The sequence below is a fragment of the Canis lupus genome, chromosome 18, assembly GCF_048164855.1.
Source record: "Canis lupus baileyi chromosome 18, mCanLup2.hap1, whole genome shotgun sequence".
NCBI lineage: Eukaryota > Metazoa > Chordata > Mammalia > Carnivora > Canidae > Canis > Canis lupus.
In genome coordinates, this window is record NC_132855.1 from 22,757,433 (window position 1) to 23,045,790 (window position 288,358).

General features: G+C 38.3%; 2 protein-coding genes, 2 long non-coding RNA genes and 1 pseudogene across 14 annotated transcripts; 3 read left to right on the forward strand and 2 right to left on the reverse strand.

The window, feature by feature from the left end:
* Nucleotides 1-6,417: 6,417 nt before the first annotated feature.
* On the forward strand, nucleotides 6,418-14,334 carry LOC140608853 (uncharacterized). Its single transcript, XR_012010852.1, has 3 exons — nucleotides 6,418-9,901; nucleotides 10,642-10,713; nucleotides 12,904-14,334. It is a non-coding gene; the product is annotated as an uncharacterized lncRNA (long non-coding RNA).
* Nucleotides 14,335-16,192: 1,858 nt separating this feature from the next.
* GSDME (gasdermin E) lies at nucleotides 16,193-91,527 on the forward strand. 3 transcript variants are annotated; one of them, XM_072783747.1, is made up of 10 exons: nucleotides 16,193-16,212; nucleotides 30,842-31,070; nucleotides 34,134-34,326; nucleotides 60,299-60,470; nucleotides 62,131-62,251; nucleotides 67,017-67,178; nucleotides 69,171-69,298; nucleotides 71,085-71,280; nucleotides 87,886-87,959; nucleotides 90,732-91,527. In XM_072783747.1, the coding sequence occupies exons 2-10, from the start codon at nucleotides 30,860-30,862 to the stop codon at nucleotides 90,960-90,962; spliced, it is 1,488 nt and encodes a 495-aa protein (XP_072639848.1). In that variant the 5' UTR covers nucleotides 16,193-16,212; nucleotides 30,842-30,859; the 3' UTR covers nucleotides 90,963-91,527. The 3 variants fall into 3 exon arrangements, with proteins under 3 accessions (XP_072639848.1, XP_072639847.1, XP_072639849.1); XM_072783746.1 differs by lacking the exon at nucleotides 16,193-16,212 and adding an exon at nucleotides 19,082-19,165; XM_072783748.1 differs by lacking the exons at nucleotides 16,193-16,212; nucleotides 87,886-87,959; nucleotides 90,732-91,527 and adding exons at nucleotides 19,082-19,165; nucleotides 71,609-71,821.
* Nucleotides 91,528-92,600: 1,073 nt separating this feature from the next.
* Nucleotides 92,601-207,283, reverse strand: PALS2 (protein associated with LIN7 2, MAGUK p55 family member). Of its 9 annotated transcripts, none has more exons than XM_072783738.1 (13): nucleotides 207,061-207,283; nucleotides 160,007-160,125; nucleotides 145,151-145,303; nucleotides 140,779-140,931; nucleotides 139,835-140,062; nucleotides 125,157-125,198; nucleotides 123,586-123,717; nucleotides 121,656-121,755; nucleotides 121,253-121,321; nucleotides 119,498-119,659; nucleotides 108,414-108,616; nucleotides 107,301-107,429; nucleotides 92,601-100,426 (listed from the first exon to the last, which is right to left on the reverse strand). In XM_072783738.1, the coding sequence occupies exons 2-13, from the start codon at nucleotides 160,121-160,123 to the stop codon at nucleotides 100,250-100,252; spliced, it is 1,665 nt and encodes a 554-aa protein (XP_072639839.1). In that variant the 5' UTR covers nucleotides 160,124-160,125; nucleotides 207,061-207,283; the 3' UTR covers nucleotides 92,601-100,249. The 9 variants fall into 9 exon arrangements, with proteins under 9 accessions (XP_072639839.1, XP_072639840.1, XP_072639843.1 ...); XM_072783739.1 differs by having other exon boundaries at nucleotides 160,007-160,128; nucleotides 207,061-207,270; XM_072783742.1 differs by having other exon boundaries at nucleotides 207,071-207,213.
* Nucleotides 191,076-191,173, reverse strand: LOC140609641 (U6 spliceosomal RNA; annotated as a pseudogene).
* A 290-nt stretch (nucleotides 207,284-207,573) lies between the features above and the next one.
* LOC140609481 (uncharacterized) lies at nucleotides 207,574-209,860 on the forward strand. Its single transcript, XR_012011306.1, has 2 exons — nucleotides 207,574-207,684; nucleotides 208,210-209,860. It is a non-coding gene; the product is annotated as an uncharacterized lncRNA (long non-coding RNA).
* The last annotated feature ends 78,498 nt before the right edge of the window (nucleotides 209,861-288,358 follow it).

Consider the following 288,358-nt stretch of genomic DNA (forward strand, 5'->3'; position numbering starts at 1 on the left):
GTGCATAAGGCTGTCCTGTCAGGCCATGTCATCAGCTACTGATGGCACTATAAGTGACTAGACTTGGGTCATAGGCCAAGCTCTGCTCCACTCAGCTGGGGCCTCGGTAGCGGGTCGCACAGTACCAGTATGAGAACTTGTGCAGAAAACCACTTAGAAGAGGCTTGTGGACTACAGGCAGGCAATGTGAAGTATTATCTGCTCAGTATGATGGCAGTATGATGTAGACGTCCCTCCTACATTTATTCTCCCCTTCATCCAAAATAATAGAAGTTTTGGTTGGGCCCATGGTTACCAGAAAATGTTTTCCAGAGTCTCACTAGGTGTGGCCATGTGACTGTATCCTGACTATAAATTTGTGAGCAGAGGGGGTACGTGCCAATTTCTAGGATGTGTCTATAAATGAAGGCCCCGTGGCCCCTGCATCCCTGTTGGCTGCACCCAGACATGATAATGAGGACTGGAGCAGTCGTTCTACCTTTCAAGGTGGAAACTGCATGTTGGCAAACCAACAAGGTCAGCGGACCCTGGAATCCAATACCCAGGGCTGCACACTTATCTTGATTTTCCCAGAACTTTCCTAGTTTTAGCACTGAAATTCCTGTAAACCAGGAACCTCCACAGTTCTGGACAAATGGGACAGTTGGCCACCCTACTCCACCGAGCTGCTACACCAGTCTGGACCACCTACTCAATACTTGTTTGAGAGAGAACCAAAAGCAAATGAAAAACAAAATGCTTTTCTCTTGACTAAGCCACTGCATTACGGGATTTCGCTGTCTACATCACGCTCTCCTGTCTCCTAACTAATACAGATACATTCGATCTAAAGATCCTTATTGACTTATTGACCACCTTTTCATTGTTGCTCTGCCGAAGGTCTAATGCTCCTTGGCTGGGCTCTCAGAACCCCTTGTTGGCCCATGTCTCATTCCAACCTCTCACTACCTAGCCTTCTAGGGAGATTGAGGCCTGATTGTCTTCTGGCTCTAAATTTGTCCAACTCATTCCCTATCTTAATGGATAGTGACTTTTTGAAACCTAGTTATTAGTCTATGCTGCCTCCTACATAAACACACACACATATACATATGCAATAACATGTATGCACATGCAAGCTTGCTCGCATGTGCATGTGCACACACACACGTCCTCCCTCTCTCTCTCTCTCTCCTTTCTTCTCTTGCTCTTTCTCTCAGCCTATTACCCATTTTTCATGCTCGGCCTTTCACAAGGCAGCTTTGTGGGGAACAGATGGGAAGCTCAAGTGGATTCAAGGGCAAAATGAATTTGTTTACTTTTTAAAATCATATAATACAAGTTCTTTGCAGAAAAATTAGAAAATGGAGTTTGGTTCCATAACCTGTTTTTTTAAGACAAAATAAATGCAAATAATAAATACAATTCATCAGGATTTAATCTTCTTTGACCCCACTCTCATATCAAAGGCACTCGAGCTACTCTGGTTACTTGGGAGTAAGAGGGGGAGTTATGCTTCATGGGAGCAGAGGCCTTCAGGCTCACAGACAAGTATGGACTTGGCTTTCTAGAAGCCACCTGCAAGGATGGTACCAACAGGAGCCAGTGACCTTCCGCTGTATCTCTAGGTTTTCCAGGAATGCCATAGTTTCAAGTATCCTATCTCCTGTCCCTAAGAGCCATCTAAAAAACCCAAACTTTGAGTGGTTGGATTCCTCAGCTACATTTCCTCCACTGCTTCTGCTCCCTGTGGTAACCCTAGGAGCGTAGGTTGGGCCATGTGTATTGTTTGAGTTCAGATAATATGAAAGGTCAGATTTTGATCCACCCATGGGTACAGCAGAGAAACTGCAGAGACCTTCCAGGGTGTCCAAATTCTGTTGATTGATTAAAATATTTTGTCCCTTTTTCATTTATTCTCAACTGTTCACCCTGTAGAGGGGGCTTAATATGTCATTTTCCAAAAAGCTTCTTTGGAATTTATATTCTTCCTGGTGGACATTTCTGCTCCTTTTTCTAATCATAAAAATAATTCATTACTTCTAGAAATAGAAAAAATTTAAATAATTATAAGCTACAAGGAAAGAATAAACTGGAAATTTCCTGAATTTATATCACCCTGAGAAAATGCTGTTAAAATTTTGACATATAATTTTTTTACTTTTTAGCACTAATTCTATTATATACATTTCTGTGTCACCCAAATAAATAAATTTGTGGTCTTTTAGGCAATTAAAGGACACAATTTGCATCAGATTGGTTTGGGAAATAAATCATCTTTGGAGCAGGAGGTAGGAATAGTGACCTAAGAGATGGTAAAGTCAACCCACTAAGCTAACACAAAAGCTATGCATTTTCAGCGCCCATCTCATGGGTTCCTTTGTGCAATAGCAGTTTATATCTGTTCCAGAAAGCTTTAACTAAGGCAGTCCAAGGCTTTACTTTTAATCAAAATTTTTAATGACGTAAAAGCAAATCTTGATTAAGTGGTGAAGACCTGGTCATCAAATGAAACCTAGGGTTTGCTTCAAAATAAAATGGTGGTAGCCAGAAAGGGGTGGGGGTGGAGAGAGAAGAAACAGAATTGTCCATTTGTTGGTAATAATTGGAGCTGGATGATGGATATGGGAAGTTTATTATACTATTATATCTTTGATAGATTTAACATTTTCCTTTTTTTTTTTTTTTTTTTTAAGTGGGCTCTACAGCCAATGTGGGGCTTGAACTCACTCCTCAGAGATCAAGAGTCACATGCTCTACTGACTGAGCCAGCCAGGTACCCTGAGGTTTGACATTTTTCATAATAAAAAGTTAAATAACTTAAACTCAAGACCTGGCTCACAATGAGAGAGAAAATCCATCTTCCCATTTCTGAGACTTCTCTTTTCCCAGAAGCACCACCACCATGACCACCGTATTAGTCACATAGGATTAATCACCATGAGCAACATGGTCATTGCCCAGGAGCTCTCCCTTGCCACAGTGCATTCTTAGCAAAGATTCCAAGAGGAAGGTTGGGGCAAGTTGCTGGGGCAAGGAGGAGGGGGAAACAACCTTGCGCCAACTAGAATCACAGAATTCTAGTCGTTTTACAAATTGTTGATTTTGCATTCTAGACACTGGGATTTTTAGGCAGATTATTTAATCTCTGAGCTTCAGCTTCCAAGTTGATGAAATGAAGACAACTACCCTAACTTTGCAGCCCAGAAATAAATAAAATAATATTAAAAATGCTCTATCAGGATGTCTGACAACAGTAGATGGTCATTATTCATGCCCTTCCCTTCTTCTGAATTATTAAGAAAGCTGTGAGAAGGTCTTTGCCTTCCTAGACTTAAAACAGAAGCAGGAAGATAGTGTGTCCATATAATATTGTGTAACAGGATGAGACAGCAATTCCAGCAAAACTGGCATTGGAATTCCTCTTAAGAGGAGAACTGTCTTCGTCGGGAAAATTAATTTGAATAAACACTATGACACTCCAAGATTATGGTTTGGCAGAAGACAAACCATAGAGACGGCAAAATGCCAAGGCCACCCATTGCATCATTTCTAGTTGCTTGTTTTGTTTTCTTGTAAGCTCTATTTCCCTGAGCATTTAGTCACATCTTCCACACACATATGCCACTTGGGGGTGGCATTTGGATAAATGAAAGACAGGGACCTGATTCCATAGCTGGATCATCTCCAAAGACAGGAGGGACTAGGTAAGCATAGGTGAGTTTGCAGAGCCAGGATCTCAAAGCCAGACATGAGAGTGAGATTGAAATCCTGGGAAATGCATGAAATCTTTGGGGAGGGCCTGGTTCTGGTTTGAGGTTTCCAGGTGAAATATGCATTATTTAAAAAGTTAAGCAAGTGACTATGATCTGTTTTTGGGGAAGTGGCAAATGAGTGATGCAACCAGGAAATGACTTGGAGAGAGAGGGCATCCTTGGTGGAGTCATGGGACAGACAGTGCCTGGAGCCCCTCATTAAGATCGCTACAAGACAAGAGTCTCTCAGAAAGACTGTCTCTCACCCTCTTAAAGAAAGTAGCATGATTTGTTTATAAACTAGACCCCACATACTTTCCAAAGAGATTTGTACATCTAAGAGACACACATCTATGTAAACACGGGAAAATGAAAAGATAAAAAGAGATCAGAAACCGTAAGAAAAAGCAAGGAGATGATTGTCCTGGGAACAAGAGAAGATGTGGCTGTGGCATTTGAGTCTTCTGGTAACCCCAGGGAGTAAGAGTCACAGAGCTTTCCACAACCGACAAAGGGAGTTATACCAACTCAGAAGGAACATACTAGATTTTAAGAAGAGTTCCTTCTAAGAGATGTTTCCATCTGCATATAGGTAAGCTCCCTGGCTCTGTAAAACCCAAGGGCTCATGCCATCACTATTTCAGAAGGAACAGAAAGGCCACTAGAGACTTTAACATATATATATATAATTTTTTTTAGAGAGAGGGAGAAAGAGAGAGTGGGGAAGTGGAGGTGGGTAGAGGGAGTAGATAGAGGAGGAGAGAGAATCTTAAGCAGGCTCCATGCCCAGTGTGGAGTCCCAGGGTAGGCCTGGATCTCAAAACCCTGAGATCATGACCTGAGCTGAAGTCAGGAGTTGGACAGTTAACTAACTGAGCCACCCAGGCGTCCCTATGACTATTAGTTTTAAAAATTCTTTAGTTCTGCATAATATATCTGAAGCTGAGAATCTCCATAAATCATATGAAAACAAGAACAGATTACAAATCTGTAAATGGAAGAACAATGTGAATTGCCATCAAAGATGAACACAAAGTGTATTAGTCATAAACTATATTAAAATGAAGGCCACGGATATATGGATTTAAGATTGGCACTAAAATGTGAAAGAATAAGAATAGTACTTTATCTTAAGTTATCAAACTTAATTTTTTTTCCATATGCTTCAGATACTGGCTATATGAGTTGAGATGTCTAAGTCATAAAACAGAATTATAGTCCGAGTGATTTAAACAGTGGTATAAAACTAAACACTGTGTTCATTTATACCCAAGAACTTATAAGTGCCTGAAAGGAATTGTGCTTATACAGAAAATAAGATGGAAAAAAATGTTTTTATTGTCACTGATGAGTTTCTGGGAGACTAAAGATAGACTTTTCAGAAATGGAGGTGGGAAAAGAAAAGTTTATTCTGTTGCTGAGTGCCATCTTGTAGATCGCTGCTGACTACAGGCTCCCGGACCACAAAGTCAGTTTCTTGGTATCCTATAACAATTCAATCCTGTACCCTAACCAGTACCTACTATCTGTCTCATCTCATCCCCACAAAGTCCTTGAGTGGTACTGGGTATTTTATTCTTTGAAATAACCCAAGTCCCTAGCTATTGGATTCTTCATCTAACATTAAGTCTCATCTCATGCCACCTCCCCTTTTTAAAAATAAGAGGCTTTAGCATATAGCAGGAGAAGCAACAAACCAGAAAAAAATGCCCCTCTAAATTCTAGTGACCTAGATTTCTGAAAAAATTGCTGAACTCTATGGAAATCCAGTCCTAAAATCCTAACAGTTTTTATAAAGACATAAAACCAACTTAGGCATGGGACTATTAGCATCTGATGAGAAATACATCCATGAAATCAGCGGCTATCATTTATCATTTATATGCCAGTAGCTTAACTGTGCCATTTCCTTAATCTAGAATTATCTCTAAGCAATGACCACTTGATTGTTCATTCATTCATCTATGCATGCAATGACCACTTGATTGTTCATTCATTCATCTATGCATTCAAAAAAATATTTGGGGAGTGCCTACTCCGTGCTAGATATGATGAGAGGTTCTGGGGCTGTGGAAGTGAGCAGAGGTAGGCTGTCTCTCCCTCTAACAGAGCTGACCTTCTAGCAGGACAAACAGATATTAAATAGCTACATACCAATTAATTAATTACAATTAAGAAAATTATTAGGAAGAAAGGTGTGAGAATAAATAAGAGAGACCTTATTAAAGCTGTAGGCCAGGGAATGCTGTCACTAGAAAGTGAAGTTTAAGCTGAGATCCAAAGATAAGCAAGAGAATAAATAAATAAAAATCTTAAAAAAAACAAAGATAAGCAAGAGGCAGCCACACAAGGAGCTAGGGACAGAGTGGTCCTTGCAGATCCAGGTCCTATAGAAAGGAGTTCAGCTGGAGATGTGGATAGGAGGCCCAGAGAGTCAGGTCACCTGCCTAAGGTCACACAGTCTGTAAGTACCAGGATGTTAGTCTGGTCACACCCCTCCAACTGCACCAAGGGGCCTATTATAGTCTCCAAATAAAGAAAAGCTTTATTAAAGTGTCCATGAAATCCAAAACTCACAGTAAATTTACCAAAAGGTCTCCATCCAGGGAGGCTTTCCTTGGCCACTTGGTGGAAAAATTCTAAACCTTTCTCCCTCCTCCCTGTATAACTCCTTAGTCCTCTCTTGACTTTTTCTCCATTTGCCTTCGCCACTCTCTACTATGCCTTACATTTCCTTCATCTGAGATTTTTTTTCTCCCTCTGGTTTTCTGCAGTTTGAGGATGCTGTTTAGTTTGGTTGGTTCGTTTTGGTTTGGAAGTGGGGTTTTTTGCTTAATTTTTGTTCTTTTGTGCGTGGGGGGGTCTTTTAAGGCTTTTTATTTTTTTCTTTTATTCCTTTTTTTGGTCTTTGTCCTATTTGGTGTTCTCTGGGCTTCCTGGATCTGTGGTGTGGTATCTGACATTAATTTAGGGGAATTCTCAGTCATTATGGCTTCAAATACATCTTTGGATCCTTTCTCTCTTTGTATTCTCATTATGTTATACCTTTTGTCATTGTCCTGTAGTTCTTGGATCTTTAGTTCCTTTTTTTTTTTTTTTAGGCCCCTTCTCAGCTGTGTCCATCTAATTAGTGTATCAAAGGCATTCTCCTTTTCAGTTACAATGTTTCTGATGTCTAGTATTTCTAATTCTTTCTCAGAGCTTTCATCTCTTTGCTTACATTACTCTTAGGTTCTTTCTGGAGTGTTTTCTAATACCAACAAATTCACCAGTTTTTTGACATCGAGTGGATGTCCAGCAATTCAATTCAATTTTGACATCAATTCCCAGAATTAGTACAGACTCCATAGGTTAAAGGCTCTGTCCTGCAAGTTTGCCTACACCTCAGACACCAGTTGCAAGTATCAGGTCCCCAGGTTACCCATACTCCTGTTTCCCTTGGTTATAAATTTGGGGATTCCCACAACTCCCTTTTCAGTCTTGATAATTCACTAGAACAACTCACAGAAGTTAGGAAGGCACTTCAGTTACTATTACCTATTTGTTATAAATGATATCACTCAGGAACATTCATTCAAAAGGAAGAGAAAAGGGACAAAATATGGGGTGAGTGCCCTAAGCTTCCACACTGATACAAGACCCTCCTAGCCTCTCAATGTGTCTGCCAACTGGGAAGTTCTTCAAACCCTACTGTTTATGGGTTTTTATGGAAGTTCCACTACATAAGCATAATTGATTCAACCATTGGCTATTGATGATTGAACACAATTCCCAGTCCCTCTGTCCTCCCCAGAGATCATGAGTAGGATTGAAGGTTGGAAACTACCATCTAATCCCATGGTATGGTCTTTCTTGTGAGCAACTCTCATCCTGAAGCTATTTGGCACCTCTCAACCAAGAGTCATTCCATTAACACACCAAAGACACTCATCACTCAGGAGGTTCCAAGAGTTTGAAGAGCTTGGTGCCAGGAACCAGGGCCAAAGACCAAATATTTCTTCTTATATTACAATTACTGATCTGTTATTGAATACTGCCTCCGTGTGTGTGTGTGTGTGTGTGTGTGTGTGTCCCCATTGGAACCTTCAGCATTGTTGTTTCAAAATCCTGGTCTGGTAATACAAACATCCATCCCTGCCATATTTGAGTCTGGTTCTGATGTTTGCATGATCTCTTCAAACAAGGTTTTGTTTTGTTTTTTGCCTTTTGTTATGCCTTGTGGGTTTTGTTTGTTTGTTTGTTTAAAGCTGGGCATTATGTATGTACTGGGTAAAGAAACTGTGGTACATAGGCCTTTTGTGACGAGGTGGTAAGGTGGTGTGGGGGAGGGCCAATGGTCCATAGTTCTGTCCTTAGATCTCAGTCCTTCAGAGAGCCTGTGCAGGTGTGCTGTGAAATACACAAGAGCTTCTCAGCTCTTTACCCCCAGGTGGGGGCAGGGGGGCAGAATAGCTGGAGGAGCTGAAGTTGGTTATTTCTCCTCCATCAGATCCATCAGGCTCTGATAAAGCCTCAACAGCTTAGGCCTTGGTGAAAGAGTTTCTCTTGAAGACAGTTAAGGAGAGTGTTAAGAAGAACTGAGGCACTGGTATATTTTTAGATGGTTACTCTTCCCTTTTCCCTGCTGGAAGCATTAGAAGATTTTTCTTCAGTCATCACTGGGAAAACCTGCTAGAGGTCCTAGAGGTAAAATTCACAAAAGTGTGGAAAGTTCTTAACTCTTACACTCATTCACTGTGAGCCTCCAGAAATTCATCAGTTCTAGAGCAGGCTTTCCTCTCCTGGACTGGTTCCTGCAGAGGGTTCTGCTCTGGTAGGTTGTGATTCTCTGTATTTGCCCGTCTGTCTCCAAGACAGCCATTTGGCCTGTGATCTCACTTCTCAACAGATCCAAGTGGAGTCATTGATATTTCAGTTTGTTCAACTTTTCACTTGGGTTAGGATGGAGGGATACCATCCTAGCTCCTTACATGCCAAATTGGAACGTGGAAGTGTGTCTTCTCTATTTTCCTATTTATTGTCATTTCACCCATTAGAATATGCGCTCTACGATGGGAGGGGTTTTAGTCTGTTTTTATCTGTTGTTCATGGCTGTATCCTTCATGCCTAATCTAGTTCCTGGCACATATAAGGGCCTCAGTAAGTAAGTGTGTTGAGCGAATTTTCTCTATCTTCATTCATTCATTTAATTAAGATGATATATAGTATAACTCAGTATAATTGTCTTGATTCTTTGGGGCTGCTATAATAAAATATCAGCTTATAAATAATAAGATTTATTTCCCACAGTTCCAGAGCCTGGAAAATCCAAGATGTAGCCAGATTTGGTATCTGGTAAGGGCCTGCTCCATCGTTCACATGGAAGAAGGGGAAGAGAGCTCTGAGGGATCTCTTTTGTGAGGATACAAATCCCAGTCAAGAGGGCTCTGCTCTTTTTTTTTTTTTTTTAAGATTTTATTTATTTATTCATGAGAGACAGAGAGAGAGAGAGAGGCAGAGACATAGGCAGAGAGAGAAGCAGGCTCCTTTCAGGGAGCCCGATGTGGGACTCGATCCCAGGACTCTGGGATCATGCCCTGAGCTGAAGGCAGACGCTCAACCGCTGAGCCACTCAGGTGTCCCAGGGCTCTGCTCTTATGACCTAATCACCTCTCAAAGGCCCCGCTTCCAAATACCAACACACTGGAAATTATATTTCAGTGGATGAATCTTGGGGGGAGATACAAATATTTAGTCTATGATACAATTTAATATAATTGTGCAATTGTATAATTGCTTGTATAGTAATACAAACAATTACACAATTTAATATAAATGTTATTTATGCTTGAGCTGCTAATGAAAAACATTTGCTAAGAAAATAAATTTGGTGGACTGGATTAGTTCAGAGTAGTGCTCCCAATCTTTGCCATATCATGGTACATATAGAAAATAAAGTGTTTATGTAATAGCCAGCCAGTGACTCATCTCTAGGTCTAAAGGTTTCGATTTCTAGGTCCACACATCACCTGCATGCTGTACCATTTGGAAAACTGCTTTAAGGGTAATGTTTAACCCACTCAAGAGAGTGGCTAGACCTATGTGAATGGTTCCTAAGGACTAAAGAAAACTAAGACAAGGAGGAGGGAAATGGTGGTAAAGATCCAGCTGTCAATTCTTCTTATCAGGTAAAGCCCTCCCCAATCTGTTCTTTGTCTATCTTTCTAGTCTCAGTTCCCCACTCCTGCCTCAACCTTATATGATGCTGCACCTGCCTGGCTTATGCTGTTCTCTCTCTCCACCCATCCTAAATCATTAGGTCCCAGGCCACAGCCAGGAAGTGTTTACCAGCCATCCCCATACATAATCCCCTCCCCTGTGTTCCTGGGGCTTGGGTCCCCCTGCATTTGAGCTTCTGACTTAGAATTTTAAAACTTTGAAGTAATCCCAGAGATTGAGTCCAACCTTCAATTTTGAGGTGAAGCACGTGGGGCCCAAAGAGGTAGAGGGACTGTGCTGGCCACAAGACCAGCTGGGGGCAGCCTTGAGACATGTGTATCCTGGTCCCCTATTCTTTCCACACTACCCGGTTTAATCTCTCTTTTGCTAATCATGACACTTGATAATTTATTCATGGGTAAGAACCTACTCATTGGAGAGTCTATATGATCTGTAGCAACTGCCAGATGGTCCTTAATGAAACATTAATGTAGCAAAAGCAGATGGCATTTAATAAAGTATATAAATAATAAGTATTATACAAACATGCCTGAGAGTCCTCAAAAAGCATTTTTTTTCTAGACTCCCTAATAATAGAAAATCATCAGACAAGACATAAAAGAGGAAAAATTGTGATGTGAGAAATGTTTTAGGTTCTGGTAGATATTATGGATAATAATAAAAGATTTTAAATTTATTTTTATCCCAGATTTCTTAGCCCTACAATGACTGTTGTGTGGCAATTTTAGAAGAAATGACAAAAGCTTTAATAAAACATAAGGTAAGTCTTACAACTTTCTCCTCCCTTATAATTTCAGCCAAAGCCAGGCTATCCAGTTTTCCCACTTTCCTAGAAAAAGAGATTTCTAGAAAACATAAAAAGATACTAAATGTTAATATCAGGGCAATAGAAATCACTAGATTGGCCTGCAAGGGGTTGTTTTAAGAGTCAGTATTCCAGAGAGCCTTTAGGAACAGAAGTAATAACCTGTTTTGATTGATTATTAATTTACCTGAAGGTAAAAAGTTGAAGTTTCAGAATTATGTTTATATATTTGACTTCTTCCCCAAATTCACTTATTAGGCAGCAGTCGAAAGTTAAGGCTTAGACTCAGATCTGACTTTAAATCTTAGTATCAATTATGCCAAACTTCAGGCTGCCTCTCAAGGATTTCATTTTTTAGGTTTTTCTATCTATTAAATAGGGATAATAATGCTTGATAGAGTTGTACAAAGATTTAATGAAATAACGTACATAAAAGACCATGCATGACACAAAGTAAGCTTTGAAAAAATGTAGCAGGTATAGATTTCCAACCTAGTGCCCCCTGTTCTAAATAAGCTAAAAGTGAAAAAGTTGTGAAATAAGTAGGTTTCCTTTCCCTAGCCCTCCCATGTATCTTTCAACTGCTTGATCAAACCCTGCTATCTGAAAGAATCTGTATCAATTTTTACATCTTATGTGATTGCATGAATTCCCCTGGGGATATTTGCATTCCAGCCTGTTTCTAATTCTAGAATGTGAGGCTAATCATTGTTAGAGGGAATGTTTGGCATTACCCTTGTGCCAGCACGGCTTTTCTGGTAAGGAGGGAAAATAAGACATAGGGGAGTTTGCAAGCAAGCAAACTGAGTTGTCTGGATCCTTTACTGCAAGGTCCTGATCAAAGGCTAGTCTTTCCAAAACACATTTCCATACAACTTCCTCACCCAAATCAGAATTACCGGGTTCTTTAAAAAAGTTTCTTTAGCAGGTCAGTCCTCTAATAGTTGTGAGCTTTTGAAACTTCTTAAATGACAGTCCAAAGTGATGGCAGGATGCGCTCCTTTGATTGGCTTTTGGTCTCTGTATTAGAGTTCTCTAGAGAAACAGAACCAATAGGACACAGTTCTTGTGGCTTGAACAACCCAGGGGTTGGGGGTTAGGGTTAGCTTTTGACTCCCCAGAACTTAACTATTAACAGCCTACTGTTGACTGGAAGCCTTACCAATAACATAAATAATTGATTAAACATTTTATGTTATATGTATTATACACTGTATCCTTTATTTTTTAAAGATTTTATTTATTTATTCATGAGAGACAGAGAGAGACAGAGAGAGGCAGAGACACAGGCAGAGGAGAAGCAGGTTCCATGCAGGGAGCCCGACATGGGACTTGATCCCAGGTCTCCAGGATCAAGACCTGAGCCAGAGGCAGGTGCTCAACCGCTGAGCCTCCCAGGCATCCCTATACACTGTATCCTTAAAATAAGGTGAGCTACAGGAAATGTTATTAAGAAAATCACAAAGTAGAGAAAATACATTTTTATGGCTATCTGCAGATTTATTGAAAAAATCTGCATATTTTTGGGGTAAATTGGACTCAACCAATTCAAACCCATGTTCAAGGGTCAACTGCTTATTTACATAACTATGTAGATAAATCTGTATAGACACATAAAATTTACTGGGAAAATCTTTCTGTATATTTATATAGAACTACAGATGTATATAGATATACCCTATTGGTTCTGTTTTCTTCTATATATAGACATCTGGATTATATATATCAGGAGATTTATTTTAGGAACTGATTCACATGATTACCGAGGCTGAGGGTCCCACAATCTGCTATCTATGTGCTAGAGAACCAGGGAAACCAGTGGTGTAATTCAGTCAAAGTCTGAGGGTTGAAGAATCAGGAAAGCCAGTGTCTGAGGGCAGAAGATGGATGTCCCAACTCAGGCAGAGAGAGCAATTCATTCTTCCTCCTCCTTTGTGTTCTCTTCTCAGACCCTCAAGTGATTGGATGCTGCCCACCTGCATTGGTGAGGGCATCTGCATTTTTCAGTCTACAGATTCAAATCTATTTCCAGAAACACCCTCACAGATTCATCCCTGTCTTACCAGCTCTCGAGACATTGCTTAGCCCAGTCAAGTTGACACATAAAATTAACCATCAGGGTTGATGTTTTTTATTGTTTTTAAGGTGAGAACGTTAGCAGAGGAAGATGGATTTGCCTTCAGAAAGTGAGCCTCCTTGAGTTGTGAAGTCCATGTGAGGCTATGTCCTACTGGCTAATTCCTCAGAGAAAACTAGCCTAGCAGTGAGGTGACAGGCACAGTTCTTCTGAGGAAGAAAGGAAGCTTCAAGATTCCAAAGTTAGAAAAAGAAAGTCCACCTTTACCAACAGTTTGAAACAAACTAAAAACCTTTCATGGTGTCAAAGGTGCCCAGACCCCACAGGGGCTAAACTTCTGGAGCTCTTTTCTCCTCCACTGTTCAGATGAACACATTTATTGTACTGGTGTTTCTTGCAATCAGCCAAGATTGAGTCAGATGCCAAGATAATTTTTTTTCTTGCCAAATTGCTTTTTCCATTGTAATTAGCCTTTTTAAGAACCTTACTGAGCAAGAAATGTGTCTCCAATTCCCACTCTCCCCCTTCAATTAAAACTCAGCTAAGAAGTTTTATCAGAAATAACTGTTGAAGATGAAAATCCTACCCTCACCCACTTTATCATCAGTTTCTCCATGTTTTCTTTGATATCCTTTAAAGCAGGTGTAGGATTAAGGAAGGTTTAATTTTTTCATAGTTTGTATTATATAATATGAAAATAAATCATCTAAACTAAAAATGATTTAGCTGTCCGGTTGCCCTTGTTCAGATCCTTTATACAAACTAGAAACTTGGACTATTTGTCCTCTAAAAGTGGTTTCAAGTGGATTCTGCCACTGCTCTTGGAAACCAACTTCACCCCCCCCCCAACATTTTCCAGTCTCCCTTGTGGTTAGAGGGGCCATATGACTAATTTCTGGACAACAGAAGGTACACAAACGTGCCAGGCCCATGAAAAACCTCCCATGAGAGAGCCTCCAGGTTCTTTCCTTCTCTGCCTGCTAAAGATGTCGGTGCCCAGAAAACCAGGGCAGCCTTGAGCTGAAAATGGTAGTGTCTCCAATCAGTCTGGTTCCTGAAGGAAGAGACCACCCATCTTCCATCACTGCCTCCCATACTCTAGAACTGCCTTCAGTTGTTCACTGAAAAAGCAAAACAAACAAACAAACAAACAAAAAAAACCTGCCATTATATTTGCGCCATTTTCATTTGGGGGTTTGTTTAGCTTACCCTACCTGACTTGACTTGACCCAGATACCTTTCCTCCTCAACCACATTAGATGGTCTAGCCAAACCTTCCCATGGCACCTGATCATTGAACTTCTCATCCTGTACCCTCATTGTTTATCTGTCTGCCTCCCCAGATACCCTCCAAACTCTACGGGGGCATGAACAACATTTCCCTCTCTCATTATTATAGCCCTATTATCTCATATAGGGCTTGGGTTACAGTATGTCCTTAATAAATATTTGTTATCAACAAAATGTCGATGTATGGATTTTGCCTTTCTCTGTGCTGTGTATAAACAAGTTAGATGTTGGACAAACTTTAAGAACAATAATGGAGCAAGAAAAGCACGTACAGCTCTGAATGGTACTACCCTGGAATGTTTTATAAACCTGACATCTGGTGGATGACTCCTGGTCTTCATCACAGATCTCTTTGATGCTAACAATGAAAGATGTTTCCACATGAACAATGAACAAAAATATAGGCTTTTTTCCCCCACTTTGTTTATTTGATGCCATTCTCTTTCATAAAAGCAAATGTGATAGACTGAAAGTATCCGAAGTTCTTTGCTATTTCTCCCATTGAAAGGTACAGTATAATCCTCCTCTCTGAATGTGGGCTGGCTTCAGCAATGGAATGTTGCAGAGGCTGCATGCCAGGTCTTCAGGGGCTAAGTCAGAACACATAGCTTCTGCCTTGTTTTTTGGAGCACTTGCTTTTGGAACCCTGAGCCTCTATATAAGTCTGATTTCCCTGGGGGCACCTGCCGTTGGCTCAGGTCATGATCCTGGGGTCCTGGGATCAAGTCCCGCATCAGGTTCCTTGCATGGAGCCTGCTTTTCCCCCTGCCTGTGTCTCTGCCACTCTCTCTCTGTGTCTCTATGAATAAATAAATGAAATATTTTTTAAAAAAGAAGTCTTATTTTCCTAAGACCACCATGATAAAGAGGCCACGTGTATGGAGGTCTGCTTGATAATCTCAGCTGAGTGCTCCCTTCCGGCCATCCCTGCCAAGGCATCAGCCATGTGGGTGAAGCCATCCAGGATGCTTCAGACTCAGTCATTCACTAACTAAATTCTACTGAATGATCAGAGCCACATGGAACTGAAGAATTACTCAGCTGAGCCCTGCCCTAAATTCTGACCTGCAAAATCCTGAGATGTAGTAAAATGGTTGTTATTTCAAGTCATTTAAGCTTTAGGTAGTTTGTCATGTAGTAAATTATAATTTGAACAACAAATTACTTCATTTTTAAAAAAGATTTTATTTATTTGAGAGAGAAGGACAGAGCACAAGCAGGGGGAGGCGCAGAGGGAGAGGGAGAGACAGGTTCCCTGCTGAGCTGAACTCCTGCGATCAGGACCTAAGCTGAAGGCAGCCACCTAGCTGACTGAGCCACCCAGGCGCCCCCCAAAGTACTTCATTTCTTTATTTGTCCCTAATAATATTTGCATTGGGACTTTAAACTTTGATAATTTTGGTTTGTCATTTGTTGGCCACCAAGTAAATTTTAGCTTTCTCCTGTCTGTATCTATACCTTTCATTTGAAAAGAGATGGTTGAGACTCTGAAAGAAATAGGCTGTTAATTCTGGGCTGTATTTAACCCTCCATAAAGCTTTTTATTTTAGAGCAGTAATTGGTAATATGCATTGGCATTGCAGTCTCCAGTTAAAATACTTTTGGGATTCAGGGAGATAAATTGGTTTAAAAATATATATCAACGTATGCCAAATTTTATGTTAATTTATGTTAGTAGCTATGTTCCTCTGGGAAGCAGTCAATATGGTAAAAGGCAAAATTATACATAGGTGAAAAATTTTAGACTCAATTTAAAAGCAACATTAACTAGAAAGTAATTAATAAAGAAAAGGAAACTCACTTTTATTGATGGTCTACTATGTGCTGAGTGCTTTTTATACACTTTCTCTTTCAATCTCGTGACAACACTTTAAGTAATTTTTGAAATATGAAGTTGAAAATTTGCCTAAGGTCACTCAGTTGGTAGGTTGTAGGCTGGATTTGATGCAAATTCATCTGAAGCATGTGTGTGTGTGTGTCTGTGTGTTCTTTCTCTTCCATAGTGGCTATTCCTGTAAAAGAGACCAGGTGTCTCGAAGATCACCTCCTAAAGAACTAGATGAAGTTATGGCAGCCATGCAGAGCTGGTTCGTTAATATGTTCATTTAAATACTACACCCCATTAATGAATTTTATCAATATAAAAGTATACCAAATCAATGTGTTGTATACCTTAAATAAAAAAATGTGGGATGCCTGGTGGCTCAGCTGTTGAGTGTCTGCCTTCGGCTCAGGGCGTGATTGCAGAGTTCCGAGATCGAGTCCCATGTCAGGCTCTCTGCATAGAGCCTGCTTCTCCCTCTGCCTGTGTCTCTGCCTCTCTCTGTATCTCTCATGAATAAATTAATTAATCTTTAAAAAAAACAAAAGCAACTTAAAAAATGTTATATGCCAGTTATATACCAATTAAAAAAAGAAACCTAGATGGTGTCAAATGATCTGGATTTAAATCCTGGCTCTATTTCTTCCCAGCTAGGTAAGCTTCCTGGCTTGTGCCTCAATGTACTCATTTGTAACTTGGGCCTCCAATCAGTTCCTGTGAGGATTAAATGAGTCGATTAATGCACATAAGGAACTCGGAACCATGCTTCATGGTAGTAACTAGAGAGTGCTATATAAATATTAGCAGCTAATATTATTACTATGCTTCTCATGCATTTAACTGAAAGGCAATGGATGGGACAAAAGGAGTGAAAGAATCTGAAGCCCTTAAGTAACCGTTGCAACAGAAAGGTCATGCATTCTCATTTACAAGTGGTAACCTATCTAGACGGGGCTGGGGCTTGTTGGTGGGGACTTCGTGAACATTCTGTTTATAAGGATGTTCTTAAGGTTAAGGGTGTGATAACAAACCAGAGTCATCACTATACAATTTTATGGACACAGACAAGCAATAGCACGGATGAAAGTCTCTTTCAAAAGCCAGCACAGTGATTCTTTTTGTCTTCCAATACCTCTTAGTTGGCAAGACAGAGGACCACCTCTCTCAGCCATTTCTATTCACTCATTCACGCAACAACCATTAACAGCGCACCTGCCTTGGGCCAGGCACTGCACAGATGAGTAAGACCCCACAGTCTAGCTGGGAGAACAAACAAGAGGAAGCATTAATTAATTTAACAATTATTTACTGTCTACCATGTATCAGGTACTAGGCTAGGTGCTGCATATAGTAAACAAAACAGACCAAGGTCTCTACCCTTGTGGAACGGACATCCTAAGGAAGAGAACGATAACACGTGAAGTACTCTGTGTATAGTCTATCAGACTGTGGTCAGTGCAAAGGAGAAAAATGAGGCAGTCAAGGGACTAGGAGGTATTCCTGCAGATTGATGGCCTGGCTGTACTTCCTTTTTTCTTTTTTATTCATGAAAAAGAGAGAGAGAGAGAGAGAGAGAGAGAGAGAGAGAGAGAGATAGGCAGAGGGAGAAGCAAGCTCCACGCAGGGATCCCAACATGGGACTCCATCCTGGGTCTCCAGGATCACACCCTGGGCTGAAGGCGGCGCTAATCCCCTGGGTCACCCCGGCTGCCCCCTGGCTGTACTTTTAATGTGAATAGTCAGAAGGGCTTTACTGAGACAAATACAAGGAGTTGAGGTAACTGCAATCTAGGGATCTGCTTAGACCAATGGGGGCCCAAGAGAAAGCCTGCCTCCTCCCCAGCCCTGTGGAAGGCAGCAACAAAACTCAACACTCCCGGAGGCAAGTTCTCCAAGGACTGAAATTTTATTTTTTTCTCATTCATTGCTCTCACCCTGGCAGAGTACTGCTCGGAAAAGATGATCCTTAAACACTGACTGAAGGGGGTGTTTGAGTCATTAACTTAGCACATAATGAGGGATGTTGGGCTCTACCCTTGGGGAGCTTAGAATATAGTTGCATGAATTATTATTATTTTTAAAGATTTTATTTATTCATATGAGAGAGAGAGAGAGAGGGAGGGAGGGAGGGAGGGAGGGGCAGAGACACAGGCAGAGGGAGAAGCAGGCTCCACGCAGGGAGCCCGATGTGGGACTCGATCCCGATCCCGGGTCAGGGGATCAGGCCCTGGGCCGAAGGCAGGCGCCAAACCGCTGAACCTCCCAGGGATCGCCATGAATTATTAATCATGCCAGGACTAGGGCAGCCCGGGTGGCTCAACGGTTTAGCCCCTGCCTTGAGCCCAGGGCATGATCCTGGAGATCCAAGGTCGAGTCCCATGTTCGGCTCCCGGCCTCCCTACGTGCTTCTCCCTCTGCCTGTGTCTCTGCCTCTCTCTCATGCATAAATAAATAAAATCTAAAAAAAAGAAAAAGGGAAAAATAATAATAATGCCAGGACTAGGGCAGCCCGGGTGGCTCAGCGGTTTAGCGCCACCTTCGGCCCGGGGCGTGATCCTGGAGGCGCAGGATCGAGTCCCACGTCGGGCTCCGTGCATGGAGCCTGCTTCTCCCTCTGCCTGTGTCTCTGCCTCTCTCTCTCTCATGCATAAATAAATAAAATCTAAAATAATAATAATGGTAATAATGCCAGGACTAAGTGCGGCAGGGTGACGGCACAAATGCGGACGGCCCAGGCGCGGGCATGCGGGGCCCCCAGGCTGGAGCAGCCCCAGACCCGGCCGCGCAGGCCTCGGGCGCCCGTACGAGCGCGGGGCGGGGGGTCTCCCTGAGCCGGGCGTGTCCCCCGGGGCGCCCCAGGCCTGGGATCCCGGGCGGCGGGCGGGGACTGGGGCCGAGGCCGAGCCGGGGGTGTGGCTGTGGCTGTGGCTGTGGCTGTGGCTGTGGCTGTGGGCGCCCCGCGTGGGCGGAGCCACCGAAGAGAGGGAACCGGCGGGCTGGCGGCCTCGGGGCGGGCCTCGGGACACCGCCCGCCGTCCCCGCCCGCCGTCCCCGCCCGCCTCGGCCGAGCCGGGCCCCGCGCCCCCAGTCCTGCCCGGCCCGGCCCAGGCCCCGCCCCCTCCCGCCCCCTCCCGCTCCCTCCCGCCCCCTCCCGCGGGGCTCGACCGCGGGGCAGGCGGGCTCCGAGTGCGCGGCTGCGGGACCGGCGGCGCCGGCAGGTGAGCGCGGCTGCGGCTCGGGTGCGCGGGGCCGGGCCCCTCCCCTCGGTCCCCCCGACGGAGCCGGGTCTGCGGCGGCTGCCCTCCGCCCTCCCCCTCCCTCCTCCCGGCCGTGGCGAGCCCCGCGCCCCCCGTGCGCCCTCTCCACCGCCCCTCCGTTCCGCGGCCTCCGGTTTGCCCCTGGGCGCGGCGTGCGGCGGGCGGGCGGGCGGGGGCCGGGCCGAGGCGACGGGGGGTCTCCGGGCTGCAGCGGCTCCCCGCGGCGCCTGACTTCGGGTTCGGGCGGGAGCGCGCGGAGCAGCCCCCCCCCGGGTCGTGGGCCGGGGCCGGGTGACGTCACGGCTGCCCGCGGGGCCCGCGCGGGCCTCGGGGTGCGGACCCCCGCGAGCCCCCGGCCCCCGCACAGGATGCACAGGATGCTTGAGGGCCGCGGGGCCGAGCGTCTGCTTGTTGCAAGGAGTGAACAGAACCGGGCGCCTGGGAGGGCCGCGGGGGGCCGCAGCCTCCGGAGGGGTCAGGGAGGCAGCGCGAGAAGCGCGGAGTGAATTGATCACGGCCGAAATCAGCCATGCGCTCTTCCTCTTTTTTTTTTTTTTTTTAATTTATTAAAAAATTTTTTTATTGGAGTTCTCTTTGCCAACATATAGTATAACACCCAGGGCCCATCCGCCAAGGGCCCCCCTCAGTGCCCGTCACCCCCGCCCTCCTCCGCTTCCCCCACCCCTAGTTCATTTCCCAGAGTTAGGAGTCTCTCATGTTCTGTCTCCCTTTCTGATATTTCCCACTTATTTCTTCTCCTTTCCCCTTTATTCCCTTTCACTATTTTTTATATTCCCCAAATGAACGAGACCATATGATGTTTGTCCTCCTCCGATGGACTTGCTTCACTCAGCATCATACCCTCCAGGTCCATCCACGTCGAAGCAAATGGTGGGTGTTGGTGGTTTCCAGTGGCTGAGGAATACTCCACCGTGTGCATAGCCCACAGCTTCTTGACCCAGTCCTCGGTCGTGGACACCGAGGCTCGAGGCGCTCTTCCTATAAAGGAAAGCAGCCCGGGAAGCGGAGGCCAGGCCGTCAGAGATCCAGGAGTAGGCCCCGGCTTCCAGCTGCTGCCCCATAGGCCCGCGCCTGACCACCAGGTTCTACATTTGTTCTCTTTGCAGCTTCAAGGGGACCAGAGAGTTCCCTTTTTTTTTCTTCTTCTTTTTTAAAATTATTTTTTTATTGGAGTTCAATTTGCCGACATATAGCATATCACCCAGTGCTCATCCTATCAAGTGCCCCCCTCTTCATAAGCCACCTCTCTTTTGTTACCCAACCCACTTCCCAGAAGCCTTGGTCGCCTCGCCCTCACTCCTTTCTCAAGTTTGTGCCTGTTTTATGACCATCATTTCTGTGTGTGTGTGTGTGTGTGTGTGTGTGTGTGTTTATTTTCACACACGGATTTTTAGTTTAGAAAGAAGTGGTGGGGCACCTCGTCTTGAACTTGTCTTCTTACTGTCAAAAGGAGCTCAGTACTAGGCTGTGAGCTGGGAAGATAGAAAAGGATGACACCTCTGTTTTAATAGACTAAATTTCATTTTGTTATTGAGAAAACTAAAAAGAACTCAAAATGTGCTGAAGTTGTTAACTGTGAGACAAGTCCAGCAACGTCTCATTTCCCTCCACAGTGAGGAAAGCACGTGTTCCATAACTGAGGTCTACCCTTTCGAGCACACTTACTTATTTTATAAAATGAATCATGTAGCCCAATTTTTAAAAAGTTGACTTGAGGAATCAGCCAAGCGGGGTGGCCAAGCGCTCAGGCCTGGGAGGCGGCTGGACCTCCACTGGAACCTTGGCTCAGCTTTAATTCTCTATGTGACATTCAGTGCCCTCCAGAGACCTCCAGGAATGCACTTAAAGTTGAAAAAGTTGAGTTTGTGGCTTGTTGCCGCGAGGGAGATCTCACACCAGGGGCGGCTCAGTAAGTGGGTGTTAGACAGGAGTCCTCACATTTAGGCTTTCACTTAGGTGATTTTGGGGAGAACTTAAGCAAACAGGACTTTGCTCTGGATTCGATGCTGTTAGGAAGGGGGAGGATTCCACTGAGTATCTTCACAAGGAAGCCACTGGTGAGGTTAAAGCTGTGCTTGGCCAAGAAGCAGCCGTCACTCATTAGCCAGGACTGGTGGTGGTGGTTGTGGGGGGGTGTTTGGTCATTTTTGTGGTTTGGAATCTGTCTGAGGTCAGATGAGATTATGAGGGGTCTTGTTTCTGTCTTAATTCATCATGACCACAGAGTGGCCTGGCCTGAGGTTGATGTTCTGAGACACTGTTCATGTATAACAGGAGGAGGCTGGGCCATTATCTAGCAACTCCTAGTATCAGACTGGCTCCCTGTGTCAGGGCTGCTTTTTTTTCTTCCCTTCTCGTGATTTGGGCAAGTTACTTAACATCTTCAAACTTCAGTTAACACATCTGTAAAATGCCTACTCAGAGTTGCTGAGCAGATTAAATGAGGAAATGCGTAGCAAGATTTTAGCCCAGTGCCTGGCACACCGCATGGACTCACCATACAGTTGTTTCTCTCTAGTGTATTTTGATGTTGAGGTTTCTTGCCCAGAACTATTCAAGCAGAGGCCCAGTGATCAAGTAGAGCTGCTCCAGAGAAGAATCCTGAATTGGGTATGAGGAAGAACTGGGTCCTTTCCAACTCAAGAATTTGATAATTCTATCAATTATAACCAGTAAGAATGGATGCTAATTATAGTATATTCTCACACAATCATGACCTTGACACCTATTTTTATGATTCTTTGTTCCTAGGGGCCAGTGGCCCCAGTTGGCCCTGTGCTTTTCTGACTTGGCATTGTCTTGTTTTCTTAGTTTCTTCCTTCGAGATCTGTTGTCCAGGAGCCTGATTCAAATTTACATATCCTTACCTCATTGTCTTTGGCTTTTTGAGTTCTAATTGCTTTGAGCTGGGAAACTACATATGCAGGTGAATTAACACACATTAAAATATCAGTTTCAGGTATTATTTAGTGATTCAGCACTTCCATTCAACACCTGGTGCTCATCACAACAAGTGCTGTCCTTAATCCCCATCACCTGTTTAACCCCACTGAGCTAATAGAGTTCTTATGGCCCCATGTGAGAGTGGAGATCTGTGGTATAGTTATGAAATGAAATAGGTTTTTAGGCCATAAGCAATTTGAGCTACATCTCTCATGAAGCCATTTTTGTCTACTTCCACATTGGAACACACTGAAAATTTCAATCTGACTTCTGACATCTGACATATGGTTAATTGAGAATTTTTTGTGCTCAACTTGGGATCTTCAGTTGGCCCTAGACAAATTATTTAATCTTTCCTGGCTAGACAGTTACTTTAGATGTTTGAGTATGGTGTGGCAGCTTATTGTCTTCCAATGCCACGTGATAAACTGTTGTATTAGATTTCTAGACTATATTTTAGCTGATCTCTCTATCAAAAGCTCCTAGGAATAAAGAAAAAAATCAATAGAAAATGGACCAAGGACACAGTTAAGAAAAAGAAATACAAAAATTCTTTAAACAAAAGATGCTTGACTTAATTTATATTAAAATAACACACCCTAAGACCGGAGTACCATTTCTCACCTATGAGACTGACAAAAATACAAAAGTTTGATAACACTTTGTTTCTGAGACTTTTTTCATACCTTATTGGTGTGCCTGCAACATGATGCAACCCCTAAAATTATAGATATATTTACCCATTGGTCTAGCAATCTCTCTTGTAGGAATCTTCTTTCAGGTTCTCTTGTCCATATGTGAAGAAGACAAATGTTCAAGAGTATTTAGTGTGGCATTTTTAATGCAGAAATAAAATAACCTAAATGATCAGGAGTATAGGACAAACAGTGGTGTAGTAGAGTATTATGCAGCTGCGAAGATGAAGGTACTAACATGGAAAGATCTCCAGGATTTATTGTTACATGACAAAAAGTGACATGCAGAACAGGGTGCAGACTCCTTTGGATTTTTATTTGTATGAAGAAACACCGAGGTAATATACCTGTGGGGGAGAGCCATAAAAGGGTAGATGGGACATGGGTTCAAATGGTATTTCTCAGTGTGTATTTTTTTACAAAGTAGATATTTGAGCCATGTAATATATTATGTATTCAAATATAATAATAAAAAAGAAACCTCTAACTTTAACTTCACAAGAATGTATACTGAGTTCCTTGATTGAATAAGCATGATTCTAATAAAAACCTGTAAAGTGAGATCCACCTGCAATAACTCTTCCTAAAACAAACTAACCTCAAGAAGGCAAATTGGCTGTTTGATGGTAGTTGGAAAAAAATTAAAAATTAATTTAGGAGTTCCCTTTCTTTATCCTGTAATTCCTCTGGGGAGGATTAGTGGCATTAGAAAAGCTTTGCCACCCACAATAGATGGTTTTTGTTGCATTTTAATGGCAAATCTAATGTGTCTTCAGAAACTTGTTTGATCTGAAGGGAAGTTGGTGACATCCCTCTTGGGGTGTCCCATAGAAAGAGAGATTCTGATACGATTGCCACACTGAAGCAGATCCTGCTATGGCTCTTCTCTTGGACAAGCAAGTTGGATTTCCATAGGTCATTGGGGAGACCTTATTTTGTTAAAGTTTCTCTCCCTTGGCAAAATAAATCTTGCATGCTATCCTAGGTACACCTTCAGCAGGTACTGTTTTACTGTCCCCACCAATCTGCTTCCTCCCGAATTCCCTGTCTCAGTAACTGGCATCTCTTATCAGGCAGCTCACACCCGAGATACATGGAGGCCATCATAGGGAGTCTCCTTCAACAGCACTCTCACATCCAAACAGAATTCTGGGGACACCACCAAATCATTTTTTCTATCCTTCTGCCTGTGACGTAGTTCAGTGTAACCATTTATTGTCCATCTCTCATCTTGTTCCCTTCCAGCTGGTTTCCTATTTTGCTTCCAGAACATCTTGCTAAGTGACAACTCTGATTGCATCAATCCTGATACAGCCCTTCCCTCTGATGGCTCCTGCTGCTCTGGCTCCCAGCAGCGGAGGCCCAGCGTGCGTGCATGACCTGGACTGAGGCTTACTCATCCCTGTCCTTTGCCCTCCCTCACTCTAGCACCAATGCAGGAACAAGTCTCAGAGCTTGAAAAGCAATTCCATGTCTGCCAAGGAAGTGACAATGGGCATATTACCACAAAATGATGTCTTATGGATCGTCACGAGCTTGACGGGCACAAATCTTACCATGCATGAACTTCCCTACCCTTCCATTACCTCCTGCCAATGCTGAGCTTTTACAGTTGCTGCTCATCTGCTAGAGCACCCCCACGGTACTCTTTTGCCTGGTTCCACTTAGCCCACAAAATGCAGCTTACAGGTATAATTGTCCGCTATAAACATCGGAGGGGTATGTACCCCTTCAAATCTGTATTTTTGTATCCTTTGGGTAAATGCCTAGTAGTGCAATTGCTGTATTGTAGGGTAGTTCTATTTTTAACTTTTTTTTTTTTTTAAGATTTTATTTATTCATGAGAGACACACACAGAAAGAGAGAGAGGCAGAGACACAGGCAGAGGGAGAAGCAGGCTCCATGCCAGGAGCCCAACATGGGACTCGATCCCGGGTCTCCAGGATCACACCTCGGGCGGGAGGCAGCGCCAAACTGCTGGGCCATCGGGGCTGCCCGATTTTTAACTTTTTGTGAAACCTCCATACTGTTCTCCAGTTTGCATTCCCACCAACAATGCAGGAAGATTCCCCTTTCTCCTCATCCTCATCAACATCTGTTGTTTTAGGGATCCCTGGGTGGCTCAGCGGTTTGGTGCCTGCCTTTGGCCAGGGGCACGATCCTGGAGTCCCAGGATCAAGTCCCGCATCGGGCTCCCGGCATGGAGCCTGCTTCTCCCTCCTCCTGTGTCTCTGCCTCTTTCTCTCTCTCTCTGTGTCTATCATAAATAAAAATAAATAAATAAACCTTTAAAAAAAAATCTGTTGTTTCCTGTGTTAATTTTAGCCATCCTGACTGGTGTGAGGTGGCATCTCATTGTGGTTTTGATTTGTATTTCCTTGATGCTGAGTGATACTGAGCTTTTCTTCTCATGTATCTGTTAGCCATCTGGATGCTATCTTTGGAAAAGTGTATATTCATGTCTTTTGCCCATTTCTTATCTGCATTGTTTTTTTGGGATGTTGATAAGTTCTTTGTGGATTTTGGATGCTAACCCTTTATCAGATGTCATTTGGAGATATCTTCTCCCATTCCATAGATTGCCTTTTAGTTTTGTTGATTGTTTTCTTTGCTGGGCAGAAGCTTTTATTTTGATGAAATCCCAGTGGTTCATTATTGCTTTTGTTTCCCTGGCCTTTGAAGACATGTCCAGTAAGGAGTTGTTGCAGCTGAGCTCAGAGAGGTTGCTGCCTGTGTTCTCCTCTAGGACTTTGATGGATTCCTGTCTCACACTTAGGTCTTTCATCCATTTTGAATTTATCTTTGTGTATGATGTAAAAAAACGGTCCAGTTTCATTCTTTTGCACGTGGCTGTCCAGTTTTCCCAACACCATTTGTTGAAGAGACTTTTTTCCAGTGGATATTTTTTACTGCTTTGTTGATCATAGAGTTGTGCATTCATTTCTGGGTTTCCTATTCTGTTCCATTGATATATGTGTCTGTTTTTGAGTTGACACACAATGTTACGTTAGTTTCAGCTGTACAGCATAATGATTTGACAACTCTCTACACCACAACTGTAGCTACCATCTGTCACCATACAAGGCTCTTACAGTACCATTGACTATATTCCCTGTGCTGTACCTTTCATCCTTGTAACTTATTCCATAACTGGAAGCCTGTGCCTTCCACTCCCCTTCACCCATCCCCCTCCTCTCTGGCCCATCCCCCTCAGTATGTTCTCTGTATTTATGAATCTGTTTCTGCTTTTGTTTGTTCACTTATTTTATGTTTTTTATTCAATTCCATACGTAAGTGTAATCATATATTTGTCTGACTTCACTTAGCATAATACCCTCTAGGTCCATCCATGTTGTTGCAATGGCAAGATTTCATTCTTTTTTTATGGCTGATATTCCATTGCATATATATAGCACTTTATCTTTCCAACTGTTGGTGGATACCTGGGTTGCTTCCATGTCTTGGCTATTGTAAATAATTCCACAATAAACCTAGGGGTGCATTTATCTTTTCAGATTAGTGTTCTTTTTTTTTGGGGGGGGGGCAAATATCCAGTAGTGGGATTACTGGATTGTTAGGTATTTCGATTTTATTTTTATTTATTTATTTAATTTATTATTTTATTTTATTTAGTTTATTTTTTTACTATTTATTTATTTATTTATTTATTGGTATTTCTATTTTAAATTTTTGATTTAAATTCCATACTGTTTTCCACAGAGGAAAACATGCACTCCCACCAGTAGTGCATGGGACTTCCTTTTTCTCTACATCCTCAACAACATTTGTTATTTCTTGTCTTTTTAATTCTAGCCATTCTGACTGGTGTGAAATCATCTCATTATAGTTTTGATTTGCATTTTCCTAGTGATTAGTGATGTTGAGTGTTTTTTCATGTGTCTGTTGGCTATCTGTATATAGACTGTTTTTTGTATCATTATCCTAGTGCTTAAATGCACTCTGTATAGTAGGTACTTAAGGATAATTAATGATTCAGTAAATGTTTCGATAAATGAGTGAGTGCTCCATCACATGCAAGAAACTTACTATAGTGAGAAATGCATTAGAGATGAGAGTTTGAGCATATGTGGTTTTCCTTATTTGCAGTTCACTGTTTATCAGAAAGGAACTTTTTAGGGGCTACTGGGTGGCTCAGTCAATTAAGCGTCTTACTCTTGGTTTGGGCTCAGTTTATGATCTCCCGGTCGTGGGATTGAGTCCTATGTTGGGCTCTGTCCTTAGAGTACAGTCCGCTTCAGATTTTCTTTCCCTTTCCCTTCCCCTCTGCCCCTCCCCCTGCTCCCACACAAGTGCTCTCTTTCAAGTAAGAAAGGAACTTTTTATGTTTTAGAATCCCTTCCTTAAATGTTTATTCTTATTGTTACTATATAAGAATAGGGTGACGTAGCCACACAGTAATCTAAGAAAAGGCCTTTAGAGAAGAACTAGTGATAGGTAAGACAAACATTTTCTGGTGTCCCAGAGGAGGTTCATGTTAAAGCAAGTGGCTTGTATCTGTTGGTATTTTGTATGTCTTCTTTGGAGAAATATCTATTCATGTCTTCTGCCCATTTTTTAACTGGATTATTTGTTTTTTCAGTGTTGAGTTTGATAAATTCTTTATAGATTTTGGATACTAGCCTTTCATCTGATAAGATTGATAAGATATCTTCTTCCATTCTGTAGGTTGTCTTTCGGTTTTGTTGACTATTTTCTTTGCTGTGCAAAAACTTTTTATCTTGACAAAGTCCCAGTAGTTCATTTTTGCTTTTGTTTCCCTTGCCTTTGGAGACATGTCTAGCTAGAAGTTGTTGTGGACAAGGTCAAAGAGGTTGCGGCCTGTGTTCTCCTCTAGGATTTTGATGGATTCCTGTCTCACATTTAGGTCTTTCATCCATTTTGAATTTATTTTTCTGTGTGGTGTAAGAGAATTGTCCAGTTCCATTCTTCCTCATGTGGCTGTCCAATTTTCCCGACACCATTTGTTGAAGAGACTGTCTTTTTACCATTGGATATTCTTTCCTGCTTTGTTGAAGATTGAGTTAACCATAGAGCTGAGGATCTATTTCTGGGTTCTCTATTCTGTTCCATTGATCTGTGTGTCTGTTTTTGTGCCAGTACTATACTATCTTGATGATTACAGCTTTGTTATAGAGCTTGAAGTCAGGCATTGTGATGCCCCAGCTTTGGTTTTCTTTCTTTCTTTCTTTCTTTTTTTTTTTTTTTCAACATTCCTCTGGCTATTCGGGGTCTTTTCTGGTTCCATACTAACTTTAGGATTATTTGTTCCAGCTCTGTGAAAAATGTTGATGATATTTTGATAGGGATTGCATTGAATGTGTAGATTGCTCTGGGTAGCATAGACATTTTAACAATATTTGCTCTTTTTTTAAAAAGATTTTATTTATTTATTTGAGAGAGAGCATGAGTGGGGTGATGTGCAGAGGGAGAAGCAGACCCTCCACTGAGCAGGTAGCCCCATGTGAGGCTTGATCCTGGGACTCTGGGATCATGATCCAAGCCAAAGGCAGACCCTTAATTGCCTGGGCCAGCCAGGTGACCCAACAACATTTGTTCTTAAAATGCTCAACATCACTCAGCATCAGGAAAATACAAATCAAAACCACAATGAGATACCACCTCACACCAGCCAGAATGGCTTAAGTTAACAAGTCAGGAAATGACAGATGTTGGAGAGGATGTGGAGAAAAGGGAACCCTCTTATACTGCTGGGGGAATACAAGCTGGCACAGCCACTCTGGAAATCAGTATGGAAGTTCCTCAAAAAGTTAAAAATAGAGCTACTCTATGACCTAGCAGTTGCACTACTAGGTATTTACCCAAAGGATACAAACAGTGATCCAAAGGGGTACCTGCACTCCAATGCACTCCACATAACCAACTATGGAAAGAGCTCAGATGTCCATCAACAGATGACTGGATAAAGAAGAATTGGATTATTATATATTATTATTATATTATATTATTATATATATGTATAATGTATTATTATATACATATTCTCTTTCAGTATTTCAATTGAGAATTTTTATATAACACAATGGAATATTACTCAGCCATCAAAGAGATTAATCTTACCATTTGTAAGGACACAGATAGAACTAGAGGGTATTATGCCAAGCGAAGTAAGTCAATTTGAGAAAGACAGTTACCATGCTTTCACTCATGTAGAATTTAAGAAACAAAACAGAGGATCATAGGGGAAGGGAGGAAAAAAAATAAGACAACATCAGAGAGGGAGACAAACCATAAAAGACTCTTAACTATAAGAAACAAACTGAAGGTTGCTGGAGGGAAGGTGGGTAGAGGGATGGGGTAACTGGATGATGGGCATTTGATGTAATGGAGGTCACTTGATGAAATGAGCACTGAGTGTTATATGCAACTGATGAATCACTAAACTCTTACCTCTGAAATAAATAACACTGTATATTAATTAATTGAGTTTAAATAGATAAATACAATTTAAAAAATTAAAAAAATAAACAAAAAATAAAGCAAGTGGGTTGAACTAGTTAATATCTAAGACTACTTCCAGTTTTTAAACTGTGATTTTACATCTATGTGACTGCCAGGCACCAGGGTACAAATAAAAATAAAACACATTTCTTGTCCATTAGATATTTTAACCTTTGACTATGGATACTTTTTACAAAACTTATTTCGCTTGTGTTTTTTTGAATAATAATAACTATATATGTGTGTTCTTGTGTGTTTGTGCATATGTGTATCTTCGTGTGTGTGTGTGTGTGTGTGTGTGTGTGTGTATGGGCTAGGTGCAGTTTATATATTGTGAATTATTAATAACCTTTGCCCATAATTTTTACTACAGTGTTTTAGAAAAACTTGTGAAATTTTTTTTAGTATATTAAGTATTCTAGTTTTTTGTTATAAATATTACAAGTATTTTCTTAGTTATTTCTCTTCCCAGAGGCCTTTCTATCCTACAATTGAACAATATTTGTCTCTATTTCTCTATTTTTTTCTAGTACATATATGGTTTCGTTTTTTCCTTAAAAAACCTTCTAATCCATTGAGAATTTTCTGCTCTGTACAGCATGAGATAGGAATCCGGCTTTATTTTTTCCAGATGATTAGCCAGTTCTTCTAACACCATTTGAGGAATAGTCTACTTTTTCCACTGAACGCAGTATTTTATATCTTCCAATGTGTTTCTTCTTTTTCCCTCCAGCTGAAGAGTGACTAGGTCTTTATTTAAGGATTAAAAAGTAATATTTTCTTCCCATTTGTGAATAGGGGAGATCACACAGTATGGAGAAAAAGCATATTGACTCTTCAAAGAAGTGGTTATAACTTTGTATGTTACAAATTAGGGCAGTCAGTATGTTGGTCAACAAATATTCTTAGGTGTCTACCTATTAGATACATGATATAATTGTATTTCCTTACCATTCTGGCTGGCTGAGACAATATAACTACTCTAACAAATTGTGAGTGGACATGATGTGTGTTAGTTTAGGACCAGAGCATTTTAATTGCTAGTATAAGACTTTCCAGAACTCTTTCACGTTGGATGGTGGCTGCCCTTCAATCTGGATCTTTGGATGACTGTAATGAGAAAAGCTCTCCTGTCCTCCTCTACCAGATATAGAGTGTGACCAATAAATAAACATTTCTTATTATAAGCCACTAATATTTGGAGCCTTATTTGTGTCTGAAGCATAACTTAGCCTATCTAGATCTACATATTCTCTTTCAGTATTTCAATTTGATTTCTTTATCACCAGCTGAACCCATACTAGAGTGTTTTCAAAGGAGAAGGCATTCTTTCAGGCATACTGATTGACACTAAGGAAAAATAAGGCAATTTTAGAAAAAAATAAATGAATAACTTCTTATTAATTATCAAAAGTTATTAATTATCAAATTAATAACTTCTTATTTAATTTGGGGTAACAATTTTTTGTTGTTGTTGTTTTTTTCTTTTTGTATTCAGGTAATCTGGGCTCTCATAATGTTTGCCAAAGCAACAAGGAATTTTCTTAAAGAAGTTGATGCTGGAGGTAATCTGATTGCAGTACCAAACTTGAATGACTCTGATAAGTTACAGCTTCTAAGTCTGGTGACCAAAAAGAAGAGATTCTGGTGCTGGCAGAGACCCAAGTACCAGTTTTTGTCTGTCACCCTTGGAGATGTACTCACAGAAAACCAATTTCTGAGTCCAGGTAGGTTTCTTTGGGTATATTCTATAGTTAGTCCCAGAAAAGAAGATGATTTATCTTCTAGATACATGTTGTTTTGAGTCATTGGTTATAAGGTGAGTCCTTAAAATGAGTTCTATTTCTGTGCATACTCTCTTAAAGATATATCCTTTCTTTTTTCTGTTCTCTCTCTCTCTCTCTTTCTCTCTCTTTTTTTTTTTTTTGGTAAAGATTTTATTTATTTATTTTAGGGTGGGGGAAGAGGCAGAGAGAGAGGAAGAGAGAGAATCTCAGGCAGACTTCCTGCTGAGCATGGTGCCTGAGGTGAGGCTTGGTCTCACAATCCCGAAATCATGACCTGAGCTAAAATCAAATGTCAGATGCTTAACTGACTGAGCCATCCAGGCACCCCAAGACATAGCGTTTCTTTAAATGAACAAAATTCTGGAGGCCAAACACGAGAAGTTATAGCTTAATATTTAAAAAATAATATTGCAGTTTTTGGTATAAAATTAAGACATGCCCATTTTAAGTGTTATGGCCACTCAACATCGGTAGGATGGATCTACCACCCAAAATCTGGTTTGTATGAGGTTGATGATGCCACATGTCCATCAGGAGGTTTTATTACTCATGTAATGAAGCTTTCTGCGGAGAGCAGGGCAAGCTCTCAAGCTGGTCCATAAATAGATAGAGATAAAGAAATAGGATTTCTATCTGTGTAGCATTTTGTACAACCTAGGACTATTCCTTTTATCAGGAAATAATATTGTTTTGGCCTAAACCCAGTGGATAGATTGAGCACTTGCTATGTGCCAGGCTCTGTATTATGTGATTTACATACATCAACTTGTAACAGAATCCATCAGGAAGGTATTATCTCCAAATTACATCTGAGAAAACTGAGGTTCAGGCAGATGAATGTTGGCCTGTTCATCTAGCTAGGAATATTAGAATAGTGATTAAAATCTTGAGCTCTTAACAACTGCTCTATGCTACTCCCCAGAGAATTTCCCAAAGTGTCTGTATTCCACAAGATTATAAAAAGGAAAGGGCTTCGAATTGAGGACATTTTCACAGTTGTCTTATTTTTGGCAGTGGTGACAGAGATGATTCTCTATTTTACAAATTGCAAAGATAATGATTGATAATTAATTCTCATTAGCCCTTGCTCAGGAATGGTTTTCCTGATAGAAGTGAAAAAATACAGGTGTTGGAGACAGTGAATGGATGGAAAGAATCCTTTCAGACTTTAGGCAGATTTGAATTTCTTAGGAAGTACAACCAGGAGCCCAAGAGAGCCTTGGATCTGGGAAATGAAAAAAGCCAAGTGTGAGGTTCCTAAGACGCTCTAAATGTAGCTATACCAAATGACAATGACTGAAACGATTTTTTTTAAATTTATTTATGATAGTCACACACAGAGAGAGAGAGAGGCAGAGACACAGGCAGAGGGAGAAGCAGGCTCCATGCACCGGGAGCCCGACGTGGAATTCGATCCCAGGTCTCCAGGATCGTGCCCTGGGCCAAAGGCAGGCGCCAAACCGCTGCGCCACCCAGGGATCCCCTGAAACGATTTTTATGGTGGTATTTGGTTGTATTCAAAATGAGAACAGTAGAAATAAGAGATAAGAGAATGCTGGCAATTCAGAGATGAGCTCATCAGATGTTTATCTTCAGAGTCCAGATAAGAAAGGCAGATCTTGAAGGCAATGTGATAGTCATTTGGATGTGACCAGATGAGGAACGTAGTAATTTCCGGAGGACTAGATTGAAGCTGGGACATCTGGTAGATGGTGGCATCTTCCTAAGTCTGGGAAGCCATAAAGTAAGGGTAGAGAGTCTGGAGCTTATGTGTCCCAGGATGGTGTGAGAGAGAGAGAGAGAGGAAGAGGAGAGGCATGCCCACTGACTTTATCAGAAGTAGAGATAAGGAATTAAATGGCTGGGTAGGGATTCCTGGGTGGCTCAGCGGTTTGGCGCCTGCCTTCAGCCCAGGGCGTGGTCCTGGGGTCCTGGGATCAAGTCCCATGTTGGGCTCCTGCATGGAACCTGCTGCTCCCTCTGCCTGTGTCTCTGCCTCTCTCTCTCTCATGAATAAATAAATAAATTAAAAAAAAAAGGCTGGGTAGAGGTCAATAGAAACAGGTAAGCTGGGGCGCCTGGGTGGCCTCAGTTGGGTAAGTATCAAACTCTCAATTTCAGTTCAGGTCATGATCTCAGGGTCCTGAGATTCAGCCCCATGTCGAGCCCCGTATCTATGCTGGGGGTGGAGCCTGCTTAAGATTCTCTCCTCCTGCCTATATTCTCTCTCTCTCTCTCTGATGATGATGATGATGATGATGATGATGATGATAATAATAATAAAAATAAAACAGGTAAGTTCAGGAAGGGAAATTTTTTCATAGGGACGATAATGAAGATAACGAAGGCCAGGGGAATGTCTTCCAAGACTGGTGGGTGGGAAAGGAAGATGCCCAAGGTCCATGTGGCTGACCTGCCAGATACAGAGTAATGCAGACCACTCAAACATGGGTTATGAGCAGAGACTTCTCTTTTCACCCTGCTTAGGTGTCATCCTCATGAAGCCCCTTTACAGTCTTCACGCTGGAAAAGCACACATTTAAAATACTCTATTGGAAAAAATTAAAAAGTAACATATTCTATTTCATCTGGATAATGGTTAAATGGATGCTTAAAGTTTAACTTATTTACTTTTGAGTAATCTCTAAACCCAGTGTCGGGCTAAAACAACCCCAAAATCAAGAGCTGCATGCGCTTCTGGCTGAGCCCGCCAGGTGCCCCGGATGCTTGCTTTCAAGTTATCTGTTAAACTCCAGATACTCTTGGTACCCCTGTCTACATATGTATATATTGGAATTGAAAGACAAACGAGCACCCAGTAGAGCCCCTGGCCACCGGTCACACCATGTTCTCAGTAGTACGTAGGGGTGCTAGCTCCATTTTCTCTTGAATATGCACATAGTGTAGCTGCCAGCTTTCCATGGAATTCCACAGGATTGGAAAGGGAGGCGGCCTAAGGCCGATAGGTGGCCATATTATCATTGTGTGTCTCATTCACTCCAGTGGTCGTGGAGTCGGACTTCGTGAAATATGAGAGCAAGTTTCAAAACCACGTCAGTGGGACCGTTGAGACAGCGCTGGGGAAGGTCAAGCTGAACATTGGAGGCAAAGGACTTGTGGAAAGTCAGTCTTCTTTTGGGACCCTGAGGAAGCAGGAGGTGGACTTGCAGCAGCTCATCAGAGATTCCACGGAGAGGTAATAAGAATTCTGTTTGGCATTTTGGATTTTGACATGTATCACATTTAAAGGTCATTCGGTTGGACCTTTGTAAAAAGGGTGAGAGATGGGAACTTTGCCCAAAAGCAAACATTACTGAATGACAGTTGTGCTGAAACTTTATGAGAGCTCCTCCTTTAGTCTGGGATTTCTTGGTTGTTCTTAGCCTGAGTGGGGAGACAAGGAAAGTGCCACTTTTTTTTTTTTTAACTGAGGTATGACGACATATAACATTGTATTAGTTTCAGGTGTACAGCATAACAATTTATTATCTGTCCCTATTGCAAAATGTTCACCACAGTAAATGTAGTTAACATCTCTCACCCTACCTAATTGCAAATACATTTTTTCTTGTGATGAGAACTTTTAAAATTTATTCTCTCAGCAACTTTCAAACATGAAATACAGTATTATTAACTACACTCACCATACTGTACATTACATCTCTAGGACTTATTTCATAACTGGAGGTTTTGATCTTCTTTATCTTCTTTACTCATGTCACATACCCCCCACCCCCCGCCTCTGGCAACCACTAATCTAATCTCTGTAACCAGGAGCTCGTTTGTTTGTTTTGATTCCATATATATAAGTGAGATTGTGCTCTTTTTGTCTTTCTCTGTCTGACTTAACTTCATTTAGCATAATCCCCTCAAGCTCCATCCATGTTATGGCAAGATTTCTCCCCCGCTTTTTAAAAAATTTATTTGGGAGAGGGAGAATGAGCACAGAGGGAGAGAGAGGACTCCCTGCTGAGCAGGGAGCCCGATGAGGGGCTCAATCCCAGGACCCTGAGATCATGACCTGAGCAGAAGACAGACACTTAACTGACTGAGCTACCCAAGCGTCGCAGGATTTTTTCTTTTATATGGCTAAATAATATTCCACTGTGTATGTATTAAATTCGGATCCTGACCCAGTTTCAGCAGTGTCGGAGAATTCAAGTGAATGCTGATACTATCTACCTAAAGATAGTATTAGATTCGCAGGGTAAGGTAAACTAAACGTCCAAAAAAGACTGTCCTCAACCTTTACTCTGGATCAGATGGCAGCAGCAAGCCCAGGCTGTTACTTGTGGTTTTGGTCACCCGTCTACAGACTGGAGGTTCCCACGACCCCCTCCTTGGACTTCAGATGCCCTTCATGAGTCCAGGTTGTTAGCTGTACTTCTGACCAATGGGCTAGAAGTCAGATTCCCCCTCCTTGAGTTCAATTAATTTGCTAGAGCAGCTCACAGAACTCAGAGAAATGTTTTACATAGTAGATCACTGTTTTATTATAAAAGGATATAACTCAGGAACATCCAGGTGGAGGAGATGCATAGGGAAGGATATGGGAAAAGGGTGTGGAGCCTTCCTGTTCTCTCCAGGTCACCACTTTTTCCAAATCTTCATGTATTCACTTCTGGAAGCTCTCTGAAACCTGTCTTTTTGGGTTTTTAATGGAGGCTTTATCACATAGGCATGATTGATTAATCATCATTGACCACTGGTGATTGATTCAATCTCTCTCCCCTCCCTAGAGGTTACGGTGGAGGTACTGAAAATTAAAACCTTCTAATGACATGGTTGGCTCCCCAGATAACCAGCCCCTATCTTTAGGTTACCAAAGGGCTTCCCAAAAGTCAACTCATTAACATAATGAAAGACATCTTTATTACTCTTATCACAGGAGATTCCAAGGGTTTTAGGAGCTCTGTGCCAATAACTGAGTTGAAGACAAAACATGCATTTCTTACAATAAATAACAATATAACACATATCCGCCATATATCTTTATCCATACATCCATCCACGACACTTTGTATATTTTGGCTATTGTGAATAATGCTGCAGTGAACATGGGAGTGCAGATCTTCTCAAGTGAATATTTAATACTTTGCATCAATACCCAGAAGTGAAGTTTCTGGATCATATGGTAGGTTTTTTAAGATTTTATTTATTTATTCATGAGAGACACAGAAACAGAGGCAGAGACATAGGCAGAGGGAGAAGCAGGAGCCTGCAGGGAGCCTCATGCGGGACCCGATCCCAGGACCCTGGGATCACAACCTGAGCTGAAGGCAATGCTCAACCACTGAGCCACCCAGGCACCCTCATATGGTAGTTCTATTTTAAATTTTTGAGGAACCTTCATACTGTTCATACTGTTTTCCATAGTGTTTGCAGCAATTTACAATTCCATCAATGGGACCAAGGGTTCCCATTTTTCCACATCCCCTCCAATTTTTGTTATTTCTTATCTTTTTGATATTAGCTATTCTAACAGGTAGAAGGTGATATCTCATTGTGGTTTTGATTTGAATTTCCTTGATCATTAGTGATGTTGAGCATATTTTCATGTGGCCACTGGCTATCTGTATGTCTTTTTTGGAAAAATTGTCTACTCAGATATGCCCATTTTAAAAATTGGATTTCTTTTTTCTGTTGAATTATATGAGTTCTTTATATATTTTATATATTAACTGTACCAGGTATATGATTTGCAATTTTTTTTCCCATTGAGTAGGTTGCCTTTTCACTTTGTTGATGGTTTTCTTTGCTATGCAAAAGTGTTTTAGTTCATAAGTAGTCCACTTGTTTATTTTTGCTTTTGTTGCTTTTGCTTTTGTTGTTTTAGTTCATAAGTAGTCCACTTGTTTATTTTTGCTTTTGTTGCTTTCAGATTAAAAAAATCATTGCCAAGGCTGATGTCTAAGAACTTACTACCTATGTTTTCTTCTAAGAGTTTTATGATTTCAGGTGTAACATTGAAATCTTTAATCCACTTTGAGTTAATTTTTGCATATGGTGTTAGAAAATGGCCCCATTCTTTTGTGTGTGGCTGTTCAGTTTTCTCAATGCCATTTATTGAAGAGACCATCCTTTCCCCATTTTATATACTTATTATAATTAAATGACCATATGTGCATGGGTTTATTTCTGGGCTCTCTGTTCTGTTCCATTAATCTATATGTCTGTTTGTATGCCCAAATCATACTGTTTGGATTAGTGTAGTTTTGTAATATAGTTTGAAATAAGACAGTGTGATGCCTCCAGCTTTATTCTTCTTTCTCAAGATTGCTTTGGCTACTCAGGGATTTTTGTGGATCCATTCAAATTTAAGAATTTATTTAGAGTTTTTTTTTTCTTTCTCTGAAAAATGCATTGGAATTTTGATGGAAATTACATTGAATCTGTAGATTGTTTTGGATAGTAGGGAAATTTTAGTGCTATTATAATCCGTGAGCACAGAGTATTTTATTATTATTTTTCAATTTATTTTTATCAGTGTTTTATACTTTTCAGTGTGCAGAATATTCACCTCTTTGGTTAAATTTATTCTTAGATATTTTATTCTTTTTGATACAATTATAAAAGGAATTATTTTCTCAATTTCTCTTTTTGAATGTTCATATCATGGAACAGATTTTTACATATTGATTTTGTTTCCTGGAACTTTACTGAATTTGTTTATTGGTTCTAACAGTTTTTTGGTGGAGTTTTTAGGATTTTCTATATATATAGTATCATATGCAAATAGTGGTAGTTTTACTTCTTCCTTTCCTGTTTGGATGCATTTTATTTCTTTTTCTTGCCTAATCACTCTGGCTAGGATTTCTAATACAGTGTTGAATAAAGTGCAGAGGGTTAGCATCCTTGTCTTGTTCATAATCTTAGAGATAAAGCTTTTAGATTTTCACTGTTGAGTGTGATGTTAGCTGTGAGCTTATTATATATGGCCTTATTATATTGGGATATATTCCCTCTATACCTACTTGTTGAGGGGTTTTATCATTAAAGGGATGTTGAATTTTGTAAACAGTGCATTTCTTGAGATGATCATATGATTGTTATCTTCCATTTTGTTAAGGTGGTGTATCACACTGATTCATGGATATCATCCTTGCATCCCTGGAGTAAATCCCACTTGATCATTATGGTGATCCTTTTAATGTGCTATTTTCTTCAGTTTGCTAATATTTTGTAAAGGATTTATGCATCTATGTCCATCATGGATATTGGCCTGTAATTTTCTTTCTTTTTAAAAATTGAAATATGATTGACAAGCAGCATTGCATTAGTTTGAAGTGTACCACATAATGATTTGGTATTTGAAATCACCACAAGTCTTGTTAACATCTGTTACCCTACTGGCCTATAATTTTCTTTTCTGTGGTGGTCTTGTATAGTTTCAATATAAGAATAATGCTGGCATTATAAAATGAGTTTGGAAGTATTTTCTCCTTTTCTACTTTTTGCAAGAGTTTGAAAAGGATTGCTATTAATCTTTAAATGTTTGGTAGAATTTGTCAGTGAGTTGTGTGGTCTTAGACTTTTGTTTGTTTGGAGATTTTGATTATTAATTCAATCTCCTTACTAGTAATTGGTCTGTTCAGATTTTTTATTTCTTCTTGATTTAGACTTGGTAGGTTGTATGTTTCTAGGAATTTATCCTTTCCTTTAGATTTTTCAATTTGTTGGTGTATAAATTGTTCATTGTGGTCTCTTATGATCGTTTTTATTTCTGTGGTTTTAGTAGTAATATGTGTCCTCTTTCATTTCTTATTTAATTACTTTAAATCCTCTCTTCTTGGTGAGTCTAGCTAAAAGTTTGTCAATTTTGTCTATCCTTCCAAAGAACTAGCCCTTAGTTTCATCAATCTTTTCTATTGTCTTGTTATTCTGTTTCATTTATTTCTGCTCTGGTCTTTGTTATTTCCTTTCTTCTAATAATTTTGGGCTTTGTTCTTCTTCTAATTCCTTGAGGTGTAATGTTAAGTTGTTTATTTGAGATCTTTCTTGTTTCTTAAGCTGTAGGCATTTATTTCTATGTACTTCCCTCTTGGAACAACTTTTGCTGCATCTCCATTAGTTTTGGTGTCTATTTTTGTTTGTCTCAAGGTATCTTTTTATTAATCTTTTGATTATTTTTTTGACCCATTGTTCCATGACATGTTGTTTAATCTCTAGATATTTGTGAATTTTTCAGTTTTCTTCTGATAATTTATTTTAGTTTCATACCATGTAGTTAGAAAAGATTCTTGATATGATTTCAGTCTTCTTAAATATATTAAGAATTGTTTTGTGGCCTAAAATAATGGTCTATCTTGGAGAATGTTCCATATGCACTTGAGAGGATTTGTATTCTGCTTTTAGATAGAACCTTCTGTATATATCTGTTAGTCCACCTGGTCTAACATGTCATTTAAGGTTGATATTTCCTTTCTGATAATCTGTCTGAGATCATCTATCCATTGATGAAAGTGGGATATTGAAGTCCCATGCTATTATTGTATTGCTGTCTATTTCTTTCTTTAAGTCTGTTAATATTTGCTTTATGTATTTAGGTGCTCCTATGTTGGTACATAAACATTTACAAATGTTATATTCTCTTGTTGGGTTGACTCCTTTAACATTAAATAATGATCTTCTTTGTCTTTTATTATAGTCTTTGTTTTGAAGTCTATTTTGTCTGCTGTAGGTATAGCAAGCCTAGCTTTCTTTTGGTTTCCATTTTTATGCAATATCTTTTTTCCAGCCCTTCACTGTTGGTTGTGTGTCCTTACATCTTAAGTGAATCTCTTGTAGGCAGCATATAGATGGTTCTTGGGTGTTTTTTTAATTTTTTTGTCCATTCAGCCACTCTGCATTTTTATTGGAGAATTTAGTCCATTTACATTTAAGGGATGCACCCTAAAAAGATGTTGCTTCAGGCAAAAATGTAATTTTTTTCAATTGTGCTATTTATAAAATGCCAACAAGGAGAATGCTATGTCCTACATTTTTGAATATTGATATCAGAAGCAGGAAAATGACTTTCCCTTTAGCTCCTGCTAATTTTCTGATTAGGAAAAGAAGAAAGCAGGGGGGTTGGTTTTAGCAGAAGGGTTGGTTTTCAACTTTGAAATCTTGAAGAAAACTCCACATTTATTCGTTGTTTAGTTTGTAGTAAATACATTTTACCCAGTGAAACTCATTATTTTTACCTTATGTTTATTGAACACTCAATAAATAATTTTGTTGAGTGCCTTCTATGTGTTGTGTAATGTTCTGCATTCTTGGTCTTGGGATGCTTCAGTGAACAAAATGCCAATGTCTGTTGTGTATTCTAGTGGAGAGACACAAAATATACAACTTAGTAAAATATACAGTAGGTTGATGGGGATTGGTGGAATGGAGAAAAATATAGTAGGAAGGGGGACAAGGTAGCTAGCAATGGGGTCTGTGGTTTGAAAAAGTGGCCAAAGAAGGCATTGCAGAGAAGTTGGCATCAGAGCAAAGATTTGAAGAAGAATAGATTCAAGTATAAGGATATCCTGGGTAAGAGTGTTATAGGCAGAGGTCAGTGTGGCTGGAGCTAAGTAAGCTGGGCAGGAAAAGGGGAGATCTGAGGGGGTAAAAGGAGTTTATGGCAGGTCCTGAAGGGACTTGCAGGTTGCTAGAAAGATTTTACCTCTTCTGCAGAGTGATATGGGAAGCCACCAGAAGACTTTGAGCAAAGAAATGACATAATGGGACTTATTTTTTAGAAGGATCATTCTGGCTGCTGGTTTGAGAAGAGACTGGGTAAGTGGAAGCAGGGAGTTCAATTTAGAGGTTATTGCAATAATTCTTGTGAGAGATGATGTTTCAGTTTGTACATTAACATATGTGTTTTCCTATGTAGTTTTATAATCTTTTTTTTTTTATTCTTTTCAAATAGGAAATGCAACTCCAAATAAAGAGAAAACTCACTTGCATTTAGGTATAGGTGGTTTATCTCCACTTTCCCAACATTCCTGATATTATATGAAATATAAAATTCATCCATTGAACAAAATTATGTTTAAAAAAATTAGTGAGTAAATAATACCAAAGAAGTCATATGTCAAGCATTTAGTGGGTGGATTTTGTATAGATATTCAGAATGCTGGGGCAACTGCAGTCTTCAAAATTTATTCACTAACCCCTGGTGCTTAACAGATTTGAAAGACCTTGGCTATTATTCAATGCCTCCCAGTACTACTGCCTAGGACTCCAAGACTCTGGCAGGAATCTTTTTGGTCAGACAACTTTAAGCTCTCTCTGGCAATGCCAGGTGGAAGGGACAGCCACCCCTGTCTGTGATAGTCATGGTCTTTAGTTTCCTTTCTCTGTGGCTTTTTTTCTTTGCTAGGGAGGCATTTTACTTTTCTACTACAATACTTGGGACATACCAAAAAAATATCTGTTGCTTATCTGAAAATAAAATTTATCCAGGCATCGTGCATTTTTATTTGCTAAGTCTGGCAAATAAGGGAGAAGAAGGACAGGTGGCTGGGAGTGTCCAGGGGCCCCTGTTTCTCAGTCATCAGCCAAACCTCTATAGATGAGCCCTGTTTTGCAGTTTTGTCACTTCTATTTTATGAACCACATTTGGCAATGCTTTATAATCACATTTCCCAGTATAGGTTTTCCAAACCCTCTTCATGATTCAGGTGTAGAAGATAGTGCCAACAGAAAGCATATGGAGAGGGGTCAGCAAGTAGAGCTAGGAGAAAATATTCTGAAGAAAAAGAAGTTCTTGCCAGCAGTTCTAAGTGGGAAGTCAGGGAGAAAGGGAGGGGAAGGAAATAAGCATCTTCTGAGCACCTACTGTGTGCCACGCACTTTATAGCACAGACATAATGTGTGCATATACTCTGCACAGCTCTCTTCTTTTACACTTAAGAATCTAAGGCTCAGGAAGGAAAAGTAACTTGTTTTCAGTCCCAGAGCTCAATTTGGATGCTGGAGCTGGGATTCAACCCAGGATTTGCTGGCTCCAAGGCTCCTGTTCTTTCCTCAGAATTGTATTTAAGTGGCTGTGAGGCAAAGAAACTAGCTGAGGTAAAAGTAGCTAAAGTTCTAGCACAGGATGTAAAGGTAAAGTGTGAATGCAGGTTTCCAGTACAGTGGACCAGATGCATGAGTAACCAAGCCCAGTGCATGGCTAGGCTTGCCCACCTGGAGGTTCCATACACAGGGATGAGATCATCTCAGGAGGGTCTTTAGAAACCTATTCATTGTCGAGGTGATGGGGAAGAGGGGGTGGGGATGGAAGTGACATCAGGAACATGGTAAAGAACACATTTAACGTCTAGAAATGGGAGATAGGTCTTATGACAGAGTCACCTCCTCCTTGTTCTGTTGCTAAGAGGTAAAGGTGAGCTACAGGTGAGGAGATGGTTGGCAAGGGAAGAGTCTGCCAGTCATGGGATAGAGATCATGTAGAGCGAATATTCTTACTTCATGGTGGAATCATAAAACCTTATCTACGTTATCTGCCTGTCTTTGGACTCCCACAACATCACTGGATTGATAAGGTGCTGTTTGACATACGTGTGGCCTTGGGAGTGGTAATTAGTAATGCTTAAGTACTGTACGTTCTTGAGCGCTTATTTGCAGCCAGTCATTTTATTTCAGGTCATTTAGATAAGTTGTCATCTGTGTAAAAGTTACTTTAGTCCTCAGAATTCAGAGTATTAGCTTTATTGTCCATGAGATGTGTGTACATCTCAAAAACGAACTTCATCTATCCTTGAAAAAACAAGCACCCGCATATATAACATTTATCTAGCATTGTTGGGCATGAAGGTATTCTACTGTAATTAACCTTCCACACACCTGGAGCTGACCTCTTTGAATGAGAGCTCTATGTTTATCTTAAAACATTCTTGATGGAAAACTATGCTAAGATATATCAGGAACTTTTTTTTTTTTTTAATGGAGAATCCCACGTTTATTGAGACCTTTGCATAATGATTTGGGTTCATGTTTTATTCTTAAGATCCACTATTATTTTGTAATAAACTCTCATTTTTCTGCCCTGTCTCCCACGGTCAGCAGCCATCTGTTACTGCCTTAAGTAAAGCTACCACACCACACTCCACCCCATCTCTGCCCCTGATCTATTGCTTCTAATCTCCTAGGGTCTTGGGGAAGTTTATCCCTGGTAAATAACTTCTGAAAGTTGGTATGTCACTTCTGCCCCTGGTCTGTTTTCTTAGCTGTCAATGAAGTATCTGGACTAGATGGCCTTTGAGGGTTTTCTTCTGGCTAAATGTCAGAAGTGAGTGGACTGCAGGGTCCAGGCATCAGCCCCTTCTTGAGTTCAGGCCTTGGTTTCAGCTGATTCCCAGAGCAGATACCATTCTCGTTTTCTGTTGTATTGTGAAGCAAATTCTGGTAAAACAGATTACATTTCTGTATGAATATGTGATAATTAGAAATTTGGCTCTTCATTAAGAATTCAACTTATAAATTACATGGAACTAATTTAGCAGTGCCAGCAATGGCATGGTAATGACAAACCTTCACAGTTATTAAAAATATTTCAAAATTATACTCAGTCTTATTATGTCTAAATATTTCTGAATTCCAAAGTTCTACACATAAAAATTTTAAATGCTCCTCTTTATTATGGGCCACATCAGACCTCGCTAAAGTTCCTACAGTAGCTCTCATGAGTAGTCTTTCAGTGTGCCATCAACTCTTACCCGGATTAAAAGTTTTTTTGAGGATGGGGTTTTGAATGCGCATGTCTTTCTTAAAAAAACAAAAAAAACCAAAAAAAACAAAAAAACCCACATTGCAGCGAGGTTGAAACTGGTCTTCCTTCCAGCCTGATACATTTCCCTGTTAGCCAGCAGAGGGTTCGGAAATCCTTTTTGTTTTGGTGCTTGACTCAGTGTGGGCATCATTAGTTTTAACGGAGTTTGGGCCTAACAATTTATTTTTTTTATTTTTATTTTTTTTTTTAAATTTTTTTTATTTGTGATAGTCACAGAGAGAGAGAGAGAATGAGGCAGAGACACAGGCAGAGGGAGAAGCAGGCTCCATGAACCGGGAGCCCGACATGGGATTCGATCCCGGGTCTCCAGGATCACGCCCTGGGCTAAAGGCAGGCGCCAAACCACTGCGCCACCCAGGGATCCCTGGGCCTAACAATTTAAAGACTTCTGGCCACACATACTTGGGGAACAAGAGTTTCTTGAATCTGGTCCTTTCATTTATTCTCTTTTTTTCTTTGTTTCTTTCCTCAGGGCCAGCCTTTAAGTAGTCAAAACAAACCAGGGAAGTGCATCCCAAACTCTGGGTGTGGGAGCAGTAGCAGCACCTCATCATGCTTTTCTCTTGGCATTGGTGGTAGGAGTATTCTAGGCCCATCATGGATTGGTAAACTTCAGGCTCATTTTTAAAAAATAAAAAAAAAATGGGGGGGGGGTACCTAGGTGGCTCAGGTGGATGTTTGCCTTTGGCTCAGCTCATGATCCCAGGGTCCTGGGGTCTAGTCCCTTGTTGGGCTCCCTGCTCAGTGGAGAGTCTGCTTCTCCCTCCTGCTCATGATCTCTCTCATTCTCTCTCTCTCTCTCTCTCAAATAAATAAATTAATAAATAAATAAAATCTTAAAAAAAACCCAATTCTGGAAACGTAGACATATATAGAAGAGTATAACTAACAGTAATATACCACCTCCTCCCACTCCTGGCTTAAAAAAGATCTTTTTCTTTAAACCAAGACATAGGAGGCATCTTTTTCTCCTTCACTGCCCTGGATTTCATTAATAAGATGGGATTAGTGTTCCCAGGGTATTTGTGTGAGAATTAAGTGAGAGAATATAAACAAAGCTTGGCACATGGCGAGTTCTCACTGCATGTAGCTATTAGTGGGAACACTTCTATAACTACTGCTATTATTGCTACCCCCAAATAGAGCCTGGCTGTAAAAGCCAGCAAAGGTCAGAGCTGTCAGAGGGAAATAAATGTGTATTGAAGGCTAAGTCGCCTTCGATAATGGAGCAGGGAGATGCTGAGATTTGGAGGAGAAATAAAGTGAAGTCCTTGGAGTTTCTGACGTGTGGCATTTCTGGTGTTCACATCTTGGGGGAAGCAGGCAGCCGTGTAGTCCCCGGTAGGAGCCCCACCGTGAGAGGACTGCCTTCAGGGAGATTGGGAGAGTATCTGGTCCCTGCCTGTAGCAACAGCCTGGCTTCTTCCAAAATGAGTGTGGACCCGGACATGTGGCTGTGCCATGAAGGCTGGAAAGCAGGGGGCCTGTCCCTGTGCGTGTTTTGTCACAGGAAGTGCTTGTTAAATTCTTGAATAAAACTAGATGAAGTCCTTGAACAACATCAGGAAGACGTTAATGGGCCTTGTCTTGGTCACCCTATTCTTGGTGGGAAATGCAACTATGAAGCTTTCAAGGCCCCATCGAGTTCACTCTTTTTAAAAGATGTCTTTCTCGAGACCCCTGGCCACACTCATCTCTGGGCTGTCTGAAAGTCAGTCAACTTACTGTTATTATTATTATTTTTTTTTTTCAAATTCTTCTGTCTCCTGGTTTTGGCCTTAGTTCTTAGGATTGGGGGCTCCTGGAAGCTTGTTTGACCTGTTATTTTTATCCACTATGTAAATCATGGCCAACTAATAACCCTTCATGTGGGAGACAAGGGCACTCTGGGGATTCTTTCCAATATTTAATCCTGGGAGTGGTTTTTATTTATTTATTTATTTATTTATTTTGCAGAACCTGCCCAGCCTATGATCTTTACTTTGACAGGTTACTTCGGATCTTTTTGGAACTAGGTAGGATTTAAGTCCTAAGGAGAGACATTCAAATACTATTTTCTTCTAAGATTGTTAGACCTCGTATTTCATCAAATTGAAGATGCCATCCATTGTAAGATGCACCACTATTGTACCTACCAGTAAGAAAGAACACTGCTAATCAGCCCATCTCACCCATCAATTTTAAAACATCCTGATTTAAACTGTTAAGATGTGAAAAAAATGCGTGTCTTAAAGTTGATGAGATGTAGTACTCAAAATTGGATTGCCTGGAACGAGTCAGGAGTTCAAGTTCAGATGAGCAGGTGTTTAACCCACCTGAGCCTTTCACACAGGGTCTGACACGTGGGCTATACCCATCACTGAACTTGTCATCTTCTCTCTAAACCTGCTTCTGGGCCCAATTCCCTCTGAGGTGCTGGTTGGTGAGGTTTAAGTCCAGGTGTGTTAGCCAGAAATCTTAGTATCAGATGTAGCTCCTTCCTCACCTTTTCTCCTACATCTGGTCTCTCACTAGTTGACTTTACATCTTCAATATCTTTCTTATCCGTTCCCATTGCCCCAGCCTCACAACCACTTCCCTGGTGCTGGCCTCCTGATGGATATCCTCCTTTCTCTACCCACTGTCACCCCTCCCAGTTGATTCTCCACAGATAGTGGCTTGGATCAGGTCCTTGCCTGCCTCATGCCCTCTGTGCTCTCCAGGGTCCTAGGATGATGTCCACACCCTCTTCGGGTTGACACGGATCTGCTTTTGCTCTTCAGCCTCCTATCCTACCATTCCGCCCTCATATTCCCCAGGCCAGTTCCCTGAACTTATTTCATTTCCTGGGATTGAGCTTCAGGCTCTTTCTTACCTTCAGGTCTTATCTGCAAGCTCCTTCACTCCTGTCCATACAGATGTGCAAAAGGACACAAACAGATTCACCTCCTCTGCTTCTGGCCAATTCCTCAGATTAGCCCCACTGCCTTCAGGAGTTCTGTCACCCATCCCAACGATTCCCCTGTTGGGACACAAACCAGTGTGACTCTGTGGGGCAACATATGTTGTATCTGCCTGATTCCGAGTCCGAGTTCCTCCTGACATATCGTCCGGCTCACCTCTGGCCCTGCAAGGTGCCTGCTGCATACTAAGTACTGTCTGGTTGAGAGAATAATTGGTTCATCTTCAGTTTACATCTGAGGGGCCTGAATTGCTGACATTAATTACTTTGTCTGGACTCAGGATTTAAATCCAGGTCCACAACCCACCTGATTTTTTCCAGTCTAGCTGCTGTACCACAGAACGTGGAAAGAGAAAAATATCCCAAGGGCTCCTGTGTGAACTCACCTCTGCATCAGCAGCACTTAGTTTATCCCCCCCTCCTTTTTTAAAGATTTTATTTATTTATTTGAAAGGGAGAAAGCAAGAGAGCATGAATGGAGAAGAGAGGCAGAGGGAGAGGGAGAAGCGGACTCCCCACTGAACAGGGATCCAGACTCAGGGCTCCATCCCAGGACCCTGAGATCATGACCTGAGCTGAAGGCAGACACTTAACCAGCTGAGCCACACAGGTGTCCCTTGGTTTATCATCTTGCAGACCTGCTGCATCTCATCAACTGGTGGCTGTGAATGAATGACTATCTGAAGGCTGAATGTCTATAATTGCTCAGTTGTTTTTTCTTCTCTCTCTCTGGGTTGTATGTGAGATGAGGTGTCCTGTAGACCATAATGTGAACAGAGGCGGAGCAGTCACAGTGTAGGGGTCACCTGGTTATGTTGGTAATCGTGTGGTTAGCGTTGTGCCTTGATTTTTTTTTTTTTTCCAGGCAACTTACAGTCCTGAAGTTGCAGTCAAGTGAGAGAGAGAGAGAGCAAGGCTTTTCTCATTATATTACAGTGGAGGCCCCAGTGAGCAGTAGTTCAGGTTTCTAGAGATTTCCTGTCCCCAGCTTTGGGTTCAGTATCTCCGGTATGTGGGAAGTTTCATGCTTGAAATGGAGACTCTTGGTTGGTGGTGAGGAGCCTGCCCATGGGTGGCTGCTCCAGTTTCCAGCAGGCTGGTGTCTGGGGGAGCAGAAAGCTTGCTTGTCTGTTAACACGCACGTATTTAGTACTTTCTGTGTGCTGGGCCCAGTGGAGGTCTTGGAGGGAGAAGACGGAAAGGCTCAGGGCTTCAGGGATGGCCACGCTCAGCTGATTCTCATTCTGTCCCTTATTAGCTGTGTGCCTTTGGCTCACTGGCTCACGAGCCCATGAAATAAGGGGGACAATGACTTCACGATCCAGTTACGATGGCTCTAGTTGCAAAGAACCTCACATAAGGAGTCATCTTGAGGTGGGATCAGTGACCCTTGACCCAAATGAATGGTGGGTGGTTAATCCAGTGCCTCTGTGGGTCCACCCCTGTGGTAGCCTCCGTGCATTGCGGTCTCAGCAGTGTACCTCCCCTCTTGGTCCTCAACTGGCCGCACTGCAGGCAAGATCCAGAAGCAGAAAAGCGGTCTCTTCCTTGTACCTCTTTTTCGGAGGGAGGGAAAACACCTTGTGGGAGCCCTCAGCAGGTTTTCCTTAGGTCTCAGTGGCCCAGAATTGCCACAGTGGCCTATCTAACTCCAATCCCTGCGAAGAGCAAGGGAATTACCAGGACTGGCCGAGAGACCCCTCTGGCTGGCTGGGTCTCTCCCTGCCAATCCACCGGCACCAGGCTCTCAAGCCTGAACAAACGTGAGATGGGCAGCTAGTGGCGAAGCACACTCGGGGTGCCAGAACCTTCCAAGCCCTGAGGGCTGTACCTGGAGGGCAGCACAGACGCAGGGGAGGTGCTGCTTCCCCTGCCTTCCTCCCAGGGAGCATGCAGACTTGAAAGGGGAAATGCATGTCCTCTCCAGGAGGTAACCAGGCAGATGGAAGCAGCATTGGCTTCTGCATTTCAGGATTCTAGGGGGTGGTTGCCGCCCGCCACAGCGTTGGTGGGCTTTTTGCCGGCTAAGGCCGGGGGATGTTGGCTACCGAGAGAGAAGCAACCTCAGTTGCTCACGGGGCTGTTAGAAGAGCCAAGCTAAGCTTACCAGCAGCGTGCATAGACCTCTGCGAGCAGCCTCTTTCACTGCAGCTCTAGCTGATAAATCACAACTTTTTAGAAGAAATCCCTAAATTGCTAAAGCTTTAATCATCAGTATACATCTGTGTTCCTGTGGGTTAGTAATTCGTGCTTAATATTCTCGCAATAGGAGGCCAGCCACCATCTTCTGGCTCTTTTCGATGTCCCCCTCTCTGTTCCTGGGGGGATGCTGAAACCGGCTCTAGCCATCCCGCCCCGTTTCTCCAGGTGCCTCTGCACCCTGTGCCTCTTTGCTGTTTGTTTTCAGAGCAGTGGAGCAGAAAGAGCACTGGTCCAGGAGTCAGAAGCTGTGTGTCCCTTTGATGTAGTCCCAGTGGTTTATTTTTGCTTTTATTTCCCTTGCCTCGGGAGACATAGTTAGAAAAATGTTGCCACAGCCGATGTCAGAGACATTACTGCCTGTGCCCTCGTCTAGGATTTTCATGGTGTCAGGGCTCACATTTAGATCTTTAATCCATTTCGAGTTTATTTTTGTGCATGGTGTAAGGAAGCGGTCCAGTTTCCTTCTTCAGCATGTGGCTGTCCAGTTTCCCCAACACCATTTGTTGATTTCCCAATTTCATATTTCATTTCCCAATTTCATATTCTTTTCTGCTTTGTGGAAGATTAATTGACCATGTACTTGTGGGTTTATTTCTGGGTTTTCTATTCTGTTCTATTGATCTATGTGTCTATTTTTGTACCAGTACCATACTGTCTTGATGACTACAGCTTTGTAATAGAGCTTGCAGTCTGGAATGGTCTCCAGCTTTGCTTTCCTTTTTCACAATTGCTTTGGCTATTAGGGGTCCTGTGTGGTTCCCTATCCACCTGTGTGGTCCTGGAATTAAAATAAAATTATAGAAAAAAGAAGCTATGTGTCCTGATTCTGGCTGTGTCACTAGTGTGCCATGTGATTCAGGTGAGTCTGTAACCTGGGGGAGTGGGTGCAGGGGTGGGGCAAGGGGGAGGGTGGGGGAGGGAGGGATAGTCTCTGTTGCCTTCCCAGGCCTCTGGGACTAGCCAATCAGTTGTGGCTTTCTTGCTCCTCATTGCCTCAGGCCTAGACTCAGCTGTAGAATGCTTTTCCCTACAAGTAGGCAGCTGTTGCTAATGGGTTCATCTGGGGAGACAATCAAATGCATCCGGTTTTCCACCCCAGAACTAGTAAACCTGGGGCCTTTGCACTTTTATCATTTCTCTTTGGCAGACTCGATAAAAGCTGATGTTCCCTACTCTGTCCTGATGTTGCCTGCTTTTTGAGAGCGTTGTGAGAGGGCCAGGGGAAACCCTGTTCCTGTAGGACCTGTTATTATCAAGGGCTCTCACACGGGGGCGGGGGGGCGGGGGAGGGGGGGGATATTGTGGCAACAGTGACTGCCTTGGTCTTGTTCACTGAGAAATCACCGGCATCTAGCCCAGTGCCTGGAATGTAATAGGATGGAGCTATTTGTGGAGTTGAATGGAGGAGTTTGGCGGAGTGGGGGAGGGTGGTCTGCATGAGAAAGCTTGCCCTCATCTCTGTAGGAGCTATCCTGGGGATGGCATTTGGAAAAGACACCTGGGTGGCTCAGTGGTTGGGCGTCTGCCTTCAGCTCGGGGCGTGATCCTGGGGTCCCGGGATCAAGTCCCATATCAGGCTCCTTGCACGGAGCCTGCTTCTCTCTCTGCCTCTCTCTGTGTGTCTCTCATGAATAAATAAATAAAATCTTAAAAAAAAAAAAAAAGGAAAAGAAAGCTGCTTCCCTCCTCCTTTTGGATATTATTAGAGTTGTAAAAATCTTCTCTAGGATTTCTTCTCTATGAATTTGCATTTTGGCTTTCAAAGCCTTAGAAAAAGAATTCAAAGTAAAGCCCCAGCCTGGGAGAGGAGGCAGGTTCTTTGGGGCTGGGCCTAGGGAACGATTAGGTGCTTTGGAAATGGAGGTCTGGCTGCCTGCTGGCTGCCCTGGTCCCCAGCAGCGGCTGCCACCTGGCTGCTCTCCCCTCTCAGCCAACCCCCCTTCTGCACCTGTAGAGTCATTTCTTTATTTTATTTTATTTTTATTTTTATTTATTTATGATAGTCACACACACACAGAGAGAGAGAGAGGCAGAGACACAGGCAGAGGGAGAAGCAGGCTCCATGCACCGGGAGCCCGATGTGGGATTCGATCCCGGGTCTCCAGGATCGCGCCCTGGGCCAAAGGCAGGCGCTAAACCACTGCGCCACCCAGGGATCCCTGTAGAGTCATTTCTTACTTGCTTTGAGGGTCCACCTCCTGGCTGAGCGCTCACTTCCTGAAGCCCCCTGAGAGTTGTGGGCATGTCTTTGACCTGTCTGGAAAGGGTTCTTGTCATGGCTTTCCTGCCAGGAATGGAAGCAAAGAAATGGGCACAGTGCGGTCACTGTGTATAAGGCCTCACTAAACAGAAGCCTCATAGCCAATTCTCAGTTTCCAGGTGGGCAAACTGAGGCTCAGAGGAGGTGGGAACCCAACAGGTAGGAGATAAAGCTGGGGACGAGGTCTAGAAGGACAGCAGTGTTTCTGTGACATGGAGCGGCCAGGTACACACAAGTAGGATGATCCTGGGGTGCCTGTGGGGCTCAGTTGGTTAAGTGTCTGACTCTCGATTTTCAGTTCAGGTCATGATCTTGGGGTCGTGAGAAGGAGCCCTGAGTGGGGCTCTGCGCTCAGCGTGGAGCCTGCTTGAGGTTCTCTCTATCTCATTTCTTCTGCTCCTCCCTGGCTTATGCGTGTTCTCCTCTCTCTCTCAAAATAAATAAATAAATCTTTAAAAAGAAGTAGAATGATCCCACAGGAGAGTGTGGGCTAAGGGGGGGGGGGGGCATCCAGCAAGTACACTGGGTGAGGAACTGGCACTTTCTTCCCATTTACTGTTACTTCCTTCACTCGCCTCCAGGTGTGTTTCTTGGGGTCTAGCCCTTTAAGATGGGTTATATGCTGTCTCCATCCTGGTGGCCTCTGTTCTTGCTTTCATACTGCTGTCCCCGGGAAGAGGAAGGCACCTTGGGCCGTCCTTAAAAATATGTGTGAAGAGGACAAAGAACATCTGGCTGTTCATATGGGAGAGCTTCTGTCTCCTTCCTCTGTCTATGGACATTGATCCCTGGCCGGACTGGGGAAGAGACCATTGTTGTTGTTGTTTTTTACGTTGAGGTATAATTGACACATCACATCATATTAGTTTCAGTTGTATAATGTAATGATTCAATATTTGTATACCTTGCTAAATGATCACTATCGTAAGTGTAGTTAACATCTGTCACCGTAATGAATTACAAATATTTTCTCATGCTGAGAACATTTAAGATTTATTCTTCTAGTAACTTTCAGATATAGTGGTCCCCCATTTCCCATGGGGGATATGTTCCAAGACCCCAGTGGATGCCTGAAACCATAGATAATACCTTACTCTGTGTATGGTACATTTTTTTCATATATATTTATATATGTACATACATACACCTATGATAAAGTTTTAATTTACAAATTAAGCATAGTAGGAGAGTAACAAGAATAATAATAAAGTAGGATAATTCTAACAGTGTACTGTAATAAAAGTTATAAGAATGTGGTCTCTCTCTCTCTCAAAATATCTTATATACCATGCTCACCCTTCTGATGTGAGATGGTAAAATGCCTATGTGATGAGATGAGGGAAGGTGAATGATGTTGATGCTGTGACGTAGCATAAGGCTATTCTTGACCTGATGATTCATCAAAAGGAGGAACCTCTGCTTCCAGACCATGGTTGACTATAGGTAATTGAGACCATACATAAGGGGTGGCTACTGTGCAGTATTATTAACTGGAGTCACCATGCTGTACGTTACATCTTCATGACTTATTTATAACTGCAATTTTGTACTTTTGACCCACTTCACCCATTTTATCTACCCCCCCACCCCCCGCCAAACCCGCATGTTTGGCAACCACCAATCTGTTCTCCGTATCTATGACTTCTGTTGTTTATTTGTTTTTCTGAATTCCATATATGTGATCATACTGTATTTGTCTGAGTCTGACATTTTTCACTTAGCACCATATCCTTAAAGTCCGTTGTTTGCAAATGGCAAGATTTAATTCTTTTTTATGGCTGGATAAAATTTCATTGTATGTACATACCACATTTTCTTCATCCACTTGTTCATTGATGAACGCATAGGTTATTTCTAAATCTTGACTATTGTAAATGATGCTGCATTGGGTGTGGGGGTGGATGTATCTTCTCAAGCAAGTGTTTTTGTTTTCTTTAGATAAATACTCAGAAGTGGAATTGCTGGATTATATGGTAGTTCTATTGTTAAATTTTTGAGAAATCTCCATATTTTTTCCTAGTGGCCGCACTGATTTACATTCTTACCCACAGCGCACAAAGGTTCTCTTCACATCCTCACCAACACTTGTTACTTCTTGTCTTTCTGAAAATAGCCATTCTAACAGGTGTCAGGTGATATCTCGTGGTTTTGATTTGCATTTCTCTGATGATGAGTGATGTTGAGCACTTTTGCATGTATGCATTGGCTATCAGTGTATTTCTTTGAAAAAATGTCTATTCAGATCCTCTGCCCCATTTTTATTTGGATTGTTTTTATGCTATTGACTTTTATGAATTCCTTATATATTTTGAATATTAACCCCTTATCAGGTATATGATTTATAAATGTCGTCTCCCATTCAGTAGGCTGTCTTTTCATTTTGTTGATGGTTTGCTTTGTTGTGCAGAAGTGTTTTAGTTTGATATCATCCTACTTGTTTTTACTTTCATTGCTTTTGCTTTCATTTTTGCTTTTAGAGTCAGGTTAAAAAAAATCATTGCCAAGACCAATGTTAAGGAACTTACTACTTATGCTTTCCTTTAAGAGTTTTATAGTTTCAGATGTAACATTCAAGTCTTTAATCCATTTTGAGTTAATTTTTGAGGATGGTATAAGATAATGGTTCCGTTTTGTTCTTTTACATGTGGTTGTTCAGGTTTCTCATCACTATTATTCTATATACTATAGTACTTTCTCCATTGTATGTTCTTGGCTCCTTAGTCATAAACTAACTCACCATACGTGCATGGGCTTATTGCTGTGATCTCTGTCTGTTCCAGTGATCTATGTGTATGATTTTATGCCAATACCATACTGTTTTGATTCCATAGTTTTGTAATACAGTTTGAAATAAGAGAGTATGATGACTCTAGCTTTGTTCTTTTTTCTAAAGATTGCTTTGACTATTAGGGTCTTTTGTGGTTCCATATAAATTTTAGGATTGTTCTATTTTTGTGAAAAATACCATTGTGATTTTAATACAATTACATTGAATCCATTGATTGTTTGGATTGTATGGAAATTTTAACAGTATTAATGATTCCAATCCATGAGCAAAGACTATCTTTTCATTTATTTGTGTCTTCATTTTCTTTTATCTGTATCCTGTAGTTTTCAGTGTATAGGCCTTTCACCTCCTTGGTTAAATTTATTCCTAGGAATTTGATTCTTTTTGATATAATTATAAATGGTATTGCTTTCTTAATTTCTCTTTTGATTGTTTCCTAATACAAAGAAATGCAACAGATTTTTATATATTGCTTTTGTGTCTTGCAACTTTATTGAATTTGTTTATTCTAATACTTTTTGGGTGGAGTGTTCAGGGTTTGATATATGTAAAATCATGTCATATGCAAATAGTGAGTTTTTCTTTTCTGATTTGGATGTGCTTTATTTCCTTTTCTTGCCAAATTGCTCCAGCTCTTGATCTTAGAGGAAAACGTTTCACATTTTCACTGTTGAGTATGATGTTAGCTGTGGGCTTGTCATATATGGCCTTATTATATTGAGGTATGTTCCTTCTATACTTACTTTGTTGAGAGTTTTTATCATAAATGGGTGTTGAATTTTCTGCCTTTTCTGCATCTATTGAGATGGTCATATGATTTTTATCCTTCATTTTGTTAATATGGTATATTAGTACACTGATTAGTGGATGTCAAATCAGCCTTGAATCCCTGGAGTAAATCCCAGTTGATCATGGTGTATTCTCCTTTTAATACATGGTTGAATTTGACTTGCTAATATTTTGTTGAGGATTTTGTGTCTGTATTCATCAGGGATATTGACCTATAGCTTGCTTTTTTTGTGGACTCTTTGGTTTTTGTATTATGGTAATGCTGGTCTCATAAAAGGAGTCGGAAGCATTACTCTTCTACTTTTTGGAGGGATTTTTGAGAAGGATTAATTAATTGTTTTTTGAATATTTGGTGGAATTCACCCTGGGCTGTCTGGTCCTGGGCTTTTGTTTGTTGGGAAGTTTTTAATCACTGATTAGATCTCCTTACTAGTAATAGGTGTGTTCAGATTTTCTATTTCTTGATTTAGTCCTGGTAGAGGAGGGAGATTTATTCCAACCATGCCTTTTAGAATTTATGTGAGAACTTATTCATTTATCCATCACCTGGGTGGATAGCATAGGCATAGGGAACAATAAAAGGAGCAGGGTACTCGGTCCTCTAGGAATTTATAATTTGAGAGTCTTTTTTTAACAATAAAATTTTAATAAGGATTTTATTTATTTGAGAGAGAGCATGAGGGGGGAGGAGGGGCAGAAAGGGAGGGAGAGGGAGAAGGGGTGAAGCAGGTTCCCCACTGAGCAGGGAGCCCAATGTAGGGCATGATCCCAGGACCCTGGGATCATGACCTGATCTGAAGGCAGGCACTTAACCTACTGCTCACATGGTTTAAATGTCAACAATCGAAAGAAAAAAGATGAATAATCTCCTATCCCTGATCTTTCAGTCATCTAGTTCCCCACTCAAGAGGTAACTACTGTGAATAGTGTCTTTCTGAAGACATGCTGTCCATGTCGTTGAGTGGCTCTTGACAGGGCCCAGGGAGGTGGAGCTAATCAGGGTAACCCAGGGAAGATTCTTCTAAGGGCACATGGCTGCAGCCATCAGGCGATGGGGGTCAGGGAGGATGGGCAGGCAAGATATTTTGAAAAAGATTCCTGGAGGGCTTGGGTATAATCCTTGCTTCCAAACCCAGCTGTGGGTCTAGCTAGATAGGCAAGACATTTACACATGGGAATGGATATAGTAGTACAAGATTTCAGTAGAAATGAAGGTCAAATTCCTGGTACAGCCAGACGGTGCCCCCACCCAGAGGAGCAAGATAGGAGCAGCGGGTCTCCATCACTGGCCGGGGCTTTAAGAAAGGTTACTATCTTCAACCTGTCTGGGCCTCCTGGTTCCTCACCTATGAAACCTCTAATCTAGGGTTTTAAACTTTTTTTCTTTGAAGCCCAGTAGCAGTCTGAAGGAACCCATAGTCTTCTTTAAACATGCAGGATTATAAATGTAAATAAATTACACTGATATACAGTGGTTTCCCCCCTTGGGGGCCGCAGAGTAGTCCGATGGCACAGAGACTCTTGCTCTGAGGAGAGCTAGGGCCAGATTCTGGCTCCCATGGGCTGTTCTGCATCTCGACACTGCTTGGGGCCTGGTGGTGTTCAACCAAGAGAAGGGGGTTCCCTCTGAGGTTGCTTTGAAAAGAGTCAAATGAACAACCCCATTTCCCCCATAATTAGCTTCCCCTCTGTCTACACTAGATCTGCTTTCCTAGCTGAAGATGAGTAGGTCTGTCTGGTGTTTGATTTCCAAAAGGTGGCAGCACTGTTCTGGGCAACAGAATCCCAGGCACCTGGGTGGGGAGTGCCTGCCCTCACAGCCTGGCTTCTGTAGCCCAGTGGAGAATTTTGGAGTCAGCCTGCCTGGTCTTACCTGTGTTACTGTCTCCTCCCCAGTTGCCTTGGAGATGCACCAAGCCTGCCGAGCTTCTGTTCCCGGCCTGTGGTGGGGCCACTCTGAGGGCTGCTGGGCCTCACAGGCACATGTCTCAGGATAGGCCTGCCAGCAGATGCAAAAGAAAGTCATGTTCCTGCAGTTGACTTTTTTCCCCTCCTCCTTTTGGTGTTTGGCATGAGGGTTCTGGAGGGTGGTCAGTGTTTTGAGCAATGCAGTCTTGGCTGGCTTAGGCCAAATTTTTTCTTTTCAAATAATTTAACATTGGCTAGGACAGCATCAAGTATTTGTTTAAGGTACGGAGAAGTGCAATGAGATCCAGTGTGGGGGAGTCCCTTCAGACTCCTCAGGGTGTCTTCAGTTGTCCCTCTGCCATGGGTTCTGGGGGCTGTAAGCTGCTTCTGATATGTGCGTTCACATGGCTACAGTCAATACCTGAGCATAATTGAAGCAGTCGAGTTTCAAGAATCTATTAGAAGCTGTAATTGCCTTCAGTAGACGAAGAGCTTCAGAAGGGCCTGGTTCAAATGTCCATTCTGCCTGCTGGATACACTGGCTCTCCTCTTCAGTCAGTGCCTCTAGAACCCAAATACAATCTCCGGGAGACTGACATCTACATCTCATTCTCTACACCGCCCCGCTAGTCCTCTGTTTCCTCCATCTTCTCTGTGTTCTCTCTTCTACACAGGGATCCATACAGACACATTTGCACATTTGTTAAGGCAAAGAAGGGAAAAAACCCAACAATATTATTCATCCATTTATTACCAAATTATATATTGTACCCTTGCTATGTACTAGGCACTGTCCAGAGATGAACCGTTATTAAGATGGGCACAGTCCCTATTCCATGGAGTTTATAGTCTAGAGGGAGGAGACGGACAATGTACAAATGAGCAAATGTGCTAGAAAAGTATTGGGTGTAAATATGCTCTCCAGATAAATGGTCTTAGGTTGTGATAGAGTTGTCACTCTACACAGGGTGAGCAGGGAATGCCTGCCACCTGGAAGACATGACTATTGTCAGCAAGATATGGCATCAAGGCCATGGGGTGGGCAAGCGCAAGCACCTGTTGTGTTTAAGGCATAGAGAGAAAGCTGGAAGTGGGGTTGACAGAGGCAGGGGCCAGGTCATAAGGTGTGATGTAGTCTTTGAAGGTTTCTAAGCAAGTGAGTAAAAAAGTACCACTAAGCCAATTAAATGGACTCATAATTCCCATCAAGTGCACCCATTGGGGCTTTTTTGAGGGACCTCAGCAAAGGATACCAGAAGGTAGCTGGAGCCAGCTGGAGTTTGTGTGATATTCAGCTGTGTGCTCACTGCATGTTATTTCATCGAGACCCTTCAACAGCTCCATTGTTACCATCCGTTTATCCATAAGAAAAGCAAGGTACAGAGGTGGAATAATTCACCCAGCTGGAGAGGCGGACTTGAGATTCAAACCCAGTGGGCAAGCTCCAAGCCCCCAATTCATATGCCTTCCTGGAATTGGACCCTTGGACAGCTTTTTTATTGTTGTTGTCAACTTATTTTTATTACTTATTTTTTTTAACCCACGATTTATTTATTTATTTATTTATTTATTTATTTATTTATTTATTTATTTATATATTTATTTAGTAACTCTACACCCACGGTGGGGCTCAAACTTATGACCCCATCGTCAAGAGTTGCATGTTTCTCCGACTGAGCCAGCCAGGTGCCTCATATTACTATTTAATATGTGTGAAACGTTGTTATAATTTGCATGTTTTTGAACACTATGAGATGGAACAGTTTTTCCTGTGTCTATTTTTTAAAATTGTGATAAAAATATATAACATACAATCTGTCATTTTAACCACTTTTAAGTGTACAGTTCAGCGGCACAAAGTACATTCACACTTTCTTGCAACCATCACCACCATCCATTTCTAGAACTTTTTTGTCACCTCCAAACGTGTAGCCATCAAACAAGAGCTATTCATTCCTCCTCCCCTAAGCTCCTGGTAACTTTTTTTTTTTTTTTTAATTTTTTATTTATTTATGAGAGTCACAGAGAGAGAGAGAGAGAGGCAGAGACACAGGCAGAGGGAGAAGCAGGCTCCATGCACCGGGAGCCCGACGTGGGATTCGATCCCGGGTCTCCAGGATCGTGCCCTGGGCCAAAGGCAGGCGCCAAACCGCTGCGCCACCTAGGGATCCCATCTCCTGGTAACTTTGAATCTAATTTGTCATTATAATTTTTCCTAGTCTAAACACTTCATATAAGTACGACCACCCAATATGTATCCTTTTTGCCTGGCTTATTTGACTTAACACCTGTCTTCAGCGTTCGTTCATGAGGCAGCAGGCATCAGAACATTATTCTTTTTTATGGTTGAATAATGCCCCATTGTGTATACATAGCACATTTTGTCTGTCTTTCCGTTAATGGAGTTTTCACCTGGGAGCAGCTTTTCACACAGAGACAAGGCCTTACAACTACTCACTCCTGTTCTGGAGATACTTCCCGAACCCTGGCAAATCTGTGTTTGTCTTGGGTCAGGAGTCACCCTCCACTGTGTGTGGTTAGGGGTGCTGCTGAGTTTCTTAAGATAACGAGCTTCAGACTATATTTAAAAAGTTCAAGTGATGGGGAGCCTGGCTCAGTCAGTTGAGTACCTGATTCTTGATTTCAGCTCAGGTCATGATCTCAGGGTCATGAGATTAAGCCCTGCATCAGGCTCTGTGCTTAGTGGGGAGTCAGCTTGTCCCTCTCCCTCTGCTCCTCCCCTACTCACTCTCTTTCTCTCTCTCTCTAATGAATAAAATCTTAAAAAAAAAAAAAAACTCAAGAGGAATGCTATAACTGTTCTTGTGCCAATACCAACTCTAATTAGGTTCTTTCCCTGTCCGTTCCATAGATGGATAGCGTCAGAGAGCGCCACAGGAGTTATTTCATTGTTTACTTCTAAGCATGAAATCATCTGCTGTAGGTGGAAATTTAGCTTGTTCTTGAAATTCTCCAGAGTAGCCACACAGGAACCCCAAGTCTGTGTGGGGGGCCAGATCTATCTTCAGTGTCCTCATCTGTAAAATCACATTAAACTCCTAAGGGATTATATATCCTTCCCAAACAGAGAGGTTAAGATACTCCCTTCTAATTCTACCCTGGTCTCTTCCTTGCTACTTAGTCATTAAGCCTTCGCCTCTCTCCTCTCACCATTCCCCCACAGCAATCCCACATTACAGTGATGAGATGACAAAGCCGACTTTCAGGGTGCAAGGCCCAGGGACGCAGCTCCCTCACTTGCTGGGTTGCTATATGATGGGGGCCCCTTCCCCTCCCAGCAGCCTTTCTCTGATGCCTGGAAGTGCTGGTGGCCTTGGGAAGTTTGATTTATGTCTTTTTGCATGAACTGCCCCCTCTCTCATCACCAGGAAATCAACGGTGCTGGCGGCTACCTGTTTGCTCAGCTGCCAGCTGCCAGAGAGGAGAAAATCCACACCGCCTCAATGTCCCCTGAGGCACTAAGCTGCTCACGGCTAGTTTTCTTTTTCAGAGCGATAAATCTGAGCAATCCAGTGCTGCAGCAGGTGCTGGAGAGGAAGAATGAGGTCCTGTGTGTCCTGACACAGAAGATAGTGACGACCCAGCAGTGCGTGATATCGGAGCACGTTCAGATTGAGGAGAAGTGTGGCGGCATAGTGGGGATCCAGACCAAGACCGTGCAGGTGTGCGTGCCCAGGGCACAGGCGTGGGCTCAGCGGGCTCTCTGGTCCCAGTCATTGTGGCCAGGGTCAGGGGCTGCTTTGGGTGGTGTCTTCGTTTGTCAGGACCCTTCTGTAGTGAGCTAATAGAAACCCAACTCAAACTGGCTTAAGCGAGATATAATCTATTGGCGCCTGTAACTGAAACACTCCGAGTAGTTCTGGCTTCAGTCACTTTTAGATCCCAAATTTGGAAAACTGGCGTGTGCTGCCTTCCTGGGGGTGGATTCCCTCTCAGGTAGGCATCCTCCCTGTGGTGCAGCAGCTCCATGCTTTCATGCCACCTGCTGCCACCCCAGGGGAAAGTGTGCTCAGGGTTGGCTCCCACCGGACCCTCCCTGGTTGCACCCATTCCTGAAGCAGACCCAGGACTAGGGCAATAGGACCAGAATGGCCACCCAGCTTGGGACAGGTGCCTTCCCAAAAGAAAATGCGGCAAAGGAGCACTGGCCATGTCAATGTTCAGGTAACTGCCGGAGCCCCTCAGAGCCAGGGGTCTCAAAATGATTACTTTGGAATCAACTGCCTCAAATCCTTTGTGAATGGAGTGATGGGAGGTAGAGAGCAGTATATGTGTCTATATACACATAGACAGATGCTTCTGGATTAAAATAGTCTTACCAGGTTAATCCCTGAGCCAGTACTAAGCTTCTGTGGAACAGGAGGCTACCAACCCCAAACTGCTCCACAGCTTGCCCTGGTGCCTGATGTCCTATTCTTAGACATTTGCTCCCTGGGGGAAATTTTGGCATTTGTTAGAGGACCTGGGAAAGTTGTATTTGGAAGGAGGTGGAGACAGAGTCTGGTGTGGAGCAGGACTCTCACTGGGGCAGTGATGAGGGAGGTGCCCGACGAGAGGTGGCTGTGGTCAGCCTTGCCAGTATTTCTGCCCATGGTGACCCTCACCACAGGCCTGGCCCCTGCCTGGGAATCCGGAGGCTGGCTGTCCTTATACAAACCAGGATCAAGTTGCTACAAGGGATCTCTGATCTCCAGTGTTTAGGCAACGATCATCTCCCCAGGCCATCATGGGAAGAGGTCATGTTTGTAACAGTGTTGGAAGGAGAGAGCTTTAGTGTTTGACCACTTGGCATTTCCGGTAATCCTTCTCTTGTCCTTACCTCTCTTCCCTCCTTCCCTGGCTCTAGGTTTGTTTGACTGCACAGTGTGCCGTCCACAGGAGTCTGGAATGATGCCCTTTTGGGGGCTCCTCACTGTTAAGCTAGGTTCTTCCAGTCAGGCTTTGAAATTGTCCAGATTTTCATCATTGTCCAGGATGTAGGAGTGGTTACCCTAATCCTCTGTGAGGGAAGTGGGAAGTTATCTTACATACCTTCTTTATTCAGTGCCATAGACCTAGCCTGTCTCCCACACTCTGGAATCTCATTTTGTGTACCCACAAAAGTTTGCTCATTTACTTTTCAATATCTGCACTACATCATGAGGCCCACAAGGATTGAATCCTTACCTACTTTGCTGGCCAGCTTCTCTTTTTCACTTGGTTCCTTGGGCATTGGCTGAATGCCTCTCGTGTGCAAAGCCCTAGGCCGGCCACAGTGGGGAGGCAGAGAGAATCCTGGGGGAGTCTGAGCATACAGGTGAATGCATGTGCTCTTATTCACAGGTGTCCGCAAAGGAGGATGGGAACATCACCAAGGATACCAACGTAGCGCTGGAGATCCCAGCTTCCACCACCATCGCCTATGGCATCATTGAGTTGTATGTGAAACTGGATGGCCAATTTGGTGAGTGCTGCCTCCCGCTCTGGGTATTAGAGGAAGGAGATGGGAAGTGTGGGGGTGTCCCATGACAAGTGAGGCAGGTGGGGTGCATTGGGAGGGCATCAGTGTGGGTCAACTTTCACCAGCGTGGCACAGGGTCTGCAATGTGGTCTCTGCTGTCAGACAGACTGGGTATCAGTGCTTGGTGTCCTAGGAGGCCTCAAGCAAGTTGTGGATGAGCCTTAACGCCCCATCTCTGGAAGGAGAAAGACATTCCCTCACAAGCCGCAGTCAGGATTAAATGGGATGAGCACGTGAAGTACCTGGCACAGTGGTTGTTTATTAAGTTACGCTGTCTGCGTCAGCCCTTAATCATACTGTCAGCAGCAGCATCTCACCTTCCTTCCCCAACCAATATGAAGCCAAAAACACAGTACTTGACCTTGCTCTGCTGATCACCAGTGTTCAGAGCTGGGAGATCCTGGTCATTGCATCATTTGAAGAACATGAGGGCTTTAGCTTCGCTCCTGTCTGCTGATCTTAGATGCTCATGGCCCCTCTCTCATGCTCATCCTGAGAAGAGGTTGTGTTGAGCCCATGAAAACTGTTGACCACTTCTGGGGGACATGAATGAATAAATGTAACATAATGATTGACTTTTTAAGGTATGGTAATGTCATAGTTATGTTTATAAAGACTCTGTTTTTAGAGATTTATACTGAAGTCTTCACAGATGAAATGGTAACACATTTGTGGTTCGATTCAGAAATAATCTGGGTGGTGTAAGGAGTGGGTACATGGGGTCCACAGAGGGAAAGAACAATCACTGAAGCTGGTCGGTGGGTACATGGGGGTTCATTATACTACTCTAGTCTTGTGCCATTTCACATCTTCCATAATGAAAGAGTTTTAGGGACGCCTGGGTGGCTCAGTGGTTGAGTGTCTGCCTTTGGCTCAGGGCATGATCCCGATCCTGGGATCGAGTCCCCCATCAGGCTCCCCTCAAGGAGCCTACTTCTCCCTCTGCCTGTGTCTTTGCCTCTCTTGGTCTCTCATGAATAAATAAAATCTAAAAAAAAAAAAAAAAAGTTTCAAAAAGTGTGCCATAATAGGCCATTCAAGTGTCCATTGCAGTCTCCTGCTTTTCTCCCATTTGTTCTCTGTAAGATTAGGGAGGAAGAAGTTCCCCAGGAGTCAGCCTTTTATGTGTACTTGGCCCACTCGAGGTAACATGCCGTTGAGCTACAACTACAGGTACTCAGAACGTGCACCGTCCCTACAGTCACACGCTCCTGGGAGTGTAGGAGCCAAAGAAGACACATGGGAGGCAGGGGAGGCAGTGGCAGAGACTCCACAGCCTCTTTCATTTCACACATGGAACAGCCTCCATTCCAGAGAGGTGACCAAGGATGAGGGGGTTAGTTTTAAGAAGCTGGTCTAGAGAGGTTAGTCAGGGACACATGAAATGCCAGGAATACCCAGAATCATGACATACAGGCTTTTGCTTGGCCTGGTGTTTGTGTGTTCTCGTTGGCATTTTTATTATTTTACTCTGTCTCTTCGGAAGACTTTGTCTACTGAACAAACTGCGTTAAGATGATTAAGTTGTCCCTCTTGTTTTTGCTGTCGGCATGTTGCTCCATGCACTCACAGGACTCCAGCCTAAAGCGTTGGGGCCTGGCTAACCTGCCCAGAAGGGCTGGCACTTTCATAAGCGTCTTGAAAGCTGGGCCCGACCCTGAGGCTGCCCGTGAGTGCTCTGAGGACCTTTGGACCAGGCCGCCTCTCTAGGCTGTCTCTCTGAGGAGGTCCTGCCCTGCTTTCAGCCCCGTTGGGGCACCTGTTGCTCTCCTGGGAAGCCTCCCTTTTCTCCACAGGGTTGGAAACAGCCTCGTCTGGTGTGGCTCTCCCGTTTGCATTTCAATGTCAAGCCTTTTAGCTTGGCTGGCTTCTGCCTTCTTTGAAATAAACTTCTCTTTGTGCTGTGGAGAGGTGCCCAGGGGGAATTCTGGGGCCCTCTCGGCTCACTTCGCACGCCCTGACCCAGGAAGCCCTGCTCCGTGGCTCTTTCCCACCGACAACTACCAAGCCTGTGCAGCCTGGCGGACAGGCTGACATTGTATGTGACTTGCTGCCTGATTTTTTTTTAAAGACTTTATTTTTTCATTCATGAGAAACACAGAGAGAGAGAGGCAGAGACACAGGCAGAGGAAGAAGCAGGCCCCATGCAGGGACCCTGGTGTGGGACTCCAGGATCACGCCCAGGGCCAAAGGCAGGGGCTAAACCGCTGAGCCACCCAGGGATCCCCACACTGCCTGATTTTTAAGCCAGTTCTGCGATTTTTCCTTTTTGCCATCTGTGTTTTCTGTTGCTCTTGCCACAGAGTACTCTGATCTGGTTTCATAAACAGACATGCAGGGGCCAGAGGGGGCCCTTAAGAGGCTGCCTTCCGGCCTTCTGGGAGGATCCTGTGTGTCCTCTGAAACTCTAAGCAGGCGCTGACTCCCTTTGTATCCCTGGGGGGAGGCACCTGTGCAGCCTGTCCTCCCCAAGAGATTCTCTCGGCCGTGCCCCCTTCCTCACCAACAGCCCCTCCCTTGCATAGCCAATCAGAAGCATCATTTTATGGTCTCGAACTTTAGCCTTGTGCTTTGTATAATTAGGCATAAGGCCAGTGTCCTTTCCGCGTGTACCCCCCTGATTGGAGCCCCGTGGCTAGGAGCCCGCGCTCCCCGCCCTGCCTGCGTCTGTGCACCTCGGCAGGTGTACTGGCCCTGACGGCATCTGCCTACTGAGTCCTGCCGCACACTCTTTTTTTTTTAATTAAAAAAAATTTTTTTTTTTTTCTGCCGCACACTCTTAATTGGCTCCCCTGCTTCTCGGAATCTTTCCCCATCTGTTCTGTTCTAGCACTGTAGCCACTGTGATTATTTAAAAATAAAAATGTGGTCAATTCACACACCTGCTTAAACACCCTTCGGAGGCTCCCTGTGTCCCAAGATAAAGCTTGCCCCAGCATTTGTCCGGCCTTCCTTCTAGTCTCCAGATGCCGCTGCTCTAGCCAAGACCCTGTTCTTGGTCTTACCCAGAGTTCCAGGACTACCTGCATGCTCTCTGCCTCTTCGCCTTGCTAATTCCTACCAAAACTTTAGGGGGTTCCTTAGACACTGCTTTATCCCAGAATCCTTTTCTAGTTCTCTCTCTGCATTTGCTACGGTCTCTGGCTTTAGGGACCTGACCACCTCCTCCAACAGCACTTGTGACCTCTGTCCCCACTTACACTTATTGTCCAGGCCTGGACTGTAGTCCTTTTGTGTCACTGGCCCCTAGCACAGTGCCTGACACTGAAAAGAATGAAAGAACTGGCAGTGTCTTCAGGGGCCTGTGCATGTATATGGGCAAGAGTGGTGCTGGTGCCATAGGCTCCTGAAATACCAGTTGGGGGCCCTGTGCAGCTCTCGGCAGGACTTGAGACTATGTTAATAGTCATGGTGGCTGCTCTGGGGGAGCAAAGGTATTACCTCAGGGCTGGTTCACGTTTATCTGCCTCAGTGCCTGGTGGAAAGGGCAAAGCCAGCCACGGGTGCCCTGGGTGCCCAGTGAGTGTGGGTCATAGGTGAGTAAATGAAGGGTTGTTTCATTGGTCTTTAGATAGCTATTCGATCTTTTACATCATTAGTGCCTACAAGAAAATAAAAATATGTGCTAATCCTCATGCCTTCCACATTTTTATTCCATAGCCTGTGCTTAAGTACACAAATCATTAAATAGAAGTATAAAAAGAACCCCAATTCACGAGTTCTCTTACTGTTTTGGCTTATTAAGGACATAATAACTATTGCATAATAATTGTTACCTTTTGGATTCTTAAATATGGAAGTATTTAAGGAAACATTTTATTTTTTTATATTATAGAAAAATTTCATACATGTTCAAAAGGAGAGATAATAATATAATGAACTCCCGTGTACCTACCATCCAGCTTTAATAACTAGGGTGATTCATACTTCATCTATAACTTTACCACCTCACCCATCTCACTCAGTTATTTCGAAACAAATCCTAGGCATTATATTGCTCGGTCTATAAATAGTTCAGTATATCTAAAGATAAGGCTTTTTAAAAAAGACTAGTTTTGCCTTCATATAGATTCATGGAGAACATCTTCATCTGTGTCTAGCTTTTTTCACTTGACGTGTTTGGAAGATTCATTCATACAACTGCTAAAGTCAGAAGTTCATTTTTTATTGCGTATTATTTACTAATGAAGAAAAGTTAATATTTTAAAAATACAACCACACACCACTTGTATACTTAAATATATTGTCAATAATACTTTAATGTTATCAGTTCAGTCAAGTCAAATTAATCAAATTTCATTTTTTTTTTTGTTTCCTACATTGTGAGTTGTGTAAGATTTGGTTTTGTTAAAAGGAAACCCCCAGGCACCAAATGGTGTCACTTCAGAATTTATTTAGTTGAAATTTTGTTATTTAATAGTTTGTTCAGATCAGGCTAAGGGAATACTTAATGTTTGAAAGATTGCTTCCTACCTCTTCAGAGAGGACACACTGGAGAGTTTTATGTTGAGAACAACCATTTCTCCTTAATTTGTAGGAAGGGGCTGAGTTTTCGTCAAATAGCATAACGTGTAGGAAGTGGGTTTATGGGGTCAAAGAGTGCATGTGTACCCCACCCCTCTCCCTTGTTAGGTAAATCTGGGTCTGAGGTGTGCCAGCAAGGCCCAGTTAACCCTGTGCCGGCTTGTCCTTTTCTCCCACATTACAGAATTATGCCTCCTACAAGGGAAGCATGGTGGCTTTGAACTCAAGAGAAGTGACTCTGTCTTCCTGGACCATCTGCCTTTTCGAGAGTTTGCATACGGGGACATGCCAGATGCTGGGCAGGGATCATCTGCCCTGGATTGGCCGTTGGATGTTTTAAAACAAGGTATTGCCTGCAGGGTGAGGTGTGGTGAGCTGATGGCTACTCGAGCACTGCGGTGCAAGAGGTGATGTGGCCTTCATGAGCCATGACTCCTTAGAGATGTAATAGAGAACATTTGAGAACCGAGAGGACAGTGCCTCCAAGTTGGACCTCAGCAGGACTCACCTCAGTGGCATCTCAGGGAACCTCACGTCTTAGGTGCCATGTTTTGAGGAAGAGATAGATGACTGAGGAATGAGAGGGCATTTTCTTTCATTTCAACCATAGAAGCCTTGCTGACTATTAAAAAATAATTGGTCAGCAACAGAGAGAGAACCCAAAATTTGCATCTGTTTCATTATATTCCAGCCTTCACTGCCAACACAGGCAAGGTTTTGTCAGCCTTACAGAACGCTTTCTTGGGGGCTCTTTATGCACATGGCTTGAAGCCCTGAGGTGCCATGGTGTGACTTACCTGCAGCAACTCCTTTTATTCCCCATGGTATTTTGTGTTTTAAAAAGTTGGCTTTTCTTGTGGTGGCATGGGCAGGGTGTGGAGTGCAGTATGCGGCAGAAGAGGAAATGGGCAAGGAGAAGGTGAAACACAGAATCGGTAGGAGCTAAGAGCTAGTTCAGAATATGGTCTGGCTGGCAAGATAAGAAGATTCTCACGTAGGGGTCCTCAGTGAGTCCCAAACCAGAAGATGCTTCTGTTTCTCTAACAAAAATGGTAGTGTTGGAAGAAATGGCAGGGAAAGCGCAATCTTCAGACGGGGCTTTCACATCTTATGCAGGGCCACAGGCCCTTCTTCTGCTTCCTTGAGATTGATGATTGAGCGCAACTTCCAGCTGCCGTTTAAGCACTGTTGTGGGTTAGAAACACAGCAGAGCGGCCCTCTAGCCTTGAACTGTGCTACAGGGAAGTGACACGATAGTTTGTGGGCTGCAGCTTCTTTATAATTTCTTTTCCCACCAGTCCACCCTGTCAGTTGGCCATTCTAGTCAGCTGGGGTGGAGTGGGATGGCTGGGTCTGTGAAGCAGAAATAGGGTGGGGGGCCAGCAAGCCTTTGTGCTCTCAGACCCTAGACCAACCAGGAATGCTCTTCTCTCCAGGCTGAGGTGGCATTCCCTAGCTGTGTTCATAGGGAAATATTTGAATATGTCAGTGACTGATGTGACCCGTTCTCTCCATGGGGCTGACAACTGTGTGCTGGAATTTGCCATCAGCAGAGGTGTAGTATGCTATGTATTAGTATGCATCCCTGCATGTGAAAGCTGTGGTTTATCAAACCTTGCCTTTAAATCCCCACTGGGCTTAATTTACTAGAAGTGTTTCAATGTCTTAAAAAATATATATTTTAAGGAGAGAGCCTCAAGCATCCTGCAGAGGATGTGCATAAACTAGCCAGGTGGGCCAGTGTGCCCGTCCTCCAGAATGGGTGAAGAATAATGAGTGGGAAAAGCGGAGTGGCTGTGTTTGCCATGAAAATAGGGTGCCAGCACTTGAGAAGCAAGCATTAAATATTAAAAGATAAAAATCTGCATGAAGAAGAAAGGACATAAGAAATACTGGACTTTGGAATTCATGTAGCTGTGAAGCCCTGTAAAAGTACTGACTTGATGTTTTAGTAATTCAGCCTTGATAATTTACTTCTATAGAAATCATGCTAAAGAGGAGTCTAAATAATTGATTAGACTTTTCCAGAAAATAGACTTAATGTTTAGCGACTCATCAGAAAAAAAGAGTGAAGTCTGAAACAAATCTGGGCAGCCCTCTTTATTTTCTCTTTCCGTCCTAGTTTTTTCTTCTTAAAGTAGTTTGACTGGTTATTGAAAAACTGCAGGGTGGTCACTAACTCCGTGTCTAACTTGAGCTCCATGACTGGTCGTGCTCCTGAAGTGTCTGTGAAAGAACTGAGGACAATGACTATAAAAAAAAAAAGCAAAGTCTGCTGTCCCTTGTTCTGAGACAGCACCGTAGTCATGATGCCATGTGTGCTCTGCTGTTTTCATAGCGACTGTGCTCTTGGAGAAGAATTTCCACCCCTTTGTGGAGCTGCCCGAACAGCAACAGACAGCGCTGAGCGACGTCCTCCAGGCGGTCCTGTTTGATGAAGAATTACTTGTGGTCCTGGAACAAGTGGTAAGACCAAAGATATCTTGAGGCAGAGCATCTCCACCTGGGTTTTTGGGAGATGTGGACAGGTGAGACCTCTTGAGATCAGGCTGTGAGCTGGGATAAAATTCTATTTACAATTTCCCCACCTCCTTTAAACCTTAAAGCCTCCTTTTTTTTTTTTTTTTTTTTTTTTTACTCCCAGGTCCTTAGTTTTCTAACTGAAGAAAAGTGGCTGATGTCAGAAATCAAATGGTAGATTGGTTCCCTAGGGTTGTTGTAACAAATTACTAGAAACTCTGTGGCTTAGGACAATGGAAATTTATTATCTTAGAGTTCTGGAGGCCAGGAGTCTGGAGCTGAGGTGTCAGCAGGGCCATGCTTCTCAACCACAGGCTTTAGGGGACAGCCCTTCCTCACCTCTTTCATCTTCTGGTGGCTCCTGATGCTCCTTGCCTTGTGGCCACACTGATCCAGTCTCTGTCTTCCCAGTGTCATCTCCTTTTCTGTCTCTTAAAGGACACTCATCATTGGCATACAGGGCCCATTCCCATCCAGAAGTATCTCATCTTGAGATCCTTACCTTAATTATATCTGCAAAGACTCTTATTCCAGATAAGGTCATACTCTGAAATTTGGAGGGGGGGGGGCATTATTCAACCCCACTACAAGGAGGCTGTCTGGTAGAGTCCAGTAAGTAAATTTATTCTATTTAGAATAGATTAAAAAGCAGGCCTTTGTGTTTTTCTGTTTTGTAGCAAAAGTGTTTTCTGGGGAGGTTGAGTTCCTTAACTATTAGTCGTACAAATGGTGAAGGACATGCTAGCTGCCAACCTGCCAGACTTTGTATTCTTTGCTAAGGGGGCTGGGGCACTATTAAGATGATTTAGATGAGAGTTTTTCCTTTGTTTTTCTTTTCCCTCCCATTATTCAGAGTTTTGAACTCTGATTTTCTGATTCAATGCTTTATGGTTTCCAGGAGAGTATTCATGTTATTTTTCCCTCTTGAAACTGGATTGTGCCAAAAGAGCTTAGCTGCCAGTGATGGAACCTGCAATTGTTGTAATAGCCCAACAGTCCGGGACACCTGGGTGTTCTGGAGGATGCTAAGCTCACAGGATGGTGTGTTAACTCCAGGGTGAACACAAATGTTTCAAAAAACCAACTGATTTATACTTCCTAAAATAGCTCCTTCCAAGAGGGAAATCTCAGACCAGTACCCTTTAGAAAGAATGTCAGTTGCCCTGTCAGGTGTGGGAGAAGCAAGCTGCCCAGCTGGTGGGGGCCAGTGGGCTCATCTGTGAACGCACCTGATGTGTAAGTTACAATGGAGAAGAGCTCCCTAGGTGGTACTAAGCTGGCCGAAGTGACCCTCCCTGGCAGGGCCACCTACCTCCCAGTGGGCCCAATGTGGATGGATGAGGCTGCCTCGGGCCCAGCTGGGAATGTGGCTGGGGGCTGCTGGTGTGCCAAGTTTAAAGCTGCAGAACCATGATGGGACAATGCTTTTATGTTCCCCTCCTTAGTTCTGCGTGTAGCCACCTGTTCCTGGTCCCTGGTCCAACCTGACTTGTCCTGGAAGGTTCTATCTGTAGTTCCTGCATCCCTTTTCCCTTCTCTGTGAAAGAATAGTACCAGGCAAGGCTGTTTACTCTCTCCTTATGAGAGACTAGTAATTTCAAAACAGAAAAGAATGTAGGGTTTTGCTTTAGTTGGGAGACGGTGGAAGGGTAAGCAGTTGTGTGTCATGGGGCAGAGGCTTAGCGTGGCCTTTGGCTTTAATGTATCTGTCTTTTTTCTCCTCTTCCCGCAGTGTGACGATGTGGTTAGAGGTCTGTCGCCCCCACTGGCAATACCGGGGGAGCTGAAGCCCCCGCAGCAGCAGGACCTCATGGCTTTCCTGAACTTGGTGGGCTACAGAGTACAGGGCGGGAGTCCAGACCAGGAGGATGCAATCAGCAACCAGAAGCTCTTTTCTACGGCCTACTTCTTGGTCAGTGCACTAGCAGGTACGGAAAAAGAAAGAAATGCTGTTATTGCTTTGAAATTGCTTTGCTTATTATTGTGGAAGATTTGGTACATGTAGTTCCCTCCCTTTCAGCAGTACAGGGAGGATAAGTGGAAGGCTGAGGAAGCTTATGATTGTCACGAAAAGTCATAGACTTGTGTGACACCAGCTTCCTCTGCTCTCTGAGAGCATGTCTCTCTCCCTCCAGGGAGGGCTGTCTGCCGGCAGGAAGACAAACACAGCTTCAAACACAGCCTTATGATTCACACTTAAGCCCTGACACTGCTGTGGGGCAGTGGCTTTCATTTGGCAACTGCTCTCTCCTCTAGTGTTTTGATCGTCTCTGCAAACTTCTTGGCCACTTTGTGGCCATTTGGGGAAGGAGACTGGAAAGCATCCTGCTGCACTAGGATACCGGGCCCAGCCGCAACCCAGCTTCTCTACTGGTCCTGACATGGCCTTCCCCGGGGCGTGGCCACGAAGTTATCACCTAGCAGTGGACCCCACCCTGCCACTCCTCTACCACGGCCACCCAGAATTCACCATACCAGAGGGTCTGGGGTATCAGAAGGTAGCCATTCTGTGTGGGCTTTCAGTTCCTTCTTGGAAAGGCAAGACCTGGCACATCAGCCCAGGGTCCTTGTCCCCACAACTTCCCTTCATGGTGGTATTACTTGAGGTTTTGAGTTCATGATGCATTCACAGTTCCTCCCCAGCACTATAGAGAAAGAGGCCAAGGAGATCTTCAGTTTTCAAAAAGTTAATCAGAGAGGATCCCTCTTCCAGCTCTACATGCTGATGAATGCACGCTCTTGTGCTAAATCACGGATAAAAGTTGTAGCTGGGATAGGACATAAGATAGAGGCCTGTGGAACACCAATGGAGATGTCCCCCCCCCCCCGCCCCCAACCCGTTCCATGTTAACATCAGTGTACTAGGATCTTTATTTTTTTATTTTTATTTTTTTAGGATCTTTAAATACAGTCTATCAGGGGCTAATCCACTGGCTAGAGTTTTCCAGCTTGTGAAGGGTCTTTTCTTCACATACCCTATTACTTATTGACATACTTCTGTCAATAGGCTAGTTCAGTAATATGAAATATGCAGTATGTGTCTGACATCATGAATGCGTGAGTCTCCTGCTCCTTGAAACCTGGACACAGGTTCAAATTCTCTTGCAACCTTGCAGATAGGGAGTCACTGGGAATTAACAAATAACCTGAGACTCATTTGCTATTTCTGAGCTGGAAACTTGGAGGTAGTGAAATCTTCAAGTGCAGCTGAAAATATCCAGTCAGTTTCTGAACCAACAATGCCCTTTTGCATCTCTCAGAATTGATATCTCATTTACATGTCAGTCACTGCACAGGGCAGATCAGCTCCTTCATTGTAAAGCTCTTCCATTAGTGCTCCTGCTAATCCTCGGCCCTTCTGAGTTGACCTTTCCCTCTTATGAAAACAGTCTTCTCTCTTTAGAACCTAGGGAAAATGCTGGAACAAAGAGCAGCTTTCTAAATAATAACACCAGTTACTACTAGCTTTATAGTGCCTAACTTTAAAAAAATTGAGATAAAATAGATATACAACATCATTAGTTTTAGGAGTATCACATGATTCCATATTTGTATACATTGCAAAACAATCATAACATGTCTAGTTAATATCTATCACAGATTTGTACAGTTACAAATCTTTCTTAGAACTTTTTTTCTTATGAGAATTTTTAATATTTCCTCTTAGCAGCTTTCAAATATACAATACAGTATTCTTTAACTACAGAAATTATATACAATTTCTGTATAATATACAATACAATTTACAATTACAATTTTCTGTAAAAATATACAATACAGTATTGTTAACTACAGAAATCATGCTGTACATTACATGTTCATGATTCACTTTTTTTAACAGCTGGAAGTTAGCACTTTTTTTTTTAAATTTTTTTTTTAAATTTTTTTTTAATTTATGATAGTCACACAGAGAGAGAGAGGCAGAGACACAGGCAGAGGGAGAAGCAGGCTCCATGCACCGGGAGCCCGATGTGGGATTCGATCCCGGGTCTCCAGGATTGCGCCCTGGGCCAAAGGCAGGTGCCAAACCGCTGCGCCACCCAGGGATCCCTGGAAGTTAGCACTTTTAACCACATTCATCCATTTCCATCCTTCCCTCCCCATTGCCCTCTGCTTTTGGCAACCCTCAATCTGTTGTTTATGTCCATGAGCTTGCTTGTTCATTCATTTTCTTTTCTTTTCTTTTCTTTTCTTTTCTTTTCTTTTCTTTTCTTTTCTTTTCTTTTCTTTTCTTTTCTTTTCTTTCTTTTCTTTTTCTTTTCTTTTCTTTTTTCTTTCTTTCTTTCTTTCTTTCTTTCTTTCTTTCTTTCTTTCTTTCTTCTTTCTTTCTTTCTTCTTTTCCTTTCTTCTTTCTTTTCTCTTTCTTACTCTTTTTCTCTCTCTCTTTCTCCCTCTCTTTCTTTCTTTCCATATAAGTAACATCATATGTTATTTGTTGTTCCCTGACTTCTTTTTTTTTTTTTTCTTCCCTGACTTCTTTCACTTAGCATAGTGTCCTCAGGGTCCATCCATGTTGTCAAAATAACAAGATTTCCTTCTTTCCTTCCTTTTTCATGGCTGAATAGTATTCCATTGTGATACATACCACATTTTCTTTATCCATTCATGCATCAATGGACACTTAGGTTGCTAACATATCTTAGTTATTTTAAGTAATGCTGCAGTGAACGTGGAGGTGCTTATCTATTTTTCTCCAGTTAGTGTTTTTATTTTCTTCAGAAAATTACCCAGAAGTGGAATTGCTAGATCATATGGCAGTTCCAGTTTTAATTTTTTGAGGAACTTCCATACTGTTTTCCACAGTGGCTGCACCAATTTACATTTCTACCAACAGTGCACAAGGATTCCCTTTTCTCCAGATCCTCACCAACACTTGTTATTTCTTGCCTTTTTGAAAAATAGCCATTCTAACAGGTATGAAGTAATATCTTATTGTGATTATAATTTGCATTTCTCTGATAATTAGGAACATTGAGCACCTTTTTATGTACCTTTTGGCCACTTATTAGTCGTCTTTGGAAGAATGTCTATTCAGATCCTCTGCCCATTTCAATCAGATGTTTTTTTTTTTTCCTTTTGCTTTTGAATTGTAGGAGTCCTTTTATATTTTGGTTATTAACACCTTATCAGAATTATCTTTTTGTAAACATTTTTTTTCCATTCAATAGGTTACCATTTGATTTTGTTGATGGTTTTCTTTGCTGTGCAGGATTTCCTTAGTTTGATGTAGCCCTACTCAGTTCTGGTTTTGTTACCTTTGGTGTTGGTGGATGATTTTTTTGGATTTGACACCAAACGCAGTCTCAAGGAACTTACTACCTTTGTTGATTTCTTTTAGGAGTTTTATGGTGTTCAGATCTTTGAACCATTTCAAGTTAATTTTTGTGTATGGTGTAAAATAGTGATCCAATTTCATTCCTTTGATGTAGCTGCTCAATTTTCCCAGTGCCACTTACTAAAGAGATTGTCCTCTCCTGATTGTACATTTCTGGCTCCTTCTCATAAATTAATGGGCCAAATAGGTTTATATCCTGGGCTCTCTATTCTGTTCCATTAATCTATATGTCTGTTTTTATGCCAATACTGTACTGTTTTGATCAGTACAGCTTTGATAATATAGTTTGAAATAAGATAGTATGATCCCTCCAGCTTTGTTCATCTTTCTCAAGATTGCCTTGCCTATTTGGAATCTTTTGTGGTTCTATACAAATCTTAGAATTGTTTGCTCTATTTCTGTGAAAAATGCCTTTGGAGTTTGGTAGAGATTACATCCAATCTGTACATTGCTTTGGGTAGTATGGACATTTTAACAATATTCTTCCAATTCATAAGCACAGATTATCTTTCCATTATTTGTGTCTTCAGTTTCTTTCATCAGTGTCCTCTAGATTTCAGTGTATAGGTCTTTCACCTCCTTGGTTAAATTTATTCCTAGGTATTTTATTCTTTTTGATGTAATTATAAATGGATTTCTCATTCATTAGTGTGTAGAAACACAAGAGTTTTGTATCATGGTTTTGTATGTTGTAACTTTTCTAAATTGTTCTAACAGTTTTTTGGGGGGAGAGTCTTTATTTTCTATATATAGTATCATGTCATCTGTAAATAGTGATGGTCTTACCTTTTCCTTTCCAATTCAGAAGTGTTTTATTTCCTTTTCTTGCCTAATTGCTCTAGCTAGGATTTTCAATACTATATTGAATAAAAGTGGTGAGAGTGGAATCCTTGTCTTGTTTCTGATCTTAGAGGAAAAGCATTCTGCTTTTCATTATTAAGTATGATGTTAGCTATAAGCTTGTCATATTTGGCCTTTTTATTTTGAGATACATTGCCTCTATACTTTATTGACACGTTTTTATTTATCATAAATGGATGCTGAATTTTATCAAATGCTTTTTCTGTATCTTTTGAGACAATCATATGATTTTTATCCTTAATATTGTTAATGTGGTATATCATGTTGATTGATTTGTGGAAGTTTAGCCATCCTTACATCCCTGGAATAAATCCCATTTGATCATGGTGTATGAGTCTTTTAATGTACTGTTAAAATCAGTTTGTGAATATTTTGTTGAGGACTTTTGCATCTATGTTCATCAGTGATATTGGTCTATAATTTTCGTGTGGCTTCCTTGTCTGGTTTTGCTATCATGGTAATACTGGCTTTGAAAAAGGGATTCCAAGAGTTTGAAAAGGAATGGTATTTATTTTCCTTTAAATTGTATTAATTTTTATTTTTTAAGCAGGCTTTATGCCCAATGTGGGGCTTGAACTCATGACCCTGAGATTAAGACCTGTGCTCTACCAACTGAGACAGCCAGGTGCCCCAGTGTTAACTTTTATTTTTAATTAAAAAAATTTTTTTAAAGATTTTATTTATTCACTCATGAGAGACACAGGGAGAGAGGCAGACACACAGGCAGATGGAGGAGCAGGCTTCCCGCAAGGAGCCTGATGTGAGACTTGATCCCAAAAACCTGGGATCACGATCTGAGCCAAAGGTAGACACTCAACCACTGAGCCACTTAGGCATCCCTTAATTTTTCTTTAAATGATTCACAGAATTCACCTGTGAAGCCATCTGGTCTTGGGCGTTTGTTTGTTAGGAGATTTTTGGTTACTGATTCAATATCCTTACTTATAATCAGTCTGTTCAGATTTTCTATTTCTTCCTGATTCTGTCTTGGTAGGTTGTATATTTGTAGGAATTCATCCATTTCTTCTAGGTTGTCCAATTTGTTGGTGTAGAGTTGTTCAACTGTTTTCATGACCTTCGAATGGCTTGCATATCTATAATTTTTCCTTCATTTTGTATTCATTAACTAATATATTGTTTTTAATTAGAATGAGTTCAAGAAATGCAAGATTGGACGGGATGAGCACTGGGTGTTATTCTGTATGTTGACAAATTGAACACCAATAAAAAATAAATTTATTAAAAAAAAGAAACGCAAGATTAAAATACAAAGGAAAAGTTGCTGAATCATGTTTATCCACAGCAATTCTTGATGTACTGGAGTTGGTTTCTCAAGATCCTTTGTATTTGCTATCAGTTGTAATTTCTCTTTCATTTCTGATTTTATTTACTTGTCTTCTATATCTTGGTGAGTGTAGCTAAAGGTTTATCAATTTTATCTTTTCAAAGAACCAGCTCTTAATTGTATTGGTCTTTCTAGTCTCTATTTCATTTATTTCCACTATGCTCTTTTGTTACTTCCTTCTACTAAATTTGGGCTAAGTTTATTTTTCTCTTCCTAGTTCTTTCAGCTACAAAGTTAGGCTATGTATTTGAGATTTTTCATATTTCTTAAGGGCAATTATTGCCATGAGCTTCCCTCTTAGAACTGCCTTTACTGCATCTAATTAGTAAGTTTCAGTATGTTGTATTTCCATTTGTCTCAAGGTACCTTTTGATTTCTCCTTTGATTTCTTATTTCACACATTGATCATTGAGTAGTTTTGATGTCTACACATTTGTGACTTTTCTATTTTTCTTCTGTTAATTGATTTTAGTTTTACAGCACTGAAATCCTATTAAGCATCTTTTCCAATCACAGTCTTCTTAAATTTATTAAGACTTGTTTTGTGGACTAACCCATGATCTATCTCAGGGAATATTCTGTATATATCTGTTAAGGCCATCTTAGTGTATTGTTTAAGGCTGATGTTTCCCCTGATGATATTCTGTATGGATGATTTATCCCTGGTAAGTATTAAATTCTCTATTTCCTATTGTTGTGTATTTCTCTCTTTAGGTCTGTTAGTATTTGGTTTATATATTTAGGTGCTTCTACACCGGATGCATAAATGTGTTATATTCTCTTGTACTGGCTTTTTCCCACTGATCTATTTATCATCATATAATGCACTTCTTTCTCTTATTACAATCTTTGTTTTAAAGTTTATTTTAAATTTAGCTAATCTTGCTTTCTTTTGGTTTCCATTTATATAGAATACCTTTTACCAACTTCAGTCTGTGTCTTGACATCTTAAGTTTGTCTCTTATGGGCAACATATAGATCTTTTATTTTTTTTCCATTCAGCCACTCTATGGTTTTTGACTGGAAACTTTAGTTCATTTATATTTAAAGTAGTTATTAATAGTAATACGTGTGTACTTATTGCCATTAAAATTTGTCCTGTGGTTGTTTTGTAGTTTTTGTTCCTTTCTTCTCTTGCTCTCTTCTTTTGTGATTTGATGATTTTCTGTAGTTGTATGCTTAGATTCCATTCTCTGTGTATCTACTATAGGTTGTTGCTTTGTAGTTACCATGATACTTACATGTATCAACTTATTTTTATAAGTCTATTTTATTTTTTTCTATTTTATTTATTTTTTTCAAGATTTTATTGATTTAGAGAGAGCAGCATGAGGAGGGGTAGGGCAGAGAGAGAGAGGCAGAAGCAGACTCCTCACTGAGCAGGGAGCACAAGGCGGGGCTTGATTCTGGGGCTCTGGGATCATGACCTGAGCCGAACCACGTCATTTAACTGACTGAGCCAACCAGGCACGCCTATAATAGTCTATTTTAAGTTGGTAACCATGAGAGTTCAAATGCATTCTCAAGCCTTAAATTTTTACTACCTCCTCCTCCATGTTTTAAGGTTTTGATGTCACAGTTTATATCTTGTGTATCCCTCAACAAATTATTGTGTAGTATTTTTCTACTATTTAGAATTAAAATTTTGATCTTTTATTAACTTTTGAATTTTAATTCCATTACAGTTAACATACAGTATTATATTAGCTACAGGTATATAGTATAATAATTCAATGATTCTGTATATTACTCAGTGCTCATCATGATAAGTATACTCTTTAATACCCATTACCTATTTCATCCATCCCCACCTCCCCTCTGGTAATCATCAGTTTGTTCTTTATAGTTGACAATCTGTTTCTTGGTTTGACTCTTTTTTTTTTTTTTCTCCTTTGCTCATTTGTTTTGTTTTTTAAATTCCACATTATTAAAATCATATGGTATGTGTCTATTTCTAACTGACTCATTTTACTTAGCATTATACTCTCTAGCTCCATCCATGTACTTGCACATGGCAAAATTTCATTCCTTTTTATGGCTAATATTCCACTGTGTATGTGTATAAACATCTCACATCATCTGCACCCATTCATCTATCTGTGGACACTTGGGCTGCTTCCATATTTTGGCTACTGTAAATAATGCTGCTATAAATATAGGTGTGCATGTATCCCTCTGAATTAGTGCTTTTGTATTCTTGAGTAAATACCCACTAGTGTGATTCTTGGCTTGTAGAGTAGTTCTATTTTTAACTTTTTGAGGAACTTCCATATGTTTTCCCACAGTGGCTGCACTAGTTTGCATTCCCAGTAGTGCAGGAGGCTTTCTTTTTCTCCACATCTTTGCCAACACCTGTTGTTTCTTGTGTTGTTGATTTTAGCTATTTTGACAGATGTGAGGTGATACCTCATTGTAGTTTTGATTTGCATTTCCCTGATGATGAATGATGACGAGCATCTTTTCATGTGTCTTTTGGCATCTGTATGTCTTCTTTGGGGGAATGTCCACATTTTCTGCCCATTTTTAAATTGGATTATTTGTTTTTTGGATGTTGAATTACAGAAATTCTATATAAATTTTGCATACTAACCCTTATCAGATCATTGCAAATATCTTCTATCCATAGGTTTCCTTTTAGCTTTTTTGTTTCCTTCACAGTGCAGAAGCTTTTTATTCTGATGTAGTCCCAACAGTTTATTTTTGCTTTTGTTATATGGCCTCAAGAGAAATTCCTAGAAAAAAGTTGCTGTGTTCTCTTCTAGGATTTTCATGGTTTCCTGCCTCACATTTAGCTCTTTAATCCATTTTGAGTTTATTTTTGTGTAAGAAAGTGGTCCAGTTCCCTTCTTTTACATGTTGCTGTTCAGTTTTCCCAACACCATCTATTGAAGAGATTGTCTTTTTCCCACTGGATATTTTTTCCTGCTTTGTTGAAGATTAATTGATCATAGAATTGTGGGCTTATTTCTGAGTTTTCTCTTCTGGTCCATTGGTCTATATGTCTATTTTTGTGCCAGGACCATCCTGTTTTGATTACTACAGTTTTGTTTTTAAAGATTTTTATTTATTTAGTTGAGAGAGAGTAAGTGAGAGAGCATGCACAGGGGGAGGGAGGGAGAAGCAGACTTCCTTGCTGAGCAGGGAGCCCTCCATGGGGTTCAATCCCAGGACCCCAAGATCCTGACCTGAGCAACCCAGGCATCACTTGATTACTACAGCTTTGTAATATAACTTAACATCTGAAATTGTGATGCCTCTAGCTTTGCTTTTGTTTTTCAACATTGCCTAGGCTATTCAGTCTTTTGGGATTCCAGAAAGATTTTAGGATTGCTTGTTCTAATTCTGTAAAAAATGCTGCTGGAATTTTGGTAGAGATCGCATTAAATCTATGGATTGCTTTGGGTAGTATAGACATTTTAACAATATTTGTTATTCCAATGCATGAGCGTGGAATCTTTCCATTTCTTTATTGTCTTCAATGTTTTCAGAGTATAATCTTTCACCTTTTTGTTTAGGTTTATTCCTAGGTATCTAATTATTTTTGGTGCAATAGTAAACGAGATTGTTTTCTTAATTTCTTTTTCTGCTGCTTCATTATTGGTATATAGAAATGCAACAGATTTCTGTAGATTGATTTTGTATCCTGCCACTTTACTGAATTTGATTATCCATTCTAGCAGTGTTTTTGATGGAGTGTTTCGGGTTTTCTGTATATAGTATCATGTCATCTGCAAAGAGTGTGAGTTTGCCTTCTTCCTTGCTGATTTGAATGCCTTTTATTTTTTTGTTGTCTGATTGCTGTGGCTAGGACTTCCTTGTCTTGTTTCTGACCTTAGGGAAAGGCTCTCAATTTGTTCCCATTGAGGATGATGTTAGCTGTGGTTTTTTCATAAATGGGCTTTATTATGTTGAGGTATCTTTCCTTTATACCTACTTTGTTGGGGTTTTTTGTCATGAATGGATGTTGTACTTTGTCCAATGCTTTTTCAGTGTCTGTTGAAATGATCATATGGTTCTCATCCTTTGTCCTATTGATGTTATGTGTAATGTTATTGATGTGCAAATACTGAACCACCCTTGCAACCTAGGAATAAATCCTTGGTCTTGGTGAACCGTTTTTTTAATGTATTGTTGGATTTGGTTTGCTAATATTTTGTTGAGGATTCATCACAGATCTTGGCCTATAGTTCTCATTTTTTTGTGGTGTCTTCATTTGGTTTTGCTACCAGGGTAATGCTGGTCTCATAGGGTGAATATTGAAGTTTTCCTTCCTTCTCTATTTTTTGGAATAGTTTGAAAAGAATAGATATTAACTCTTCCTTAAATGTTTGGTAGAATTTGCCTGTGAATCTGGTCCTGGACTTTTGGTTTTTTGGGGGAGTTTTAAAATTATTGATTCAATTTCTTTGCTGATAATCTGTTCAAATTTCTAATTTTTCCTGTTTCAGTTTGGGTAGGTTATATGTTTCTAGGAATTTATGCATTTCTTGTAGGTTGTTCAGTTTGGCATACAGTTTTTCATAATATTCTCTTGTATTTCTGCAGTGTTATTTCTAATCTCTCATCTGTGATTTTATTTGGGCCCTTTCTCTTTTCCTTCTTCGTAAGTCTGGCTGGTGATTTATGTTTTATTGATTTTTTTTCCCCCCAAAGAACCTGCTCCTGGCTTCATTGATCTGCTTTATTGTTTCTTATCTATATCATTTATTTCTACTCTACTCTTTATTTCCTTCCATCGGCTGGCTTTAGGTTTTTGTTTGTCCTTCTTTTTCTAGCTCCCTTAGGTGTAAGATTAGGTGGTTTATTTGACATTTTTGCTCTTGAGGTGGGCCTACTTCCCTCTTACGATTGCTTTTCCTGCATCAATGGTTTTGGGGACCACTGTGTTTTCATTTTCATTTGTTTCCATGTATTTTTTAATTCCTTTTGTCATTTTCTGGTTGACCCACTGATCATTTTTTAACATGTTGCTTAACCTCCTTGTATTTGTGGTCTTTCCAGATTTTTTTCTTGTTAACTTCTAGTTTCATAATGTTGAAGTCAGTAAAGATGCATGGTGATGAACTGTTAATTCATCACAGTGAACTGTGATCTTTTTAATTTTGTTAAGGCTTGTTCTGTGGCCTAATATATGATCTGTTCTGGAGAATGTTCTACATGCATTTAAATAGAATGTATATTCTACTGTTTTAGGATAGAATGCACTGAATATATGTTAAATCTATCTGGGCCATTGTGTCACTCAAAGCCATTGTTGATTTTCTGTTTAGACAATCTGTCCATTGATGTAAGTGGGGTGTTAAAGTCCCCTACTATTATTGTATTATTATTATTATTATTCCTTTATGTTTGTTACTTACTGTTTTATGTATTTGAGTGTCCCACGTTGGGTGCATAAATATTTACAACTGTAATATCTTCTTGTTGGATTATCTCTTTTATTATCATATAGTGCCCTTCTTTGTCTCTTACAGTTTTTGTTTTAAAGTCTATTTTGTCCGATATAAGGACTGCTACTCTGGCTTTCTTCTGACATCCGTTTGCGTAATAAATGTTTCTCTATCCCCTCAGTTTTAATTGGCAGGTGTCTTTATGTCTAAAGTGACTCTCTTGTAGGCAGCATATAGATGGGTCTTGTTTTTTGAATCTATTGTTATCCTATTTCTTTTGATTGGAGCATTTAGTCCTTTTCCATTCCAAAATATTATTATTTTTGAGAGAGGTGAGGCAGAGGGATAGAGAGAATCTTAAGCAGGCTCCATGTGGAGCCTGATGTGAGACTCAATCTCACAACCCTGAGATCATGACCTGGGCTGAAATCAAGAACTGGACACTTAACCGACTGAACCACCCAGGCACTTCCCTCATTCCAAAATATTCACAGACATGTATTTGTTGCCATTTTTTAAAAACTCATTTTGTGGTTTCTGAACATTTTCTCTTGTTCTTCTATGGTTTGCTGGTTTTCATTAGTGATATACTTGGATTTTTTTAATTCTATGCATATTCATTAGTTGTTTTTGATTTGTGGTATAACATCTTCTGCATATAGCAGTCTACATTAAATTGATGGTTAAGTTTCAACCCATTTTTTATTCCTCCCATCCCCATGTTTTAGTTATATGGTGTCATATTTTACATCCTTTATTTTGTTCCTAGATTGATTTTTCATCAATCTGGTATTCATGAAGTATTCATTTTTCAGTGCTTTTGTGTTTTCTACCTTCTTACTCTTTAAGTTTTGGTTGTTCCTTTCCACTCAGAGTTCCCTTTAATATTTCTTGCAGGGTTGGCTTAGTGGTCATGAACTCCTTTAGTTGTTTGGGAAATTCTTTCTCTCTCCTTCTACTCTGAAGAATAGCCTTGCTAGATAGAGTATTCTTGGCTGCCATTTTTCCCATTCTGAACTTTGGAATCTGTCATGGTTCTCTTTTCTGGCTTGGAAAGTTTCTGCTAATCCACTGATGGCTTTATGGGGTTTTCTTTGTATGTAGCTGTCTTCCTTGTCTTGCCACTTTTAATATTTTTAAGTTATCACTGTATTTTTCCATTTTAATTACAATAGGATTTTTTTTTTTTTTAAGATTTTATTCATCCATTCATGAGAGAGAGAAAGAGAGGCAGAGACACAGGCAGAGGGAGAAGCAGGCTTCACGCAGGGACCCTGACTTGGGAATTGATCCCAGGTCTCCAGGATCAGGCCCTGGCCTGAAGGCGGCGCTAAACCGGTGAGCCACCCAGGCTGTCCTACAATAGGTCTTTATGTAGATCTGCTTTTCCTGAGGTTTCTCTGTGCCTCCTGGATATCTGTTTCCTTCCATGCTTTAGGAAAGGTTTCAGCTATTTCTTCAAATAAATTATCTGCCCCCATTCCTCTTTCTCCTTCTGTTGACTCCTATAATATGAATGTTATTATGTTTGATGGAGTCACTGAGTTCCCATATCTATTCTTGTTTTGCATAATTCTTTTTTTTTCTTTTGTCATCTTGATTACTTTCCATTACTCTGTCTTCTAGGTCATTAATTTGTTCCTGTGCTTCCTCCATCCTGCTCTTCATTCTATCAAGCATGTTTCTCACTCTGTTTATTGAACCCTTTATCTCTATTATTCCTTATCTCTGTATTAGTGGTCTCACTGATATCCTCCACTGTTTTCTCAAGTCCAGTGAGTATTCTTATGATCATTGCTTTAAATCCTTTATTCGGCATGTTACTGTATCTGTTTCACTTAGATCTCTGGTCATGGCCTTGTCTTGCTCTTTCATTTTGGACAAATTCTGCTGTCTTCTCATTTTCTCTAAGTCTCTGTGTCTGTTTTTCTGTGTTAGGAAAGTTAGCTATGTCTCCTATTCTTGAGGGTAAGGGCTTTATGAAGAAGAGGACCTGTAGTGGCCTACAATGTAATGTCCCCTATTCCCCAAGGCCTGGCACTTCCAAGGGTGTCTCCAGTGTGTCTTGGCCACTTTATCCTTCAGACCAGTCATTTGCAGAAGCTCTCTTTGCCTGTTGTAGGCAGCATTTGGCCTTTAGTCTGTATGTGGCACATTTTACCTAGGTGTGCTCTGATCCACTTATGAATGAGATCTCTCATCACTGGAACTGAGGACTCAAAGCTTGCAAATCAGAAGATGCAGTGTTGGCAGGAGTTTGGGGTAGTCTTCTGGGAGAGGGGACCTATTGTCCTGGGCCTGAGGCAAGGGTGACTGGAAAGGGCAGTACTTCCAGAGCAGAGAGCTTGGTATAAATGAGTTAAAAGCAAGTGTTTGCACTGTGCTAGCTCCCACAGATGGCTCTGCTTTTAAGCTAATGGGCAGGGTAGGGAAATGGCACCTGCCAGTTCCTATATTCCCACAGGGGTCTCTCCATGAATCCTGTCTCTCTGGAACATGCTACAAGATGAGCAAATAATCTCCCCACTATGTGCCCTGGGTGTTCTTCACATCCCTATTTCCAAGCTGTACATCCACAAGCTGTTTGTGGCTACTCCTGGAGAGAAGGTAGGCCATTTCCTCTAGCTCCCTCAGAGCCAAGCATGGTGACCTTTAAAACTCCAGGCTTTAAGCAACTGCTGGTTATAAGAAGTCACAAAAATATGGTCCCTCATGCTTTCCAAGCCAATTGTTACAAGGATTTGTTTTGCCTGTGTGCTGTCCTGTATGCTAATCTGTCTTTTCTCTTCCAAGTGACATCCCTGTCCTTCCTACCTTTTTTGCTGTGGACTCTTCTCTACCTTTAGTTGTAAAGTTTGTTCTGCCAGTCTTCAGATAGATTTCTGGGATATTTAGGATGATATGATAGTTATCTAGTTGTATTTGTAGAATGAAGCAAGCTTAGGGTCCTTCTACTCGGCTGCCATCTTCCCCTCCTGATAGTTGGCCTCTGTCACGGAAAGACTGGGGGTAGTAGTCAGCCAAGTCTATTTGTTATGGTACCATGGGACCCAGGCTCTCAAGCTTGCTAGCCACCAGAGCCAGGTGATCAAGAGGTGTCCTCTGGTTGGCACCCATAAAAACTAGAGCATCAGACTTGTGTAACAGCCTCCATTCCAGGAGATACTCCTTGGAGTGTGGCAGGGGAAGGATGCAAAGATGGTAAGCACTGGCAGCCAGCCTCGCCCTTGTTCTCTTTGAGAGGTCTTTCAGATTGCTGCCTTAAGAGAATAAGCTTCTTTTACAGAAAGCCTGCACACCTTTCAAAGGGCTGCCTCTGTGCAGGTAAGTTCATGTGTGAGGCCTATAAGAACCTTCTCAGTTATAGCCTTGTTGGTCTCATGAACATGAAGTCCCAGTGGCTTTCAAAGCTCAGTGTCTGGGGAACTGGTCCCTTGAGTGCATATCTTTAAAATGTGGGGTTTAAGCTCTTTGGTTCTCAGAAGATCTGTGCTCTTTTCCAACTACGGGTTGCTTTACCAAGGTGGAGTTTATGGTGAGATTTTTGTTTCAGCCTCTCCTACCTGCTTAGATGTTGGTTTTTTTCTTGTTTGCTGTATGTGTAGGAGTTGCTCTGGTAGTTGTTTTTTTAACCTGAGGAAATTGTTCTATATGTAGCTGGAAGTGAGTTCAGGATCTTCCTACATTGCCACCTTGAACCAGCCTCTTCATGCTTAACTGGTTTAAAGCACTTCAGTCCCAGCATCTTGCCTGTCTCCTTAACCTTAGTGACCTTACGCATGAACTCCCCAGGTCTCATTTGTAAAATAGAATATGGAAGAGCAATGAAAATACATTATTTCAACTCAAATACTAAAGGAGCTTCTTCTGTGTTTTAGGCACTGCTAGATGCTAAGGTAGGAGAAAATGATTATCTGCATCCACAGGAAATTAAAGTAGTAAAATTAGTAAGCTCTATAAAGCAGATGCTGTTATTTCATCCTTGTGTTCCTAGCTAGTGAGTGACCATCTGCATAACATGGAACTAAAGTATTTTTAAGAATAAGGGTGTGTGTGTGGGGGTGATGATTATATGGAAGCATGAACAGGGGAGATGATGTGTGACTGTGGTTTAGCCAGGCCTTCATGTCCCAGGTAACTTTGTCATTGCTCTTCCAGGTTCTGTGATCCCTTCACTAGGTGACCTATACTTGCCAGCTCCCTCTTCCTGATCTGGGATAAGGGCCTCCTTGATAATTTGTTGACTGTGGGCAAATGCACAGACAACATTTAAATTTAATTTTAGGGGGTTCTCAAGTGGGATCATTCCCTGGAGCTGCCTCATCCTCCTTGAAACCTTCCTGTCTTGGGAATAGCTATGTTTCATTGTACTCGGCTTGAACACAGCCTCAGTGACATGCTGCTGTTTATAAATAAGGCTGCTAATAAATGCAGGAGATGGAGGGACTTTTTAAGTGGTCCCTGGGCCAGATAATGCAGCAGGTGACTTTTTTTTTTTTTTTTTTTTTTTTTTTTTTTTTGCCTCTTCAGTTCAAAAGTTACTTCCTGAGGGACTGGGTTCTTTTAGAAACTATATCTGTTAAATACCTGGTTGGTGTTTAAAATCCATTTTGAATAACACTGACTTGGATTTCCTTTCCCTGGGACTTGGCAGTGCCCTTCTGGTGCATCCTCCAGCCTTAACACAGCCCTGCACCAACTTCTCCTATCATTGGTGCCCCTTGTGTTAGCTAGTGTGGGGCTCTGCAGTGCTAGCCCTCTGTCCAGCCACATTGCATTTTTCTTCTAAAAATGACTAGGGACCTGATTGGAACCCTTCATAGTTTACCATGTTCTCTGACATCTGTACAAACAAAACTGTGGTTGGTCAAAAGAGGAAACACGCTCCTAGAGGTATACCCAAAGCCATATACCAAATATGTAGCAGAGCTCAAACACAGCTCTTGTCCCAAATTCCATGTTCTTTTTTTTTTTTTTTTAAATTTATACTTAGATTTAGCCAACTAGACTGAGTTTAAATGATCCCAATTTTGTTGGCAACATCCAAAGCCTCATAGTCAGGAGCCCGTCAAACATATGCCATCTTCTTTCTATTGGGCCTGATCAGTGTTAACTTTGGCCACATCAGTGTCATAGAACTTCTTCACAGCCTGTTTGATCTGGTGCTTGTTGGCCTTGACATTCACAGTGAACACACGTGTGTTGTCTTGTTTTCTTCATGGCTAACTCAGTAGTCAGGTGAAACTTGATGGTGTAGTGGTCAAGCTTGTTTCTCCTGAGGTGTGCTCTTTTGAGGACATTTGGGCTGCCTTCACGGACTGTCTTGGGCTGTCAGAAGGTAGATGACGTGGATCATCTTTCTTTTGGACTATCGTCTAGCGAACACAGAGCTGGTTACCTTGTTCCTATATCCATTTTCTAAAAGGCTTTTGCTGCTTGTTCAGCACCATTCATTCATTATTCAGTAATTACTGAGCATATCCTCTGCCTGGCTGGTGGGAGAGCACTAAAAAATATAAATTAGGTATAATTCAGAGGTTGGCCTGTTCCCATGGATTTTGTGTTTGTTTTCTGGACATTGACTGATTTTTGTCTCCTGCAGAAATGCCAGATAATGTAGCCGCTTTGCTAGGTGCTTGCTGTAGACTCCAGATTATTCCTACGCTGTGTCACTTGGTAAGGAACCTCTCCATGGGGATCTGGGAATGGGTACCTAACAACTGATAAAACACCTTTAGGATTTGTCACCTACAACAGCCCTTCAAAATAGGTTAAACAGGTATTGTTACTAACTCCACTTCTTTACACGCCATCCACATCACATCATACACCCTACCTTATAGGAAGACTGAAGCTGAGAGGTAAAGCATTTGTACAAAGAACTAGCTTGCAGGGCTAGGACTCCAACCTTGTCATTAGATTCCAAATCTTATGCTTCCTCCATTGTTTGGAGAGAATTTTAGCCAAGGTTTGGTTTATAACATTGTAGGGAATGAGCCTGACACCGTATTATTTGTAATGGCAGTGCTAGTGATCAGTTTGGTTCAGCTCTGCATCAAATTCACCAGGGAGGTATACCTCAGATTATGATAACCTTTGTGCCCTAAGAAAATGTCACGGCAAGAGCAAAAGTTAATCTTTTTCCTTTTTAAATTACAAACTGGGTTATTAATGGAAGGAACCATCAGTAGGCTGACTAGAGCCATTCTAATGGGGTAGGTGGTGCTCAGCCTGGGGCAGAGTAACTGAGCACACCTGGCTGGATTATTTTAAGGTCTGGTTAGTTACTAAGAGCCAAGACCAATATGCTATACAGGTTCATAAAGATCAAAACTCAGAGCTCTGCCCCCAGATTTAGGAAGCAGGTATTAAGATTAAGTGCCAGCCCAAGACCCCGAAATTTGTTAACCATCCGACTTTGGGAACTTGGAACACCATGTTCTTGTGTGCATAGCAAAAACATCTGAACAAGGCATCATTCCAAGGAGCAATTTAGAGCCCAGTCACAACTGAAAGCAGATTCTACTCATCCAAAAGAATGCTGGGTTCTTATATTTTGACCACAAAAACTGAACTACTTGAAAACATGCCAGCATCTGTTCTGGGGCCAGCTAAGGGTAAAGTCTGGTGGTGTAGTTGGGTTAATTGTGTACAGTGATGAGCATGGCAGTAGCTCTGCCTTCATAGCCCAGCTCCCTGTTGCAGTAACTGAGTACTTTGCGTTTTCCAGGTTACCCTTAGTAAGATTTACAAAATCATCAACCGTGTTTATGAAGATATATACATAAATACCATAAGACCATATGAGCTAATTCCCTCTCCCAATAAACTCACACTTAGTTGTCATGTTCCATGCAGTCAGCGTTAGATTTGATCTTGTGTTTCTTCCAAGTTCTACTTTGTTGGTCTGAAAGGAGCGAGGAGGACACATTTGGAGTTCCAAGATGTCTGGTATTCCATACTGGCACAAAACTACCCACCCACAGAATCTTTGCCTGCTTTTGGGGGTTGTTCAACATAGACAAAGAAAAAATTATCTGTCCTAGATACATCAACAACTCTTAAGACAATGAGGCTCCTGCCTCCTAAAGGAATTTGGGTGTCATGTTTCTTACAGGGATTTACTTAGAATGGGGTATAGAAATGTACCTGCATTCCTGTCTTCTCTTGTCGGCCAGAGTTAACTCTGAGAGCCTGTCAGAAGGGCTTTTGGAAGAACAGCAGATACAGTAATGTGTTTGCCAAACTGGTAAGAAGGTGATTTAGAACTATTAATTTTGCTCCACTACCCTTTGGGTGACTGTAATCTTATACCTAGAAGTGCCTGTGGGCACATGGGGCGGGCGGCTATTCAGAGAAGGAAGCTGGATGCTGCTCAACACTTATCCACCAGACTCCAGACACAGAGCCTGCTGTGGCCAGGCTGTGCTAGTAGGGTTTATGCTCAAAAAGCAGGCCTAATCCACTTTCTGGAGTGAAATTGATAGTTTATGGTCTTGGCCAAAGGCTGATTTAAGCCCATGGTAATAACACCGTGTGAATGGTATTTGGCGAATCTACATAGCGTAGATTTGTAAGGCTGATTTTGATTATATTATCAAATGAATGCTGCCTTTCAGACATTGGGGTAAGCATTTATATCAAGGTTATCATCGCTCAGGACGTTTCTGGAAATCTTTTGGATTCCCTTCAGATTCATTAAAATTCACACATACTTCATAGGTTTATTTCATTTTTTATTTTATATCTTACTTTTCTACATTAATCTGATCTAGTTCTCAATGCCTGGTAAAAGTCATATTAGCTAATCTTTGTAATTACTGAAGATTGTCACAAAATTTCAAAATTTTGTTCTCAATATAGCAACATCTGAGGGCCTGTGTTCTAGGACAGGCCAGGTCCCTGGTCTCCTAAAAAGCTCAGATTTTAGAAAATTTCAGAAATAGTGACTGGGAAGTGGAGGGCAGAATAGGAAAAGCCCTTTTGATGTGGCATTTCAGTGGACAATGAGATGAGAAGAAAAGGTCTACACAGAGCTTTGAAGGAAGAGGGTTCCAGGTAGAAGGAACAACAAAGGCTCTTAAGGCAGGAAGCATAAACTGTGGTGCCTATCCATTTGAGATCAAGTGACTATATAAGAAATTCAAATATCAATTAAAAAAAATCAAACCATACATACTGTATGGGAAAGTTACATTCTGAATTTTCTAATCTCCTAAAGTTAAGGGATCTAGCAGAAGGTAGAATTCAGAAAGGGGATTCAATCAGAACTCCAGGCAAATTGGAAAAATTAGGCAGAGGGAGAAACAGATCTTGTTATATCTTAAATCTCTAAATGAAAAACCCTTAACAATTTTTTCCCCATAATCATCCAGAAGTGCATTACTATTCAACTATGTGGATTTTCTGTAATATTTTTAAGTGATTATGTTTAATGTGTCATTTCAGCTCCGTGCTCTCTCTGATAATGGAGTATCTGATCTTGAAAACCCAGACTTGGCTCCTCTGAAAGATATGGAAAGGTTTATGATCGTGCAGCGTTTGTTTGCCTCAGCCGACATGAACTTGGAAAGACTGCAGTCATCTGTAAAAGTTGTCACCCAGAAGGACCCTAACATTCTCCCACTAATTCTTTATATAAGCCTGAATGGACTCTGTGCTTTAGGCAGAGCACATTAATAACATGTGAATTACAAATACATGTTGTCATCCAAGGCTGGGTATTTCTCAGCATTGTTAAGTAACTACTGAGTTTAGCCACCAGGTACTCAGTAAACACTTTTTCATTAGACACTGGGTCACTAGAACAGGGCTCTAAGTTAGATTCCAGCACCTGAAGAGCTGGAGGAGGGTTGTGAATTTTAAGCTAGTAAATGGTCAGACTTTTTTTCTGCAGAAAAATGGGTCCACTTATCTATTATACAAAAACAAAGGAGTCTGACACTTTGATCCAAAAATTCATTTTAAATCGTGAATGCTATAGGAAGACAATTTCTCTTTATAGAAGAGTCTGTGTTTTAGATGTGCTGATTGACAAATGAACTGTAAATGCTACTATGGTACAGATATTCTGCTAAACAAAATTATACTAAAACAGTAGCAGGACACCTCTCCTTAGGGGTCTAGCTACATACTTTTTTTGGTCATGCTTTAATGAACATAGCAATTCTATGTCTAGAATAATGCTGATTTCCCACGTACTCTGGATTTTTAATTTATAAAATAGATACTGTATCAAAGGAAACTGTGAACTGTGTATATTTATTTTGCATTTAATTGTTTTGAAATTCTTCCACAAATAATTTGTACTGTCTCTCTAAATGCCCAATTCCATTGCTACTATCCACTGGGAATCTGAAACCACTTTACCTTAGCAAAAAGTAGTTAAGACTTCTTCCTAGAATTTGGTCTAACTTTAAGAGCAAGGAGGATGAGAAATAGGTATTGAAAGGGAAACCTGGTTTTCAGGACTTTATTACCTCAACATCATCTATTCCTTTTCTGCTCTTCAGATTTTAATAAACGTTAACACAGAAGAAATGAAGCAAAATAACCCTTTCATCACCTCAGTTAAAAATGAGACTAAATCTTATGCAAATACTCATAATACATGAGAAGAAAAAAGGAAAGTTGTACACTGCGTGGCAACAACATAAAACGTACCTTATAACAAACTGGACAGTAATCTGCAAACATGAAAATAGTTGTGCTACAACTGTGGCACTATATATGCCTTTTTGTCTTTCTGAAATAAGTTTTATAAACAACAAGTTGATGACAGATTTCCTAAGAGGAATCTACTTGTGTAAAAAATAGATACATATGTATCACAATGCAGTGAGAGGCTCCTTTGGGGAGAGGATTTAGAAGTTGGGACAAGAGGTTGTGTGACAGGTTGCCCTTCTATTCCCATTATAATTTTGTATATATTAGCCTCTAAATTGAAAACAAGTCAAACCAAAAAAACCCAAAAGCAAGAAAAACTAAAGACTGGCTTTAAGCAGAAAGACAAGATGCTATCCCAGCACATGCCAAAAGTTTAGGTTTTATCAAACAGGCAACTAAGGCATTTGTCTTTTTCCACAATTATCAGGCAGCTGCCCAGTTGGACTGTGTTTTAAAAATTTGCAGTTTTAAAGGATGTAGCCTTATACTGCTACAGGTGTTCCCAGCCCCCCAGGTACTGCCACTCCTTAGCAGACCCCAGTCATGTGGTGGGAAAAGTAGTGCTGGGCATGCTTGAGTGGGGCTTCCAAAAGGCTCTTCTAAGTAACTGGTATCCTCATCACTATATACGATTATTACCTGTAAACTTACATTTGTAAACAGATACCTAGAAAACAGAAAACAGTAATATTTCCCAGAACCACAGAAAATAAAAACCCCTTCACTCAGATGTTTCCATGACCATTTCTCTTTCACAAGTGGATGCAGGAAGAAACAATTAACTAGTGTAGTGTGGGCCTATAATGGTCCCTCAGGTGTTTGTGATGTAATAATCCCTGGAACCTGTGAACATGTTACCCTATGCCAAACAGAGACTTCATAGGTGTTTTTCACCTTGAGATAGAGATTATCCTGGATTATCTGGGTGGGGCCCTTAGAAGGCAGAAGAGCAGTGAGAAACTCGGCCAAAGAAAATGCAGGAAAGAGGAGGCATAGAGAGGATTCAGTGCTGCTGCTGGCTCTGAGACAGAGGAAGGTCAGTTCGAGAACAAGAGTACAGTCCACATGATAGCCTGTAAGGAAGTGGAGACCTCAGTTCTACAACAGCATGGAACTGAATGAAATCTGCCAACAACCTGCAGGAGCCTGGAAGCAGATTCTCTCCTGTGGTAAGAGTGAGGGCAGGCCCTGGGAAATGGCTCAATTTTAGTTTGCTGAGATCTGTGTTGGATTTCCAACTTAAAGAGTTTGTGTTTTATTTTTTTTTATTTTTTTAATTTTTATTTATTTATGATAGTCACACAGAGAGAGAGAGAGAGAGAGGCAGAGACACAGGCAGAGGGAGAAACAGGCTCCATGCAGGGAGCCCGATGTGGGATTCGATCCCGGGTCTCCAGGATCGCGCCCTGGGCCAAAGGCAGGCGCCAAACCGCTGCGCCACCCAGGGATCCCAAGAGTTTGTGTTTTAATCTGGTAATTTTTGTGGTAATTTTTTTTTTTTACTGTAGTGAGAGAAAACTGACAGTGTAAGATGAAAGAATGAACAATCTAAAACCTAATTCTTTGGGAGACATGAGAAGTACACTGGACTAGTGATTTCTGAAGGATGAGGTAAGGAATCCCAGAAACTAGCCTGAGAAAGAGTTGCAAAGTATCTTTTCTGGAAACCAGCTTTCCTAATTCACCCACAGTACAGTTGCCTTCACCTGTTGGCCAGCCTGATGGTTCCACCTCCCTTTTCCACTGCAGGCCTCAGGACCGAGCTGTGCCACAGCAGGCGTTGCCTTTCCCACCGGGGCTTCTCTTGCTTGGCTAGCTGGTCCTAGTATCTCATGCCATCTAAGCATAGAAGCCTTTTCTTGTTCCTATATTTTAATCTTCCCTGTTTCTGACATTTTTTCCTTGAGTACATCACCTTTGAAAGCCACCAAATGGCTTGGGCTGGGATAGAGGAAACAGTAATTAGGGGGTTTCCTTGTTAAGAGAAGAAGGTGAAAAATTTATATATTTATTTTGGTGGAAAAACTAAATGTTATTACAGGCTTTTTACAAAGATTATTAGCATTTAAAAAGCTAATCAGATATCCTCCATATTTTATTATTTCTAAACCTTAATTCTATCTATAAATGAAACACTACATATTTTTGCAATTATTAAATATTTATTTTTATATATACAAAAATATTTTACTTGGAATATACAATCTCACATGTTGAACATTTCAATAGTTTTTGTTTAGGACAGCATATGGAAATAAGTGAAAAGAAATTTATAGGGATAGTTTCTGAAAAATCAATACTTAATTGTAATGTAAGGAAAATTATTTTTACAAGGACAGCAGTGATGTTTCTTTTATACAGGAACTAGTAGTACAATTATTTGGAAAGCAGTAGCAATTAAATTTTATTTTTAAACTTTTTCATCAGAAACATAACTTTAGCAGCTTGTTCAGCTTTTAATTTTAGATTGCTGACAAGCATTTTGCCCATTAAAAAAAAAAAGTTCTATAATTATTTCAAAGACTAGAGGTTAAAAAGAACATGCATTTGTGTTCAAAATTAAAGATATACCAAACTGAAATGGAAAAAAAAAATCCCCAAAGCAAGGTTTTCACATCAAATACTCCCCAGGCTCTAAGAGAACTCAACATGCAGAAAACTACACTTGCTGCTGAACCCTAGTGTTCATTCTTCTCCAGCAAAACCCTAGATCCCACTTCCTTAAAAATCGATGTTACCAAAGAAACAGGAGTTGGCAGTTTTTAAAAGTGTACACATGGCCAAAGGAATATTTATCTTGTATTTAAATTACAGTTGGAGATGAGCTATTCCTCAAACCTGGTTCCACCTGAAACTATGAAGGCATTCCTCATTTGGACCACGTTTACCAGAACGAGCTTTAGGTCTTCAAAGCAATGTTTCTAAACTACTGCCTGCCTCTCATATTTAAGATGAAAACCACATATTTTAACTGGTGAGGACTTCTGTTTTGACAGTGATCATTTATAGCTGAGGAGTTTTGAATGCTCTGTTTTTTTCCACTTCCTCTAAGCTTCTGGCCACTTCGACTGATATGAGGAAAGCCAAATTTCAGGTATGGCCTGTTGTATATGTAAGTTTCTACCTCCAGCTTGCTGTTGCTGAAGTGCAACAAAGACATCTAGTTCCAACTTTTAAAATAAGACCTTGTGGCTTCTGCTTTGTGGAAGCAACAATACCTATTCAGTGGGACTCAAGACAGGTTTATAAACATTGAATCATTCACCCTCCCAAGTACGTAGCAGCATTTATATTCACTCTAGAGGTGATCATTCAGTTTGTGCTGGGAATTAGAAAACAGTAAAAACTAGTATAGGAAAAAAGAAAAAGGGAAGAACTGTCACTTCTGGCTGATTCTGGTGTGTGGAGGCAAGTCAGATTTATCACAGCGCTGCGTTATCGGCCAACGGCGGTGAAGCAATTAGAAAGAGAATGCAACTAAGATGTCATGTTGGATTCAAGATCCACTAACTGGAGCTAACATTTCTCCCTATAAAGAAACAGACACTTTTAAAACTTAATACCATCGGTTAAACACTAGGGCTGTGGTGATAAATTTCAGGCATAAGAACTAAGGTAGGGAGAGTTAAGGGGCAAAGATCAGAATGTCTTGGGTGTCAGAGTACTGGATTGCTCACATTTCATTTGATATGAGAATTTGTTAAAGGTTTGGCTTTAAGAGTGGATTCTCAATGAACATGGACCTCCTGACTAAGGTCACAAGAGAAAACAACAGACCCTCCTCAGAGCTGTTTTGAAACTGGAGGTAGAATTATTGAAAGGTGTGTACCATTTATTATGCTACCTCTGAAAGAGAAACACTTTAAAAGAACTAAAAGATAAGCAACCTCAATATAAGTGAATATGTATAATAAACACATAAAAGTAGCCTAAGAAGGATTTTTCAGTCTAGCATTTATCACATTAGTCACAAATTACTTCTTGTAATTTAAGGTGAAGACAAATATATAAGCTAGCCTTACTCAACTGGTGGAATATTAAAAGGAAAATATAAATTCTATCAAAGGTCGCATGGTCAGAATCAGAATCTCAATTAGTAGAAGTAGTACACCATCTCTATTTTTAACAGATTATTTTTAAAGAAAGTGCAATGTACTGCAAAAGTGGTACAAACCATGCTTTAAAGTTTTTACCTTAGAAATATCAGTTTCACTTTTTAGTGTATTAAAGATTCATTTTGATTCTGTGCACTAAACCATTCCAGGAATACAAAAAGTAACATAATGAATTATGGGAAATACTAAAAAATGAATAAAACTTGAAGCTAACAAAAATGTAATTCAAAAACAATCTTACCTTTTAAGAATTATAGAATTATCTTCTTCAAATACAGAGTATACTCAAAAAATGATGCTGAATTTATTAGTTGACTATATTCTTAAAAGTTTGTGAATATTCACTTGTACTATATACAATAATCCTATTATTTAAGATCCTAAATTTTGCTCAAGAACTTAAAATACATTACAGATGTTATTACATGAATTCTTACAGCAAATCCATTGGAACAAGAGGAGGGCAGTTACCATAATCTCTAAGCCTGAACCATATCACAAATTCATTTGAAAGTTTAAGTTATTTCCCAAGATGCTGCCATCTAGAACTCTGTCCTTTTTGCTTAGGGAAATTAAGTTATAATAATTTTCTGAGCTTAATTTCATCATATTTTTCAGAAAGGAGATTAGTATCTGCCTCAAAGTAAAACTAGAGCCTTATAAAACAATGTGAAAACTTTCAGAATGTCTAAGAATTTGGGAGTAAACATTTAAGAACACTAGCTATAGTTACATGGGTGAACATATTTAGTTTTATTATTCATGTATTTTGGGAGAATGTTACATATTATACATATGGCTATATATATATATATTATATATACGGTGACTCAGACATTTAAAAAATGACCTATATATGTACATAAAAGTTCAGGATTTCTTTTTCCATATTTAGTAAAAAGATTCATTACTACAAAATTATTGGCTCCCTAGCCTGTGATTTCTGGAAAATGGAGTGTTGTTTCAGAAGTCATAAAAGTACGATGTTAAGTAATCAATCACTATTTTGACCAATTTTCAAAACTTTTATGTTCAAATATTTACCAGTTCAAATTAATTGTACCTAACTCCATGGCTATCCATCTTAAAAATCAACTCCAACCACCGGATAGGACACTTGTTGTTTTATGTAACAGTAAGTACATAGTTAATCAATTTTTAAAGCAAAGATCATCTTTTATTGCCATTGGGATAGTACGGTCAAAGCAGTTAGTATGTGGCCATAATCTATAATGCTATGCTATTGTATTTTATTGCTAATTTGCATTATATCCTAAATTTGTGTTAATAACCAATTTACTCTTTTAAAGAAAACTTGTCCTGATAAGCTACTAAAAGTAAATTTACTAGATTCTAGAATCTAGGGTTCAGGCTACTATTGCTGTAATCATACTGGGTTTATGATAGAATTTCTATTTTAGAAAGCTATATTCAGCAACTGTATAGTTAAGAATTGGCAAAAGTAAAAGTCCTGATGTATTAGATATTTGATAATATACAAATACCAAACAGAAATTAAGACCGCATAATCAACACATGGCTGGAATAAAAGTGAAACTCTACTTGTAATGTATCACATATATTCCACTAGTTATAGTGTAACATGACTTATCCAGGAACATCACCTCTACTGGTATTTGTACATTTGAAAATCAAAAATATATACGTATATACTATAGACATGCCCTGAATGCTGATGTGGACACTCTCTGTCCACAAAGAATCCTCAGGTGCATTAATGTATTGGCACATGTTTTCCAAATGCATGTGCACGTGCATGTGTATCTTAACTATTACCAATTGTTCAGCATCATTTTAAACTGTTTTCTCTTCAGGAAAGCTAATTATTTTAGATATTTCCCATATGAGAAGTTCACACTTCACTGATTACAATACTCTCATTGCCTCGGGAGAACCCTGGGGCCTCTGGAATGCCTTGACCCAACAGAGCTCTACCAGGTCCAGCAGACTCAGATGGGACTTCACTTTCAAGTTCAATGACTCTACTGAGATACAGTGAACTTTTCTGAATTTATTCTCTTCAGTTCTGGCATCTAGACTGAAATAAACTAAACAGCATTATTTCTTTTTATATCATGGAGGATCTAGTATATATTAAGTAGTTAGTCATGAAAACCATTTATAATAGAAATCCTTTAAGTGTAGACTATTTTCTACATAATATGCATCTTATACCATATGAGAAGGCTAAAAATATTAATGTAAAAATCATCTCCATTATGTCACGACAGTTGAGATATTTTGTGGTTATTAAACTTCTTGTGCTGCTACAATGATCCCAAAGCTGTTCAAAGAGGCTCCGTGCAGCAGCATGAAGGCACACCGCAGAAGACCGCACATTTCCTGAGAACATGGAAATGAAATTTCTCTTAAAATTTACAGTGTTGAAACACTAAGTCATGACGCTGTGCTTTGATTCAGGTTGCTTTGAGAAGCCAAGAATTTGATGTAAATATATGTGGTTTAAAAGTTACCAAAGTTATTAAAAGGGTATAATCCATTTTACCACTAATTACCTATTCTAGGACAAGGAACATGGATTCGTGCTCTGGATATGAAACTCTAGAATAAAAAAATACCTACACATTTCCAATCTTAACAATACAGCAACTTGGGTGTTTTGTTTCAAGATTTAAAGCAATGTGTGCATATAAGTGCTTATTGCCATGTATTTTCTCTTCCCTCTAAGCTCTTCCTGGCTGGTGTTCCAGGTGATAGCTTGGCTGAGGAGACAACAAATTCAACAACCAGGTGCCTGGTCTACCACAGACAATGATGATCAATCACAAGCACCTAACCCTGTAGATGTGAATACTGTTCCTGTGAAAAACTGGCAGCAATATAAAAGATGGCTAACTTAGTTTAATGATGAGCTACATCTGTACATATGTTTGAGGAATTTATACCATCCAAGAATCCCAAAGGAAGATATTAAACTGAGATGAATTTTTAAAATCTGAATATGTTAATGCATCTAAAGAGCTGTTTTCTATTAAACCAAAAGGTGTATTTCCTAACAGAAACGTAAAAAAAATATATAAAGCCTTACATAATATATATTATATAATACATACAATGTACATATTATATAATGTATATATATTATATAGAAAAAACAGCTGACAATCATTTCCAAATCTCATAAGTTGTTCAATGGATTTGGTTCTCAACACAACAGATTTAACAAATCTACTAACAATCACATCACACTTCAAAAGCACGCCAATTGTTCACAAAATCCCCCACTTGGCAAACTTAGAGGCATTTTAAAGCATCACAGAAATTTGCAGAGGCATGATACATTTGCTGACCATATCCCAGTAAAAACCTGTCAAAAGCAGTAGGATCATTTTTGTCAAATTTCTACACGTGAAAATCAACTTTTTATGTGTCATTTTGCTATGTTACATGATAAGGCACTCTCTTAGCCTGCATGGTCTTACTTGCTGTGTACACATTCACTTGGCCTCAGCCTGTCATAGCAACAAATGAGAGTGCAAAGTATTGCTGTTCACTTTTCCCCTCAAGATGGAAATGAAGGGGAAAAAACCAATATATCTGCCTAAGTTAGAATGGATAGCCATGTATCTCTGAAACAATGAAACCATGTAGTGTTGAGCAGACTTCTGCTGTCAGACTTGGAAGGTACTGACATTCTGTACCTTGGAAGGTTCTGCTTCTGTAAGAATTTATATTAGGAAAGAAGGCCAATAACTACTGTTTTTTCCTAATAAGAGTAATTGACCCTTCACTAAATACTGAACTAAAGGACAGCTTTACAAAACTATTTCAAGTATTCATTATCACAGTGAAAATGGGAGACCAATGCGAGAATGAAGGATTTGAAAATTCCTTTGATGAAAAAGGCAAGGGTACTAAATCAAAACATATACAAAATGCTTCAACGCATTTCTTTATGTGGTATGAATAGAAAGATTATCCATAAAAAGTTAGAAAAATTAAGATAAATTATATATTAGTACACCTTCCCAACCACATTTTATATAAAAATTCAGAATAGTGTACTGGTATTTCAGTCTACACAATAAAAATGCCTGAACTTGGCAGATATCTTCTATCTGTGCATGTATTTTCTCAGTAGAAGGCTTATTTTTTGCAGTCACTTTTAAAAAGTTTTATTTCCATTATGAACCTATTGAATCATCAGTAAACCCAGCTGATTGGGACCCACTGTGGCTCCATTCTCAGCTTCTCTATGGCAGTTTGTAGTTTCTCAAAGGCTTTGTCTAGATTGTCGTTTACGATGATCAAATCAAAATAGTGGTTGTACGCTCTTTGAATCCGTGCACTTTCGTCCACTGTTTTCTTCAAGTCAGAGTCCTGTCAAAGAATGTTAAAAGGAAATGTTTCTATCACAATGTGTATTTACTTGCTTAAACACCAATTCAAAGTGAACATAAGTACGTTGGACTTTTGTTTATGGTGATTCTGACATTAATGCTCAAAATCTAATCTATACAGTGTTAAAACAGACATTACCATCTGTTCATATCCTAGTCTTTCCAGCGGTGTTCATGTTTGCTTTATGAGTATTCTGTATCTTCTGTTTCACTGATCTTAGGATAAGACTCCTAATTATTGCTGACAATAATCTTAGGGTGAAATCTAAGGTAATAAAAGAGTTATTGCAGTTTCCAGCCCAAATCTATCATGCTTTTCAAATGATTTTTTAAAAATTTGCATGTATATGTTCTATTACTAGAAAAAGAATGCCAGATTTTCCCTTCCGTGGGTTTTTGTCTTGCTTCCTCATGGTCCATGAGGCCAGCTGAGGTTGTCAGTATAATGAAACCAAACTGGTAGGAGAGGAACAGAATATTATGCCATTTTTCTAGATCTTTGAGTTGCATAAAATCTGGGGCTGATCATTCCACGCTTGTTTAACCTGCTCATGAGTTTCACGAGTTTCCCAGCTCTGTAATCAATGATTTCAAATTAGCCAAGTGACCATGCTTCATCATCCAGGTTAGAAACTAGGTAATGACTTTGGGCATGGCCTAGTAAGAACCTGGCACTCCTTTCATCAGTGTTAATGCTCTTGAGAGCATCTGCCAGGACATACATGTGTACCATTATGGTGGCGTGGAAAGAGCTCAAAAATTTATCTTATGGGTTCTGTAGATTATGGAAACCATTCTGCAGTGCCTGTTAAGCTCAAAGCCAAATCTGCTGCCTATCTCTAGGAAAGAAAATATTAGAAATGTATTTTGAAGACTAACTACATGCTTCCTACCCTCATCAACACATACACACATACTTATTTAGCTAACATTGTTTATATTTTGTATAATATTTCCAGCCATTTTGGAATGTGAAGAATGAATAAGTAGTGGGTTCTACATGAGCAAGTATATTGCAACTACTTTGAAGTTCCACAGTACTTCTACATTTTCTTCAAATATTTATTGAGTTCCTATTAAGATGTCTATAATGTTTCATCATCTGTAGATACAACAATGAATAAGACAGAGTGGGTTCCTATCCTCCAGAGAAGGAGACAGATTAAAGGCAAAAAACACAAAAAGTTCCAAGTTGTAATAAGTACTACTATAAAAGAAACCAATCAGGAACAAAGAATTTTGAAAATTCTCCTTTAGAAAGAGTGATTACAAAGACACCAAGTAAATGACATTTAAGTCGAGAACTATAGTGGGGGAAAGAGCATTCTAGTCAGAGAAAACACCAATGCAAAATCTGGGAGGGAAATGACCCTGATATTTTTAAGATACTGAAAGACCAGGATGGATGGAGGAATGGAGGGACTGAGGACAGAGGTGAGACCTTGAGATGAGTACGAGAGCTAGGTTGTAGAGAACTCACATGCAATAGAAAGGTCACACTGGCTTGTGATGGAGAAAGAGGAGATGGAAATGAAACTAGACTGGAAATACATTCTAGTGATAAATTCATCAAGATTGGCTGATGGGTTGGATATGAAAAGTGATGAATGAATGAATGAATCAATCAAGATGTAAAATAAGTTGTAGAAAATGCAGAGTTGGGGAGTGGGAGTAGGGAGAGCACAATTTTTTGGGGGGAAACACAATGTTCTGTTTTGTACGTGTTAAGTTTAAAATGTTTCAGGAGACATCCAAGTGCAGATGTAAGCTAAGTAGCAATGGTTTATGCAAGGTGGAGCTCTGAGTTCTGGGTTACCTATACACTAACAAGGAATCATCAGTATAATGATGGTATATAAGAAAATGAGTTTTGTGAAAATACCAAAAGGGAAGTATAGAGAGAAATGAGTTCCGAATTAGGACTGAGGGATACTATGCTTACATTTCAGTTAATATTTTCACTGACATCTCTAAGTCAGTTGGAAACAATTAAAATATCTTTAGTTGTGTAAACAACCTCGATTCAACTTGAAAACAATTCTTATGTATTACAGTCATGAGCAATCTGCTTCATTTAAAAAAAAAAAGGGAGATTCTCTAAATATATTGGTAAGTGGAAAATGCAAACTACTCAGTACAATAGGCTACTTTTTAAAGAAATGAGGGAGGGAGGGTACACATACATACTTGCTTATATTTAAAAAAATTATGAAAATGATCTATGTAGGTGGGAATGGAGATGACAGAGAAAAGCTAGATTTTTCTGTTAAGATTTACTTTAGAACTATGGAATGTATAGAAATATACAACAAAACTAAATACAAATAAAACAAAGAGCAATACCTAAAAATCAAAAGCAAAATGAAACTTTTTTTTTTTTTTTTAAGATTTTATTTATTTATTAGAGACAGAGAAAGAGAGAGGCAGAGACACAGGCAGAGGGAGAAGCAGGCTCCATGCAGGGAGCCTGACTTGGAACTCGATCCAGGGCCTCCAGGATCATGCCCTGGGCTGAAGGCAGCGCTAAACCACTAAGCCACCAGGGCGGCCCATAAACTTGTGTTTCAAGTTGATGATTTAACCACACAGAAAGGAATTATTTCAGTGACTTTAAAATAATACCCAGTGGGATATATCTTAGGAACAATTTTTTAAAAGCCTGAAACTTAAATGTTTTTATACTGTTGATATTGATATTGTTACTTAGAAATTATATATATATATATATATACACACACACACACACACACATACACACACATATATCATTTATATATATATATACAATGGGTTCTTAGTTTATATATGTAAAGTAAGAAATTATGTTAATATCATCTGGAACCAAGATTTTCAACATAAGGAAAAAAAATATAGAGTCAAAGAAGTAAAATAATGTAAAGTTCAAATTGGAACTCTCAAATTGAACAAATGATGTGTGTTTTTTAAAAAACGAAAATGTATTTCCTATATCTGGCACTGAAAAGCCCGGAAATAAGAAGCAAATAAGTTGAGCACACAACTGTAGCACCTATACTGTCTCTAAATACCATTTCCAACGGAAAGGAACCAAGTTTTTTGGATGGCTGGTTCTAGGCCTGGGCCAAGAAAAGTGCAAGAAAACCTGGAACATCTTGTCTAACTAGGAAGTAAAGATTTATCAAAGATTATTAGGTTATGTTAAAAAGACTCAAAAGACAAGCTGAACATTCCTTCAAGCAAAACATAGGCCGATTTAAACATCAAAAAGAGTAGTAACTAAACTAAGTACAGAGGGAAAGTATTCCAAGGGACTTTAAAACAACTGACTGTATATACTCAGATAAACCTTAAGGACAAAAAACCCCCACAACAAAACAACAAAACAAAACAAAACAAAACACAGTTTGTGGTAATCACATCTGGCAATGTTGGGTGTACTTATTCTCAGACTGTTGTGTGTGTACATTGGGATAAAGCAAATGAGCAATTATGTGATATTCTAAGTCTAACATTCCCAGTGTTTTTGAGAACTGGGATACTCAGTACTCAGAATGGAGATATCCATAAGATAAAAGAGGTTAAATAAAAGCCTTCATTTTCTAATTTGAATAGGAAGTAGCAGTATGAATTCATGATACAGTTTCTTTCAAACATGCAACAGAAAAACATATATCCTAGTTCTGTCTACCTGAAAGACATAGCTAGAAATGATCAATCTTGTGACAACATACACTCCTGGTAGTAGCTTAAAACACTATTTACTCTAAAAGGAACCAGAGCTTCTTGAAGAAACAGCTGATAACTGGCCTAGAATAGGATATGTATAAGAGGAGCTTGGAGCATCTGTCATACCAGAGATGAGCAAGTAAGCTGAGACTACTGGGCTCATGAAGTAACTTTGCAAGGGCCAACTTGAATACACTCCTATTGGTCAAAGATGGGACAATTTGAGCATCAATAAGAAAAACTGTAATAGAGTAACTACATCAAAAACTCACATTAGGTGCTCATAATGAAACTAAAAAACAAAGAAAACAAACCTTCTTTGACCAGCTGTTACTTCTGGAGGCTCTCAGAACAATCCATTATTCTGAAAATGGACTCATAAAAAGTTATCAGCATATACCCTGACTTTCCTATATGAACTCTACTTCAATCAACTAGTTGAGGAAAAGTTATTTCTTTTTTTTTTTGGAAAAGTTATTTCTTAGAAGAACTCTAGTTTATAAATTCAGAATGAGGGCAGCCCGGATGGCTCAGCGGTTTAGCGCCACCTTCAGCCCAGAGCGTGATCCTGGAGACCCGGGATCGGGTCCTGTATCTGGCTCCCTGCACGGAGCCTGCTTCTCCCTCTTCTTGTGTCTCTGCCTCTCTCTGTGTGTCTCTCATGAATAAACAAATAAAATCTTTAAAAAAATAAAAAATAAAAAATAAATTCAGAATGACAAAATGATTATCATCATCTTAAAATTCCTAAACAAATAAGTGATCTGGGCAAAGATGAATAAAGCTTGCCAAAATCACTAGGTAAAAAGCTACTGGGGAACTTTACAGATCAGGCTCACAACATCTGAATCCACTGATTAACCTTATCACAAAAAGAGCAAGCCTTTCATATGCCTCAAAATGTAATAAAACAAGTACCAGTTATTAATTATTCTTGGGGAAAAAACTAAACCTGTATCATCTGATCAAGCCTCTATTAGTTCACAGGAAATATGGGCAACAAAGGGAAATGACACAATGGGGACAGAATTGGTAAAATCTAGACTTTGTAGCACTCTATAGGATAACTGATCCAAATTTTGTTTTGTTTTGTTTGTTTTTGTTAGAGGAAGGGCTTGATCTCATGACCCAGAGATCATGATATGAGCCCAAATCAAGAGTCAAATGCTTAATCAACTGAGCCACCCAGGTGCCCTAACCCATTTTTTTGAACAACTAAAATTGAAGGCTACAAAGAGGGGAGGGTGGGAAGTGAGAATTTACAGATTAGAACAGAGTAAAGGGATGTCTACTTCCAGCTAAGATGTAGTAACAGAAATTAAACTAACCCTCCCATTGGATAATGAAAAGAAAAAATGTATGGAAAAACAGTTTTTAAGACCTTGAGCATGAGGCAACAGAAGACTGATATCTCAGAGAAACAAATGAAATGAGCCCTAAAACTAACCCAACTGTCTTGAAAGACTTTCTAGGCTGCAGTATACAAGGTGGAGCCCAGAAAGAGCCTACCCAATATTCCAAGTTGGGACAGACCTAAGAGCTCAGAGACCAGGGTGGCAAGAGTTCACAGGACAGAATACCTGAACAAAATAGCAGCATGGAGAGAAAACTTCAGAGACTGGCAAACCTTTCCCTCTTCCAGCATACAGCTGTATACCAATCAGCGCTGTGTAAATCTACCTGAGGCCACCAAAGAATCACCAGAAAAAAATGAAAAGTATTCAACCTGAGCCAGGGACAGGACCTCTTCAATATGCACAGGCCATTTGGAAGAGTCCTCAAATGGTCTTGCCTCAGGATGGAGAACTGCCCCTAGATTAAGAACTGTTCTGGTCTTACATAACATTTTAAAAGCAACACCTGAAAGGAACAAACCATCTCTCAACAAGTATATCCTCGAACAAAAGCTCACAATGTCTTGCACCTAATAAAAAATCGCTAGGAAAAGCAGCAGGAAAATATGGCCAATGTGAGAAGAAAAGTCATTCAGGTCAAAATTGATCCAGAACTGACACAAATGTCAGAATTAGTACATGATGACATGAAAATATTATTATAACTGTATTTCAGATATTCAAAAAGTTAAGTAGAGACTTAGAGAAACCTGAAAAAGAACAAACAGGATTAACACTGTGTAATTTCAGAATTAGTGTGAAGAAGTAGAAATAGTGTGGGAAGAAGTAGATGCAGTGGGAAGGAGGAATCCTGAAGGAGCACAAGGACACCCTTAGAGGTGATGGACATGTATATTATCCTGACTGTGATAGCTTTTATGGGTGTATCCATATGCCCAGACTTACCAAGTTGTGTACTTGTGGTATGTACAGTTTATTATATGTCAATTATCCTCAACTAAGCTGGGGGGAAAAAAGAAATTTAGAAGATATCAAGTAAATGCAACGTGTTCATCTTGTTTGGATCCAATTTGAACAAATCAACTGTAAAAAAAATTATAAATCTTGGAGAAATTCAAATATAGATAGTATATTTATATTAAGAAGTAGCCCTTATTTTCTTGTATTAATAGTGTTATGATTATATTTTAAAAGTCTTTATCTTTAGAGATAGATAAAGTATTTGCAGTTGACATATCAAAGATTTGCTTTAAAATAATTCAAGATAGGGCGGAGGTGAAGAGAGGTCTAATTGAAACAGAAATGGCCACACATTACTGAAGCTAGGTGATGGGAATATGGAAGTTCTCATTTTTTTCCCCTTTGTATGTATTTTAAATTTCCCATAAGATGAAAAGAGAGAGGAGAACAAGAGAAAACAGGTAATAGGAACTAAAAGTCAGAACTAACAACCAGTAGTAAACCTTATGATGAATATGCTTGTTAATGGTCTTGGAGCCCAGTTTCCTCATTGATAAAATGAAAGTTGGATTTATATGCATATTTTACTATTGCTCCATTTCATTTACATAGGAGGAATAAACTTATGTTTTAAAATAAAGTGAATGATTATTTTTAAGTAAAAGCCATAATATTCCAAATCCTAGCTACATCTAATGAATTTTTATTCTGCAACACATCATATAGTATATAGTATATTTCATTAATATGAGTAGAATTAAACATGCCCAGAAAGAAAAAAGAAAAAAATCTTAGGAGTAAAATAATATTGTCAGCCTAAAAAGAACTGCTCACCGTCAAAAGCTTAGTCGTGATACCAGCATCCACCACTGCCTTGTGCATAGCACGTAATGTCTCTAGTTCTGGAGCAGCAATAAATACAACATAGGGCATGAATTCGGATGTCCTCAGCACTTTCAGGGCCTGTGTAGAAGAATAATTACAAACTAATTTATATGGGATTAAAATTTGAATTATGTTACCCTTTAATTTATACTAAATGCTAACTAATCAAAGTCTATCTGCCCTCTAAGGATTAAGGATGTAATTTAATACTTGCCCCCTTCTATCCTTTTGATTTCATATATTTCTTTCCTAAAATAGTGATCCATTAACTGTGTTCTGACCTCATACTACCTTTTAATTCTCAGAAAAAGGAAAGTATTGAACTTAATGATCCAAAAATCATCAAGAATAATGTAAATGCTTTCTCTGTTACTTGTAGAATTCTGTTAATATTGAAAAAGCAGAAATAATCTGTGTCTACTGACAGTGGTTAAATAAATTAATATACATTTGTACTACGAAACACTATGGAGCAATTACAAAGAACTAAAGCTAAAGAATCTATACAGAATTTTCCTATTTATGTAACAGAGGAAAATAGAAAACCCATAAAAAACTAATAAAATGATATATCTATATATTGTATTTAAGGCATACTAAAATGACAAAGATATATACCAAACTATTATTAATTATCTGAGTACGGAAGTTGGGTTGAATGTAGTGGGGTGGGAAGGGGTCGGAGAGAGAGGGAATGAGAATGAAGAGAATGGTGTGTGTGTGTGTGTGTGTGTGTGTTGGTTGGGAAGGTGTGGGACTTTAATTCTTTATTCTTTGTTGTAGCTTTGTTGAAATTTTAAAATTAATATTTCCTAATGTGTATTTACACATTACTTGAGCAAGTAAGTAAATATTAAACTTCTATCAAGTTCTATTGTTATCTAAACCTCTGTGGCCTAATTATTGATCAGAGATTTATCTAACTAGATGTGGATGCGTATTAAGGTTCTCTATTACCAACAGGTGATAGAAAGAGGCACCCTCAAAATTTGAAAATAAAACCAAACAAAAACTTCACAGGAATTAAAAATTTAAAGCAACTTTAGAATCCATGCAGCTTACTTGTGGGTTGACATCCAAAATGCAAGTTCGTCCAGTTTGGACAACTTCAAGAATAGAATCAATTTTGGTTCCATAGAGATTTCCTTCATATTCCCCATGTTCCAAATATTTTCCAGCTTTAATATCTGCTTCCATCTCAGAACGTGACACAAATTTATATGCCTGACCATCTTTTTCATCTTCCCTTGGTTTCCGTGAAGTAACTAAATGTTGAGAATTTATACAAAGAGAATGCAGGAATTAAAATTGATACCAAAATGCACAAGGTACCTAAGATTTCAGACACAATGCCATTTAGTTCAGAGGTTGGCAAATTATGACCTAAGGTTAAATCTGGTCTGCTTCTTATTTTTGTAAATAAAATATTATTAAACCATAGCTATGCCTCATTTGTTTTATTACCTATGGTTTCATTCATTTTACAATGGTAAAGTGGTGGTGACAGAGACCAGATGGCACACAAAATCTAAAATATTTGCTATGTAGCTCTTGAATTAAAAAGTTTGCTGACTCCTAACCTACAGGAATGTTTTAAGAGGTAGTCCCCAATACACACAATTTATATTTTTAAAAAAGTGCTTTATAAAGTCAGCTTGAATCTGAAAATATATTAACCTAGAAGCAGAGCCTTAAATTTAAATTCTTAACTATGAGGAGTCCTACCTAAGCATGAGGTATATTGTAAGTGAAGATCTTTTCCAGTTGCCACCAGCATTCCCCTTCTCAAGGAGTATCAATTATATTCTTTCTTTACACTTGAACACTTACTAATTGAGCACTCAACAAGTGAGCAAAATTCTATTTTTAGTCAGTATTATCAATCTTCTGAAATGTAGTTTTATCTACAAATTATCTATCCTTTTCCTCACCCTAACACTAAACCTTCTTTTAGCTTACTGCTTACTGATATTCTGAAATGTTAATTGTTCCGTACCCTGGTGGTGGATCTAGTCACACTTGATGTCATTATGTTCTAACTTTCTCTACTCTAACCTACAGTATTTTTTTTCTGAGAGAATAACAGTTAATAGACCAAGTCAAAATTTAGAGGATTGTTTTTGTCTGATAGGTTAGAGTTCTGAATACTTACAGAGATATACAACTCCTTTGCAACTTGGGCTAGCTAGCACAGGAAAGGATATTCTCTTTTAAACTGCTGCAAAGATACAGTTAGGTACTCTCTACCAATTTGTTAACACTAGTTTGGAAGAAGAAAAGTAATTTGTGTGTGTGTATGTGATTTTCTAGTTTAGCCTTAATTTAATCTAGGCTAGGTCAGATATAAAATCAAGTTCTTATACATGAAGAATATCTGATGAAATCATTAAGCACATGCAATTAAAAAGTAATCCAGATAAAAAATTGACAATATTTTCACTATGTGTAATAAGCATAACACATTAAGAAAGCCTTTATAAGAACAGAATGAACTTCATTCTGTTCTTCAGCTCAATAATAAGGTCTAATTTATAAATGAGATCATTAGGTATAAGAAGACTCCTTTTCTTCCCTGTGGTTTCCTGGCTCAGCCTTGAGGGTGATCATCCCAGACAATGTGGAGAGCAGTTTATAAAGTAACTTAAAGATCCTCAAGATGCTATGATGCCTTTTCATATAAAAAAAAAAAAAATGTGTGATGTCTAAGGTTTCTGGAATTATTCACCAGAGGTGATATGGTAAAACATCTAAGGCAATTTTAAATTTCCCAAATAAATACATAGTAGGACCTGGCTCAATACCTGTGAATATAATTTTAGAAGAATACTGTTTTTTTGGTGAAGCTCTACAATGAAACCATAAATGGGAATGTGCTGCTTGAAATAAATATGTATAGGTACACACACTGCCCCATCACAACCTCCATGCTAAGGGAAACTTAATTATTATCAAAATGTTTTTAGTTTACAAGTAAATTAAAAAAATATCTATTTAGAGAGGTAGAAAGAGTAAGCACACATATAAGCAGGGAAGAAAGAGATGGAGAGAGAATCTCAAGGAGACTCTGCACTGAGCACAGAGCCCAACACAGGGCTTGCCCCCACAACCAGGAGATTGTGACCTGAGTGAAATTAAGAGCCAGATGTTTGGGACGCCTGGGTGGCTCAGTGGTTGAATAGAATCTTAAAAAAAAAAAAAAAAAAAAAAAAAAAAAAAAGGAGCTAGATGCTTAACTGAGCCACCAGATGCCCCTAGTTTATAAAGATTTTATTTATTCATTCATGAGAGACACACAGAGAGAGAGAGAGGCAGAGGGAGAAGCAGGCTCCATGCAGGGAGCCTGATGTGGGACTTGATCCCGGGACTCCAGGATCATACCTTGGGCTGAAGGCAGGCTCCAAACTGCTGAGCCACTTGGGGATCCCTGCCCCTAGTTTATAAGTGAATTTCAACTACAATCTCATTACCTAGTGAAAAGTCAAACAGAACAAAACAAAAATCCAAATCCAACAACTATATTGCCACATATTTAAGTTCCTTTCCACTCTTAGGATATTAGGATAATATTTTTTTAATTTAAATTTATTTTTTATTGGTGTTCAATTTGCCAACATATAAAATAACACCCAGTGCTCATCCTGTCAAGTGTCCACCTCAGTGCCCATCACCCAGTCACACCCCCCGCCCACCTCCCCTAGTTCGTTTCCCAGAGTTAGGAGTCTTTCATGTTCTGTCTGCCTTTCTGATATTTCCCACTCATTTTTCCTCCTTTCCCCTTTATTCCCTTTCACTATTTTTTTATATTCCCCAAATGAATGAGACCATATAATGTTTGTCCTTCTCTGACTGACTTATTTACATAAAAAATATATAATGACAATGTCTTGTGAAGAAAAAGCTCATGATATACTGTTCATTCATTTATTCATTAAATATTTCTTGGGCATATATGATGTGCCAGATCCTAGTTTACATTCTGGGTCTAAGCAGAACAAAAGACAGAGCAGCTCTCTGTTCTCATGGGACATAGTCTTGAATGTGGATATAGGGGAGTAGTCAAATAAAAAACAAGAATTTAAGTGCTAAAACATAACTACTAGGTAGTGGGGGGGCTACTTTAGATGGAATGGCCAGCAAAGGCCTACAAAAAGGTGAGATCTGAGTACAAAACAAAATTTAAGCATCTAAAGATTTGGGAGGTAGGGTTCCATGCTGAGGGACCATTAAGAACAAAAAGGTGTGAATGATAAGTTTGAAGAATCTGAAGAAAAGACAGACCAGTGTGTTAAGTAGGAGAAAAAGTATGCAAATTTTTATATAAATAATATAAATTATATAATAGTATAAGGATTCTGTAATTAGAATATAATTCTGTAATTAGAAGCTATTTTAATTGTGTTCACTGTATTTATAAAGAGAATGTTGAATAAGACTTTTTTTTTTCCCAGTCTCACAGTATCCCTCTGAAGTCCCAAAAAGAAGCTAAAATGCCAAGGATTTAGAGCCTCCTCATTCAGAGTTTACTAAAAAATGGCCAACTTTATCCCAGGATCATCTATCTACTACTTCTATCTTATTTATATTCAGAAAGGAGTCACTGACGTTAACAATTGTAGGTTCAGGGTAGAATGCTTTATTTTCTTCTTTACTCCATGGTAAAATGAATCTCCCTGGATAATCCCAGAAGCCCATGATGACATATTGTAGCAGTGGGGTGATTAATACTTCCACTGTTTGGCAAAGCAAGAATGAGTTTCCTGTGGGCTGTGTGTGTGTGTGTGTGTGTGTGTGTGTGTATTCAAAAGATAGCCTGGCTTGAACTGCTCTGAAGGTATCCTATATAAGACAGAATGAAGGGTAGAGAACCAAGCAAAGGAGAATATGAAGTATGGGTTTGGAGCTTGGCATTGGTCTCAAGGGGACAGCTGGATCATAATACCTTGGCCAAAAAAAAAAAAAAAAAAAAAAATACCTTGGCCAGGGAATGGCAAAGTATGGAGATCTCTAAGAAAGACCTACCTAAAATAGGCCTCAATGAAGAGACAGTATTTGGACATTTGTGACATACAGAATTCCAGTCTCCAAAAGGCAAGATTTTACATGACAGCCCTTTATCCCCACTTCTTCCTGCCCTGCCTTTGAAAAAGAGAAGTAGCAGAGCAGGATGTGAAGGGAGAATAATAAAACAAACTACACTTTTCTCCTTACAATATAGGACCTAAGCCAAGGATCAGGAATGATCTGTGAGAAAGGGAGAGACAGTGAACTGGATGCAACACTGACTGAAGTTTTGAATTGGAGTAGCCTTTTTTTAAGCACTCAAAATACAAGTCTTATTTAGCAAAATAACACAGTTCTCTTAACTGAAAGAGATGAGAAAGTTACAGAATCTTCCAGGGGGCTGAAGGAAAAGTAGAGGAAAAGAAGATGTGATGGATGAAATCAGTGCATGAAATGCATGGATGAAATCAGTGACTGGGTGAAAATAAAGCTCTTTGCTGTTTGTACTCCCAAAGAGCTCAGTTATCCAACAAACCACTTAGTTACCTACTTGCCAGAAACAAATTAGTCAACTGACCTAACTGCAAGGATTCTGGGAAATGAATGTGTATTCCAAAAATATGAGAAAGGATTTTATTGGGCTGGTAGCTGTTTATCCAAATTCAGGAAAAGATTTTAAATTAATAAATTATTGATGGATTCTAAAACAATTTGGTAAAAGTTTGTTGAGGACAATACTTACAGTTTCAAAGTATCTTTGAACAGATTACTTATTTTTTTTATTTTTTTTTATTTTTTTATTTTTTTAAATTTATTTTTTATTGGTGTTCAATTTACTAACATACAGAATAACACCCAGTGCCCGTCACCCATTCACTCCCACCCCCCGCCCTCCTCCCCTTCTACCACCCCTAGTTCGTTTCCCAGAGTTAGCAGTCTTTACGTTCTGTCTCCCTTTCTGATATTTCCCACACATTTCTTCCCCCTTCCCTTATATTCCCTTTCACTATTATTTATATTCCCCAAATGAATGAGAACATATAATGTTTGTCCTTCTCCGACTGACTTACTTCACTCAGCCAGATTACTTATTAATGACAAATGAAAGTTACCTTTTATAGTAAAGAAATCTATCAGACATGACCTAAATCAATAATCAAAGTTAACATCATCAGTAATGGGACAAACTGACAAGATGTACCTATATGTAACATTCAGAGAAGGATAAAACATGACTTTATATTTTTCTAATAATGCCTGATTTGAACCTAATCATGGGGAAACAATCAAGTAAACGCATGGTGAGGGACATTTACATTAAGTGGATGAAAGACTCTAATTAAAAGGCAGAGAGACTGGTAGAATGGATTTAAACAAACAAGCAACCATGATCCAACTATATGCTGTCCCTAAACTACATACTTTAGATTCAAAGACATCAGTAGGTTGAAAGTAAAAGGACTGAAAAATACCCCATACAAACAGTAACACAAATAGACCTGGAGTGGAGATATATATATATCATACAAAATAAAAAAGACAAAAACTGTTGGGGCACCTGGGTGGCTTAGTGGCTGAGCATCTCTCTTTGGCTCAGGTTGTGATCCTGGGGTCCTGGGATCAAATCCCACATCAGGACCCCTGCAGGGAGCCTGCTTCTCCTTTTGCCTATGTCTCTGCCTCTCTCTGTCTCTCATGAATAAATAAATGCAATCTTTATTACTGGAGACAAAGAACATTTTATAATGATAAAAGTGTCAATCTATCAAAATGATTTTATTATTTTTTTTAATTTTTATTTATTTATGATAGTCACAGAGAGAGAGAGAGAGAGAGAGAGAGGGGGGGGCAGAGACACAGGCAGAGGGAGAAGCAGGCTCCATGCACCGGGAGCCTGACGTGGGATTTGATCCCGGGTCTCCAGGATCGCGCCCTGGGCCAAAGGCAGGCGCCAAACCGCTGCGCCACCCAGGGATCCCTCAAAATGATTTTAAAAGTACAAACATATATACATCTAACAACAGAATTCCCAAAACACATGCTGCAAAAACTGACAGAATTGAAGGGAGCAATAGTTAAGTCAACAATAGTATTTGAAGACTTCAATAACACACTTTACACTTTCAAATAATGGATAAAACAAATAGGAGATCAACAATGAAATAAAAGGCTTGACCAGTACTATAAGCCAACTAGACCTAACAGACCTCTATAGAAGACTCCACCCAATGACAGCAGAATACATATCCTTCCTAAGTATACCTGGAACATTCTCCAAAATGGATCTTATCTGAGGTTATAAAGCAAGTCCCAGAGAGTTTAATAAGAGTAAAATCATATAATGTTCCCCTGACCACAATGAAATGAATTAGAAATCAGTAACAGAAGAAATCTGGGAAATTAAAAAAATATGTGGAAATTGAACAATATGCTCCTAAACAACCAATGGGTCAAACAGGAAATCATAAATGTAATTAGAAAATATTTTGAGATGAATGAAAACAAAAACCACAATACCAAAACTTATGAGATGCAGCTGAAGCAGTTGCTTCTAAGGAAATTTACAACTGCAAATGCCTATTAAAAATGAAGATCTCAATCCAATAACTTAACATTCTACCCAAAGAAAATGGAAAAATAGCAAACATAACCCAAAACAAAAAGGAAATAGGACTATCACAGAAATTAATGAAATGGAGAATAGAAAACCAATACAGAAAATCAAAAAAAGCAAATGTTAGTTTTTTGAAAGAACACCAAAATTGACAGACCTTTAAAAGGTAAACTGACCAAGAAAAGAAGAGCAAGGACTCAAATTACTAAAATCAGAAATAAAAGAGGGGATATTACCATAGGTGCTGCAGAAATTCTGAAACTCATTAAAAAGAAACAGAAAACCCCAGCAGACTTATAACAAGATTGAATCAGTAATCAAAACCTCCTACAAAAACAATCCTGGGATTGGATGCTTTCAAGGGTAAACTATGAAACATTTAAAGAAGAATAAACCATCAATCCTTTACAAACTCCTCCAAAAAAACATAAGTGAAAAGAATACCTCCCAATTCAATCTATGAGTCTAGTACTATCACTATTATCAACATTAGCTAACATAATAAGAAATGAAACCTATGGACTAGTGTCTCTTATCTACAGCTGCACAAATATTCAACAAATATTAGCACATTGATTCTAGAAGCATATCAAAAGGTTCATACACCATGACTAAATGGGATTTACCACAGGAACACAATTATTGTAAAAGAATAAAAAAATCATGTTATTGTCTCAATAAAGAAAAAATATTTGGCAAAAATCAGTACCTTCTCAGGATAAAAAGTCAATGAACTAGGAATAGAAGAGAATTTCTCCAACCTGATGGAAGATTATCTACAAAAACTCCACAGCTAACATCATGCTTAGTGATAAAAGACTGAATAGGTATCTCTAACACCATGAACAAGACAAGGATGTCTACTTTTGCCACTTCTATTCCACGCTGCACTGGAGGTTCTAATCAGGGCAATTAGATAATAAAAAGAAATAAATGGAACCCAGTTTAAAGGAATAAGGAAAACTATCTCTATTTGTACATAATATGATCTTATATATAAAAAATCTTGAGAAATTTGCAAAAAAAATCACAACAAATAAATTCAGCAAGGCTATACATTTATAATGAACAATCTGAAAAGGAAATGAGGAAAACAAATACTTAGGAATAAATTTGACAAAAAGAAGCATATGACTTGTACACTGAAAACTACAAATATTACTGAAAGAAATTAAGGAAGAATAAACTATAAAGCGTTAGAGAGTTATGGATGAGAATTGGACCACTTTATCCCCAGAACACTAAAGAGATTTAGGACTTTGAAGCAAGAAGCTGAAAACTGGAGGTGGGGGATGTAATTATGGATATGGAGCAGGTTAATCCATATCTTCTCTGTCCATCTTGTTAGAGAACAGTATCAGCAGGAGGGATATCTGAAAACTCTTCTCTGGAAAATTTAACAGCTCCCTTCAAAAAATATATATATATATACTTTAAAGATTTTATTTATTCATGAGAGAAGCAGAGAGAGAGAGGCAGAGATATAGGCAGAGGGAGAAGCAGGCTCCCTCCAGGGAGCCCAATGCAGGACTCATCCCAGAATCATGACCTGAGCAAGGCAGACACTCAATCACTGAGCCTTCCAGGTGTGCCCTCAAAAATATCTTATGCCAACTTTTTGGTTCCTTCAACAAAACAGATCTCTCCTTGCCTATCTCATATAATAAAGCTCAGCCAATTACCCAGATCTGCTCAAGTACACAGAGCTTCCAATCAGTTATTACACTTACTTTTAGGTATGAATGTACCGCCAAGGATCAGTACATAAAAAAAAGAAATCCTCTAGCATAAAAGGGAAAATACGTACAAACATACCACAAACAGAAAAAATAACCCAGAGGAAAGCAGAGGTAATTTAGCTATAGACAAAAACCTAAAGAAAGATATACTATGTACTATTCTTAAAGATACATTAAGATATAGCCCCCACAAATAACAATGCTGTGGAAAAAACAACCAATAAATAGAAAATCCTAAAATGAAAAATAGGATTACTCATGATAAAACAATGGAATAGAAAATGAAAAACTCAAGATAATCGTTTAAAGAGTAGGATAAAAAAAAAAAAAAGGGATAGACAACATGATTTAAAAAAGAGAGAGAGACCGAGAGAGACATTGAGAAGATGAATCCAGGATGTTTAACATCCAGCTAACAGATTCTACAAAAAGTGAACAGAGAGAACATGGAGAAATCATCCAAGAAATAACAATTTCTCAGAATTGAGGGACATGAGTCTCTAGTCTGAAGAGTACACTAGTCATCAGCACAATGAATTAAAAAAAGATGTACACAAAGGAATACCATTATTAAATTTCATAATATTGAAAAACAACAAAGTGAAACAAACAAAAGACCTTGAATGTCTGTGCAAAAAAAAATAAGGTCATGTATGAAAGAACAAGGATTACAAAGGCAGTGGCATCAAAAAAAACTGGATTCAAGAGTAACCTCTTTTGAGTTTTACAATCTCGAATTTCTATTCTTGGTTAAGCAATCAATCAAATATAGGACAGAAAATATACATCTTCAAATACAAAGATAAAGAAATTATACCTCATACACCATTTCTTGTAAGGTTACAAAAGGATATGTCCCAGCAAAACAAGGCTACTGTGAACCCAGGGGAGCAACAAAAGGAAACACTCCCATGTCAACAGCAGCACAGACAGAACAGAGAGCATCTCATCTTCGTTGAAGCAGGAAGGTCTATGGTTCTTGAGACAGAGGTCTCCAAGAAAACAAACATGACTTACTGGATGAGAGTTTGGTTTAAAAAAAAAATTACACACATACACACATAAAATCAAGGAAAGACAGGAAGAAAAAAGGAACTCCAGCAATTGCTGAATGGAAGGAAGGAGAGGGAGAAGCTGTTTAAGAAAGTAAAATTCAATGAACTGAAACCAGACTTATTTTTATATTGGGAAGTGAGTCAGGAAGTCAAAAGATAAAGCTTATATTGGATAAAGCAAGAAATTGCAGAATGAGGACATTATTAAGAAATATGAAAGACTACCAAATAAATAGCAACAAACATGAAAAACAACTCTTTCTGGTAAGTAGGCCAAAGCAATACAGGCAGTTAATTTTTCTATTTACATAACTTTAAGAACTACTTGATTAAAATACTGTACATGTATTAAGTTGATAAAATGAGAAACAAAATACTTTAAAATACTTAAAATACTTAGGTCATAGAGAGGTTTTTACTTAACTATTTAACCAGTATTTGTCTGAATTTAGTGACTTGCAGTGCCTACAATGGAATCCAAGGCCTTACCATGAAGAGATTACAAATAACACATGGTTATTACTCCTCCAACCAAACCCTAAGAATTTTAGCAATAAGATTACTCACTGAAAATAAAACCTTGAAATACCAGATGAAAGCAGAGAAACATTAAAATTCACCTAAAAGAGATGGAGTGACATTAGGCTAAGAATTAACTCAGAATGGCTTAATGGCATTAATATACCTGAAGATATAGGTATATTAATTAAAAAGGGGCTCAGTCAGCAATAGAAACACAGAAAGGGGAGTTATAAGGGCAACGCTGGCTTGTCTCCTGCATTGTTCAGGGGAGAGAGCATGTAGATTCCCATATGCAAAGGCCCATACGTTTACAAAATAAAGACAAATGTGCTTTAGGCTTCATAACAAGTCTATGACATCATCTAACTTCTTGATGTGATCTATTCTTATCAGGTATATACTTCTGACATTATTGCTTAATTTTCCACATAAATATGCAAATATGGAAAGAATGTAAAGATCATAAAATGAATGTTTAGTTCACTTAATAGTTAGGCTTCCCATCTCTATTATTTTTGTTTTATGTCAACCTTTGTGACCTTAATTAATGCTTCAGGAAGATGAATCACTGTTGATGTGCTATCAAAAATCAGGTTTATGATCTTGTAGGACAGAGCTACAAGGGAGAATGCACAAAATTCACAAAGGGATGGCCACATTGGGGGGGGGGGCAGTCTGAGGATTCAGCAGGTTTCCCTCTTTTCTTTTTGCTAAAATGGGTTAAAAAATATAAATTTTCACATAAACATCAGTTGTACAAAATACAAAGTTAATAATGATTCTGCTAAAACTCCTAATACTTGCATTTAACTACCATTTCTGGATTAAAAAGTTTGGAGAAGCTACTCTCACTGGGCGACAAGCTGACAGGACTTAACTATTAACTATTTCAAGAAAGCTGTAGAGTCACTGAGTTTTTTAGGATCATCTACTTGTTTATTTCCACTGGCATATTCAAAAATTCTTCGGGAGGGCAGCCCCAGTGGCGCAGCGGTTTAGCGCCGCCTGTGGCCTGGAGCATGATCCTGGAGACCCGGGATCAAGTCCCACATCAGGCTCACTGCATGGAGCCCACTTCTCCCTCTGCCTGTGTCTCTGCCTGTGTTTCTATGAATAAAAAAAAACAAAAACAAAAACAAAAAACCTTCGGGAATAAAAATAATAATCTGTCCCACCCTACTCTTTGATTTCAATTAAACAGCAAAGAAAACTTACATGGCACTGTAGTTCCAAATCTAGTGGGATTCAACACTATGAACCTGTTTTTCAAGCTTCTTCGTCCCACACCTTGAGCGCCTATCAATACTAATGTCTTTCTCTGGAAGGGAGGCATTTTGGCTACCTCCTCATATATCTGGATTTCATGACGATCAAATTCTAAATATAAAAGTAAATGGAAAATCATCATATTCAGTTATCTTTCAGATGGATGAAAAACTTCTGCAATTCTGTTCAATAAGGGCTTAGTTGTTGGATAGGTAAATATCACTTGAATTATACTCACTAGAGATTTGTTTTCATAAATTCATTTTTAAAATAGTTTTAAAAATCATTTTTATATTGGTAAAGTACAATAAACTATTTTATATCTTGATTTAAACATCTGCTTCCATCTATTTGCTCTCAAAAATTTGTCTAAGCTAGAAAATACCTGTGCTTTACCTTCATCACATATTCTATCCACTTAAACCTTATCAATTCATCACTAGAAATAATTCCTTTAATATATATATAATCAAATTACAAATTAGCTTATGTAATTTGTTCAGCCAACTAGTGTATATCAGATATAAAAGATGGCAGTACACCTAGTGTGGCTGCTTCAGTAAGTCCCATAGAATGAGTATGCCCATCCAATAATATAAATGAATGAATACTGCATGCTGAGTCCAGCAAATACCAGTTTGATTAAATAAATGCATTCGAACATGCTGACAACTAAATTTTAAGATTCTGAATTTATATATAAAATGTTGGAGCCAAACTATTTTGTCAAAACACATTCCAAAATTAAATCTTAGTGAGCAAGTTTTCTATTTTGCAAGAAAGCTGTAAGGATATATCTCCTTCATATATAATGAATAATAAGGCCAAAGTGGGTTTGAAATAGTATATTACCTGTTATTAGTTATAACTCTCAATCTGCAGTAATAACACTTCCTCCTTAGGTGATTATCTTAATAGTAACTCTTTCTTTGCATAATTTCTCCACAGAAGATTACAACAACATTAAGGGAAAGTCTATTTTCCCCTTATTTTATTATTATTATTTCCATTATAGTGTGCTATTTAGTTTTATTACAAGTGTAGAGGCAGCTCTGAAGTCTATAAAGTATATTAAAATTGTCAATTCCTTTCAGAAGGCTTTCTCATTCAAAGAGCTGCATTTCGTGCCTGTCAGCCTCTAGAACTGAAAAGAATAACTATGGTAGTTGTCATATTTACCTTTTTTTTAGTCTAAAAGATTTAAGAGAGAATCCTACTAGATCAGATTAAGATTTGTTTGGTCCAGTGTTATTTTCCCAAAACTATCATGGACAATGTTAAGGCAAGATATAGCTGCTCTTAATCATCTCTTTTAGTATCTTCATCAAGGCATTTCTTTAGAAATGATATATAAATTACCATCAAGGTTCTATGAAATAAATAGTATTAATAATACTGTTCCTTCATTAATACAAGCATAAATCGTAACCAATTCATTTTATTGTAAACTATACCTAAAAAAAAAACCAAAACAAAACAAAAAACCCACAAACCACTCTGGTGACAGTACAAGTATATACAGTATCAAGATTTAAATAATGTCTTCATATTATATTGTACTGTGTTTTCAAGTGACATCCCCTTACAGTTGGGTATTAATCTGAATTACTTTCATTTAAAATTATATATTCAGAGTTTATGCCACATTAATCAATGATTAAAGCTATCTCACTTAGACTTTTCGAAAAGGTATTTAAAACATACCTGCATTTCTGGTTGTGAGATACATCATCTTTTTCTTTTTTTTGCTACTTATGGTTCCACAAAAAGGTCCTGAAGGGTGACAAGACAAATATAACTTAAAACAGTATGTCAGAATATAATAAAACTGCCCTGTGGTATTCTATAGGGGTGGGAGAATTACCTTTCTAGTGTTGTGTCCTACAGAGCAGAAGGGGGCAGAAGTGAGTTGAGCCACTAATTTTGATAACTATACCAGCAGGTGGCAGAGAGGGATCAAAAAGTTTACTTTTGAGAGAGATACAACAAAGTAGATGGGATGGATTAGATACATTTTAAATAAATTTATTTGCTGATTCAGATGAAAAGAGGAAAAGAAAGGTGATCACAAAGGACTACTTGTTACACATTGTTTTGAGCTCATCACCTGAATTGTCCCAGTCTCTTCTAACAAATGCCTTTCTCTTCTCTTCCAGGAACTGGCTTGGAATGAGACCAGCGCTTCCTCCCTCTTTTACATGGCTAGCCTAGAATCAAATTAATGAATTGTATATCTCAGTGACCGAACCTTGAGACCATATTCTAATAAGTAGGACAAGTAATAGCAAAAATATACTGCATTTGCTCTTCAAAACTGACCCTGAGATTTAAATCCATGGCATTGTCAGTTAACGATACTTAAACATTTTAGTGCTAAGGAATCAACTGGCACCTGCTCAATCTGCCATTTGGTGTCGAAATTCTGGGACCAAAATGCAAAAGTTTAAAGGAAGGATCTTTACATTACTACAACTTTTTATTTATAATGCTAAATTAGTCAGCAAATGAAAAGGAATAATAATTTTTATGTGTTAAAAGGATGTTTCATTAGCACTGTGTATTAAAAGGATGTTTCATTAGCACCATTAGTAAGGTATTTACTATCAACCTTAGGCCTACTAGAGAGACAGAATCTGAATATCCTAAGTTTAAAATAGGTAAAATTACATCTACTGTCAAGAAAATGAATTTTGAAATCCAAAAATGTGCTGTTTTAAAATAGTGGCTAAAGAACTGGCTACTAATGGCTTATATTCCACAAAGTTAGGGTCTTTTATCTTTACAACTTGCATTGAAAAATCTGGTATCATTTTTAGCCATTAGAATCCTAAAAAACAGAATTAAAGTAACAGATCACTAAATGCAGGAAAAGACTGAAATAATGGTGATAGGATGAAAAACAGAACTAAGAGATAACATTCACAGAAAGGAGTAAAAGAGAAAAATCTCCTGGAAAAGTTGAATAAAGGAAACAGCCACAGAAAAAGTTTTTTGAGGAGAGTTCTAAGAAATTCAGTGGAAACCTCTAGAGATCATGGATTCTGTTTAATTTACCTATTTTTTGTTCTCTCACTGCAAAATGCACTTGTACATAATAATATCTTAATTTAAATTTAAGGACACATTAGTGGGATTGTTCTCATTCTTGTCATTCATTCCTCCTTAGAAGTCAATATAACTTTACAGAGCTAACGTGAGTTACTAATACTTCCATTTAATTTAGAGTTAGGGCTAGGTTCTGGGTCCTTTCTTCTTACACCTTGCTTTTAAATGAGAATCTCACTTGTTCTGACAGTTTAAGGGATTTTAGACTTTGATTTGTCAGTTTCTCTAGCTCTGAATACTGTGGGTATTAGCCAGTGTAAACAATTACAAAAACAGATTTAATTCTGCTGTTAGAGATTCCTGAAAGCTGTACTAAGGGCAAAGTAAACAGAACATGATTGCAGAGATCTTTAGAAAATGAAGTGGAGGAAAATACAGTGATAACATATATTCCTTTCCATATACACAGATTTCAATCCAAGACCAACTAACACTAATCATAAAGCAAACCTTCATTTCTCAGTAACTGAGAAGAGGTGGGGAAACAGACTTAAGAGCCTAATAAAGTATTTTTTATTTGCCATGAATGTATATAGAGGGAGACAGTATAGAGACACTACTATACACATAATAAAAGACTTCTAGATTAAACAAACAACAACAAACACTGAGAAGGGATGACCCCAAGTGCATTGTTCTTGCCCAATGCCATATTTGACCACAATCACTAATGTGAAGAACCAACTGTTCTAATCCCTAATCCAACAGAATACCTCCACAGGCTAGTTAATTCTGCATTAACAGCTACTCACAAATTCCCTCTCAATTTGCTCTTCTGTCCACAAAATTAGCAGCCATGAAGCAGGAGCTGTTCATGCAGGAAAAATGATTTAAACAAATGCTAATACCTTCTTTCTGAGTATTCAGATATTGGCCAGATCTAAGATTGAAAATAAAAAAGCAGCTGAGGAAATTATGAGAAGCATACTAACCTGCCACCAGTTTGGATCTTCTCTGTTTACAATTTGAAGAATTTCTCCTTTTGAAAACTTCAATCCTGCTTCTTTACAGGGTATCAGGTTATCATTGTATGGATTATAATCAAAATGACATTTCACAAACACCTAAAACACACAGCACAATTTAAAGTAGTAGAGATGTATCATTTGTCACTAGATTTTTGAAATCTTTTTCAAATCACTATTATTTAATTGTAATTGACAATTTACTTAGTAAGGAACTTATTCTACTCAAATAAAAATCAATGATTAGACATTAATAATTTGACATTAGAAAAGAAGATATAAATATTAGTACAACTAAAATTTTGTTTCCTTTTTAATGTCTAATCTTAAATCAACAATCATTTCACTCTATCATTCTGACACTTTCTCCAAATCTTTTCACGATTTTCCAACTAACGTTGTGTAATATCTATGCAATTAAATGCCACTTTCTGATTAACCCCCAGAAACAATATATGCAGCTGATTTAAGGCATATATTTCAGATATAATAGGACTTTTTTTTTTTTTTTTTACTTTTTGAAAGAGCCCTAAGACCAAAATTTAACAATGAAAGTTCATGTTGAGGTCAGACCTGAAATATATTTAGTAACTTAAAAAAAATTAAAAACTCAAATTTCATCACTAGTAATATATTTTTTTATGATCACACAGATTCACAGTGGCCAAAGCTAGTGTGGTAAATACTTTTTTGAAATCATCCTGCTCTGACTTAAATAATTAGCATTAAATTAATTGTAAGAAAAACACTGAAAAGGCCTTGGAACTAATTCTCAATTTAAATTCACTAAACTATACAAATTTCTTTTAAATACATTTTAATAATAAAAGTATGCCAGTTACCACTATTAGCTCCAATAACTGGAATATTTTGCTAATTCACTTTAAATTCTAATAAGTTACGCATTTTCAGTATTTGATGGCAAGTTCAGATTACTTCCTTAAAGCTTTTTTCATGCATATTTATAAGAATTCAAATTTTATCTACTGAAGAATTAACTTGGCATTAATCAGCAGGTAAACTTTAACAAGCAGAAGAGCACAAAATTAGTCAAAATAACATTGTTATTATATTTCTGTAAATGTAACCAAACAATATATTCAAGTAACACAAGCAGATACATTATATTATTAGTGTGGTACAATGTAATGTGATGGATGCATATTAAGACAATTTTAAAGTAACTAAGTTTGGAAATATGTGACAGAATTTTAGTTATTTACAATTAGATGATTGTGGTAGAAAGCATTCAGAACATTTTCAGTAACTCTGGAAAGACTAATTATTTAAAAAATCAGTAAGCTAATAAATTTTTTGATATACAATTTTAGATATATCTAAAAAGCAAGCATACAAGCAATATTAAGGTTGCTAAAATGTGACAACTGGCTAACTGGACAATAGCATGCAGCTCAATGTTTTGGCAATGGAAAAAAAAAAAAACCCAAATTATTAAGTTTATTTAATCAAGGTAAATTTAGTTGGCTGATAAGACAGAAAAACGGAATACCAGAGAATGTCCTGGAATGACATCATACCTGACGGACGTGTGCTGGATGCCTCTCCATATTGATGCAACTCTAAAAATATATTTTTCATTGCATAAATAAAGCCAGACTTTTAAACTGACAATAAATTAACAAAATATAAACAAACTACTGGCCCATTTTGTTACTTCACTCATTTGGTAAAGTAACTACTCCCCTCATTAATTGTCCATAGGGTATAACACCTGAAAATTATAAATAATAGAAGCAAAAAGGTAGAGGTGTTTGAGATGAGGCAGAGAAAAAGGATGGGTATGCAAAATTGTAAAAATACTTGAAACTCCTTACTACTCAAGAAAGCTGCATCAAATGAATAGTAAGAGCATCCTGTCATCTAACTAGGAATGTGTTTATCATTCTTATCTGTGGGACAACATACATCTTGTAACCATAAGTTCTGATTTTCTGAGATAGTCTAAATTTCAAATATTTATTCCCTTACTCCCATTAAATTATTCTGGAAATGTCATTATTTGTGGAATACACCTCTCAAATATAAAGGATTTCTAGAGGAACAGTTCTTATTATTTCATTTATTAAACTAATTTTAGAACATTATTCTCATACTTGAAAACTCAGATTAGCCTGGTTTTACTTTGACTTTTAAAAATCTGTCTGGAAAAAAATAAAATAAATAAAATAAAATATAAAATAAAGTATAAAATAAAATAAAAAAATATAAAATAAAATAAAATAAAATAAAATAAAATAAAATAAAATAAAATAAAATAAAATAAAATAAAATAAAATAAAATAAAATAAAATAAAATAAAATCTGTCTGGAAAATAAATTAACACAACCTTTGCTCTCAAGATTTTATAATGACCTTAAAATCATTAGAGATTTGACCAGATTTAGTATAATTATATTCTATCAAGTATATTGTAAAGTGTTTTACTAATAGACTATGGATGTTAACGGTTCATTCATTATTAAGAAGTTACTAAACATAATTTACTAAAATTTTTCAATCTTATATTCTTATCACTAAAGAAAAAACTGACCAACCAATAATCTAAAGTAGATTGAACAGAGAATGGGAAGTACAAATGGCTTTTTAAAAATTTTTTATTTTTGGGGGATCCCTGGGTGGCGCAGCGGTTTGGCGCCTGCCTTTGGCCCAGGGCACGATCCTGGAGATCTGGGATCGAATCCCACGTCGGGCTCCCGGTGCATGGAGCCTGCTTCTCCCTCTGCCCGTGTCTCTGCCTCTCTCTCTCTCTCTCTGTGACTATCATAAATAAAAATTTAAAAAAATTTTTAAATTTTTTATTTTTTAAGATTTTATTTATTTATTCATGAGAGACACAGGGGTAGAGAGAGAGAGAGAGAGGCAGAGACATAGGTAGAGGGAGGAGCAGGCTCCATGTAGGGAGCCCGATGTGGGACTCGATCCCGGGACTCCAAGATCATGCCCCGGGCCGAAGGCAGGTGTTAAACCACTGAGCCACCCAGAGATCACCACAAATGACTTTTAAACACAAAAGGTATTCAACATGACTCAGAATAGAAATATAAATTAAAACTATATGATGATAATATCTTCTTCCCATCAGATTAGCAGAAATCCAAATATCTGAAAACATTCTATAGATAGGACTATGGGCCAATAGGCTTTTTTCTAATAGGTTAGTGGAGGATCTGGTTCAGTTCCCCTGGGAGAACAATTTGACAATAGCTATCAAAATTACAAATGCAAAAATCTCACCTAGTAATCCACCTCCGGTAGTGTATTAAATAGCAATGTTACTCAGACATATGCAAAATGACTTACGTACAAGAGTATTAACTACTAAAGTATTCCTGGTAGAAAAGGATTGGATGCAACCTAATTGTTCAATAATACGGAATTGGTTAAATAAATGATGATAAATCTATGTGATATAATACTATGCAGTCATTAAAAAGGATGGGGAGGCAGTGATGTGTCAAGAGGCAGTCTATGTACCAATAAGGAAAGATCCTAAAGATACAGGGTTAAGTGGAAAAAAAAAAAAGTGTATATACTATGTAACCTTTTCATTGAAAAGGAGGTGGAAATGGATTAATATATAATTTTTGCTTACTTGCATATGAATAAAGAAACTTTAGAAAGATAAACTAATAGCATGATTTCTTATGAGGAATGAGGACTAGGTTTTAGTGGATTAGGAGAGAGATTTCAATTGAATACCTATTTATATTTCTTGAATTTTCAACCATGGGAATGATTCACCTGTTTAAAAATTAAATTTAAAAATTTTATGGTATCTTAAAAATAAGATAAAATGACTCCTGCTTCTCACTAAGATGAACTAATAAAGGACCCTCCAACCTGAAACAATTAAAATATTGGACAAAACTTTACTAAACATTTTTTTAAGACATCAGACAATGAAGTCCGTGATCTCTAAAAAATGGAAATAAACAGCATGAACTTTTCAGTTGCCCCTGCTAACTGCACAGAACAAGTTCCCAGGTTGCAACTCAGGAAGGAAGAATCTCGGTAGAGCCTGGTGGTCTCCAAGTTGAGGAGATGAGCTGGGTGACCAGAGAGATCAAGGTGGTTGCAGCATACAAAATAGAGTAGTCAGTGAGGAAAAGGTTGCACACTCAAGAACTTCCGAGCACTCCCCTCCAGTCTTCAGCAGAATATTGATCAGTGTGTGGATATGAGGAAACTATTCAGTAAGGTAAAGAACCAGCATGGTAAGGAGCAATATCATCAGGTCATACAGGGTGAGAAAAATTTCTTTTCTTATCAAAGTGAGTAGAAAAATCTCAGTTCATGAGGCACTGAGTAGTCAAAAGGATTATGCCCCAAACTTAATCCTGCTCTGGTTGCACCTAACAAAGCTTAAAAAGCAAGATCTGAAAGGATCAAACTGCTCCCAGTTAACCTAAGTATCCTAGAACAAAGTTTAAGAATTTTCTGAGTACAAAAATATCCAGCATTCAACAAGGTAAAATTCATGATGTCTAACAGCCAATCAAAAATAACCAGGTATGCAAATAAGCAGGAAAATATAAAATGCAGAGAAAAATCAATTAAGTGTGATCCAGAAATGATAAACATGATTGAATTAGTAGATAAAAACAATAAGAACATTAAAATAGTTATTTTAACTTTACATATTTTGTTTTGTTTTTTACATATTGTATTCTTATGTTCAGGAAGCTAGAGGAAGGACTAGCCATGTTATGTAGAAACACGACAGATATAAAAAAGACTCAATTTAGATTTCTGGAGATGAAAACCAAACTATATGAGATGAAAAAGTACACCACAAATGATTAAGAGATGGCACAGTGAAGGAAACAGATAAGTAAACTTGAAGATAAAGCATTAAAAGATTAAAAAAACAGGGGGCAGCCTGGGTGGCTCAGTGGTTTAGCGCCGCCTTCAGCCTAGGGTGTGATCCTGGAGACCCGGGATCGAGTCCCATGTTGGGCTCGCTCCCTGCATGGAGCCTGCTTCTCCCTCTGCCTGTGTCTGTGCCTCTCATGAATAAATAAATAAAATCTTAAAAAAAAAAAAAAAAGAAAAAGTGAAGTAAAAAGACTGAAATAAATGAAGAGTATCACTGAGCAATGGAACAACTTCAAAGAGCCTAATATATGTGGAAGTGATGTCACCAAAGGACAGAAGAAATGGGCAAAGAAAAATAATCTGAAGAGGTATTTGTCAAAATGCTTCCAAATTTGAGGAAAGAGTCTTTTCAACAAATGGAGCTGCTGGAAAACTGGATATCTATATGCAACCCCCATTCACCCATATCTTATACAAAAATTCATATCCATTTAGTGTACATCTAGAGATAGATGTAAAGCATAAGACTATACAACTGTTAGAAAAAATACCAAAAAAAATCTTTATGACCTTAGGTTTATACAAAAATATTTTACACGGAATATAAGCATTATCTGTAAAAGAAAAACATAGAAAAACTGGACTTCATCAAAATTAAGAACTTCTGCTCTTTGTATTACACTGTTAAGAGAATGAAAAGGCAAGCCTTTTCACTGTGAGAAAATCCTTATAAGTCATAATTCTGATAAAAATACCCAATATTCAAAATAAAGAACTCTGAAAACTAAATTAAAAAACAAACAATAAAAAATGGATAAGATTTGAAGACAATCACCAAAACAAACATAAAAAAAAAAAACACATAGAAAAGATGCTCAATATTAAATAGTCATCAGGAAAATGCAAATTAGAATCATACTGAGGGCAGCCCCAGTGGTTTAGCGCTACCTGCTAAATCAGAGCACCCAGGGGGTGATTCTGGAGACCCGGGATCGAGTCCCACACGTCGGGCTCCCTGCATGGAGCCTGCTTCTCCCTCTGTTTCTCCCTCTGCCTCTCTCTGTCTCTCATGAATAAATAAATAAAATCTTAAAAAAAAATCATACTGAGATACCACTATACAACTACATAGGTGTCTAAATTTATAAGGACTCACCATAACAAATGTTGGTGAAGATGTACAGTAATTGAAACTCTCATAAAATGATGCTGGGAATGTATACTGGTACGACCACTTCTGAAAACAGTTTAGACACTTCTCTGAAAGTTCAATATATACCCACCATGACCCAATCCTTCAATTCCTAGGTGTTCACCCAAGAGACTTACATGTAATGTCCACAGCATCTTTATTTATACAGCCCCAAATTGGAAACAACAAAAATGTTCAGCAGCCAATTAATGAATAAACTGTGGTATAGCCAAGCAATGGAATACTACTCATCAACAGAAAGGAATCAACTACTAATACACATAAAAAGATGGATGAATCCCAAAAGAATTATGCTGAGTGAAAGACAACAGATTTAAACCCAAAAAACAGCAAAGAAGATTCATGTTGTATGCTTCCATTTATATAAAAATAAGGAAAAATGTAAACTAAACTATAGTGACAGAAAACAGAGCAGTGCTTGCCTGGAATGCAGGGGGAGGTGGGAGGGAGCATGGAGGAAGTACTATAAATGGATACAAAGAAACTCTGGAGTGCTAGATATATATATCCTGTCTTGATTATGTTGATGGTTTCACTTTAAATATAAACTTTATCTCAAAGATATTTTTTAAGTAAAAATAAAAATTTTAATAGTACTGAAAAAATAAAATATTTCACAGGACTATGCTGGACCTATGCAAATGACAATAATTAGTAGAAGAAAAGAAATTAAATGGATGAAATGGCTGTAGAAATAGCTCTACCATGACCCTTATGCTAAATTAGAATGTGGCTGTTAATTTGGGAATATGTTATCTTAACATAGTGCAAGTGCTCCTTACATATCCCCAGTCTCAACACATATTTTCAGGCCCATTTGAATTTGCAATTAGAACAAGTGACAAGGTGGTGAATGCAGTGATCTTAGTTGCTACAAAGTTCACTATGACAATAGCAGAGATGATTAAGGATGAATGTTATTTTTCGAAAGATTTTCAAAGTATATGAACTCAGCCTACTCAGTTAAATGCAGCCACACACACATTTTCAATTAGCAGGGAGACTAGATTATATGTTTGCTTAAAAAAGCTTTGAGGGACAATGCACACTCCTATATGGTAAATCTCCATTTGCAGGCCACAAATTTAAGCTTCTGTCAAAAAATTAACTTAAAAAATCTATTATACTAGACTGTTCAGAATTATACTCCTGTTCTTAATTTATATCACATTTGAATAATTTGTTCATGCAAAGCCTACTTTTACTTATTCCTTTTAATAATGTGGTAAACAGCCAAAAACTTGCACCCAAAACAGAAGCTAGAACCTTAAGCGGTCTTCCTGCTCTCATTTCATTCCATCCCATCACCCTGGCTTCCCCAGCTAAAGTAACCTTTACCTGAATTTTGTGTTCATGAATTCCTTGCTTTCCTTTCATACAGTTTTACCATTGTCCAAATATATACATTCTTTTAAAGTATGCATTTAGTTATTTTAAACATAAAAAAATGTTATCACACTATAGCATATAATCTTTTGGGATTTATATGCTTGTTAATATGTTTCCAGTTGTACATATATACAAACTGCTCTAGGAAATGACTGTTTTGGTATATGTGAACACTCAATTGTGATAATGCTAAACTCCCCCCACCCCTGCAGTTATACGAATTTACACACCACCAGCAATGTAGATAGAAATTGTACAGTCACACTCACACTTTTTGCCAACTGAATGTTATAAAATGGTATTTCACAGTGTGATTTTTAATATTGCTTCATAGGTTCACTGATTGTGTCTTTTACTTGATTTGTGTATGTAAAGTGAAACAGGAACACAACTTCATATGCTATCCCTGTTAATAACCAGTTTCATTCACTGAATAGTCTCTCCCCTTCTCACTAAAAGATATATCATCTTATCAAAGTAGTACATGTGTTAGCTCTCTTTCTGAACTCTCTATTGCATTTGTCATTCTATTTGCTGCTATGCCATTACCATGATGGTATCTTAACTCTCCTACAGATTAGTAATGCCCCAGTCCCGCTTTTCTACCTCAAAAGTGTCTTTACTACTCATCATATACTATGAAAAACTTTATTGGAATTTCATTGAATCTAAAAGTCAATTTGAGGAAAATGCACACCTTCACAACATTGTCTTCTTATCCATGAAAATGATATATCTGCTATTTAGATCTTCATTGTAATATGTGTGTGTAGAGGCCTTGAATATTTTTGTTAGATTTATTCCTACACATCAATGTAACATTCCCTGACTTTATTGTAAATGATGTTTGTCTTAGTTACCTATCTTGATGTTTGTTGATGACATACAAAAATGAAACTGATTTTTGTATATTAATCTTATTTGTAAATATCTTGCTCAACTCTTATTTCTAATACTTTATATTAGAGGCATACTTTATGTCTTAGGGGCATTCTATGCAAAAAAATATATATTATTTGAAAATAGTAATTTTTGATTTCTCCTTTCCAAACTTTGCTTCTATAATTTGTCTATTTGTGCTTATGAAACTTCCAATAAAATATTAAATAGAAATGGTGTTAATTAACATCCTTCTCTAGTTTTATTTTTTGTAATGAGGCAATAGTTTGCCCAGGACAGTCATTGTTTATGCCTATCGTTCCAATATAATTAGTAATCATTTCCTCATTTGCTTTAGAAAATGACCCAATTTAGATGTTTTGGCTCACTTTGGAAGCCTTCATATTGTAGTCTCTTTTCTTTTTTATGATAGATAGGCTTAAGAACTGCCTCAGGCTTGGATGACTTCTAACCCATTTAAATCTTTTCTCCCAGTTCCAAAGGCTAAATAAAAGAGTTTGAGAAGGCATGGGATGGGAATAAATTTAAGCCTGACAGGACTAAAGATCCTTGCATTTCACTGTTCAGTCCAGTTCACCAGGTACAGAATCTACAAAGGAATTTGAGTCAAAGTGTTAACATGTAACATGTTAATATAAAAATTTTAAAAGCCTTGGTAAACTGGTAAAAAATTCTGGTTTAAACTACAGGGATAAAAATCTTCCTAATTATCACAACACACACACACACACACACACACACACACACACACACACACACAAATCTTAGGTTTTACTTTTCCAATCTATTCAGGTCCAAATGGCAATGTGCTAGTTGAGAAATACAGGAGGTCTGAGAGGTACCAGTGATGTGAAATGTCTAATTTCAAATATTTCTTTTATGATTTTTTTTTTTCTCTGAAGACAAGGTCTCTACCTTTATCTCAACCAAAGTTCACTATAAGCCTATTTACTTTTTGGTGTCAAATATACATACTAAAATTCATGACTAAAATATTCTGTTCTTCATATTGAAGGAGGATGGCAGTAGAGTAGGAGGATGTTATGCTTGCCTTGTCCCACAAATACAACTACATAACTGTCAAATCATCCTAAATACACCAGAAATCTACCTGAAGGCTGGCAGAACAAACTCCACAACCAAAGGTGGAAAGCACATCGAAGAAGGAAGTGCAGAGACATAACTTGGGAGAGAAAGGGATTGTGGCCACTATGGTAGGGAGGGAGCGATGATCACAGAAGAAGGGAAAGACAGATTAGCATACAAGGGAGGGCATTGGGAAAATGAATACCCATATTAGTTGGCTTGGAATGTGAGAAGGCCTAAATTTCTTGAGTTCCTGCAACCAGTGAGACTTAAAGCCTGGAATTTTAAAGGTCCACATGCTTGGTTCAGGAGAACTCAGAGGGCATTGGGGCTGCTCTTGGAGAGAAGGCAAGGGCAAATAGCCTGCAGACACACAACATGGAAACAATGATCTGAAGAGTCCCCAGGGCACACAGTGGGGAGGTTAGCTGCTCATTTTGAAGCATGTCTTAGAAAGGAGGCAACATTCATGGGGAGATCCCTGTTGAAACATAGGAACTGATATGCACCATTTCCCTTCTCTGCCGCTCCGCACACAGAGCAATCTGTGGGAACCAAGCCTGTGCTGACACTGGCTACGTAACTTGCTTATTCCAAACTCCATTCCCCAACGCTTTGGAAGAACCACCCTTTCTAGTCATGCTTGTCTCAGTCCCAACATAGTGGCTCACCTCCTACAGAAGACTAGCACAAATCCCTGCCAACACTTCATCTCCTGACCCAGGAGTTTGCAAGGTCTCAGTTCTGGTGGTGGTGGCAAAGGTCTCATTTCGCAAGCGGACCAGAACATACCAAGTTAAAATGTGCCACACACAGACCAGAGATCAAACACTGCCCACAACAGGCAGAGAGCCTCTGCAAATGACTGGCCTGTAGGATAAAGCAGCCAGCACACATTGGAGACACTCCTGGAAGCACCAGGTGCTGGGGAACAGGTGCTGGGCAACAGAGATGTAGCTAACTTTTCTAACACAAAGAAACATTCACAGAGACTAAGATAAAATGAGAAGACGGAGGAATTTGTACCAAACATATGAATAAGACAAAGTCATGGCAGGAGATTTAAGTGAAACAAATTTAAGTAATGTGTTTGATAGAGAATTTTAAGCAATGATCATAAGGATACTCAATGGGCTTGAGAAGAGAGTGGAAGACATCAGTGAGACCATTAACAGAGATAAGGAATAACAGCAGAAATGGCTTAATAAACAAAGTGAGAAACATGCTTGATGAAATGAACAGCAGGCTGGAAGAAACACAGGAATGAATTAATGACCTAGAAGACAGAGTAATGGAAAGTAATTACACTGAACAAAACAGAAAAAAAAATTATGCAAAATGAGAACAAACTTCGGTAACTTAATGACTCTAAAAAATATAATAATATTCATATCATAGAAGTCCTAGAAGAAGGAAAGAGAGAAAGGGGAGTAGAAAATCAGGAGAAATAATAGCTGAAAACGTCTCTAATCTGGGTAAGGAAACAGATATCCAGATCTAGGAGGCACAGAGAACCCCCAACAAAATTGACAAAAGCAGATCAACATGAAGACATATTGTAATTAAAATGGAAAAATAAAATGGTAAAATAAAAATAGTAAGAGCAATAGGATAAAAGAAAATAGTTACATACAAAGGAAATCCCACAAGGCTATCAGTGAATTTTTCAGCAGAAACTTTCCAAGCCAGAAAGGAGTGGCATGATATATTCAAAGTGCTGAATGGGAAAAATCTGTAGCCAAGAATACTCTATCCAGCAACAAAAACTAAAGGAGTTCATGACCACTAAACCAACCCGGCAAGAAATATTAAAAGGAACTCTGAATAGCAAAGACAGACCAAAAATGATAGTATGAAGGTAGAAAACACAAAAGCAGTAAAAATGAATATTTCTGTGAAAAAGCAGTCAAGGAACTCACAAAATAAAAAGATGCAAATTATGACACCATATATGTAAAACATACATAGGAGAAGAGTAAAGAATGGATTCAAACATAAAAATCATAAATTTAATATAAACTGCTATATGCAGATGTTATATATAAACCTAATGATAACCACAAGTTAAAAACCACTAATGAATATGCAAATAATAAAAAGAAAGAAATCCAAATATATCACTTAAGAAAACTAGCAAACCACAAAAGAGAAAAAGAAAGTATCAGAGAAAATGTTCAGAAACAACCATAAAACAAGTACAAATGGCAATAAATATGTATCTATCAATAATTACTTAAATGTAAAAGATCTAAACACTCCAATCAAAAAGATATATGGTGACAGAATGGATAAAAAATAAGACCCATCTATATGCTGCCTACAAGAGAATCACTTTAGACATTAAGACACCTGCCAATTGAAACTGAGGGGATGGAGAAATTTATCATGTAGACGGATGCCAAAAGAAAGTTGGAGTAGCAATCCTCATGTTGGACAAAATAGGCTTCAAAACAAAGACTGTAACAAGAGACAAAGAAGGACACTATATAAAGGGAACAATCCAACAAGAAGATATACCAACTGTAAATATTTACACACTCAACATGGGAGTACCCAAATACATAAAACAATTAAAAACAAACATAAAGGAAGTAATTGATAATAATACAATAATAGTAGGGGACTTTAACTCCCCACTTACATCAATGGAAAGATCACCTAAGTAGAAAATCAACAGAAAAAAAATGGCTTTGAGTGACACAATGTAGCAGATTGATTTAACAGATATATTCAGGAAATTCCATCCTAAAATAGCAGAATACACATTCTATTCTAGCACACATGGACCATTCTCCAGAACTGGTCACTTATGAGATCACAAAACAAGCCTCAACAAATTCAAAAATGCACCATGCATGGTTTCTGACCACACCATTTTGAAACTAGAAGTCAACCAGGAAGGAAAAACCTGGAAAGACTAGGTTAAATAACATGATACTAAGCAATGAATAGATCAACTAGGAAATCAAAGAAGAAATTTAAAAATGCATGGAAACAACTGGAAACGAAAATACAATGGTACAAAACCTGCTGGGACATCCTCAACAAAATACTACCAAACCAAATCCAACAACACATTTAAAAAAAAAAAAATCATTCACCATGACCAAGTGGGATTTATTCCTGGGTTGCAAGAATGATTCAATATTCACAAATCAGTCAACACGATACACTGCATTAACAAGAGAAAGGATAAGAGAAAGGATATGATCATTTCAAAGAACACTGAAAAAGCATTTGACAAAGTACAACAACGATTCAGGATAAAAATCCTCAACAAAGTAGGTTTGGAAGGAACATACTTCAACATATAAAGGCCACATATGAAAAACTCACAGCAAACATCATCCTCAATGGGAACAGAGAGCCTTTCCCCTAAGCTCAGTAACAAAACAAGGATGTTCACTCTCACCACCTTTATTCGACATTGTATTAGAAAACCTAGCCACAACAAAAAGATATAAAAGCCATTAAATCAGCAAGGAAGAAGTCAACTAACTGTTCACTTTTTGCAGATGACATGATACTATATAAGGAAAATCCAAAGACTCCATCAAGAAACTGCTAGAATGATCAATGAATTCAGTAAAGTCACAGGGTACAAAATCAATCTACAGAAATATGTTGCATTTCTACACACCAATAATGAAGCAGCAGAAAGAGAAATTAAGAAAACAACCCCATTTACAATTGCACCAAAATTAGTAAGATACCTAGGAATAAACCTAACCAATGAAGTGAATGACCTATATTCTAAAAATCAAACAATGATGAAAGAAATTAAGGATGATATAAAGAAATGGAAGGATATTCCATACTTATGGATTGGAAGAACAAAAAACATTGTTAAAATATTGATAGTTCCTATACTATACAAAGCAATCTACACATTTAGTGCAATCCCGATTAAAATACCACCAGCATTTTTCACAGAGCTAAAACAATCAATCTTAAAATTTACATAGAACCACAAAAGATGGGGATCCCTGGGTGGCTCAGCAGTTTGGCGCCTGCCTTTGGCCCAGGGCGCGATACTGGAGTCCTGGGATCGAGTCCCGCGTCGGGCTCCTGGCATGGAGCCTGCTTCTCCCTCTGTCTGTGTCTCTGCCTCTCTCTCTCTATCATGAACAAACACACACACACACACACACACACACACACAAAAGAGCCTGAATAGCCAAAGTAACCTTGAAAAAGAAAAGTAAAGCTGGACACATCACAATTCTAGATTTCAAGTAATATTACAAAGGTGTGGTAATCAAAATGGTATGGTACTGGCACAAAAACAGAATCATAGATAAAAAGAACAGAACAAAAAACCCAGAAAGAAATCCACAATTATATGCTTAATTAATCTTTGACAAAGCAGGGAAGAATATCTAAGGGAAAAAAGACAGTCTCTTCAACAAATGGTGTTGGGAAAACTGGACTACTTTCTTACACCATACACAAAAATAAATTCAAAATGTATAAAAGACCTAAATGTGAATCCTGAAACCTTATAAATCCTAGAAAAGAGCACATGACATTGGCCATAACAACTTTTTTTCTAGGTAGGTCCCCAAAGGTAAAGGAAACAAAAGCAAAACTAAACTATTGGGGCTCTATCAAAATGAAAAGCTTCTATACAGCAAAGGAAACCATCAACACAACTAAAAGGCAACCTACAGAATGGGAGAAGGTATCTGCATATGGCATATCAATAAAGAGTTAGTATCCAAAAATACTTAATTTATAAAACTCTGCACCCCAAAATCAAATAATCCAATTGAAAAAATGAACAGACATTTCTCCAAAGAAAACATACAGATGGCCAACAGAAACATGATAAGATTCTCAACATCACTTATCAGGGAAATGCAAATCAAAATTACAATGGGATAGTACCTCACACTTGTCAAAACAGCTAAAATCAAAAACACAAGAAACAAGTTGATGAGGATATGGAAAAAAAAGGCATCCTCTTGCACTGCTGGTGGGAATGAAAATTGGTGCAGCCACTGTGGAAAACAGTATGGAGGTTCCTCAAAAAGTTAAAATAGAACTACCCTATGATACAGCAATTGAACTGTATTTACCCAAAGTACAAAAACACTAATTCAAAGATACAAGCACCTCTATATTATTACAGCAGCATTATTCACAATAGCCAAGATATGGAACCAGCCTAAATGTCCATCAGTTGATGAATGGATAAAGAAGTGGTGTGTGTGTGTGTGTGTGTATGTATTATGGAGTATTATTCACTCATAAAAAGAATGAAATCTTGCCATTTGCAATGGCATGAGATAGAGCTAGTGAGTATCATCCTATGTGAAATAAGTCAGAGAAAGATAAATGCTGTATGATTTCACTCCTGTGGAATTTAAGAAACAAAACAAATAAGCAAAGGGAAAAAGAGAGAGAGAGAACAAGAGCGAGAGCGAGAGCAACCAAGAAACAGGCTCAATTATAGAGAACAAACTGATGGTTACCAGAGGGGAGGTAGGTAGGAAGATGAGCGAAATAGGTGGTGGGGATGAAGGAGTTCACTTGTCATATTGAGCACAAGGTGATTAAAATAAAAGCTTACGGAAAGTATATATTCTATCCTTCGAAGAACAACGTGAAACAGGTACTCAACATACGTTATTTCAAAGAATTATATGAACATATAAAAACTACTTTTAAGTTCTCATACTGAAAGAAGATCGTTGGCAGTATCATATGTAAAAACTTATAATTTCACTTACTCATGCAACAATACATTTACGGAATGAAGTTGAATAATTAAAGGCATCAATCTAAAATATTGATAGACATTTCCTATTTCTACAATATGTAGGCCTTTAAATCCTCTCCTCAGTTCCAACACTCCCATCATGATTGCCAAATCTTTCTCTGCAATTACTTTTTTACGTTTCTTTCTTTATAATTCTATTATACCACCACCTCATCACCACATCACAAGAACAGCTACTTTTTGAGCGCTATGCACCAGGCATTATGAGAGCTTTACATGAATTAAGTCATTTAATCCTCATAATATCTTTTGAGAAAAGAAATATTATCCCTAACTATATATATAAAACAATGAAGCACAGACAGGCTAAGCTAGTAAGAGGTAGCATTGGTATTTGAACCCAAATAGTTAACCTTTAGAGTTGTCTCTCAGAAATCACCGCACACCTCCAAAATTCTGCTTCCTGGTTACAGGATATCACTTCTCTTCTTTTGGAATTCACTCAACATGCTGAAACTAGATGATTGCTGTCATTACAACATTCCCCTGTTCAATAATCTACTTTACCTAAAAATTAGTTATAAAAATCAGATCAAATGTGTACAATTCAGGTATTCAAGATTTTTCTCAATCTATATACCCATCCTCCCTTTCTGGCCTCATTCTCCATTCAGCCATCACATGAACACTAAGCAAGAGGTAACTGGAGCTATATTCTTATTCTCTCATAGGAACTAATACAATGTCTAAAACATAAGAGGTGCCAAAAATGTTTGCTAGATTAATGACTAAAAGACCTTATGATTCTTCAGATACCTAGCCATAGGTTACTGCAATGCTAGGGTTCATAGTGTTCACAAAGACATTTGGTTATTCCTTTCTTTATAAGAGAGTGCTAATCATTTAAAAATTTAAAAATTCACCCATGACAAAATAAGGCAATTCAGAACACTTAAATCATAGTTTTTTTTCCTCTTTTCTTTAGCAAAAGAGTAGTGGTGGTTATATCCAACAGAGTGATTAAAGAAATGAAAATATTCTTAATATTACCAAGAATTTTATTACTGACCTGTTGAGGGGTTATGGTATCTCTATAGCTTGGTAAAATTTTTAGGGTGACACTTCCACTAATATTTTTCAGTAATTCTTGTAATTCCTTTGGATTGTTTCCAACCTCATGACCATTGACTTCTTTAATGATATCTCCCACATGAAGCAGACCTTGTCGATCTATCATTCCTCCATGAAGGATTCGGGCAATTACCAGATCATTATTTTCGACCCTAAATGTTACACCCTAAAGGAAAGAAAAACCCAGAATTATCACTGGTTTTAGATTATTAGGAAGAAATCTTAAATATTCATGAATAAGAAAATTCTAAAAGTAGGTAAGTAAATTGTTCCTACTTTCCCCCTATTCTCTCCTGTCTCAATATTTTAATCTCATTAAACCACAGGCAACTGAAATGACATATACCACCCTATGGAAATTATATTCCACAGGATAAAAAGTTCAAAGGAGAAGAGTAAGTATCTAAGCATTGATGGCCTTGTTTCAAACTTCTCCTTTTTTCTTATAGTCAGGACTCAGAAATATAATTTTAGCAGGGAATAGTAAATTTCACTACTTATGGAGTCCTACCCATGCCTTCAATTTTTAATAACTTTCTTCTGTGTTTTGATACCATCATTAGCAAGCAACTTGAGTTCATTTCTTCAAAGGATATAGAAAGAAATGGAATAATTATCTCTTGTAATTTTTGCTGCCCATCAGCAAACTTCTGGCCTCTATTTCAATTTAACTTTTTATTTTGGTTTAGTTTTGTATGCTATTTAAGAGAGCATCAGTTGTGTATTTATATACAAGCCAAAAAACACTGGTAAAACAAATATACATGAATTGATGTTTTCATAATAATAATAATACAAATTTTGGAAAAAAAAAGGGGGGGTAGTAATTGAGGCAAAAAAGTCAGATTTCAGATTTTAAAAGGCACAAATTTATCTACTCACCAATGGCTCCCCAGCTCTTTTGTGAATACCAAGAATACGAATGGCATCTACTGGTAATAACTGATTATTGATAGAAGAATTATTCATTTCTGGGCTTGATGGAGGTGAATCGTAACATTTTGATGCCACAATATCATGGGCCTCCAAGAGTGACTATAAGGATTCAGAACAGCCTGTGGTTATTAATTACTGATGGAAAAAGTTATTAAAACTAACAGTTCATTATCCTACTAGAGTACTAAAACCTTCCAAAGCACACATTAAATTCTAAAATATGAGTTAAATCAAATGCAACAGAACCTTTTAAATATGAATATATATAGTTTAATCAACATAAACAATATTGTATTCCTTGTTTCAAAGGATTTGAAGAGACTGATAAGAGTTTTGTGACTTTTTAAAACAAGTGACATGTTCAGTGGAAACTGAACCTAGATTTCCAAGTGTGGTGCACTCAAGGCACTGGAATTCACTGCTGACATTGTCATCAACATTATCATCATTCAATATTTATCATCAAGCCCTATTTATTAGGTATCATACAAATTCAAATGGTACAGGGGCTTCTGGGTGGCTCAGTTAGTTAACCATCTGCCTTTAACTCAGGCATGACCTCAGGGTCCTGAGATTGAGCACCCTATTTCTCCCTTTCCCTCTGCTGCTCCCTCTGTCCTCTCTCTCAAATAAAATAAATAAAATCTTTTAAAAAATTCAAATGGTACAGACCCTAATTTTTACTCTAAAATTGTTGTTAGCAATACCATGTATTTTTACACATATAAAATGTCTAATAAATAGATAACCAATAGAAAATGGATAAGTATCAACATCTTATATCAGTGATGAAAGATTTTATATTACTGATAAAGGCTTTAGTCTATAGAACATATATTTTAAGGGAAAAACATTAATGAGCTATGAATGGTCCTGAATATAATTTTACCTCCTACGTTTACTATGTATATGCTATCATCATGAATGACTTTGATATAGCTTCCTAGGAATTTCTTACAATTTTTTAATATATTTATTTTAGTTTTTTGTTTATACTGTAATTGTGTATACTCAATATAAAGCAGAGTTAAATTTTTTGAGTAGATGGAACCCAAGCTCAAAAACAAATCAAAATAAAAAGAAGGGAGAAAATAAATATCAGCAAATTCAGAACAGAAGCAATCAGGATATGAATTGATAATTTCTAGTCATTTCATGAAAATATATTTTAAGAGACTAAAGAAAATTCCAAAAAGAAAAAAAATCACAAGGATTTTTTAAAGATTATTTCCATAAATGCTAGAAATTGCTCAATTCTCTAACCTGGGCTGCTTAGTTTTCATCCTATGCCTTCTTAGGCAATATTATCTACTCTGTGACTTGAACCAGTACTTCAACACTGATAACTTCTAAAACTCTCATGAGCTTCAGATTCAGACTAAAATCTGTCTACAACTAGCCAGTCATGATAACTTGAAAATCAAAGAGTAAGGATAGTAAAGATCGAAACATACTGAATTTATGAAAAATCAATAACTGCAAAATGATATTTAAAAAACAGAAGGACTGAAAAACTCATCTGTTACCATTCAAGAGTGCTATTTTAAAACAATACTTTGAAAACTGGTAAAGGGAAGGATCAGGCATTTCCCTGACTTTTCAGTATGAAATACATCATGGGTTGGCGAAATAGCTCAGTTGATGAGGAGAAGCTCTACTTTATATAAGAACAGCAGCTACAAAATATAGAATGAGAGAATCTGAAAAATGTCATTTTGAAGACTCTAATGAAAATATTAATTCAGGCAAAGATTAATTTGTGTTCATAAGTAGATAAATGGCTGAACAGGAAATAACTTTGTATAATGCTAGGATAATAATACAGTAGATTATGCTCTAGTGAAAAGTATTTCAAAGGAAGGATTAGACTGTCTTTGCCCTTAATTAAGACACCAATCTCAGCATCAGTAATGTGGGTTAACCAGGTGTCACACATCTTCTGATGTAGTTTAATTCATGTTGTATTACATCACTATTGATGCATTCCAGTTTCAAATAATTAACTTGAATCACCAATCTTTTACTTTTTCAAGATTTTATTTATTTGAGAGAGGGAAAGAGAGAAAGTATGAGTGAGAGGAGAGATGAATGGAGGAGAAGCAGACTGACTCTACTGAGCAGGGAACCCAATGTGGGGCTTGATCCCATGACACTGGATCATGACCTGTGCTGACGGCAGACGCTTAACAAACTGAGCCACCCAGGGACCCTGAATCATCAACTTTTTAGAAAGAACTTCTGTTTATAGGAAATAGAAGGGATAACTAAACAACACAGTAAAGAGACAACCAGATTCATTCAGGGAGTGGGAGGTTCTGCAGGGCAGTCATTTTTTATAGGTCAACATTATAATTAAGGGAGAAAAGACAGGGATCTAAGTTGGAAACCCATAAGCACAAACCCTTAAGTACAAAACTATACAGAGTATTTTGGTGTCAAATGGAGATGTTTGAATATAATGTGTATTACATGATATGGAGATCCACTGAAATGAAAAAGTGGAAATCAATAACTGAAAAAAAAAAAAGGGTAAGTTACAAAATAACTTGTATAAGAGGATCTCAATCAGTAATGAAAAAAATATGCACATTTATGCACAGAAAAAGCATAGAGGAATATGCACTAGAATAGTACAGTACTGACATGGGTAATAAGAATCCAATGTCTTGGGCAGCCCTGGTGGCTCAGTGGTAGTGCCTGCCTTCGGTCCAGGGCATGATCCTGGAGACCCAGGATTGAGTCCCACATCGGGCTCCCTGCATGGAGCCTGCTTCTCCCTCTGCCTGTGTCTCTGCCTCTCTCTCTCTCATGAATAAATAAATTAAAAATCTTAAAAAAAAAAAAAAAAAAAAAAGAACTTATAAAGAATGCAATGTCTTAATTTTTAAATTTTTGCTTGCCTGTATTTTCTAATTATATTTATTAAACTTTATATAAATTGATAAACTTATTAAATTTTATATATTTATTAAAGATATGTAGCGTGTATGAAAGCTCTACCATATGCTTCGGAGGTATCACAAACAACACTGCCAGTTACCTTAACATGTCAGTTTCTTGTAGAGTGTTCCTTATCTCAGCAAGTGCCATCAATTATTTGTCAGAAATACTATCCTTATCAACTTCCCACATCTCTCTTCTGTAACTATCACATGTAATCAATCACCAAGTCCTGTTGATTTTATGGCTTAAAACCTAAAAATTCCCACATTTTCCACTCTTGATACTGCCATCACAGTTTCTTGCCTTATTCCTCAACTATCTTTCTGCCTTCTCCTTAATATCTCCTACTCTCCCCTCTTATGGTTCTCCCCTCCTACTCTCACTGTCCTCAGAATAAAGTCCAAATAGCTTTCTGTGCCTTATAAGACCTTCATCAACTGGCACAAGCATATAGGATGTCTCTGAAATGTGTCCATTTTTTTTGTACTTTGAGATACTGATTTATAGAGCAACCAACTCATATAAACTTTTGTATTTTGCAGCCACATTGCTGAAGAGTCATAGAAAGCCCTTGAGAAAAAGCAAAGGGGGTGTTGCCATTTGATTTTCAATGCTAAGATTTGCAATGGAAAGCAGATGACACTTTATTCTTTTATCCCAGCACTACTTATGGAACAGTCTATTCCTTCTCCCTTAAAATGCAGTATCTCTGTCATAAATCAAGTTGTGGTATACATGTGGATATATTTCTGGGTTTTTTTTCTCTTCCATTGGTCTATTTTCTAATACTGTCCCAATACGACACTTAATTATACATTTATAAGAAATCTCTCCTCCCTCCCCTCCACTTTCTCTTCTGAAACTGACTCTTCTTTGTTAAACAGATTTACTCTTCACTGCTACAGACCAATGCTTAAATTGCATGTATTTTTTTTAGCACCTATGGAGAATGTGTTATGGATTAGTTCTATCCTTACACAGTTCTCTTTTGTTCCAAGGTCACTGATTGCATCTCAGTCTCAGAAGCAATACTGAAATAACTCTAATAAGAAAGGCTGCGAAACAGTGGTGGTGAGGAAGGAAAATCCATTATCACTATAAGAAAAAGGTCTCTAGTATGTGGTCTGTTGCTGAATCAAGGCTGGTTTTAATTACACAATGGAAAATCCATTCTAAAGTATTTCTGCTATACATTTATGTAGTGTATATTAGCTGTGTGTCTGTTTTTATATCCTCAGGTCATTAAAATATCTGTTGGAATTTACATATTTATAAAATTTGGCTCTAAATAATCTTAAATAAATCACCTTAAGCTGGAACCCATCTACTAAAAGAATACAGGGGACTTGGGAATAAGAGTAATAGCAAAATTTACCTGGAAGTGAGGCTCTTTGAGTATGCCAACCAGTTCTGCCACATTTTCATCCACATTTATTAAAGGAGTGATATCTTCAAGAATTTCATTGACTAATTCTAAGTTATTATCACTGACAGCTTCTAGTTTTGAATCTTCTAGCCTCTCATGAGCCTGAAAAGATAACAGTATAATTGAAGTTATAACACATATTGTTTTGCTCCAGACCATGATTTTCTTCTTGATTTCTTTCTCATAAAGAACACTCTAAAAGATACTACCTAAAGGTTTGATTCATTTAAACCAAATTTAATATTCTAGTCAGAGGCAACATACATTTTATAGTAAATGTTATCAAGCAATATAATAAATCTTGGCTTTTATTCCTATTCTAAAAGTCATGGAAAACTTGCTTTAATAACTAAATGATGAAAAAACTAGTAAGCCAGATGACAATTGAAAAAACACATTTCCTACCCAATAGAATTTCCTAATGGCTTTCTAGTCTAGGCTCAAACTCTAGAGGCAGAAAATAAGTGATTATGCATAATAAAAATAAAAAAAAATAGGAATGTAATCATTATATGGACTGCCATTAAAAAATAATAAAAATCATTTTGGGGGTACCAGAATCCTGAAGCTACCATTTTCCAATTTTGATATCAGCAAAATAAATAAGTCAATTCAGGGAAGTCAGTTCTTGAACTGGACCTTGAAAGACTGTTTGATTTCATTAGGAAATCATGTCTCTTTATCTTAAGCCACTTAAAAAAAAAAAAAAAAAAAACTCACAATCTTTTCCATGGCAAATGGACCATGAATCACACTGTCACAGGAAACAAGTAACCCTAATTAGCCTTTAATAGTGGGAGTAAAACAGAGTTTTAAATTCAAACTGAAACTGAACACTAAGTAGTCTCCCTCTTTTTAAGTGATGTTTTTTCTGATAAATGGTTGCATCTGATTTTGAAGGCAGGCAAAGCGTAACTGTTAAGATTTAATGTATAAATGAAACCATGTAAGATGACAAATCTTGTATTTAATATCTTAAGATCGATTTCAGTAAGTACTCAGGAAAAATCCAAGTTTCAAGTGGTAACAGTATCAATTAAACTTTATCTGTACCTATAATACTTCAGCCATTATGAATGGATCCTTCAAAGACAAATATAGGGTCTGATTTTAAAAATGAGATTTTTCATTTAAGTGTATTTTTTTGAGGTGATTCACAAGAATGAAATAAATATTTAACTGGAAGAAGGGGCTACATACATAAGCAACATTTTTAAAAAACACCTCAGGAGAAAAAATTTTAAGTCATATGAAATGGCAGAAGAAATTTTAACTGTTATTAAACAAAGAAAAGTGTCAAAAGACCAAATGTATTTTAGAGGAAGGAGTTTCTATTACATTTAGATAAGAAAAAAATTAGGTAAGAAAAAATTAAGATTAGATAACACCACAAAGAATAAAATGGGTAAACCTGTAATTTTCTGAAAGTTCAATATAAGCCTATTAAGGATAGGATGAATGGGAAACTCAACATAAATCACCATGGGTAAGAAAACCTAAAATAATGGACATAATTAGCTATTAACACTTACAAAACAAACTAGAATTGTTTATTGCTTTAATAAAAATATTCGCTGTTAACAAGAATCTAATTTAGCATTGATAACCTTGCAATACTCCTTTACTCTTATAGTAGTATATGAAAGTTTAAGGAAAGAAAGGAAGTAAAGAAGCTTAACAATTATTAAGGTTTTTTTTTTTGTGTGTGTGTGTGTGTGTGTGTATCTGTCAGGAACTATATTCTCAGTGTAGTGTGAGTGTGTATTTGTGTGTATTAAGCAAAGGTAGGTGTGTTGTTATCCTTACCTTACATAGATGCTAATGCAAAATAAAAGTGATTTGCTTGAATCTATAATACTGATAAGTGGCAGAATCAGATAGTCTAATAACAAGGCTTGAATGCTTACCTACTAAAGCTTCTTATTTGACTTCATCACTATGCAGACAGCCACTGAAACATCATACTGTGGTTAATTATTCCATTTTCTACATAATGCATTATTCTAACTCATTTAACTGTGTCAAATATGTTCTCATTGACTGCGAGTTGAGTTGCAGTTTCTTAGCATGCTACTCTAGTCCAGAGGTGTTATTAATTCTGTTCTACTACATCTATCCCCACAGTTATTTTATACTCCTGTGGTCAGAATACCACCCATCCCTTCAATCTGCAACCTCTTTGCTCCAAGTAAGAGCTATAAACACTACCTGTTTCTCTAGAAAACACAATGTTTGGTTTACAATTTTCAGGTACTATGTCAATATATTTTCTATAACATCCTATGATCACATAATATACCCATTCAATTCAAGACACTGGGACAAGTAATAAAGAAACAGAAATGATCACTGATGAGAACTCTAATATAGCTCCTTTAGTTTCTATGTTCATCTATCTTATTGCTCTCAAACTGGGTGAGGACACATGGAAATATATGAAAGAAGTAGCAGCAAGGCAAAATTATGTTATAAAAACAAACATACACAAAGGTTTCTTCACATTGACTGCACAGACTGGTGCAACAGTAGAAAAAAAAAATCCACACAAGAAATTCTCAGAAAAAGGAAAAAAGGCTTTTTAGTGAAACTGTCACTGTAATTATATTAACACAGAAAGCCAACTTCTGAAATATAATTGGGTTCTATCAAGATCAACTTTATTTTTCCAAGAAAGCAAATGCAGGTCCATATTTTTAAGGTGTAAGATCCTGTGAAAAAAGTTAGGACTTCTATTCACTTTAAAGCCAGCATTTATTTAGTAGCTTTGAAGAGGCAAGCATCAACTTGAATTTAACTGATTTGACAAAAAAAAAAAAAAAAAAAAAAAAAAAAGAAAGAAAGAAAGAAAAAAGAAAACACTGAAAATTGATTAGGACAGATAAATTATAAGCTATTTGAATAAAATGGGTCTTGTTTCCCTTTAGAAAAGACATTATTAGAAAGCTAGCATAACTTCAAAAAAAACAAAACAAAAAAGAAAGCTAGCATAACTTAATAAAAATATATTCCACCTGCCACAACTTGGGACACTGGGACCTGATACAAATATGATGTAGCCTAGCCTTCTTGTATGTCCAGTTCTGAGAAACCTATTTACTACTGCACCTTAGAAAAATGAACTGCAGAGAAGAACTTCCTTCAGGACTTCTAGGTATTTCTTTTAGGCATAGTCCAACCAAGCTTGCAAAAAAAAATAAGTAACAGAAATTGTGGGCTATAAAGTGACAAATATTATCTATTATATCTAATACTACTATCACTATGTGTACTAACCTTGCCTTTTTCCCTTAAAAGCAAGGACCAAAATATCATAAATTTTGTTTCTATGTTTGAACATGGCTAAGTATATGGTAGTTGCTCATTAAATATTTCTTGAAAAAGCTAAGTAAGTGACAAATGTTTTGCTGAGTTTAGAGTCATTCTCTTCTATTATAGAAACTCAAGGATGAGAAAGATCAAGAAAAGCCCACAAAGAGTCAAAAAATAAATAAGATTTTGAGCAGAAAGTAGAAATGAGAGAGAAAAGTCAATTTTTATTTTGCTTCTCCATACATTATTTCAAAAAGAATGAGATTTGTTCTGAACAAAAAATGGATGAAATAAGTATAAATTAAAATTGAATTCTCTAATGAGTAAAGAACTTGTCAGAAATCTAGTTAACAAAAGAAGTTCAAATTCTTAATTATATATCAAAATACTCAGGGAGCTTCTAAATAACATTGCTAAGCCACTCTTAGAAATATCTGTAGAAATCAAAGAACCACAGAGATGCCAAAAACTAGAAATGGGAATCTGTTACACTTTTTAAAAAGAGAAAGACCTGGGGCTCCTGGGTGGCTTAGTGGTTGAGCATCTGCCTTCTGCTCAGGGTGTGATCCTGGGTCTGAGGATCAAGTTCTGCATCGGGCTCCTGTTGAGGAGCCTGCTTCTCCTTCTGTCCATGTCTCTGCCTCTCTCTGTGTGTCTCTCATGAATAAATAAAATCTTTAAAAAAAGAAAAAGATCTTTTTCTTTTAAGCTTATCTGTAACAGTATTTAGAAAAAATAAAGGAATACTTTTTATGATTTCTGAGTAGAAAAGACCTTTCTAATGTTGCAAAATCTGAAAGCTATAAATTTTAAAAGGCCCAATAAAATTAATGACACAAAATTTAAAATTTCTTATCAAAAATCAGCAAAGTCAAAATATAAATGACAAACTAGGGTTAAAATACAAATCATATTACAGATAAAAGGCTAATTTCTTTATACATAAAGGACTTCTTTTAATAATGAGAGAGAGCAATGTAGGGAGAAAGAGAGCACTAGCAGGAGGAGAGCAGAGGGACAAGCACAATCCCAGGTGTGCAGGGAGTCTGATGCAGGGCTCCACCCCAGGATCCGGAGATCATGATCTGACCTGAAGTCAGATGCTTAGCCAACTGAGCCACCCAAGTACCCCTACATAAAGGACTTCTACAAACCAGTAAGAAAAAGATCAACACATTAAGAGAAATAGGCAAATAATGCAAACAAGAAATAGACAAAAAGGAAATCAAATACCTCTTAAACATATGAAAAGATACACAACCACATTCATGATAAAAGAAGTACAAACTAAAATTATAGTACAATATTCTTCTCTTTTTATCAGATTGGCAAGGATAAAAATTCTGATAACACCCATGTTGGTGAGACTATGGTAGAAGACAGATACTCTTACACACTTTTTTTCCCAGTGGGAACACACTAATGAGCAAAGTACACATTCATCTGAAGCTCACATGGAACATTTACAAGACAGATCATAGTGAGGGCCATAAAACACAACTTAAAAAGTTTATAAGATTAAAAATCATATTAAGTATGCGCTCAGACCACAGTGGAATCAAATAAAAACTCAATAATAGAAAAATAGCCAGAAAACCCCAAAACACTTTGAGACAAAGTAGCACATTTCTTTTTTTCTTTTTTCTCTTTTTTTTAGGATTTTATTTATTTATGAGAGAGAGAGGAGTAGAGTGGAAAAGGAGAAGCCAACTGTCCACTGAGCAGGCAACACAATGCAGGGCTTGAGCAAAGGACCCTGAGATCATGACCTGAGCCAAAGGCAGTCGCTTAACCAACTGAGCTGCCCTGGCATCCCCAGAACAACACATTTCTAAAAATATATGCGTCAAGAAGTCTTAAGAAAAATTTAAAAGTATGTGAACCAAATGAAAATATAACTTACCCAATTTTGTGGGATGCAGGAAAAGCAGTGTTTAAAGAGAAATTACAGCACTGAATGCACAATTAAAAAAGAAAAAAGACCTAAAATCAACAATCTAAACTCACATCTTATAAAGTTAAGAAAAAAAAGAGCAAATCAAATCCAGAGTAAGTAGAACAAATAATCAATTTGAAGCAGAAACCAACAAAAGTAAAAACAGGAAATCAATAAAATGAAACCAAAAGCTGGTTCTTTGAAAAGATGAAAACTTCTTGCTAGATTAAGAAAAAAGAGACTTACTAATAACAGAAATGAAAGGGGAGAGGCATCACAACTGATGCTACAGACATTAAAGGAAAACAAAAGAATACTATGAACAATTCTATGCCCACAGATTTGATAACCTATATGAAATGGACAATTCCTTTAAACATATGATCCACCAAAACTCACAAAAGAGATATAGATAAACTGAACACTCCTATATCCATTAAGGAAATTAAATCAGTAATAATCTTTCCAGACAGAAAGCATGAGGCTCACATGGGCTTACTGGTAAATTCTACCAAAACATTTAAGGAAGAAATTATACCAATTCACTACAATCTCTTCCAGGAAGAAGAGGAAGCATTTCTTAACTCACTCTATAGGGACAATATTACTCTAATACCCAAACTGGGCAAACCCATTACATGTCATTATACATTTGTTACAACCCATAGACACACATATACAACACAAGGTATGAACACTGATGTAAACTATGGACTTAATAAAGTTCTAAGTTTATAGAAAAATTGAGCAGAAAGTACAGAAAATTTTCACGTATCTGCCTCACTTCAGTTTCTCTTACTTAAATCCTGCATTAGTGTGTGATACATTTGTTATAATTATTAAGTCCATTTGATACACTGTTAATAACTAAACACTATAGTTTACATTAGGATCCACTCTTAATCTTGTACCTTCCTATGGGTTTTGACAAATGCATAAAGTAATCTATGCACCTTTACAGTATCATACAGAGTAATCCCATGGCTCTAGAAATGCTCCACGCTTCACTTATTCATCCTTCCCTTGCACTCCTCCAAACCCTGGCAACTACTGATTCTTTTCTTTTATACTGTCTTTATAACTTTTGTTTTTCCCAGAATGTAATGTAATTGGAATCATATAGTGTATTCCTTCTCCAGTTGGTTTCTTTCATCTAGCAATATGTATTTACATTTCCTCCATGTTGTTTTGAAGCTTGACAGTTCATTTCTTTCTATTGCTGAATAATATTCCATTGTATGAATGCATAACACTATCTATGCTATTAAAAAACATCATGGTTTGCTTCCAAATTTTAATAATTATGAATAAATAGGCTATAAACACTCACTTGTAGATTTCTGTATGGACATAAATCATCAGTTCCTTTGGGTAACTATCAGGAGTACCACTGCTGGATTGTATGGTAATACTATGTTAATATTGTAAGAAAATGCCAAAGTGTCTTCTAAAGTAGTTGTACTATTTGCATTATTACCAGCAATGAATGAACAGCTTCCTTTTTAGGATATAGGCTTTCTCAAAGATAGTGCAGGTTCAGTTCCAGACCACCACAATAAAGTGAACATTGCAACAAAAAGAGTATTGCAATAAAGTCAGGAAAATGAATTTCTTGCTTTTCCAGCACATATAAAGTTATGTTTACACTACAGGGTAGTCTATTAAGTGTGCAATAACATTTTGTCTGAAAAACATTGTATATACATGAAAAATTACCTTATTGCTAAAACTGCTGACCACCATCAGAGCTTTTGACAAGTCATAATCTTTTTGCTGAAAGAGGGTTGCACCCTGACTTTGATGTCTGCTAACTGATCAGAGTGGTGTTGCTGAAGGTCTGGGTGGCTGTGGCAATTTCTTAAAATAAGACAATGAAGTCGGCTGCATTAATGGGCTCTTTCTTTTATAAAAAATTTCTCTGTAGCAGAAGATTCTGTTTGACAGCTTTTCCCCTGCAGTAGAACTTCTGTCAAAATTTAGAGTCAATCTTCTCAAACCCTGCCACTGCATTATCAACTAAGTTTATGTAACATTCCAAATCTGTTGCTATCATTTCAACAATCTTCATAGCATCTTCATCAAAAATAGATTCCATCTCAAAAAATCACTGTCTTTCCTCACCCATAAGAAACAACTCCTCACTTAGGGGCACCTGGGTGTCAGGCTCGTGCTTAGCGCACAGTCTAAGATTCTTTCCTTCACCTCTGTCCCTCCCCAACCTGCTCATGGGTTTGCACATTCTCTAAGAAAAAACCTCCTCACTCACTAAAAGGTTTATTATGAGATTGCAGCAATTCAAATATCATCATGAAAAAGTAGAAATACTGTGAGAATTACCAAAACGTGACACAAATACATGAAGTGAGCAAATGCTGCTGTAAAAATGATACAGATTTGCTCAATGCAGAGTTGCCACAATCCTTCAATTAAAAAACAAAAACAAAAACCATAGTATCTGTGAAATGCAACAAAGAGAAGCACAATAAAATGAGGTATGCCTGGCTATGTTTTGCAAATATTTTTCCCCAATCTGTAGTTTGCCTTTTCATTTTTGTAATGGTGTCTTTTGAAGCAGAAAGTTTTAATTTTGATAAAATCTAATTAATCAAATTTTTATTATGCTTCATGCTTTTTATGTCTTATCTAAGAATTCTTTCTCTAACTCAAAGTTGCAAAGTTTATCCTTATGTATTCTTCTAAAGTTTTAAAATTTTAGCTCTTACTTTTAGATCTATAATCCACTTTGAGGTAATTTTTGTTCATAATGTGAGGAAAAAGATGATGTTAATTTTTTCCTGCATATAAATATTCAATTATTCCAGCACATTTATTGAAAGGACTATCATTTCTTCATTGAATTACCATGGTGCTACTGATAAAAATCAGCTGACCATACATGTGTTGGTTTCTTTCTGGGCTCTATTCTGTGCCACTGATGTGTATGCCAATACTACAGTGTTTTCTCTATTATAGGGTAATAGTAATCCTTGAAATCAGGCTGTGGAGAACATTAAATTTTCTTCTTTTTTAAAACTGGTTTGCTTAGTCTAGGTCCTTCATAAATTTCAGTACCAATATATCAGCCTGAAATTTTGACTTGGATTCTATGGAGTCTACAGATCAGTGTGGGGAGAACTGACATGTTAACAGTACTGAGCCTTCCAAACGCTGAAGTATGTATGCATGTATGCTTTTAATTTCAACAATGTCTTTTTAAGTTTTCAGTGTATAGGTCTAGCACATATTGTTAAATTCACTCCTATTTCTTTAGTATATAAAAATACAACTGATTTATGTAGATTGATCTTGTATCCTATGACTTTGCTAAACTCACTTATTAGTTCTAGGTTTGTTTTTCTTCCTTCTGGTGTATTCTTAGGATTTTCAACAGAAACAATAATGTCATCTGTGAATAAAGAAAGTTTATTTTTTCTTCTTTAATCTGTATGCCTTTTATTTATCTACTTTTCCTTGTCATTTTGTACTGCCCAGTACCCCAAGTACAAAAGTGAATATAAGTGATGGTTGAACAGAAATGATCCCATAAAGAAAGCATTCTATCTTCATCATGAATTATGATGTTAACTGTGGGGTTTTTTTTTTTGTTGTTTCTTTTTTTAACTGTGGTTTTTTTAATAGATGTCCATCAGGTTGAGACTATTTCTTCTAAGTTTACCTAGTTTATGTCAAAAATGAATGTTCAATTTTGTAAAATGCTTTTCCTGCAACTATTAGCATAATCAAATGATTTTTATCATATCAACAAAATTGTGACAAACATTTATTGGTTTTCAAATGCTAAGGCAGTATTGCATTTTTTTAGTCAAAACTCATTTGACAATGAGTATAATCTTTTTTTATATGTTGCTGAATTTGATTTGCTAGTATTTTCTCAAGAATTTGAAGTCTATGTTCATAAAGGATACCATTTTTGCAGTTTTCTTTTCTTGAAATGTCTACAGCTGGCTTTGCTAACAGGGTAACACTAAGTCTCATAAAATAGTAAATGTTTCCTTCTCTTCCCCTTTCTCTGGAAGAAATCAAGTAGAATTGGTATTATTTCTTCCTTAAATGTTTGATAGAATATTATTGTGAAGCCATTTAGGCTGGAGATTCTTTTGTAGAAAGGTTTTAAACTGCAATATTTAGTTTAAAAAAATATAGAGTTATTTGGGTTTTCTATTCTTATATAGGCTTGTTTGTATCTTTTATGGAATTAGTCAATTTCATCTAAGTTATCATATTGTCCTAAAGTTGTTCATAATGTTTATTATTCTTGCAATGTCTGTTGGATTTTAGTGATGTCCTCTCTTTCACTCTTGTTACTAGTAATTTGGGTCTAGCTGCAGGTTTACTGATTTTATTGATATATTTAAAGTCATATTGACTTTGTCTATTTGTCTTATATTAAACATATAATCTTATTTTTATTATTCCTATAAGCATTGTTTTGACATAATTTTCATTTTCATTCAATTCAAAATATTTTTTTCTGTTTCTTTGTGATTTCTTCTCTGCCCTGAGACTATTTAGAAGTATGTTGTTTAATGTCCAGATACTTGGGGATTTTTCAAATAACTGTTACTGAATCCATTAACCCCATCAAATGAGCTTTTTAAATTTCAGATATTATATTTTTGAGTCCTTGAATATCCATTTGATTATGTCTTAAAGCATAATTAACATAGTGTTATATTAGTTTCAGTGTACATTGATTTGACAAATCAACACATTATTCAGTGCTCACCGTAAGTGTAGTTACTGCTTGTCACCATACATTATTTCAGTATCACTGACTATATTCCCTATGCTAAACTTTTAATCTCCAAGACTATATATATATAAAATATTTTACAATTGGAAGTTTGTACCTCTTAATCTCCCTATTCATTTCACACATTCCCTACTCACTCTCTCCAGCAACTACCAGTTTGTTCACTATATTTTAGAGTTTTTTGTTTGTTTGCAGCACAACTTAAAAAAGCCAAGTTCTGGAAGTAACCCAAAGGTCCATCAATAGATGAATGAAAAAAGGTGATGTGGTATATTGGGACTATATAAAAGTAAAAAGCTTTTGCAGTGAAGGAAACCATCGAGAAAACAATAAGGAAACATACTGAGTGGGAGATGATATTTGCAAATGATATATCTTATAGGAATTAATATGGAAAATATATAAAGAACTCTAACAAGTCAACACCAAAAAAGAATAATAATAATAATCTGATATAAAAATGGGCAGAAGAGGGATCCCTGGGTGGCGCAGCGGTTTAGCGCCTGCCTTTGGCCCAGGGCGCGATCCTGGAGACCCAGGATCGAATCCCACATCATGCTCTCAGTGCATGGAGCCTGCTTCTCCCTCTGCCTATGTCTCTGCCCCTCTCTCTCTCTCTCTCTCTCTCTCTCTCTCTGTGTGACTATCATAAATAAATAAAAATTAAAAAAAAAAAATGGGCAGAAGACCTGAATAGACATTTTCCCAATGAAGACATACAGATGCCAGCAGACACATGAAAAGATGCTCTGCTAATCATCAGGAAAATACAAATTAAAACCAGAATGAGATCATCTTACACTTATCAAAATGGCTAGAAGCAAAAAAGACAAGAAATAAGTGTTAGCAAGGATGTGGATAAAGAGGAACCCTTGTGCAGTGCTGGTGAGAATGCAAACTGATGCAGCCATTATGGAAAACTGTAATGGAGGTCTCTCAGAAAATTAACAGAAATACCATATAATCTAGTAATCCCACTATTGGGTATATGTAAAGAAAACAAACATGCTAATTCAAAAAGATATATGCACCTCTATGTTTATTCCAGCATTATTTACAATAGCCAAGATTTGGAAGCAGTCCAAATGTCATCTATAGATGAATCAATAAGGAAGATGTGTGTGGTGTGTGTGTGTGTGTTGTGTATGTAAATATATATATGTGTATATACACATATATATAAATACAAAACAGAATATCACTCAGCCATAAAAAATGAGATCTTGCCATTTGCAAAACATGGATGCCCCTATAGTGTATTATGCTAAGTGGAATAAGTCAGACAAAGAAAAATACTATGTCAACACCAAAGAAACAAACAATCCAATCATGAAATGGGCAAAAGACATGAACAGAAATCTCACAGAGGAAGACATAGACATGGCCAACATGCACATGAGAAAATGCTCTGCATCACTTGCCATCAGGGAAATACAAATCAAAACCACAATGAGATCCCACCTCACACCAGTGAGAATGGGGAAAATTAACAAGGCAGGAAACAACAAATGTTGGAGAGGATGCAGAGAAAAGGGAACCCTCTTACACTGTTGGTGGGAATGTGAACTGGTGCAGCCACTCTGGAAAACTGTGTGGAGGCTCCTCAAAGAGTTAAAAATAGACCTGCCCTACGACCCAGCAATTGCACTGTTGGGGATTTACCCCAAAGATACAAATGCAATGAAACGCCGGGACACCTGCACCCCGATGTTTATAGCAGCGATAGCCAAACTGTGGAAGGAGCCTCGGTGTCCAACGAAAGATGAATGGATAAAGAAGATGTGGTTTATGTATACAATGGAATATTACTCAGCTATTAGAAATGACAAATACCCACCATTTGCTTCAACGTGGATGGAACTGGAGGGTATTATGCTGAGTGAAGTAAGTCAGTCGGAGAAGGACAAACATTATATGTTCTCATTCATTTGGGGAATATAAATAATAGTGAAAGGGAAAATAAGGGAAGGGAGAAGAAATGTGTGGGAAATATCAGAAAGGGAGACAGAACGTAAAGACTGCTAACTCTGGGAAACGAACTAGGGATGGTGGAAGGGGAGAAGGGCGGGGGGTGGGAGTGAATGGGTGACGGGCACTGGGGGTTATTCTGTATGTTAGTAAATTGAACACCAATAAAAAATAAATTAAAAAAAAAAGAAAAATACTATGATTTCACTTCCATGTGGAATCTAAAAAACAAAATAAATAACAGAAACAGACCCACAAATACAGAGAACAAATTGATGATTGCTAGAGGGGAAGTAGGTGGAAGGATGGGCAAAACAGTTGAAAGGGAGTACGAGATACAGACTTCCAGTTATGGATAAGCCACTTGGACAAAAGGTACAGCATGAGAAGACAGTCAGTAGTACTGTAATAGTGTTATATGATCACAGATGGTAGCTGCACTAGTGGTGAGCACAGCACAATGTATAGACTTGTCAAATCACTATGTTGTATAGTTGAAACTAATGTAATGTTGTGTGTCAACTATATTTCAAAAGAAAAATGTTTTTAAAAAGATGATGTGGAGGGATGCCTGGGTGGCTAAGTTGGCTAGTGTCTGACTCTTGGTTTTGGCTCAGGTTATGATCTCAGGGTTAAGGGATGGAGCCCCATGACAGGGGAACTAGGAGTCTGCTTGAGACTCTCTCCCTCTCCCTCTGCTCTGTCACCCCCACTCCATCCCGTGTTCATGTTTGTTATTTTTCTCATGATTACTAGTCACATGTTCCTGTCTAGCAACATACTCCTGTTTCCTCAGTAACAACCATTTTTTATTTCTTGTACAGGGAATGTTGGCCAGCTGTGACTAAATATCTCTTTCTTGGAAGTAGAAGTCTTCCTTTCCTCCTGGGATTTCTTTTCTTTCATTGTAGGAATACTAAACTGTCATTGTTTCTATTAATTGAGAAACTGCTTGAATGCTGGATACTATTAGTTGATTCTGTTCTTAATTTTTCAAACATATTTATATATTTGAGAAAGAAAAAGAGCATGAACAGGAGGGACAGAAGGAAAAGGAGAGAGAATCCAAGCAGACTTTGTGCTGAGCCCTAAACTAGTTAATACAGGCTTAAATAGCCTCTACATATTTCAATAGACCCTGAGGTAATTTATCTTGATACAGTATAGTAATTGTTATTTATGACAAGAAGCTTGAATTTGAAAGTAAACCATATCCTATTACTATTAAGATAGAGGACTATCTAATAAACTTTGGCAAAACTGAAATCAAAAGTGACTAAAACTAGGGATGCCTGGGTGGCTCAGTGGTTGAGCATCTGCCTTTGGCTCAGGTTGTGATCCTGGGGCTCTGGGATCGAGTCTCACATCAGGTCCCTGCAGGGAGTCTGCTTTTCCTTCTGTCTATTTCTCTGCCTCTCCCTCTGCATCTCTCATAAATAAATTAATACAATCTTTTTCAAAAAAAATGACTAAAGCTGGAGCACCTGGGTGGTTCAGTCAGTTAAGCAGCTGACTCTTGGATTCAGCTCAGGTCATGATTTCGGGCTCCTGGATGGAGCCCTGTGTCAGGCTCCATGCTCAGTGGGAACTCTGCTTGAGGATTCTCTTTCCCTCTCCCCACCTCTCCCCTGGCTCATGCTTATGCACTCTCTCTCTCAAAAATAAATATTTTTAAAAAAGTAACTAAAATAAAAATTCCAGTTGGGTGATACACAAGTAGATTAGAGTTCTACTTAGGACCCAAAGTTTTTATATCATGTGATCTTAGAAATGACTAAGTTTGTGAATAAAATGAATTTGTATCATTGACTTTAACAAATGGGAGATATTGTAAAAGGTGTGATGTTTCAAAGTTAAAAGAAAAAAAGTAATAGACTGTGATTAAAAAACAATTCTTGGGCTTGCCTGAGTGGCACGGTTGGTTAAGCCTCTGACTTGATTTCGGCTTGGGTCATAATCTTGGGGTCACGGGATGGAGCCTGCATTGGGTTCTGTGCATGATGGGGAGTGTGTTGGAGACGCTCTCTCCCTCTCTTTGCTCTGCACCACCCCCATGCTCTCAAATGAATAAATAAAATCTTTATAAAAAATAACAATTACCAGAGAGGGTGAAATCAACATGCTGTGAGTGCAAAAAGCAAATGTAAAGACAAGATGATGACATGAAGGAGAGGTCATAGAGGGCACGTGATACAGGTTTCTGAAAGCAAGAATCATTTGAAGGAATGCTGAAGAATGGGAGAACAGGGTGGTGAAGTAGTTAATACACCAAGCTTTAGTGGTGTTTATAAAAATTAATACAAGAAACATTGTAAGTGAAATAAACTGGACCAACAATACCTGTAAAAGTCTATTTGCAGAGGAGTTAAGGAGACTCATAATAGACTATAAAAATAGACTTAAAATATCAAGGTTATCCAAAAGAAAACAAGTTTTCAAAAAGTACTAGATATAGGAAATCAAGAACTGAAATGAAAAACAGGTACAGTCTAACGTAACAGAAAATCAGTATCTTGCTTTTGCTGAAATGGAGACAGTACTAGGTTTTTTTTTTAAGTCCTGTTATAATATGACTGGTTATAATTTCCCCTAAAATTTTAAATGTGTTAGGCTAAAACTAAAAGTTATTTTATCTTGTACTTTAAGTTAGCACAGGGAAGGCAAAAGCGGTTTAATTTTTGTGTGCATAAAGATTTCATTATGTGATAAGCGCTATTATTTGCTAACTAAGCCAAAAGCGTATCAAGTTCTGAAATAGTAATGTCTGTAAAGACAATCTTAAAAATTATTTAGTAAGCTTATGAATAAACCACTATACCTTAGCAAGTGATTTTACAATAGGATTCTCCATAATCCCCTTGAGGAAAATTAGGTCTATTTCTTCTGCTCCTGTAGATGAAGGGAGCTCCGTAAGGTTATCCAACACTTGCTGCATTGCTGCTGAGATAAAAACAACAAAAAAAGAAACCAAACCCTTAAATTCGAAGCCATTATGAAATAGAATTATAAAATATTTGATAGATTTAAAATAATTCAAATAAAGACATTAACAACACTTTTGAAAAGTCATGTTTTAAAAACGTGAATTGTTAAAAATGGTATTAAGTTTCACACTGAATTCCCCTGAATTGGGAGGACATGTTTTTATACACAATTTAGGCTTTATCAGAGTACCTTAACATACTTACCACTTTACACTTGCTTTATATATATATTTTTTAGTTTAAAACATTACTCAAGAAGAAATACAAAATTTTAATAAACCTATAAGAAAATAAAGAGATTGAATTAGTAATCAACAAACTTCCCACAAGCCCAGAACCAGATGGTTTCACTGGTAAATTCTACCAAACTTTAAAGAGGAACTAAAACCAGTACTTCACAAAAAAAAAAAAAAAAAAAAAAAAAACAGTACTTTACAAACTCTTCCAAAAAAAAAAAAAAAAAAAAAAAGAGGAGGGAATACTTCCCAATTATTTTATGAGATCCTGATACTAAATCCACAAAAAAATAGTATCACCAGATAATTACAGTCAATATCCTTTATAAACACAGATGCAAAAATCTTTTAAAGAAATACTGACAAACTCAATCTAGCCACATATAAAAAGGATTGTACACAAGGACCAAGTACAACTTATCTCAGGAATGCAAGAATGCTTCAACAAGTGAAAATCAATCAGTATAATACACTGTATTAACAGAACATAAAATAAAACTACATGATATCTCAATGGGCACAGAAAAAGCATTTGACAAAATCCAAATCCTGTTCACGATAAAAACATTCAACAAACTTAGAAGGGAAATTTCCTGAACTAGAGGAAAGGTATCTATGAAGAATCTGTAAGTAATATCATATTTAATGGTAAAAGACTGGATACCTTCCCATAAGATCAGGAACAAAGCAGTATCTCTAATCTTGCCACTCACACTCAACATTGTAGTGGAGATTCTTGCCTAACAAGGCAGTTAGGCAAGAAATAAAAGGCACTGGAAAGGAGTAAGTAAAATTATCTTGTTTTGCAGATAACATAACCTTGTATATAGAAAATCCTAGGGAATATGCCAAAAAAAAATTACTAGAATAAATGAGTTCAGAAAGGTTGCAGGATACAAGGTGAAAATACAAAAATCAAAAACATTCCTAAATATTATCGATGAATAACCCGAGAATGAAATTATGAAAACATACCTTTTACAACAGCATCAAAAACAGTAAAAAAAATTTGGGATAAATGCAACAAAGGAAGTGTAAGACCTGTACACTGAAACATAAAGCATCACTGAAAGAATTACTGAAGACTAAAATAAATAGAAAGATATCCTACATTCATGGATTGGAAGACTTAATATTGTTAATTTAAGATGGCAACACTCCCCAAATTGATCTACAGACTTAATGCAATCTCTATCAAAATCTCTACTGGCTCTTCCCTGTTTTTGTTGTTTTTTTTTTTTTCCCTCCAGAACTTGAGAAGTTGATTCTAAAATTCATATGAAAAAATGCAGTGGAATAAAAATAGGCAAACAATCTTCAAAAGGAACAAAGTTAGAAGACTCACACTTCATTTCAAAACTGACTAAATAGCTACAGTAATCAACACTGTGTGATGATAGCATAGAGAGATAAAACGTAAGAGTCCAGGCGTACATGGTGGCTCAGCTGGTTAAACATCTGACTCCTGGTTTCTGCTCAGGTCATGATCTCATGGTCATGTGATCGGGCTCCACACTCAGTAGGGAGTCTGCTTGAAGATTCTCTCCTCTTACCCTCCCCCCCCCAAATAAAAAAATCTTAAAAAAACAAAAAACACAACTTAAAGTCCAGAAATAAATCTGTATCTTTAAGGTCAAATGACTCTCAACAAGGGTGGCAAGATAATTCAACAGAGGAAATACAGTCTTTTCAACAAATGGTACTGTGACAACAGAATTCACGTATGTAGGAGAGTGAAGCTAGACTGCTACTTCACTCAATATCATAGTCTTAATATTATTCAGATTAATTTTATTAGTTTTGTCTCCTCTTATTCCTCTTGGAATAAGTTAAATAAAATTGCAGGTTTTAATATTTTTTATTTTTATTAAAATAAAATATAAACTTTTAAAAATCAGATTGTACTTATTGGCTATAATGAAATACTGCAGTTCTCTGGTCCCTACTGTCCTCCTTTCTCCCAACTTACACCACTCTGAATTTATTTATTTTTCTTTTTTTTCTCTCTTTTTTTTCTTTTCTTCTTTTTTTTTCTTTTTTTTCTGAATTTATTATAGTTTCATTTAATCACAACTGTATTTCTGGATAATATGCTAATATTGCTTCTTTTTCATTTACCCATTTTAGACTTTATTTTCTGTTAGAGTACTAGAGGGTTAAGCTTTTATCTTCCCCTATCCCCAGACTAGCAATTTTTAATAAAGTCAACAAATGGGAATCCTACATATCATTTCTGTCAGTAATTTTTTCCAAGTGCTCAAATATTTTTTCAACACTTTATCAGACCTATTCCCTGACTTCTACTCCTTAAATCCCTCCCAAAGTGTTCTTTTGTACTTTAATCTGAACAGGCTCATCTCTAGGTCTCCTATTCACTCTGTGAACGACAATTCTCAAAGATGTAAACAGGAGAAAAATGTGCACCTAGAACAAGGTGAAGGAAAATCTACACTGGGCTAAAACGAAGAAAGGAGACCTAGGAAATAAAAAATACATAGTCTATTTCATAATTTTGTTTGAGGCTCAATGTGTACCTTTCAGTGCGTAGAGAACAAGAGAATCAATAATCTTTAGAAGTTTTATCTTATAGCTATATTTAGCTCTACTTCTCATGATGTCTTTTTTCTTTGACAGTCTATGTTTATTTTTAACTTTTATTATGATAAACTCCAAACATTTGTAAAAGGAGACAAAATAATATAATGAACTAAATAATTATCAGCTCTAACAACTACTAACTCATGGCAAACCTTGTTTCAGACCCCTATATACTTTCTATCCTATATAACTTTGAAGCAAATCCCAGAAAAGACATCTCAGTATATATGTCTAAAAGATCAGGGCTCTTTTAAAACAATGTAACCAAAATACTATTAGCACACCTAACAAACAACAATATCTTAATATCACCAAATTGTTATACTGAAAATCTTTCTAAGATGTACCTTCTGTATTGGTTCTTGAGGTACTTAAATTTTTATATCGGTGCTTAATTAAGTCAGAGGAAAAGTGGTGAAGGTGGTAAAATATACCCTTGGTTATTTTAAAGATCTTCATAGGTTGCTACTGATTCTTGATTATATGAATTTTTAAAAAAGATTTTATTTATTCATGAGAGACAGAGCGAGGCAGAGACATAGGCAGAGGGAGAAGCAGGCTTCCCTGAGGTGAGCCTGATGTGGGACTGGATCCCAGGACACCAGGAGCACTTTGACCTGAGCTAAAGGCAAACACTCAACCACTGACTGAGTCACCCAGGTGCCCCAATTATATGAAATTTAATTAAACACTGATAAATCTGCCAAATATCCCATGTTCTGGAAAAGGGATCAATATTATTAGGTTGCCAAGCATTCCCAAACCAATTGGTACATTTAATGGGATTCTGATCAAAATGCAATAGACCCATCCACATGTTTTCAGGCCAGGTCTGACTTGTTCTTTCCCCATAAGAAAATGGCCAGGGGGCTCCAGGAAACCTGGGCTGATGAGGCAGGGAGCAGGGAAAACCAACACAGTTCTACACAGGTTGGGAAGTCACAGCATACGGCAGTAACTGGTTGTCCAGGGGCAACATTGTGCTGGTGAATGTCTACAGGAACCTGATATTTGTTCTGCTGCTTAGTTTTAGGAAAAAGCAAATCGTGTGCTTTACAAGGAAATCTTGAAGGAGACCTCATGTCCCCAAAGACTTCAAGGAGGGGAGATTATACTGTTCAAGCTTTAGGATATCCAGCTTGAACCCAGCTCCCTGAATATGATGGATGATACAAGGTTGCTACATCTGGAAAGCCAGGGAAATCAGAATTGTTACAACTGTCCAGGATGAAAGCTCTGGCCGTTGTCCATGCCTCTGAGATCCCATTTCAAGCTAAGGATGGCATCCTCATTGTTTTATGGGGAAGAACTTCCACCCCACTGCTAGATCTTTGAATCACTAATACTTCTCTCAAGAAGTACTCAAAGCCTTTACTATATTCTATGGCTGAGATGGCCCACTATGGGACAGAGGTCTGTGGCTAGAGTACTTGTTCTATCAGGAGACCCTGACCAAGCTGGCTACCATGGCCAAGGCATAAAGTGGGAGCTCTCAGCAACAAAAGTAGTCAGCAGCTGGAGACCTAACCCAATTTCCTAGTTTCCCCAACAACCATCAGTTACTTCCCCTCCAGTTAGGGGAGTAAACATTTCAAGCACCTCCTTGAAGAGTTTTAAAGACACCGTAACAAATAGAAATACTCTACAATGGAGCTGAACTGAAGAACTCTTGCTGGGCTGAGCCAGACAGATTACAGTATACTTGCTGGGCAGATCGAGATTGGTCCAGCCAAAGCCTCACTGAGTCAGAAGCTTCTAGAGCTCAATGCCTAAAGGAGCACTCCCTAGTCCTTTCTTGTGGGCAGTTTCAGAACATTCCCTAAGACTGTGTTTTCCCTGACAGCATTTTTTTTCTGGAGTTGAATTCAGATGTTATTCTTAACATACCTGTCAAAGCTTCCTTAAAATTCCTTACTTTTTCTTCTTGGTTTTGATATTTTACCTGCCCTGTTCCATGCTATTTAATCCTAAAGGGGAAGAGTTGGAATAAGGAGACTTGGTTTCTTCCATATCTTCTCCTTTTCAGTTGGGTGAATGGGAACCATCTGAGGTTGGGGCATCTCAGAGTGGATTAGTAGGAAAGGCAGACAGGAACCGGTGGGAAAATTGGTGAGGTAGTAGGTATACATGCTCCAGTTACACTAGGATGTAAAAATACTAACACAACTTCTCTGGGATGCAGGGATCTGCTCTGACACTTTCATTCCATACTGTGTCATGAACAAAATGAACAGTGTTCTGACAGGGCATAATTGGTCTCTCCTTCATGTATTGGGATGCTTTGGGGCAGTATGAAGGAATGGTTCCCTGTATATCAATCCACTGGTTTGACTTTATAAATTAGTTACCTAATAACATGAACCACTTAAAAAATGCAATTGTCCTTTTTAATAAAGTAATCCCAAAAGCATATGAAAAAACAAATGAGAAAATTATAAGAGTAATGAGAATTAACCCTATAACATTTATAACATAAACTAAACCTATCAACTCTAGTGTATGTAAAAGCTTAATATATAAAATAGGAAGCTCTCTGCAGTGCCAGAGAAGCAAAACGTTCCCACTTACTCAGAGGTTTCCAGGAAGAAAAGAAAATTCCAAAACTCAGAAGGTGAGTTTCCTGCAAATTCTACTCCTCCTCCATAATGATTATAGGATAGGCCCTTTATTCAGAAGCTAAATGACATATATAAATGGTATTCTTATGTGAGAGAAAAATATACTTAATCTAGATTGTTCATTTACAGATTGAATAAGGAATCACTGAACACTTATGAAAACAAGTAACATAAATATGACTCACCAAATTTAACAAACAGAAGCATTAACTGCCAATGAAACAGAATTACTGGGTAGGGGGAAGGAAAGAAAAAGAAAGAAAAAAGATGAAATTATAGTGTGCAGGAAGATCAAACTGAAAAATTCTGCCACTAGTAAATTTCCTCAATGAGAAGAAAAATATAAAACTGCTGTGGATCACAAAAGTCCAATATTCACAAGGTGATAGGATATCCATAAAAAGAAAGAAGGAATAAAAGGGAAAGCAAAAATGAATAAAAAATATAAAAAAATAATTTGATCAATAAGCTGGGTCTTCAAAAGACCAATAAAAATACATAAATGCTTGGCTAGTCTGATTAAGACACAAGTAACAGAGATGAAACGAGAAAATAACTGCAGTCATAAAAGAATGTAATAAACTATTTTTAAAATCTAGTCAAGTAGAGAGTTTCTAGGAAAATGTCAACTACTGAGGTTTAGAAGATAGAAACAGATCATAAAAGAAGAAACTAAAAACGTTTTCAAAGATCTACCTTCTTAAAAAGACAGTAGGCCAGGAAAGACTTAAGAATTCTACCAGGGGAAAAAAAAAAAAAAAAAATTCTACCAGGGGCTCCTGGCTAGCTCAGTCAGTAGAGCATGCAACTGTTGATCTTGGGTTATAAGTTAGAGGCCCATTTGGGTGTAGAGAATACTTAAGAATAAAATCTTGGGAGAAAAAAGAAATTCCATCAAAACTTCAAGAAGAGCTACTTTGCGTTAAAAAAAAAAAACAAAAACAGAAAAGATTTAAAGTATTCCAACTTTTATGCAGATTTCAAAACTCACTTATGTTAAACTCACTTATGAGCAAATAGGCAAATATCTTAAACAATATATAAGCAAACTGAATGTAACCAGGTTTTAAAAAATAACAGTGGCCAAAAAATAAAAAATAAAAAAATGGCCAAGTAGAGTTTATCCTAGTTATGTAAAAAATGATTTGACATTAAAAAATATATAATGTAGTTTATTATAAGAAAAAAATCCTATCATCTCAATGCTTTGAACACACTATATTAAATAAAATTCAAAACTGAATCCTAATGGAAAAGTCATACCATAGTAATAGAAGTCATTTTATACCAGAATCTATATGAAACATCATACTTAATAAAGAAATGGCAAAAGCTTTACCATTAAAGTCAGAGACATGACCAGAACACCCACTAAGATCGCTACTTTTCAAAACTACATTGAAAGCTTTTTTTTATAGAGATTTATTTATTTATGGTGGGGGGAGAGGTAGAGGGAGGGAGGGAGAGAGAGAATCTCCATCAGATACCCCACTGAGTGCAGAGCCTGATGTAGTAGTGCTCAATCTCATGACCCTGAGATTATGACCTGAGCAGAAACCAAGTTGTATGCTTAACCGACTAAGCTACCAAGTGCCTCTATACTGAAAGTTCTGATCAAACTCTAAAAAAAAGATGAATGTTAAAAATATATTAATTAATTAATTAATAATATATTAAGCCAAAGATATAACTAGCTACTTGGAAAAGTCTCATGGAATCAGCTGAAAAATTTAAGTTAGTTTAAAGTTAGTTAAAGTTGGCTAAGGGACTAGATATAGGAGCAATAAACAAAAAAAGAAAATTTTCTAAATAATAGCTATAATCAATTAGAAAACATCAACAAGATCTACGAGTAAGAAATAATGCTAAAATAAAAGTGTTCATCCAGATAGATATAAGAAAAACGAATAAAGAATATTTAAAATAAATAAATGAAGAGACTATGTTCTGGGATAGGAAGAGTCAATACTATAAAAATCTCAATTCTCTCTAAGTTATTCTTTAAAAAAAATGAGTAAATCCTAATAGAAATCCCAACAGGAGTTTTTGTAAAAGCTATTCTGAAATTTATTTGAAAGAGAAAATGGGTAAAACTAGCCAATAATTTTAGAAAAAAAAAAGCACAAATATAAATGAGGTACCTGTGTTATCAAGGATAAAAACAGTATAAACAGTATAAATTAAAATCATGCAGTCATGGCATGGCAACAGACAAATCTTGAAAGAGGTTAAAGCTAACCACGTTAATATATGTTAAAAGTGACATTTCAAATCTGTGTCAGGAGGGTTCAGTTAAATATGGTGAATGACTACCTGAGTTTATATTTTTTCCCTTCAGAGCCTCTATTAAAACAGTAGCAAAGTATTAATGAAAGTAAAGCCCCACAAAAATAAACAGGAAAAAAATGGGCAAAAAAATAGCAAAAATACTTGGAACAGTAGGAAAAGTAATTTATAGCAAAGGTAGATTCTGCCTCCTAATTTGTGGAATCCAACAATTTCATTCCATCACTCACTGAGGAGTCTTAGCTATCATTTCTATGCCAGACTACCACAATAGCCTCGTGTACATGTGTGTGAGTAACTGAAATGTAGATTTTATGACGCATAAGCCACCTTAGAACATTGCTAGATTCAATATACACCACTCTTTATAGCTTTAGTTATACCAATCTAATCCCTGTCCTGATGCAAAGCTCCCCCTCCACTTACCACCAGATATGCGCAACCACTTTGTGTCCCTAATTCATACTCATCCTTCAGGAACAGAATTTCTATGTCCCTGGTTGCCCTGATTAGGACAAATTCTCCTAATATATATTTTCATGATATTCTATACATTGTGACTCCGATAGACCTATAATTATTTTGGTATTTATTTAATGTATAATTTCTAAACTCTAAGTTTGACAAGCATAGAAATTATATTTGTCTTGTCGAAACCTATATTCCCAGAAACCAGCCCACAATCTGGTACACATCCTAGGTTCTTCATAATACAGTTTTAGTCACAAAAATGTAACATTTTTCTCATTAAAATCAAGAACAGTTTTAAATTATATATTATTTATCAACAAAACATCTGCACAATACTTGGAATTGGCAAAATGTGGTGTAGTTTATAAAGCCTTAATCTTAAAGCTATCAACTTTCCACGAATTATATGTCATAAAGATATAAAGATAGAAGTAGTTTCAACGCTTAGTCTATTAAAATGGCTTTTTCAGTAATTCTCCTTATATATAAATATGTTTCTAACTTTCTATACTATAATTCAGCATATAAGGCAAATATAATAAAATAAATGGCATTTACCTACCTATATTGTTCCAAATGCTCTTTAGAATTATTTTATGTAAGGATTTCTACCCAGTTTTAGAACTATAACTAATTAAATGAGCTATTCTTAATAAATTAGGCCTAGAGCCTATTTTAATATAAAAAATCCTTGGTGACCACATTTGGTGGTATATTCATTCCTATTTGACTCAACAAATTAGATTTCTCATCGAAAATATAAGTCAAATTTTCATAACATGTTAAAATTTATTTCTGTTATTTCACTAGAACCATGCTGGATAATTTATAGAATTCTTTAAATGAAAAATGAAATCTCTTTCTATGTGCTTTTAGAAAGATTTAAGCATAATTTTAAAGTCATTTGGACTATTTCTTAGATAATTGCAACAAAGCAGCAAAATTCTTCTTAAAAATGTATTTCCAAGAAATAAAAAATCTACTGAAATTTGGATCAAGTTTCTTTAAAATTTAAATTATGACACAACTGGGGCACCTGAGTGGTTCAGTTGGTTAAGCACCTGCCTTTGGCTCAGATCATGATCCCAGGGTCCTGGGATAGAGCCCTACATTGGAGTTCCCTGCTCAGCAGGCAGTATGCTTCTCCCTCTTGCCTGCAGCTCTCCCTGCTTGTGCTCTCTCTCTCTCTCTCTCTCTAATAAGCTTGTTTTCCTTATATTGTCAATACCTTAGCTCTCAAGCTAATATATTGAAATTCTAATTTAGTTATAGTTATGCTAAATCAAAGAAAACTGAATGTGCTCAGCTAATTTAATCCACATTAGCTGAGGGCTTACAGGTGAGGCATGATGTTATGTTACACAATTGAAGAGACTAGAGACATACTCGTCAAAAACTCAAACTAGTAGACCAAAATCTGTAAATGTGTATAAAACCAGATGATAAGAACACTACGAAGGAACTATAGTCAGGTGATAAGCTTAGTGGTTAAGAGCCTGGATTTACCACTTAACAAGTCCTAAAAAGCTGAGTAAGTGACCTAACATCCCCAAGTCAGCTTCTTTCACCTGTTAAATGGAGAATGACAATATCTCACAAGGTTGTTGCTGCTAAATAATACATGGAAAACTCCTACAACAATACCTCCTAGTGCATTATTAACATTGAGAGAGTACAGGAAAGCAATAAAATGTTAACTCTTTGATGGTGGTCACAGGATAAGATGGGAAACCAGGTAGATACCAGAGGAAGCATTCTAGTGGAAATGACCAAAGTGAGTTGATCCTACTCAAAATCTGGAATTTATGATATTTAATGATTTAAAACAAAATACAAAGTAGTAATTCCCAAAGTATTCATAGACAAAAATCTAAGCTTGGAGTCAACAAAGGTGCAGGTACAGTGGAGGGGCAGCCATACAGAGCAAATACAGAAACCCATATACAAGAGTATGCCTTTCTTTGCAAAGACAGTAGTGGGTAATCTGCATGGGAAGGGTTCCCAACACAGATGTTAGGAGTGTAGAGGCCAAAGTAAATCTGGTTCTTCATGTCAAAAATTAAAGGAGAAGGGATGGAGGAAAGGCTACTATACAGGAGACAGTACACTAATATACAGTGTTTCTCAAACAGGATGCTATTAGCATTTGGGGAACAAAAATTCCTTTTGGTCCAGAACTGTTCTCCAAATCTATAGTGCTCTAAAGTTATTATGAGAACCGAAAATTCCCACTACCACATTTCCTAACATTTCTATGGATGATAATCTTCTCCCCTTCTGTTCTTCCAACAGAAAGGCTTGCACTAATATGTTGTATCTCCAGGATAAATTCTTCTTTCTCAATTTGGCTTGCTCACCTGCTCTATGCCTATAAATCCAGAGGAGAAGTCTGTCTGAGGACAGGCTTACCTCTTAGCCCCTACTCAAGCCTTCTTATTTCACAGAGAGTCGGGGCAGAGCCAGGGGTCAGCCTATATACTAGAAAGGAAATCCTCATTAGGTACATACTCTGAATTAATCAACCAACCATATATTTGATTAATCAATCAATCATATATTTATGACTGAGCCCCATGTCAGGCTTCATGATCAGCACAGGGTCTGCTTGTTCCTCTCTCCCTCTGCTCCTCCCCCTTCTCTGTCTCTCAGATAAATAAGAAATCTTTTTAAAAATATATTATCAAATTTAGAAAAATCAAACAGTAAACTAAATGGTAAGACTGATGAGGCCAAAACTGCAAATCCAGAAAATCAAGTCAAGGTGAACTCCTAAATGTAGAACAAAGATGAAAACATGGAAAACACAGGAAAAAAAAACACAAGCAAGTCCAATAGTATCTATCAGGAGTTTCATAAGATCAGAGACAAGGATGAAGAGGAAATAGCTGTCAAGTAATAGAAGAAAATGTCCCTGAGTTTAAATGACATACAAAACTTCTGAATGAATTGCTTTCCAAGTATAGAGCAGACTGAATGAAAAAGACCCAAATCTGGACACATCTAAGTGAAATTCGAAAATGTCAAGGATTAAAAGGGGGGTAAGTGGACATTTCCAGAAAGAAATGTTATGTAAAAGGAACAATAATCAAGATTCCATGACATTTATTACTGGTAATATTGAATACCAAAGGATAATGGAGTAAAAATGTCAAAAGTTTTGATGAAAAAAAAGTTTTAAAAAAATTACAGTATTTTTTAAAAGCCATTACACATTCACACATATATACATACAAAAATGTGTGTATATACATACATGGTAAAAGAAAGTTTAACTATATTTCCAGTTTTTAATTTGTTTTAACTAAACTCTACCTTCAATGTGAGACTTGAACTCATGATCCCAAGATCAAGAGTAGCATGCTCTACTAAATGAGCCAGCTAGGCACACAAAAGAAAGTTTAACTACATTGAAATATTTAATAAACACAAAAAATAATCTCCTCCTGCAAAGAGATTTCCTTTCTAGCCTTCCAGACAAAATATATGCTGTATTTAAATATATCATTTTCTATCTATATGAATGTGATTGTTTTATTAATATCTTAGTGATCTTTCCATATGGAGTTCATTCTTTTCAATATATCTAGTAGTTCCCTATATGGATGCATCAAAATTTATTTAGTCTGTCCTCTTCTGAAAGATACGCAGGTACTTCCATTTTTTGCAGTTATAATTAGTGTTCAAATTAGTATTTATATATCTATATTTACACACAACGTAGGTACCATAAATGAGTAAATACTAAAAGTAGAATTGCTACATCAGAAGATACATGAAACTGTTCTTTAAACAGGTTCTATCAATCACATTTCCATCAAGAGGTCTTCATTTCATTATTTGTTATAATGAATTGCCTCATAAAGATATCAATGTAAATGCTGAGAACACATGCAGCAAAAGGAGTGGCCATAAACAAAATTAAATTCTGAATTTTGCTCTCACTTTTTTCCAACATGCCATCACAAAAAAATCTAACTACACATTTATTTCCTTATCTGTAAAATATAAATAGCATTGATACAACTCATAAAGTTATACAACAAAATTAAATGACCCACCTGCTAAAAACATGTAAATGCTAAATATTGTTTTAGCTAATATTCCGCAACTCAATCTCATCTCTCATTGTGACTGTTGCTAATTATTCAAAGTATCAATGAAAAACAAATCTCAATAATAGCAATATAATTTTTCTTACCTTGAAGAGTCTTTAAAAAAATTAAAATAGTTGAGGGCTTTTTCCTAATTTTATCATTTTAACCAACCACTTTGCATCTTGTTATCTTCTGATAAGTTTTAATTCAGAAAGGAAAATGAACTATCATTTGTAATGGACTTGTCAATATTCCTATTATAAATTGTGTCTTACAAAAAGAAAAGTGTCTTACAAAAGCGGCTAGGATACCTTTCTGGCTTAGAAACAATTTCTTAGAAACTTACTTGGAAACAATTTTTCTTTCTCCAAGTTCCTATTTAAATTCCAGCTAGTTAATATGCAGTGTAACATTGGTTTCTGGTGTAGAACTTAGTGATTCATCACTTCTATACAACACCCAGTGCTCATCACAAGTGCCCTCGTTAATTCCTATCACCTATTTCAACCCATCCCCTGGCTCCCCACTAGTAACCAGAGTTTGTTCTCTAGGTAAGAGTCTGTTTCTTGGTTTGCCTTCCCTCCCCACCATGTTCGTTTGTTTCTTCAATTCCAATAAGTGAGCTACTATGGTATTTGTCTTTTGCTCACTGACTTACCTCACTCTAGCTCCATCCAACCTTGTTGCTAGACACAATTTCCTCTTATGAGCAATGCGTTAAGAAAGAAGTCCTCTCCAAAAACAAAAACCAGAAAAAGGTAGAATCTGGGGAATATTTTTACTAAATAAAGAATTCTGGACTGGTATCTCCCTTCCCCACCACAATGCTTAAAACTGTTTTTACTTCCTTCTAGCCTTTATGGTCTCTGATGAGAAATTCAAATTCATTTAAAGAGTTCCTCTCCTCCATTACTCTATTAGGGGTTTTTGCTTTCAGTTGTTTTTTTTTTTTTTTTGTCTTATTTTCAGTAGTTTAATTATAATGTGACTAGAAATGGATTTCGTTTGGTTTATCCTGTTTGAGGTTTGCTGAATCTCCTGACTCTACAGGTTTATGCCTTTTACCAAATTTGGGAAGTTTTCAGAAACAACTCAAATATTTTTTTCTGCATTGTATTCTTTCTTCTTTTTTTGCTGAGTGTCTGATGAATCAAAATGCCAGACCTTCTGGTATTATCCCATAGGTCCCTGAAGCTCTGCAAATTATTTTATTCAATGTTTTTTTTTTCTCTCTGTTGTTCAGTTTGAATAAATTTCTGTTGATCTCTAAGTTCATGGATTCTTTGTCACCTCCATTCTGCTACTGTACTTGTCCAATGAGGTTTTTGTTACTGTATTTTTCAGTTCAAATTTTCAATTTGGTTTTTCTTTTTGTATATCTTTACTGAGACATTCTTTATTTCATTCATTTCAAAAGCTCACCCTTACCTGTTGTGGTGCATTTATAATAGCTTTTTAAAATCTTTCTCAGATTATTCCCACATCTGTGTATCTCAGTGTTTTGTCTCTTGACTATCTCTGCCTATGTGGAGTTGACATTTTCCTAGTTCTCCAGGTGATAAGTAATCTTGGAATGTATGCTTTACATTTTTAATATTGTATTTTGAGACTGTCCTGTTGAAATCTATGGAGAGTGCTAATATTTTTGTGGTAGGAAGCAATTAATTCAGTTGAGTGTAGGCCTCAAATTCTGACTTTCTGAGGTACTGCTGCCATTTCAGTTTAGTCTTCCATGATTATTTGCACCCTTGGTTTGTGAATTTAAGTTTTCATTTCTCTCCAGTATATTCCTAGGAGTGAGACTGCTGGTTGACATAAGTATACACTTAACTTCATCAGAAACTACTAAATGCTTGAAAACTTTCACAATGTTATTTGGATCTGTCCCACATATGCACCACCTACTAGCCAGTCTGGGATTTAGGTGGTGGTCTATCAGCATTTCAGTACTCAACATCTGTATGGCATACTCTTTAGGGTCAGATCCACATACACACAGCTTAAGGGCAAGTCCAGGAGTGCACAAACAACTTTAAGGAATCTCTTTCCAGACCTATTCCCTTTCTATACATTTGTCGGGTACTTCTAATTCTCTAGGATGCTCTTTACAATGCTCTGGCCAGAAATCATTGGCTCTGTTTAACCCGCTCTGCCACAGATTTCCTACAACCAAAATCCTTCAATGGAAAAGGAATGTACCCTCCGTTGGGAGTTAGTGTCCTCCTGGCTGTTACAGATGCTTCAACACTGTTGCCAAAGGATTTCCTGGGAGTTGGGATGCGAGAGAACTCAGAATAAGAAAAAGAAGAGAGATTTCTGCACTCTAATGAGTATCCTGTTCTTTAAACCAGAAGTAGGTTTCTGAAGTTCTCTCTGTTCATTCTGATGCCAACCTTTGGGTTTGGGATAGTTGGTAGGAGATACCAAGGAGGAAAAAAGTAAACTCACCATTGATTCAGCAGTATTTAAGTTTCTGGTTGTCTTCTCTAACCTGCCTGCTACTATTGACTTTTTAGTCCACAAATAGCCACTCCTTTATTCACGCCAATTTTTACAGCTGCATTCACTATGAGAGATGGTGTAGTACATTTACTCCTCCTTACTGGAACCCTTAGTAAGTTATATTTTCCACCAAATTTGGGTTGGTTTGGTGCCATTACTTCTTCAAATATTTTTTCTGTCCCCTTTTCTCCTTCCTGTGTGGAACTTGTATTACATGTATGTTGAAATGCTGGACATTGTCCCTAAGGTCTCTGAGGTTCTATTTACTTAATACCTTCTTTCTCTCTCTTCTTTGGATTGAATATTTTAAAATTTATTTTCATATTTTCTCTGCCACCTCAAATCTGCTGTTGAGCTTGTTCAATAAATTTTTTAATTCTAACTACTGTACTTTTCAAATATAAATACCTATTTTGTTCTTCTTTGTTTCTCTGTTGGGATTCTTTATTTGTTGAGTATTATTAACATACTGCCCTTTAATTTTCTGTTTAAAACAACCAATTTGAAGTTTTTGTTAAATCCAACATCAAGTTCAGAGTCCATTTCCATTGACTGTTTTTCCTGATTACGGGTCATCATTTCCTGGCTTTTCTTTTTCTTCTTCCCTTTCCTTCTTTTTCCAAGTCCAGTAGTTTCTGCTTGAAAACTGAATCTTTAATATAGTAACATTCATTTTATTTTTCAGCATCGTTGGGTCTTTTTTAGTAATTCATCTGGATTTAAACTACAGAATCTGCCCCCCCTCCCCCATGGTTTGCAGTTAGGACATACATGTTCAGTTTTTTAATTCTTATTTTTATATTTTAGACTGGTTTTCTAAGGGTTGTGTCTATGTCTGTATAGCTTAATAGTTAGCCAATGACTTGGGTATAGGTTATGCTCAAACATCTCAAGTCTAAGATTTTCACCATCTGCCATTTGATTTGTGTATAGAATGGGGAATGGATTCAAACTTACAGCGAGTTCCCTCATCTCCCTTGCTTTGAACTTTTTGCCAGGCTCCCTTAGGTCTCCTCTCCACATAGGTAGTTTCCCAGGCAACCAGAGCTGTGTGGAGAGCTTATCTCAGTACTTCTCTGGCTCTCTTGTTTCTAGGATTTCTCTTTGAAATTTCTACTGGTCCAATGCTCACCCCAAACCCAGGTCTACAACCTTGAGCTAGAAAGGCAGCAGGTCTTCTCTATTTCTAACCAAATCTACCACTTTTTACCAGCAAAGTCATAGGTTTTTATGTCCATTCTCACTCTCCCATTCCCTGAATCACAACACTTCTCTATTCTTTCAGCAAAGCTACTACTTTTCTTTCTGTCCCAACCTGGGAAAGCTTTAGTTCTCACCAATTGAGGGGACAGGGGAGTACTGGGAAGAGCCCAGGCATGAAGGCCACCCAACTTACACTGTTCTCACCTAAGAGCTGTCCAAGATCAATTCTTTAACTGCCTTTGGTCAATTTCCAGTACCCCTAAATGGCTGTTTTTCATGATTGTGTCGTTTTATATTTACTTTTTGCAAAGGAGAATTGCCAATCTCTTCCTGCCCCTACTACCAGAATTCAAATAATGTTTTTTATAAAAGATTTTCAAGGTTTTAAGTATACAAAACCTTCATCATCACAAATTATCAATTGAAAAGATCATCGTAATTGGTAATACTGCCTCTAAAGAGGCAATTTTTTAAGATGCTCATTGTGAAGAAAGGAAGGAAGAAAAAAGAAACAAACTTCAATGTTCCTTAGAAGGGGAGTCACTAAATATTCATCCTATGAATGATCTGCAACAGTAAAAGAACATGGTTTTACTTGTACTAACATGAAAATGCTCTCCAAAACATAAAACAAAGTGTAACAGGTATCACCCCTAGGGAAGGAGCAGAGATTGAAAGAAGGGTTAGTTAAAAAGCTCCTGGCTCTATCTGGTAATTGTTACAAAATTAATATACTTACATATATCTGTGTAACAAAACAATAACTTAAATGGGTTTTTTTCAGCTAGAATTAATTGTATATTTGGAAAAGCCATTATCATAGGGGTCCTAGAGCTTTTAATACAGACCCATAGGGATTAAAGAAAACCACTTTACCTAATAAAATTAAGTACTATTATCTATAAGATTTTATTACGCAAAAATGCTTAGCCTCATTCCTCAAGTCATGAATCTGCCAAAAATAATCTTCTTATAGAGAAAACTTCATCCCTTAAATATCCTATGCCTTATGTATTAGTTTGTACTTTTTATCATGGATTTTTTTCCTAGTAAGCCATTGCAGTCTATGTCACACTAACTAATGCCTTTTAATAAGTTTCACAGGCACCCTTTAAGTAACAAGGCTTCTTTAATGCCTATAATTAAGAATTACAGTAAATAAAACTCATTAACAATTACTCTTAATTCTTTAAATTTTCATCTTACAAATCACATTATTTTCCCCCAAACATTTTTACTCTAATCACAACCTTTATAGATTTCAAAGAGGAGCCTTCAAGACAGGATGGGGTGTAAATGAAAACAACTTACATTTCACTTTTAGTCACACACACATTGTAGTTCCCACATGTAGCTCCTGGGTATTTGGTTTGAGATTACTAAGAATTAAGTTATATATATATATTGATTCTTGATAAATATTTATCAGGTCAGAGGACTTCTCTTATTCACCTATATTACTCTCAAAATTGTGAAATGGTAAAACAATCTTTTGTATTAATACTAAATGACTTAGGAAGAATTTCTTACTATTGTTGCTTTAAGGACCCCTTTTATAAGATTTCTCTTAGACTTTTCTGCTAATATAATCAGCCACCTACACCTGCTAATTTAAACAAAAGTGATCAAGTGGTATTGATAGTACAAGTCTTTTGATTGGGGCATTTATCCCATTTACATTCAGTGTAACTACTGAAAGATATTAATTTAGTGTCATTCTATTACCTGTCAAGTAACTGTTGCTATATATTGTCTCTGTTCCTTTCTGGACTATGTTACTTTTTGGGCTCTCCACTTAAGGGATTTATTTCTTGTAGGGCTGGTTTGGTGATCAAAAATTCTTTTAGTTTCTGTTTGTCTTGGAAGCTTTTTATCTCTCCTCCTATTCTGAATGACAGCCTTGCTGGATAAAGTATTCTTGGCTGCATATTTTTCTCATTTAGCACCCCGATTATATCTTGCCAGTCCATTCTGGCCTGCCAGGTCTCTAGACAGGTCTGCTACCAGTCTAATGTTTCTACCCTTGTAGGTTATGGACCTCTCGTCCTGAGCTGCTTTTAGGATTTTCTCTTTGTCTCTGAGATTTTCAAGTCTCACTATTATATGTCTGGGTGTTGACCTATTTTTATTGATTTTGAGGGCGGGGGGAGGTTCTCTGTGTCTCCTGGAGTTGGATGCCTGTTTCCTTCCCCAGATTAGGGAAGTTCTCAGCTACAATTTGTCTAATATACCTCCTTCCCCTCCCTCTTTCTTCTTTTTCTGGGATCCCAATTATTCTAATACTGTTTTCGGTTTATGGTATCACTTATCTCTAAAATTCTCCTCTCACGATCCAGTAGTTCATCTCTTTTTTTCTCAGCTTCTGTGTTTTCCATCATTTTGTCCTCTATGTTACTCCTTATTTGGCCTCATCATAGCAGTTGAGCCTCCATTTTTTACTGCATCTCATTAATAGCCTTTTTGATTTCAACTTGATTTTAGTTTTTATTTCTCCAGGAAAGGATTCTCTAGTGTCTTCTATGCTTTTCTTAAGCCCAGCTAATATTTTTATAAGCATGATTCTGAACTCTAGTTCTGACATCTCACTTATGTCCATACTGGTTAGGTCCCTGGCACTCTTGTTCTCATTTTTCAGGAGACTTTTTGCATCTTGTCATTTTGCCCCGAGAAGAAAAGATGAGAGAACAAAATACTAAAATGGCAACAAGAACCCCAAAGAAATATACATTAAACAAATCAGAAAAAACTTGAAACTGAAAAATACAGAAAATATACTCAGATAGGCAAACAGAACAATACACTGGGTCTTATGTGTATTTTGGTCCATTTATTAGAAAACTAGATCCCAAAATTGTAACAAAAGAAAAACTTGTATGTGCATAAAAAATTAAATACAATGAAAGGATAGAATGTAACCGTAAAAATGAAAAATAAGAAATAAAAAAGGAATATAAACAGGTGAATAGTACCGAGCAATACACTATTTCCGGAGTGTATTTTGGTCAGTTTGTTAGAAGAAACTACATCTCAAAGTTGTAAAGAAAGAAAAACATGCATATACAAAAATAAAATTAAACACATTGATAGGATAGAATGTGTAAAGATGAAAATGTAAAAAAGATGAAAAAAAAACAAAAAAAAAAGAATAAAGTGAATATGATCAAACAGGTGAAGAGAACAGAGCCATAGACTAAATCCTGGGTGTATTTTGGTCCGTGGGAAGAAACTGCTCCCAAAATTGTAAAGAAAGAAAAACTTATATAAATACAAAAATAAATACAATGAAAGGACAGAATGTAACTGCTAAAAATGAAAAAGATTTTTTTTAAAAAGAGTTGAAAAATAAGAAATTGATTGAAAAAGGAAAGAGAGGCACAAAAACAGATGTATAGATCAATGGAACAGAAAACCCAGAAATGGGTACTCAACTCTATGGTCAACTAATATTTGACAAAGCAGGAAAGAATATCCACTGGAAAAAGGACAGTTTCTTCAACAAATGGTGTTGGGAAAATTGGACAGCCACGTGAAGAATGAAACTGACCATTCTCTTACACCATACACAAAGATAAACTCAAAACGGTTGACATATCTAAATTTAAGGCAAGAATCCATCAAAATCCTTGAGAAGAACACAGGCAACAACCTTTTTGAACTTGGTCACAGCAACCTCTTGCAAAATACATCTATGAAGACAAGGAAAACAAAAGCAAAAATTAACTATTGGTACTTAATCAAGACAAAAAGCTTCTGCACACAAAAGAAACAGTCAACAAAACCAAAAGACAACCTACAGAATGGGAGAAGATATTTGCAAATGACATATCAGATAAAGGGCTAGGATTCAAAATCTATAAAGAATTTATCAAACTCAACACCCAAGAAACAATCCAATCATGAAATGGGAAGATATGAACAGACATTTCTCCAAAGACATACACATGGCCAACAAGCACATGAAAAAAATCCTCCATATCACTTGCCAGCAGGGTAATACAAATCGAAACCACAATGAGATACCACCTCACACCAGTGAGAATGGTGAAAATTAACAAGACAGGAAAAAACAAATGTTGGAGAGGATGTGGAGAAAGGGGAAGCCTTTAGCACTGTTGGTGGGAATGCAAACTGGTACAACCACTCTGGAAAACAGTATGGAGGTTCCTCAAGAAGTTAATAATAGAGCTACCCTATGATACAGCAATTGCACTATTGGATATTTACCCCAAAGATACCGATGTAGTAAAATGTCGGGACACCTACATCCCAACATTCATAGCAGCAATGTCCACAATAGCCAAACTGTGGAAGGGGCCATGATGTCCTTCGACCGATGAATGGATAAAAAAAGATGTGGTCTATATATACAATGGAATATTAGCCATCAGAAAAGACGAATACCCACCATTTGCTTTGACGTGGATGGAACTGGAGGATATTATGCTGAGTGAAAGAAGTCAATCAGAGAAGGACAATCAGCACATGGTTTCACTCATACATGGAATATAAGAAATAATGGAAGGGATTGTAAGGGAAAGGAGGGGAACTGAGTGGGAAAAATTAGAGAGGGAGACAAACCATGAGAGACTCCTAATTCTGGGAAACAAAAGGTTGTGGAAGGGGAGGTGGTTGGGGATACAGGGTGACTGGGTGACAGGCACTGAGGAGGGCACTTTGATGGGATGAGCACTGGGTGTTATACTATATGTTGGCAAATCCTGCAGACTCCTATAGCGTGCTCCTATGCCACTCCTCCCAGGGGATGAAAGGAGGGTCTTGCCAGTTCTAAAATTTGTTGGGCCACCAACTATGCCTTGGTTTGTGGTTTATGGTAACCCCAAACTGAGAGCACACTCTTGGGCTCTGCAGTCAGTATCCCTGTTCCAATGCCCAGGAACTCTGGGTACTCAGGCATCCTGGATCTTCCTATGACCCCAAGGATCCTGAGACCCAGGATTCCGCCTCCACTTCACTGCCTGAGCACCTTTCAGGCAGGGACCCTGACCAGAGCAGACTTCTAAAAGTTCTGATTTTGTGCTCCACTGCTATATCACTTTCCAGTAGCTGGCTTTTTTTGGGGGGGGAGGAGGGGAGTTCTTCCCCCAACAGTTTATCTTCCTATATATCATCTCAGATTTACTTCTCTTCACCTCCTACCTTGCAGAAAGTGGTTGCTTTACTCTATTTGTAGAGTTGCAGCTATTGTTTTCTTAAATCTCCAGTTGAGTTCATAGCTGTTCAGAATGATCTAATTGCTATCTAGCTGAGTTCCTGGGACCAGATGCAACTAAGGTCTCCTACTCCTTGGCCATCTTGGACTCTGTCCTTGGTAGTAGAAGTCTTAAAAACAGGTATTCTTTACAACTCCACCACCATTGAATCTTGCTTGAATACGACTGTAGTTATACACACTGTCTTATTTTCACTTTCTTTTTAGGTCAGTTGTCCATTGTCTCCCACCTACATTAGTCAATTCAATATTCATCTTTACATTTTTCCCTTAGTGAATCCCAAATATTGTTCTTAGTCATTACTTGAGTTCAACTAGTAACAACCTTATGTGTGGATTATTATCCTTTCTCACATCGTCTATCCCATTTTAGTCTTAAAATATGCTGTAAGCTGGATAGGATAGGTATTATTTCCATTTTATAGATGAAAAAAGGAAGCCCCAAAACTTTGAGACATGCTAGAAGGGGGTCAATAGGACGGAAAAAAAAAAAAAAGAATTCAGCTCATCTGGCCCCAAACCATGCTCAACTCCTTTTGTTATAATCACAGATTATAAGCAGCATTTCTCATGCATAATCTAACAAAGCACTCTCAATATATTCCCTAAACAAAAAGGAAAATGTCCAAGACACTGAACGGATAGCAAATTAGGACATTCTGCAAGGAACTGACCATGAGCTAGGGATATGCTGAGTTTCTTCATTTGCGTATGAAGAAAAATCATGAAACAATCTAGTTTTGAGAGAGCACTGGGCATGAGAAAATACAGTTTCTAGTTTTAGTCTTACCACAGTACAGTGGGTCTTTATTATGACTTTAGCCCTGTAAAAAGTAATCACACAAATTTCCACAGGTCAACACAAGCCATCTCTCATCATTCCTACATTTGGACCTACTAATGGAATCAGAAATACCCTCGAGAAACTAGGAAGCAGTTGCAAAGTTTGGTATAAAAGAAGAAAATGAGTTGCTAGTAATAACGTGCTCAGGGGCAGTCAGTGATTGAAATAAATGCTTGCAAGAATAGTAGATGACTGAAATAAAAGTAAGATTAATAATCAGAAATGGCCATTAAAAACTATTTGAAGTCAGAAGGGTCCAGTGATGCTAGATGTTATGATTAACACTGGGTTAAGATACTTCTCACCACTCTATTATCTATCTTCCTGGACTATGACAAATAGCTACCAAATCAAATCTATTTAATGAAAGAAAAGGAAGGATTAAATATAAAACCTTTCCTTTTTAAAAAGAAAACTACCTTTTTCCCCCTCTTATTTTTTGCTTACAGTAGTAATCTTTTAGGGTTAAAGGCAATTAACCAAGAGTACAAGAAATGCCAAAGGAAGAGTGATAATGGATACAGATTTTAATTATATTACTATACATTACATAATTCCAAAAAAAAAAGACTATTATAATGTTTAATAAATATAGCAAAAATCCAAAGGGAAAGCATGTAGTCATCATTTCTTTTCCCACTTCCCCAAATGTTTTTAAGTATCTGGTAAAATAAGGGGAAAGGAAGGTTTGTCAGCATTCACTAGGTGTATCATGTGTGCTTTCTATTTCTCTTTATTATAATCTCTCATAGAACAAGAGCACTCTCTTCTACATAGCCCAATATATTGCCTTGTATTCAACAGGTACTCAACAAACACTCAGCTAATGCTCTGAATTATTTTTCCTTCTGTTATCCAGCTTTCAGCCAAATTGGACATAAAATTTTATATAATCAACTGATAAATACAAAGTGAAATATAAAGTCACTTTGGAATTGCCTTGAGTTTCTAATAGCACCTATGTGTCAGAAGCCAATTTATTTCTCCTGTTAATACTCAAAAGATCTGGGCAGCCCAGGTGGCTCAGCAGGTTAGCTCCACCTTCAGCCAAGGGCCTGATCCTGGAGACCCGGGATCAAGTCCCACGTCAGGCTCCCTGCATGGAGCCTGCTTCTCCCTCTGCCTGTGTCTCTGCCCCGCCCCCCTCTCAGTCTCTCATGAATAAATAAATAAAATCCTAAAAAAAAAAATACTCAAAAGATCCAAAGAAAATTCCAAATTGAAGCAAAGCATGGATGGCTGTAATGACTCAGAGAAAAAAATTTTTTGGGAGGGAAAGCTGAAGGGTGCCCTTTATCAAAGATCCTTGTACCTAAAGCATAATTAAAAAATAAAAGTAAGAATGGTTTTCTAGGGGCAGCTGAGTGGCTCAGTCAGTTAAGTGCCTGACTCTTGATTTCAGCTCAGGTCTTGATATCAGAGTCCTGAGTTTAAGCATCACATTGGGCCCCAACTGGGCATGGAGACTACTTTAAAAAAAAAGTTTTCTAGCAGAAGCTTATCTCTTATCTCTGACAGGGACCAAATTTTTGGTGTGCTTGGATTTGACAAAATAAAGTGTCAAGTTTGAAAGAAAATTAAATAGAAATGCAAAATTAAAATGAAATGAAAAAATATTTTTATTTGAGAGGACAATATCAATATTTCTAGATAAAAATAAATTGCGGGCAATCAGGGTGGCTCAGCGGTTTAGTGCCGCCTTCAGCCCAGGGCCTGATCCTGGAGACCTGGGATCAGGTCCCACGTCAGGCTCCCTGCATGGAGCCTGCTTCTCCCTCTGCCTGTGTCTCTGCCTATCTCTCTTTGTGTGTGTCTCTCATGAATAAATAAATAAAATCTTTAAATAAAATAAAAAATACAAAATAAATTGAACTCAATTAATTTTGTTCTCTCCTAATACCCCTCTAAAGTATAATAAAGATGTGTGTCTGTAATTTCATTTTAGTTTTAAAAGCATAAATTCACAAAGATAGGAAAAATGAGAGAAAGTGGACTTTGAAAGCTGTAAAACATGTGGGCAAAGGAGTAACTAAATTGAGCAAACCCAAAGAGACCAAACTCAAGAAGTTATGGAGAAAGTAAAAAATCATCCCATTTACACAACAAAATCTTCCAAAGGCTCAGAGTTCAGCAGCACAAAGAACTTGAGGTGAGCGAGGAGAGCTATAGAAAGGAGACTTAGATAGCAGTTGTTCAGTGTTCATTAGCTCATTTAGTAATAAACTGTAGCTGTCTTTCTCCATTCCTGGTTTTTATTTTCTTGGAGCTGTATTTATTTTCATATATACTACTTACATTTCACCCTCCTTATAGAGTAATTGCCTACCCCTTCCCCTGTAAATTACAGGACCAAAAACTAGAGGTTTATTTTCTGGAAAGACTAAGGTAAGAAGTGTCTGGTCAAAGGGCAATGAAATCATATGGAAAATGGAATTACTGAAAGATGAGACAACTCTGCCAGCTGCTTCTCCCTTCTGACTACCAGAAGACTTTAGTTGGTCTTAATCTTCCAGGAAGATGTCAAAAGTCTTCTCTAGAGAATATGACCAGCCTAATAGGAAAGACACAGATATCAAGTTCAGGTTTACCCCTAAACAATCCAGTCATAGAATGGCTACAGAGCTCCACATGCAAAAAAGAGCTTCACATTTTTAGTTTTCCACTCTTAACAATGAGCTAATAACCTCAGGATATTATATGCTGAGAATGCCTATAACATGAAAGATACAGACCAGAATAAACAATCAAACAGGTAAAATCTACTTGGAATAATGAAAGTATTCAGGAAAGAAAACAAGCATCATTAACATTCTCAGAGGAATAATACTGTATTCATGAAATCAGAATGAAGATTGCTCCAGGAGAGGAACATCAAGAGGAAACAAAAGAGCTCTTAGAAAATAAAAATCAAAAGTAGAAATAAAAAAATTCAGTGTAGAAAGCATGGACAATAAATTTGGGGAAATACCAAAAAAGTAGAAAAGCACAGAGGTAGGAAAAATAGAAAAGAATTACAAGACCTGATAGAAGACATCTAAGTAAGAGAAGTCATATAAGGGAGGAAAATGATAATACTTACTGCTTTTGATTTTGGAAAATATTAACTTGCTAGACTAAATGGTGAATAGAGCACCCAGTGAAATTGGTGAAAAGAAACTTATAGCATTACACATCACTGTGAGATTTCACATTAGGGACAAAAGAAAAAAAAAAACAAAACAAACGCACGTCAAGAACCAGGAATCAAAGTGCTTTCGAACTTTTCAATAATGACCTCTAAAGATAGGAGATGAAATGACACATTTAAAAACATTTCCATCCTAAAATTCTTTACCCTGCCAAAGTATTAATCAAGTGTGAGTATAGTTAAAACTTATTTTCAGACTTTCTTATAAGGTTTCACAAAATTAATCTACCACAAACACTTTTTCTCAGATTTAAAAAAAAAAGTGCTGCCCTCTAAGCATGAAACAAGGACAAAAGAGAAAAAGTAAAGACATGAAGTACAGGAACTAGACCTAAACCAGGAGAAAGGCAAAAATGATTCTCAGAAAGATAGCAACAAGTGTATATCAGGTATGGAAAATAAGGAATCCATATTCAACAGGTCAGAAGCCTCCAGGACTGACATCTTCAAGAAAATGAAATTGATAAAACTTGAATTAACATACTGAAAGGTGATTTAGAAAACTAGCAGAGATTTGGGGACTGAATTATTGATAAGTAGTGTATATAGAAAACTTAGCAAATAATTATTAACTCCAAGAAAATAAAAATACAAGAATGGAGAAAGGTTGTTATAGTTTAATAATGGATCAGTTAACACGTAACTGATCTAATTGAAATTACCAATATAATTACGTTGGGAGAATTGAGGGATCAGAAGCGTGTATGATATATATATGATATATATACAGAGAGAGCAAGAGTAGAGTTGGAAAAAGAGCTAAATCCTCCTCTTCTATAATGTTTAACTGACAGATCAAGAATCAGCAACACAAGCACGACATTTACTGGTACAACTAAAAGGTTCAAAGTAGTAGCCTCTAGGGAGCAAGAAATAGAAATAAAGAGAATTAGGGAGCACTGACGGTCTTTTACTTATATGTGTACTAACAACTTCAATTTTTAAAAAGTATAAAAAATACATCTCTCATGTATAAAGAGTAATGCCAGTTTTTTGTTTTTTTTAAGATTTTATTTATTTATTCATGAGAGACACACACACAGAGAGAGAGAGAGAGAGAGAGAGAGAGGCAGAGACACAGGCAGAGGGAGAAGCAGGCTCCATGCAGGAAGCCTGATGTGGGACTCGATCCCAGGACTCTGGAATCATGCCCTAACCAAAGGCAGACGCTCAACCACTGAGCCAGTCAGGTGAAGAGTAATGTCAGTTTGAATGAAGAAAAATCAGAGTTATAACCATTCTTTTAGAGTTAAAAACAAACAGGACTTTTTCTTTGAGGGTTAAAGCCTGAGGAAGACCAAGTTGTTCTTGGACGATATGCTTCATTAAATTCTTCTTTGTATACATTATGACATGAAATGTATTTTTAGGGAAACATTCCACTAATACATTAACAATAAAATAAATAAAACCAATATTTAAAAGCCTAAAAGAATATTTTCAATTTTCAAAATATATGTATATTCTCTACATTCATAGCGTAAGGATTTAATTTAAACAAAAGGAAACTTTAGTCAATCTTAACTCATCATAAAACTGCTTCTACTTACTGCCATGTTTATTGAGCGTCAAACAAATCATTTTCCTTAACTCATACCTACCAATTCCATTTTAACAAAAAACTGGGGCTTAAAAATTATTGACCTGTACTCAAATGCAATCTAGATTATAATATTATGCTAAAGCAAAATGACACATCTCTCTGTGCTAAGATATTTTACAAGCTACTAGAATTAGCTATCCATTTGCAACATTTTATTGTCTTACCACTCAGGCTGTTGTCCCTTTCTACTTACACCAGCCTTTAAAGCACTGGGCAAAACATTACATAAAAATATGCACAAGGCATTGCATTAAAAATAAGCACAAAAATCTATTTTTGGTGGTGAAAAAGAAGTGGGAAATATTCTCAAAGGTATAATGTCATTCAGTCATGCCCTCTGGGCAGGAATGCTCATGTGAGAAGATAGGGAGACAGAGGCCTCCCCACATAAGGAGTCCTTGCCATAGGAATGTCAAAATAGTCCAAATATTAGAAGACTTTGATTTTACATGTCCAAATGAAAATCCTGCATAGAAAAGCCTTGCTAATTATTTAACAAAGTTTCAGAGATTTAGAAAGTCCAAAAAGGTCCTACCTTGGTGAGAGCAGCAAATTATATCCTATCCAAAATGAAGAGATTATTTTGGGTTTTTTTTTTTTTTTTTTTTTTTTTTTTTTTTTTTTTTTTTTTTAGCCTCACATTTCTTATGTGGAAGACTTTCTGGTTATAAGAAACATAAAGAATATGCAATATATTCAAAGTGGTGAAAAAGTACTCCAAACAGATGAAATGACAATTGAACACTGGTTGGTACTACTTAAATCTTTATCTCATTGTAAATTTCCCTATGGCAAGACTAAACACTGTACACAACTGGATATCCTTAACAGCTTTCATTTCCAGAAGTTAAGGATTGAGCTGGATATCATGTTTTGAGAATATTGGTAACAAAATGAACTAAAAATACGGTAATTTGGTTTTTCACAAATTTTTAAAAGGTTACATAAAAATATGGTTTCAAAGATTGCAGGATGTTTTAACAAGTCCTTTTCTATAATGATAGTTTTCTGCTGTAACAGAACTTGTTCATATGCTTTGGTTTGATAAAATGGCATTAATGATGTACTTTACACTTAGGCTTAATGAAAAGAGTCACCCAGTGTCCTGGATAAAGCTTGTCAGCACTCATTTAAGCATAGGTAGCCCTAGACAAAATTGTCAGGGAACCAAGTTTGTCTTCCTTTCTGCTCACCTCTGATGTCCATAGCTCCCCTTCCTTCATTTCAGTGCCCTCCTATCTATTCTTTTCCCGGGGTTTTCAACATGTTCAAACTTCCCTGGTTCTCCAAAAATCAGCAAGGTCCCAATATTGCTGCACAATTCCATTACTTTGCCCCCTCATGAGTTCTCCCACATTCCCATTTCAAACATTCACTACACTGAATTACCAACAGAGGATTTTGTTAGAAGAGAAAGGAAAAAGAGGGTATCATTTATGATTTACTGAAATTCCCCTCCACTTCTAAAAATCAAATGTCAGTGCAGTTCCTTAGTTTTTTTCCAACCTCAGAAGAAAATAGACCCTGCTCCCCTACAAGGCTACAATGAATCAAGTCCTTCCTGCCTACTGTGGGACCATGAAACACAAATCATCTTACTCTCCTAAGTATTTTTCCTCATTTGATACTTCTACATTTTATAAATGTGTTAACATCTTCCTCATCCTTCAGTAATTTTTTTAATCACTATTTGAAACCCCACTTCCCTTCTCCCTAAATCACTGCCTTCTTTCCTTTTCCCTCCACACCAAAGCTTCTCTCAAGAGTAGTTCACTTCATCCTTTCCAACTCAGCTTCCCAACTCAGCTCAACTTTCTAGCTTCCCCTGCCATTGCTCAAACTTTGTAAATAAATTTAGGAATGACATGACTGATAAATTAGTTACATTATCTGTTCTTAACCTGCCTGAGGAGAGACCATCACTGCTACTGACATGCTTCAGGTTTTCATTCTTTTCTTGAGTGATCTCATTCACTTCTAGAGCTTTAACTAGTTTCTTTTTTTTTTCTTCTTTAACTAGTTTCTATATGAATATCATTTTGAAATTTTAGTGACTGCACTCACCTTTCTCTGACTGCCTTCTTAACATACTTCCCCAGGAAAGTCCTAAAGATGGTGCTTTTAATTTACCATTTTTAAAACTACTCACTCACCTGGGCCTACTCCTCTTACTATAAAGTCTACCTATTATGACATCACCTTCCACCCATTCTCCAAAGCTTAAGATCTCAGAATCATCTGATATTCTTTATTCTCCCTAACTTGCAAACATTTATATTTTTTTTCAAATACTTTCACTCTGTTTCATTAAAGTCTCAATTTCATCCTCTTCAAAATTTCCACTCTCAGACCTTTGATTTACAGTTTTTATCTTCTTTTGTATAGACTATTTTAAAATTCTCTTAACTAGACTACCAATCCCTAATCTTTCCCCACCCTAGTCCCTGCTCTATCCCATGACTGGAAGTATCCTCATTAAGGCACCAAACTCATCCACAGAAAAGCTAGATCTACAGAGATCCTTTTTTAAACAGCTCAAGTAATAGTAGTATCCTTAATTTACTCTCACAGTGTAGTAAGCCCTGCTTTGAATATTTTTATTGACCTCACCACTAATTAACAAAGCAGGTCAAAGCTTTGCTACTTTAAGAAAATATGTAGTGTTATAACTAAATCAAATTGTCTGGAAGTGTTTTTACATAACTAATAAACACAAACAGCCTGAAATATTACTACAAGATCACTGCCAGATCTTATTAAATATGAAAATTTGAATCTTATTTAGTATCTCAAAACTAGGTTATTTTAGAGCAATAAATTTCACTGAGTTTTTTTCAAGATAACATTTTATATATGTACTTACAAAAATACCCAGAATTCATAACAGATCCAGTGATGCAGTGGTTTTTAAATTCAGCCATGATGGAGGTGATTGAAAAAAAAAATAATCTTAAGTAGCTGACTCAAAACCTGACCTTCTCACAGCTGCACTTGGCATCATTTTTATTAAGCCACCATCACCTCTTGCTTATTTACTTCAGCAGGCACTCAACTATCACTTATTTCTACTCTAGTTCTCGACAATATTCTCCAGAATGGTTAGAGATATCATTTTAAAAAATAAAAAATACTTTGTTACTCTCCAGTGGCTTCCTGTTGCACTTAGAAAATGTCCCAAACCTGACCATGGCCTATACCAGCCTTCATGACTTGGCACTGTGTGCCCTGCTAAGTTCACCCTCAACAATTTCTCCCCCATCTGCTCATCTCCAGTTGCACGGCCTGCCTTCCCCACTTCAAACGTGCTGAATTAATTTCCCATTTCTCATCTTTACCATCGTCCGTTCTCTCTGCTTGAAATGATCTTCCCAGATATCCAACATAGATTCTTTTTCTCTCGTTTGTCTTAATATGTTACCTCCCCAGAAGCTAAACCTAAACATTCAATCCAACTGCTGCACAATTCCATTACTTTGGAATGTGTAGTGTGCCTCTCCCACACACACTCTTAGCCACTTTCCCTCCTACTAGGTTTGTTCTCACCAGAGTGCTTATTTGAAGTAACTTTGATTGTTACCTGTCTTCCCTTCACTTAAAAAAAAAAAAAAAAAAAAAAATCACTCATTGTTTTATCTCCTCTGGCGCTAGGACAGTAACTTGACACACTGTATGCACTAAAATATGTATTAATCAATTCATAAATACATTCTAATATCTTTCAAAGCTCTATCTCTTGAGTTTCACTCATTTCCTTTCCTACATCTCTGTAAAGATGGTCTATGGGCACTACAAACTCACTGTATTCAAATACTGCATTACTTCCTAAATCTGGTGTGTTTCCTATATTCCCTACCTCAGTTAAAGGCACCTCTTACCTTAACTTCTACAACATTCTATTTATTTTCCTTCATCTATCCCCAATATCGCTATTTGAGTGAGCTTTCCAAAATACAAATATAACTATGCTTATCCCTAGGTTAATATCATTCAGTGGTTTCCTATCATCTATAAAATCCAAATTCCTTAATATGATACAAGGGACTCACATCTCCTTCATCCTTGCGCAGGGGCCATGCTAATCTTCTCTGTATCGTTCCAATTTTAGTATATGTGCTGCCGAAGCGAGCACGCACATCTCCTTCAACTATTCAAACGTGCTCTCCTGCTCCTCTTCAGAGGGGCCCTTTCAATTCTGGCCACACTGGGCCATGTGCTATTCTTTAAATCTATTGCTTCATACTGCTATCACTTCATCTTAATGGTTTCAAATGAAGCCTTTCCTGACCCATGCTAGCAGATTTAGAATTAATTACATTACTCACCATATAGCATAGTCAATCTTCACTATTCATCAATTCTGTATTTGTGAATTTGCCTACTTGCTAAAATTTATTTTGAACCCCAAAGTCAATACTTGGAGGGCTCTTGTGGTTACTTGCAGACAGGCACAGAGGCAAAAACTATGCCCAGTGTGTGCATCCTCAGCTTAGGTCCAATAAGGCGACATTCTGTCCTTTCATTTCAGATCTTATACTAAAAACAAGTATCCTTTTCATGGTCTATTTAGTGCCATGTTTTTCACATTTTCGTGCTTTTTCATGGTGATTCTGCTGTCAAAAATGCCCCCTCAAGCATTAAATGCTGTTTGGTGTTCCTAAGGACAAGAAGGCTGGGGATGTGCCTTACAGAGAAAAATAAAACATGTGTCCGAAGACCTTTCTTCAGGTAGGAGTTACTGTGCCATTGGCCGTTCAATATTAATGAATCAACAACACATGTTAAGGTGTCTTTAAACAAACAAACAAAAAAAAAAACAAAACATGAATAACAAGGTTATATACTGACCAGTTAATGAAAATGTGATCAGAGGCTCATAGGAACATAACTCAGAAACTCAGAATTTTCCCCCAGAAGCAATGACTCCATTTTTGCTAATTCAGTGGTCACAGGGAATTTCTAAGACATTACTACCATGAATAATGAAAACTGACTATATTTTCATATGCATGTCTGTCTCCACCACAAAATTAGTGGGCTCTCTGAGAACAGAAATGGCATCATATTTATGTTTGAACTCTAATTCTTAGTACTATGTCAGACATGCATTCTGCAGTTAATAGTTTTTGCACTTAATTTTACAATTGTGGTTTCTCATCATTTTATTGTAATTTGCCCTATAAGTTTAGATATTATGGCAGGATCTTCACTGTTTCCCACCCCATGAAGACATTGTTCTACTTCACAGTTAATAATCTGAATTTTATCTTCTCTCCCTGCCCCTTCACCTCTTTTAAAGCCAAAGATCATGCTCCTCAAGTTCAAACGTCAAAATTAAAGTTAAATGAAAAGGCATTTATAGAGGTTTACTTTTCATCAGTTAGCCCTAATGAGCTTAGATCTAAAAACAGACAAGCTGTGAGCCAAAATGAAAGACTGAGCACACATGCCTATATTCTTTTGCTAAGGGCACAATAAAATGACAAAAAAGATACCGGCATTTTTTAAAAGAATAAAATGCCAACAATACTGGAGGTGAGGTGGGAGAGAAATGAAAAAGATTAGCCAAACTAGAAATTTTAGGAAATTCCTGGAAGTTAGCAGATGAACGAGGCTTGAAAGTTCAACAAAAAATTAGACTTGACAATCTGAAGATAATTCCCTTATTTACAAAATAGCTAGGAATGCTATATAAAATACCAAAAACATCTTCTCAAATACAAAACCAAGCCAAGAGAATCTTCATGGGTCCACCGGATGAAGATAAAAAACTGGTAAGCAGGTGCTTAAGCCACGGCTGCTCTGGGGTTTGTAGATTTCAGTACCTACAAGTTCAGAGGCAGCAGCTTAGGACTTGGTCTCTTCACAACAGAGAATTGAAATTGTGGCTCTCCATATAAGGCTGGGACCTTACAGGACTAACCGCCACCCTATGAGAGACTGGCCTAGCAAAGATGTGCCTGCTAACCAAGGAAGACAATGAGCATTAGCTTGTCTCGTCTGGATTCCCTGATAAAGGGAAATATCTCCTGAGAATGTATAACCATGGCCTACTCTCAAGGATTCAGGGTTCCAATATACCTACCTTGTACAGAAAACCCTGAGCAGAAAAATTACAAAGATGCCAAACAGAAGCCTTAGCAAATCTTCCTTGGAGGAATGTGCTCTTTAACCAGGCTGTACAGAATCCTTTCAATGAAACCCAGCCAAGCATGAGCTCACAACTCCAAAACCACAAAACACTCAAGGAAAAAAAGGTAATTGAAAACACAAGACAGTAACACTGTCATAAAGGAAAGCAGATAAGATTGAATAAACATCGTAATCTATGACATTCAGTTCTTCCTAAGTGGATTTCCTCTAGGCCTCCCTTGAGAAGTACATGTGTGTTCAAATAGTCTTCTTTTATAGTAGAGTCAATATAGTTACTGTGTAAAATTGAAAAAAAGACATGTTTTCTAAGACAAGCAGTATAATTTTAAAAATTATAATACTCTCACCCAGGGTAAGTATCACTCCCTCCCCAAGAAGCATTTGGAGAGAAGTCATGGCATTTTTGATGCCCCCATGGCTATGGCAGAGAACAGGAGCACTAAAAATTAAGATGTGCTCAGCACAATCCTACACAACATAGTTCTGCCAAAATGCTAATTATGAATTGTTGAGAAACACTTTACTAACTAAATCTAAAACTGTTATCAATGATTAACTCTATGAAATAAGGCTGGGAACAGAAATTTTTAACTTCATTGCATATTCATTTTTCTATAGTTTAATGCTATTTACCAGGTAACTGTATTTTTTAAAGGTTAATTAAAACAAGTTTATCATAATAACTAGGGAGGAAAAGCTATTCTGTTCATTGGTCAACATAAACTGGGGTGTTCAGAGCACAAACGCTGCATATTCAACTACCCCAGAATTCCCAGACTCAGGAGAGCAGTCTCTTCAAACACCTAAATGTTTCTTAGCTAAAATATCTCCACAATTAAAATAATCTTACTGATGTGGGTTGTATGCTTACGCAGTGAAGATATGATACTTCTTTTGTGAGGTGGCAGTTGCAGCACCAAAGCTTTCCACAGCTAAAAAGAAACCCAAGGAAGGAGTCAAGACTCAATACAAATAACCATATATATTGAAGTAGTGGGGTAGATGTTTCTGTGGTGCAGTTCAAGAATATATCACTTAGTAAACTAATGAAAGCCTATTGTTGTTAAATAAGTGATCTATCAACAAGGCATATCAGTATTAGATTTGATGGAAGGTCAATTAATGAAACACTTGCACAGATGAAAGTGGAAGATGAAAATATAATTTATGGGAACTAGAGGCAGACGAGAAGTTATCTATTAAACAGTAAATCTGTAATTATCTTACAACTTTGCTACTCAAAGATAAATTCTCAGTGTTCTCTCTCTCACTCTTCTCTCCCTCTCCTTTATCACCATACCCTGACCACTAGAGAACAGTTTTCTTCATACTTTTGCTTTCCCTCTCTATTCCTTTATTGCACAGAGTAGCTAGCATACACAGGCATATTTCACTTATATCTTACTAAATAGCCAATATGTTTAGATCAACATCAAACTGAAGTGGGTTAAGATTCTTTCAAAATGTTTTTCTCCATTGATATGCTCATTTATCTTTATATTCCAATGAATTATTTTGCATTACTTAACGATAACACCAACAAAAAACTTTGCATACTTGTTACATTCTAGAATTTCAGTGTTTTTCACTTATCATTATAAAACTATTATAAAACCTTTCATATGTACTTGTTTATATTTAAGGCAATCTTTATCTATAAACAGGGACAAAATTATTCTAAAAGAAATAACTCCTAGATGTTTCTTCTTTTCAGCTAAACATTTTTTTAAATAAACTTCTTATACATAGAAAAATTAGAAAAGGTTCAAATGCTATCAGAAAAAAAAAAATCTTGCATAAACAAGTTAAGAACAGATGCAAACACTACCAGAAAAACCTAGACATAAGAACTAGCTCAACACAGACCCGGGTCATGAAAAACCATAAAGCACATATAAAGCCTTGTTGTAATAGAAATGCTTAGGAAATCACATTAAGAGGCTCTCAGAATCTAGAAACAAGGGTGACCCCTCAAGATGACTGAAACACAAGATACATAAGTTAGCAGAAAAAAGCCACCCTAAGAGGAACAGATCTACTGCAAATATTGTCTAAAGTGTCTAAGATATACCTTTAAGATAAGAACATAATAAAGATGGAATGCCTGGGTGGCTCAGTGGTTAAGTGTTTGCCTTTGGCTCAGGTCATGGTCCTGGGATCAAGCCCTGCATCGGGCTCCAAAGGGAGCCTGCTTCTCCCTCTGCCTGTGTCTCTGTCTCTCTGTCATGAATAAATAAATAAAATCTTAAAAAAAAAAAGAAGAACATAATAAAACAGTGACAATTAAGTGTATAGTAAGCTTCTGGAAAAAAGAGCGTTAACAGACAGTTTCTGGACAATCCTAGGAAAAAAAGAGGAAATTCATACGTCTCTAAAACTGCCCAGAGAACTTGCCTATTCGGGATCCCTGGGTGGCGCAGCGGTTAAGCGCCTGCCTTTGGCCCAGGGCGCGATCCTGGAGACCCGGGATCGAATCCCACTTCGGGCTCCCGGTGCATGGAGCCTGCTTCTCCCTCTGCCTGTGTCTCTGCCTCTCTCTCTCTCTCTATCATAAATAAATAAAAATTAAAAAAAAAAAAAAAAGAACTTGCCTACTCGATATTCCAGGATTTCTCAATCTTGGTATATTGACGTTTTGATAATTCCTTGTTATGGAGGGATTGTCCTATAAATGGTTTAGCAGCATCCCTGGTCTCTACCCACTAGATGCTAATAAGCATCCCCACCCTACCCCAGACTGTGACAACCAAAAATGTCTTCAAATATTACCAAATGTCCTGTGGGAGGCAAAACTGCCCCCAGAATCAGTGATATATTTTAAATAATGCAAATAAATGCACCAAGCTAATACAGTTTAACATTTCTAAAATCAAAATCACTTCAATTTTCTTGCTCACCTAGTGTCTCATAATAATTTGGCTTTATATAAAGTATGGTCAGGGTTGTAAGAAGTATTTGCTGACCATACTTTATACTATGTTAATAGCATAGCATAATGCTAATTGCATAGCATAGCTATATGCTAATAATAAAAAATCAAGTCACTTTTTTCCCCACAACTTCTAACACTGTTTTAAGTATCTTTCAGGAATTTGAATGCTTTTAAAAATGTTTTTAAAATTCCTTGTTTAACACTCTCATAATCTTCCTACCAGTATCTTGACTTTCTAAGTTTTCCTTTTCCCTAATTTTTACAGTTCCTTTGACCCTCCCCTCAATGACAACCACAGAGCTCATTCATCATCCTTACTGTAAATATCTTTCCTTTGAAAGTTAACAGTATATCATGCAGGGATAAATGAAATGTGACTTATTAATTAGTACCCAGGTAAATGATCACAAAAGACATCTCCATCCTTTAATAATAATAAAGGGGTCATATATCATTGAGAACAACCTGCTTGAAACTAGAGAATACAAGAATGTACTAAAAACATAATCTACATGATCTCAGGATCGTGAGATCAAGGCCCGAGTGGACTCCTTGCCCAGCAGGGAGTCTGCTTGAGATTCTCTTTTTTCTTCTCCCTCTGCCCCTCCCCTGCTTGCCTGCACATACCTGCAGGTGTGCAGGTTCGTGTACTCTCTCCCCTCAAATAAATAAATCTTAAAAAAAAGAAAGTAAGAACCTACATGAACCTTTAAAACAAGATGAGGGCTTACCTTGGGAAAAGATCCCCAAACCCTGAAAACCTATGGACTGCCCTTTGCCTAGGAATCCCTTGCAAACTTTGAAATACCTCTGTCATTTGATCAGCCACAGTGAATTTGTAATTTCCCTATATTTATCTCTTATTCCCCATTCCCTCTGCCACCACTTTCAAGTTCTTATTGCTTCACCTTTAAATTATCACTGCAAGTCTCTTCCCACTATTCTCTTCTTCACTGTAACCCACTCAGCACAAGACTATCATGTAAAAATTTTAAAGACAATATTAAAAGTTTACTGTTACCTGAAAATGTTTAAATCTCTTTTAAAAAATCTAGCTTTTTAAATCTACTCAGCCTAATTCCTCTATTCTCTAATATAAACTATCTATTCTAACCAAATTATTTTTATTTACTACACGTGCAACCACACGTCTCTTTCTACTGAAATGCCATCACTCATGTTACCTCACCCAACAATATTCGTTTCTTAGCAATTCAGTACCTAATCAATTTATGGCACACTTCTTGCCTTTTCAGAATCAAAGTTTTAGAGCTAAAAGGACTCATCTCAAAATTAATTCAATCAAATGAATGCCAAGTCTCTCTCTACAGATGAGACTTTCTTTTCCTAAACTTCAAACTCTTTCAGAACTTAGACAGGTGCACATGATAAAATGCTATTTATATGCTAATTTGTGTTGTTTCCTAATTTCAGTAATAGATTAAACTCAGCTATGATCATGGAACAATGCTTGGTTGACGAGATGCAAAAAAGACAGTTTCTTTTCTAAGGTAACCCTTTTACTGTGTGAAATCCCAGTATACATGTATGTACACGGATTTACTTTTGGTGAAAATTTCTACTTGAGTGTAACAAATTCTAAGCTGCTCTTTTTGGAGGTATTTTGGGAAAAGGGGAACTGCAGGTCTGGAAGATAAAAGAGAAGGGAAATAAAAAGATGGCAGAGTAGATGATATTTGCAGTTCACTCTTAGAAGAAGGGACAAAAATTTCCAGTCTTCGATCTAGAAACAGTCTATTGGGAAGGAGAGAAAGGATATGAGAATGAGAAGGACAGAGCCAAATCAGTGTTCCATTATGCTATGTTCTGATGAGTGCTGGCATGAAATTATCATGGGTAAAAAAGAACTATAAATACCCCCTCAGCTCTAGCAAGCTGAGTTAAATAAAGGTTACTAAAAGCTTATTTTTTTAATTTTAAATATCCAAGTTATGCTATCTCTAGAACAACAGTTGGAACCACAAGTTGGAGTAACTTTTGAGTGGAAATAAGAAAGGCTCTTATTTATAAGACACCATAAAAAAAATGCTTCTTAAAATTTTAAGAACTCTCTACCTCATTCCCTCAAATTGGAAATCCTGAAAAGTTTCTTTCAAGTAGGGGGAAATGGAAAATAACGTATAGTCCACGTTTTTTTCCAAATTTAATTGCATAAAATGTTGTTGATAATCTGTTTGATACATTTAAGGTTTTAATTGGATGAATGTTTATAAGGATTTTTAAGGCTTCAATCACAACCACAGATTGCTTAACCTTACTGCCCCCATAACATCTTAAATTCCTTCAGGGAAAATTTCTCTACCTTGGGATTTTCAAGAACCTAATGCTAAAACTGATGAGGGCATCCAGTGATGACTCTGCCTCAAAGTGAGGCATATGCCTCACAGGGTGCTTCAACCTTCTTAAAGTCTTTAAAGTTTTTTCATTTACCCCTCATTCCAAAAGATTACTAGTTTGAAAAAGAAAATAAAAAGCATTTGAATCAACTGACATAAAAATATGCAGTATCATTGCTTAATTTCTGAAACAAGCAACTTCAATGAATTAAAATTTAACTCAGTTACCCAGATTTCTTATATCAAAGTCTCAGATAGAAGGGCATTTAATAGATGAATAAAAAGGCCCAAAATTTTAATCTATGTAAAGCTAAATTTTCCATAAAACATATTATATGTAAACAGACATATATATATTCTAGGTAAAATAAAAAAACAAATCCCCTTGAAGACAGCCACAATCATCCAAAATACTAAAAAGTTCCTCTTATGATAGTGGACCATAAGGAACATATTACAACTATTTGCATATGTGATTAAGAATCCTGTGATAGGGAGCTTATCAGGAATCATTATGTGTCCTTATAAAAGAAAGGCAAAGGGAGATTACTCTTTCACACATACAAGAGAAGGTGATAAGAGGAGCTGAGAGAGATTTGAAGCCCTTGAAGACTAAAGTGGTGTGGAACCACAAGCCAAGGAACGCTAGCAGCCACCAGAAACACAAAAGAGGAAAAGAACAGATTCTCTTCTTGAGCCTTTGAGGGAGCACAGCCCTGCTAATACCCTAATTTTGGTCCATTGATAGTGATTTCAGATCTCTGACCTCCAGGATTGTGAGAGAATAAATCTCTTTTTGTTGTAAGCCATCAAGTTTATGGCAATTTGTTATAGCAGACACAGAAAACTGACAGAATCATAAAAGGGTCTTAGATTTTAAAAAGCTGCTGATGAGCAAATGAGATAATGTATGGAGACCATTTAGCATAGTCCTAAAACATAGTAAGCAGTCAATAATATTACTCATGCCATTGACACAATGACTAATCTCCAAGCTCTTGGTGCTGACAGGAAAAATTAGGAGGTTCAAACAGTAAAACCAGGCATATACGCACAAGGCTCATGTGAGTTAAAGCATATAAATCAGCCACTCATATGGTGTGTACTTGCCAGTTATGTAAGTGTTGTGCTATAATTTGCCCCATACTGAAAAGATAAACTGTGCATGAGGCCAGCCAACTGATAGCTTCCTGGGAGCGGCAAGCTTGAATTTTCATTAGTAAAGAAAAAACAAGGTTACAAAGAATGGAAGAGTATAAAAATGAGCAAAGCAATGGAAATCATTTTGATGCTTGTAGAGATATCAGATCTGGCTAAAATAGATACCACGGTAAGAGACCAAATTCTAAGGTTAGAGCTATATAAATGATACAAGACCCTAAAACCTATGCTGATTTGATTAATAAAGAGAACATTTTATAGAATGTATTATTTTACTAATATTGGCTCTTGTTGACTTTAAAATATAAACATGATCTGGCCCTACACCAGACTAATTTAGAATTCTTTGATAGAGAATAATTATCAAGGATTCTGATGCCTACTTAGGTGGAAAACCCCTGTACCAAAGTCAATTCAAGGCAAATAGGGATCCCTGGGTGGCGCAGCGGTTTGGCGCCTGCCTTTGGCCCAGGGCGCGATCCTGGAGACCCAGGATCGAATCCCACGTCAGGCTCCCGGTGCATGGAGCCTGCTTCTCCCTCTGCCTGTGTCTCTGCCTCTCTCTCTCTCTCTCTCTGACTATCATAAATAAATAAAATTTAAAAAAAAAAAAAAAGGCAAATGACCTAAGGCATAAAAATATTAAGTATATATCATATCTTTGATGTATTCAGCTAAATTGGCTTATCATTTTCCTAAGTGAAAACTCCTCCCAAGATATAGCCCCTCTAGGTTCTGCCACATATTTTTCTCTAAAGCAATCCCTCACACTTCACTTTTTTCATATTTCTCACAAATTGTTCTAGAAAAATTTCAAGCATCTTCAGGTGCCCTATCCACCCCACTTTTCATATCTAACCCAACCAAGATCTAACAATATTTTACAGAACAAAGGAACCATGTAAAAGTTCCATTAATATATTATAAACAATTTATAAAACTGGCCATTTACTGTAATAAAACATAAGTACATTTATCAAATAAAATTCCAAATCACCTCTTACAAAAGATTTCCAAAAGCATAAAATTATGAAGTGGGTCTATGAAAAGCTAAGCACAGTTCATTTCAATCTACTTAAGTGCTACTAAGTAGTTAACTGGTAGGCTCTGAAAGATGCAAAGTATATGGAAATCTCTACCATTTAGAAATGAACTTCACCAGCACTAAGGTAAAAAGAAAGGGTGATCTGAGAAGATGAACTAAACATAATCCTAAAAGGAATCTCCTTTGTGGGGGTTGGGGGTGGGGCAGGGGAGTGAGGTGTGACCTTGCTGGCTTTACCCTAGCCTGGTCTTGTTTCATGACTAAAGCTAAAAATAAAGCAACACAAGTTAATGTTCAGATAATTAAGTTGTAAATTAGCTCTTTCCTCTCCCACAAACACCTACAACAACTTACGCATATTCTCACGTATTTCTATTTACCTTCGTACTCTTCATAAATTTCAATCACATCAAATTCTATTGATGTCTATATCTACCAGCAATGTGAGAGAGCATCTGTTAGTCTCTATCCTCCTCAAAAGTACTATCAAATTCTTTTGGTCCTTCTAATTTGTTAAAATGGTATCTAACAGTTTTAATTTATGATACTTATATGTGAGGTTAAGTATATATACTTAGGAACCATTTGGATTTCCTATTCTATGAATTACCTGTCTATAATCTTTGCTCAACTTTACAGTTGGTCTTTTTCTTATCAATCTATAGGTATTCATTATATATTAAGGAAGTTCGCCTTTTGTCTGCAATACAAGTTGCAAATATTTTCCTGTTTCTATATTATCACTATGCTGGTTTTGATCATTTCTTTCCTTCATGTATGTATCTTATTGTCCTCAAACTGTAAATTCCTTCCATGAAAGGACATTTCTTTTTAATATCCCCAGGACAGTGCTTCTCAGATCTTCTAACTACATATGCCAGAAAAATTTAAAAGAAGGGAAACCAAACTTCCAGAGGGTGGTCAAGGGTGAACATTAATTACCATTGTACCATCTACTTGGGTTGTCTCTCCAATCCAACTTCACACGGTTACAGCAAATACCACCAAGTTCTAATAATACAATATAGTTTGTTGAACAGGGGAGGGATGAGTACTAGATAAATCTTTCCTGTCATCTGAGCTGGTACTTAAACTCAGGAGATGCTGGCAGCCATATTTTCCGCTAAGAGGAGAAGGAAGTGGTTCTCTGCAAGAGAAGAAACAAAGGAAATGTGTGCAGAATAAAGAGATGTAGTGTATTGTGCTGGCACTGGATGGAATTCTGAGTCTCAATCTTTGGATTCCATCAGATGCTCCCTGAATCTTTACAATAAATCTTACCTCTTGTTTACACCACTTAGATGGATTTCTATTAATTACAGCCAAAAGTAGCCTACTTACTACAACTACCATCTCCTCATAGCATTCCGTAAAGGGACACTATAACATCAAAAGTTGAGGAAGGACAGAACCTCAGATTTTTTCTTTCTTGAAGTTATATTTATAAAATGACAGCTGTGTGCCAGGAACAGGTCTAAGTCCTTGAAAAATAGTTAAACAGAAGAGCTACAATTACTGTTTCCATGGGGCTTACACTGTAGTGAGAACAGATAATAAAATTATATATTATATAAATTGTAACATAAATTACATATTATATAAATTATAAATTATATAAAAAATAATTTCAGGTAGTGATAAATGGTTTGCAGAAAAGTTTTTATATAAATTTATATAAATTACAAATTTTATAAAGATATAATTTCAGGTAGTGATAAGTGGTTTGCAGAAATTTTTTTTTTTTTTTTAATTTTTTTTATTTATTTATGATAGGCACACAGTGAGAGAGAGGCAGAGACCCAGGCAGAGGGAGAAGCAGGCTCCATGCACTGGGAGCCTGACGTGGGATTCGATCCCGGGTCTCCAGGATCGCGCCCTGGGCCAAAGGCAGGGGCCAAACCGCTGCGCCACCCAGGGATCCCCAGAAATTTTTTTAATGGTAATGAGATAGAAGGAAATAAGGGTGCTGTCATTCTAAACGGTTGGTTAGTGAATACTGCTTATCTGAGAATACTTGAACTGAAACCTGAAATGATGAAAAGGAGCCAGTCACGTAATGTTTTAGGAAGAGAATTTCAGGCAGAGTGAACAGTCCTAAGTCAGAAACAAACCATGACATTTCTGAGGGACAAAAAGGAGGGCAGATATAGTGAACAGGACAATGTTAAAGAAGTGGTAAAGGAGTAATTTAAAAGAAAAAGATGTAAGTTTGCGAAGTAAGTAGGGATCAGTTCACGTGTAGGAACTAGTAAGCAGTAGAAAGGATTTGAAAATTAACAATCTATACAAAAAACACACTATATTATCTTTAAACCTTATATTGCCTTGCATCAATGATAAATAACTTTAACAAAAAAGGCCTTTAGAAATTACCATTCCCACATATTTGACACAAACCTGAAGTTAGCTAGAAATGAACGTTTCCTAAGCAGAAAATATCATTTCTACTATACCATGAACATTAAAAAAAAAAAAAAATAGGTAAAAAGCAAAGCCATTTAAGAATCTAGGATGATAAAATGATAGAAACTACTTCAAATTCTATCCTATCTACTATGATCAAGAATGTACAAAGGTCTTAGCTACGGAAGAACATACAAACTTCTTTCTAAACTACTATAAACATAATATCCTTTGTTTACTGAGTTCACTATGATTGTATTTGATGTTGCCAAGGTAAAATACCATCAGAAGAGAAAAAGTGGAAACCAGACTTCTGATTTTAAGAATAGCCACAATATAATGGTTGACAAAGTTGTTAGTTTTAATGTTATCTTTACTATGAAAAAGGAAGAATTTCCCCTTTGTGGTGACACTGGATACAAGGGGTGCTTTAACATCTCTTCCTCTGGGCCGCCTTGGTGGCTCAGCGGTTGAGGGTCTGCCTTCGATCCAGGGCGAGATCCTGGGTTCCGGGATGGAGTACCGCATCAGCCTCCCTGCGAGGAGCCTGCTTCTCCCTCTGCTTGTGTCTCTGCCTCTCTCTGTTTCTCATGAATAAATAAGTAAAATAAATAAAAAAAAAAAATCTCTTCCTCTGAAAGCTTTTTAAAACAGATAACCAATCTGTTTGAAGAGGTTCAGTTCAGTATCTCCAGATCTTTCCAGACAACTAATATCTGTGCACAGTAAACAAGTAAAACTACATTGCTACTAAGATTAACATCAGTAAAGTCAGATTATAAAAGCTCTAAAGTAATCCTGAATCTCATCGTTCACGTTGTTAGATAGTTAGCCCACATAACAAGAGACTAAAAAGTAGACTGTTTATAACACAATCTATAAAGAGACATACTTTGTAACTGTGGTGTGAGTTTAAAAAAAAATAAAAGTCACTAGACACCTTGATCGAGACTTGACTCTGAGTGCATCCTTCTCAACACATTTCCAGCAGTTTGGCAAAGTGCCCAGGGATGATTAGCAGCCAGTGTATGTAAGGGAGGGATATGGTCAATCTAAATTGTATCAAGTCTCCCCCCAGTGGTCATAGACAAATAACAAGAAAAGGGGGAAATTGTTGCACCTTCTGTGAGACTGACCAGAAATACACTGTGCAGAACCTGGGCCCTACAAGAAAGAAATAAAATCTTTAATTCAATACTAGCAACCTACCAGTAAAGAGATCTTTTATGCTTCTCTGCTCTTACGATATTCTTAAATGTGAAGCCTATTTTTGGAAGGAAAGAACCTACAGGCAAAATAAAACTAGCATATTTCTTCTCAGTATATATTTTTAAAGGAATAAACAATATCTTCAGACAGCCCAGTATTGGTTTTACCTAAAACAACCAGGTGTTCATTCTCCTTAAAATATATACCAGCACAGCCCTTGCAAGTTAACTACATTTACCTGAAGTAGGGTTCTGTTACAAATTTAGTCATTTACCAAATGAATTGCCTTGTTAAAGAAAATTATCAGTGTTACAAACCTAATGTCTACTTTGCAAAACACTCTTTCAAAAACCACCTAGAACTAGATAATTTATAATACAGTAAGTGATGTCAAACATACAAATGGGTCCTCTTGCTTCTTGTAATATTTATTTTCTTGGTGCTTTTACAATTAGATAGCCTTTGACTAGCACTAACCCTATATTATTTGCAACTCTCGGCAATAATTTGCTGTTACTCACTTTTAACAAAGCCTGGATGTCAAAAATGTGAAAGGCATTTAATTAAAACATCTGCTGTCTTCTAACCATCCATTATTAAGTGGTAAAGTACATTTTAAAAAGATGGTAAATACTCAACTTCAATTTAAAAACAGCCTTTTAAAAAGGTAACACAATTATGGCTGTCTTGGTTATCCCAAGCTAAAAAGGAGGGGAGAGGGGAAGGAGAGAAGCAGGCTGTGTAGTCTTCTGGAACAATTTCAGCTTGAAATGAGACTCAGGGAAAAAAAAAAAAAAAAGCAAACTGCTCCCTCAAATGTTTAAGAAAAATATGATTCATTTTTAAAAAATCCAACAGTTGGCTCAAAGAACAAAAAAACGATTCTGTCTTATGTAGTGCTACCAGACTTGCTTAAGCACCTTAATTTTTCCAGTGTTTATTTAATCTAGAATGTAAAATAATTCATTTTGAAATTCCAGGTGAGAAAGGAATTGAGGAGCATCAATTGGAAAAGGACACACACACACCCAGCTACCCCACTGGTTGATGTTTTTTCATAAAAATATTTAGTGTGCAACCCCCAAAGGATAAAACAGAACAATTAAAAGAGTTACCATTTGAATATTATGTAACCTTGGTCTAAAATAAAAGAAACATGGGACTTTAAAAAAGTAGCATGTTGTGCAAACACATATTTAAATATGTATTTAAATACAGATTTCAGATACAAATGACCTCAAAATGACACAACCCCAAAGTTCTTTGTTTACTGTAATAAGGCCTCAGAAGATAGGTCTATAATCAGGCCCGATCCCTGACCATAACTGCACAGTAGGTACCTAAAAGGAGCAGGATCACCTTAGTTGCGGTGTTCTACGTATGCACCGCAACTATCTCTGCATTGATTACCACCGTGCTACCTCGCCTGAGATGTTCGACATACATAAGTTTCCAAACGACGATTTGCAAGATTTCACGGGTGGAAATGGCTGCTAAACCATACTCCAAACTGAAGAGCCTTTCAACACACCTCAAATGTTCCGAACCACATTACACGGAGACCGATTCAGGAAGCATAAAGTAGAATTCCAACAAGCCCCAAAGGCGTAGGAAAAGAGTAAAAAAAAAAAAAAAAAAAAAAAAAAAAAAACCAACGTGGCTAGCTTGACCTTAACAGGCTGTTTGTAAGTAATGCGGAGAATTTTTCTGAGCTTCCCCATCAGCCTTCAATTCCCTTCCTCGCCTGCCCCCAATCCCCTTACATAAATGCACGCCCCAACTGATGAAGTTGAATGGATGTCCTCTCCAGCTGTAATCCCAGGAGCTGGTGAGATGGGGACTAAACTCCCAATAAAGTGTTAAAAAAAAGTCCTTCTGAAAAAAAAAAAAAATAAAATAAATAAATAAATAAATTGATGGAGATATATCTCCATCAACCAGTCCACAGCCGGTCATCATACCGGCCGCAGGGATCCCTAAATCGACTCCCTCCTGGCCCTCCTCCACGTCGCCTTAAAAGAAAAGAAAAAAAAAGAAAAAATCCCCAGCACCTCTCTGGTTCCAGATTAACGTACCCAGGATCCGAAAGCGAACGGAGGCTCAGCAGCGAACGCCTCCGGAGGAGCGTGTGCCTGGCCCACAACCACTTGGACCAGACGAGTCCCGTGCCTCGGAAGTAGCAGCAGTAGTTGCAGAAAGCCTCCTCCCCCAAGAACTTGGGGCTCGGGAGCACGCCCGGCGCCGGCCCCGAGGGTGTCGGTCGCAGCGCCCACCGCCCCCGGCGCGGCTCTCCATTCATGCCTGGGGCGCCGCTCCCGCCGCGGAGGGTGGGCGCCCGCGCTCGGCTCCCGGCCCCCGGCTCCCGGCTCCCCGGGGCTGCCCGCGCGCCCCCAGCCCGGCCCCCGCCGGCCCCCGCCGGCCCCCGCCGCGGCCGCGCCGCCGAGCGCGTGGAGGGAGAGCCGGGCGCCGCGCGGCGGCGGGCAGCAGGGGCCAGACACGTTGCCGCGCTCCGCCCGCCCGCAGCCCGCAGCCGGGAAGCCGGGGAGCCGGGGAGCCGGAGAGCCGGGGAGCCCGGGAGCCCGGGGCCGGCACAGCGCGCCGCATCTGCGCCTCCGGGCCCGGGCCAGGCGCACGAGCAGCCCTCGCACCGCGCCGCCCGCTCGCCGAGCCCAGGTGCTGCGGGGGCGGGGCGGGCCGGGGTCCCCGCGTGGCGCGCGGCGAGCCCGCTCCCGGGGCAGCCTGGGGCCCCGGCAACTCACCGGCTCGCACCTCGGCCGCCTCCGCGCCGCCGCCGCTGCTCTCCCTCAGCCGCAGGCGCCGCCGAGCAGCCCCATCTACAAACTCGGGGCTCCCAGTTGGGAAACGCGAGAGGCGGCTCTCACGCCTCTCCGCCCCCTCCCTCGGCTCCCCACTCCGCCCCGGCTCCGGTCGCCGCCGCCGCCGCCGCCGCCGCCGCGCGCTCCGCCGGCCTCCCCTCCGCCGCCCTCCTCCTCCCCCCGCTCCTCCCCCGCCTCCCCCTCCTCCCCCGCCCCCCGCTCCTCCTCGCGCCGCCGCGGCCGGGGCGCGCTCCCTCCGGGCCTCGCGCGTGCGCCGGAGCCGGGGAGCGCGCGCTCGGGCGCGAGGAGGCGGCGCCGCCCCCGCGCAGCCCGGCCCCGCGCAGCCCGGCCCCGCCCCTCCGGCCGCGGCGCGGCGACCAGGTGGAGCCCCCCTCCGAGCGCGAGCGCGAGCGCGAGCCGACAGCGCCGCCTGCGCGCCGGGGCCTCCCTCCGCCCGGCCTCCTCCCTCCGCCCGGCCTCCTCCCGCCGCAGGCCGCGGGCGCCCAGTCCGCGCGGGGTCTTCCGGCCCAGACCGCCGCTGTCATCCTGCATTTACCGATAGGCAAGGTGCTCCCTGGGGCAGAAAAGACGCTCCTCCCTGCCGTTTCCAAGAGTTTACGTTCCAAGAGCCGGGTCCTGGGGCACAAAGCCTAAACAGGCGAAGGAGAGCCTCCGGGGAATCTCCTCCCTTGCCCTTCGCACCCCCCCCCCCCCCCCCCCGGTTCTGATGGGTGTTTGGCCGGGTCTGCAACGTTGAGGCTGCCCTTTATGAATTTTCTCCCAAAGGCCCAAAAGGGGGGGTGGGGGTGGGGAGGGGCGTGATTCCCACCCAAGGCACCGGGCTGCCCCGAGAGCTCCTCTCCCAGCGCGGGCAGCCCGTGGAACTCCCAGAGTTGGCTCCGCCGCACCTTCCCCGGACACCAGGTGTTCAGCTCCTCCCGAGCATCTGGCCTTCCCACACCTCCGCAGGGGCAACTGCGCCCCCCTTGCCCCCTCTACTCTCAACTCTGACTCTGCGTAGTGTGGCGAGCTCTGATGAGTGTCCGGGGGTGAGATGACACGTTTTGACAGCGCAGATTTAATTTTTTTCAGTTGAAAGGAACCGAGCCATGCAGTGCAGCGAAGACTCTGGCTAGAAAAACACAGCAAGGCAATCGGAGAACTTCCAGTTCCTCTAACATCTACCTGATTCCACAAGGTGTCTGCGAACCGTCAGACCTGTGATGGGGGCTTTTGAAAAAGCTCTTGTGTTCTTCTTGAAATTGGAGAAAACCTGTGAAGATGTTGTTTAAATTTCACGAAATGTTTACTGCAGTCCTTTCAAACAGTGAGTGTAGAAAGTGCAAGTAAAACTTGACGTGAGGAATAGCCCATCAGGAGACCTCCTCGATGCAGCCTTTGTTGGCTTCTCTTGGGCTTGTTGCACAGTGCTGCAAAAGCAGGATCTTTCCTGGCAAATGTTTGCAGAATGAGTGGATGCATCGTGGTCCTTTGGATTCTGAGATGGGAGTTTCAAACTATTTAGGATCCCCCCCTCTCTGTGAGTGTGGTTAGCATGATAGAGAGGGAGAGAATACTGTGGATGAGGGGTATTAGAAGGCCTGGTTCCCTAAAAAGTGTTTTTTCTTTTTTTTCTCCTTAGCCTCAACCAAGCATCAAAGATTAATTTACTTTTCCAATAGGATCATTAATTTTGCAAACCAACATGCAGGGGGAGTTTGTAGAGTATTAATTGAGAACCTTCCTTCCTGGAACAGCAAACCTGAGGAGGGGAAATTAGAAGCATTTACAGAGACTTGAATGTACAAAGGGGTACAGAGTAGCTTTGAGCACATGTTGCGCCCCTCTCCCTGTCGTCAGGCCTGCTGGACAAAATGAAGTAGAGTGTGTGGTATGCTCAAGAGTGACGCAAGGTGGAGGCAGCATGGAAGAATGAGGTTTCTCTTCCCAGAGATACAGCATAATTTTCAAGTCTTCCTTTTTTCTCTTCTTTGCTTCCCCAGGCTCATTTGCTTCCCACAGGATACCCAGTGTCTCATTCCTGCTGTACGCCACCCAGGCCTCCTCACTTTTCTCCCTCCTGGCCCCCAACTTCACTACATCCCCTGCTGCCCAGCTACTGCCCTGAGCTCTTCTGGAGGTCAGGGGATGAATGTCATTTTGGGGTGTCTTTTTGATCCCTATAGTAAGTACACTTTTATTTTCTCAAGGGTCTTCCCGAAACAATGTCCTAACTTCCTACTCTACCTCCATTCCCTGCAAATAGGAGGAAGTTTTGGGGAGGGAGAGACAGGGGAGTCTCTGCTTCTAAAATTACATATAGACTTCCCTGACTTACAGCTAGGACCTGCCCTGGCCAACTCCCTTATTCCTGCATGCACCAGGGACCCGTATTTGGGAACAGGAATATAGGAACAATGACATTTTATTTGCAATTCTAAATTTATTCTCTAAATAATGACAGCAGCTGTTAGATGGAGGCTTATCACAGTTGTAAGACAGCCTCATCCTCACAACCAGAAAAATGATTGTGCTCTTCAACTATTGCTTCAATTGCTCCTCTTCAGGCTTCTCTTGCCAGTGAAGTTTCTCCTTTAGTGTCTATTTTTATCAAATACTCATATACAGGTTGTATTATGAAACACTTACTACTTTTTATAAATAATATGCCACTTTATGACATCCTCCCCTTCCTCTAAACTTTAAAGGTGGGACATGCCAAAATAAATTTGAAGTGATCTAATAGGAACATTTGGAACTCTCATCATTGCTTGCCGGCCCACCTTTCTGAGAGGTCATAATTTCTGAGACACTACCCATCCATTTCCCGTATCTGTTACAACTTCTTCATTCCAGAAAGGGGAGTGTTATGATTGAAAATGATGGGGAATTCTTCTCTTCAGTGTCCTTAATGATCTGACTTTTCATTTCCTTCAAGGTTACTCTAGAGGGATAGTTTTACCACAGCCCAATATCTCCTAACCATAACTCAATTTAAAGTCTGAATTTTGGTTCTTAATCCCAAAGCATCCATCGTTGGCTTTACTTCCTCCTTCCAATACAAACAAAAGTTTCCATACTTTTAATATGATTGCGTTTTCTTTTCTCTTCTGACCTGCTTTGCTACTTCAGAAACAGAATTTTACTAAAGAACAAGTCCCAAATTTTAGCAAAGCAAGTTACTTGCTCATTTTCCAACTAATCCATCATAATAAAAGCGGTGATGCTCCAGGAATATAGCTTTATGAAAAATTGCAAGTGACATGCATCACAAAGTCCAACCAAGCTTTCCCCCAGAATACTTTATTTAGCTTCACCCCTTTTATCTCTGTTCACTAAGCTAGGTCAGACTCCAATTTCCAGCCTCCTTGCTAACCTTTCTAATTCAAGTCTCTTGCTTGCTTGCTTGCTTGCTTGCTTGCTTGCAATTTTCCCTATGCTTAGAACAGTGCTTTTCATTTTTGGCTATTTATTAGGATCATCCAGGGAACTTTAAAAACAAACAAACAAACAAACAAAAATCACTAATAGCTGAGTCCTGCCTCTAGATTTAATTGTTCTGGCGTGAAGCATGGGCACCACGCTTTTTCAGAGCTCTGCAGGTAATTCTAATATGTAGCTAGAGTTAAGAAAGAACCACTGAAATGAGTCTGCTTCCAAACATTTATACCAAAGCTTCCCAGAACATTGGGGTGACTCCAAATTACCTCAAGTAATCAAATTAAAATACTTAATCCTGTGCTTTAAGACTCTTTGCCAATTGACTAGAATAGTCCCCTTTCAAAACAGCTTAAATTTATCTCCTTCCTAAAGCTTCTCCAGATTAGTCTCACCTGGCTGCCTAAAGATCACTGTTCCCAATTCTCTGAGTATTCCATCTGGCACTGGTTTACAAGCCCCTGGACCACAGTTGATTGTGTATATTATTGTTTTAATCCAGCTTTCATAGATACCTGTCAGGGGCTTTTCTTGTCATCTAAATCTCTCTGAAGTCCCACTAGGTCAACAGACAATCTCAAAATAAACAGAAATGTTATTCTTGGTGGAACTTTCCCCTACCTATCTGAAATCAGAACATTCCCTGACACTATGGCAGTTCATTTTTTGAACACCACAATTAAAGCCAACAGTTATAAAAATTTATGTGTTTAGGGTTGTTTATTGTTTCTTACAAAAAGAAAAACAGAAACAAAACTGTATATGTAGTAATCTCCCTGACTCTCTCTCCTTACAACCACTCATTCACTTACAAATGATTACATATCAAATTTGCTTCCACACCCACCTTTCTATTGAAACTGTCACGACTGAGATTTTTCATTCAAGTGTTGATTCATTTATTTACTCATTTATTAGTGATAAATGCTGGAAATAAAATCATTAACATTGTCAAATTACCCCTACCTTATGGTGGAAAATAATAAGCAATTAAAATATCACGTGATAAATGTTATGTCAGGAGTCTTACAGAGACACAATAGAATCATGGGGGAGAGTCTTAGCTTAGTGTTCAAACAATCCAACTTCTCAGTGTTTGAGGAGGTTGACCAGCACACCCCCACCTTTTAATCTTTTTTTCCTTTCATTTTCCTGATTCTATACAACTCAGAAACTTCTTCAGTTTCTCTGATTATTCCTTGTCTGACCTCTTGTTGCATCATCTCCTCCCACTTCCTAAATTAAAATGTTATACTAAGAAGGAAGAGACTTTTGAGGAAAAATTTGTAGAAAAAGAGACTACTTCCCTCAAGAATATCATGACCCTTAGAACGCCATCTTCAATGCTTCCACATCTGCATCTACTGTTCTATTCTCCCCCAGGGATGGTTCAACTTCCTGTTGAATGTTTCCATCTGGATAAGTCATTCAAGCTCAAATTCACATGTCTAAAATAAAATTCACTGCTTCTGCTACCCTACTCAATCCCCTCCTGTGAGTTTCCCTTGCATCTCCATTTCCTTACCTCTCTTTACCCTTTCTATAACAGACAGCCTGAACCCAGGTCCCTTGAAGTTCACCTTCTGAATGTTATAGGAGTAGATTCTCTTGTTCATTTCCTCTGACAGTACAGACTCTACTCGCCCAAACTCATGCATACCTGAATGCCAGGTGCCAGGCATGTCATCCCAGCCTGCTCACTGCCTGTGGGACTCCATTCACAAGGTCATTCATAGCTATCTTCAAGGCTTCCCTGTGTATGGGTATTACACATCAGCCATATCGTGTGACTTCATATTCCTACCCCTCTGTTTTTGAAGCAATGCCTTCCCTCATCTCTGCTGATCAAACAGAAACTTTATGCCCATCTCACATCCTCATTTTCTATTAAAACTTTTTTGCCCCACACCAAAAAGAGGCAATTGCATTATTTTGAATTCTTATAACACTTTGATGATTTCTCACAGCCCTTTCCTATTCTACTTCGTAATAGTATCATTTATGTTTCTGAATATTAATCTTAACACTCTTTTCACCACCACCCTTGGGCCCCTTCTTGTTTGCAAATAAGAGTCCAGGGTGCTGTGTATGGGAATGCCTGTGGCACAATATTGATCATAGTAGGAGCTCATTTATGGAAACAGATAAAGTTGTTAATTGGTGAGCTTCTAAAACTAAAGAAAATTAAATGGCAAAAATGTTGCTAATTAGAATTGAACTCCTATTCTTAAATATGCAAGTTTTGAGTCTTACAAGGACAATCAGATTTCAGGCAGGGACTCTAACAGAGCTACTTGACTTTATCTTGTCAGTAGCCAACCTCTATGTCTAATTAATCCTATGAATCCTATGAATCCCATGAGAATCCTATGGGGTTCTCATTTAAAACTTAACCTCTAAATTCCACGTTTTTCTATTTATATACGAGCTGAGAAAAAAAAATAGCCCTTCTACTCAGGTACCAAGTGAGGATTTAGAAAGATACAAAAAAAGGAAAAGAATATATAGTCTTCATTGGGGAGGGAGAGGCATGAGTCCTGGAGGGCAGAGAAGGTCTTGTCTTTCTGAGGAGTTTTGTGCCATTATAGTAAAAAAAAAAAAAAAAAAAAAAAAAAGAGTATCTGAATAGCTATTAACCACAAAAACAAATGGTAAAACTCTCAGTCTCATGCTCCTCCAGAAGACTGAAGAGCAGTCATGAAGGTGCAGAACAGTCACTTAAGACGTTGTTGTTGTTGTTTTTGTTACATAAGTGAATGACAGATGGTCAAGATTAGGGAAGTGAGAACAAAGATAGATGCAGGTGTATATGTGTGTAAATAGGGGTTGGTCAGGGCAAGCCACTTTGGCTGTTAAAAGTCCAAAAACCTAATGGCCCATTCTAAAGTGATGCCATCTTCATGGTAGACAAGTATAGGGCACTTTATTCCTTCTTAAGATAGCAGCTACTTATAAATATGAAAGTCCAAGTCTTTAAAAAAAATCCCATTTTGATAATAATAGTGAATAATGACAACTACCTATTGACCTCACACCTCGTGGAAAACAGTGTTTTATGTCTTTTTATCCAATTTAAGTCATTAATATTACAACCACTCTGCAAACAAGGAAATAAGTGAAGAAGGGTTAAGTTAACCTTCCCAGGGCTCCAGAACTAGAGGTGTTCAAGTCAGTTTAAATGCAAAGCTCCTGCTCATTCCCACACCTCATACACAGAGTGCTTTGTAACTCTCAGGTCCATTCAACTGGAGAGAATTATAGTACAAGTCCCCACAATTAAGGGTTCTCTGTAACATGTCATTTAACTTGGATTCATCACCATGGTTTTCAAACTTACTGTGTATTTTTGAACAACCTAGAATTTGTGGAAAGGCTATTGTTGTTGTTGTTACAGTAGAACTATATTATAGAAAAGTCCAAATTTTTCTGAACTAGGCTTCTTGAGAAATAAAAGGGTAATAGATAAAATAGTAAACAATACCTTAAAATGACTAAGAAAAGTTTCTTCTACTCATTTAGAAATACATGACCATTGTTTAGCTGTCAACACATTGCACTGAAGATGGTTTTATAGTTTTTTTTTTTAAAGATGTTATTTATTCATGAGAGACACAGAGAGAGGCAGAGACACAGGCAGAGGGAGAAACAGGCTCCTCACTGGGAGCCTAATATGGGACCCAATCCCAGGACCCGATCTCAGGACCCCAGGACCATGACCTGAGCTGAAGGCAGACGTTCAACCAGTGAGCCACCCAGGTATCCCTGGTTTTATAGTTTTGTAGTTACTTACCAAATAAGAAAGGAATAGAGAAGGATTGATATCCAGCTTCACAATGTATAAATTCACTTCTCTACAAGGAAATAATAATTCTAGATTAAATGAAATACTTTTTAAACATAATGTACGTCAATTATCAGTAACAGAACATTACAGAAACTATTACTCTAGTTTTTGGGATTGTTTTTCTCATTGCCTATTAACTTCACCTTCCTTAGAGAATGTGATGGATGCAGAGAGACACTCCCCAGATACGCTTCAAGGAAAGACTTGTTACTCCAGCTGCAGGATTGCTATCAGAAGAAAGGCTCCAGCTCCTGTGAGCCCTTTGGGGATCACCTGAGCTGCAGAAAGCCCGCATGATCAACTTCATGCCCCAAGCTCTTTCCAGGGTGATCCATGTTAAATGACTGGTGGAAAGGGTAGAGGATCTAAAGGTCCAGCTGCCAAGAGGCCATTTTAGCTCGACTTCCTGTGGGATCAGCTAAGACTGTTGTTCAGTCCTGCATTCCACATTGATTTCTCCCTTGGACCAATCTTGCTACCTTTTCCTCCTTCTGCAGGTGTTGATCCAAGCACACCTACTGAACTACACACTGAAATCTGTCTCAGGGTCTGCCCCTCAGAGAATGCAATAGGTAACAAAAGAAAGGGACACTTTTGATTCATACATCACACATTTCTTTACCTTAGGGAGAAAACATAATCAAGTCATATGTGCTAATTCAATTGTTTCAGGGGAGATTCAGGCTGACTCTGAATCTATTTAATTTTTTGTATGTATATATTTTTTTTATTTATGCATGGATAATTGCTTTGCTGGTTGTTATGAGGGATGCAGCTAAGTGAAAGAAACTTTGTTGACTTAGAAGAGCTTACAGTTTATGATGGATGCCTCTCATTTTCATCTAACCAATGTTCCTTCCCTTATGTTCTGATACTTCCATCCTCTCTTTTCCTTTGGGGAAATGTTTATGTCACTACTCACTGCTTTAAATTCCAGTAGGGCTGCTAATCATGGTATCCTTCCCAACCTCTCAAGTCACAGGAGTGGCCATCTGACACGGCATAGCCAATCAGAGGACTCCCTCCCTTAGCTACAGTGATTGGTCCAAGAAGTAAGCATGTTACCTAAATCAAGAAAAGTTGGGATTTTTATATACTACAGTAAGCAGAAAGGTACGTTTTTTTTCTTTCCTCTAATCAACACTTGGAGAAACTCAGGAAAGGAAGATTTAGTAATGCCTGAGGCCAGCCCTGGACTCTTCTGGTTACATAAGTTCACAAGACCATTTTTAACTTAAGCTAATTTGAGTTGGATTTCTATCACTTGGCACTGAGTTCTGACTTACAATCTATTTGGGGGAGAAGTTATACACTTATAAAATGTTAACTCACAATACAATCAAGATATGATTATATGGTAGTTAGGTAATTATGAGGATACAGACATATTGTAGGTACTTAACCTTTATTTGATTAACTAATTCCAATTTTTTAAATCAAGAAGTGATGATTGTAATTCATCTCATTCTAATTCAATATATAATTCTTTCAAGTTGAATACATATCTAAAATGTATTAAAGTGTATCATTGCAACACATACCAGTTACCCAGAGATATCTATTTATATATTTCAGAATTAAGGCAAGATGATATGTATATAATGCAGGTAATAGGGTACAAGAGTTTTAGAATCAAAGAGCTCTAGGTTCTGTTTCTAGATTTACTTCTTGTGAGCTGAGTAACCTTGGGCAAGTTATCCAATATATGACAGCCTTTCTTTTTTTCATCTGCAAAGCAGGTATAATAGTCCTATCTTGTAGGATATTTCAGGATTATAAATTCAACCTGTAAAATGCTTGCTTAGAGCAGAGAGAAATTATTGACTATTATTATTTTCGCACTAGTTGTAAAACAGCAAATGACTATTTGCTAATTATTTTTAGTGCATAATTATGAGCCAAGAATGCCCTTAACTGATAATCTTTCCTCTCCAAGAAGACTAAATTTCCACTATATCTACTATTGTTAAACATGATCTGGAATTTCTAGTCAGTGCAATATGATAAAGACAAGAGATAGTTATTCAGATTAGGAAGGAGAGACAAAGTTATCATTATTTACAGATGATGAAATTGTAGCTCTTGATGAATAATCAACTAAAGTAACTAATAGGATAAAATGGAAAGATTTGACAGATAATCAGATCTGATCAAAATGTACAAAGTGTAATTCATTTCCATAGACATAATAATATGATATAAAATTAAACTGAAAGAGCAAATATCCCAATCAAAATAGCAACAAAAATGTGCCATACCAGAAACTGAAACATAAAACCAAAGTAATTGAAATATACAGTATAGGAGAAAGAGTAGATAGATAGATTTATAGAATAAAATAGTCAATACATAGGTCTATGTATATATGGGAATTTGGGAGTGCAAAAGTTACTGTTTAAAATAACTAGAGAAAGTTTGGCTACTCAAAAAGATGGTATGAAGATAATTGGCAAAATGCTTTTAAAATACCATCCACAGCTTAAATTCCAGTTGAAGAGTTAAGTCTGAAAGATTAAACCATAGGAGTGTCTAAAAGAGAATATACCATTATACCAGGGCAGAAACTATAATCAAAAGACTAAAAACTACACAAAATTATTTGGAAAAAAAGATGCCATAAACAAAGTTGAAAATCAAATGATAAATTTAGAAATACAAGTGAAATCCATGACAAAGTGTTATCATTTAAAAAGAATATCTAGAAATTAGTATAGATATAAATGAGCGGATTAATATGTGACAAATGCAAGCTTGGCTGAATTGATGTTCTTTAGGATTCACCTTTTACACTAAAAAATTTATGAAAGTTAATGAAGTTTCAATAGAAGCCAGTTGCTCAAATTATTCTTTAAATTTAGAACAAAGTGTCATGAAACTTTTTTTAAAAAGAGAGGATGACTTGAGTCAGTTTGATTCCCAAAGTGTAGGGATTGTACTTGCTTTAATTAAAGCCTTTTGCATGGTACCTAGCAGGCTGCTTTACACAGATGGGTGTTTAATGATGATGATGCAGTCTATAATAATGTTCACACAATATGTGAAATATTTGATAATCATGTGGACTTCTTTATGACAGCAAACACGACTGATTAGATCAATATCATTTGCATTTCATTATGGGCTTGATGGTTTTTCATTCTCTTCTAACATTTTAATGATGTCTTAGTATGCTAAAAGAAAATTAGCAGAATTATGGCAATTTTGTCATATTATATCCTTTCTGGGATTCTTTGGATAGGAAAAGTGATAAGGTCTTACAAATTGTTACTGTATAAATAATTTGAGTACCTATTGCTTTGGAAATATTGTCCTATGATTCTTTTAAAGATTTTATTTATTTAAATGAGTGACATAGAGAGGCAAGAGACATAGGCAGAAGAAGAAGCAGGCTTCCTGTGGGGAGCCTGATGTGGGACTCTATCCCAGGACCCTAGGATCATGACCCGAGCCAAAGGCAGATGCTCAACCGAGCACCCAAGTGCCCCCGTCCTGTGATTTTTTTTTTAACCCAACTAGAGTGTAAGCTGCTTTTTGGCAAAAGATTTGATTTATACTTCTTTCCTTGAAGTTATTTGTACGAAGTAGGTGCTTACTAAATTAACCATTTCAACTAATATATCGTGTAAGTACCTAATATATATATGTGAGATAGTATTTTAGGAACCTGAGTACAAAAGTGACTAAGGAATAGATTTTGTCCTCATGGAGCTCATAATATAAACAGGGAGATGAGCAAAATTCATTAAACAAGCAAATACATTAGATTCAATACAGGTGCTTCAATAAGGGAAGTCCAGCTGCTATGGGAGCACATAACAGGGACTACCAAGCTCACTTATTGTTATTCTAGCATAGCAAATTGTTTTCAATCCTTAGCAAACTACTTAAGTTATTTATTGAATACCAACTCTGTCCCAGTACTATGCTAAGCACTTTTCATATAGTGAGGGAGGGAGGGAGATAAATTATATTATTTCTAGTTTATGGGTGAGGAAGCTGTAAGTCAGTTTGTTTAAGGGGTTTATGAAAGATGATACAGTGTAGTGATTAAGACAGGCCTTAGCATGGTGAATCTTGGCTCTGCCATTGATGAACTGAGTGGGGAAATTCCTTAATATCCTTGAAAATCAGAATTTTTCCATCTATAAAAATGGAGATAATGGTGAGTATAATTGGGTTATTATATATAGAGAGAGAGAAAGAGAGAGAGACCTTAGTACAGAGCCAGCTACTTGGTAAAGGCTAAGTAAATGATAGCAAAAAATTAAAAATGTGAAAAAGCCACATAGTTTTTATTAACCCACCCAAACTGTTATTATTTATTTAATACCCAGTGTGTATCAGCAAAAGCATCATGTAGATTATATACCATAAGAACAGTCCTGGCAGCCCGGGTGGCTCAGCGGTTTAGCGCCGCCTTTAGTCCGGGGCGTGATCCAGAAGACTCGGGATCGAGTCCCACGTCAGGCTCCCTGCATGGAGCCTACTTCTCCCTCTGCCTGTGTCTCTGCCTCTCTCTCTCTCTGTCTATCGTGAGTAAGTAAGTAATATCATTTTTTAAAAAATGATGAAATTTAAAAGAACTATTTTATTAAATATTTGCAAAATATGATTAATTTAATATTTCGTTATATTTAAAACTAATTTCTGGGTCAGATTTCCTACTTAGGAAGAATGGTGAGTCTGCTTAATGACTGCCTACAAATCATAGCCCTTTGAGAATTAAACCAGTAATTTATAGCTAAATAATTTTAAAAGCAAAATTATAAAATGATTCTAAAATTTCATAGCTAAGAAATAAAATATCATACCTAAAAAGTTATATGAATTATGGGATGTGTGCTTATTTTAACATATTCAATATGAACTGTGATAAGGTCTAAAGGAGTTAGAGTGAAGATAGTTATATTTGTTAGGTGTTCGCCATGTCAGGCTAACTAGTGTGTGATCTCAATCTTCAATGAATTGAGTCTGGTAGAAAAACAGACACACAAATAATCATAGTACAGTGTTAAAAATGATGCAGTCATGTTTTATACCAAAATATAGTAGTGACAAAGAAGGAGGTAAGATCAATTATAAATAATTCAGAGAAAGTTTCTTAGAATTGGAAATGCTTCAAGTGGGCCTTAGCTATGAACAACAAGGAGTTACATGTATAATGTTGGGGAAAGAGGAGGATATTTGCCACATGGCCTAGAATTGGGAAGTCAGGAAGGTCTGAAGTTGTGTTCTGAGGAGGGTGCAACTTCAGGAAGCATCTAGTGGGGAGACAGAAGATGAGTCTGTAAAGGTAGATGAGATGGAGGGCAGTGAATGAAAGACCTCCCGGAGTGGCTTTGTCTTGTAAGCAAAAGAAAGACACCAAGTGCTTTTTTTAAAAAGCATATTTCTGATTCAGAAAGGCTGCTCTTTTGCATCTGTTAGGAAACACTGACCAAAACCAAAGAACCAAAAAATGGGTAGGAGAAGGAAACCAGAATTTTTTGAAGACCTACTCAGAGGAGCAGAATGCTCAATCTCTCACACATGTTATCTTTTTAACCCTCACAGCATGCCTGTAAGATGGATTTGACTCTCCTTTTAATGAAGAGGAACCATAGGAAACATCAAGCAATTGTTCCAATGTCAGACCATTAATAAGTAGTGGATGTGAGTCAAGCACAGTTTCCTCTGATACCAAGTCATTGGTGTGGTTATTTTCCATACCATGCTAGTTTTCCAGGGGATAGATCATGAGGGCTTGAATTAAGGTGGTAGCAATAATAATGAAAAGAATGAACAGGTTTGAGAGACACTGAGAGGACATGGTCTCCCAGATTTAGTGTCTGGATGTGGGGATTTAGGATGACCCCCAAATGTGGGAAATACATGGAAGGATGTAGAGGAGGAATTTCAGGAAGCAGAGTGGAAATGACAGGCTAGGTGAGCAGTCTTTGAAGAGCATGCAGATTGAAAGTTAAGCCCTTGAGGGCTTGCATCTAGACAAGGATGATAGGGATGATAATGATATTGATTGGCTTTAAGGACTGACTTGCTATAATTTCTTAGTTTGAAAATAAATATAAATCCCAGAAGTGGGAATTTGGTTTGCTATTTAAAAAGAAAACAAAAACAAAAACACTTCCTAGCTCAGAGGAGAGTTTGACATTCCTTTCATCATAGAGGTTATCTACAAAGTATTTACTGAAGCGGGAAAGAATGGGCCTTCTCCCAGCATTCAAGCAGAACCAGACTTGAGCCAATGACTTCAGGAGTATCCTGGGTGTTCAGGGAGCCATGGAGATCTTCTGAAAACTCATCATCTAGACACAGTCTTCCTCATGTGGCTAGGTATTGAATGGTCATTGCTGAGTGAGGACAGAAACAATAGAGAAAATTTGCTCACACTTCCTAAATTTATCTTAATGTGAAAGATTAGTGTGAATCAGAATAGTGAGAGTTAAAACATTAGAAAAAGAATGAATACATCCTCTAAATTGGTTGTTACATTAAGGAATTCCAGTGTTCCCATCTATTGCTATAGACTAGAGCAGCCTCAAGCCTTATTTTTAGAACTTGTTAGAAATGCAGATTATTGGACCCAACCCGAGACCACTGGATTTGAGTCCACTTGCTTTCTGGGAAGAAAAGACAGTAATATACCTGCCTCAGAGGACTACCTTCTCCTCCTGCCGCTAACCCCCCCTTTCCGCTAAGTTTCTGCTGAAAAATTGAAGGACTGTATTGCTTCTCTCACATCTGGGAGATGTTCAGAATGTGTCCAACACATTTTGTGATGTTATTCTTTAAAGTTAGAAAGAATGGAAAGGTAACAGATGTTAAGGTGGGAGAGGCCTTTCTAAGCTACAAACCAGAACAGAAGTTATAAAATGAAACTATCAATAAATATGACCACATAAAATTAAAAAACTCTTCAAAGTCAAACTCAGTAAATAAATTAAAATGCAAGCTATAAAGTGTGAAAAATAGCTTTCTCACATGTGGCAGACAACAAGTCATCATTTATTTTATTTAAAAGAAAAACAGCCCTTAAATAGAGAAAAATAGAACCACCCTAATAGAAAGAGGGCCACAGCCATGAAAAGGCAATTCACCAAAGATGAACTACAGAGACCAATGAATGCTTAACCTCAAGAGAAATCAAAAAAACAAATTAAAACAAGAAACCAATTTTCGCCTACAAATTGGTTTTAAAATTTTAATAATAAATACCTAATGTTGTTGAGGATATGGGAAAAGAGGCATTATTATAAGCTGTTTTTAGAAATAGAAGCTGGTATAAGTCTTTCGGGGGAACAATTTGGTGATGCATCAAAAGTCTTGAAAATATGCATGATCTTTGACCCATAAAGAGGATCACATTGATCTGAAAATAATCCATCCAAAGGAAATAACCATACACACACAAAAAATGTCTATAAAATGTTATAAAATGTCTATAAAAACATTTGTCTTAGTGGTGTTATAAGAACAAAATTCCAACAATAAGATATAATAGGTTTATTAGATAATACGGAGCATGTCTCTAAAATAAATTTCTCTGCAGCTTTTAACAACTATGGTGTGGGTGAAAGTGTGGTAAAATAAACTCACACTGGGCAGCCCCAGTGGCTTAGTGGTTTAGCGCTGCTTTCGGCCCACAGCATGATCCTGGAGACCTGGGATCGAGTCCCACATCAGGCTCCCTGCATGGAGCCTTCCTCTCTCTGTGTGTCTCTCATGAATAAATAAATAAAATCTTAAAAAAAAACCTCATGTTTATTACATTGTTAAATAAAAAGTCAACTAATAAAAGAATATGCGTAGTAGTATCCAAGTCTCATAAAAGTATGCATGTGTATTTTTGTATCTCTCTCTTTTTTTTTTTTTTAAAGATTTTATTTATTTATTCATGAGAGACACAGAGAGAGAGAGAGCAGGCTCCATGCAGGGAGCCGGATGTGGGACTCGATCCTGAGACTCCAAGATCATGCCCTGAGCCAAAGGTAGACACTCAATCGCTGTGACACCCAGGTGTCCCTGTATATCTCTCTTTATCTTTATCATCTACAGCTATAAAAATGAAGAAATAGGATGCCTTTGAAGGCAGGGATTTCAGCAGTCCAATACATAGTAGAGCCCCAAAGCTTAAAATAGTTACTGGGCACATAGCAGACACTCAACAATAAATATTTGACTGTTGTCAACAAAAATGTTGACAGTCTTATTTCCTATTGATGAGCTTAGGGCACTTAAATTTTTTTCTTTATGTTTCTCTAGATTTTCAAAACTTTCCACAATAAATCTGTATTCCTTGTTGGGTCAGAGAAAGAATATACTTTAATTTTGAAAAAATGTCGATGGATGAAATTAACTATCTACAGGCAGAACCTAAGAGCTAATGGGGTTTATGAAATTTAAAACACCCAACTCACTCAAGTTGAACCAGGCTGTATTGGAAAGAAAGGTTGGCAAAGTAGGATTATAATTCAGGACACAGTTCTGCTAAACTGTCCTGTTTTGCTCTTGGACTATAATTTTAAAACTTTTCCATGAAGTACCCTAAAAGAAAGATCTCAAGATTTTTACTTTAAGGATGAAATTTCTTTGAGGTTTGTCCTTTACAATTCATTCAAAGTTTACCATTGTTTTTCAGTAATATATCCAGTTCATTTCATATAAAAGATTTGAAAATTTTTACCATCAAGTAAGATTGATTATTTGGAAAAATTTCCATGTTATTCTGTAGCTTTTGTGCTCACTGAGGCTTCTTGCTAACTTTGGGAGTATCATTTAGGCAAAGGTGGGAGCACAGTCTTAGCAAGCAGGATTAGTGGGGTCTAGTACAGTGGAGTCAGAGAGAAAATTTGTTGGCATGTGTTTATGAGAACCATAGTTGGACTAATTGACATCAATATTCCATCTGCTTGGCAGGTATATCTCATCTCGGCACTGAAAAATCTCATAGGGTGAGGATTAAATGAGATATAAAGTGTTGAGTACAATGCTTGACATGTAATAAGCTCCCACTAAATGCTAGCTGTTATTAATTATTACCAGAGAGAGTTTTCACACCCAGATGTCACTACCACTTACATGATCAAACTAATTACTGTTACTCTGATTCAATGTGTGCCAAGCCACATTCTTATGCAACTACCCAGGCAGATTTTTCCTACCAGGAGGGAATGATCAAAATAGGTTTGTGTGGCCATATTTCCTTTGGAAATTAATAAATGAGTCAGTCCTAAGATACTGTCCATCTTTTCATAGACAGCACAGATTTCTTTTTTTTTTTAATTTTTATTTATTTATGATAGTCACACACACAGAGAGAGAGGCAGAGACACAGGCAGAGGGAGAAGCAGGCTCCATGCACCCGGAGCCCGATGCGGGACTTGATCCCGGGTCTCCAGGATTGCGCCCTGGGCCAAAGGCAGGTGCCAAACTGCTGCGCCACCCAGGGATCCCAGCACAGATTTCTTTACCCACGAAACACATGATTTTATTAATATGTGCCCACCCCTTGAGGCGTATCTGGACGACAATTCTTTCCTCCTCAACAATTGTATCCTATTTCCCTACCACTTATAATAGTATAATTTTCAATGAGGTCTCACATTCCCTAAAACAGAAGATTTCAGGGCTCATAGTAAATAATACATTTATAATGTGATCCAGAAAATACCTGTTCTTATTATCTTAATTCCCTAAAACCAGAAATGTAGGCAAACAGCCACTCTCGGGATTCACAGATGAAACTAACTGCAGCTCTCTGCTTAGTCCATCTTTCCTCCCCTCCCTGTTTATTCTGTTGCCCAATCTGAACTGCATTGGCCCAAGCCTTAGATATATTCTCCTCCTTCACCTGCCAGCCCTGGCTAGCCTTTAGCTCTCAACCTCAAGGTGAGCTCACCTATTGCTCATGTCTACAGGAATGGTTAGTCTTGCCTGGGTTTTTCAGGACAACTTAAATACTTTTTTCTATGATCCCTGGCTTTGATTTAGAATATTTCCTATTTGCCCTGACTTCTCATATGATGACCTCAGCCTCACCCAGAGGACATGTCATGACTGAAGACCCTTTTCTCCATGTTAAATGTCTTCCTTTACTTCTTTATTGTGCCAGGCACTGTTCTCTAGGACACCAACTCTGACTTGCCCACGTTTTATCAATTCCAGCCCAGCTCCACTCCTGAATAGAACTGTCTCTGTCCATTCGAAGAGGGAGTAAGCCCTTTTGCTTAGTTCTTACTGTGTGTGGGGGAGCTGCTTTATGAATGACTGATGAATACTTTCCTGGCAGTCACAGACTTTCTTCCTGATGTTCTTTTTTCATCCTGATGATTGCTTTCTTGTAGACACAAAAAAAATAATTTCTGGAGTCAGAGGACTATGGGCTCAAATCCTCATTCTGCCACTTTTTGGCTTTGTGAGATGGATCAGTATCTCCTCCTTTGTAACCTTCTAAGTTTTGTAAAGATGAAATAAAATAAATAAAATCTTATACTATTTAAATGCTGGCTGAAGCACCTAGCAAACAATAGGTGGTGAATAAATGTTAACCCATTCCACTTACTGTTTTATTTATTTTTTTTAGTTAGTAAAGCATAAAGAGAAGATATAGTGTGGTAGCATGGTAATGTTAGCATGTTTTAAACACAATTGTGCTAAAAATTTCACATGCTTTATCCAATTTAATCTCAGAACAATTCAATAGGGTTTCTCATCGGTTTACAGATTAGGAAAGTTGAGGTCTAAGGAGATTAAGGAACATAGTCAAGGTTATAAAATTAGTAAGGTACAGAGCTGGATTTGAACTCTAACCCAAGGGGTGTTCGAACTCCTGATCCCATTTATGTGTATTATCCATTGAGGGGTCGGGGGTCAGACTTCTCAACAGATTAGATTCAGATTGCTCATTGTATGTACCTGTATAATTACATTTCTTGCCTCTCCCCAAGATAAGAATTCTAGGCTTCTCCCCACTATCCTCTATCCTCCATTAGGGGACATTTTCCATTGGACCATTTGAGAAAATCTTTGGCATGAAGTATTTAGAAGTAGCAGCTAAAGTTCACGATAAAAAAATATTTATGAATCACTTGACCATCTTTTTCACTCTCGTTTTGCACAGTTCTGCAGTTGTCAGTATTAAATGTTCTGAAAAACTGACTTAGCTCAAGGCCAAGCAAGTGGGGGCTCTGTGTGGGCGTTTATTCCAAAGGCCATTAGGTTAGTACGTGCCTAACTGTAGTACATCTGTTTGTTTTGGATAATAGCGAGTGCTTTTCCAGCTGTTCATCTTTCTATGTTCCTTCTTTGTTTCCCTACGGCTTGAGCTTTCGAGTTTTTAGTATTCATGATCTTTTTCAAGCTGTTAGACCAACCTAGAATTATCATTCTAGCATTTCAGAGGACTTGGCTTTGTCCATTTTCAGACTTAAGTTAAATGCTGAAAAAACAGCCTGCTACAGAATAACCTTAAAAGAAAAAATGTATATATTCATTCAGCATTGGAATTTAACACCTGGCAAAACATAGTTTTAGTTACCTCCATTTAATACATGCATCTATACATTCTTTTCTTTTTATTGAATTTATTTTTCGAATGTGTAAAACACATACATGATTCCAAAGCCAAAACTGTATTACAAGGTAGGTCCAGAAAAGTCTTCCTTTTCTATCCTGTCTTCTCCACCCGTTCTCCCCTCACTTCAGAGGGAGCATGCTTCTTCATGAGTTCTTGTAAACTGAAAATACTCATATTCTCACTCCCCCTAGATGCAGAAATAGAAAGTTTCTACCACCCCAGAAATTGTCCTCTGTCCTTCTGACTCTTATGCCACTCTTCTTCCCAGAGACAACTGCTCTCCTGACTTCAGACACTGCAGATTGGTTTTGCCGGATATAGGACTATATATAAGTAGAATAATACAATATGCATTCTTTTGTGTTGTTTCTTTCATTCAACAGTGTATATATAAGATGCATCCATGTTGTTGTGTAAAAGAGAAGTGTTCACTATTTCATTGTTGTTAATATATTCTGCTATATTGCTCATATAGCATACTGTAACTTATCCATTTTGCTGTTGATGGTGATAAGGGTTTCCAGTTTGGGGCTTTAACCAACAGTGCTTCTTAGAACATTCTTGTGTCTTTCAGTGTACATATGTATTTCTGGTGGGTATATTCCCAGGAGTAGAATTGCTGGGTCATATGGTATGTGTGTGTGTTCAAGCTTTAGCGGATACTGCCAAAGAGTTTCTATAAGTGGATGTTCCAATTTATGCTTCTTCCAGCAATGTATAAAAGTTCCATTTGTTCCTCATCTTTGCCAACACTTGATAATTTCTGTCTTAGTAATATTATCTGTTCTGGTAAGTATCTCAGTGTGCTTTTATTGTGCTTTCCCTGATGACTAATCATTTGTACTAGTTTCTGACTTATTCTTCCATTTGTTTATTTTTGCAAAAAAAGGAAAAATATATATACATACACCACTTTATCACACATGGGGTAACGCAATATATACTGTTTTCTGTTTTGCACTTAAATTATATATCCTGGGGATTCTCTATGTAATATGGTATAACAAGATCTTCCTTATTTCTTTTTTCATCTGCATTGTATTCAATTGTGTGAATTAGTTTATTCAGTCAGTCCCTTATTGGTGAACAGTTAGGTTTTTTTCTAAACTTTTTCATTATAAATATCCTGCAATTAATAGTTTTGTTCATGTTTCATATTTTTGCTACTATACCTTGGGATAGAGCCTTAGAGTTGGTGTAGCTGTTCAAAAGTAAATGCATATCTGATTTTGTTAGATCTTGACAAGTTTCTCTCCATCAGGATTATGCCATTTTGCATTCTCACAAGTAATTTGTGAAACATGCATCCATATTTTATGCGATAGACTTTCTCTCTTAGAATATTCAACAGCCAGGGGGTGCCTGGGTGGGTCAGTGGTTGAGCATCTGCCTTTGGCTCAGGTCATGATCCTGAAGTCCTGGGATTGAGTCCCATAGCAGGCTCCCTCTGCCTGTGTCTCTGCCTATCTCTGTGTCTCTCAAGAATAAATAAAATCTTTTTTTTTTCCTAATAAAATCTTAAAAAAAAAAAAAAAAAAGAATTCTCCTCTCTCTCCGTCTCTCACTTCTTCTTTCCTCAGTATTGGCTTCCTTATTGGCAGCCTTAGGGGTTGTTGCAAGTTGTAGGTTGCTCCTACAGCTTGCAACCTCACAAAGCAAGAGGACTTCTCTTGTCAAGCACTCACAGCTGTCCCCCCAACCCTCCAAAGGGACTCTGGCCCTTAATGAGTCATGAACACTTGAACACTTCTCCTATGTTAGAAGTGGGTGTATATGTGGGGGGCAGGTGTGTCTTGATTGACAATACCATCAGAGACAGAATAAAAGAAGCTGAAGTGACCAAGGAAAGGTTGTAGGGCAGCCCCCGAAGAACAGGCATCATCTGCAGCTGCAAATCCTGTTGTCTGGATACACTGTAATTAATTTAGCTTCTTTCTGATCTCTACTCTCATGTTTAGGTTGTTTCCAGATCTTGCTGGTATAAAGTATGTTCTGATAAATACTCATGTTCTACACCGTTATTTCTTTAGGATATTTCTCTGTAAGTGAGATTACTGAGTGAAAGGCTAGGGATATTTGACATATATGGTCAAATCTTTACAGGGTGTTTGTAGTAGTCTACATTCTCAATGGCAGCTGATGATACTGCTGTACTACCACACCCCAGGGAGTATTATGAATTTTAATTTGATAGGGGTTATCACATTGCTTCATGCTTAATTTGTGCTAAACAATAAATGTCTGTTCTCCTTTATAGCAGGCATTGAATATATGGCTCTTCATTTGATTAACATTTCATATTTTTCCATACTCTTTAAAAAATGTCTACTTATTTCTTTTCCAATTAAAAATTATAAAAGGAGAATGTATCTGTTAAGTGCAAAAATGTCAAGTTCTTAAGTTTTCCTCTTTATACTTAGGATTTTTGAGATGACCTGAGCAATTTGCTAGGTAAAGCTTGTCACCAGGAGGTGGCTCTGGGGTGTGGGCAACCAGTCATCATTTCTTCAGCTCCCCCATTATAGCTTCTGCAAATAAATATGCAATCTAAAGACAGTGTGCTTGCAACTGGAAAGGCAAATCCCTTATCTTTCTTCCAACCAGATTGTTATCAATCAGTTCTTTTTATATAGAGATTCTGGAGTTGTCACTAACTTTGTTCATCACCATGGTTCTCAGGTTGTAGACCCCGAACCAGCAGCATTAGAACTGCCTAAGAACTTGTTAGCGGTGTAAATTCTCAGACTCCATTTCAGACCTACAATATTAGTAATTTGTTTACTGTTGTGTGTAATTTTGGTAATCTGTTGTGTGTGTGTGTTTAATTCTAGTAAAATACACATAACATTAACTTTGCCATCTTAACCATTTTTATGTATACAGTTCAATAGTGTTAAATACATTCACATTGTTGTATAACCATCACTACCATCCATTTCCAGAGTTCTTTTCACCTTGCAAAACTGAAACTCTAAATGCATTAAACAACAACTCTCCATTTTACCTCTCCTCAGCCAACTGGCAGCCACCATTCTACTTTCTGTATCTGTGAATTTGACTGTTCCATGTATCTCTTATTAGTGGAATCTTACAATATTTGTCTTTTTTGTGACTGGCTTCAATGATGCCCTCAAGTTTTATCCAAGTGATAGCATGTGTCAGAATTTCCTTCCTTTTAAAAACATATCCATTGTATGGATACGCCACATTTTGTTTATCCATTCATCCATTCATGGATACTTGGGTTGCATCCACCTGGCAATATATGTTTTAACAAACCCTCTAGGTGATCTTTTTTTTTTTTAAGATTTATTTATTTATTTATTTGAGAGAGAAGGGGAGGGTGGAGAGGTAAGGAAGAAGGAGAGAGAGAATCTGAAGCAGATTTCCTGCTGAGCATGGAGCCTGATGTGGGGCTCAACTCATGATCCTGAGATCATGACCTGAGCCAAAATCAAGAGTCAGAGAAGCTTAACCAACTGAGCCAGCCCAGGCACACCTAAGCCTTCCAGGAAATTCTCATGCACACTTAAGTTTGAGAACCACTGGTTAATAGGAAATAAAATATATGATTAATGTCATCTTGAATCACCTAGAATTCTGGTTTAGAATGTTGTAAGCTATATTTGATATAGCAAGCTAATCTGTATAAATCATGTGACTCAGGGCAAAGAAGTATAATAATACTTCATTGCTTGCAATAATCTCACAGGGTTGCAGTGTGAAATGCTATAATGCTACATGATGCATGTTTAGTAATGTTTGAACTAAAAACTGTTGCATTAAGCAAGGGTATGTATGATGATAAAGTGTTATAAATTAGGCTAATCCAATCTTTGAATGATGGAAACTGCTCAGTGGTGAAAACTTACCAAATTAAAAAGGTAAGGTGGATAAAAGAAAAAAATAATGATGTCAAAGAGCACATGTCATAAATAATGTAAAGGTGAACAGAAGCACTCTATTTTATGCTCCCCATGGAAGCATATTCCTGGAGCTATTCCTGGAGTTAATGTTATGACAATTTTGAATGAGTTGCATTCTATTGCAGTTACCAGAGAACATCTATGGTCATGTAAAGTACTATGACAAGGGTAGTCAGATCTCATAAAACAGCCCGGGTTGTTCAGTCAGTTGAGAACCTCATGGTCGTGTGCAGCATTGCATAGTGGGCTAAGTAAGCTCTGGGATGGGGAGATTCAACTTTCCCACAAGAATTCCAGTGAGAGAATTCTGCTGAAGGTGGGGTATATTACTAGACAGGCTGATGATATGATCTGACATAAAAATATTAATGTTTACTCAAGAAATGAACATATGTATTTGATTCTAATACATTTTATTTGAAGGAGAAACTGACCTAAATGATGATATATCTGATGTCTGGAACCGAGTAGGTATTCCAATGCAACAGGTGATCCAAATGAATGAGTGGATAAATCAAATAATGAATTTATTTCACAGGTATTTATTGAGTACCTATAATGAGCAGGCAAAAGGGAGGCCCTGGGATACACAAAGATAAATAAGCTAGCAGACTCTAATGAGTGAGCAAACAAATGGCTAATGTCCTCTATTTGTGTTTCTAGTTATCACTACTAAATTAACTTCATGACCTTGGGCAAATTATTTAAAGTCTTTGGGTCTCAGTTTATTCATCTTTAAAACTGGGTGTGTGGGGTGCCATGAGATGCCAAGGTGGATGATCTTTAAGACTTCTTACCATTTGTTGGGGATCCCTGGGTGGCGCAAGGGTTTGGCGCCTGCCTTTGGCCCAGGGCATGATCCTGGAGACCCGGGATCGAATCCCACTTCGGGCTCCCGGTGCATGGAGCCTGCTTCTCCCTCTGCCTGTGTCTCTGCCTCTCTCTCTCTCTGTGTGTGACCATCATAAATAAATTTTTAAAAAATTAAAAAAAAAGACTTCTTACCATTTGTGAATTCTCTTTCTTATGCCCTGTTTTGGGGGAGAAAGGTGATCTCATTTATTAATTCATTCAACAATGTGTGTTGAGGGTATGTAAGGTGCTGTGCTATAATTTTTCCATTATTTATTAAAATCACTTTCCTTTTTCACCACTATAAAATAGCACTGCCAAATGTGAGGGATAAAAATTTTCATAAATGGATCACTATAAAATTCATACTAAAATAGTAAGTATTCTTCGGATCCTGGCACAGCCATGGTCAGGAATTAGGTTTTCTCCCACCTTTCCAGAATTTCAAAGTTCCAAGAAGTGATCCTCAGAGCATTTGTGATTGGTGCTGTCCCTTCCTGATGCCCTCATGAAATCTTCTTTGGTAACAGCTTTGCAAGGGTCTTTAGGCTTTTCCACTGATCAGCAATACTGTGCAAATGGTGAAAATCATTTCAGAGGCATTTGGTTATTTTAAAATGTGGGTCTTTATAAACACATTCATCCCCAAGTGATAGAGAAATGGGACTAGCAGATGTTGCTTCATTTTTCATTTTTACCTAGGGATTTCATGGTATCTGTTTTTCAATTTCCAATTAAGTATTAAATGCTTGTATAATTTAAGTGCTTCGTTTAATTAAACTTGAAAATGTATTTAAACTTTAGATCAGCCTACATAACTTGAAAATAGAAACAATTGGGGCAATTCTGCTGGTTCAGACTTGATCTACAGTTCATTCCATTTTAAGTGATTCAGGCATTAATAAGTACAGTTCTAGAGGTTTCTGAGCAAATCAACGCTAAATTCTTGAGTCTGTCCAGGCTATGTTTATATGAGTGAAGCTATCACGTTCTATCTCTGCTTCCCATCATTTTTAAATTAGCCCATTTTGGGGGCCTAAAATAGATAAGGAATAAGTCTTTGCTTTAAATTACAAACTGGTGCCAAGTCAGTAGCATGACATATCTAACAACATTTTTATTGTAGCAGAAGAGCGCCTTGACATCCACAATAAATATATTCCTGAAAAGTTGTGTTTATGTACCTAGTTTGAACATCTTGCTACTTTCCGTTTTTATGGGTTATTGCTCTGCCACTAGAGATATAATTGAATCTAGCAGTTTTTATTTGGCACAAATGTATAAAATAGATTACTTATTGTTTGCTATACTGAGCGATGTCTACAAAGGAGACTTAGGCAAGAAAAATAAAGTGTGGTTTACATGCACATGTACACGGATGATCTTCCTCAGAGATACTAAAGGCAAGATTTGACAATCACAGAAAGATTTGTAAAGTATGAGGATTCCTTTTTTAAGGAGTATGTGTTCCAAATGACATCTTTCCTTATGGGTCCAGTAAACTTATACTACATGGTAAGGAATTATGATAATAATAGCAATTATTTAAGACTTTTTTCATTTTTTAAAAAAGATTTTATTTATTTATTCATGACAGACTCACAGAGAGAAAGAGAGGCAGAGACACAGGCAGAGGGAGAAGCAGGCTCCGTATAGGAAGCCCAACGTGGGACTCAATCCGGGATCTCCAGGATCACACCCTGGGCTGAAGAGGGCACTAAACCGCTGGGCCACCAGGGCTGCCCTATTTAAGACATTTAAGAATGCGTTCTAGATGTGCATTGCCTCCTGTAGAATCCAAGCAGGCTACTTTTCTTCCCTTTCTGAGAGGCAGGCCCTGACAGCCTTTACAGATGTAATACCAGGAGGTGAGAATTACCCAAAACCTCTGTCCTCTCTTCTCCATCCCTGCTGTCTCCACACAAGCTTTCATGAATATCTTTAACACTGCTTGTGCCTTAACTGCCCACTGGTCTTCCTCACTTGGGATTTGTCCAAGTCTAGGCCACGATCCCTGGACTAGAAGAGCAGAAGCCAGCTCTTCTGAGAATGCAGATTTCTACCATGTCACAACCCTGCATGAAATCCAAGTGGTTCCCACCACCTTACATAATTTAAATTTCTTAGCATGTCCTAAAAGGCTGATTGTCCCCTGGCCCTTCCTGCCCATCCAGCCTCATTTCCTACTACTTTTTGACCTGTTCTTTCCTTTATTCTTCCCTGGATCACAGTTCTCAAGTTCACTCCTGTTGTTCTTTCTGCTTGGGGCACACTTTTCTAGTTTTTTTACTTGACAGATGCAAGTGAATCCTTCACTTCTGATGGGAAGCTTCATTGATCTCCATGCTGAGTTAGTTGCCTTCTCTCTCTGCTCCCACAGTGCCCTGTGCATGACATTGTTATAACACCACACCTGTTTATGCAACTATTCTTCTGTCTCTTCCATTAAATGAGGAGCCTTATCATTTCGGTAACCCTAGTCATTACATTTTTCCCCTTACCTATTATGTCTCTAGAAATGACAGCAGTGCTTGATCTGTGGCTGCTTTGCAATAAAGACAGGTTGCAAGAACTCATTCATTCACTCATACATTCATATTTTGGTCAATTCTATTTTTAAAAAAAGCTCTGTTACCAGAGGACTTGTTATACTAGTAGCACTGTATCTAGTATCTGTTTCAAAATAATTCTGTGCTTGATTAGTGCCACTTATAAGATTTCATATTAACATTAATATCTTATAACATCAGTTGGGCCACTATACACAGCTTGGCAGCTTATGCCAAAATATGATGATGAGAACAGGTTCTGGAACCTCAAGCAAATATTTAAGAAAGATCCACTGTATATTTAGTCACTTACGAAGCATTTCTCAAAGTCTGTCTTTTCATAGATTTCCACAGAATAGGAGCTGTTTGAAGAGGACTTACATCTGCACCATGCTATTTAATGGTTAACTCAAATGCTTCTACACGCATTGTTTGAAATATAGTCTTGTTTTCCAAAGAACTTGTACCTGTAATGTGTTTACATGAACACTTTCTTCATTATTAGCTGGCAAGCAAGATGAAAAAGCCATTGAACCTAAGACTGCAAACACCAGCTTTGACTTTTGGGGGTGTGTGCTTAGAAAATAGACTTTTCTAGTGTGCAAAATAGCTGTGCCCAAGGCTTATCTTTCTCTTTTTAAATATTTTCCTTTGGCCACACAGAACTCAGTGCTAAAGCTCTTAAACTAGAATCATAGTTCTCTCACAGAGCTGTTTTACTCCTCAGGGTACATTTGGCAATGTTTGGAAACATTTTTGGTTGCTGTAACTTGGGAAGAGTGGTGAATAATAACAGTGTTTAGTTTGTAGAGGCCAGAGATGCTGCTAAACCTTCTACAATGCACAGAACAGCTCTCCACATGCAAAGTTCTCTAGCCTGCATCGTCCACAGCACCAAGACTGAGAAGCCTTATGCTAGGGTGAAACAAGAAAAGGTGCAACTAGAAGCTGAAAGGGAGTACTGGTAAGGCCTGTGGTTGGTTTTTCTTTCATGGTGTGCTGCTCCTCCCAAGGTATGCTCTCTTACAGGCAGTTCACAGCATGGTTGGTTGCTTCTTCAAGGCCAGCTGGAGAGTTTCTCTAGCTCCAGTCTGCTAAACACTGAGCCTTATGTAACATAATCAAAAGAGTGATATTCATCACTTTTGCTGTATTCTATTGATTAGAAGTAAGCCAGAGGTCTCGTTATACAAAGGTGTGGACACTCAGAGGCAGGGATCATGAGGACCACCCTAGAATCTGTTGGCACAACATATTGTTGCCTTATTGGCAGGTGTGGGTGTTTTGTGCTGTGCCAACCTGGTTCAGCTGCATGACATTGAATGGCAGAAGTGATGTAGTGGCCAGTACTTTCTGCTGGGTATCACAGTCAGAGCAGTGATGGGAAGACACACAGGTACTCAACCAGTTCCAGCTGGTCCATGCCTAGCTCCTCTTCCCAGCTGATGACCAGTAGCTGCTGGAGGCCCACCACCAAAGGCTGACTGAACCCTGCAGAGGCAAGAGCTGCACAGAGGCAATGGCTTCCTGTCACTCTCCCCTCAGCTCCCCTTCTTGGAGTGGAATCTGAGTTTCTCAACCTGACTGATTTTTTTTTTAATTTTTATTTATTTATGAGAGTCACACAGAGAGAGAGAGAGAGGCAGAGACATAGGCAGAGGGAGAAGCAGGCTCCATGCACCGGGAGCCTGACGTGGGATTCGATCCCGGGTCTCCAGGATCGCGCCCTGGGCCAAAGGCAGGCGCCAAACCGCTGCGCCACCCAGGGATCCCAACCTGACTGATTATTGACCCCAACTGTACCACAAGATCTTTATTTCCTAGTTCTTCATAACTGTGTGAGGTCAATTCTGGAAGTCCTTTCTTCCATAATACTCAAGGAACTGTTCTCCTCTCACCAAACACTGACTGCTACAGATAATGTTCCACATTATAGTCAGAAGAGGTAAGCATAACTTGTGTGCTAGGTGTTATGGTCAGTAAAATCTAAGGTAACAGTATACTCCCACTAGAATATGACCTCTCTGTTCTGTTTACTAATAAAACCCCAGGGTTGGGAATGGAACCTAACATAGAGTGGGCAGTCATAAATATTATCTTCATGACTAACGAATGATATGTCCATAATTTGGGTAATTTGGGTTTGTCCTAACATAGAGTGGGCAGTCATAAATATTATCTTCATGACTAACGAATGATATGTCCATAATTTGGGTAATATTTACATATACATATACATGCATATATGCGTGTATGTGTCTAATCTCTTTTCTTATTGCTTATTTTAACATTTAAATACCTTTGGTGTCTAACTTGGCCCCAACTATTTTCCTATTCAGAGTATCTTTTGGGAAAAGTAGGGTAGACTGTTATCTAAGTAGGGCACCGTGATTTTTTTAACTTTTATTTAAATTCCAATTAGTTAATATACAGTGTAATATTAGTTTCACGTGTACAGTTAAGTGATTCAACACTTACATACAATATTTGGTGTTCATCACAAGTGCACTCCTTAATCCCCAATGCCTATTTAATCCATCCCCTGACCCACCTCCCCTCTGGTAACCATCAGTTTGTTCTCAAATATAAGAGTCTGTTTCTTGCTTTAGCTTTCTCTTCCCCTACCCCCCAGTATCATTTGTTTAGTTTCTTAAATTCCACATGTGAGTGAAATCATATGGTATTTGTCTTTCTCTAAGTTATTTTACTTAATATTGTACTCTCTAGCTCCAACCATATCATTGTAAATGTAAGATTCATTCTTTTTATGGCCGAGTAATATATATCACTATAGATATAGTGATATATATCACATCTTCTTTATCTAGTCATCAGTCAGTGGACATTCAAGCTATTACCATAATGTGGCTCTTGTAAATAATGCTGCCATAAACACTGGGGTGCATATATCCCTTCGAATTAGTATTTTTGTATTCTCTGGATAAATACCTAGTAGTGCAAGTAGTGCAATTGCTGGATCATGGGGTAGTTCTATTTTTAACTCTTTGAGGAACTTCGGTACTGTTTCCAGAGTGGCTGCACCAGTTTGCATTCCTACAGTGCAAGAGGGATCCCCTTTATTGCATCCTCACCAACACCCATTGTTTCTTATGTTTTTGATTTTAGCCATTCTGACAGGTGTAAGGTGATATTTCATTGCAGTTTTGATTTGCATTTCCTTGATGATGAGTGACTTTGAGCATCTTTTCATGTGTCTGTTGGCCATCAATATGTCTCCTTTGGAAAAATGTCTGTTTATGTGTTCTGCCCATTTTAAAATTAGATTATTTGGAGGGCAGTGTTGAGTTTTGTTAAGTTCTTCATATGTTTTGCGTACTAATTCTTTTTTTTTAATTTTTTTCTTTTCTTTTTTAATTTTTTTCTTTTATTTATTATTTACAATAGTCACAGAGAGAGAGAGAGAGAGAGAGAGAGAGAGGCAGAGACACAGGCAGAGGGAGAAGCAGGCTCCATGCACCCGGAGCCCAACGTGGGATTCGATCCTGGGTCTCCAGGATTGCGCCCTGAGCCAAAGGCAGGCGCCAAACCGCTGCGCCACCCAGGGATCCCTGCGTACTAATTCTTTATCTGATATGTCATTTGCAAATATCTTCTCTCATTCCATACATTGCCTTTTAGTTTTGTTGATTGTTTCCTTTGCTGTGCCAAAGTTTTATATTTTGGTGAAGTCCCAGTAGTTTATTTTTGCCTTTGTTTGCCTTGTCTCAAGAGACATATCTAGTAAGAAGTTGCTATGGCTGATCAGTCAAAGAGGTTACTGCCCATGTTTTCCTTTAGGATTTTAGTGGTTTCCTGTCTCACATTTCAGTTTTTAATCCATTTTGAATTTGTTTTTCTGCATGAGAAAGTGGTCCAGTTTCATTCTTTTACATGCTTTTGTCCAGTTTTCCCAACACCATTTTTTGAAGAGACTGTCTTTTCCATTAGATATCCCTTCCTGCTTTGTTGAAGATTAATTGACCATATGGATGTGTGTTCATTTCTGGGTTTTCTATTCTGTTCTATTGATCTATGTGTCTTCTAATGCCTAGGAAAAGTTCTCCAAATTTCCTGCTGTCATCCAAATGGTATATGATGTGATATAACATCATATCATATATATTTGCCAATTTTCCTAGGAGATTATCTCTATTTATCCATCTAACTACCATCTCTTAGGCAAATTGGTTTCCTAGTCAAAGATTATTTTCAGGCCTTCAGTGTATATAGTTTTCATGTCTCCTCCAAAGCCCCCACCACACTGTGGACAGAACAAAGACTTCTGTCCGCTCTTTGCTATTTGTTTTCATCATCTCCCATGTCAGATATTGAGTGCTTGTACCTTTAATGGTTAGAAATTACTATTATGTTTTTTTTACTTTAAAAACTATTTTTAGGGACACCTGGGTGGCTCAGTAGTTGAGCATCTGCCTTTTGCTCAGGGCGTGATCCTGGAGTCCCAGGATCGAGTCCCACATCGGGCTCCCTGCATGGAGCCTGCTTCTCCCTCTGCCTGTGTCTCTGCCTCTCTCTCTCTGTGTCTTTCATGAATCAATAAATAAAATCTTAAAAAAAAATAAAAACTTTTTATTGTACTTTATTGTTTTAAATGATTTCACATGATATATCTTTCAAAAATCAGTTAATTTATTATAAATTTAAAGTCAAACATGTTTCCTGTTTGGATTCAGTGTTATCTCAGTCCTTTATAAAGAATTTTCTAGAACTAGAAAACGAGTAAGGGACATTAGATGCCTTAGAGACTATTCCAGCTGCTATGAATCAGTGTATTACTTAGGCAGTAGTCTACCTTGTTTTCCCCATAGGTGGTTCTGAATTGAAAAATAGTCAGGGGCCAAGTTAGGCACCAAAGGTATTTAAATGCTAAAATGAGCAATAAGGAAGGGGATATAACATTTGTGCTATAATAAAATACATAAAGTTTATAGAAAATGTAGGAAAAAATTAGGAAAGAAGGCTAATGAGTATATTCATAGACTTTGACCATAAGCACCATATGTAGTTGGAAGGAATTAGCATATAACCTTGAGAGAGACAAAATTTTTTGTGTTCAATGCTTTCTTAGGAAGAGTGTGCCTATCTGAGGGCAGAAATTATCATTTGCCATTAATTCTTATTGTTGTCTAAATTTAATAAAGTAATAATCTGGGAACATTATTGGAAGAGACCTTAGTGCTCACCTGGTCCCATCCTTTTATTTTGCAGCTGAAGTAACTGGGGTCTAGAGAAATTAAGGACTTGTTCAGCTCATGTTAATGACTAGGATAGAATCTAGAAGTTGAAAAAGACATTATCTCTAAACATTCTCAAAATTCCTGAGGTTGCCCATTCTATTTCTGATAAATTCATTAATTTGTAGCCTCTTTTAATTTTTGGAGCCCAATCATTAGAACTCAAGGATCTTATCTACTAATAAGAAAAACTGATCCATTCTGGTAGTTCTGTCCCTCTCCTTGAGTAATGCATTTAGTATTAGTGGGTTTTATTTTAATTTTTTATGAGGGTACACATTTTTGGACACTGCAAGATCATATAACATTTTATAAGAACTCTATAACATCATTCTACTTTTCCTTATACACCTTGGTTTTCTTTTATGCAATGGTTGAAGGAACAAGAAAACCACCCCTTTTATAATAGCACCAAAAAATACTTAGAAATAAATTTAACACAAGGAATAAATGGCTCAAATGGTGAAAACTGCAAAATACTGTTGAAGTAAATTAAAGAAGACCTAAATAAGTGGAAAGACATCCTGTCTTCTTAGAGCAAAAGATTTAATATTGCTAAGATGGCAATATTCCCAAACTGATCTTTAGTTCTGTATCATTCCTCCCATAATTCAGATGCCTTTTGCAGAAATGAAAGCCGATCCTAAAATTCAGATGAAAATGCAGGGATCCAGAATATCCAAAACAATCCTGAAAAAAGGAGAACCAAGTTGAATGACTCATATTCCTTGATTTCAAAGCTTACTACAAAGCTATATAATCCAGACACCGTGGTACTGGCATAATGATAGATATATTGATCAATGGAATAGAACTGAAAGTACTGACTAACCCCTCACATTTATGATCAATTTGTTTTCAACAAGGGTACCAAGATAATCCAATGGAGAAAAAGTCTTTTCAACAAATGGTTCTGGGAAAACTGGATATGCACATGTATAAAAATGAAGTTGTATACCTTCCTTACATCATATACAAAAATTAACTAAAAATGGATCAAAGACCTAAATGTCAGGTTAAAAAATATAGAACTCTTAGAAAATTTAGGGGTTAAACTTTGTGACCTTGAGCCAAGCAAAGTCTTCTTAAATGTGACATCAAAAACACAAGTGACAAAAGAAAAAACAAATATACTGGACTCCATCACAATTAAAATTTTTCAGACTTCCAAGGTGCCATCAAGAAAATGAAAAGAATAGAAAAAAATATTTGCCAATCATATGGCTGATAAGGGACTTGAATTCAGAATAAAGAATTCATATCTCAATAATACAAAAAAAAACTACCAAACTGAGTAATAGACAATGACTGAATAAATATTTTCCCAAAAGATATGCTAGTGGCCAATAAACAAATGAATAGATGTTCAACATCATTAACCATCAAGAGAAAAAAAAAAACAATAAAAACCACAAAAGATACCACTGCATACTTACTAGGATGGCTATAATCAAAAGTCAACCAATACCAAACGTTGGTAAGGCTGTGGAAAAATTGGAACTCTCAGACACTGCTGGTGGGAAGGTAACCCTCATATAGTGCTGGTGGATATTGCAGCCACTTTGGAAAAGTCTAAAAGTTGCTCAAAAGGTTGAGCGTAAAGTCACCATATTACCCAGCATTTCCACTCCTAAGTATGTATCCAAGAGATATTAAAATCATACATCCATACAAAAATGTGTATTTTTGTTCAGAACAGCATTTTCATAATAGCCAAAAATGGAACCACTCAAATGTCTATAAACAGATGAATGGACAAATATAATGTGGCATATGCATGCAGTGGAATATTATTGAACTATAAAAAGGATGAAGTACTGATACATGCCACTACGTGGATGGACCTTGAAACAGTATGCTAAAGGAAAGTAGCCAAGCACAAAAAAACCCACATCTTATATGATTCCATTTATATGAAATGTCCAGAATGGGCAAATCTATAGAGACAGAAGTCAATTAATTGTTGCCTAGGGATGGGGGATTGGAGCTTAATGAGGAGTGGCTGCTAATCTATACTGGGTTGCTATGTAGGGTGAGGAAAATATTCTAAAATTGATTGTGGTGATTGTTGCACAACTCTATGAAAATACTGAAGACCTTCAAATTGTATAGTTTAAGCAGATAAACTGTATGGTTTGTGAATTATATTTTGATAAAGCCGTTTCTTTATATAGGGTATATACCCATGCATATATGCTTTATATGTTTTAATTATAGAAACCCTATATATTTTTATATTAAAAACTTATATACAGTAAAGTACAGTATATCAATTGCCATGTGCTTCCTGGATAGTCATATGAATAGAAAGACCATAGATCTCAAACCTCCTGCCTTTGGAATGCACAGTCTGTGCATAGATTTATAACTTTCTATGGGAGCCCTGAGTGAAGCCATATCCAAGGGAAACTTGTGACTGCTGTGTCCCCAGCAGACCCCTAGCAGTCCTTGGCCAAAGGTGAATCAGACTCAACATTCACTTTGAAATGTCTTACACTTCCCTCCTTTACTCCTTCCTCTGTACAATATTGAAATATAGGTTTCCCTCACTACCCGAAAGTTTGCTTTACGCTACTTTTCTTTAATAGAACTACATTAGTACCCTTTTTTGCTAATCAAAAGAAACCCAAGAATATTTTTGGTTTTACTAAATGGTAATTGCTTCTTCATTTTAGCCATTTTGGCTTATGAAAGTTTTCATAAGAACACTCCACTTTGGGATGTGGGGGAAACCTGTATATAAAGTGGCTTAGCACATCATAAATTTAAAAAACAAACAACGAAAAAGCAATTGCTGAAGTCCATTGATTCTCAGCAGGTAAACCATGGGTAAAATTTTTGAAAAAGGAGGATTTTATTCTTTTATTCTGGTTTGTTTTCTTTACAGCTCAAGGTCTTTAGCCCCTTTTGGTCAATTGTGACTTGAAACATTGAGTCATGAACAGATGAAAATAATTATTTAGTGTTTATGCATCACTTAGATCTAAATTAAAAAACAGATATCACATTCAAACCCTGATCATTTCTAGTATTGTATCTGCAATTATACTGTCTCATTCATTGTTACAGAAGTACGTGCTGAGCACTGCGCTTGAGTTAAAGCTCCACTCCTGCCAAGGTTAGACCCAATCCCCATTCAGAGAACGTTTAACTCAGTGAGGAAGACAGACATTATAGAAGTCATTGTGAAGAGAAACTACTAGATGCCATGGAAACAAAAGCATCTTATGTGAGGAGGTAACTTTTACATTGAAAACTGAAGGTTGAGTAGGCAGGTGAAGGAATGAAGGAGATGCGGGGGTGGTAAAATGAGGTGGTTTTGGCTGGAGGAAGGAGTGTTGCAGGCAGAGGAAGAACATTCAAGAAGGTGCTAGTGGAGATAACCCTAAAAGCCGAACTTTATATGTCTAGTTGTGAGGGTTGAGGAGAAAGGGTGTAAGATGAGACCAATGAATTGGTCAGGTTAGATTTTAAAGGCTGGGGTGAGAGGTTCAGACTTTATTGTAGGGCAAGTGAGAAACCATTGAAAAGTTTTAGGCAGTGGAGCTGTGATCAGATTTTTAAAGAGATCCCTGTGGCTGCTGTGTGAAAAACTTCTCAAATCTGCATATCATGACAAAAAATATTTAAATTCAATTACACATCTTCACTCCAAAATTTCCTTAATTTCCAAAAGTCAGAGGAAGCTTAAGATCTTTTTGTGAGAAATGACAAGTAAAATGCCGTATTTAACTGATCCTATTTAATCACCGGGTTATTCAGGGACAAAGCATAGAAATTTTGTTTTCAGCAGTATTTTCCTCATTCCAGACATTTGAATTTTGAAATCCAATAAAAACATGAACAAAGACACTTTTTAATTTCTAGGACAAATACCACAAAAGCAAACGAATGGAGTATCAAAGAAATTATTTGAAGTACAGTGAGTAGGGTGGGCAGTGGGTGACAGAGTTTGTGGGTGTTGGTATGCTGAAAATCCAAGAACTTTTCTGTTGGCTTTGAGATAAACCAAGGACTTAATGCCTAAATCCTAGTGGATGTGTGACAAAACCACAGAAAATCACCAATTCTAGGCAAATGCAAAATTATAGTGTTAGAAGAAGAGAAGATCAACTTCTCTGAATGGCTTAAAGACATTACTCCTGAATTTCAGTCTTTTAATTAATTCAGTGACTACTTACTGAAAAGTCTATTTTGTGGAAGGAATGGTACCAAGTGCTAAGGGATATAGGCAATGATGTTGAGCAACAGTAGTCTGCAGACAGTTCATCTGTTCCACATACACTTCTGTTTTTGTAACTTTTTATGACAGAGAAGTCCTATAATTTGGAGGACTTAATAGAACAGATCTAGTCTTATTCTCCTAAACAAAACAGTATTATTCATAAGTTATTTATATAGCAATTAGTCTATAACGCCAATGAGCTATGTTCTCAGAAATGAAATTTAAGGGCAGCCCAGGTAGCTCAGTGGTTTAGTGCCACCTTCAGCCCAGGGCCTAATCCTGGAGTCCTGGGATCAAGTTCCACGTTGGGCTCCCCGCATGGAGCCTGCTTCTGCCTCTGCCTGTGTCTTTGCCTCTCTCTCTTTCTCTGTTTCTCTCATGAATAAAGAAATAAAATCTTTAAAAAAATGAAATTTAAGATATGGTCTGAAAGATATATTCATGAGACAATGGGACAAAGTATTTGAAATCACAACCATCCATGGAAATTTTAGGATGCATTGTTATTTATTTGAATTCCTGCATTATTAGCATTACAAAAGGACTCTGTTGTGATTTGTTAAAGAGTTGACACATGTCCATCTATCCATCAATCATCCCAACACTTTCTGCATTCAAGAAACCAAGTGACACATGCTATAAGTGGAAACTGATTTTCACTTCTATTACAATTTATATTCTATTACAAATTATTTTTTAAATTTATTATTTGTTAGTAATCTCTACATCCAATGGTGGGGCTTGAACTCATGACCCTGAGATCAAGAGTTGCATGCTCCACCAACTGAGCCAGGCTCCCCTACAATTTATATTATTATTCCCATTCCACTATAGTCTCTTGGGAAGGGTTGGTTAATATTTGTGTTTGCTGCCAATCAAATTCTGCCCCTTTCTCTACCCTTTCTTCATGTCTGAACTATAGCAGAGAACAAGAATAGGAGTTCCAATATTAAAAAAAAAAAAGGATCACAGAATATATGACCTTTAATCAATACTATAATTATATACTTCTTTTAAAAATAAGATTATAACTGACAAATGCCAATAAAATTCAATCACTTGTATTTTTTCCTTGTATAAATAAAAGTTGAGAAATTAGTTGAAATGGAAGATGATTAAGATTTAATAGAGAATAATTTCTTTAACATAAATGATTAAATCTATTTCTCAAGATATTCATTTAATTCAAAGCATCCATTTTGATTTAACCTAATTTCAACAAGATTGGGCCTTAATACTTCCTGATTTGCAGACTTTTTTTTTCTTTAAATGGGCATTTTAAAAAAATTCCAGATTTATCAGATTAGGGTGCTGAGGCTAAGTTCTTTTTGATAGGAGTTAGATTTTCATATTTAGAAAGGCCATTCCTTTTTTTTTTTTTTTTTTTAAGAGCAAACATTTAGCAGGTATTTAATAGGTGCCACACATGGCTTTAGGTTTCTGAAATACAAAGTTATAAAGTCGTGGTTTTTGTTTTGAGAAGCTTCCGTTTTAGTGAGGGTGGTAACATGCTAGAAGAAAAAGAGAGAGAGCTAGAAATGCTAACAGATAATGAAAGCAGAGTTGGGACTCTGAAGATAGCATCTTGAAGAGGTAACACTAAGCTGGAACCCTTACTGGAAAAAAAGGAGTTTGTGAGGTGAAAGAGGAAAGGAGAAACATTTCAGGTAAAAGAAACAGTATGTGCAAGGGTTCATGAAAAGGCTTGGAGAATACTGGCCTGAGCATAGGGCTCAGAGGGTGTATGCAAATAGGCTCACAGGAAATAGTACAAGATGGTGAGTGAAAAGTCACAACACCTCACTGAATTCTTCCAGACATTTGTAATGCAACCTACCTATCTACATAGATACCCACCTACCTTCTATCTATCTATCTATCTATCTATCTATCTATCTATCTATCTATCTATCTTCTATCGTCCATCTATCCATCTTTCTCCTCAAGTGGTATCTCACTCTACATAACTATTCTGCAACTTATGTTTTCTTCATATATCTTGAATACAATACAAATCAGCAGATGGAGATCTATTTCATTATTTTTAGCACCATATCCCACATGATATGGATGTATCAGCCTTCATTTAATCATTCCTCTTTTGATGAACATTTAGGATGTTTGTTTTTTGCTATTACAAACGATGCTGCCTCAAACACCCCATGCATCTATTTGCGTAGCTTTAAGGGACTATATCTGCAGGATAAATTGATGGTCATTGAGTGTGATGAAGATTTGACTGATACCACCAAATGGTCTTTAACTTTAAATGGGTAAGAAACAATATTATTGTTCTATGTCTTCCCTTCCACTTTTTGTGCTATTGTTGTCATAAATTTTACTTGTACAAATGGGATAAAGCCATGCTCCATTGTTATCATTTTTGTTTAAACAACCTATATCTTTTAAAGAGATTTAAATAATGAAAAGAGTCTTTTATTTTACCCACATGGTTCCCATTTTGGATCTCATCTTTCCATTGTATTTCAGTATGATATCATTTTCTTTCTGTGTGAGGACTTTCATAACTTTTCTTGTAGTTAATTAATTACTGTTGCTGCTAATTAATTCTTTTAGCTTTTGTGTCATTTGCATGTCTAAAACAGCCTTTAATTTGCTTTCACTTTTGAAAGATATTTTCCCTGGGTATAGAGTTCTGGGTTAATAATATTTTTCTTTCAGTATTTCAGATGTTCTACTTCCTTCCACCAGCATTTTTTCCCAGTGACATATCTGTTGATATTAAGTTTTCTTCTTCTGCATGTAACATATCTTCTTTCTCTGGCTGATATTAAGATCTTTTTCTTCATCACTGGTTTTTTTGTTTTTTTTTTTTTTCATCACTGGTTTTGAACAACTTTATTATGATATGCCTTGTTGTAACTTTATATTTCTCATATTTGGAGTTAGTTGGCATTCTTAGATCTGTGGGTTTATAGTTTTCATCAAACTTGAAAAAATTTTGATCATTTTTCCAACAAATATTTTTCTGCCTCTCCCTCTTCCTTAGAGGACTCCAATCTCATGTATATTTGGCCCCTTGAAGTTGTCCTATAGTTCTCTAATGCTCTGTTTATTTTTCTGATTCTCTCTTTTCTCAGTGAATTTGAGATAGTTTCTATTGCCGTGTCTTCGAATTCTCTAATATTTTTCTTCTGCAATGTCTAAGTTGCTATTAATTTCATCCAGTGTATCTTAATTCCTACCTACTATAGTCTTCATCTTCAAGTTTGATGTGGGTCTTTTTGTGTCTTCTATGTCTCTAATTTTTAGATGTATGGAGGGTATTTATATAATAACTGCTCTGTTATTTATAATAGTGTTGCCAATTCCAACAATATTATACTTCATAAAAAAGATTTTATTTATTTGAGAGAGCATGAGCAGGGGATGGGACAGAGAGAGGGGGAGAAGCAGATTCCCTGCTAAGCAGGGAACCTGATGGGGGCTCAATGTGGAGCTTGAGCCCAGGACCTTGAGACCATGACCTGAGCTGAAGTCAGACACTTAACCAACTGAGCTACTCAGGCACCCCTTAATACTATTACATTAATCAGCAATGTGATTAATTTGTCTCCTCATGATGAATCTTCTTTCTTTCTTTTTAATGTGCCTGTTTTATTTGTCATTGGATTCTAGTCATTAGGAATCTTACCTTGCTGGGTGCTATATATTTTTGTATTCACATTGGGCTTTGTCCTGGAATGTAGATAAATTACTTGAAAACAGTTTGATACTTTTGGGTCTTGCTTTCAAGATTTGTGAGGTGGAACCAGAGCAGCGCTCATTCAAGGGTGAATTTCCTAGTAGTGAGGCAAAATTCTTTTGACTATTCCGCTATGTCCTGTGAATCATGAGATTTTTTAGTATGGCTGCTGGGAACAGGCCCCATGTGAGTGCCAGGCAGTGTCTACTTCAATCCTTCTGGGGGTTCTTTTCCTGGCCTCTCTGTCTTTCCTCTCATGCATGTGCTAATCAGTACTCAGCTAAAGACTGAACAGGGACCTCCCTCTGCAGATTTCTGGAGGTTCTCTCTGTATGCAGCGTTTCCCTTCTCTTTATTCTATCCTGCAAATTCTAGATGCCTTAGTCTCCCTGGATTCTCTGCACCACCTTTTCTTTTCTTATTTATTCATGAGAGACGAGAGAGGGGGGGAGGGAGAGAGAGAGAGAGAGAGAGAGGCAGAGACACAGGCAGAGGGAGAAGCAGGCTCCATGCAGGGAGCCCAACATGGGACTCGATCACGCTCTGGGCCAAAGGCAGGCATTAAACTGCTGAGCCACCCAGAGATCCCCACCTGCACCACCTTTTCAATTCAGGTTGCTCTGTAGGCTCTGCCTGAGTCCCCATGCCTGGCCAACAACCTGGAAACTCTCAAGGCAGAAGCTGGACAATCCTGTGGCTCACCTCATTTCCTGTCTCACCTTTCAGGAATCACTCTTCCCACTGACTGATGTCTAGTGTCATGCAAATCACTATTTCCTATAGTTTGTTTAGTTTTCAGTTGTTTCAGTGTGAGGACAAATCTGGTCATTGCTAATTCATTTGGTTGGAAGCAGAAGTCAAAACCACACTGAAATTTTACATTTTCTTTTAGGTCCTAGTCAGGTTGAAACATTCCCCACCCTCCATCCCAACATTTGTTGGTAACTTCAGTTTTTCCTATGAATTGTCCATTATTGTTGCTCATTTTTATTGGAAATTTAACATTTTTTCTTATCAATTTGTCAGAACACTTTATGTATTGTTTCTTGGCTCACATTATTCAGTCTAGACAATGAGACAACTTGCCATTAGAAATTTATTTTGTTGTGAAAGCCTCACATGAAGGGTTATATAAGTCAGAGTTTGGTTCTTATTCTTCTCTTGGTCCTAATTCACTTCAAAGAGAGTATAATCCACTCTCATTGGCTAAGAATGGCTCGCTACAGCACCAGTAATTCTCAAGAGAGAAAAAAAAACCCACCCCCATCAACCTGCCCCTACTCAGAAAGTATACCAGTTTCTCCTGCAGGGGCTCAGGGAAATGCATAGCTTGAGTAAGTCCCTGAGGTGATTTTCATAAACCTGTTAAGGTGGTTGCCTCCTTTCTGTTAAGATACACTGATATAACCACCAATTTTTAGAGTAGTGATTACTTATTAGAACCCTGGAAGGTAGCAGGGGAGGTGTTTAAGCCATTTTCAGTATTTCTAAAAGCCTGATGAATTTTTAGTGTTTCTAAATGTCTAAAGGCATTTATAGATGAAAAAGCTGACAGATAAATGTGAACACCAATTCTTTGCTTTTACCTGGAATTATATCAACTGAGTGTAGTAACACTGGCTACCTCATGCTGATTTAGAGACACAGATGGGTAGGTATATATGTATTATATAGCTGATGAGTAGAAAATCCGGAATGAATTCATTTTATTTTACAAGGGAGGTTTGTTTGATATTGTTTAATAGATACTACCTTTCAAAACATGCAATCCCTGAAGGAAAAGAATAAATAAATATGTTCTTGTTGGTGACAAAGCTGAAAACTACTGTATAAGCCACATCTTTGGATTTCTTAAGCACAGAATTGTATCCGGAGTCACATTCTCCAACAATACAACTTTTGAGAAGCAAATCGAATTAGATGGAGGGAGAATCAAGGACAACCCTTTTCTTATAAAGACCCGAGAAGTGGTTGTTTTCTGTTATTCCTTAGATTCTCTTTTTCTTACTTGCCAAGTCATGTCACACACAACCTGAATTTCATTCCTTTCCCAGACACTGGGTTCCAAATCTTCCTGCCAGAAAAAATCTCCACAGTGTTGCCCCGCTGGGCTTTTCAAAAGCATCTCACAAGCAGAGTGAAGCTTCTCACATTTCTAAAATATCTAAGTTGCATAAAGTGGTCAAGCTCTTTTAGTTCTGGGGAACACATGTTTTGTATTAAATTTGTGTGTGTGTGGTCAAAGTCACATAATGTAAAATTTAACATTGTAACCATATTAAAGTATACAATCTAGTGCCAGTAAGTACATTCACAACATTGTGCGACCATAACTACTACCTAGTTCCAGAATGTTTTTAAAATCCCAAATGGAAACACTGTGTATTACAGCTACGGAGTTAAAAGATGGATAAATGGTCATAGTAGAGAGGTTTTTAGAGAATCTCTGTAATTCTTCCCCTTTAAGAGGAAGGAGGTTTTTCTTTGTTTGTTTGTAATTTTCAGCCACAATGTTCAGAGGCATCCCATCCAAAAATATATCTCGTCTTTCTCAAAATTTGAAATCAATCAGATGAAATAATTCTAATGAAAATAACTGGTTACAATTTTAGGTATTAAAATACTAATACAAACATCAAATTGAATACAGTCCAATAATACTTCAAACACACTCATGCTCTGTTTTCTTTCTGTTGGTAGAATGTCATTTTGAATACTTGTATAGCCTCTTCAAAATCAAATAGCTGAGTGGTATTGTTGGAAGCCCTGTCTGTGAAGCACTTCTGGTCACGTTTTCCCCCTCTTAGGGAATGGATCTACTCTCTAGACCAAGACAAAAACCTGAATGATAGCTCCACCCATCTAGACTCATTCATTTGATACAGATATTTATTTGAATGTTTCATCATGTACCAGGCATCAGCCAATGCTCATCAATACAGTGGAGAACAGGCACATTAGAGCATGTTCTTTCCCCTAATTCTTTCCCCTCATTTACATCTGATTCCCAGTTACTCTGAGCACTCAAGACGTAACTTCATCCTTTCTTTCTGCCTCTTCATTCAGAAATCAAATTATATTCAGTGTGTAGTGGGGAGCTTAGTTTAGTCAAAAAGATAAAGTACCACCTCCTTGAGAAAGTGAAGGTTCGGCTGAAATCAGGATGAAACACATAAATTAGCCAGGGACAGACAGATGAGTCCAATGTTCTAGAGAGAAAAAACAGAGTTTTGGAGTTCCAGGAACAAATGAGAACAAGAGCTGGGTCCCTTGGAAGAACCAGAAGAAAAGTTACCATGACTGGAATGGCAAGACCCAAGGAAAGGGGTGCCTGGGTGCCTCAGCTGATTAAGCAACAGACTCATGATTTCTGCTCAGGTTATGATCTCAGGGCCGTGAGATTGAGCCTGGCATTGGGCCCTACAATGGGTGTGGAGCCTGCTTGGGATCCTCTCTCTGCCCCTCCCCCTTTCTTTGCTGCCCCTTCCTCTCCCCCTTCCTCTACCCTTACCCAGTCATGAACTCTCTCTCTCTAGAAAAAAAAGAAAAAAAGAAAAAAAGTAAAGATGAGTAGAAACTGGGTGGGAACCTGGGACCTAATTGAGCAAGGACTCATGAACCCTATTAAGGATTTTGGCTTTTTTGCAAGGACAATGGGATGCCAAAGCAATGTTTCAGTAGAGAGTGAATTGCTTTGATTTCCATTTTTAGTTGGCTGGTGAAATTGGATTGAGGGGCTTTTGGCAGGACCGATGCACGGTATCAGAGAGAGATGATGGTAACTTCAATGCGGTAGTAGAATGAGGAGACGGAAGAAAGGTTGGATTTCATTCCCTCCCAAGTCCCTGTTTTGAACTGTGGTTAGAGTAAATTATCCAAATTACCAACATTCCCTAGAGCTGCCCTGCTTCAAACTGTTCAATGATTCCTCACTACTTCTGGATGAATCATAAGCTCCTTGAAATTTTAGGCTTTTCCTAGGCTAGTTCCAGTTTATCTCTCTGGAGGTCTTTTCACTTTCCTATCACTTTACTATCTATAGTAAGCTTCAACTTTATTGAATTTCCTTGCTGTTCACTGAATGTTCCTTATGCTCTCTTATACCAGCTCTCTCTTTCTTGGAGTGCCCTTGCACCCAATTCTGTGTTTAAGGTCTTGGCTTATTCATAACCTCTCTTCGTTGACTCTTCAAGACTGGGGAGGGGTCCTTCTATGTTCCCACAGAGACCTATCCTTTCTCTACAGTAGTGCTTTGTGTATTTTCTTATCTCTTTCCCAATATACTGTAAGCTCTTAAGGTCAAGGATCTCCACATTTAAATCACCAGGACAAAGCACAAGACTTGAATATTATGTAAGATCAGTAGGGAACGGATGCATGAGTAAGTGAAGAAATGACGGCACTTTCAAAGACCTGTTATAACAATTAAACATGAAGTCTTCAAAATTTAATAGGATTGCTTTGCCAATTTTCAAGGACCCCAAAACTCAGGATCTATGGAAAGACATACTTAGTTTAGAACAGATCAGTTCGTAGTCAATTAAATTGCAAATATCTGTAACTCCAACATTGTTCTGGCAGAGTGCTGATCTCCATGGTGATTTGGAATATTCAGCATTAATATTCGGACACCAGATCAAATGAGCAATTTTTTAATTCTTGTAAAACTTAAAAGTTTTAAATAAATATTGCTTTTATTATAAAGCAAATAAAGATTATTTAAATCTGTAGGGGTTGAACACGTTCTACTGCTGACACATTCCAGGAGTTTTTCTGGTAACGAGGAGTTAAAAACTGGAGAGTCACATTTTATCACCTAAAAACAATTAGGTAGGGGGAATCAGGGCAGAGAGATTATAACTGACCCAGCTAAAGTTTTGAGAACATCCACAAATGCCTTAAAGCTCTTAATGGTTTGCAACAATTTTGGTGTTTATAGTTCATTTGAAACACCTGGATCCTTTTATGCAAAATGCTAGATATTTCATTTAGACAGACTTTGAGTAATATTCTATCAATACTCTGGAAGCTCCCCTCCTAATTCTATGTTTCCATGGTAACGGATAGGGCTGATACCAGGAGGTAGCAGAGGGCAAAAAAAAAGCACAAGGTCAGAAGCCTTAGAGTCATTTTTGACTCTTCTTTTTTCACAACCCACATTTAATCCATCAGGCATTCTGTTGGCTCTAACTTCAAAGTATATCCGGAGCACTAAATACCACTTCTTACCTTTACCACTACCATCTGGGTCCAAGCCATTATAATCTCTCAGTTGCATTATTGTGATTGCCTTCTAACTGTTCTCTCCACTTCCTCCCTTACTACTCTTCCTTTCATAATCAATTCTCAACACAGCCCTCAGGACAATCCTTTATAAATGCATCAGACCATATTACTCTTCTGTCCCAAACCTCCATCACTCCATCTCACTTAAAGTAAAAGCTAGAGACCCTCATATGGTGTGGTAGCCAGCCTCCCAGATGGCTATCATTGATTTTCACATCCTGATTTTCATGTCTTTATACCTTTGCATGCAAAATCAGCATGTGACTTGCAAGTTTAGGACTTAAAGAGGCATTGCAGTTTTTGCCCTGGTCTCTTAGAGTGCTTGTTCTGAGGGAAGCCAGTGAACATGCAGAACCCTCCAGCAGCTTCCTGGAGACAGCACATGGAGGAGACCTGAGTAGCCCAGGCAACAGCCAACACCAACTTGCTAGGTGTGTGCTGAGCCATCCTAAAAGTGGATCTTCCAGCCCCCATCAGGTCTTTGAATGACTGCAGTCCCACCTGACATCTAACAGAACCTCATGAAGAACTCCAAGCCAGAAGTGCCCTGAGGAACCATCCCATATTCCTCATACATAGAAACTGTTGGGGGAGGGGGGAGGGCAGGATAAGTAGTTATTGCTGTTTTAAGCTGGCAAGTTTTGGGATGATTTGTTATGCAGCAAAGGATAGCTAATACAAATTTCTTCCGATGTGGACTCCTGTACCTTTCCAGCTTCCCCTGCAACTTCTCTATCCCTCTCTCACTCAGCTTTGCTACACACTCGCTCCACTTTAGGGTATTTCTTTGTACTTACTTCCCTCTTCCTGGACTGTAGTATTCCCAGAGGTGTCCTCATAGTTTCCTCCCTCATTTCCTCCAGGTCTCTGCTAACACAACCACTGCCTTGCATGGTTTTTCTTCTCCCTTTTGCCCACCCAATGTTTTCATTATACTTACCAACATCTGACATACTACATATTTACTTATTTGTATATTTTTCTGTCTTGTAGAAGGTAAACTCTATAAGGATAGGAGCTTTTTACATTTTATTCCATATTGAGTCCCCTGTCCCTATCTATTGCCTGTTACTTAGAAGCACTTAATGAATATTTGTTGGAAATATTGAATGCAGGCAAGAATAAAGGGATGAATTGGGGAAGTACTATTAATTTAGAAGGGCTGTAGAAAATTCTATGGCAGGTGCCTGGGTGGCTTAGTTGTTTAAGCATCTGCCTTTGGCTCAGGTGGTTCTAGGATCAAGTCCTGCATCAAGTTCCCTGCTCTCCCTTCTTCTACCCCTCCCCTCTGCTTATGATCTCTCTCTCTCTCTCTCTCATGCTCTCTCTCTCTCTCAAATAAATAAATAAAATCTTTAAAAAAAGAGAAAATTCTTATGGTAACAAGGACTTTTTATTGTATTCCGATCCTGCCCTATAGCCTAGGTATACTGGGGCCACATGCCAATTTCTTTCAGTTGTATATTTTAGTCAATAACACTGGTTTATTAGAATTGTAGCAATATTATAAAAATTGTTATCCTCAAAATGCTACTGGCAAAAAATGTTTTGTGACTAAATAACACTTGGAAACACTAGGAATCATACCCTCTTCTAGCGGATTCACAGTGGACTGGCATATAAAAGGTACCTAGAAGTCCTGTAATGAAGAAACTTATTTGCTTTGTTTCTCAGTATTTCCCAGATTTACTTGCCTAAAGAATACTTTCTTTTTAATATGGAACTGGAAATCTAATTTATAGCGAATATTCATTGAGTTCTTCCCACATGTCAAGCCCTCTACCTATCATAGCCTCTCAATAACCCTGTGAGGCAACTATTACTATCATCATCCCCATTTTACAGATAATAAACTAAGGCCCGGAGAGATTAAATACATTGCTCAAGGTTACACAGTTAGGTGGCAGGAACTGGATTCACAGCTAGATGGTGTGACCACTACTGTGAATAAGCTTGAGCTCCTTAACTACTGATACTACTTTGAAGATTTACCCTTCCTATTAACATTAATAGCAATCAATGACCTTGCCCTTCATATTCAGAAAACACATCTCAGTATGTTTTTCTCTATAATAAAGAATTTGTGCCATTCTCCTATTAAGCCTATTTGCAAATACTTTGATTACTGATAAGCACTTACTATGTTTCTAAATTTATCTGTGGTATAACAAGAGAAGGTCTCTAGCTAAAGAAATCTCATCCAGTGATAGAAATTCACAGGATATCAGAATATAGAAGATTATCTGGCTTTTGGTCCAGAGGTCATGTAGATTGGTCATTCTCCAAGTGTGGTCTCCAGAGCAGCAGCATTAGCATCACTAGGGAACTCCATAGGGATGCACTATCCTGGGCTTATGGAATCAGGAACTGTGTGGCTGGGGCCCAGCTCTAAGTGGTTTCATAAGACTTCCAGGTGACTCTGACACACTGCCACGTTTTATGTGGTTCTTTTGTGCATCTGTGTGTAATTCAGCCCATTAATGAGAGGAGGGGGTCAGCATTCTCTTTTCTCATGTGTGTTTGTGCCCGAATATTCTAATTGGTGAATTTAATAGGACTTTTATTGACTCTTTAAAATATATTTAGTCATACATCCGGTCTACTTTGCTTAAGTGATTTTCTCAGGTGGCAAAATAAAAAGAAACACTGTGAAATTTCCTTGGCTTTTAAACAGAATCTATTTAAGGTAACAGATAAAGGGCCTTCTTTAGAATCCAAAAGAAATGCATTTAATTCATGGTTCAACTTTATTACAGCTAATAAGGTAGTTATGTTTCCTTTGTCTGGCAAAACGATAATTGCTTTTTAATATCTTGCTTTCCTTTGTTGTAAAACACTCAAAAGAATATGCATCACACAATATGCAGTTTTATGCCAGAGCTGACTGGACTGGCTAGGGAGAGCTGCTTATGTACACGTCATCCCATCTTTGTCCACAGTGGTATCACACTGGTAGCTTGAAATCACCAATAGGAGTATTTATACCATAGAAAGTGGCAAATATTACAAAACAGGACTACTTTTTATCTTTTTTAATTCAGAAAGTCAACTGTTAAAAGAATTACCAGCAACTACTGAAACCATGTAAAAGAATGCTCAATTGAATCCTTATCTGTGATAGAGAAAAATAGGAGGGATAAGTGATTATTTATATAGGACTACTTAATTCAAAAGAATACTATGTAGCCATTAAAATCTTTAAAAGAAGGGGGGATGGGGACACCTGGATGGCTCAGCAGTTGAGCGTCTGCCTTTGGTTTAGAGCATGATCCTGGAGTCCCGGGATTGAGTCCCACATATGGCTCCCTGCATGGAGCCTGCTTCTCCCTACCTATGCCTCTGCCTGTCTCTTTGTGTCTCTCATGAATAAATAAAATCTTAAGAAAAAAAAAAGATTCCAGTTGACAAATTTAAAAAAGAATACTATGCAGCCATTAAAAAAGTATCAGGCTATGTCATCGAAAGGCATTACTGTTGAGTGAGAAAAAATTGCAGAACAATGCATACACAATGATGCTTTTATAAAATATAAACAAATATAGATGTATATGTGTGTGTATATCATATATTATATGTTACCTGGTAACATGTTGCTCTTACTAAGTAAGAATTAGGGACGCAGAACATCAGGGGTTTTTCACTATTTATTTTATATACTTCTGAAATGTCTGAGTTTTTACAAAACATATGCACTACACACATATATAGGCTTTTTGATGAATAGGTTTTGTTTTTGTGTGATACATTTTTAAAAACCACTGTTTTTGATGGAGTGATTTTTGTTCGTAAGTGCTTATCTTTGGCTCTCCCACTAGACGGTGAATTGCTCAAGGACAGGACTCTATTTTTTACTTACTTCTTTCTGCCTCCCACACTATCTAGGTATACAGAAAGAATCTCATAAGTGCAAGTTGCTAAATGGAAAAATAGATAAATCATTAATATCTGCAATAAAGTTGGCTATCTCTGCACAGCTCATTTGCAGAATAAGTCATTTTTACATAGTGCGGTACCAGCTGGGGATGTACGATCCAGAAAGACAGATCTAACTGGAGAGTGGAGATTGATGGGACCTCATTAGAGGAACCCTTGACAAGAGCTGTAAGACTTTGGCTTTCTTCATTGTGCCAAGAGGAGCTCTGGTGTGTTCTTGAATAGGACACAAAGCGGAAAGAGGTCATCATTAGGTAATGAAATAGTGAGGAGTGGGGAGACCAGATGTGGGGTGATGGGCAGGGCAATACATGGTGCTGGTGGCAGTACAGACACGAGGTGGGGAGTACTTGGACTATGGGTGGCATGGTATCTACCACCCCTTGTTTTTTGTTTGTTTGTTTGTTTTTTTAAATTTATGATAGTCACACAGAGAGAGAGAGAGAGAGAGGCAGAGACACAGGCAGAGGGAGAAGCAGGCTCCATGCACCGGGAGCCCGACATGGGATTCGAACCCGGGTCTCCAGGATTGCGCCCTGGGCCAAAGGCAGGCGCCAAACCACTGCACCACCCAGGGATCCCCACCCCTTGTTTTATAATTATAGAGAAAAAGGTGCATTTTTGAGAACTTTTAAAGGGAAGAAATAAGACCATGGTGACTGAATAAATAGGGAGGAGAGAAGAAAAGATTACAGATGATTCTGAGATTTTTGGCCTGGGCACCTACATGTAGTCAAGAAATGTAGCAACTGGGAGGAAAAGCAATTCTGAAAGATGAAACAATAAATGTTGCTTGGATGCACTGAGTTGTAGGCGAGTTAGGGGCCTACAGGTAGGCCTGGTTAAATTAAGCCAATAGTGAGAATCCCACTTTTTCTACCATCTTGAAAATTCCTGGTTCAGGGTTGGGCAAATCTATGCCAATCTGAACTATTGTGAGATGAAAGAAGAACCCTCCTCATTTTTGAGAGACAGAACCATGGAAATCCAGCCTCTTCCACTGGATATAAAGGAGGAAGTGGGCATCCCTGATTGTTATCACTGTATTCCAATGAGTATGAGAGTGTCATATTTGGGAAGAGGCATTATGGATAGTGGAGCAGAGAAAGAGAACCTTCTTCCTTGGTAATAAAGCTGACCTGCTGGATCACTGGCCCTGACGCCTGTTCTGCTAGTGGAATAGGAATTCCAATTTTAAGTCATACACATCTACACTGTAGCTCACACAATTGTAGGGTTTGGCAAGTCCAAAATTTGCAGGACAAGCCAGCAAGCTGGAGACCCATTGAAGGGGTGATGTTGCAATCTTGAATTCAAAGACAATCTAGAGACAAAATTCCTTCTTCTCTGGGATATCTCAGTCATTTCTGTCAAGACCTTCAACTAACTGGGTGAGGCTCACCCATATTATGAAGGGTGATCCACCTCATTCAAAGTCTACTGATTTAAAGATTAATCACATCTGAAAAATACATTTACAGCAATATCCAGACAGATGTTTGACCAATAACTGGGCAGTATAGTCTTGCCATGTTGACGCCAAAATGTAACCATCTTAGTAGTAATCTGGCTTCCAGCAGTGTCCAGGAACTACACATTTCTTCATCATCAGAAATGAGACCACCTCTGTCCCAATTTTTCTAAGAAAGCTTTGGATTTCCCTTAGATTACACTGGTTTAGGTCAGGTGCCAACATTTAAACCAATCACTGTGGCCCTGGTCAAATGTGATGATTGGCTTAAGACAATCAGGGCTCACCTACAGCTAGCCCAGAAGTATAAGAACTGCATGGTAGAATGACATAACTACATGGAAAACAAGTTTACTGACTAGAGGGGAATGGAATATGGATGGTGGATAAACAACCAAAAGTATCCACCAGGCTGACCAAACACGAGGAGGAAAGATCCATCAATCATAATACCAGCTTAGTCGTTTATGGCAAAAATAGAAATGTAACCAGACTAGAAAGCTTGTGTCAGCTAATCAGTACATTTTATGCTCATAAGAAAGATTCACAAGAAGCCAAATTGTGATCAGAAAGTTGCTTGGTGAGCATGGAATCCAATTTAATCCAATTCATTGCAAACAAATATTTATTGAATGTCTACTAGGCAGGATGAAATCAACAGCTGATGTCATGAGTTATGATAGACTGATATCCTCATTTATACTGTGGGGCTGCATCTCCAAGTCTGGAAGCTGGGATGAAAGATGTACTGTTAAATTCTCACTTTCTGCTCCTACTGTTTTAACCCTCAGGCTGACATGCTCTTGTAGCAAAGCAGTCCTTCTACAGACTGAGTATATTACAATTGAGAAGATTTCAACTTTTGTACATTGCAATCACCTTCATTGATTAGGATTTATAGGACTCCTCACTCATCCCTAATACATTTCAAAACCTTGACATGAAGTTATAGAGGCACTTTGTTGCTGCAAAGACATTGTGACTGTCATAACCGTTAACCCCCCAGCTGATTCTACGCACAGCATCCAGAGGGAATCTTCTTTTAAACAGATAATTTTAGACCAGTTTTATGTCTATAGCAAAATTGAGTGAAAGGTACAGAGATTTCCCACATATCCCCTGCCTCCACACATACATAGCCTCCCCCACTACCAACCTCCCTGCCTCCCAACCCCCACCGCCAAAGTGGTATATTTGTTACAATTGATGAACCCACAATGACACATTATTCTCATCCCAAGTCCAGAGTTCAGTTATTGTTTACTCTTGGTGCGTGTTCTGTGGATTTGGAAAGATTTATTGTGGCATGTACCTAACACTACAGTATCATACAGAGTAGTTTCACTCTCCTAGAAATCCGCTATGCTCTGCCTATTTATCCCCTTCTGCCCCCTAACTCCTGGCAATCACTGATCTTTCAGTTGTCTCCATAGATTTGCTCTCTCCTAAATGTCACACAGTTGTTTTCCTACAGAAGGCGGTCTTTTCCCACTGGCTTCTGTCGCTTGGTCATATGCATGGAAGCTTCCTCCATGTCTTTTCATGGCTTGAGAGCTTATGTCTTTTTTCACCAGCAATGAAAGAGAATTCCTGTTGTTTCACATCTTTGCCAATATTTGGTGTTGTCAGTATTCCAGGTTTTGGACATTTTAATATGTGTGTCTCATTGTTTTATTTTTCATTTTAATTTTTTTTAGATTTTATTTATTTACTCATGAGAGACATACACACATACACACACACACACACACACAGAGAGAGAGAGAGAGAGGCAGAGGCATAGGGAGAGGCAGGCTCCCTGTGGAGGAGCCCGATGCAGGACTCGATCCCAGACCCTGGGATCACAACCTGAGCTGAAGGCAGACACTCAACCACTGAGCCACCCAGGTGTCCCCTCATTGTTGTTTTAATTTACATTTCTCTGATGACAGATGATGTGGAGCTGGATTAATTCTTTAAAAAACAGAATCAGATCCTGTCACTGTCTTGTATAAAGGCTTTCAATGGCTTCCTGTTATCCTTCATATGAAATTCAACACTTGTACATTAGCTTCAAGGCCCTTGGCTTCCCTTTACTTGCCCTTCACAGTGTGAGTCCCCACCTTGTACTTGTGTGATTTTCTCATCTCTTGGCCTTTGTACATGCTATGTCCTCTGCTTAGAACACTTCCTCCTCTTCATTTGTTTAACTCCTATTCATCCTTTAGGTGTTTAACTGTCACTTCCTCCAGGAAACCTCTCTCACCACCTTGTCCCTTCTGGCTATTTGCTCCTGCTATGCCTCCCCAACCCCTAGTTCCCATACATCTCCCATTCCAGCACTCAGCACTTCATCTGTAGTTTGATTTTCTACTAGACTATAAGCTTCTTGAAAGTAGGGGTATATTTGTATTGCTTACATTTTACTCCTACTGCCCAGTTTTGTACCCACAACAAAAAAGTATTCAATAAATATCTGTGGAACAGAGAAGGAAGTGAGGGAATAAAGAGATGAGTGACCATCATTACGGATATATTTATCAAATGCATATTCTGGGCAAGGCATGTGTTAGGCTCCTGGAGGTACAGAAGTTGGCTTGGCTCCTCTGAATAACCTAATTAGTAAAATGGATGTCAAAAACATGCAATTCACAATAGAAAAGAGCCTATTTTAAATGCGGAGTGTATCACATAGATCAATCATGTAGAAAAATCACATAGAGGATTTCTCAACCTTATCATAACTATTAACATTTTAGTCTGGAGGCCATCTTGTTTGTTATTGGAATATTCAGCAGCATCTCTGGCCTCCACCCACTAGATGCCAGTAGCACCCCGCCCCCGGTTTTGACAACCACAAATGTCTACAGCCACGGTTGAATGTCCCCAGAGTGGCAATATCACCCTTGTTTGATGTAGAAAGGATGGATTATGGTGTAGAGTGAGGATGGTGGCTTCAGAGTTGGGGCAGAAGTTTGAGACACACAGAGTGCAGGGAATAGCTTTTCTGGTTGTTTCATGTGGAACCAAGAATGTAAAGGAAGCAAGTGAATCTGAAGCCTGAAAGACTGGAGAATATACTAGATAGGTAATGTGGAAGGAGGAGTGGGGTGAGGAGGAAGGGAACAAGGCAGCATTCAAATCCGCTCAGTGGCTGTATGACTTTAGGCGAGTACCTTAATTTCACTAAATCTCAACTTCATCATCTGTAAAAGTGGGACAGTGATTATATCCACTTCATAGGGGTATAGTGAGGATTAGATATGGTAATGTATTAAAGTGCTTCATATGGTTCTGGGCTCAGAGCAAATGCAATGAATGCTAGCTACCACTCTTAAGCTTTGAAAAAAATGTTGGAGACATATAGAACTAAATATGCAAACTTTAAAGTTCTAATTAAAAATTGGAACTCTTAGGTTAAAAAATTAAATTAATTCAGTCTAAATAAATCTAAATAGGCTTAGTAAAACTTAGTAAATTATTATCACAGAGAAAACACACTGGCATAAACACTATAGAACTATAAAATCAATGTCTGAGAAAGGAGTTTCCAAAGTGAATCATGTGTTAAATACTTGACTTTTCCTTATCTAGTTTTTACCTAGAATATGGAGATTTCAGAAGTTCCAGGAACTAGGCTGCTCAGACTTGTTTGGGTTTTCAAGGTGGTGCCATGTCTACTCAATTTCATAGGGTCACTGAAACCAATTAGGATAAAGGTTGTATAATGATGTTGGGGATGCCAGTCTTCTGAATTCTAAGCAGATGCGCTGGTGTCTCAAGCCTCACTGTGGCTCCCATAGACCTCAGCACACATATATCCGTGCATGAGGTAGCTCTATAAATGTTTGTGGGATTAAATTGGATTGCCCTAATGAACTTCAAACAAGACTTCAGGTGACTTCGAATTAAACCAAACTGGCTCCCCCAGTGTCTTGTGGCTCATTGCCAAGGGGAGAGAACACATTTCACATCTTCTGTGAAAGGAGAAAGGCTGCTGGCTTAGACACAAGTCTTATTTTGTGCTTCAGTTACAAGTTAAAAATCCATCTTCCAATGGTCCTGTGATTCATTTGCTTCCCAGTGTTTGTTAAATGAACTTTGTGGTTGCAATTTGCATCGTCTGTTTGTTGTTTCAAGGCAGACCAAAGGATGCCACTAAATGATTAATACAGGGCAAAACCCAGATACAGGATGGCTATAAACAAAAAAAACAAACTCTCAAGTAATGGACTATGTTTTCAGGATTTGTTTTAAAGAGCTGCTGAGATCCTTTCCTCTATGAGAAGGCCAAAAATACCAAGCTGAGATTTTTATCACAGTATTTTCTGAATCAATTCAAGCTCTGTCGATGAGTCAGTAAGTTTCTATTATGGGCTTCATAAAAATTCAATGCAGTCATGTAAACAATGAAGCGGGTTTTTTTATGAAAAGCAAATAAATATACTTTGATTGACTGCTAATTGCTTTGTAGAGGTTGGATAATTTCTTGTTCTAGGATTTCCCAAATGTCTTTCATCCCTAAGAATGTTATTTTCAAGCAGAATAAATCCATCATATTTTTGAAATTCAGAGCTAAAGAGAGAGAGAGAGAAAGAAAGAGTGAGGTTTTCAGAGGTTTCTAATTATGGCTCTTGGAATATAGTCATGATAGAAAGATTCTATATATTTTTTTTTTTACTCAGAGTTCACCACCTTAACTTCCCCTCCTAGGACTGACTTTGACTTCCTTGTAGCGAAAATCAACTTTCGAGTAGTCATTTACTAATCATCTTTTTTTTTAAGTGAAAAGCCTTCAATTCGAATCATTTTTTAAGTAGTCTGCCTCTCACTAGGAATGTTGATTCTTTCTATTCCTTCCTTCCACTAACTGCAACCAACCCTGCACATTTCTGCTCCATCTGCTTCCAAACAATGACAGACAAGACAGTGTGGCTTTCAGGCATGCTGATGACAAACAGCCAGAGACAGGTGACAATGAGCACCAGCTCAGGATGTTTTGTCACTGAGATTTTGAAGTTATTCAGCTCTGATATACTCGGAAGGGAAATGAAATCTGTAGAGGGTGTTTTGGACTAAGAGGAAAGGTCTTTGCTTCCCCTGTGCTGTCCTGGAGAAAGCCGCTCATTTGGGAAGGAGGCTGTCAGGAAAGGGAATTGGAAGCTAGAAGGCAGAAAAACCCAAAGTATTTAATGAAAATGATATCATTCAATACACAGAGCATTTTTATTGGGTACAAAGTATAAGGAACTCAATTTCTGATGAGACGCCTTTAAGGAATAAACATTTTGGGACACATGGGAGGCACTCAGAAAGTATCTGTTGAATGAATGAATAGCTGAACTGAATTGTGGCAAATTCACCCAGCTTGGCTATTGTAATCTATAAAGTCAGGACACATGATGTATTGTGACAAGTTACAAAACAAAAACACATATAGCAACTAATTGGTTAACAATTATAAAATATCAAGGTTCTGGAATGATTTTTCTTTCCTCTTTTTTTTTTTTTTTCAAGAAATTGGAGCTGATTCAAGGTTATGTTTGTAACGCTCCACTCTTCCATCGTAATATGATTTCTTTTGATAGTTACTGATAGTTACTGTTCTACTTGTGCTTACAAATGACTGTGCAATGTGTGATCCAGCTACTTCTGTGTATTTTTTAATTTTACCCATGAATAAATTTTTAACAAGCAAGAAGGCAAGGGTAGATGAAGGGCGTATGTAAAGCACATCTATATCTGCATTTCATGAGAGCAAGAAGGAGGCTATGAACATATCTGTTACTAACGACACAAGAGTTACAATCACTGAGTCAATAGTAACCAAAACAGTATGGTACTGGCACAAAGACAGACACATAGATCAATGGAACGGAATTTGGAATCAAAGGCAGAGCAATGATGCAAGTAAAATTTGCAATAACATTCTTCATGTTAATAACATTAAAATTGTATGTTTTATTTTCTATATTTAACAATAGAAACACAGCATCTTTGTATTTGTTGTCTAGTGGTATTCACAGACATTATTAATTTTAACTTGGGAATAGAGGTCTAGAGAAAAATTGAGACTTGGAAAATGTTCAACCAAATAGTTTGATTAGGCACATTTACTATTGAAAGCCTTTAAGTGACTTATTTCATTACTTATATATAAGTACCTTAATAGATGTTATTTTAACAATATAAGTGTGTGGCACTATTTATTTCACTGCATAATCAGATTTGAGGGGGAATCAAAAATTTGGGATACCTCAAAATGTTTTTTTTTTTTTTAAGGTTTTATTTATTTATTCATGAGAACAGAGAGAGAGGCACAGAGACACAGGCAGAGGGAGAAGCAGGCTCCATGCAGGGAGCCCGACATGGGACTCGATCCCAGGTCTCCAGGATCAGGCCCTGGGCTGAAGGTGGTGCTAAACCACTGAGCCACCCGGGCTACCCCAAAATGCTGTTTTGTATGCTTATCTCATACTGCACTTTCCAGAGTGGAAAAAAAAAGATTAAAACCTCCTGAGAGGCAGGAAAGTCAAGTAGTTAAGAGCACAGGTTTGGGTGCCAGACTGCATGGGTTTAAATTCTACCACTTGCTAGCTGTGGGACAAGACAAACACCTCTCTGTTCCCCAATTTCTGTACCTGCAAAGTAGGATTAAGAATATGCCAACATAAGAACAAAGCCTGAGGTATTGCAATCCCACAAATTTCAAAATATACTACAAAACTATAGTAATCAAAATAGTATGGTACTGGTACAAAAATAGACACATAGGTTAATAGAACAGAAAATAGAGAGCAGAAACAAACCCACAGTTATGTGGTCAATTCACCTATGACAAAAGAGGCAATAATATACAATAGGGAAAAGACAGTCTCTTCAATAAATGATGCTGGGGAAACTGGACCGCTACATACAAGGGAATAAAACTGGACCACTTTCTTACACAGTACAAAAAAACAAACTCAAAATGGATTTAAGACCTGAAAACATAAAGCTCCTTAAAGAAAACATGGGTAGTAACCTCTCAGACATTGGCCTCAGCAATACAGTTGACCCTTGAACAACACGGGTTTGAGCTGCACGGATCCCCTTCTATGTGGAGTTTCTATAGGACACCACTGTAAATGTATTTTCTCTTCATTACAATCTTCTTAATAATATTTTCTTTTCCTTAACTTGTTTTATTGTAAGTATGTAGAACATATACAAAATATATTCTGATTGACTATGTTGTTAGTAAGGCTTCCAGTCTATAGTAGGCTATTAGTTAAATTTTTGAGGAGTCAAAAACTATACATGGATTTTTTATTATCCAAGAGGTTGGTGCCCCAACCTCCATGTTGTTCAAGGGTGAGCTCTATTTTTCTACACGTGTCTCCCCAGGGAAAGGAAACAAAAGCAAACACAAACGATTGGGACTACATCAACTAAAAAGCTTCTTCACAGTGAAGGAAACTATCAACACTAAAAGGCAACCAGATGAGTGGGAGAAAATATTTACAAATGATTCATCCAATAGGAGTGCATATCTAAAATATGTAAAGAACTCATACAATTCAACACCAAAAAAACCCCAATCTAATTAAAATGGGGGGAGAACCTGAATAGACAATTTTCCAAAGAAGACATACAGATGGCTAACATTTACATGAAAAGTTGCTCAAGATCACTTATCATCAGGGAAATGCAAATCAAAACCATAATGAGATAGTACTTCATGCCAGTGACTAGTATCAAAAAGACAAGATATAACAAGTGTTGGCACGGGTGTGGAGAAAAAAGGAACCCTTGTGTACTGTTGGTGGGATTGTAAATTGGTGCAGCCACCAGGGAAAACAGTATGGAGATGCAGGTTTCTCAACAAATTAAAAACAGAAATACCACATGATCTAGTAATTCTACTACTGGATATTTACCCAAAGAAAACAAAAACACTAATTAGAAAAGATATATGCACCCCTGTGTTTATTGCAGCATTATTTACAATATGCAAGATAAGGAAACAACCCGATTGTCCACTGATAGATGAATGGATAAAGATGTGGTGTGTGTGTGTGTGTGCTTAATGGAATATTACTCAGCCATAAGAGAGAATGAGATCTCACCATTTGAGACAATATGGATAGACCTAGAGGGCATTATACTATGTGAAATAAGTCAGACAGAGAAAGACAAATACCATATGATTTTATTATATGTGGAATCTAAAAACACCACAAAGAGGAACAGATTCATAAACGCAGAGAACAAACTGGTAGTTGCCAGAGGAGGGGAGGGTGGGGGGATAGGTGAAGAAGATTAAGACGGACACATTTATAGTTATAAAATAAATGAGATGTGGAGGTGAAAAGTACTGCATAGGGAGTTTAGTCAATAATATTGTAATAACTTTATATGGTGACAGATGGTAACTATATTTATCGTGGTGGTTATTTTGCAAGGTATGTTTGTCTAACCACTATGTTGTACACCTGAAATTACCATAGTATTGGTTGAAATGTCAACTATATTCCAATCAAAAATAAAAACATAAATCAATTTTAAAAATATACTAATACACGCAAAGCACTTAGAACACACACGGCACATAGGAGGGGTTCAGTAAATAGAAGCAATAACTACCTAACAATCTCTATCATTTGATATTCATCCAATCATCTTTATTACAGACTTAAAAAAAAATTCTGAGGTCTTTGTTAAAGCATGTAGCAACAAAAATCATTTCACAACTCAAGATACTTCTGAGTTAGACTCTATACGTAGGGCCTCTGGCTACCCAGCACCACAAAAATACCCTCTTCTGCTAAATCAGCACTAGGGGGATGTGTTTTTGGTAACAAGTGCAACTCATATGCCCTCTCACCTCATGAATCCTTTTTGCTGTAGGTCTGGATTAAGTATTACAATCCTTCAGTGAAAAGAAAATGGAATAGTATGCTTTCCCTTTCAACTCCTTTTCCCTTAAAACGGCTCTGAATGCCTCACTGCCATCCCTGTGGGAACATCAAATTCCTGGCAAATTAAGAAAAAAGAGTTATGTTCGTGGCTCCTTATTATCTGGCCAAATTGGTTTTAATTTTCTGTTGGCAAGAGTTGTGGTCTCAAGAGATTGCACAACTTGCTGTGTGTGAGCTGAATCTGGAATAGGGGGCACTGGTTTTCATCCTGGAGGCTTTAGCACTCAGGATATCACTGGGAGAGAACAAACAATTCAGTGTTTGTCTTGGTGAAGACGGAAGAGCAATGTGAGGGAAATCTCCCGCTTCAGACAGACCCCAAGCTGAACGCAAGATGAGCACATCTCACAAGCAAATACGCAGAGTGTGGCCCGCAGGTGCTGACCCCAGTGTAGGACTGCTTCCTGCTGGGCTGCGGTGCCTGGGCAGGCATTCCTCCAGCATTTGGAGGCAGAAGGAGGCAGAGGGGTGTGGAAACCCTTACAACATCCTAAGATTCAGTTCTGCTGGAGCCTGTCTCACAGCAATTTGCAAACTAAAACATCTTACCCAGAAGGGGACTCTTGTACTGCCTGGATTTTAAGTTCTCTGAATCGCTTGATATAACTAGGCACAGATCAACGTGCCCTGAGCTGAGATGTGTAACCATAAAGCTGTGAAGAGGGCTGCCCACATATTTCTTTCTGGAGGTGATGTCAGAGCCTGGCTCTACCGATTCACTCCCCTGCCTCACATCTGTATGCTGTGTTCATCTTGCACAATGCCAGCCGAGTTGTGCTCTGCAAACTAGATCACCCTCACAGGCGCATACAAACCCACCTTCAGGGAGGGGGTGCTCTTCAAAAGCATCACTGCTTCTCATCTTGAGTGCCTTCACTCAAGTTTGCTGAGCTCTAAGTGGAAACTGGACAGGTTTGGCCACAGCCAAAAAATGTGAACAGAGATGTTTATTTTTAAGTGTCTCTTATCAGTCTTTGATGGAGCTGTCACCGGAGGGTCCATTTCAAGCTTATTCTCTGGAAGCCATGGCAGCCTCGGCAGCCCCTCTTTGCTCAGTTCTGCACCAACCCCCTCCCACCCAACCCTCCCCTGCCACCCGACTCCCAAGACAGCAGAAAAGCGATTTGGAGCTTATTGTGCAGTTTCCCCTTGGACCACAGCCCCAGCAGGCTACTGAACGAGAAATTCTTCATCTAGCCAGGCTAATTTACAAACATCGTGTTGTTCTCTGCCTGAGGTCTTATTTTCATCAGAACTTCTAGAAACCTACATTGTTTGCATCCAAGCTTTCATGTCCCTCTGTATTAAGAATGTCTTAATTTTTTCCTCATTAATATTTAATATTGTTAGTCTATTTCTAAAGTAGGGTAAGAAGATCTGAGACTGTTCAGGTGTAGTTATTCAGTTCTTGAACTCTGAGGCACAAACACCTTCAGGACCTTCACCCCAATCTGTCCCTGTTCAGAGAGGGGCTCTTAGCTGGGAAATGAGGCTTCTCTGACCTAGGATGCATCCCTGGCAGAGATGCAAAGATGCCAGCCTGGGCTTCAAAATGCTCTCTCATTATGACGCCACGATATCTAGTTTATCTGTCATTGTACTTTGGTATCTGTCAGTTAAAGGAATAAGGTATTGCAGACCATTCTAGTCCAGAGTCATTAAGATATTTTTACCCTAAAAAAATATGCACTTTGGAGGCTTGGCATCGTGGTTGGTATCTGTTACTTAAAGACTTAACAGCACAGAAGACAAGCGCTTATGGTTTGATCTTCTGGTAAAATTCCTTGACATTTCCCAAGTCTTGGGTCTCCGATAGGTTTCATAAACGATTATAGTTCAGACAATTGCAGCACAGTTTCCAACAAAGGAAAAACTGGTTCAATTCTATATGCACATTTCTATTACTTTCATATGGAGGTTATGTCGATCTTGCTTTGCTATGAAATGAAATGACTTCTGCACAATATTGCACCTGGAAGCTTAAAAAGCTAATAACCTGTTTCTATACCGGTGTGTTTTAGAATGATGAGCCAGGCAAAGGATAAAATTGGACCAACTGCAGACCCATTTCCAAATAATAAGCAATGTTTTACGAATTGTCCTTTATAAGGAACCAAGCCCAAGGAGAATGTATTCAGAGTCTAGATGAGAAGGTAGATGTTGAGTTTTGTATATTTTAAGACGTGTGAATGTTTTAAAGAGCAGATGGTTTTACTGAAAGATGATGTGAATCCTGGCTGGGCTGGAGAGAGAGCTGCAGGGTTGAAGCATCTAACATCCAATCTTCTGCATAAAAACAGCTTTCAAAAATTAAGCCATTTGTGAGTTTCACTCAGGGTTTAAGAGACTTAGGGAAAAAAAAACCAACCAAAGGGCTTGTTTCTTCTTTCATTTTTTTCCTCCCTCTGTAATCTCTTTAAGGATGAGAACAAGACAGAGACACATATAAGCAAACAGTGAGGATGTCACTTGTGTTTGCTCTCTTGTTTCAGGTGCTTCTAAAGGAAGATTTCTGAGTTCTACAGATGCCAAGGTGGGCTCCAGCTGGATTTGGATGTCTTGGCCATTTGAGCTGCCAGCTGGAAAGCTCTTGTGCAATAGGTGCTTTTCTTTGAACAATCCTATTGCTTCTCCCTCCCCCAGCCCCTAGGCCGGATCCCCTCAGGGGATTTCTGAGCAATGTGAAGACTCCAAAGAGATGAAGGACTGCATAAAGGAATCAAGTTCTCAACAGAGGGAGAGAGGAAATATAGCCCAGTGCTCTTCCAAATTCAGAATCTTAGATCCAAATTCTGGCTCTGAAAATGACTTGCTGTGGAAACCGAGAAAGGAACTCAATTTCTATCCGTTACCTTTCTAATCTGAGAGCAAGGGCTAAACGAGCTCAGAAGTTCCATCAAATATTGTGTGACTAATGGATGGTGCTTTGACATTTGATATTATATCTACAATATTAATCATGAGTCTGGATTTAATGGGGTGCAAAGGGATGAGACTGAGGACTTGTACCCAGGGACAGTTTAGGAAAAGGTAATTTGTATGGAAAGCAAATCCAGATAGGGCCTCCAGAATAGGATTGCCATATAAAATATAGAACAGTTCTAAGTGCTTTTTAGAGTTTTCTATAAAGACAAAAATTTTCTTAGCACCAATATGTCCCAAATATTACATGGAACATACTTAAGAATTACTAATTCTAGAAATTATTTGGCATTCATCTGGAATTCAAATTTAAGTGGGTATACTGTGTTTTTTATTTGCCACATCTGGCAGGCATAATCTACAACAGGGGTTTGGCCCAAAGAACAGGAGGAGGAAGATGATAGAGACCATGGGCTCTCCAAGCAGAGGATTATTTTAAGTTGAGAAGTCTGAAGTCAGGGTTGGGGATGAGTTTCTAGAACAATTAGGACAATTCAGGCTTTCATGTATGTGTTATGCTTCAAAATGTCAGATTCTGCAATTCAGCCTACCCCCACCACCTCCACCTTGCCCTTTCTTTTTTTACCCAGGGAACAGATTAAAGTGAATTTCTTCTTGGAGGAATTGTCAACTCATTCATCATTCCTCAAATATTCACTGAGTACTGATCATGTGTTAAATACCATGTTGGTTTCTGAGGAGTAGGAACAGATGAGCACAGCCTCTGCCTTCATAAGAGCACCCGGTCAGGGCGGACCAAGATCAACTTTTCCGTTGCTTCTGGAACTCTAAATCTGTCTCCTGGGTTCAAAACCCCAACACCCCCTTTTTTTTTCCTCACCTGCAATTAGATACCTGCAGGGGACAAATTAGATTCTAGAGGTAGAAGAGAAATAAACAGAATGTAGTTCTTGAGTACAAGAATCTAATGGCAAAATGAAACCCTAATGCCAACAATTATTTTAAAAAGGTGAAATATGACAAGAACAGTTAAAAAGGATGGAGTGGGGGAGGGATTAGAGGAGACTTACCTCAGTTTGGGGACATAGGAAAGTTCCTTATAGGAATCTTAGATGGGCAAGGAATGCTGAGCTATCCCCTCATAACTCTGGCTTTAGAATCATATAATCATGGCATCGTAGAATTAGAAGTCTACATATCCTAAGGCATTTTCCATAGCCTCCTTCACTGAGGATCATTTGAATTTGAATTTTCATTTGAAATTCTCTATCTTCCTAAGAAGTCCATTCCACTGTTGGAAAACTAATTGTTAGAGATTCAAAAAAGCTGAGTTGAAATCTGCTGCCTCTAAGCTTCCCTCATTGATTCTACCTCTGTCGTCTGCCCTACTTAAGGCTTTCATCAAATACCCGGATGAAGATACAGAACACAAGCTGACCAGTTTTTCCCATGATGGAAGCATGGGAGTGGTAGCAAACACTGCAAATGACACAGAGAAAATTCTAGGCCAGTAAGAGGAGATGTAATATGAATACATGCAAAATCCTGCATTTAGATTCAAAGACCTCAATTAGAGAATAGAAGAAAACTGGCTTGATAGGAACTCCTGTGAAAAAGACCTAAGGGTTTAAATTAATTCTTAACTTAATATGAGCCAACAATGTGATGTGACTGCTAAAAAAGCTAATCATCGTGAACTGCACAGCTAGAACAGTGTCAAGACCATAGAAACTAATAGCCCCAATATAATCTGCCTCAGTCAGATCATATTTATATGACGTGCTCAGTTTTGCATGCTTCATTTTAAGAGGTTAATGTATATAAACACTATTGCCATCACATCTGGCAAGGAGGCCCCACTTGTCACAAACATCAGTACAGAAATACTTTTCACCCCCCTCTCCCTTTGCATCCCCCCCAAATTTTTTGAAAGATCGGAATTGGCTGATCAAATGGGAATTTGGGGAAAGGGACACATGTGTGAAAACTAGACTTTCCCCCAACGTCTCCTGAAGACAAAGGATGCTGGACCAAGAACATGATGGGTTATCAGAGCAGGTATTGGTTAGAAGAAAATTATAGTCTCTGTTTGGAAACTGGAGAAAGAGCCAGGCAGCTCTGTTTATTGTTGGCTACTCCAAACCTTCCAAGGCAGGTGTCTAGGTGACTGGGCCTCCCAGCTGACTGTATTCCTGTGAAGAGTAATTTTGGGAAGAAGCACTTAGAACTGCCTCAAATGGAAAAGTGAGTGAATTAGCCTGCTGGGCTCCCTGTGGTGGAGAGGACTGGGGTGACCAGGCCTCGTATTTGCCCTAGGCCTAGGACCCATTTCCACCTTGCCCTTGTTCAAGCAGATCTGTGCCACCATTTGGGAGACAGCACGACTTTTTTAGCCTTTGGATTTCAAGGGTGATTCCCCACCTGGCTCTGGAGCACTGGGTGGGAGCATGCGCTGGGCATGAGTGTGACTTAGAACTTATAAATATTTAGACATATGGTAAGTGGTCTCCATTTATATTTGTTTACTCAGCCTATAAATGTCGGGATACAAGTGAGACATCACAATGCCTCTAGTTTAGAGAAAGAACATTTCCTCTATTATGGTTATAGTGATTTCCTCAAACAGCAGACCTGACCATTTGCATCCCTCACCACCGCTCACCTTTTTTAACAATCTATGTAAAATATATTCCATGCCTATGTAAGATACCTAGTACGGAGGCTGGCATGCAGTAAGTGCTCAGTAAATGTTTGTTTTTTTTTCCCTTTTGCATTCTTTTCCCCACCTTCCAAGCACAACTAAAGATAGCACATTTTCACAAGCTTCACCTTGATTTGAGCTTTGAGATCCTTTTGAGTGAGCACACACACACACTCAGGCAGGATTCTCTTTCACTGACCCCTTCATTCTTTGTGAGAGACCTATTGTTCCCTTTTAGCATATCTAGTCCTGAGTTTCATTATAACATTTTCATTCCTACCTTTTCTCTAGTCATTTGAAAACAAAAAAATCAGTGCACATTTTTGAGTATGTTTCCATTTTCCTTTGTGTCAGGGTGCTTTAATTTTAGGTTGCAGAAATAGTGTCTGAAAGCAAGAGGAATGGATTTATTGAAAGGATGCTGGGGGGTGCTCACATACTTGAAGGAGAAAGGATACCCTACAGGTCGGGAAGAGGAGTAGTCAGGCCACCTCTAGGAATTCAGGAAAGTCTTGCTAATTGAGTAACAGCTTCAACTTCCTGCCTGTGTGGCTTTGCTCCACACACATGTCCTGGGAGTGAGAGTGGCCACTGTGATCAGGAGGGTGTGAAGACCTGTGATTAGCAGTCCCTCCAAAACTTCATGGGTTTGGACAGCGCAGGTCCCTAAAGGAGAAAAGCTAGTGAGAAAAACCTACACATACCCACCCCATTTTCTTGGCAACGTTTGAAATGACCGTGGAGGTATCCTTCATTTCCATACTGTTTATTTGTTCATATGGAAGGCTAGAAATATAATTTCTTTTGTGACTGCCTGTTGCCTGCCCTAAGCTCAGCCTGCTTGAATCTTCAAGATGTAGGGAGCATGGGGGGAAGAACTGGTTTACATGGGGGTGGGAAAGATGGTGAGCTGGATTCTGGATTTGTTTGCAGTGCCACTGGGGCAGATAGGTAGTGCTGTCTAGCACCCAGCTGGAAATATGGGTCCCGAGCTCATAATAAAAATCAAGACAAAGAATGTAGATTTGGAAATTACCATTCATTTGATATTTTAATTAGACAATCAAGAAGCAATTATTAACCCCCTGCTACATACCCAACTGTTTTGAGGGCTAGAATCATAAAATTGAATAATTTAAGAGGGTAATTCTTAAGAAGATTACAGTTTTTAGGAGACAGTGGCCAAGTAAATCAATAATTGTGATGTAATGTCCATTAGGGCGATGTATGGGGTTTACTAGGGTGCCAGGGAAATACAAAGAAAGGACACTTAAAGTGGTTCCAGCTCCTTTGCCTGGCTGTCACTTACATTAATAGGATATCTTCCTATTCCTGACTCTCCTTTGGTCATTAGAATTTATTTCTGCCCTAGACCCATTCTGTATCCCCCCTTTGTTAGACGTACCCCAGTGCAGCACCTAGACTGGCCTATACCATCTGTAACCTCCTATAGACCAAGTGCTGACAACAAAATACTGTAGGGGTAGAGATTTTGACTAAACATAAAAAACTGATGGTAATTAAGATATTCCATTAAAAATATATTAAAGATATGCTGATATAACCCCTCAAAACATTTTTAGTTGGTATCTGTTATTTTTTGATACTTCTGTTCATTTCTTAATATTCTTTAGTCAACTGCTTCTTTTCAGCCCAATTAACTACTACATAGCAAAGGTATACTTAAAAAAAAAACAAAAAAAACAAAAAAAACCTCTAGTCATGCAACCAAAATTACTATTTTAGTTGTACTGTTTAGCTTCATTTAGGCCCTGCAAGAGATGACCTAGAATAGAAATAATTCAGAATTCATTTTCAATGTTCTCAGCTACCAAATCTCTTTGAATGCATATTTGTTCATTAGTTTTAAACACTTGTTCTGAACAGAGAGTACACCATGATGTTTTTTTGCAAGGAATGCTGACACCCTTTTTAGTGCTAATGCTTAATCTGCATTATTTTTCCCTTTTAATTACATTGTATAAAAATTTGCTACACATCAGTCTTAAAAGATGTTAATGGTATTGTATAATAGTCTGCTTTCTCCAATTATATAAACCACACTTTTCTTGGCCTTAATACTTTATTATCTTTTAATAGAATGCTTGATGTTCAAAAAAAGTATTTAAATATTTATGTATAAAAACTTATTTATCAAGTTTTGGGAGAAATTTCAGTCATGGAACTCATGTGCCATCTTCACCAAGTTAAGACATTAAGAAAAAACGAAGCCAGCAGCTTTCAAGGCAGTTTTTAACTCCTTATCTCTCCTAGTCTCCCATTTCCAGGGAGTCTTGAACTTACAGGTAACAAGAGGTTGGGAGAAGAATCAAGGTATTATGATGGCTCAGGCTCAGTAGCAGCCAGTCTATATCAACCTACAAAGGTTCGCAGGAGATTGAGCTATGCTGACCTGTCCTCCAGGCATTGCAATGTCATGACTGGTGAGGCAATATGGCTCCTGGAACACATGGCTTGTTTCTACTGGTCTCCATACACACCAGTACAGGTGTCTACAGAATCTAAGGTGCCCACAGTTTCCCTGTGCCCCATTCTCCCCCATAACTTAGCTTCTTTTCCAGGGGCTTGCAACATTTGTCCCCTTCTGAAACACCCAAACTCCATCTAAGTTTCTTTCTGTATTTTATATCCTAACACTGTCTTACTTATATAATTTCTCCCTTTTTACCATGCCTATTTTCCCAGAAACTTTCTGAATCAGACTCACTCTTTTTCAAAAAAAAATTAATTTTTACTTGTGGAATAATCCACATGACATAAAATTTACCAACCTAACCATTTTTAAGGGTATAGCTTAGTAGTGTTGAGTACTGTTACTTAACACACTGTTTCACACTGTCCTACAACCAATATCCAGAACCTTTTTTTTTTTTTTAAAGATTTTATTTATTTATTCATGACAGACACAGAGAGAGAAAGAGGCAGAGACACAGGCAGAGGGAGAAGCAGGCTCCGTGCAGGGAACCCGATGTGGGATTCGATCCTGGGTCTCCAGGATCACACCCTGGGCTGAAGGCAGTGCTAAACCGCTGAGCCACCGGGGCTGCCCATATAACCAGAACCTTCTTATACTAGAAAACTAAACTCTGTACCCATTAAATAATAATTCCCTGTCCCAGCCTCCCCCCAAACACTAGCAACCACCACTCAACTTTCTGTCTCTATAAGTTGGATGACTTGAGATACCTCATATATATGAAATCATAGTATATGTCTTTTGTGACTGGTTTATTTCACTTAGTATAATGTCCTCGAGTTTCATCTGTGTTGTAGCATGCATCAGAATTTCCTTCCTTTTTAAGCTGAATAATATTCCATGGCATGTATACACCACATTTTATTTATCCATCCAACATTTGGGTTGCTTCTACCTTTTGGCTATTGTGAATAATGCTGCTGTGAATGTGAGTACAAATATCTCTTTAAGAACAGACTCATTCTTTCTGATAACATATATTTATCTATTTAAAAAAGCCTTTTTAGTTATGGAAAATTTCAAACATGTGAAAAAGTAGAGAAGAGTATGACTTTTGGAATATCTGTCACTCAAGCTTCTCTACAGTTATCAGCTTGTACCTTGTTGTCGTTTTTCACCTACATCTCTACCTGGATTATTCTCCAGCAAATCCTACACAGTATGTAATTTCATCTGTTAATATTACAGAATAAGTCTCTAAAAAGCATAAGAACTATTTTTAAAGGCAAAGATACAATACTGCTTTCACACCAAGAAAATTAATAATAATTTCTCATTATCATCAATAGACCAGTTTCTGTTCACATTTTCCCAATTTTTAAAAATTTAAACAATTGATTTGTTTGAATTGGAATCCAGAGAAAGCTCATATATTATCATTGGTGCACGTTACCTGTTGCTCCTCTCTTTTCCTTGAAATTTCTTTTAAGAACCTGTTTTTAAACAGGTATAATTGGTAGCTGGAGGGGCACCTCAGTGGCTCAGTTGTTGAGTGTCTGCTTTTGGCTCAAGTTGTGATCCCTGGGGTCCTGGGATCAAGTACCACATCGGGCTCCCTTTATGGAGCCTGCTTCTCCCTCTGCCTGTATCTCTGCCTCTCTTGTGTGCCTTTCATGAATAAATAAATAAAATCTTTAAAAAAAATTGGTAGTTGGATTAGATGCTTGATCAGATTTAGAATCTTTTTTTTTTTTTTTTCTTTTTGGTCAAAACTAATTTGTGGATGGTGTTGTATTTTTCCATTTGGCAGTACTTGATATCTGATTGTCTCTTTTTTATTATTAATATTGAGTAGGCTCATCAGTTCATTCAAAGTTGCAAAATGGAGATATTCTAATTCTGTTTTTCTTTCTTCATGATTAACTAATATAGTTCCATCCAAAGTAATGTCCTTTCATCCATTATTTAGTTTCCTGAGATACAATTCTTAGAAAAGAAAACAATTTTTTTTTCCTTTGCTTACAGTTTTCTAAGCAAATAATTGGCTCCCTAGGATCCCCATAGGCGGCCAATAAGATTTTTCTTCTTTTAGTATAATTTTGAACTCATTGATATAAAATATACTTAATGTGTTTTAATTTATTTCACTTATTTTCATTATTGAAGTTGGTCCTTCATATGTTTTGCTATGACCCTGAATGTTGTTGATAGATTCTTAATCGTCTGTTATGACAAGATATTCCAGGCTCATTTTATACTTTTCAATTCCAGGCCTGAAGTCAGCCACTCCTACTAAGAACTTTGATTCCTTTATTAAGAAATGGTATTTAGAGACCACCATCTGGTTATTGCCACTGGATTGGTTTTCAGTGGAAAGAGCTGGCAAATATGCTTTCCATTTTGAGATAAAATATATTTTAGGTTCATATTGATACTTGCAATTCAGTTTCAGAACTAGGGTGTTTTTACTTAATTTCATAAATCTTATGTCTGTTCATAAATCTAATGTCTGTATGTCCTTTTGCAAATGCAAAAATGCAAAATATAATATAATAAAAATGCAAAAATAATTGTTTTTCAGTGACATAGGTATAATTTCCTTACACTCTTTTTTTTTTACTCCATTATATACATAAAACAGTCTTAGAATAGGAACACCAACACTACCACTAGTAATAAAAATACTAAGAATAATTTAATATTTTTTTCCTGCAGTTATTTCTGTCATTAGGGTATATTCCACTAAGGATGTGTACAATAGAGTTACTAGGTTTAAAACTGCTTGGAAAATTTCTTCTTTGTGTACTTATGCCTCCAATTAGATACACAGTTAAATTCTATTATTTTATTTTACTTTTACTTATAAGTATTTTTAAAAATTTGTTTCATAATCATTAAAATACTTAACATGGTCTAAAAATCAAATCAAACCAAGATGTATTTTTAAAAGTTTAACTTCTATGCCCATTTGTTCTGCTGGAGTGCCTTACAGGTATTTATTTTAATCCATTCTTTATTTTAAATCTAGTAGTAATTTATTTTACTGACTGTATTCCATTGTTACTAAAAATATATACCATTAAAAATCTCCAAATATAAAATATTTTCTATTGATATCTTAGTAATCAGATAACCAAGTTTTAGGAAATGATTCTGATGATAGACATGTAACAAAGCCCATTTGTTCTGCTGGAGTGCCTTACAGGTATTTATTTTAATCCATTCTTTATTTTAAATCTAGTACTAATTTATTTTACTGACTGTATTCCATTGTTACTAAAAATATATACCATTAAAAATCTCCAAATATAAAATATTTTCTATTGATATCTTAGTAATCAGATAACCAAGTTTTAGGAAATGATTCTGATGATAGACATGTAACAAAGGAGAGACATTCAATATGGCTGTGAATGGATGAGAGAACAGTATGAGGTGAGGTTGGTGGAATAAAATGAGAGGAAGTTGGCTTAGATCTGACTCAGATTTTGCAGGAACCCTGGGATGGTGTGTTGAGAATGGGCTGGAGGGGAAAGGGTGAGTGTAAGGAGACCAGTTAGGATGTCAGTGAGCTAGTAAGAGAAGATGGTGTCTTGCACTAGGTGGTAGTAAGTGAGGGGAGGAGAAGTGGTGGGATTCTGGACATATTTTGAATGTGGATCCTTTGGGGAGTGAATTCAACTCCTGATAAGAAGGACCCAGGGCTGTTTGTAGGTAAGGAGGAGGAAGAACAGAAAAAACAAAATGAGTGATTTCATGAAGACCTCTCTAAGACATTCTAACCCAAGCAGCCCTGATTTGTGACCCCTCCAATCACGGACACTGAAAAGGGTCCATGGGACATAGTCTCTTGTGTCTGTCTTCCTGGAGATGGCGGAGTCTGGTAGGAGATGTGGGGTTAGAGAGGCCAGAACAGAGTGAGAGGAAAAACATGTGTGAGTGCTTTAGACCACACCAGAGACTCCAGATGGTAGCAGCCTATGGGGATATACTTTGTAGTCTGTCAAGGTAGGCATCAGAGTTGGTGAAATTTGGATCATTACCATTGATGGGAGGGACCTCACGTGATTGTACAGACCGGTAATGGTGAAAAAAAATGATAGTTACAAATTGAGTCTGCCTTGGACGGAAGGAAGGACATTGGCTCTGCTCCCACAACCATCAAAAGAAGTGAGACCTATATCAGTACTGAATCAGATTGCTATTGAGTGGATTCATAACCTGTTAAAAGATTGGCTCAGTGGATATATAGGGTCAGTCTTCTGGAGCATGTCATTTCTGTGTTGCAAAGATGCCATGGTGAGAGGACCAGGAAAGTGACAAGCAATGAACAGTGAGCATTGCCACTTGCAACCACAGGTAGCCTGCCATAACTTCCCCCCTAGTTGGCACATGGTTGCTGCTGAGTTCATATGAAGGTTGGTGTGAAAACAGTGATACCTACACTCCCTTTCCGTTCTCCCACATCCTAGAATGCCAGTGCACAGAGGGGTTTCAAAGTGTTCTGACCTTTAAAAAAGAGATTAATAATAATGCTTAACCCAAGGGAACATCTAACAAATTCTCATCAACCTTTGCCTTGAATTATTCAATTAAACATGTATTGAATGTTTATTAGATGCCACACACTAGCTAGGTTCTGAGAATATAGAAATAAATAAAATATGACTCTGTCCTTTTGGAGTTAATAGTTCAACAACAGGAAGCTGGCACAGAAAATAATTATTTCTGTACAGTGTGGTACATCTGTAGGAAGTCAGGTACATCTGTGGTGACCTGCTGTGCTGGAGGCAGCAAGGACCTCAACCAGCACAGGGTTAAGGAAAAGCTACCTAAATTAGGTGATGCTAGGCTGTGCTGGAGGCTGACAGGGATAGGGAGCAGGTTGTGGAGGGATGGCTGTAAAGAAACAGGTCTCCCAGGGAAGACCAGGATAAGCACAAGAATGATGTGGCCAAGGCCAAGGCTGGACACATTGACACCCTGCCTAGAAAACCTTAAATGCCATCCAAATGAGCTTGGACTTATTCTGGGGCTGCTAAGAAGCCACTTAAAGGCTTTCAAGGCAGGGGTATCAGGAATGAAGAGCACACAGTAGATATGAGAAATATCTGTTATAATTTCGTGAGCAGAAACAAAACAAAACATTTTCCTTACGTAAAATTCAAACATTACTAAAATACATAATGTGGAAAAGTGACATTTCACTCCCCAAATCATTGATGGTTTGGTTATAGCTCCTTCAATTTGTTTGGTTCTGAAAATGACTTGTGGTTAATGTCAGGAGGGAGGTGAAAGTCAGATAACACTATGATACCATTTTGCAACTAGGTTTTTTCATTTTCAGTGTATTTTAGACACATTTGCATTTTCTCATAGATCTACCTTGTTATTATCATTTTTTAGATCTACCTTAAAGAAGCAGTATATAATCTACTGAGTGAATGAAACATTTTTTAAACTATTTATCGATGCATACTTGGATTCTTCCCAACTTTTCTTCCCTTCTAAAATTTTTCCCTAAATCAAAGTAATCTGTATATCTAGTTTAAGAAAGCAAATAACACTATGGGCTTCTGATGACAAACAGACAAACAGGCCATCCCCAGGCCTCTATCCTCTCAGGCAACGCCTGTCAACTCTTCTGGGTGTTTTCTTTCAGTGCTACTTCTTGAATTTTTCAATTTTAGATGTTATTTATTCATTATTCTAAAACAGAAGATGAGAAATAAGCTCTCTTGGGCTCCCCCCCCCCACCATCACATCCACAAAACACTTTCCTTTATCTCTTCTTTCCAGTGTAGTTATATTAATATTTTCAATTAAATCAATATTCAGTGTTGACCATATTGTGATTATGAAATTATTTTTCAGGGTTCAGCCACTATGTTTCCTTTCACACACACACACACACACACACACACACACACACTCTCTCTCTCTCTCTCTCTCTGTCTCTCTCTCTCTCTTTCTGTGAAGCAGTTGATAATTCTTCCCAAAATCTTTGCCAAATTGCTATAACATTTCCCACTGTGTTCCAATGCATCACATGCTCTAGCAGTTTCGCTTTCTTCTTGGGGGCATCCCTCCAGGGGTCTTCCATCATCCCGCTTCCCCTTGGATGGATTCTTTCCTGGGCTGCTGAGCTGCCGTTGCCTGGAACTTCTCATCTCCATCATCCTGGGAATTCCCTTTGCTTTCTCCTGCCTTGGGGCCACTGTGTCCCTATTACCATATCTTCCTTTATTTGTTTATTTCCTTGTTTTGGTGCAGTACATTCTCCAGTAGATTCCTGAGAAATATCTTCAGGCATTTCATGAAATATTTAGGAGGGAGTATTCACAGACTTGGTGGTCGGCTGGATATAGAGTGAAAAGAGAGGATGGAATAAGAAAGGATCCCCCAGTTGTTGTATGAAATGTCTAAATGGCTGAGTGCAGAAGAATGGGGCTGGGTTTGAAGGTGGAGCAAAGACACTGAACGTGGTAAGTTACCTGAGGCGTCTGGCGCAGCAGCTAGCAGGTATCTATGTGAACTTCAGGAAGGATGTCAGAGATAGAGATCCTGAATTTGTACTTGCCCTTCTGGATATGTTGTTAAACTATGAGAGGAAATGGAATTGGTTGGGAAAAGGATGGAGAGCAAGGGTAAGAGCAAGACAAGCGTAAAGGCCAGTGACACATGAACGTTTAAAGGGTAAGCAAGGCAGGGAGCCCATGATGAAGGCTGAGAAGAAACCATCAGTACAGCAAGAAAACCAGGAGGAATTAGAGCCAATGGACAGTAGAGACAAATTACGGGAACATGCAACGTACAACAGAGAATTTGAAGGAGAGGGGGATCTATTCAGATAATGGTAAAATGGCAAAAATGTGTACTGCAACATTATTTATAATAGTAACAACTGGAAACAAGCTGTACCATTCATCCTCTAGGGAACAAGTTATATAAATAATGTTATACATAGTCACTGGAAGATTATGCCCCCATCAAAAATTACACAGATTTATGCTTACTGACATTTATACTTATTGTTCGGAAAAGCAATGCAAGTCACTGAAAAACGAGTATTATATGTTCCAATTTATGTAAATCTCCATACACATAGCCATCTGCTTGTGCATGTAGGCATAGACTAGAGAGATGTTTGGGAGAATGTTCACCAAAATGTTAATGGTGATTATCTCTGGAAGAGGAGATTGGGGTAAGTTTTATTTTCTTCTTTGCATTTAAAGTATTGCTTAAATTTGTTGCAATAATTATGTAATTAAAAAAAATAAAACTGCGTATGTAGGAACAGAGTATATAGGGAATCTTTGTACTTTCTGCTCAGTTTTGCTGGTAACTTAAAACTGCTTTAAAAAATAAAGTCTAATGAAAAATTTTAAGCAATAAAGCTGTTATTAGAAGATAAAATGCTAATGATGTTAAACACTGCAGAGAGACTGAGTAGTTCAATGCTGTGAAGTCGGAACAGAAGGTATGTTAGAATGAGCTGAGGAGTGAATGGGGCTTGAAGATAATAAGATGCCAAAGATCTTTCTAGAAGCTTGAATGAGATGTGAGGGTGAGAGATACTGTGATAGGTAGACTTAGACAATAACTCCTTTCTTCCTCCATCTTCAATCCCCTCCTTTAATTCATTCTGAACACTGTTGCCAGGTAAATTCCCTAGAAACCACATTATCTTGTCACTCCTATCTTAGACTTCAGTGGCTCCCACCCAGTGAAGCTGAAACGGCCTGGTTGTCTTTCAGAGGCCTCCATAAACTGAATTCAATCACCATCCCCATATTAACCAGCTTTTTCATTCAAATCAATTTTTTAAAAAAACCTTAAATGTATACTTATTGAACATGTGCTCTTAAAATCACTCTTTGAAATTGTATGTCATCAAGTATACCAGGACAAAGTCATTATGGTCCCTGCCATCATCAGACCTCATACAGCCAATGGTAGTGCAGAGTAATAGGGCTGTAACTCATTTATGTGCAGCTGTGTGGCCTACATGGCAAGGGGTCCCTGATGCCCATATTGACATCTGCTGTTGTTTCTGTGATCCGCCTCATCTCTTCTTTATCCTTTTTAAATGCCTAGATCCTCCTAACCTTTCACATCATAAATCAAGTCTAATCTTGACATCTTTCTTCTTGTGATTTGCATGACACTTTATTATGATTCCTTTATCTTTTTGATCATATGAGATCTCCTATTCTTAGTTAACTACCTGTGTGGATGAAGAACTTCTTTCCAGTGCTGTGAGTTTTGCAGGCTGTCACAGTATCTAGCACAGGGTTAAACATGTAGCAAATGCAAAATATGAAACTCTTCAGGAAGCTTCTCACCCAAGATATTTAATATTTAGAAAGAAAATAAAATTAACTTTGAAGGTGGTTTTTCTGAAACTATCCTTAAGTATCTATTGGTAACAACAATTCTGAGTAGTAGAAGGGAAGGAGGCAACAGAATGGGGGTGGTTGCTAGAGCTTCAGAAGGACAAACTTTAAAGTAATGAGAAAAATAGAGAAAAAAATTGGTTGTAGTCAGAACCCAATCAAGATGGCATGCACAATAAATAAACCCAAACTCAATTATTATGCATGACAGAGAATAAAAGCTCAATTATTATTCAAGACTATAAAAGCACAAGTATGGTCTAAGTATGAGGAGGCATTATGAGCCTGTGGTAAAAGAGACAATTGCAATAATGAATATGTAAACAGAAATATAACCTTGCCAAAGCTAGGAAGGCATCTTTATACTGCCCTTACAAGGGTATCACATCTAAATTTTATCTTAATATTTAAAAAGGAGTGTGTAAGGATCATGGAGCCCTGTCTCCCAAATTTTATTCCACCTCACATTAGGTCAGCAGGATGTTAATAATGGGTGTTCCATTTTTAACACGGTCTAATGAAACTGGGAAATGTTGTTATAGAAGACCCTGAAATCTTTTGATTAAAATGATGTGAAGGACCTATGAATAGAGTTTAAAAGAGAAGAGGGTTTTTTTCAGGAGTAAAATAAAACTGAGGAGAGAACAAGTGGCTCTAAGTAGAAGGAGGGTTATTATAAGCTGGGTACATCACAGCTATTTTATCTCCATAAAGTCAGAAATTGATATAGTGCAGCTAGAGACAGTTGGGTCAGCAGTGGACTGCCTAGTGAGGGTGTAAGAGGAAAACAATACATTATTATTGTGAGAGAACCTATCATCTCCAACTTTGGACACATGATAAGAAAGGCCAAAAACCATTTAAGGATGATTTATGTATCTTGTTGCCTGAAGCTGCCAGGGATGTGATCTTCCGAATTTCTTTCTCACTCGAGAATTCCACGAATCTAACACTGTGAACCCTCGAATGGGGGTTATTACTGTTAGAAGATCTGGTTCTAGCTCCTCTTCCACCATCAAGCTACTGAGTCATCTATAAGATGATGATTATGAGTTTTCCTACTATCCTATAGGAATTTCCTCAAGATTAATTACACAATGCTTGTAAGGAGCTTTCAGCTCCAGGAAGAAACACAATGAAAATATTTATGGTAATAAGTTGAACCATAAGAAATTGCTGGTATTGGACCATTTATGGTCTATAAAAATGGCAATTTCATGTGGTTCAACCAGATAAAATTCATCATTCATCAAGCCTCCTGTGTGGCAGGCATGGGCTGGCTCTGAGGATATAAGGATAATTGAGACATTGTCCCTGCCATGAGGGGGCTCTCAGACTAGGGAGGGAAATGGACACTTGAATAAAACATTACGATGCAGGGAGACAAGTGCTGCAGTGGAAGTACTACAAGATGCTGAGGACAAAAGAGAGGGAGTCAGCAATTCCGGTGGGCCAGGAGGGGAAGCCCAGAAAGAGGCAAGCAAAGGGTGGCTTTGTAGAGGACGTGACATTAATTTAGGCTGGATCTGGAAGGCAGAGGAATTCACCAAGTGGGAAGGACCATTCTTGGCTGAGAAAATAGTCCTATAAAAACAAAGAGGTATGAAAAAAATATTATTTAAATAAATAATAAGAGAAGGAGGGCAGCCCAGGTGGCTCAGCGATTTAGCGCAGCCTTCAGCCTAGGGCATGATCCTGGAGACCTGGGATCAAGTCCCACGTCGGGTTCCCTGCATGGAGCCTGCTTCTCCCTTTGCCTATGTCTCTGCCTCTATCTCAGTGTCTCTCATGAATAAATAAATAAAATCTTAAAAAATAATAAGATAAGGAGACATTAGTCAAACCCTCTGTAACTCATTCCTATTAGGATGCTCTCTTATTGGATACTAATATTTATTTTATTTTGCTCTTGTTTGCCAGGCATCTTGCGTGTTTATCAGATGGCTACAGCACAGGATGCCTTTCAGCAGAAAAAGAGATGAAGCTTGACAGGTTACTACCACAAAAAGGGGTTCATCCTGCGGGTGCTGAGGGGGCACTAGACAATTTTAGGTAGGATAATGACATGTCAGCTTTGAGAAAAGAAAGACCACTATGGTGGTTTCATGGGGGAGAGGTGACAAGCAGATACCAACAGAAGTGAGGACAGTAGTCAGCAAACTGCGTAGGGGAGAGGGTCCTAGCCAGCTACAACATGTAAGGGATAAGAGCAGTTCAGGAGGCAGAAGGAGAACTGAAGAAGGTGAGTTACCAAAGTCAAGGGAGGAAAAGGCTTCAAAAAAGGTGCAGTTCAATGAGAAAAACTGAACACTATCCCTCAGATCTAGAAAGTGGTCATCAGTTGTCTTAGCAAAAGCAATGCCAATGGAGTGGGCAGAAATCATATAACTGTGATCAAACCTTGAATGGGTGGTAAGGATTCTTTGGAAGCAAATCCACTTTTTAAAGAGGATTCACTGGAAAGGAAAGAGCATTGTGATAACTAGAAGGGGCCACAGAATCGGTTACAGTTGTCCTTCTGTTGTTTTGGAAAGAGCAGGGTCTGGAGCAGGTATAAAGTTGAAGGCAGGAAACCAGGGGCAAAGGAAGGACGAGCTTGAGATCACAGAGAGGGAAGGAGGCAATGGTTTCAAACATCCAGGAGGTTCCTTCTTCCCTCCCGACCAGCAGGAGTTGGCAAGCATGGATGCAGATATGGATAAATTGGATGGTGAGACTGGGGTGGGTGGTGGGAAGGAATGTTTTTGACTTCTTGTTCTCTGTGCAGTGGAAGCAAAGGTTATCTGTGAGAACAGATGGGTTGGGTTGAGGTTGGAATAGGGGATGTGAGATGGCTATGGAGAGCTGACGGGGCAAGGCAAACTTGCCAAGAGCACCGAGTGCACAGCAGAGGATGGAAACCATCAACTGTGGTGACTGTGATTTACATTTGTGTTATTTTTCCAAGCAGTGTTTGGCAGCACAGATGCCGGAGGCTAGGAGGGTAAGCGGGGCTCATGAGAGGGGGTGGAAGGGTGGTGAGGAGGGAGGGTCACTGAGAAGGAGTGGGTGGCTAGATGAACCATCAGGATGATTCAGGGTACACAGGACAGGAAGTAGAACCTGCAGAGAACTCCTGGGCTTGGAACAATGGGTAGATTCGGGAGAACCTAGTGGAGGTCTTAGGAGGTCTCAGCAGGCAGGGACAGTGAGAACAAAGAGAGAGAGGGAGTTAACTGCACAAGGGGATTTGGCTGAGGAGCGGCTGGTCCGAGTTCAAGGTATCTGTGGTGGACTACTACGGAGTCATAACAAGAACAAGCCAAGTATGGCTGCAAGAGTGGGGTGCTCAAGTAGGGCACGGATGAAGGTGGGTGAAGCCAACTAGATGAAGAGACTTTCAGGCAAGAATAAAGATGAGTATTTCCTCAAGATATTTCCTTGCTCAGGACAGTGGGAGAGAGAAGGTAGAGATGATAGATCAGGTTCCAAATTGTTATTTAGGAAAATACACTCATTGAAGTTAAGTCCCTCTTTGAGAATACCCTTTAGCCAATTGGTTTTGCGTGTCCCAGTCTCCTCCTATAATATTTATTTCCTTTTCTCTCCTTGTAACCGGATGAGAAATGACCTCTCTTCAGTGGTAGGTGGGGCTATGGCTTGCTTTCTTCTCTTTCCCGGCCTCCTTCCAGCTTCCCCATCATTTGCTGCCCTCTGAGGCTGGCGGGTGGTCCATCAGCGATTGCCTCTATTCTCACCAATCATCGTTTACCTGCCTGACAAGTGATGTCAACATTTTTAGGGGCCATAGAAATGTACTTCTATTTAAAAGTGGCCTTTCAGAGTCCAAGTCTGATTTCTCTTTTCCCAGCATCCTTCCCCTCCCCAGGGCTCAGAGGTTTCTAAATGGTTCTACCCACACACGAGGGAGTTGTCTGTCTGCCAACTCACCCTGCTCCTGCCAAAGCTGCTTGACAGTTCAACGTGCACAGTTGGAAATAGATTTTTCATCAATATAACATATCAAACTTCTAACCCACAGAGGAACAGTGCAGTTTACCATACCTTTTTCTTCTTTAATTAAAATTTTTTTTAATTATTATTATTATTATTTTTTTTTTTTTTTTTTTTTAAGGAGAGGGTAGTGTCCCAAACATTAAGCTTTGGGATTTTCCTGCGGACAAAGCTTTGAGTGGCTTCACTTGAGCTCCTCTGTCCATCACATGCCTTCCTGCTGCAGGAAACACAAAGCTGTGTCAAGTTAAAATTTCTGGGGATTCTAGGCCAGGCCCATGAAACCTCAGGTTAGGTTGCTTTCCTGTGATAACGCAGGGCCCCTTTCGCTCAGCCCCCTCTGAAGTGAGTCAGCATTTCTGTGCTTGTTCAGCTTCTAAGGTTACCGAGGCACCAAGGGGGGCACAGTTTGTCCAAAGTCACGCTGCAGGATCCTGGTGGGCTGAAATGAGACTGAGAATTTGTTTCCACCAGGCAGGACTCCCTGAACCTTTTGGCGTCTACTGGACGCGGTTATGTTGATACCAGTCCTGTGCTTCTGTCTTTAAATAGTCCTGTGGCAATCATGTTTGTCAGTCCCTTTGTGGGATCAGTGCAGGCCTGTGTGGAGCTCAGACTGCAGCTTGAAAGGATTCTGGTGGTTTCTGCCAAATGTGAGACTGAGATCGAGGAGTGAGAAAAATGCTGCAAGATGGCAGGGGTATCAAGTGCAGACTGAGGCAGGAGGGCACTTCCTCGGCTTTTTGACTGGTAGTCAGAACAGACACTCTTTTTGGCCTCTGGAAAATTCTTTTCAACCCCAAATCCCTTTCTCCCTTGAAATAATTAGATTGAATGCTCGTGATGCAAATATATCCATGTGCATGGCTGTTATCACTTTCCAGAAACAATTCATGTGCCAGTGTGCCAGGATATAGAGCCAGAGAAGAAGGGTGGTTTCGGATTAATGACATTCTAAATTTATCATGCATTTTCTTAGCTTCTTTTCCTTGAGTGTAATTTTGAAGAGACAGGAATCCAATAGAGTGGATGTGGTCTTTTGTTGCTTACAGCTTGTTACTTTCTTCCACATTAAAAATTGTAGCCCTCTTTGACTAATAGTTGATCACAATATTGTTGGTAGCCATCATTGGTAGCAAAAAATACACAGTAAAGGGCCTTAGTCAGAAAATTTAGGATTTTAGAACAGAAAAGGGCATTGGAGATCATCTGGTCCAACCACCTACTCACAGTGGGAGTCTGTTCTCTAGCATCCCTGGTGAAAGATTTAGCTCAGTGGTTCTCAAAGTTTGTTGCACATTAGAATCATTGGGGGAATTAAAAAAACCCCAATATTGGGGTTCTACCCCAGATGGATTAAATTAGAATTTCTGGGAATGATGCCAAGACATCAACATTTTAAGAAGCCTTTTCGGAGATTGTAACATGGAACCAACTTTTGACCAAAGATCTAGCTTCTGCTTAGCTGTGTTCGTGATGAAGAATCTCTGCTTTGTGGGGTGACCATTCACTGCTCAAAAGTCCTTTATGATTAGAATTTCCTATCTCCTATTAGTGCATCTCTGGAAGCCATACAGACCCAGTCAGCTCCCTCCTTCCCTGGCTAGCCCTCCAAGCATACAAAGACAGTAAACAATTTGCAACATAGTACACTATATTAGCTATAACTTTTTTTCCTCCTACGGCCCAAAATACCAATTTAAATTACACTCTTAGATTATATTATTTCATAATGTGGGTTTTGATCCACTCTTTGGCTATTATCCTGTCCCAGCTTCATTATTTTGACTTCTTGATGAAACAATTCAACAATCACAGAGAAAAAGATTAGATTT

What these genes read in the sequence shown, in the direction of transcription:
- GSDME (XM_072783747.1), top strand. Translation starts at nt 30,860, where the DNA reads ATGTTTGCCAAAGCAACAAGGAATTTTCTTAAAGAAGTTGATGCTGGA. An exon ending in ATCAGAGATTCCACGGAGAG is followed by an intron (nt 34,327 to 60,298) that starts GTAATAAGAATT and finishes TTTCTTTTTCAG; the next exon opens with AGCGATAAATCTGAGCAATC. An exon ending in TTCCTACGCTGTGTCACTTG is followed by an intron (nt 87,960 to 90,731) that starts GTAAGGAACCTC and finishes GTGTCATTTCAG; the next exon opens with CTCCGTGCTCTCTCTGATAA.
- PALS2 (XM_072783736.1), bottom strand. Translation starts at nt 189,133, where the DNA reads ATGTTAAGAAGGCAGTCAGAGAAAG. An exon ending in AAAGAGCTGGGGAGCCATTG is followed by an intron (nt 140,063 to 140,778) that starts GTGAGTAGATAA and finishes TCTTTCCTTTAG; the next exon opens with GGTGTAACATTTAGGGTCGA. An exon ending in TCTCACAACCAGAAATGCAG is followed by an intron (nt 119,660 to 121,252) that starts GTATGTTTTAAA and finishes TTTTATATTTAG; the next exon opens with AATTTGATCGTCATGAAATC.